This window comes from Platalea leucorodia (genome assembly GCF_965183815.1).
Source record: "Platalea leucorodia genome assembly, chromosome: 11".
Classification (NCBI taxonomy): Eukaryota; Metazoa; Chordata; class Aves; order Pelecaniformes; family Threskiornithidae; genus Platalea; species Platalea leucorodia.
In genome coordinates, this window is record NC_138833.1 from 1,299,649 (window position 1) to 1,588,006 (window position 288,358).

At 39.3% G+C, this 288,358-nt stretch overlaps 2 protein-coding genes across 3 annotated transcripts; one reads left to right on the forward strand and one right to left on the reverse strand.

The window, feature by feature from the left end:
- Positions 1–16,658: 16,658 nt before the first annotated feature.
- GABRB2 (gamma-aminobutyric acid type A receptor subunit beta2) lies at positions 16,659–182,918 on the reverse strand (the record flags this gene model as incomplete). Of its 2 annotated transcripts, XM_082323761.1 has the most annotated exons (10): positions 16,659–17,006; positions 20,597–20,647; positions 36,297–36,541; positions 37,655–37,807; positions 39,031–39,168; positions 89,398–89,480; positions 122,701–122,921; positions 181,793–181,860; positions 182,621–182,712; positions 182,842–182,918. In XM_082323761.1, the coding sequence occupies 10 exons, from the start codon at positions 182,916–182,918 to the stop codon at positions 16,659–16,661; spliced, it is 1,476 nt and encodes a 491-aa protein (XP_082179887.1). The 2 variants fall into 2 exon arrangements, with proteins under 2 accessions (XP_082179887.1, XP_082179888.1); XM_082323762.1 differs by lacking the exon at positions 20,597–20,647.
- Positions 182,919–232,808: 49,890 nt separating this feature from the next.
- GABRA6 (gamma-aminobutyric acid type A receptor subunit alpha6) lies at positions 232,809–257,303 on the forward strand (the record flags this gene model as incomplete). The annotated part of the gene is made up of 10 exons (XM_082323925.1): positions 232,809–232,846; positions 233,207–233,325; positions 233,579–233,646; positions 234,941–235,161; positions 235,268–235,350; positions 235,956–236,099; positions 236,541–236,693; positions 241,170–241,429; positions 252,029–252,286; positions 257,253–257,303. 10 exons carry the CDS (start codon positions 232,809–232,811, stop codon positions 257,301–257,303), a joined length of 1,395 nt encoding a protein of 464 aa, XP_082180051.1.
- Positions 257,304–288,358: the final 31,055 nt, after the last annotated feature.

The following is a 288,358-nucleotide window of genomic DNA, read 5'->3' on the forward strand; positions in this document are numbered from 1 at the left end:
TTTCAAGTAATATTAAACACATGAATTGTTCTAGGTACTTCGTTTTCTTAACATTGAGATTACATTCATTTTAGATTTCCACAAAAATAAGTAAAGAGAGAGTCTGGTCAAAAATAAAAGTTTTCCCTTTTAATTATTCCTGTCGTTACACCACAGTAATGTGACACTTCAAATACAGAACATACCCATAATTTTGGCAAGTACTTGAATGAACAATGAACTTAATGATGTTGCTCATATTGTACTCTAGCAATCTCAGTTGCACTGAATTTTCTATGCTATTATCAATGAAATGAAAACCAGAAATGAGGCAAAATTAACAATTTGCCTTTGGAGCAATAGTCTATGCACAGATTTTTTTTTTTTTTTTTTAGAAGACAACTTTTTGACCAATGTGTGTTATTTAACATTTATTTAATATTAGCCATCCTATGTCAAGAGAGCCTTCCCCCTCTAGCTGCTGGCTCTGTCTTGCTAATACTGCCCAGTATACCGCTGGCCTCACTGCTGCAAGGGCACGCCACAGACCTGCAGCCAGCTGGTTGTCCCCAAGGTCTCCCACGCCCTTTTCTGCAAAGCTGATGCTTTCTAATGGTAGAGAGCTACTACTCACAGCAGAAGAATCCTGCTAAACCCAAATTTCATATTCTTATCCCCTTTTAGAGTACTGATATTTATGAAGGCTGAAAAGAGCCCTTTTTATCATTCTTCTGGATTATTTTAAATACCTCCTATGTAACCATCAGATCTAGCAAAGAAATGCTTGTGTTTCTGAGTCTGAAAAGGATCTTCATTAAATTGTTGAACTATTTTCCTACCCAAGAGTAGCCCAAACAAGGAAGTAAAACGGTTCTATATTTCCAGTTGTCTTCACAGATCAGTAATTACAGTCTACATTAACCTTTTTCTGTTCAAAAGCTAACCTATGAAAGCTCTGGTTCTTCATTAAAATCAGCTTAAAAAAACCCTTTTTTATTATTTATGAACCTTCAGGTTATGCATGAACTTTCCTGATGTCCAGCTGATCAAGAGGAGCTTATTAGTTCCCCGACTTCACACAGCCTGCAAGGAATGGTCCAAATTTTAAATCCTCAAAACTTTTTGCCCCAGACCATTGACATTTTCACTAAGTTCACTTGAAATGGTGATATTTCTATTGTATATTTATGTGAGTCTCATTCGGGTATATCTTCTCAGTGCAACACTCTAAAGCCAAAAGAAAGTTGCAAATGCCTGCACGTAAACAGGTTTTTTTAATGCAAGCTCAGAAAGATATGTTTAGCAAACTGCTTAAGTAAGAAAAGTATTTGTTATAGAATATGGTTTAGTATGTGTTTTAGTACCCCTTGAAGTCTTCAGACAAACAAACCTTATTTAGACCCTACAGTTTCAAATTCTGTTTTAAGTTCAATTGGAATGCACATCTTTCTCTGCATTGCTGGTAACAGATACACCTAACTTAAATCTACTTCAAAAAAATACGAGGACTAGATACACAATGTTGTAAAAAGATCAGGATAACCATTCTGAGTTTGAAATTTTAAATGAAGGCATGGAGACATTCGAGATTCACCTCTGCACTCTTTTGACTGGTGAAAGAGAAGGAGGATTCAGACAGTGAGGAGTACTTCCCCTGGGTTCCGTCAGGACCTCCCCAGTCCCCTTCTGTTCTAGACAGAGAGGATTATTTTCCTAAGGAGGACTCCACAGGAAGGAGAAGGGGTAGGAGCTGGGACAGCTTGATGTTTACTACTGCAAAGACCATCACTGTAACATAATTCCAGACCAACATTCAGCTAAATATAACGTGGTGCCAAGACATCACCCATCTCTACCCGTCCAAGAGTGGAAATTGAGCTTATGGTCCAGAAGAGTCCGTTACCAGTGCACATCAGTTCCACAGTTTTCAGGACCAATGGATGCTGTGCCATTTTCTCAGGACAAAAATTAGTACAGAATGGAACAGAATATCGTATTTCAGTTGGAAGGGACCTACAGTGTCCAATTGCCTAGATCGTGTAGAATCACTTATGACCAAGGAGGTATTTCTTGCCTGAAAGAAGCACAACTGCTGGTGACCATTTTTCACCATCTTAAGACAATTCAGAAAAAAATCAAAACAGCGATCTTTTCAATTTTTACTTGCCTCTCTTATTCCCTATGTTCACTTATAAACATCTACTCAATGGAATATATTATCAGATATTTAACCATGTCAGGAAGCCATGTCAATTAGTAGCATAATAATCTGGCCATGTATTTTTCTGATTATACACTAAAACTTTATGGCAGAATTCCTGTGGATGTACTCCTTGTAGATAATCATTTCTAGTATATAGTATCCTGAAGGCATTTTAAGTCTTAAGTCTGCTCTCTTTCTCCCCTCTAAGGCGGCGAAAATTTAACACAGAATCAGAGAGTTATGCTTTGTTTCTAAAATTTTGTTAAAAACAAGCTGGAGTTTGGAAGGATTCTTATTCTCAGTGTACCTCAAAAGACAAAAAAAAAAAAAAAGAAAAAAAAAGCTTTTAAAACTGTCTCATAGGGCATATTTTGAAACTATACAAGTAAACTGCCATTATCTATACGTTAGGGCAACTTGCGTGTGACAGTCTTCTCTCTCGACTTGCTGTGCAAAATGCTTAGGAGCAGAAGAAACCCTGAGCTCCAGGAGCCAATCTGCCACTGCTGTCAGTTTATGTAGTCTGAACAGAATTTACACGGGCTGGCAGACAAAATTGCCCTTTGCATGCTTTGTCTCTAGGGAATTTGGAAGTATGTCCCAGTTTTATAAAATAATGATAATCACACTATACACCAAGCACAAATAACAGATTTTCCAAGGGCCTTTTCTGAGCAAGTTAAAACTACGGACAAACAGAAAATAACAGATAATACTTAAAAGAAAAGAAAAGCAACCCATTTATGCATCAAAGTTAAAGTGGGTCACTCTGCAACGTAAAGCACATTTTTAGTGGATATAAATTTAGCAGCTCTCTGCAGCATTATCCATGACAGCAGCCTTGTGATATTTCAAGTACAGAACAGGTCCCTGGAGACACCATGTAGTTTATAATGGGCTAACCATAATAAACCGTAGCAGTCAGAAAAGGAGCTGGTTCCAGTGAAATATGGCATGCTGGTCTATTTGTCTTATATGAACATCCTGTTGAAGATCTAACTTATCTGAGAAACAATGGGGAGGTTGGTTGGTAAAAAAAAAAAAAAAAAAAAAAAGCCAAAATGGAAGCTCTCTGTCTTTCAGAGAGCAAGAAATTAAAAGAAAGAAAAGAAATACAAAGGATCGCAGTACACTTCCTCAGCTAACTAATAACTAGCATCCCTTTCCTCCAAGTGCACAGCAAATGCCTTACTGTTTTTTGTGCTGGCAATGCTTTATTGTAATTGGTGGAGTAACAAAATCTAGCGATACCTGCAGGGCCATAGGCACTGCCTTCCTCAGCTTTGCAGCAAATTAATTAGGCACCAGCTGTCTGCAAAGGCACTCTATTTTTGACATCATCTGTTACTTCATTATTTCACACAGCCCTTGCAGGTAGACTGTGGGTGTCTTGTCTGCTCTGCTCATAACTACCGAGGACTGATACTTAACAATGCGCACAGAAATAGGAGAAATGATCAGCAGATTAAAGGTGCTCATTTCCAAAACACAGGCATATTTAGCACGTCCACTCAGCACAGGCATCTACGCACTCTACGATTAATGCAAAAATTAGCTTAACCCATTGCTATTTAAGGCCTGGAAACTTCATTTCTACATCCTAACTTCTTAGAGGCTTTTGATGATCTGAGAAACTGTAAAAGACATTCTTAGCTTGGATCTCTGAAGGAAAAGTTTCATTTAACATTCTCCTGTTCTGTCACTTGGTCCTTTGAAATAACAGTAAAAAAGTGCTCCAGTTACATTATGTTTTTCAGTTATCAATTAATGATATAATTAAGGCACGGGTATTACAGTACTATCAGTGTGATACTTAGCATCAAATTTAACAATAGCTGAGGGTAAAGGGCCACAGTATATCTTGTAGGACTGTCCTGTTGCAAATTGTTAGCAGGTATCAGCAACCCAGGCAGTGCCACGTCGTCAATGTCTGACTGCAGGAAGTCTGCTGCCTTCACTCTGCCACGTAACGCCCAACCGTTTTGGGACAGCAGAGGGACATTTCTCTCTCCAAGGAGAGAAGGGGGATGCAAACATGAGGCAAATCCCTGTCCGACAAATGTATTTAGAAATCCCAAAGCACCCTTCTAAACTCACAATACACACATGCTATGGTAATCTTAATTTAATTCCTCAAAGCAAAGTGACCCGAGTGCAACAAACTTAGTGCAAAATAATCGATTGCTTCCTAGACATGCGTATTTGTGGCTCCTACCTGTTGCAGCAAGCAGAGTTGAGGAGGCCAAGTCTGCAGAGAGATCACCACACAGGAACCCAGGACTCATGCTGTACCACGTCTCAGAGCTATGCCTTCAGCAGGTCTCACGTATGAATTTTAAGCTTTTAAATAAAACATCAGCTAAATCAATTATAAGTTGCATATAATGAATCAGAAACTTTGTACGATCATCAAAGCACATAAACTTTGAAAGTCTAAAAATATGTCAAATCATTGCTAAGTTTTCTTGTCCTTTCCCACTATCCTGATTCCTCATCCTGCCAAATCTAAGTGTTTCAGAGGTAAGCTGACTGCTGAGCTAATGTGTTTAGATTTTATTTTTCTAGACATCTTGATGGAAAAAAAAAATTGAACAAATTTTTAACTCAACCCCCAACATCTGACATGAAAAATGAAAAATATTTTAGTTGAAAGGTAGAATGAAATCTCCCAGGGGAAAAAAACAAAACAAAACAAAACAAAAAAACACCAAACAACACCACACCATTTCCAGTAGGACATTAAAATAGCATTTAAAAAAAACCCAACATGTTAAGTAACATACTAACATGATAACATCCCTTTTCTGTTGTGGAAAATACAATTTTGTTTTTTGAAGATATTCTTTAAACAAATATTTTACACACATTTAAATCCAAATATATTGCAAGAGTTTACAATAGTATAAAATATCCACATAAAACAAATCCTGTGTTTTCATGAGTAAATACCCACAATGCACATATTTTTTCCATACATATTTTTGATAGTGCTAGACTCATCTAATAGTAAAAAAACCAAAATGTGTTTCATCCATGCAGTCAGAATTGAGCAGCCCAACTATCAACGGGGATATAAAGAACATATGAGAAAATCATTTAGTGTCTTCAAAAATCAAAGAAGTATATGGAAAGGTCAAATTTAGCTGTTCTGTTAATGAAACAAAAAACTCACCTATTACTTTATGCATTATGAATTACTGACAAACACATGCTTACCGTGTGCTTTTAAGCTAGAAAAGTACCGGCACACGATTCCTCTCCTCTTTCAGAGATGGATCTCAGAAACTAGCAAGAGGCATTCTGCATCTCTTTCTGCTAAAGAAGAATGATGCAGGGGCATTACAATATGACTTCTTATATTTTCCAATGTCCATATCACTCTATTTCATTAGAATTAAATAATTCACTTTAATTCTGGCACAAATGAGCAAAGCCAACTCTCTTCTCAGTACTGCACAGATTTTGCATACAGTGTAGTTTCCAGTTCAGCAATATGGAGAAGTGCTTGTAAAATCTAAGCAAAACGTTTGCATTTACAGCCTACCAGGTTTGTCTTATTATCTCAGTCATTAAGGGAGAAAGATCTTCCTCCCCTCCTCTATTGTTTAACCCTCAAACATTTTTCAGGGTGTGCCCAGCAAATGGAAATGCTTGTTTGTCAACAAGGTGCTTAACACCTTATGAAATCCTTTGGGCGCGAGCCTGCTCACCTGAGTAAAGGCAGCAGGATTTGGTATTTGTTTTCAAGCCTTGTCAGATACAAAATACACACCTAGGGAAGAAGTACAGACTTATGCTGGACATCCTTTCCTTTCATCAACAGCAGGAGATGTTCCCTCACATGGCTCCCCTGTAAGCAATCTTAAATAGGAAAACCAGGTGATGGATGGCTAGGCTGCAGCTAAAGACAGAGAAACATGCTATGCCCGAAAAGCAGCTTGCATTTACTTTAAAATCTTACAGCACAAGTGAGAAAACATCCTTTACTTTTCATCCACCTGTCCTTTCCATTTTTCTGTTCCTTCCTTTTGTAAATTTTTGTTTGGATCTCATATAAAGGCTTTTTTTCCTCTTTCTCTCATTCTTAATTAGTTTGAATGTCAAATCTGTTCACTAATCACATCACTTTGGGTAGTAATGAAGGCAAATAAATAATGCTTAACCTTTCTTAGAGAGATCTGGAGACCCTTCCAAAACCAATTAAGGTTTGTATGATTCACTGGAATTAGCCAAGGTCTTCACGCTAAGTTTCCAAACTTGTGTGAGAAAGAAAACATTAAAATTAAGGCGGGGAGAGGGAAGAAGAAATTTGTCCTTCCTACACTCTTAACCCCTTCTAATTTTAAAGCAGGCTATGAGTGGGAGGAAAGAAAATAAATTAGGCAATGCAGATGATGCTTTGCTGCTGCTTGGGAGGTCGGGAAGGTATTAGCTGAATTTCCCCATGCTGGAGTTTGGTTGTTCCCCCCCCCCCCCCCTTTTTTTTTTCTTTTACTTTCCAGTGATTTTTTTTCTGTCTGTTTGGCACATATTTCTACTTCAGATATGTTTTGAATGGTGACTAACAACAACAACAATAAAAAATCTCACTCTCTCATAGCATAAAATACAGAACAGCAAGAACAATTCAATTTGTCTGCAAATCTGGCAGCTTAATCTTGCTGTCCTGACGTTTAGGCTTCAGTCTGTTTATTATCAACATTTCTTCTCCTGTCTATGTCCTCTCACCTGAAGAAACAATTTCCTTGCATGACATGGAAGGGGAAGTATCATCCTCAATAACGGAACGGCACTGATCCTTCCATGACCAAATTAGCTTTTGCGCTGTGGGTTTATCACTGCACATCTTGCCATTTTTGCTGCTGTCAAGGAGCGTATGACAGGACTTCATCCCCTGTAACCTGCATGACACTGTACTCCTGTGCCTGCCTGCGATCTCTCTTTGCAGTACCTTCATAAACATCAACGCCGTAAAATTTCAACAAAAAGTTGAAGATTAAAGACTGATATGATCAATCAGACTCTTCAGAAAAGGTCTTTGGAAACATTTAACATGGACATCTCAAAGGCCACAGACCAATTTGACATAGGCTTAGAAAGCATCAGTCTTTAGACATATCAACCAGGCTTACAAATGTACGCGTGACCACGCATATTCTTAGATATTCATGTATCTCTACTCAAGCACCATTTGAAAAATAAACAGCACCAAAACTGAAAATGTGCACAGTTTACATGATTTAGTTTTTAAAGCATTTGTAAGGGAACCTAAGTCAACTGAAGACCCAGAACTTCCGGAAGATTTTTGTTTCCTTGGCTATATTCTTGCTAAAAAAAGAGAAAGTTTAAAAAAAGTGGTCCCAGCTGGAAGCATGCCCTTAGCCATTAGAGTGCCAAAATGAATGCAGTATGTCAGCTCTGACAATCTGTCAGAAAAGAGGGAAAAAATACTTCTGTTCCAAGAATAAGATGTATTCAAAAGTTTTGCCCTGAAATTAAAACAAGAAACACCACACACACACAAACCTACCTGGGCCAGAGCCTCAGTCAAGACAAGTATATCTCCATTTATATAAGGAATTTACATCACCTGAATACCCAACCCCATTTCTGGACATAACCATAATGTTTTTTTAATTTATTGCTTGCCTAGACTCATATGAACATCATAATAAATCAGTCGCTCCAAATACCCTTCAAGAATAACAAGCATTACGAATTAATAATGTCATGCTGGTCATTAATTTTGATAACCAAAGAATTTGCATTAGTGAACATACTTGCTATGTAGTTGTTAGTTACGTTTATTTAATATGCAACAGTTACAATGTGTTAGAAGCCAGTTCCCATTATTTGATTCTTTCACAGCTGTTCAGTATGACAGATGCGTAATTTTGTTCTTTAAAATATTGATTTTCCTTTTGTAAGTTGAGAACTGTGATATTAGATAATTTCTGACACGTCTTGTTAGTTTTGGATTCTCAAGATATATTCAACAGTAAAATTTACCAATAGGAAGCCAATATTAATGTTTCTAATTTCCAGTCAAGTAAATTGAATGAAGGAGAGGCCATGTTACACAAGCCATAAAGTCAGTGTTAAAGCTCAGAATAGTATAAAGGGAATAAATGATTCAAATACTCTGCAGCACTGGTCTTTGCGCCAGTGGATTTGTAACACCTATTAGGATGTGATAACATCAAATGCATTTATAGATACGGAAAAATGAAAATGTAGATAGACAATTTGCTCTAGTTTGATTTGGAAATGATACTCACCACCGAGTGTAAATATTTTTAGACCCTAAAATCACAAGCCAGTCTTAAAGCTGAAATACTTTGCTTTCTAGCTTGTAATAATCTCTGAAAATAAGGGCCAACAGCACATCACTTGTAACAAAGCAACCGTGCTGACATTTTAGTCTTTTTTGAGAACTTCAATCTACTATTCAGAAGCTTCAGAGGATGATGCGATATATTTTAAACAGGGAAGAAATTAAGTCACACTTGAGTTTTCCTTAACAGTCTGGAATATTTTACTTCTCATGTTCTGTGTCTCCTGATACAGAGCCAGCATCCTGCAACCAGCAGCTCCTCACCTCAGTACCAGGCGCAAGACTCGCGGGTCTTCCCATCTCCAATCTGCTCTTTCTCTGCAGAACTGGTGCTCGTTATCCGCAGAAAGGTGAGACAGAACAGGCCACTCGTTAAAGCAGCGCTGTTGTGGGGCTGCGAACAGAGAGTAGCCAGGTGGATAACTTCAAAAGGAATTACCAACTGCTGTCTGCATTTCCAGACAAAAATGAGGATTTGGCAGTTTTAGCCTTTGGCAGCCTTTTGTCTGACGGCCATTTGTTCTCTTTTCTGGTGCTCCATCTGCTCCCCCTGGTTGTATCAACCAAAGAATGAACTTGAGGCGGAACCTGCGGGCGTGTGCAGCTAAGGCTACCAATAAATACCCTGCCATCTCCCCCACGTAGTGATACCTGGGGGCTGGAAACACAACTATGAATTCCTTTTTATTAGAGCTGGGCTGGCACAGAACAAGAAAAACTAATAGACATCAACTGTTCCCTCAGCAGAGCAAACAAGTCTACTTCTGAAGTCTGTTTAATGCTCGAGATCTACTAGGACAGAAAGCAGCAGCAAGAACAGAACTGTATTAGTGGGCATTTTGCATCTTAGGAGCACAAGAAGAGACCCAGCTTCTGGTCCCTGCTACTGCCAATGAAGTTCTGTACAAACCAGTCAGCAGATAGAGTACAGCAATACAGACGCCTCTCATGACCATGCCTGACTGCGCTCTCCTCCTGGTTTGTTAATCTCGAATTGCTCTTGATGCAACAGAATTGCTCCAACACGAAAATCTGCTGGATCTACCGTCCTGAAAGGGTCAGTAATTTGGTCATCCAGGATCTCTGCTGTTAGATGTTAAGTAGGAAGACGAGAGAATGGAACTTGGGTCTTCCATATCTTAAGTCCAATGTACACAAACTAAAGACTGTTTAGACCTTTTTCTGTAAAAGGCAGTACCATCCTACTGCTGTCACGGAGGTACGCCAAGACAACCAAAACCAAGGGCAAACTCAAACACCGCTCTTGCACAGAACCACCGAGACCGCACAACAGAACCCGGTGACAAGCAGGGGCAAACCGAAGGCAGCCAACGCCCGCCGAGGCCGAACGCGGAGCGGCTCCAGGCCCAGCCGGGCGGGGCGCCGCCGCTGCGCGCCCGCGCGCAGGGCAACGACGACCCGAACCGCGCGCGCTCCCTCCTCCCGAGGGGGAAGCGCTCCCGCCCGCGGTACCCGGGGGCGCGGCCGCTCACCGGGGCGGCGCGGGCTGACGCAGGGACACCCCGGAGAAGATCGCCCACGCAAGGAAGGAAGGCGGCGCGGGCCCACGCAAGGAAGGAAGGCGGGAAGGAAGGAAGGAAGGAAGGCAGGCGGGGCGGTGCGGGCCCTCAGCCCCCCGGAACCTCCTCAGGCGCCCGCGCGCGGGGCCCGGCCGCCACCATTTATACCCGGGGGCGGGGTCGGACCCGCGCTGCAGCCATATTTGGTCATGATCCAGAAGCTTCCCCGAGCCCGGGCGCCTCATTGGCTGCTGCCCCTGCCGCAGGGTGCGCGTGCCGGGGGGCGGGCGGAGCACATCGGGCGCGCGCATGAGGCGGGAAAAGCCCGTGGTCGCCATCTTAAGAGCCCGGGTCTGTGTGAGGGAGGAGCGGGCACGCCGCAGCAGCTCCTCCCGCCTTGCTGTGAGGAGGGCCACGGCAACTTACCGTCAGCAACAAGAGCCGCAAGCGTGGACTCCGAGCAGGAGCTACGGAACCTCTGAGACTTTTCAGGTGTACCCTTCCTCTCAACGTTTTCTTACTGCCTAGCACTAAGCACCTCGCTGTATGCTGCTCGTATTCCCCCGACACTCAATTGCCCCGACTGCTGCGCAGGCAAACTAACACTGTGGTGTGGCTACCCCTTTGCAGATTAGGCCTATGGTTCAGATGCCTCGGTGCCCAACTTCTGGTGTCCCGCTGCGGCCCAAATCCATAGATAGCGCACTTCAGGTGAGAACCGTAATCTCCTGCAGCTCTGAGAAAAGAGCCAGCCCAACATAACACAACTACGTATACATCTTTTAGGTTTTCTTTATTTATATTTTTTTTAGTTCAAGAATTACACACTAGCCAACATTATTATATATTTACATGCTGAAACTGGCTGCAATAATTTTAAATTCAAGAAAATATCTCTTATGTGCTACTCATTTACAATCATCGTTTTACTACCTCATATATCCCAGAGGTTAGCAGTCCTTTTGAGAAAGACATGAAGATCTGATGCAATGATATCCACTAGTATTTTGCATTTTCTAGCCATTGGAAAATGTGCATTATGTGCATATAAGAAAGGCTACAAGGTCATTAGTAAGGCTGATGATTACTACATTATGAAGTAAATAGTACTAAGTAAAAAAAAGATAAATCAGAACTGTGCAAAGACAGTACTAACAGAACCATTTAAACACCCATGCAAATAAAAACGTGATAGAAGTCAAATCATAGTCAGCTTGTTAGAATTAATCATGTTTCAAATGCTCTTTTTGTCTTCAACTGAAAGTAACAGGACAGACCATGAACAATACAGCCTGGTGAGTATCTGTCAAATGACAGTAACATAGAAAATGTTATCAAATTGGAATAGATGACCTCATGTCTGAAAAACATTAAAAAAATACAACCCTTCGTATGAAAGTAGAGGTGAGATTTTTCATCATTTAAGTTTCATTTTTTGTCAAAGCACTTACAAAGAAAATAATTTTATACCTATGAAATGTTAGTGTTGCATATTCTTGTAGAGATGATCTATTTCAATTTTATATTAATGGATATTTAAATTATTACTATTTTTACAAAGTGGAATAGGGCAGTATTTTTGATCAACATTCCATTTGCTTCTTAAAAATTTAGACAAAGTTCCTAGTGCATTTTATTAAGCTTTACCTTTGGTGTTAAGCAGTGACTTATTAGATTTCCCTTTTAAACAATTTCTGGAGTGAAGATTCTTTGGCTTTGGGGGACTATGCTATCTAACGACAGTCAAACATCCTTTTTTTTTTTTTTTTTAAAGAAAAATATATGCCTACTATATTAGATACCGTAAGAGATACAGATTTCAGAAACAGACACGCAATATGCAGGCTTTCTGTAATGAAATCGCCAACAGCTGAATTCTCACTTACCCTGGATTCCTTCACTTCTCCACTCACCGGAGCAACACAAAGGTGCCTTGTTGTAAGTGAAAACCAGGCCCTATTTGTTTATACTACTCTTGAGTACTGAGTGCCGAGCTACTGTCTTCTCTTGCCTGAACACTTTAACCATACAAAAGAATCGATTGTGCTAGCAGCAACGTTGCCGCAACGGCTATTTTACGCTGCAGTACTTTCTGTACTTTTTTAATATCTGGAATCCAAATCTGTTTATGCAAAAGGGTGTTTAAATTACTCTGCTAGAGCACTGCAATTATTGTACTTAGTAAAAAAAAGTCACTAAACACTAAACTGTTCATTTACAGCTTATTTAATTATTTACATAATTTTAGGACACATTAACCTAAACCATAAGTAGAATTAGCTTTTTGCCTTACCATAAAGTACAAATTAGAAGTTAAAAATGTTTAAGAAATCTGATATTATTTACACACGTTCAGCTTAAGTTATGGTTGCTCACATTGTATGTTCTATGTACACATAGCAAAATGTTATGATCACTACTGATATAGTATTGTACCCTGGCCATCCCACCCTAGATTACTCTCTAGCAATAGTTAATGTTTTTGCCTTTTTTTCTCGGTTCCCTAAGGAATTTGTTGGTTTTGAAAACTTACTAGTGGACAATGCTGTTATAAAAAGAGAGAGAAGAAATAGGCAAGCAATGTGAGGACTAGTCTAATTTCAGATGCTAGGAGGTACAGTACTATCATCATGTCAAAGGGTGCAATGTTCCATACGAATTATAAGCACTGACCTGCTGATCTAGAAATGCCCAGTTACCCTGTATAGTAAGTTGTTTTTTTTAAATACGTTAATCTTTTTTTCTGAAAAATATATTCATACACTGGTTGATGGTAGAAACAAAACTATTATTAGCTTATTCCTTTAACACGCCAACATATGAATGTGTGTGCATATATATATATATGCGCTCAGTACATGTATATATACGCACATATGTCCATATAGACATTTAGGTATATGTTCATATGCACATACAGCTGGATAATGTTTAACGTCCGTTCAGTACTGTGTTATAGTATAGAATTGGAACACAGTCTAATAATTATAGTGAAAATTAATTGAGCTTTAATTTTAATGGCATATTTGTCTGAAATAAATAGGATTTGTTCCCCAGGTGTAAGACCGCCACTCATTTTCTCTATGCGTTGTGCTTTTGTACCTTACGGATTTTATGTCCTCTGTATTAGAATGTAAAAACTCTCTGAAGAACTCCGCGACATGCTGTTATCAAAGACTCTGTTTTCCTCCCCGGGAATGAGAAAAGAAATGGTCACAATGTCATTGCTTGAGTCTTTCTTCCCAGTCATTAAACTGCGATAGGATAGAAACATAACATTCCTTATGCAAACACAGAAATATGTTGCATGAATTTTCAATTCTGAAAATGTGTATCATACTTACTAGCAGTCATGTACAGTATATATTTACAGATTGATCTCAAAGATTTCATTAAAACTGTGCCATGTTATAGTCATAATTTGCCCATGAATTTCACAAAGATGAAAAACACCTTAATTGCTGGCTATCACGTCTAATAGAACAATAAAATGTGCAACTACAAGTATATTACAAGGTTTATCTAAATTATTAACTTTGATATTTTGCTTATTGAAACTAACAACAATTAACACGATTAAAAGGATCTAGAATATTCATTTTCGGTCAATTCTAAACTAAAAGCAGATTTATTCTAGTTTACCCTGGAGGGCAGCACACATAGCAAACCCCATATCTCATCTCTGTTGGCATAATTTCGCACTTTCACTCAAGTATCTCAGAAGAGGAGTAAGTGCTCACCTTGGGCTCCAGTTATACTTTTCCCTTGGCAGTGCCTCGCCAGTCTTTCTCACCCCCGTCTTTTTGTATCACAGTGTTAAGCCTTAGTACAAAATGATAGAATCCTTCTCTTTCACTAATTTTATACATCACATTAATAGCCAGAAGGACAGAGTAAAAGCGAAAGTCCTCCTTCCCCCCACATAATGCATCTTTCCTAGTGACACCTGAGCAGAAACCAGACATTTTCTTTCACTCTCTGAACAGCAACATCAGAGAGCATTATGGCTTGTACTGTAACTTCAGCGAAACGAACGTGCAGTTCTAGGGCTCAGTTTCTGTGGTTTTCATTATAGCTGACGCAGTCAACCAATGCAGAGAGTCAACATATTCTCTGTAAGGTTTCATATTTGATGCGTATCAACCACAAACAGGCTGTGAGCTCCCTGTATTCACACTATGCTTCTGCGAAATAAAAAAGGAGTTGGCAGCAATTTGTGAAATGAAAGAAAAGCTGGTACAGAAGAATACTATAGGTAGGACTGCTTTTATTTATGATAATTAATACCATTTTTAAAGAGCAGGCTTTGAAGAGAAATACTGAATTTTGACGTGGCTCCTTTTCTTAGAATTGGGAAAAAATTCCAACATGATTCATACCTATCAGCTGAAATTCCAAATGCATCTACAAAGCTTATTGCGTTATGCACGAAATGCAGTCAGAAATTATGTGAACAAAAAGCAACGTTTTGACTTGGAAAGTTAATCACATGATGAAAGCCTGACTCTACATCTTGCAGTCTGAACCTGGAGGCAGTACATGAATGTACACACAGCTCCCTTGGAAACAAGAGGTGGTGCATATGCCTGGCAAATCCCATTTCAGGCTGAAAACTACTCTCTCCCATTTGAAGCAGAAATAAGCATATGCTATGCTCAAAACAAAGTCAGAAAATTGGCCTGTTAGTTCCCAGAACTGTTTTCCTCCTATCGCTGTCATTCACTGTCAAATGGGGAAAAAAACCCACAGAAACTTGTAAGAAAATTACTCTTTTAAAGCAAAAACAAAAAAATCAAATAAAATCTTTTATGAAAAATCTTCTTAAGAACTATCTTAAAGTATTGCCAAAGGAATACTTAAATGGGGAAAAAGTATCTGCCTGAAAAAATTCCTTTGCTATTCGGAAGATGCTTGAATTCTAGTTTCTTTCAGAAATTTGTACACAGGTGAGAGGTAGCACAGATACAACAGATGCGGCTTTTGCTTCATGAAATACTTTGTGTCAAACAATATTGGGGATCTGATTTAGTAAAAGCCATTAGGAATTTATACTTTCTATACAGTTCTTGCAATTTTCTTTTTTTTTCACTACAGAAAAAGGCTCCACAATGGACTAAATGGCAAACTGCCTATAAAATTCTACTTTTTATCTACTCTGTTTTCCCTATAAGAGTAAAGCTCTATGGAGTGAAAAAAAAAAAACCAACCCCAAAACCTATTTTTCAAACAGTTTCCTAAAGCAAAATTGAAATTTGCTAGTTTTTCAATTGCAATCACCCTAAAGCAGGAAACATTCTAGAGTGTAATTAAACTCTTAAAGTGATGGCTACCAAATTTTTCCCTTTAAAACAGTGCATTAAGGAAAACAAAATAAAAAATGAAATGGTATTGCGTAATCCAGAGTGAGAAGGTACCCTGTCAGTAACTTTTGTACTGAAGTACACATGCTCGGATCTGCACTGCTGAGGGAGGCACGATACCTTTCATCAAACCGGATGTTAAGCATAACAAGAGGGGCAAGCACAACACTGGAAAGATTGCAAACTTGGAAGAAATCACACAGCTCCACGTGAGTATTTCAGACTAAGGTACGTGCTGTCACTGACAACATTCATTTCCACAGTGTGTGCGTGTATACACACACACACACACACACATCCTTTTACATATATGTAGCCTTCCCTCTCCTTGGCCCCGTATTTTGTAATTGCTCTCTAGCTCTCCCTACCCTAGAAAGGCAGGGCACCATTGCTTTCCTTCAGCCACCTAGAGAATTACTATGTGGCCAGCCGATTTTGGCACTTTGGACAGATGATCTCCTTTCCCCGACAGAAATCAGGAGCATATCTACCCATTTGGAACGGATGCATTTTTATCCCATTGCTACATTCTTCTGTTGATCACAACTACAGTCATTGTGATTGTGAGCATATGTTCTCTCTTTAAAATCCAAACAAAACTAGTGCTTTTTGCTTCAGCTTCTGTGCAAACACCCAACCCTAACATTACCAGTCAAAGGTTTAGTTCTTTCAATAAGTACCAGGAAATACCTGAACACGGTTGGGAAACCTCTGACCATCATCATCTTGGAAAGATGATAGGCACTACTTGTTTTCAAGTTTACACATTTAAAAGGTACAGTGTATATGTTTCATAAGCATGATAACAACTTAGTACACTCTCTTAAGTGTAGATTCATGTCTTGGATATGCAGTTTCCCTGGGAATGGTACATACTGCTGTTGAAACTAGAACTTGTTTCTCAAATGCTGCTCTATAATTTGTATCATTAAACTCAAATAGCCATTAAAAAAAAGGAAGAAGAAAAAAAAAAAGAGAGCGAGGGACAACGAGACAGAAGTGATTGTCAAAATCCAATTTGCCTTCACGCTCAAAATGCACTTATATTTTGATAAGGGGATATGTCCATCCTGCAACTTAACATCTTTACGATTTAGCAGATAAAACGAAAACATTATAAAAACAGACCAGAGAGTGGGCCAGCAACTAAGGTGTTTTAAAGTAACTTTTTGTCCTGAATAGAATTTTTCTAAGTCCCACTTTTGGCTGTACAACCGATTTGAAGAGAAATCCAGTTCTTGCTTCCTGTGTGGCTTTGTTTCTTAGTTCACATAGTAAAGCCAATAGACAATATTGAAAAAGGAAAAAACAACAGGGAAGAATATGCGCGACCATCGATCTATGGCATTTACATCAGTCAAGTCAGGAATGGTAATTTTCAGTTGAGATGCACGTCTCCGTAGCCTACTTTTCTTCTGTGCCACGTGTCGCTCCAGGGCGTTGCGACCAAAGCTGTGCCTGGGTAAGCCAGCTTTCCGGTACTGGATGCTTGAAGTGTCATAGGCCAGCATAGTGCTTCTAGGGTCCCCAAGCCCCATCACAGCCTCGGAGGCAGCCATCTCATTTTTAATTTCCAGCGTGCTCAACAAAATATTTTCATGTGGATCCATCTGTAAAAAACGAGAAAGCAGATTTAGCAGGAGAGAAAGGAAGCTCAGGCAGTTGCAAACTGAAGCCATGCTGACAAGGGCTAGGTCTAACATTACTAATTCACTGGATGTCGGCCTGTCTAAAAGACTTTAAGCATAGCCATAACTATATTTAGTGTCGTTTATTTGTGAACTCAAGGGACAACAAGGCCAGTATAGTATCATAGAATAAATGGTATTTCCCTAGGCCCCGTGTTCAGTGAGCAGAAGCAATACCTGGAAACAGAGTACATGCTCAGCTCCTGCAAGTGGGATTCTGCTACTGGGTACGGTATCTGGGGCAAATGTTGAACTTTTGGGGGGGGTGGAGGGAAATCAAGGGGAAAAGGGTCTGCTTTGTTTTGGTTTTGCTTCTTTCAAATGAAAGCTTCTGCTCTGACAGAAACTTCAGGTATTCACAAGGTGTCTCTGCCTCTACAAGGCGAGGCCCAGAGCACTGCACAAGAGAATGCAAATTTTCAGTCCCTGCATTCCACACAGGACTGCTGGCTACCTGGGGAAAGGCACCGACATAGTCCAGCGATACCTATGTGGAAACTCCACTCCCCAGTGCTAATGAATTTCATCGATATAGTGCATGCTGGGGAGACCTGAACGCTGGAATAGCAGAGATCTGCAATTTAGAGCAAGGAAAAACACATACAGAGTGTAATCACATCAAATGTACATTGAACAGTTGTTTCAATGGGTAATTTCAGCTACTATAGATTTTTTAAAGGCAGTTCAATGAAAAAAATATTAACGCAATGTTGTAAAAAAACCCCTTAGACAATTAAGAGGATTTCAGAGATGAGGACCTAAATTCTTCTCTTAGGAAATCTGGAGTAAATCTGAAGTATGGTAGGAGAACTTAAAAATAATCCATTTGTAGAAAACGAATATAAGGTTATTTAGGAAGTTCTAATTCTCCTCAGCCTTCCCTCTAAGTATATATTTTGAATTGTGTGATTACAGAGTATAATTAAAAAAAAATACTTTAAAAGCAATAATAGCTAATGAGCAGCTAATTAAGTACACCGACTTAGTGATGATAGTGCAGATATACTCCAGGCCAAATAAGAGATGAAACTGTCCCAGAGCTCCTTTAAGAATAACTCATCCACATGATTCATTTATAATGTACATAATATATACTACGATTATTATTGAAAGTGCACCAACTGTGACTTTTGTGGGTTTCTAAACAATAACATGGCATTAGTCTGTTCTGCAGTACTGAGAAGCCAGCAGTCAGCAGCAGGTACCTCGCTGCACTACCCAGTATAGCACCGTATATTTGCTATTACTATAAAAAAAACCCCACTATGTAATATTTCACATGACATGGTGAGAGAACTGGGTTGAAAACAGTTGCTTTTAGTAGCAGCCACTGCACAGTATTATGAGCTGGGAAGCTGGATACTCACAAAAGTACACTGGACCTACTGAAACACTGCCATTTGAGTGATTACATCTGTTCAAGTGATGCACAAAAATTGGCATCGCTGAGATGCCAGATTTCCCTCTCTTTTTTTTCCCCAGTCTATGTGAGTTTGCACCCCTCTAGTTTCATTATATTTTAGTTTTAGATTCAATGTAATGACTCAATATGAAGTAGGCAAAAGTCATCTATTTTTGCTTGCCTTCCATCAAAGCCATACAAAATCTTTTAATTTTCTAGTGTGTTAGGTGGAAAAATGGGAAAGTTGAGCTGGAACTCAGGAAAAATTCCTCTAAGAACTCTGTAGCATGATATTGAGCATGGTGAGGAAACACTGTGTTCTGGCCAGCGAGGCCATCGAATCAGTTCTCACCTGCCTTAGACAAAGCTAAGGCATAAAGAGTATTCTGCTATTGTAATACAAACAAAAGCAAACGTACACAAAAGCTTTCAAACAGATGTATGAAACTTCTCAAGAGAGTTTGCGAACATTTTCTTATAATGAGTGCAGTTATTTAGAAAATTCTTATAGGCTTTTGGGGGTAAGACAAATGGGCTGTCATTTTTGTTATCAGATCTCTGACAAATAAGACGACTTTCAGTATCCTGAAAATAAAAGCAATTATAGGCACTTGGCATTCATTGATCCGCAAAATGTCTAAAAACAAATAGGGCAAATATCTTACAAGAGGGGTGCAAAGCCACTTGGGAATTACATTTTCCCGAGTTTCACATAGCCGTAAGAAAAGAACAGAAAGTTTAGTTCCAGTGACATCAGGGGAAGTTTGACCTAACGTCCACTAATGCAGTGGTTTACCCCTTAGCTCAGAGCCTGGCTTATTTTCACCTCCACATTGTGCATTCTAAGATACTATCTGTGGAAAGATTCTAGTGCCAACAAATTTGTTCGCATCTTAAATCTTCTTAGGATGAATCTACTTTCAGCATTTTATCCTTTTGATCTGCAATGATATTAGAAATTTGAGTGCTCTTTACACACTCGTATACTTTCTATGCAACACAAATGCAAGAGAAATTACTTCAGTCTACTAGCGTTAGATATAGACATGTGTTATCGGCATGGTATCACTCCTTCAGTTAACTTCTTGCTTTGATTCTTTTGTCGCTTCTGTTCCCATTTCAGTAAATTCTTAACACAGCAAACTGCTGCAGATACCTGGTGATTTTGGCAGTAGGTAGTAAGATTAGTGACGTTGGGCAGAAAAAACATTTAGCAATATTCTAAACTACCTTCTAGGGCAAAGTGTCTTCTTCTGCACATATCACACTGGTATCAGAGTTGGAGCACAGCACTTTTCAATATTCCAAGAATTTTTCAGAAGTAATGCAAAATACAGTAAAAATTAGTGATGGGCGAACCTTCAAGTGTTAGAATAGCCAGCTAAGCACCACAAAGCTCAGGTGCTTCTCAAACACTAATTTGACCCTCCTGCACCTGGCACAGTGGCTTGACCATAACAAGAACCACATGTTTCATGGTGTTTTGAATTCCCAATCTGAACAACTCCCAGAGTTCCAATCCAGAAGTACCAATGAACATGAAAATAAAAGAAACAACCAACCAACCACCACCACCACCGAACCCAGAAAGGAATTAACCTAACTTTTCAACCTTTGACAAAAGGTTCTTTGTCAGGTTAGAGAGAGCTGGGAGCGTTATTTCCACCAAGCAGGTTCGCCCAACTCTAAATAAAACATGCTTTTGTAACTAAGTGAAGCCTGAGAGAGCATGATAATGAACTACGGTTATTGTACACAGCACTGCCCATTCAAAAGGATCCCAAAGCGCTTTCCAAGCTTTAGAAAGGAGAACTTCACTTCCCAGTGAAGCGCAATCACCTCTCGGGCGTAACGTGGTGACTGACAGCGCGGGCCAATGCACCGTATTTTAGTTGAGGAAATGGAGAATGCCGTAGCCAATTGGAACTATGGGGCGGGGGGGGATGTTAGGTAAGCACAACAGTTACATCAATCGATATTGGGCCAGATGCTTGGGGTTGAGATGACCACGCTATAAAAAAGTGCCATGGGATCTTTAATGACCACAAGTGGTCAGGACCTGAATTTTAAGTCTCTGAGGATAAAAACATTAGAAAACAATGAAAGATACCTTTGTTGAATACATTTCTGGACAATGATATGTGCCAATTATTCTTCTGTCCTGTAAGTTAATAAAATCAAGACCAGTTTCCTTAGAGATAAGGCAGCTATTATCTTTCATTTAAAATTAAAGCACTCTAGGGTAATAACAGGACAACTAATTAAAAGATACAGGGACCTCTAAGCCAACAGTTAGCATAAGTATATTCTGGCTTCAGAGGTGCTATTACTGCCTTGCCCTGCTCCTCACGGTAACATAACTTTGTGATGTAAATGTATTTTTTCCAACTGGTCACTTGACCAAGGAAGATATGATGATATGAAAACAACTGTTAAAATTATTCTGGGGGAAAAGTAAGTGTAAAAGTGGTTTCAAAAGGAGGTGGAAGAAGATTAAAAAGATCTCTTCGTGCTGAAGGATTGTTCAACCATAGAACCAGACTCTTCATGGTGAACAGGAGAGTTCAAACTTAATGGAGAAATTCCCAGGGACAAGGAAGGAAGGGAGGATGTGAAGATGAAGAAAAAGCAGCAGCGAGTGCCATGGAAACAAAAGGTGAAAGCAGAAGTGGAAGAGAAATGACCAGAGCTCAGCAACCATGCAAGAGGGTGGGGTTTTTATAAATCAATCTTAAAGGTGGATGACAAAATACATGATGCAAATGATATTCGCTTATAGGTCCAGGTCAACTGGAAGAAAAGCTGACTCTGGAGCCCTGAAAGAGGCCATGACCTTTCTGATGGCCTCAAACAAAGGGAATACAGAGGAAAGCTTAGAAATGTTACCATTATATATTCTTCCTGCTACCTAGAAACTCCAAAATGATGGCTTTCTTGAGGAATTCCTCTTACACTAATACATTAGCAACTGTAAAATACAAGGAAATAACAACTCCCACACACATACATACGTACACGTGTATGTACATCAGGAATCCTCCAAGGATGACCAGATCTTTGAAACTACTAACACCTAGTAAACCAACATCTTGGTGACTAGGCCCTACTGTTATGCCAAACACAGCTTTATAAGTAGGAGCTAAATTTATGTTGATGAATTGAATTGATGATATAATATTGACGTGTTTACTTCCTCATGTACTGTTCATTTTCACCTACTATCTTCAATTACAGGCAGGTACTGATGGCTCATTTTATGGCAGAATGGCTCAGAAGCCATGGATAAAATAGACAGTAGGGCTGAAATTTCTGCTGGAAAAACCTTGTGAAACAAACCAGTTGCAAATTCAAAAGAAATAGCCTTTGGTTAAGGAGGGCCGCCACTAGCCAAAAGCAACATATGGCGAGCTAAACCAAGAAGGGAGAACAGAAGTACCCAGTCCGTTACAAAGATTAACACCTGAGATTAGGTCTCAGCGTTTATAGGTCCTATGATCTGACGTTCTTAAGAACTGAAGACAGAAATAAAGATTCCTTTTGCAATAAAGACCAACATGACATGTCTAGACATATAATTTGTTAAAGACCTTAGTATTATTTATAGCATAGTTTCCCACCTCTTAACAGCTGAGCTTTGCTTGGAAAACCAGTAACATCCTACTCCTGACTAGTCAGAGTGGCTCTGGCAAGATTAGGTGAAAGTATGAAGTGCACTTTACGTATGATAGGGATCTTCCACGTCACCAGCAAGGTCTGACTTATTGATTAGGAACCACTGATCTCTGGGGCTTGCACTGCCTACACAGGGTACTGTGTGGAAGGTGGACAGTCCTGTATAAGCTGCTGCAAGAAAAAAAGAATTAATGATTTTCAAATGGCACCTGCTTGAAGCTATACAGGTATTTCTGACATGATAAGCAAGTCTGCTGAGATAAAGCTATATGAACTCATAAAGCACAAGTGCCTAATACTTCAAAACACCCATACGTGAAACAATGTCCTTCAGAAGGTAACAAACGCTGCATTTCCATTGTCTGTACGCAACCGAGTTTATTGCCAGCATCGCGGTAACTCTTTATGAAACCACGTTAGCATGCATTGGCTTGGATTGTGTTATACACCTAAGATTTGCATCAGGCTGTAAAGCATGCAGTTCGAGGACAGTAAAATTAGGTTGACTTGTAATTTCAGGTTACTTTGTTTGGTTTCAGGTCAGAAAGTCCAGAGAAACTCTGCAAATTCAATCGGGATTCTCTTTAGGTTCTTGAGCTTTTTAAAGCCTAAAAATCTAAGCAAAAAAACCAAGAGACCTGTAAGAATTAAAAAAAAAGAAAGTGAGAGAAAATGCAAGATCTGGACACACAGCTTTAACACTGCTCTACCTACTTGTTGTTCAGTTTCTAGGCATCCAGTTTTACCCTCTGATATATGTGATTCCTCGATCATTATTAGTAACGCGTCAATAGCTTAGTTACAAGTATTGTAGGATTCTGAAGCAATGGTTGAAAACATATGGTTTCTTGTGGCATCCATTATTTACACACAAGATTACATACTTAAGACACTGCAGGTAAGTGCCTACGTAAAATGCAAGGGCTAAAGTATCTTTGGCTCGATGACATTTGAATAAACATCATGAAACGTGAACTTGTTCAAACTGCTGCACGGAATCCGATGTTCTACACCAAAAGTCCACAAGTGAAACAGGCAAAACCAGGACTGCTGTCTGAATTATGGCACGGAATAGGAAAAAATGGGAAGCAGCCTACTGGTGTCCTGTCCTCAGCTTGAACCTTACACCAGCGTCTTCTAAAACATGGCAAAAACTTCCCTGGGGTTTTTGGAGTGAAGGGGGATAAATCACCTTAGCCAACCAAGAAAGAAAAATAGAGAGTATGCTGTGATTCTGTAGAAAAACATCCTCCTGTCCCTTTTGGCCAAGGCGATTCCGTCCGATGCAATCTCTAGTAAAGGGGAAGGAATGAATTACGTAAGGCAGGCCTTCATGTTGTACGTGTAATTTCCATTCCAGCGCAGCAAATATAGTTGATCATAAAGAGTAAACAGGTATCTGATTCAGGAAATGAGCTTGCAACTTTACTTAAGCAGATACGTTAATTTCATGACACTTAAATAAATATTAAGGTTAGTTGTGTTTTCAAGTGATTTCCTGTAAATGAGACTTTCGCTCTCAATCCAAACCCACGAATAATGCATGTAAATATAAGGAGGAAACAATTTTCTTTTTTTTTAAGTCCTGCAAGAACATATCACAGCGGTGGAGCTAAATATTCGGTAAGGGGAATCCTAATTGGGAACTCTTCACATTTGAATAAACCTCATATTGATGATACTTAAAGGTAGTCGTTCTCCCTTCTAGAAATTTCAGGTACAGATTTCTTTTTTCCTCCAGGAGACTGCAAAACCATCACTCAGATCAAAACAAGTCATTGTAAGCTATTGTATCTTAAAAACGAAACCCTTCCGTGAAACAAGAAACCTCTTCCACGTTAAAGATAAGCGTCAAAAACTTCTCCAGGAGAAAAGCTGCAAAATTTAAAAATTAATCTATCTGAACTTCCTGAAAGCATTTATCTTTACAAGGCTAATTCTGTAAATACTAACAGAGAGGGGGGGGGGGGGGGGGAAATCAATGTTTGACTGAAAATAAAGGAAGCAATGTAAGTAGAACGGGAATTTTTGAAATTTCAGTTAAAATTTTCAGCAACAGTTTTTTCCTACTCAGACATTTAGGAGGAAGCAAAGGCAGGTGACGTAGAATCGAAGTCTCTGGGGTACCAATCAGCAACAGCTCTAAATCCTGCTGTTCACCAAGAAACAAGGTGTGAGGCAGTCAGGTGCTTACTGATACCGCTCCGATGAAGTATTTGTTACTTCTTTGATAAAATACCATCCCATTTACACAAATACATTTAATTCTCTTGGAGACAATATAAAGGAATAACACATCAGCAAGAACCTACAGCCCAGAAGGTCCTCTCCTCCATCTGTGACAAATAAGACCAAAATTTCATCACACTTCTGTTATGTCCATAAGCTAAGTCTCCTATTATGTTGTCTTACAAAATACACTTTAACAGATATACCTAGCACCAAAAATCTACTACAGAAACACAGCAAAACTGCTTATATAAGAAAACGTCATGAAAGATGAAAAAATGCACGGAACATTCGATTATCATCGCAACTGGCAAAATTTCTAAGGTATAATTTGCATATAGTTATGGGCTTGATATAGGAACTAGACAGTAAAAATGAGGCTGATAAAGTTGCTCCTCTAGAACAGACTTCTGTAAAACGCATAGATATTATTTGTCTGGTTTGAAGTCAAATACAGCGAGCAAAGGACTATACAGCATATATATACTTGTCACGAGAGTGGGTGGACCACACGGAAGTCTACCAGTGTTTCATCCGTCTGCCCATGATATACTCATGTCTTAACAGATTTAGGCTCATGATTTTGGGGAAGACTAACAACATAGTTCTCGGGGCCAGCCCAAAGATTAACATGGCCAGAGGCAGCGCAAGGTCCAAGGACAAGCTTGGGAGCAGTGACAAAGCCCAGATAAAACACTGGAGAGAAACTGCAATTAATTCAACAAAAAATGTGAAAAGAAAATTCTTGAGATTTTTCTGTGGAAAATCACTGACAAGTTTTCATTATAAGAAAAATAAAGATGAATTTCCAAATTGGGAAAAAAAAAAAAAATCTAGAAATGTACTTCTTATGATCATGTTCAGTGCTGATTTAGAAGCCTGAAATGCTGCCAGTTCCATGGCTATAGGTACCGCAAGGCTCGGAGGACTAGTCCCGGCAATATTGAAATGGAAAGCGTTCTGCTTTAAAATCATCAACAAATCTGAATTTGTTGACTGAATTAGAAGATTCCTCCAAGATTTCCTTGTACACCGAAGGTCTGCTGTTGTGAGGAGAGTCTAACGTTTTTAAATGAGTGACAAGAATGAAGAAACTCTGTTGCCAAGACATGGTTAGTAATTTCAGATTTGTTTCTAAATAAATTTCTGTGTATGCCAGCCAAATCTATACCAATATTATGTATCATTGCAAATTTTGTATTATACTTCAATTGGGTTTTGCGTATACATTAATTCTAGACAAAATAAAAACTGAATTATAGTTTTCTTCCTGACATTTTGGTGGCCTTTTGTACTTGTAAATTGAAACCAAGCTTGAGTTTGATTAGTTCAACATATTCTAGTTCTATCGCAATACATACACACGCAGATATAAAATATAAATGCATGGATAGTAGGAGAATTTCAGAACATAGTTAAAAGGAACGAAAAAAGACTGGGGTTTTTTTTTGGCAATAGTGTGCCGTTTGTTCTTGACAGGCATAATTTTATAGAGAAAAAATAGGTTACTAGCCTGCAAACGTGGTAGGTGTATGTAAAACATGATTATGTTCACTGTTATAAAAGTTTCATCAGATGCATTTCAGGAAGGGTGATCTACTTCCAAGTGAGAAAGCTATTAATGAGTTAATGAGGCCAAATATAGGCTTATTTCTGAATTGCAAATTATTATACATTGTATATGCCTCATGATACAAAACGGAAGAAGAAATAAAAGCTGAAGAAGGATCCCCCACAACAGCTAGCCCTCTTCACATGACGCCTACATGGAATCAGCTTTTGGATCTCCTCCTCCAGCTGTGTTACTGTGTCCTTTAATAAACAGAAGACCTTCCACGCAGCAACTGCAACTTACGCAGCGGCACTTTCCCTACCCAAAACTGCTATAGCTTGAGAGTATAAATCCCCAGAATTCCATCTAGCAAAATGTAAGCTAAAATCCGCCGTTTCTGAAGACCTTCATGTCCAGTTACTTGCAGGAGCCTCTGAATACTCAAAGAATACACGGGCAGAAAGCGGCCCACACAAACACTGCATGAAAATAACCATGCTGATTTAGGCTGGGTGGCCTCTACCCTTGCATCCCTGCCGCCAGCCCCAAAGCCTTCCCTTTCTGATAACTGTATTACCAGACACTTGAGCGCGCCCTGAGGACACGAGCAAGGACAGGCGTGCAGGGCTTTCTGTACCTGGCTTTACCAGGCACCGAGGTCAGGGAGAAGGCTCAACCGGTTTTTTGAGTGGGGAAGAAAACTGAATTCCAGTCTCTCACACTTCCAAAAAGAGCAATGGAGCTGTAAGAATGAACAAGATTTAGACTTTTATGGTTTAATATAATCTTGTATCATTACAGAGGGATTCTTAAAACCAGTATCTAAGGAGTAAAGAAAGATACATTCAAATATAGAGACATATATGTCTGTATATACACACAGACATATTTAAATTTAGGCATAATCCTACCGACCTCCTAACCTTTTTCCTGAGTTATGTGAGAAGCTAACTCCTGGTGCCTGTCCTGCTCCATATGCAGAATTCTGGGAAAGCAACTAGCATCCAAAAGAACGTACTAAGTGAATTTACTGATAAACTCAGGTCTTCATAGCACAGCATGACTGTTTCATTAAATTTAACATACGTGCATGCAATACACACCCTAACACCCTTTTAAAAAAAGAATATATTAAGAAATTATACAATTTGTACATGTCTACATGGACGCCCAGTTCATATGCTACATTAGTAATATTTTGTTACGAATATTGCTAGATCCGTTATTTCTAGGTGGTTTGGGCTGTTCTGCTCATTCACCTTGCTCCATCTTTCTCGCTATTCAAGACGGGCAGTCTCCGTGGCACGCTGCAGAGCGACGGCACCGCGTCTCTCCTGGGAATTAGGATGTTTCCACTGTTGGGGGGTCAGGGGAGATTTTGAGGAAAAAATATTTTTGAAATATTGGGAAAAAGTCTTTAGAATGTGTTCTAACACAGCAATTTTGGGGGTTTTTAATAGTGTTGAAAGTATTGACTTGCTTCAGTCTAGGTAATCTTACCGCCTAAAGAGGAAACGACAACAAAGGTAAAGCATCCTAATTAATACCTACGGAAAGACTGAAGATGGGCAAAAACTATAAAAGAGGGACTTGAAATATGTATCCTCCTTCCTACCAGTCTGGGATACTACCCTTCTGATTACGTGCACACTTCTGGTATGAATTTTGGATCACCTGAAGTCGACCCCCTAAATCAGATGTAGCAATGTATTGCTACCTGCAAACCGAAACCAAACAGGTGGTAACTTTAGACACTGTAAATAAAGCAAAGGGGTTGACAGTCGTCATCTACATTATAGTAATATTTTAACCACTTAGTGCCACCCTAGTGTACACAATCCAGCGATCTCGAGATTCGCAAGCACGGCTAGGTTACATCCCCCAGCACGTAACCGTGAGAGTTACAACTTATCTTTTGCATAGAAATTGGCTGACTCGTGGCCGTTCAGTTAAACCTCACCAAAGGCTTTCGAGCTTTGGGACCTGTTTTGGAAGATCAATTCCCCAAATTCACTAGCCAGACATGCCTTCTGGACTGCAGCTACATACATTTCTTCTGTTTCACTGTACATCGTTTCCCTTTTTTGTGCCCTATTTCCCCACAATCTGAAATAATGATATAAACTGCATTAATGGATTCTTTTTTGCAACCAAAAGTGTATTTAATTCAGGGTCGCTGGTGGATAGCAGGTTTGTAGATGCACTACAAAAGCAAGAAGGATATTGTGCTTTAAACAAATGGAGTGTACACGCGCTGTTCTTACATTAATGAAACATGGCATTCGAAGGAGCGCGGCTGCAGAAAGGAGAACTCACGCAGTTGACTTGACCTTTATTCAGATGTCATGTGGAATACCACTACAGATCGTGGAAACAAATCACCTTCTGACTGCTGCTGCAAAGTGCTGCGGGCTAAAACTGGGATTTCTTCAAATTTCACTCCTATCAAACCTCAGGTTTCAACAAAGCATGAAAAAGCTGGCCGAGCACTCTGTGCGCTACCGATTGTTTATATGCAAGTTGTTCCTTAATAAGGCATGAATGCAAACTGAGGAGAAAGGCTGAGCTTTTATAATCCATGCCTACTTTTATTACATGTCTTTCAATAAACTTCTGCGCAAGGAATACCTTCTGACCCTGGATCGAGAATCAGTCCTTGTGCAGTTTTACCTGTACCGCAAACAAAAGGAAAAACTCTCCTTGGAGGGGAAAGGAAGAGGATGAAGGTTTTCACTGGAATCTGGACAGTGGCAGCATCAGCTCCGGCGATATAGAGCAGTGAGGATTTGAGATTTTAGACTGACGTTTTCATGTTACCTTAGTGTTTCACTGTCTTGTTCAGTTTATTAACTGAGCCGGTGCATGTAGCCATTTAAAAATGCCTCTTTTTTCCAAAAGCTTTTACAGTCTTCTGCTTACTCAGGTTTTACACTAGAAGTACCTCTACCCGTAGGGTATAAGGTGCAATTGTGTGCAATAAATACTGACTGGTTTTAGGTACCTTTGCAACAGTTCCTCCTCACTAGAGGTGCATTTATATGATTTCTTCAGATAGAAATGAACAAATATTGCTGTGAACTGAAAAGGCCAGCAGTAAATCAGAGGGGAAATAAAGGCATTAGCCAAGCCTAAGCTAATGAGCATTGCTTTGGAGCAAGGTATATTATCTCGGGCCTGCAACCCTGTTAATGCATCCTTACACCTTAGCCTGAAAACTGAGGAGAGCAACCTTGTCCGTTTGCAGCGCGCGGGAAGCCGTCACAAGGGGCCGCATGCCTGTATTAACGGATTCGCGCTGGCTCACGTTAACACGCTCCATCATCTAATCCCACCCCGCTTTTTCAAGAGAGACATCTCTTGATGTGACAGTGAAAAAAATGCACAGGCTCTTCCATTTATTCACTGGTAAAGTGGTGACAAGAAGTTTGGAAGCTGTCACGGGAAATGGCAGGTAGCAAAGCCACACCGGAGCTGACTCTATGCCGTTTCAAAGTGTGCTGCTGTAGCGGATGGCGCTGCTGGCACAAGGAACAGAAAGTACTCAGTCTTCGTCTTCGAACAGCGCACAGGCGTGAGCCAGCGAATCTGCAACAGGCACGGAGGAGGATGCTGTGGGAGCCCCGTGTCCCTGCCAGACTATACAGTGGCCAGAAACCGCCCACCCTCGGTCTGCCCAGCTGCGTAGGTGAAATAATTAGGTGCAATCCCTTGTGCAACAGGTAACTGCATGGTCTTGTTTCTCTTAAAACTCTGATAATGCAGTGGAGTCCTCTAAAAACGAAAGATCTGAGGAGAACTATTCAGCTTTTCTGGTTAAACTCGGTCAGACTCTTCCTTGGTCAAAAAGGTGTAGGGGAAAAACGCAGCAGCGGAGCCGACTTGAAGGGGAAGAAAGTTACCGCGTGAAGCGCAGCTGAGGGCAGGTAAAGCTGCTCTTGGTTCTTTCCTTGCCACGTCATCTCCTCTAGCAGCCGTGGGCTGATCTGGATGTAACAACAGTGGGTCAGGAGGGCAATGAATTGCAGATACCTGGATTTGTTTAAGCCATATTAGCTTGGCTAAGCCCCACATTCCTTCTTCGAGAGAACAATTCTGTTGTGATTCAGATCTATTAATATGCTGTTTAATCTCATTATCATATTAAAGTTCCATCTTCTCTACTGGGTACCCAAATTCCTGACAGGAAAACGTCATTAGTCTGAAAATTGCACTCGTTTGTGACTTGGCACTGCATAACGGCAACGCACTGTAACTTCCAGGCACGCGGACTGAATACCGTACGTAATACCCAGCCTACTCACCGAGTAAAGAATTACTCATTGTTTTAAAAATAAACTCAGTATATTTTAAAAAAGTCTTTGTGTTCAGAAAAAAACCCTTATCTAAACACACAGAGGTTAGCAATGTCAGTTCACATTTATTAAAAAAAAAAAAAAGACTGAATAAATCTGTATAAACAGTTTTATGAAGTGTTGCATAATATCCTGACATTTTTCCCCTCTTTTCCAGAGGAAATTGCTTTATTAATGCTCACAATAACAACAGCGTGATTGCAAAATTAGAGCTAGAGTTTTATTTATGAGACTTATGTAATGATGTCCTTCAGATATACAGCCTGTACGCTCAGAGCATCTCCGCGCTTTAAGCTAGCGTGGAAACACCTAGGCTTCCGTTCCTACCGCAGCTGTACGCGTTCTGAAACCACATTCAGTGATGTATTTACATTATGCAAAACATAATGCCACTTCTGTGAAGTGGCAAATCAAATTACTTTGAAAGAATATAACAAACAAATTTTATATAAGAGATTTTAATTTGCAATAATTAACTGTTCTAAACCTAGATGATCTACCTATAAAGAAAAAAAAAATTAGAAACAATTTAAACACTACCGGAACAACATGCACGTAAGAGTTAGAAAGTTAGGACTAGAAATGGAAGGCAAGACGCAGCAAACGGTTATATGGTAGTGCCTCTATAAGGTTTGATATCTGGGTCGAAGTAAGTATCACATCCTGTTTCTAGCTAATATCCTGGGGTAAGGAAACCATACCGATGTCTGAGAAAAGACTGCCAAGGTGCTCCATCAAGAGATGGACCTGTAGCCCACCTTTTCACAAGAGCCTTGATGTCGGAACCGATATCAGTACTCACAGCGAGTATCGTCTCTGCTGCCTGACACACCTCCAGTCTGCGTGGCTTCGGAAGAGGACGGCATACAGCTGCTCTTCCATTGTAACAGCCCTTGTCAAATGTACGGCTGGCAAGAAGCAAGAAGCACGTCTTTACAGAGGAAGAAGAATCAGCCTTTCACTCCGCCCAGTGCATTTACCGTGGTCTGTACAGTGACAGTTCTGGTTTCCATTGATTTACCACATAGCTGTAAGGGAGGTTTTCTGATCTATCCAGAATAACAAATACACAGATATCATTGATACCGAAAAGCATTTTCATCTTTCTTACACCTCCAGAGAAGTCAATTAACGTATGTAGTAGTCTGGATCAAGTGAGTTAGATGAGCAACTGTGGAAAAAACAGCAATGAATCCGAAAGACATAACAGCGGCATCAGCAGCAGGTTGACCGGGAATTCAGTGACACAGGAAAAGATGCTGAAAATAGAGAGCTTGGGAGGGATCAGACTGCAAATCCTGACCAACACAAAGACTAGAAGATGCATCAGAGACATCACAGTGATCAGCATCAGCAAGCCCATCTAAGCCACAGTTCCAAGATGGAAACATCCAAGGTAAAATTATTGGATCCAACAATGTAAGAGAAAATTTAAAAATTAATCAAAACCACCTTGACTACTGGATTCTGGAATAAACTTACGGGGAATAAATCGGTACTGAGAGAGCTCATTATTTGAACTGCAATAACAGAAATTAAGTACATTAAAATGGCTGGGGTCTACGTCAGAAATTATTCACAGTTGTACCAGGCTCTACACCGAGATCCTGGTTAGGCTAATCATCTCCTTGAAGACAAAGCCAGGCTTCATAAAGGAGAGAACTTGAAGGGTTATATCACAGTAGCTTGTTTCCCTCCTCCTGCCCCCTTCTATCCCAAAAGGAAACAGAAACCAAAATTACAATTAGAAGGAAAAAAAAAAGCCTCGTAGAGGCTTCTAGACCAAATCCTTGCGGACCGCTTTTAGGTAATTACAGAATTAACAGATGAAAGTTATGGATTTCAGTAAAGCCTTTGACATATTAAAACTGAAGAGATGGTATGTCCCAGATATATGTACAATTACCCATAGGAAGACAGGCAGCTGAACGATACTGTGAAGCCAGAGGTTAGAATTTGGCCCTATTCTTTAACATATCTGTTAATCGTCTGGAAGACGCACAGACAATATATTAGATTAGAGCCCTAAGCTTAAAGAAAAATGCCAATGACTGTCAACATTCCTATTTAAAATAGAAAACTCCACAGGACAGAACTGCATAACAAGGCATTAGCGTATATATACCATAGTTTTAGGTCTTCAAGCAGAAATACAGCACTCCTAGTTTACCTATCCTTATATATACACTTGCAGTACCTATGCCATTCAAAACAGAAGAGATTTAAAAACTTGAGACTATAAAGATAATAAAGGCATTTGAAGAAATAACGTAAGATAAGACGATAGGCTTGAAAAGAGAGGTGAGGAAGTGATGTGAATGCTACCTCCAATAAACGAAGGATGTCTAGAGTAAGAAGAAAGCCAGTGATTTACCTGTAAGCAACAATACGACTGTTTACAGAGAGAACAGTTAGCCTTGACGAAGACAAAAGATGACGAGTTAGACTAAAGGAATAAACTGCTGAATGCAGCTTGAGAAGCTTCAAGAGTGGAACAATCCTACACACAGCCACTTTGACCCAAAGTCACTGCAAAGAAAATTGAGCATGTCCAATACGATTTAACAAGTCTGTGATAACATATCCGCTGGTAATCGAGTCTGAATCTTCCTTGAGTTTTATGTCCTTTAAATTTCTCCATGATTTTATTACTCAAGTTTCAGAATTCAAGAAGGAAATCAAGATATAGGCCCAATCCCTTCTCCTCCTTTCCCTTACCCCAAACAGAGCCAACAATCTTTGCAAATGAGGGAGTATATGAAGTTACAATCTTCTGTGGTGATTCAGACTGGATATAAGGAAGAAATTTTTTTACGATGAGGGTGGTGAACATTGGCAGGGGTTGCCCAGAGAGGTGGGAGATGCCCCATCCCTGGAAACCTTCAAGGCCAGGTTGGATGGGGCCCTGAGCAGCCTGATCTGGTTGAAGATGTCCCTGCTCACTGCAGGGGGTTGGACTGGATGGCCTTTAGAGGTCCCTTCCAACCCAAACTATTCTATGGTTCTATGATTCTAAAAAACCAAAGCAAAACCACCACATTCATTGGGCAATATGACATGAATACAATATGAAATTTAAAGAAAGATTTGGCCACAGTTTCATCTGGAATAGCCCGGGGGAAGCTCTGCAGCCAGCCTGATGGTATTCACTCAAACAGAAAAAACAAGACCTCCTCCTCCTGAGTCACCAAATCTCCAAGGGATTACATTGGATTCAGCAGATACCACAGTCATGGAAGAACAGCTTCCGTTGTGCTTCCATGCTGTTTTGCAGGCTCTCTAGTATCTTCTGAATAACACTGAGCAAAAATAGACTACAGGTGTATGTGTCTGCCCTGGAATCTCTCCATAGCAGAAAATTCAACAGCATAAACAGAGTATGTGTTAACTTCTACTTTGATTTTGCAAGCAGTTGTGGAGGGAAGGACTAATCAGCACTTTGCCTCTCACCACCTTTCGTTGTTCAGGAAAGTTGTAAGAGGCTGTTACAAAAACTGGTGTTGGAATCTGCAGAAGTCTACTACAGATTTGCTGGTCTATAACGTACAAACAAAGACGCTGCACTACAAGCAGCAGTTCCAGTAACTATTTGCCCGCCTTTTTTACCGTGTCTATGCTGAATGCAGTAACAGAGCTGTATAGAAGTTTCCATCCTCACCTTTTGAGGTTTATTACTCATGGCATTAATCTTTTCTCACATAGTATCTGAAGTCACAAACATAAACTCATAGTATTCCAGGTAGTGATACAAGAGGAATCTAGTAATATCACAAAGAATACTCATACTTTGTAAAACCAGTCCTTCAATGTTGGATCTCAGTTAGAGATAGAGTGTTCGTTTGGTCCCATTTCTAAAATACTTGGGTTTTCACGGAAACCTGCATCTGAACCAAATTCGGCAGTTCAGACCCATTTTTATTTCTTGTACATGAAAATAATGAGATAATATTTGGCCCCCTTTCATAGATGAAGTATTCAGGTCTGTTAAGCATGAGTCTGCTTTCTCGCTGCTGGTCCAACAGCAAGAACAACCGTCAGCGCCCTCCTCCTCCCCAGAGCGGTCTATGCGCAGCAGGACAACGTTCCCTGATCACTGCTCTGATCCTCTCCTATTGGCTTCTCTGTCTGTCGCTCAGGGATTGCAAACCTGGTTATCAGATCAGAGGGGATCTGGATGCCAGAGCAGAACTGCCAAGGACTATGAGCCATGCTGGCCTGATACATTAAGCAAAAGGCTCAGTATAAAAAAATATAAATAAAGTTGTTCCCAGTATACTTTGTGTTAGTCCTCTGGGCTGCTGAATTTCCGCAACAGTTACGAGAAGTGATTTCCTCTGCTGACTGGCTCGGATCAGTACGCTAGTTAGTGCTTTCAAATTCCCGTTCATGATTAGCAATTTGCCACTAGGCTTTGGCTATTCTGTTACGTGGCTGAAAGACCTATCGTATGAACAAGTATATAGAAAATATCACAAGTAAAACAGCATACAAAAATAGACCTCAGCTAGTGGTGATACTCTGACACGTATGGACCTTAAATTTCCATGGATGTTAGAGGAAAGACTTCAGGTAGAGACAGATCTAGTCTCATAAAATTACCTACAGGATTTCTTAAGTCAATAGCTTTGATTAAAGGGAAGCTTATTTTTAAAAAATATACTTGACAGATGAAATAAAAGCTTGCAACTCTTTTTACATTGCTGAAACATCACCAGTAGAAAGAAAAAGATTTCAGAGCCTTCATGAACTTTACAATGGCGAAACGTGATCTATTGTACCATAATATTAATCTCATCATTATGCATTTGCCTTCATTCATGTTTCTCTCAAATTAAAAAGAAAAAAAACAAATTAATGAATGGGTGAGATCTGAGCCATGCCAATATAATCCTCCATCTTAAAAGACTATAAACTATAACCTATAAAACGAACTGCTTTATGCTATCAACATGTGATGGATTTTTGTTGTTCCAGCAAAAATGGAACAAAATGTTCTTCTCTCCGCAGGCACACTACGGTAGCGTGGAAGTTCTGAACAAACACGAGCAATTCCACCACTAGAGCTGTATGAAACTTATGTTTCCACAAATAATCACGTGGGGTTTTTCTGATATATTTTTTTTTTCTAAATTCTGATCTTGATTTTCTCCCCTTGGAGTATCATGCTGAATTACAAATTCAATAAAGCTTCCCATGCCAAAAAAAAAAAAATTAACTTTATTTAACTTTCGAAATTTGGATGTGTGTGAAAGTTTATACATTTCACACTGAGTACATTTTAGCATTCAGCCCAGATTTGCCACTGTGTGAAACTCATCCAAAATGGTCAAAGTGAAAAATGACAAGTGCTTCATGATAAGTGCTCCATTTTCATTAAGCATAATGGATACTTTTTCCAAAAGTGTGTATCTTGGCAAATGTATTTTCTGCCTCAATTCTCCATCCCCAGGGGACCATTTCTAGATTCAAAATTAAGTGCACAGCAAGTTGATGCTTTACTTCTGAGCAGTTTCTCATTTAGTCAACAGTATCCTGGGCCATTATATGTTGAAAATATGCAAACTTTTCAAGCTTTAAACACTTCTGTAGCACATATTTCTTATCCAGGTCATCTGAAAGATTTATGAAAGTAGGTTAAATTTAGGTTTTATTTCCCACGTTCCATACAGCTCTTACTAGAATATCAGCTACAGCCATCATTTTGGATTTGTTCCTTCGGAAACAGATTAGACACATTTAACTCTGCGTCCCGACTGAGGAAACATCTCCCAGTAAAGCTTAACTGAGCGCATGCCTTAGAAAAAAGTCATTCAGTTTTCCAGGCTAGAGGGCAGCATTCATTGCTGAGGTGGCCAAGTACCCTGCTCGGCAGAGCTAAGACAAGATCACAATAATCCCACTCCACTCGTTTTCTACAAGAAATTACATCTTAAAGCTCTGTCTGGTGGAAGTGAAAGTCTGCCTTCCTGGGGCAATGCTAAAAATACATCCCCATTTCAATTTACCTTATTGACATCCATTCGCAACTTCTCGTTGTTGGCACTGGCAGCTTTTTCTGCTGCTTTCTTTTGACGCTGGGGTCCCCTGCCAAAGAAGATGTAGTTGACCAACGCATACTCCAGCAGAGCCATGAAAACGAAGACAAAACATCCCATAAGGTACATGTCAATGGCTTTCACATATGGAATTTTGGGAAGAGTCTCTCGAAGATGGGTGTTAATTGTTGTCATTGTGAGCACAGTTGTGATTCCTGGAAAAAAGAATTGACAAGTCTATTGATCGAATTAACTTTAATTTTCTAGCATAATAGCTCATAATATTCAAATGCTAGAGCTGAAAAATTCTAGGAGACTTTTTCTCCTGGTGGAAAAAAACCACACCCAACCTCTATCTATATATCTTATCTTTAATTTTTTGTACCACAAAGATTACACCTGTAATAAATTGTGTTCAATCAAACAAACAACAGTTGGATTCTGTGAGTATGTTTTTAACCAGCTAAACTGTAACCTTCTCTAACGAGTCTCAGTTATAAATTACCAGCCTAGAGTCACTGTTACCTCACTCTCCTCCAGCATTTTCAGGATGCCTGCAGTCTGGAATTCTTATGGGAAAACATTACACAGAGAGGCCTGGTAAAACTCAGACAGTATTCTATAAAGTTCAACTGGCAAATTCTCAATTGTATCTTTTAAGGTGATTTACTTATTTTATCTATCTGACAGCTGTACCGGCAGGAATCGGTCTGCTTTATACAAAATTTGGCGATAGATACTTGTATTTATTTTTGTAACATGCTTGGATCCTCTGACAAGGGGCACAGCATAAAGAAACACACATGGGATTAGTGATGAGATATAAAAGTACTCTAGAGATTCATTAGGGAGATGTTTTTGCTTTTAGAACGTAAGGTAACAGTAAGGACAAAAGTCCGCAACTTAAGGACAAGTTAGCTATGCTACCCTAGTAAAACTTTAATTAATTCATACCTGAAAGGACAAGCAATTTATAATCCATAACACAGTGCTGAATGTGTATTCTGGACTGCCATGGGCAAAAGTAAACTAAATGCATTCTCTTTGGAGAAAAACAAGCAGTCAGACAACAACAGAAAACGTTGAGACAATTAGGCTAATTCTGGTTACAATGATTATACAGTTAGCTAATTCAGACATGGAATCACTTTAATTTTTATTTAAATTGTGATGATTTAAATGCTGATTCAAATAATACAAAGCTTAACAAGCCAGACATGAAAAGATCTAACAGATTTATTTTTCAAATCATGCACTATCCACTAAGCCAGAAGCAAGAAAAAGCATTCAGCTAACGCACACTGCATGAGATGTGTAAAAATGCCTACCTAAAGCAACTCTTGCAGCTGAAGCATCATAATTAATCCAGAAGGAAACCCAGGACAGGATAGTGATCAGAATAGAAGGCATGTAGGTCTGCAGAATGAAGTAACCAATGTTTCTCTTAAGTTTAAAGCTGAGAGACAGCCTTGGGTAGGCACCTAAAAGAGAATATTTGGTATGGCCATAATTTACTTGTAGGAAGGCTGAAAACATTTTTCTGTCATTTTGGTTTTATTGTTTCATGCAACATAGAGTACACACAGAGTTGAAAGATCCAGGATAATCAGCTGCAGAATTTCTAGCAAGAATTGGGATTAAATCGTCTTTTATTCTAAGGGTACAAGGATGCTGTAGGTGCATATCTGCTGGTAATCATGCTGTTCAACAATCAACAGCCAAAATACATTTCAGAGCATCAAAGCACAGAAATGCTTCTTCCCTGACAAGCTGCGGTATGCCGACTTCAGCGTAACCCTTACTCTAACCTCCTCGCCAAGCGATGCAACGCTTGCCCTTTGTCACTGGCCACCAGAAGTATTCTGGTGCATGAAACACTTGTTGAAATAGGTGCCTAGAGATCACTATTCCAGTCCCGTTTCTGCTTGGTTTTGAAGAATTTGGGATGCGCAATCCTTCTGTACTCCCTCCAAAGATGATTTCTATCCGTATCTAGGAAGTGAGTTTTGAGGACTTTTTTTTTTTTTTTTTTTGACACACACGTAGCAGCTTTCTCAAGTAGGTAGAGAACAGGGCATAGTAATAGCCTGACCCAACTCCTGCCTCTCTTGAATGATTTCATATGTCACTGAAATGTTCTAGTCGTTTCTTGGTTTGTTTTTCACTTTATGAAATCCAATCTTATTTTCTACTCCTCCTCACAAAGCTTCTTTTCAGCCTTCAGAAAGTCACCTGCTTGCTAGCAGAGGCTAAACTACAAATCCTGCGGAACAAGGATTTTAAAGGTTTTACAGTGAAGACAAAATAATTAGTCTAATGCATCCACAGCTTGGCACAAGGAACATCTAGAAATAGCGATAGAAAGGTTCCTAAATTTCCTACAGGCCGCGTTACTTCTTGTTGGGTTTAGGGTGCCGAGCTGTGTAAGTGGCTTAATCAGTTTTCATAGGAAAACAGAAAATACAGCTTATTTGACTGAGCCTTAACATGACAGACTACTGTATCCTCTTCATATGTTAATGAGTGATGCCTTATACACCGTGAAAGCCGTAATAAAAACCATTCCTTTCAAAATTCACAGTTGCTGCTCTAATTTATTCCTGTTCCTAAAATTTTTGCTCAGATCCTGAACTGCACGTTGAGAATTAACCCATTTCTAAAAGTCTTCCCGGTGAATCCCCCTTTTAGCTTCCCCTCCACGAACCTGTCGAGAAAACAACGTTCTTGGTGATAAGCTTGTAGTCTACAATGGAGAACTGCGGCAGTTCGATCTTTGTCACGCCTGTGACAGCATTATCGCCCCCGCGCCAGTAAAATTCAATGTCATCTGTTGTATAGCCATCTATAAAAACAGGAGTAAACAGTTAAGACGCACATCTCTTCTGACATCATGGAGAACAGCCCAGAGAACTAATCCAGAAACTAACTTCAAATATATTTCTGAAACTAAACCGTTAATAACATAATAGATATAAACATACAGACAGACATAGGTAATTCTACATATAATTTCAAATCCTAGTTTGAAAGGCAATCCTAGGTTTGAGGCAATCCTAGGTATATTTTAAGCTCTGTTTTTTTTAAAGATATATTACATCAATATATTAATAACACAAACTTTTAAAAACAAGTTAAGACTACACACATCCCATATATAGACAGTAACTGTACATTGAGCTTAATTTAGATTTTATGTGTAAAACCAGCATCATTCCTTTTCTGAAAATGGTTTGAATGCCGTAAGAGACAGCCACGTTCAGTGAGGCCCTTGTAAGAAGCAACTGTAGCAGATGCAACGGCCATCACCCTGGATGGCAAAACAACACTCACAAAAGACCAACCAAAGAAAAAAATCCCACCACCCACAAAAAACGCCAGAAGACAGCACACGTTCACACAGACGTAAAACAGATGCATGAAACAGGAGTCTGGGTTCACCGAACGGCAGCTGAGCTACCTTGCACGCTCCAGAGTTGGTATACAGACCTGAGCAGGAGACACCAGAAATCAATCTGCTACACAACCAGGAAATAAGATATTCATGAAGGTTTGTAGCCTTTTAAAGGTTTTTGTAGTTGAAAATTAAAAATAAAAAGAACAACTCGGAGACAGAATAACGATTATGACCTTTTGGGAAACTGATGTAATAAAATGATATATATTTGACCTTGATTTTAAGTTCTCACCCACAGACAAAGGACAAAATTACATAATAAACACCATTTTAGAGTACTCAAATAGCACTTAATTTCAAGGAATAATGCGGATTATGCATTTTGTGATAACCTAGAAACTATAAAACTGTTTCCACGCATCATTAATTTTTGATAATCCAAGTATAATCCAGGTTCACAGCAGTAGTAGAAGGCAAGCAAGTTTGAAGATATGAACCCAATAATCTGTAAAAACACTGAAACAACCACAAAAATCTATCCAACATAGAGCAAGTTTTAAAGTATTTTGGTAATTACTTTCTTATAGCATATTGATAGCGATTCCATTTTTTGTATGCGTGACTTTCATTCTGGTCTTCATGGGGCTAGCAGCAAATCTAAAGCAGTTTGAGGGCAGAAAATGGAAAACTAATTTCAGGAATCAGAGCCATCCCATTCATACAGCACAGATTTTGAACAGCTCATCAACATCAAGAATTCAAGATGGAACCTGCTCTTCTTTCAAAGTTACTGACATTGACAGCAAAACTGATGAGAGAGTAGATTTTTAAAATTTTTGTGAAATAAGTTCTTCCTTAATCTTTCCATTTACCCCAAAGATCACTAGCTCTAGCTGATGACATCAACCAAAGAAAAAAGAGGCTTGTATCTTCTAAATAAGCTTCAATAGTTAAGGGAGAAAAAGTTCTACAACGTGGAACACGATATGCCTTTGACATGTCCAGAACTCCTTAAGAAGCAGAATTTAAATTCACATCAACACACAGCTTACATCAATGGTCACTGATTTGTTTCCTCTCCCAAGAGGAGACTCATCAAAGGAATAACTGAACATAATTTGGACTAATAACTTCCCATAGTATTTAGCTTCCCTCCTCTGTTTGGACAGTGCCATCAAAAAAACTGGCTAAATTCCTCTATGCTGATTTTTTGTGAAACAAAGAATCTCATAAATATCATCATCTTTGCATTTATTGTATGTTACTTGTTCAAAGTCTAAAACATGAGGGGTCTGAAAAGGAGCCAAGGTTACTGCTGTCTGTCAGTAGAAGGCCTGTCCTCTGTAACCGAACGAGCGTTAACCCTGACTCCGCAATCCTACCGATGCTGCTTACGCACCCTGCGATACGACACGGTGTGTTCAGCTCTGCATTTTTAATCATCAGAACTACCAGCTCTGAAGTTGTCTCACGAAGATCAACATGTGATGGAACTTTCCTTTTCACTTACTGCACCTTTGCAGAGGAAAACCTTTAGCACCCCACACAGAATTGTCTCAGATGAAATTTGCAGCACAAAATTGTTGCACGTTGACCAAGAGGTGCTGTATTTAGAGATAAGAATAGTTTGAGCACAAGGATTTCCAAATGCTAAGCAAGGCATCCTTAGTTCAGCCAACTGTTGTTAGAATCGATTTTGAATTGCTCTACAGTAACAGTTAAATTATTTCAAGAGAGTCAAATTACAGACTTACCCAGGAGATTGGAATTGTTCTGTTCTCACGAGGAAATAATGTATTTTGCTGCTTAATTATGATTTTCTGAGACTGCCTAATGATAGGAGAGCCTCCCTCCCTATCTCTCATTTCGTCAATTAACTTTGTTCTATTTCCTCCACAATATAAAGATAGCAAAAGGTACGCGATAGAAGAGCGCAATACTTTAAAAGCTTCTTTCCTTCCAAAATGATCTGAAATACTGAGGCCCTTCTAAGTATTGAACATTTTAAGAAATGAGTCGTACTTAGCCACGTAATTGAGATTACCATAGTTTCTGAACTAACAGACTTGAGCTGTGAAATATAACTTGAAAACCTTTTACAATATACTCTAATTTAGCTTTTCTACATTCGTTACTTCTTGTGGTAGAAGTTTATACCAAGTTCTAGCTCTGACACTGTTAAGGTAACACCTTGGTAACCCCTCTCCTCTTGCCTGGGCTGTGGGTGTGAGCGCCTCCCCCTGCCCAGCCCCATCCTCCGGTTTGGCAGCGGATCCCTGCAAAAGATGTATTCCAGCAAACCGACTTTGGTTTCGCAAACTGTTACTCACCCCCTGCATCCGCTCGTAACAAAAGCTGTTGTCACGTTCCCAAATGCTGCGTGGGAAGGCGGCGCTCTGCCCCTTCCGTGCCGTACACGGCACCATGACATCTCTCGGTGTACCTTCTCCCAGCGGAGAAGCGGTGGTTTGGCAGGAAGGGAAACTACTGTTAGCACTGGGGCACTGGCTCTTGACAAGTTGTTTCTACTCTCTGCAGGATACCAGATTTTACGTACCGCTAGATCTGCTTCATTGGCTTTAAAGGGTACTTCTCCAGGAAGATCAATGGTACGTGGATGGAGGCCATGAATGACGGTGATCTTGGCAAGACAGGCCCACTTCAGTAAGACATTTAAAGGGAACACATTTGTTTCAGTATTCGTGTGAAGCACAAATCCTTCATTCACTGCGTAAGTTCTGTGGTCAGTTTTCCAGGGGTTACAAGGTACGAGGAATATGTGCAGACTGCAGACCTGAAATTCATCAGGTTGTCATGACACCTTTTCCTTTCCTGGTCACAAGTCTATCTTCAGAAAAAAGACAGACAGCTTACTTATGTTTCCTTGCCTAGCACCACTTTATATTTGTCAAGTCTCACTCTAGGCTTTCAGAGAGAAAAATAAAATAAAGAAAAATGAATAAACTGGCTGATCCTGAGATGCAAAAGCAAGAATATATTATGAAAAATATAAAAGAACATCCTTAGAGAGTTTAGAAAGAATAATATTACATACCCGGTTGCGAGGGTTCACTCTTACTTTGTGATGCTGCCGAGTTTTGCTGATGTTCTATCTCCTATCTACCCTGCCCTCCAACAGCAAGTTCCAGATTCTAATACCATTTACTGAACTTGGTGGGATTAGTCAAGGTAATTTATTTAATTTTGAGGTAATGTAACTGTTAAACTTCATAACTAATAAATCAGTATTTTTCTTAATGACAAAATAAATGCTAATAAAAATTATAGCAAGAAGAAACCCCACTTTTTAATGGAAGAGAATATACGTTTATAAAAAGCCCAGATGGCTCTTTATTTTGTATTTCAGAACATCTGTTAGTAGAACTTTTCTGCCCAACTGCCTATACACGGTTTGGCCTTGAGCCGTTTCATCATACCAGGATCCACGCAGGAAAGAACTCCAGGATTTATGTTCCAGCGGACCGCCAAACGCACGAGGAAGATGGGGTTAAGCTTCTCCCTGTACCCTCACAGCCTTAATGCCAAGCAAATACCTTCCTGAGGAGAGCTGAACTCCTCTGAAAATCTCACCCAAAAGCGCAACCCAAAGATTCCAAAATAGGCAGCGCCGGGCTGCTCTGGGGAGCCCGTGCAGAGCTCCCTGCTGCTGAAGGTACCGACGCCGGGGGAATGGCAAGCTGAGACTTCGCTACCGAAAGGCAAGGCTTGTTAGCAGGTATCAAAAAGAGGAATTTCAGGAAGTCTCTTCAAGCTTTCATTAAAATACTTCTCTCTCTTTCCAAGAAGGATAAATTATCCCATTCATTTCATAACATGGAGAAGGAGAGAAAAGAATATTATAGTCATCTGCAAATGAATGCTATTGTGTACTGCTAAAGTACCCAAATATAATTGGATATAAGTCTAATACCCGCAAAACATCTGCCAGAAGACAGAATGGGCCTTTTCATGTCTCTAGTGGATGCTTTACAGATATTAAAGTCCAATTACCTGTGGCTAGAATAAACTCCATCTGCAGGTATTCGGGACTCAAAACAACTCTACTTACAAGTTAAAATTATTTAAAGACCAACGATTTAAAATAGTAATAAGCAGTCTAGAAAGAATAATCTGTGGCTCTTGACAAGAAAAGGCAGAATTAATGAAAGTCAGCCCAACATTTCTAAATTATCAGATCACGTCAGCAACGCAGAAAGTAAAGCATACTAAAACCAAAAATGCTGCAAGTCATTTTTGCAAGAATCTGAGTTTCACACAAAACACGATTTAGATCGTAAAAGAACTGTTGTGTTACTGTATATTAAATTGTATGTAGCACTGCTACCAGAACAAAGAATCTGATTGATTGCTTTTTTCCTAAATCGTTTACATAGCAGCAGCAGCACGATTTACTTCACATTCAGGAAGTTCAGTTTCTCATTTCTGCCATGCATCAGACATCGGCAGTCAACCAAATCAATCCATTGCCCTGGCCGTGGGGCACCAATCCTGAGAGCAGCAAAACCTTCTCGACTCCCGTCACCAGGGACAGGGAGTTTATCATTGCCTGTACTTCAAGGAAGGACAGGTGATGAAGTGCTGTAGAGGAAAAATAAACAAATAGTAGAACATAAATGAAAAACCTCTTCATACAGAAACTACAAAAATGCCTATTTTTTCCCTGTCTGTCTAAGAGAAGTCAAAATTTGGAAACTCTTTAAATGCAAACAACCTAAAATGAGAGCTGTAGCATTACTGGCTGAGCGTGAGAGTACTTCGAGAGAAGGCAGTTACCAGAAACACCACATGACGAAAAAAAAAACAAGGCAACTTTTCTCAAAATCTCAGGATTTATCAGTAGGGTTCACCGCCTCACAATGCTTTCTTTTGTACACGACAGCTGGGCTGTATTTTAGATTGATCTATAGATACACATACACATCTACAGTGCGCACACTAAGTGGGAATTCAAGCGGTGCGTATTACTGATACTATGGTAGCACCTGGAGACTAGGGACATTTGTTGATTTGTGGCAAAAAATAATGACATAAACATGCAAAACAGTGAAAAGGTGGCTAAAACAGAGAGAGGATTCTGAGGCCATGCATTAACCTCGCTCTGCTCTGAACCATCAGCAAACTGCCTGAGCACGGCTGGGACAGCACTGCGCAACACCTGCAGACACTGAGCATCGCGTCCGAGCTAAGGAGAAGCACTTCGCAGGAACAGCGAGACAGAAGGGTCCCCTTGGGCACTGCCGTAATCCTAACGCATCTGCTCGAGCTGCTCCCAGGCAGTGTCCCCCCCGTCACCTCTTCTGCCAGCCGTTCTGGACCTCGCCGGCGCGGAAGGATGATGAAGCACAGTTTTGCCGCTTCAGCCAGATCCTCACAGAGCGGGTCTGGAGGCTCAGTGGAAGCTGCCATTACACCATCCTTCTGCTCACCTGAGGTATTTGTCTTCTGCTCACCAATACAAAACACACGAGACCTCAGCTTACAGCAGGTCCAGGAATTAAATGCTATTATAAAGCAACCATTTACAAGAAGAATAGCATATACATGGTGGAGAATAACAGAGTTGCATTATACACGTGCTATTTTTGAAAAAAATCACAAAATTACTTTACAATATACAAAAATCTATGGACTCATAGGTAGGGATTGAGTACAAGCTACTTAATCTCTCGTATCTCTGCTGCTATCAGTTGGATTTTCTTTGCCTATCCACTCACAATATAGTAGCTTCCCAGAATAAAATGGAGAGACCTGATGGATGATATCTATACCAGACTGAATGTTTTGATTAAGAATATACAAAATATTTTTAGCTGACGGTCTCAAGACATATTAATTTATTTAAATGCAGGCCATAGACTATCAGACTAATTGAGAAACTTGACACCTACAGGCCCTGTACCATGAAATGAACGCTATGCAGAAATATTAAATAAAACGGTCAATCCTGTTTATATAACAGATCATGGAACACCTTCAGTAGCAATATCTATGCATTTTAAACACAGAACCACCAATTCCTCCTTTTCCAAGAATTTCTTCAGCAGTTTTGCATTTGCACAGAGCAAGCAGCAAAATTACTTACAAAATCATAAGTAACATGCAAAGCGTATTTTGAAATTCTGAAACCCTTCAGAACACTCAAACTCGGTTCACTGCATCACTTCATTCTTCACCATCCACTTATTCATTCAAAAACATAGCCAGAAAGAATAAGTTACAAGTGTTTCTTCGAATTTGCAGTGATCTTCAAAACTGAGGAGAACACAAGTCACCATCCACTGAAATCAATGGGGTGATACGAAGGGGAGAAGCAAAGCCAGAGCTTGGGTGCTGCTGAACACATTCGGCATCAGAGAAACTGGAAAAAGCACATCGCACTTGTTTCTTTCTCCTCTTTCTCACCCCCCAGAATTCAGTCTTTCTGCATAAAACATTAACGTTCTTTTTACATTTCACTTCAAAGACTTTTTCCCCTAAGGCTCCGAGGATTTGGATACAAAAGAGGATGTACAATTTTCTGACTACAGTGAAACTCAATTGATTTTTAGATTAAATTGGCAGCATTCTCAAAAAACAACCATCTTCAAGTTATACAAATGGTTCCTTACTGGAGAGAGCGGGGTGAGGGGAAGAAAGAAGGGAGGAAGGAAATGTGGCTCCCTAATTACTGTAGGACAGGATACAGCTATTAAAAAAAAGTGTCTTGATGGACAAGTGAAATTACAAAATTGATTTCAGGGCTCAGAGTAGGCTTTTCATGGTGCTAGCAGAACCAAGTTTAATTTTCATATAGGCACTTCAGCCTGATTCTAGCTTACGGTGAGCCTGGTAACTTATAGATAGAATAGGTGTCCTGGTACAACCCATTAAATGTCACTGCTGTTTTTTTTCCCTAATGATTTCAAAGAAAATCATTTGTACTTTAGGGCACTTGCTGCAAAGTGCTTTCCTAAGTAAATTTCCACTGTTACAATACTTCTAGAAAAAGACAGACAGATCAGAAACAGATAGGGAGAATTGTATCCGTGCAATAATATTCAAAAACCTTTTAGCTCCTAGAACTGGCAATTTCTTGCAACCTTTCTGCTTCCATAAGCTCAGTTACTCCCACCAGTATGAGTAATCTAAAAAGTTACTGGATTCAACACCGCGGAGATCCTGCAAGTCTAAGTGTTCCTCCCGTAAGAGAGATGAGTATGTGCAGCACAGCGGTGCCGGTGGCAGGAAGCTGCCGATGCCTCGTTAGCCCAAAGCAGGCGCCGCGCCACCAGAACGATACTCGTCCCGAGACTGCAGCAGCAGCCGGCACCGCACCCTCCCGGCCTCCTCTCTGCTCCCACCGGCAGCCTCTGTGCCGCCGGCGGTACGGACCTTTCCCAGCTCTGTGGGAACGCACAAATCACATGTAAGAATGCCCTTCTTCTTCGTCTCCTGCTCTCCATCAGCCATTTGTACTTGGTGTTTCCTGCAGACCAAGCGCTATGCTTATGTATTAATCATACCCCAGAACACAAAAATGTAGAATACATCTGGTCCAGTTTTATTTACTTAAATGTCTAAAGTTCAGGGATTTCCACCACTATTGAAATTACACGCTGATTTCCGTAGGCAAACAGATAACGTTAGATAACCATGCACATTTTATACGGGACCTAGGAAACATCCTATCCCATAGCTCTGCCACAGTTCACATTATCTAACCCACTTACTTCATTTCGCAGAGGACCCCTTCTGAGGACAAGGTTGACAGCGATACGTCAGTTTTGTGCGTTGATTAAGTCTGGATCATCTTTGAAGGAGATTTTAGTGTAGCATGGGTGACATTAAGAAAACGTTACGTGAATAAAGCATGGGTGGCGACTGTTGCCGATATAAAGATAGTACTAAACATACTTATTTCTCACTTCCACTAATAGTAAAATTATAAAGAAAAAAAATCCCTCAATCTGCAAGTTTCAGAAAACGGATTAGTATACATTACAATTCTGCAGTAAAGTTATTTGTTCCCTATTAAACATATTACATAAAAAAGGAATTCCTGAACACACAAGTAACTATATTAAACATGACAAATCTGTCTTATATGTAAGAGACTTTGTGGAGGGGGGGGGGGCTTAGTTTAATTTGTAATTAAAAGTAGACTATGGCAGAATACTGGGAAGCTGAATATTAAGAAGCCGAGAATAATGGTCTATTTTCTTGAAGCTCTATTTGATTATCAGCTATACAGAAGAACCAAGAAATTTACTTTCACCTCTCATAAATCTTCAAAGATGCAGTAGGAAATTGCAATATATAACCGTGAGGATGATACCAATCGTTGCTGAGGAAAGCAACATTTAGGCAGAAATAACAAATTGCTATTTAAATGTGAACGGCAGCTGATGTAAATATGATAAAAATGAATAAATCAATTCTTAAGTGATCTATTTCAATGCCATTAAATCACAAAATGAACAGAATTCAAGTGAAAATAACCATTTTGCAAAGACAAGTGCAATCAGGTATAAGCAGACAATGTTGGGGGTTTTTTTCAGAATAATCTACAAAATGAAAATATAAAGTATTTACTATGTTTCAAGACTCAAGAAAATGTTACTGCATCATTCATAACTATTTTCTTCCACAATTAAGTCAATGACATCAAGTCAAAGTTAAATAAAAAGAATAAATATCCTCAATACCATGCTTTAGCATGGAAAATTGCTTACAAAAAAGGATGTTCGTTTCACCCAGCTCACGAGATTTAACCTTAATCAGAAACTAAGACCATCCCCCAGGAAGCTGAGCTGTGGTGTACGTGTTGAAGGACTAACTCGGAATGCCAAGAGACTATCCGCGGACTACTTGAGCCTTCTACCATACCCCAAACCCTCCAGAGTGAAAAGGGTGATAATGAAGTGCACATATTTAATATATAGGGCTAAAAACTTTCACCTGAACAAAATTCAGTAAATGAATCATGCATCTCTCAAATATTAATTGGATCATTATATAAAATCCATAAATGAACAGCTGGACAAGAGCTCTGTTTGACTGTGATACTTCCAGTGGATTTGTGCAGCGTTCAGATAACTTATTTCCTAGGGAACTGAATAATTAAACATGTACAGTATAAAAAAAAAACAAACCAACTTTATAGATCTTTTAAAATATCTACGGTACATTTTTTTGCATAAGCAGCCCATAACAATTGGCTAATCTGATTGAGCATAGTGAGAGCAAAATCACCCATGAGAGGTCAGCCAGAGCTGTTTTGAATGAGCGTAAGGAAGCCACCAATACCTGAGGCAGTACATACCCCATTCCGGTCCTACGCTATTATCCTGGCCGCCTTCTTCTGTTGACAGTACATTTTCTCAACCAAAGCAATTTTGAAGACCCGCCAGTTTCTTGAACCTAATCAGCCTCTGTTTAGTCTCCCCTCGGCAAGTTTCCTGTGCCATGCTTGCGTGAATCTGAGCAAATTAATTTGGTGGTATCTAACTTGCAGATTTGAGGAAATACCTCTATTAATAAGGACATACTTGCAAAATAGCTAAAAACGGAATAGATTTTGCATGGGTAGTCTCATCAACCGAAGAATCAAATATGAAATCTCTTATGTGTTTTTAAACAAGGCAAGTAATGATTCCATTTGAAAGTACCGTTATCTTTTTGCATAATATTAAAGATGCAACCTGAATGCAGAGGGAACAATTTTTTGTACTTTAATGTAAATATATACTGAATTTCTCAACTGCATTCCAAAAAGATCGTTTTGAAGATTGATGGAAATGGCCTAAACCCCAACTTTTTGTATAAAACCAAAGAACTCTTTCTGACGTTTGAAAACAGTTATTAGCAACTGTCTTCTACTCTTGAGTAGGCCATGTTTCCAGGAACAGAACTGTTACAGTAAAACATACAGCCACACTGAATGGGTGGAAATGACAAATTATTTTCTCCTCCCACCCTTTATTAAGGCCAAAGATCATGTGGGGAAAACAACTGCTTACAGCTGCACCCTCCCATCAACTTCATCATTGCAACCTGTACTCATCCTCATGTTTTGAGCTGACCCCGACACTTCTGTCACATTTGGCTACGTTAACTCGAAATTTATGCAGAGGAAAATTGGTGTCCAAAACAATTATATATGATCTGGAAATGATGAAGGGGCTCAGATATTGCATGTTGCCTTCTAACAGGTAAATAAATTTCCTAATTTTCTTACTTAGGAGAAAACTCCATTGAAAGACTGTATCTGTTGGACTGTTGCCCTTTTATCTGCTTTAAGAGTTGGTCTTCTCAAAACTGGAAATAGAAGTGAGGGGTATATCCAAAAAAAAAAAAAAAGAACCAGTAAAGCATCATGTCCATAAGCTCAATTTTTAATAGCTTACAACATTTGGTCTCACATGTCTAAGTTCCCCACAACCCACTATCGGCCTGCGTTCTGAATGCTGATGTACATTAAAAAAAAAAAATAGGAAAAATGAACAACATCTGGCAACCTTAACATTATTTATAAAACTGCATTAATACTCCACTCTGCTTAATTATTCCATAGCTGTATTAAAAATCCAAGGCCACAAGGAGAAAAATGCAATTTGTAGAAGAAAGCCCTGCTGTCTGGCGCCTGTGCCATTTGTTCAGTTTAGAAAAACATTTATTCATTGAGATATGTTAGCTTGCAACGCTGTGTGAGGCAATGTTCTGGAATATTATTCTGTCTTTACCTGCAGTATTCAGGACATCATAGTATCTAAACGACTTCTACTTTTAAGTAAAGATCTAGTTGTGAAAGAATAGGAACATTGCTCTCATCGACTGTCCAAGAACAGTATGGTAAAAAACCGTTATTGATAAGAGCTAGACATGATTAGAATGTTAAAAAAACCCACACGTATTTACACATGTAAAATTAAGGTTGGTTTTGGACTCTTAATTGAGCTTGCGAAAATTCATTTTCTTTTAGTAATGAGTAAGTTGTAATGAATACTCTTTCTAAAGCTGTCCATATACACAGATTTGGGAACTTTTACTTAATGTTGTTTCCTATCTCGTTAAGTCCTCTGTCTTCTAAAAGCTTTTTCAAGGATAATTACATGTACCTTTGCTGTGGAGAACTATTCCTACAGTACCATGTGAATGAAGTTCACAGGAATGTTAATTATAGACCCTGATCTTGCTAGAACTACATCAATATCTCCTCACAATTGCAACAGACCTGTAACATTCCCAGGCGTCCTTCACACAGCCCGGCTGGTATCAGAAACCACACTGCTGCCTTCCTAAAATATTTCAGTGGGAGCTGTGTGCCTCAAGGCTCAGAGGACTCTCCTGTAGGTAACTCTGTTGTGGCACCTGTATCAGAAAAGACAGCACAGCTTTGTTGGCAGTATCCCAACTGCTTTCCTAGGATGCTGAAAGAGGTGAGAATAAATTCTTTTGACACCCAGCCCTCCAGCTTGTAGAAATGGTGTACAAAGAAAAGTTATTTGGTGGGTAACAGGATGCTAATGGTTATGGAAAGGGATGCACAGGGTAGCGGGAAATGGAAGTGTTTTAACAGGAGATGGGACAAAGCCAAAGGAGGAGAAAGAAATCTACTTCAGCGCTCTGCGTTTAGTTGGCACAGAAGCCTGTAACCCTGAGGAACCCCAAACATGCCGTTAGGCAGCTACCTTCCGTGAAATCCATGGCAGAAGCAGCCTCCTTTCACATTTTCCGCAGTAGAAGAGTTCACTTACTCTAGTCCAGTTTAAAGTTTTGGCTTTTATGTACCACAAAGCCATGTTAAATCCTGCTCTGTAGGTAATATCCTGTTTTACTTGGTATCCTGTATTCCCCTCTGGTTTGCGCTGACGTTCCCAGGTAACATACCAAGAAGACTTCATCACCACATTTCACATTTCAGAAGTTTTTAAGTTAACAAAATTGTCTGTAACTTAGTTCTGACATTCACTTTTCTTCTGAGTAGCAACTCCGGGCATTGCTCGAGGCTATGCCTATTTCTTTAAGTAGATGTGACTGAGACAAGATAATGCCAACCCTTAAGGAACTTTTTCCTTTAAGTAGATTTTAACACACTCTGTTGACTTTCAGTCTGTTTTCGTCTAGCTCTAGTATCGTAACTGTGTCAATATGCAAATATGCGTTACATAAGGTTGCCTCTTGGGCTGGAAAAGCAGGGTATCTGCATGTGAATGTTCATTAAAAAGAATCCAGTACAATATTTTAACATACATAAAAGGGAATCGGCCTCAAATACAAAAGTTAAGGCACTACATCTTTATGCTGAGAGCCCCATGTGGACTGCACCTCTCTCGTGCCTTTGAAATAAATACCCTTCTTCAAAAAAACCAAGAGAAAAACACATGAATAATACAATAATGTATAATACACAATGCAGTAATGGAAAATGCTATTATTAGTACTTCATTATCACTATATTTTTCCGACACAACTGCACAGCTTTATTCTTGAATTATGACTATGTTCCAAACTACACACACAAAAAAATATCAAGCGCTTGGACAATATTTTCACATGAGCCTACAGAATTCCGTACCTGTGCTTGTGTGTTCCCTCTTTAAACCGCCTTCTTCCCCGTACAGTGACATTCCCAGCATATCCTTACAACCCAAGGCTTATTTCCATCACACGTGTCACTATCTGCAGTTATACTCCTATTTTCTAACTTTGTCCTTCCTTTGGAAAGTGTTATCCCGTATGTGCCTGTGGGATTCATGAATCAGAAAATTATTACTTGCAGGGAACACATTGCTTCTGTGCAGAAGGAAGAAGCTAAAAGTACAGTGAGCTCTGTTACCACAGACATGAAACTTGGCTTCCTCCCCTGCCCTGTAGCATCCTCGGTCTCCAGGAGGTTGTCATGGCTCAGGAGCACCTCAGTGCCGCGGGTATCGAACAGCCACCTTGTCAACATGTTTATTAAGCCACTGTCCTATCTGTGGTGCTCCCAACTTTGTGTAATATTTGAATTACTGCTGCAATCTGTTTATGTTACAAGTACAAATATGCTATAGTATTTTTTAGGAAATATTTTATTACTACTGTTGTGTAAGGTAGCTATTTGTGCAAGGCTTAGAATGAAAGGCCTCTTGCATGGCAAAGAATAAATGGGAATACGCAACACCTATCTTTGGCATGCACTGGGTGCTCACAACTTGAGCACCTTGGAAGGTCACAACCTTGAGCATGAGACCTGTAATTACACCCAACTTGTGAGTACAGTGGTGAAATGGCTAAGAAATATTTTATTCCCTTCCCTGTACCAAGCACTCATATAGAAACACAGACTGAGTCTGATTCTTGCTTTGTAAAGTACCACGAGTTACTGAAACAAAAAATGTTGCTGAGTCAAAGGGGAAGAAATAGGACGCTTTTTCTTCAAGGAAACCAAAAACCATCCAGGTCTGCCAACTCGCAACAATGCAGCACTGTTTAAAAATTGACAGTAAAGATACATACAAAAACAAAACTAAAAGGGCTGAAGTGAAACAGCCCTTACTGGAGGACCACGCAGGCTAGACTCTTCATTTGGATGGAACCGTGTGGCCATTAACAACAGTAAACGCTGTACTAATAAGTACCAGAAACATAAATGCATGTAAACATAAAGGAGAGGGTCGTCTCCAACCCCAGAAAAAACAAAGCACCCCTATTCCTGCGGTCACAAGCACAGCAAGCTCCAGAAGCCCGGGAGCAGGACGGCAGGGAGCAGCGCGCTCGGAGGATGCAGCGCCGAGCTTTAAGCTACGTGCTCAGCCTCGGCACCCCTCGGGCACGCCCCGGTCCCCTGCAGCCTCACTGTACGGGTAGCTGGAGGTCACCGATAAAAAACCTTCCAATAGCAGAACCACAATTATAGCACAGATCAACATCTGTAGAACACTTACTAAGACACAGCGGGGAGAAAGGCCCAATAATATTAAATGCTAAGTGGATGGTAATTTAACCGTAACTTTCCTTCCAAGTTTTTTTTGTGTGGTTGGTTGTTTTGGTTTGCGATGAAATCGTATACATAGGAGGCTGTCTGCCAGCTTAATTAGAATAAATAAAATAAAAATCTATGGTGCACTGATCAAACTGTTGTCCTCTTCACTAACCCAAATGTATTCATGACCCCGTTCATTATAACTATTTGATGCATCATTAAATACAGAAAATAGTGCTATATTGTTAACATTTTCTGTAGGATCATCAGCGCACTTGGAATAAGGTCGATAGATATGGAATTAACATAATACCAACATTTAAAGAGCCTACTGGCAAACTAGCAAGCAATCCATTAAAAACCAGCAGAATACAGGAAAAAAAGAAATGGAGATTTTTTTTTTTCTGAAAACATATATAAAAATATGCTAAATTTCTTTTTAAATATCCAGATTTTGAAATGTTTAACCACTCTAAATAGCAGAGTATGAATACATGGTCTAATGCATAAAACCATGCATATAAACATACCCCTAGCTACAGACATTCTCTACATAACTTGAATATCAAGCATATCAAGAAAGATCCCATATAAATAACAGTGAATATCAGGAAAAAAGAAAAATAGGAAGTCACCAAACTGTCATATTTGTTGTACGTGATAATGGCAAAATTCCTGAGGACTTCTCTCTGAACTGCATATTCGGGAATGATACCTTCTTTGAAAAAGAATTTTCATTGACTTTGTTGAGAATAATCTTTAAGCGTGTGCTGTTTTACCTTGAGCAGACATATCAGAAGTCACACTTACATCATCTGTGTTCTGCAGAGTTACCACACGTCAATATTTCAGGGTCACTGGTAACTCGGAAACTGCAGTAAGAATTTTTTTCTTGAGAAGAGATAGCAAAGCAGTGGCAAATGCTCAGGTGGTGTGGATTGTCAATGGAGTCAGGAGAGTTTACACCTGTTGAGGATCCGCCAACAGACATTTTTCAGCCCAGAAAGGTGATTGGAAAGAATGTCAAGCGAACGCTGGGTACCCGTTTGCAGTTGCTTTTACCATCATGGCAACGCTAGACAGCGTTAGAAACTCAATCATATGAAAAACAGCATTATCAAGGGAAAATTAATTCCAGTTTAGAAAGACTAGAAGTATTTTAGCACTTAAAGGAAGTCAAAAATCAAATCAAATTTAGAAAAGACCAAAAAAAAAAAAAAAAAAAGTATTACAACAAAGAAAGGCCCTTCCTAAAATGGAAATTAATTGGAAGCATACTAGGAAAAAACCAAGGGAAACAATTTTGCTTTCAGGCTGTCCGCCTTAATTTCAACTTTGTTAGACTATAAAGTGTTTATGGCTCTATTATTACCTAAATCCAGTCCAAGTATATATTTAAGGTACGTGCAAATTAATCCACAGTGTGTTATGAAGTGCTAACTTGTGAATGGTCTAAAGCACAGAGAAAACCAACTTTTGGTAGCATACTTGCAAAATACATCTGCCTCATGAGAACAATGTTTCAGCTTCGCCCGTTTTACAATCTGTCTTCATACTGGACTCTCTTTTTAAATCAGTTCTCAGCATGCATGAAGTTGGGTTGTTGTTGGGTTTTTTTTTTGAAGAAGGAAACACTTTACAGTTCTACCTGTACATTCCCTTGAGACAATTCTCTAACACAGTTTTTAGCCAAATAAAATCACTTGAGAAGACTGGGGGAAACCAAGAATGAGCTTTGTCTGACGAAGATTTCATGGACTGTAGCTACCAGCATTAATAAATTTTAAATTACTTCACAAATGATAGGACACTGTATTAGGGGATAAGGAGTATGTCACCGACCGATTAAATGCAGCCGTTTAATAGCACAAAGCAGCCTCACACAACAATTTATGGCATACGGTGAGGAATACAAAATCCAATTAAAATTTCAGGGGGAATTTAGCAGGGCAGAATTTAATTAGCAAAGATACAATTTTGCCAGGATACTGTGGCTAACACCTGTTCTGAAGTGTAAAGTGACAAGGAATATGTAGTAACAAACATTTGGGTCCTAATTTATGTTCCATTTGCTAGACAGCTCCTCCAGTCACATTTAGATCCTTGTTTCCCTTAGACTGAGAAAAGCACTGCTTTCTCAGCTACCAGCGCTGCTTACAGAAGTCTCTGACTCATTCCAAAATCCTAATCCAACCCAAGCAATACCATTGGAACACTGAAATACTGCACACAGTTTAAATCCCGCTTACTAGCATCTTCTATCTACTGCCTGTGAACAGCTACGATGCTTCCTAGAAGCTGTTGTGAGTGGCCACAGGGATGCAATGGTTGTGCCTACTCCACATGGCGAGCGGGCAAGGCAAGGAGGCGGGGTGAGCCGTCCCGAGGTCTTGTTCCCTTTGGAAGAAACCAAGGTCACACCAGCAGGGAGGATGGTCAGTGACAGAAAGGGGCTTTCTCATCAGGATGCAACCGGAATGCCCCATCTGAGAGGATGGGCAAGAGCACCTTCTCAGCAACATACGCAGCAGCAAGACGACTCAGTTCCATCGTATTTTTAAAGTTGACTTGATCTGAGATGTTCTTAAATCCTACTGTGTATCTTTTGCATGCCCAAAGTAGCAATGAGAACATTGATTTACTGAAAGGTATTGATGTCCCGAAGGAACAGCTCCTGAAATACATACCGCTACTTTTTTGAAGTGTTCCCAACAGTAGAAATCTTAACAGTGAACTGAAACAAATCATGAACTGAATCATCACCATTTTCTGTTATATTCTTTTGGTATTTCTTACTTGCTCAAGAGAAAGTTGGTATTTTCTTTGCTAGGTATGCAAAACATCCTTGGAAACATACCCTTCATTCACGGTTCTAGAAGTGGTATCTTGCAAAGTCTAATAAGAGCATTTTCTACATCTGGTAAGTTGTTACAATTACCAATGTTGTGAGTTCAAATTCAAATTCAATTCTACTATCTTAAGTGATTGCAGATAAGGTTTTTTTCTCTAGATTCGCTGGCATCTTCATTAGCATGAACAGCAAGTCACTGGTCTACCTCACTGATGAAAAGATGAAGTCACTGATTAAGCCATTCATTATATCCATCAGCATTATACTTATAAGTGAAAATACTATCCTATTAATGATGAAAGGAAAGGAACAGATATCAGAAACCCAGCATTAATGAACCCTACTGTTAGTAAATCCACATGTAGCTGCAGTGCAGGACAAATAAAGCATCGAGATTAAAGCTTTGAGCTTTGATAATTACATAAACAGTAAGAGAGAAAATAATTTTGAAAACCTTGCTTAGAAATTCTGGCACTGTCTTTCTAAGTGGAAATGTGTTGTTTCAAATGTGGAAATGAGTGTTTCAAAAATGTTCATCTTTGCCTTGAGGCTGTCCTTTGAACAACAGAAATATGGAATACCATTACTTTAATTCTCATTTAGCATTTTTAATTCAATATTGAAAATATAACTTTTCATCACAGAATGAAGGTGTATGCTCTGTATCTCTTACAATTACTGTTATTGAAAGTAAAATAAAATCTTGTGATTTGGGAAATTGTGAATTAAGTCTATATATTACTGATTCCCCAAATCAACTGCTGCAACTTAAGGCTTTAATATTAAAAAAAAAAAAAAAAAAAAAGATGGAAAAAAGACTTGAGAAATTATGTGACTGGTTCAGCTGTGTATGGTTGAACATGGCATTACCAGATTACTAAGCTCTCTTTTTTGGAAAAGTGGAAAGGGAGAAGCATCTGGTACTAGATAACTTGCTGTTTTAACTAAAACGTTCTCACTGCCCAGAATAGCGCTGTTGAACTAGAAGGGGATGACCCTACTGTGTATCACGAGGAAGGGCAGAAGTAATTAATCCTTCAACTGAAATGCACCACGTCCCACGTGTTAATTATGGCAGCGAAAATTCAGCGAACATCGGTAGAAAAAAGTTTCATAAGTATTCAGTGCACCGAGAAAACCTGAGGTGCTTTATATTCTTCTAGCAAACAAAAGGATACGGAAGATGTCAAACTACCTGGCTTTGCTTATATAAATCGAAGCAAAATGCATTATGGTCTGGCATTTTAATGAGAAAAGGTGGACACAGTGTCAAAGCGGAGCAGGGATGACTACAGACAAGCCTGTCTATGGCAAATCTTTGCCCTACTGTCTACAATATGACACTAATAATAATTTTCTTAACTGCTTTTCCTGGTGGCATAAATAGGGAGAAGTAACGCAACAGGTTCTTGCAGAGGAGAGAAAGAGCATTAACAACCAGGCAGTAATAGAGGAAAATGTTTAGGGTTTATCTACTTTGGATAGAATACAAGCGATCACTGGTATACATGATCTTGAGTGAAAACAAGGATGTTTTGGAAGTCCATCTCACAAAACCATCAAAACAATAGAAATTACTATTTTTTCTGTAGTGGGTTTCTTAAATATATACAGCTTTAACAAATCCGATTTATTTTGTGAACATGTTTGCTTTTGTAAAGTTGCTTTTACACTGGCAAGAAAGTCTCCAGGGCATGATGTGTGCTGTGTGAATGCTACTTGTTTGTGCACTGTGGGTTTTCTTCCCAACCCACTTCTCGCCTAGAGCATTTGGTTCCCCTAGCTCAGTTCTCACTCAGCAAGTGACACTAATTATCCACTGTAAAGTGGCTATGAGCTGTTGATTAAAGAAATTACTCAATTCCTGTGTGTGCATCTGGCATCAATTATGACCTGCATCTATAAAGTCAGGTATTTTAACTCTGCAATTTAAATCTCTGCAATATGTAGGAATTTTTAAGAGACTAAAGCATAACTTAAGATACCTTAAGATACCTTAAAGGGAGTTTCAGTTCTAAAAGCTTGATTGCTAAGGAACTTCTGGTGCAGAACAGGTGCTGTCTGAGATGGTATCTCAAAAGCTCTGCAGGGTATAATCTGTGAAGCATGGTCCTTAGGACAATGCTTCTGTCCTGAAACCTCTGCACTTCCCAGCAGTCACAGTGAGAGTGTATCTTCCATCTAAAATACACAAGCAATGAAGGAAGAATGAGTGAAGCGCTGTTGGGTTTTGAGTAGAGACAAGTATCTAGCACGGCCCGTTCTTACGCTGAAAAGCTCCTCTCTAGACTTATTTTCCATTTGTCTATTGCAGTTGCCCTCTTTTGCAAGTTGCAATTTTGAGCCCGAGTTTGCTCCAAATCCGTCTGGCAGAAGACACAAGGAGTAAAGAATTACAGCATAGGCTTGAATCTCCGCTTGCCATTATTGCCGTGTCTCCCACAGCAGAAGATTTAAGGCTATGTTATGCCGATCGCTATCGCTCTCCTTTCCACTGCGCTCCCACTCTGTAGCCACCTGGCTCACAAGTGCTATGACAGTAAAACAAGACCAAGATTACTATTGGTAGGAGAGATGAGAAATGCTAGTGTTTGCAACACACCGCTCTGTTCTGGGAGTCAATGCCACTAGGAAGGTGCCACGGAAGAAACATGCTTCTGGTGCTTAGGCTGGGACTCACAGTCACATGAAATCATTTATACATTTCACCGTGTAATGACTGAAGCATATCTACAGATTGATACAGGCATGACCAGACAGAAACATATAATATATATATGGGGTTTTTTTTTAAAGTGAAAACTTACTTTTCCCCTTGAAGTTACAACATACTTTCTTTAACTTTCCTTTCATCTAAGTTCAATGAATAAAAAATGAAAATTCCTGGAAAATTCTCTCTCATCTAGTTCATCTTTCTGATTTTAATAAATTATGTGTTTCTTACATGCCTTCTGCCTTTGTTGAAGATGGCTGCTGTTAATGCTACCTGACAGCGAACTTTTTATGCTTTTAATTGCGTGCAGCGACAATAGCAAAATGATAAAACAATCTATCAGCAGCTCACTTTGGCTGGTCAATAATTTAAACAGCAAATAAATGTTTCTGTGGGAACACAAAAAAACATTTTCAGTCACTTACACACGGAGATCACTTACGACATGATTTAGATACAAGGCACTACTTTATAACTGAGCCTTTAAAGACAGCTATTCCACATCTTCCATTGATCTTCTGTACATTAACTTTCATACCTAAAACTAGATTTCTGTAGTAGTACACATATCATTCACCTAGTACTTTAAATAGGCAACTGATGGCTTAGAAGAAACAAAAATGCTACCTCATGCTAGTTTATATACATATATGTAGATATACATACTTTGCATATCTTTAACACAGACCAACTTAAAGGATTTCAACTTGTGTATACAGTTTTTTTCCCATTAAGTATTTACAAATTCCTCTAGTTTTCTTAAGACTATATCATGAACTACACGAATCCATGAAGGAATTTGCAATCACTGAGAAATCAACAGTCCCCCACACTCACACCTCCCCCATCCTAACGACGTGCTTGGAAAAAACCACAACTCAATTAATAGAAGAGAGTACTAATTGCAGCTGTTTCACTTCTGCCTAAGAACAACCACCACTAAGCTGGATCAGCTGTTACTGGAGGCTGGAGAAGGCCCGCCTCATTGGCATTTAGACTGCTTTGATCAATATGCAATGCTGAGAAGTAGCTAGTCACTTTAGCACATTATTTTTTCACATAATATTGTTCCTTCTTCCTCCTAATAATGAATTCCCTTAAGAAAAGGTTTATAACTGAAATGGGACAAAGCAGCTGTAAGAAAATTGAAAAATGTGCAAGGAATATGCTTGCACACATTACTTTGGCTTTATCCATCAGATACTTATCAAAACTATCAGATTTAAGCAATAAGAAAACGGATTGATTCATGATGCAACTGTGCCGATCGTTACTCTGCTCCTTTTGGCTTTACTCTTGTGAGTCTTAACATCTGTGGCTTTCACACAGTGAAGAAGCCAGCTCTATCAAATTTAGCCTCTCTCTGAAATCATATTTAAGGATCAGTGATCTCAAGTCAATATGCTCCACACATTCCACATCAAGTTTATATTTTACTCAGTAAAAAAGTAGGTAATAGCATAATCTCATCATTTACATTTGTAACCCAGTCTTGAACAGAAAACCTCACACAGTATCTTAACTCTTCTATATCTTTAGTCCGGAATTATTCTGACCTCTCACCTTTGCTGTCAGGGTTTACACTACAGGAGAAGGCTAAAAAAAACCCCAAAAAAACAAAACAAAAAAACCAAACCAAACCAAACAAACCCAAAGCCCCAACGAACAGCTCTCAAACCCATCCTACAAACCAGACGAAAGCCCTGGCTGGTTGCAAAGATGACAAAATCACTGCAGCATCAGAACCAGCATGACCTTGTTGCTCAAGTTTTGCTGAAAACTCTGACCGGAGGGTTCCTCGCCGAAACATTCCAGACCCTGATGTCTCCTTCAGCTCTGCTGCTATTAATAACGTGTGCGGCAGGGCTTATTCTGGTCTCCGTTTGGGTTTTTTTCGTGGCTTTTTTAAAGTTCTACAAAGGAACATCTGTTTCCTGTGACAAACATTGATTCTCATACTCGATACTCCACAGTTTTAAAAGAAAAGACATAAAATTCTATGTCCTTGTTGAAGATTGGTTGTGACACAAAAGCAACATTTTTTTTCTCCCCGCTGCACTCACATTCTTACGTGCAAATGCCCTCGATATTCACAGTGCTTAGTTTTAGTCAGTGTCAACTTCCTCTACAGTAAAAAATAAAACGCACCAACTGAACCATTTCAGATAGAAGGAGGGTGACTTGAGTGTTTCTGAAAATTACACTCTCTCAACTAGCAAAATTCAAAGTATTTCTCTGCTTTGTAAAAGGGGGGGGGGGGGGGGGGGGAGAAGTATACAGTCAAAGAAATAGAGAAAGAGGACCAAATCAGGAATTCATTCATATGTCACATAAATGCAATCAGGTGCATTTAATCGCTTGGATTTCAAGATACTTGCTCTATTTTTCAAATCTTGTTGATATTGAAAATCTCTTGATTACCTGAAATAATTTACTTTCCTTGAAAATACATAGATAAATAATACTGAATTCCTCTTTTTTTGATGTTATATGTGAATACTGATAGGATATAAAAATATTTTTTAAGTAAATGTATCAAAAATATAATATAATCTGTTAATTGTGTTCCAGCAGGACAGACGGCATACAGCTAGTAATCTTCAAGGAGAGAGAAATCATATTAGTGTACTCTTATATACTGCCTAATGCTTTCAATTTCTGCTTGGAACCCATAAGAAAGCCAAGAAACAATCATTGGAAAATTAACGTGTAACAGGCTATAGTAGTATCTTATTATGTGGTTTGCAGTAATGGGGCCAATCTGTATACGGTGTGCTTTCTCCTGGGGAATCGTTAGACGCCCAAATCATAAAACATTACGTGGAAAAAGAGAAAAACCTTTACGAAAACTGCTTTATACAGAGAGATAATTAGATGTAAAGGGCATAATGCTGATAGCAATTATTGCTGATAACCTGAAGATACAATGGGCTTCAGCAGTTACTCCACAGTAGTACCACTCTCTGTTAGAAGCTACATTACATTTCACTTACACTTCTCTTACTATGAGCAGCTTCTTCCCAATATTCTATACTACCAACAACCAAATCATTCTAGATTACAACAGCTTCAACTCTTACAGTGGGTTTGTTAGCCAGAGAAACGTTAATGTAGTAGAAAAAGAAACCGTAGCACAGATAGACGTCACCACGGGTCACAGAAGTGACCAAATCAGTAGTAAATGTAGAATTAGAAATCTGTTTCCCAGTCTGGTGCTATCCCACGCCAGCTGCTCACCCTTACTGAGGCACAACTCTCATAAATGAGTTCTATTTGAGAGGTAATAGATTTTGTCAACCTAGTAACAAAAATGAGTGACCTGATCCGTAAAAAGATACGCATCTTCTCTTACACCTTACGGCAGCGCTCATTAAACAGAAACTTTCATCGGGTACCACCTCCAGGGGCCGGTGCCAGCGTGCGCCGCTTTGAAGTGGGTTACGTACCTGAGATACTTGACATTTCCTGCTCCTTTTCCTTCTAACAATTGTACTCGCGTATCAATTAGCATTTAGGCACCAGTTTCGCCTACAGGATATAAATTTGGCCAAAGCGATACCACTCAGGCTAGTATGGCATGGTATCACCAGGTCGGCTTCGAACCCACGAACCACACAGGAGCGAGCTGCGAAGGCTCTGCTCAACACATAAGAAACAGTGTTGAGGGATGGGCTGTGTTCAGGCAACCCGGACGTTCAAAAAAATATCAAGAGGGAAGTGCACGCCACGTTAGAGATACTAAGCCTTGCTTCCAGTGTTATGGTGTTAGCTCCTCTAGCCCAGATGACCCATCATTGTAAAGATAACTTTGGAATTAAGATATTTTCTCTGACAGAATCTAGAGATATAAATACTTATAACATATAAGAGGGGTTTTTTTCCTGCAATACAAGAAGATGACTGAAGAAGTACAGTCATTCAAGTCACAATTACACCTAACCCGAAACCATTCTCATTTTCAATAAACTACCATGATTAAAGCCTCTTAGGATTCAAATATATTTATATAAAGACAGGTACTCATGGGCAAGCATTAAGACCCATGGCCAATTGTCCAGATTGTAGAGCTGCTGTTTGGATATGAAACACACATTCCATGGACACAAAAAATGGGGATTTGAGGAAATTTCCAGTTTCACCAGCAGAAGAAACAAGACAGAATATACTTTAAATTATGACACTGCAAAAGCACAAATCAACGTGCTGAGAGTTCTGGGGATATCATCAGTGCAATTTGGGCTAGAGAGATACTTAGCCTCCCTAACTTTAAATGCCTAATCTTCAGACTCAGACTAGCCAACTAGACTCCATCTGCAGAAACTGGAAAGAATGAACAACCTCCAGAAGAGTATTCATCTCCTCTTAAGACAGGTGCGATGACCTGATTTCTGGGGGATACACAACCTTCCCTTGGCAATACAGGGAGACCCAACAGTTTATTTAGCTGGATGCATGACTTTTAGATCATTATCCTTAGGTGAGCTAAACCCTAAGTCATCAGAGAAATGCTACTCTGAGGCCGTTTTGTTATCTCTCTCAGCATCTAGAAGAATTCTGCAGACTCACATATCAAAATGACACACTCCTGAACCGAAGGATGTCATTTCTTTTACTATTGGTCTCATGCTATAGGGAAAAAAATGACAAAAATATTATGCAGGCACAAACCATGGTCATGAAACAATCTGTTCGATTTGCCTGTGAAACCATGCCAGTTTTACATCTACCATAAACTGTGGACACTAATGGTCTCAAGACAAGTAAAGCATCACAGATATATGGGGTATGCTGCTGGCACATACCTGAACAACATTAAAAGGGCTAATATCCTCAAACATCTCTCTTCTCCAAAGTATATGAAGAATGTAACATGGAGGATCCTAAATCCAACAGTAGATCCCTCTAGTTGAACTTTGTTCCCTTAATTCACTGTACTGTATACTCGCATTATGTATGATACAGTCCATAGTAAGGCAATCATATGGCATTGTGCCCACTGAACTCTCCTTACCACACAAAGCAAGGCAACGGAGACTTATAAACATCGTTCTCTCAGATACAGAAAATACTTCAACAACTAAAATTAATTGTGTCCATGAATATTTTTTGTTGCAACCTTGTCCTTTCGTATTACAGAATCTACAAAACTGGGCATTGATTTCTCTCCCACTATCATTAGCACAGAGAGAGAGGGGGAGAGAAGAATACATGAAGGAAGCATAACATTCAGGTGCATACATCTTCTTCCAGGGTACCCAGAAAATCACTCGGAACAAACGAGATCTGAATACATATGCAGTAATAACTTTCATCCTTATTTAAAAGAACTATTCTTCCATAGCAATGTATCAGATCGGATTTCCTCAGTCCTCCTGTAACATATTTAACATAATTATGAAATGCAAAACCTAACTTTTAAAAAGAGGCTGGAATACGTCCATTTAGACAGCTGTAAGAGTGGCCAGAATCGAGTGCCTGATCATTTGTGCCCTTCCTACTCCTCGCCCGAACAGCGCAAGACTGACGACAGCTTTCCCTCTCGTGCACGGGCACGGGCACCCCCCAGGTGCGGGCGAGCGCGGTGCAGCGAGTCCCCGGAGCGCCCCAGGGTGCCTGGGGCACGCCGCCCCGCTGCCACGCTTCACGCCGGCTCCCCTAGGCGACGTGCCGCGCAACGCCCCTTCACCATCACCTGCCAGCGCTGCCTGGCTGCGGCAACAACCGCGGCAAGGTCCTCCGTCGCAACGTCTGGCACGAGTTCACCTTCCGAGAAAAGATCCAGTAAAGAGACTTCTGCTCTCCTGTCCCAGTGTTCGATAACCAGTGTACGTATAGCCATTGATATAAAGTACACTAGAAAGTATTTTAACAGCATCACCTGTGGAATTTTAACAAAATCAGATACATTTTTACGGGGCAGTGATATATGACAGCTTGTAACATTACAAATCACATTCATCAAAAAAATAACTGAATTCAAAAACCTTCCCTAACACAGAAAAATATTTACACTGAGGACCAATAAGAATACTAGAAACTGATTGCGACTCTAACATTTCTTCCACGTAATAGCATTTCTACAAAACCAAGCAGCACAGTAATCAAACCCCTAGTTTATAAATTGCAACACGCTGAAATAATTTAGGATTTTTCTTCAGTGTTAAAGACAGGGCTTTTTAAATTCCAGTTCCACTGGAAGAGACCTTCACTTGTTTACTCCTATATAAAAATTCTTTCCCTCAGAGCTTCCTCTGAATGAAGTTTTGTCTTCCACGTCGGCAGGTCAGTTCCCCGGTTTATACCGTATTTCTAGTGTGTCTCTTTGCTGGGCTACTCGTGCCAAGGCCAGAGCAGCAATGCACGGTAACAGAAGACAGCAGGAACACAGATTAGCATACAGCAGGCTGCCAGTCTTCAGCACACTCCAAACTAGATGCATCATTTCTCTTTTCATAAATGTATAGAGAAGAAAAAGAAAGTTTCGGTTCCAGCACTGTCTGGGTTTCGGCTGGGATAGAGTTTTTGAGTAAAACTTGCTCTCTGCATTGTTCTAAAAAGACTGCAAGTTTCATTATCCTAATGAATTAACAAGAAAAGACATCTCTGTTGCAATCATGTTACATAAACATCTCACCGATAGAGATATATCATTAGATTATATTTTAAGCTCCCATATGTCACTAGAATTCATGCTGAAACCACCTTACAATGCAATCTTTATGGCAGATTTCTGTGGATTAACCAGTTTCCAGTTTTCTCTGACATTTTGTTAAAACTTTAATACTCTAAGCACCGTTGTTTGACATGCTTTCTGCCAAGCATGAGCATATGTTACAAAACAGTAAATGCTGCTCTTTGATTTATAACTTTTAGCAAGAAAAATATTTTGCACTGATGCTGCATATTGTTTTAAAGTACTAAGCTGAATAATACTTCATTTTATACATGTGTGACTTGGCTTCAGCACGTTTTGTTACTTTTATCACAATCTGTTTAGATAGAACATGCTAACAATATGAAACTCATTGAGTGTTTAAATATGCCATTACTACCTTTCCCCATCGTAACAGAAACCTGCTAAGGTTAAGCACCGGGAAGACAGCTCCTTATAACTGAGGAGCAGAACGGAGTGCATCACATAGCAGAGAGGAACGAAATGGCCGTGTCTGAAGACGGAGGATGGGCAGCTCTTTCCACCTTCTGGGCATAGACTATAGATCCCCCACTACACAAGTGCACTGGCAGGGGAGATCCCTGGCATATCCGCGTTGGAAGAAATAGTATTATTCTGCCTTCTTGCTGAAGGCTGAAGTTTTTTCTTGAAAACTCTTAGGTTGAGAAAGATGACTCCCAGATTTGAAACAACGGACAATGAGAAAGCATACAGCATGAAGAATCCAAACTAGATTTCTGTTTCATTCCTACACGTTCATCTGAAAAATCCTGGGAATACTTGCTGCAATATGGCATCTTTAAATGATGCAGCATGACATTCCCTCCCCTGCCGAGTCCGTTCTGTAAAGAGGAGTGGAACCGTGACATCACCATTTCTTCTTCACACTGGTCTCCTTTGGGATATTAGCACCAGCTATAACTAATACCTGATTCCCAAAAGAATGATGCCTATTAAGCAGTAATACCAGAAGAAACTAAAAGAACATAAAAGGAAAAAAAATAATTTCCAGAGCAAAATGTTGGAAGCAAAACAAGGTTAACAGAAATATATTAATTCCCAAACAGCAACCCAGAACACTGCCAATTTCGTGAACACCCAGAGCCAGGAATACTGACAAACTGCAATTGCTCAAAACCCAGCAACGCCACTGTCGGTTCCAGAGGACACTAATCAGCCGCCTTCCAACAAGTCCACGCTTCCCGGATTACAGCATCACATGTTTTTATATGGGCTTTTTCTTTCACTGTCATAAGCAACAAAAACGATGAATAAAACACACACAGGACTGAAGCCAGATCATGTCTGCAGGTAGTAATTTCTCCCTCAGAAAAAAAATCAATCTAACCAAAAACATTAGTATCCACCCTCTTTTCAACTATTTTCATAGCACAGAAATTACACACATAAGGTAATTGAGATATGATACCTACTTCCCAGGGCTATTCTAGAGGAAGACCCCACACAAATTTACAAAGTCAGAGCCTATAAAGCTCAACCTGTTCTGCAGCTGCAAATACCGAAAGATGTACTCTTTGTGCACACTTAAATACTACCTAACATGAACAGCAATATACTTAGTACTTACTGATCCTTGTATGCATCTCAAGAGGAAGCATATGCCATCACATGCAGAAAGTGCAGGCAGCCTTCTACTAATGCTAAATAAATCAAAACAGCCTTTACTCTCTTGAGATCTGAAAAGGGAGAGGAGGGAGGGGAGGGGAGAGGAGGAGGAGAGGAGGGCAATGCTATAGGTTACACTCAGAGACACTTTACCCCTACTTCAGACTGGTAGGAGGGAAATGCAAATATAGTCCTCCAGTAAGACATGTCCGCTTCTTGAACTGTTTGCCAAGCCTTACTTTTGGTTTTCAATCAACTACTGAAACAATGATAATTTCATGCTGCTGTATCCATCTGCCATTCATGCTAAAACTACTTACTGCAAGGCTAGGAGCAACTGTATCTCCACAATTCCTGTCAAACGGGGTTTTTTTGCTTGTCTTGAAAGCCCTCCTGTGGGTGGGCTACAGTAGGTGAAAGAGCCATGGTCTATCCCTGCATCTTACTATGGCTATCATTATACTTTCCTATCCCCACCATCTTCACTTTGAACTTTCACTGCTGCAATTTAAGCTCGTTACTTCTTGTACTAACCAACATCATATAGAACAGACTACCCTCTTGCTCTTTGCAGTACATTTTGTACATTTGAAGACTCATCCCACCTCTTCTACTAGAACAACCCCCACTCAATCTTTCTTCCAAGTCATGTTTTCCACGTCTTGGATTAACTTCATTGCTGTCCCTTAGATATTCTCTAACTGACACAAATCTTTCTTGAGGTGCAGCCCTTGGAAGGACATCGCCTGACCACGGAGTACTTGCCACTATGGAACAGAGCAGAAAGATTACTTCAGTTATTTTACAAATAGCAGTTCCAGCTATAGACCCTGATGTCAGCCTTACCACTGTCACAACATGCTGGTAAGGAATCAGTGTCACATTCTGATCCGTGATATATCCCCAGGGCTGGTTTTTTATTTTGTTTGGATTCCCACACCCCTATCCCGGACTGCCACCTACCCAGTTATTTCACAGTTCTGAGGTGCCATTCTTAGGTGTAAAATTGGGATTTTCATTTTTTCAGGCCACTTCTCCAGCTAGATGACATCCTTTAAGACCTAACTCTGTCCTTTTCAAGCTACTCAAATGTTTAGGCAAGTTTTGTAATTTTCAGATCATTAAGTGAAAACACTGAAGATGGATTTGATTCAAAATTGTTTCCTTCCAGTAAACTCAACAATCGTGTTCTTCATGTTATTTTCCAAAGGTGGTTTTCCCTAATCTGTGCTTCCCCACCTTGTTTATAAGGAATGTCATTCAAGACAATGCAGTAACCTTATTAATGTCAAAATATAGGACATCTACCGCCTCCAGCAAACTACTCTGCTGTTCAGAAATGGTCCAGGCTCCACCACATGGGATCCACTCATGAAAAGGAGTGGTAGGTTCAAAATGAAAAGACAGTCACACAAATGGGAAATATTTGCACTGGCGGGGGGGGGCGCGATATACAGCTGACGAGCTTTGCAGACTAGAGTTTTGAAAATAATAATTGGGCAGATAATTCTGTTGCTCATTTTAAATCATCAGCATTTCCAACTCTGACTGTGACTGCCTAGAGGTGGTTTTTCTCTGGAGACTGGGCCTCTACCGGTGCCACTGTGCCGGCAGCAGCCTCGAGGGCTCCTTAGTTGGCAGCAGAGGGTGCAAGGTCTCGCTGTGCTGCCAGCTTTGCAAATACTCTGGTGCATGTTTTATTAAAGAAGGTTTGAAATAAGGAGAGCAATCCCTTGTTGAGGATTCCAACACAGGAACTCAGAAAACAAATAATCATAGGTTCAGCATGAAACGGTCAGCAGTGAAACAGATTACCCTCCCCATAACGTGGCAGGGTAGGCATGCAGACTGCGTTAACTCGTAATGCTTGCGCCAGTGCTGCTGAGCGGGACATACCGTTAAAGGCATAACGAAAAATCTAGAAATATCTTTTCTGAGTGGGGCATGCCTTAGTAATCAGATGCCTTACTTAACCCTATCCTTACTACTGCCTTACTAATCATGCCTTACTTAACAGATGCATAGAGGGAAGCACATGCATGCATTTCATAGAAGCACAGAATCGTGAAGGTTGGAAAAGACCCCTGAGTCCAACCGTTACCCTATCACTGCCAAGTCCACTCCTACAAAGGAAAACAGTGACAGAAAACAAGGTAGAAAAAGACAAGGACAATGAATTGCTTATATGACCAAAAAGGCAACTTGCCAATTTTCTATAGGCAGACACCTTTTAGGAAAACACCCAAGGAAAGTTTTTGGTTTGGTCAAATCTATGGATGTACTTCACAAAACATTTAACATGTCTGGAGTTATGACACATTACAAGGAATTTAAGCAATCAGCATGTCTAGAAATAACATGGGAACACGTGAGTAGTCAACTTGGCTTACAATAGATGGATAACAACCGCTAAGCTGGTGCGAGGCTGCCATCCTGACATGGTGGGGTTTCTTACCAAATTGTTAGGCTGGGAGTTCACAAGAATGCGGACTTTGTAGAGCTTTGAAAAAAGCCAGATGCTTTAAGAAAGGGTGGAATTTTACAGATACGTGCAAGACTTCTTTCATTGCTCAAGAGGTCTGTGATAACCTCAGCCTTCTTTTATGTCAGAAAAAACAGGAGTCAAGTCAGCTGTTCCCCCTCATTTGTAGATTGAAGTTTAATAAGCAAGAATGGATATTCTTGGAAAATCTGAGGTTCTAGGGCTAGTACTTTGGAAATACTTTACCAGAAGAGACGGAAGAATTAAGACTGACCATGTAAAAAGAATGAGAATGAGAACTGAATTTAAAAAGTAAACTTGGGACCAGGAAAAAAACCCAACAGCTACAGTGGAGGGGAAACTCCATGATCTGCAGTAAGATCCTAAAAAACATCTGTGTATAAAGAGCACAGCAACGAAGCATTAAGCATATGACAAAAACCCAAATGGGATGGAGTGAAACTCCTCCTTGTTACAAACAAATGATGACAGAGTGCTGCTGACACAGGGCTCTCCTCCTGTTCACACAACCTGCCTCATGACCCTTTTTTTCCCCAGATATTCCAAAGGGGAAACAGGAAAATTGTATTTTTAATTCAGGTTGGAAAACAAAAAATTAAAAATATTTCTTTTCTATCTATATATTATCTTCTTCTATTTAATTCTAACAACCTGAAAGTTCATATCATCAACATCAAGCATACATAACATTCAACCTGGCTGGGCTAGTCTTCAGGAAGATGCTGGCCTTTCTTCATGTTCAGAAAAGGGAATACTGTGTAAGGCATCAACTCCAATAGGCCACCTTTTCTTTCTTAAAATACCCTCAAAGTTACAGAGCTTTTTTTTTTCCATTCTTTACTATCATCAGTTTTCAGAGAAGTCATACAGAGCATAGAGATAGGTAAAAAATGGATGAGGAATGAACAATAACCCTGTCCTATAGATGAAATATTCAACAACCATTAGCAAGATTTATGGAACCACAATCATGCTTTCATAAGCCAGCATATCTATCCTTGCAACACAGAAATTTCTGAGACATCTACCTGATTGTACACATCCCAAGGTCTTTTTGCACTAGCTTGAACAACTTAAAATGCAACAATATGTAGCTGAGCTGCAGACACCCAGTAAATAATACACAATAATTTCCTCATCAAAAACAAAGTCACAGAGAACTTAAATTATATTTAAATGTGTTTCACTAAATTGTTACATTTATTCTGAAAAACAGACAAAACAGTTTTACAGATTAGTATTTATTTTTGCATTTCTTCCCTTAACTGTAATGCTGTATTGTCAAATGTGGCTATGTTGATCAATTTAGAAATGTCAGTCAAGAAGGATTTCATGCTGTGTACATTGAGGCACTGACGCCAAAGTCAGCAGACTCCTCGGACAGCCACGGGAGACAGGTCCCCCTCGAGGACAGCACAAAGCACCAAACCCCGCCTCATCCAGACAGCAATTCCGAGCGGGCTAACCTCACAGCTTTGACATCCACCATCAGCCGTCAAGAGGAGACTACACAAGTTCCTCGGAACAGGAAAAATCTCACTGAGCCACTACATCATACCAACGACAGCAGAATGCTTCCGCAGGTAAAACTCAGTACACTGGTGACATTTGCCCATTCTCATACAATACTGTGGAATACAAATTGATTGGCTCTAGGTATCGCCACACATCAACAACAACAGGTATTACGAGAGACCAGCAACATTCAGCTTAAACTAGGCACACAAACTTTCAGACCACGTGTTCCAGTTGCAACAATGATGTCTTTAGATGAGAACATCTCTTCCCATACAAACATCTTTAAATGGCGAGAGCTTTGAGTCAATATTTATTCGGTCAGATGTTAATGAGCAATAAGGACTCTGCATCTCTCTGTGTCATCAACTCCTCTGTCCGTATTGACCAGGAAACTACACTGGCATCAGCCGTTCCCATCGCAAGCAAAATCAGAACTTTAAAGTTCCACATACGCTGTAGGATGTGGAACATACACTGTAGAAAATAACACCAAATCACTGCTAGATGCTCCTTTTTGCAGAGAGCTGCAATGCAGTGGACAGATACTAAGATAACCAAGGGGCTGAAAATAGTCCGGGTTAAAGTACACAGAGCTGCACATCAGCTCATCTGCCCTTCTTTGAGTCTGCAAGAACAGATGCGCACTATCTGCTAATTATCTTCCTCTGTGCAACTGATTCTGATATTTTGCTCAGATATTTTTACTGCATACTTTGATATTTTTATCATGATTGGAAAAACAATTTAGATAAGGAAAGATCTAACTAAAAGGCTTGCCTACTCATCATCCTCATCATTATTTAAGGCTTACATTTATCCTTCCTTTGGAAGCAGTTTGTAATCTATTCTGAATAACTCACTAGGGATGATAGCGCTCAAGCTGATAGCTGAGCTTACTTCTTCGAAGGTCAGACACTCACGGAAGAGCCAATATTCATAAGCAAATTAGGAAATTTGGAGATATACTTGTCATAACAGAATGATAGGCCCTTAATAATAGCACTTAAACCAAGGTATTATCTCCTTTTTAATCAGACTGAGTTCATTTTTGGCTGGTCAAGCGGGCTCATGTGTTAACTCATGAACACGTGGAACCAACAATGGTGTATTTTCAGTCCCAGCTGGAGTCTCCCTAGTGAGCTTTGCTCTACCTTCTGGCTAAAATATTTTCCACAATCATCCAAATCCCTGAAGGGAAAAAGAATGAAAAAACAAACAAACAAACCTCAAAAACAAAAATACACAAAACAAGCAGCTGCTCTAAGTTGCCTAAATCACCCTATTTACGGAAAACACACTGCATTCAAAACCATGGTATGTTCCCAGTTAAGAGCAAGGGATACCACAGAATTGCATTGCTTCTATATAACCTGAGATCCTTCTCATCTGCAGAGCAGCCACGTTACTATCACAGCATTAATTCAAGGTAATGCTTTTCTATTCCAAGAACAAACAAATTGCAGAAGTGGTCGCAGGAGCGTGACTCCCTGGGAGGTGCTGGCTTATCCTCGGGCAGGAAAGACAAGTGCACCAGCCCTTTCAGGAAGGTTCTTCCAACAGCAGGTTTCATACCCAGAAAAAAGTGCAGTACTCTTCATAGAGCAGAGACAGAAAAGCTGCTTCGAATACAGCACTGATTTATCGGATAGTATCTCACAGGTACAGCAATACAAGAGAGCACTTTTTTATTAGCTAAGTAAGTTTTTACTGTATCTAACCGCCCACTTCTCAGCATGATCTTTGTACTCACTCTATCTGTAAACCAGCGAGTTTATGCACTGAAGAATGAGCAAAAGTAAGACCATGGTCGATTCTATCTGACCAGTAACAGCACAGAAAGCTAGACAGCAGGCATTTTCCCTTAAAGAAGTCAGACTGCCGCATGTAGGCTACTGACACTAGTACTATGTCTCAAAAAGAAGAAACACAGTGAGAAATTCCAGCATGTCTGTCCTTGTCAAGAGTAACATTTACCACTCTAGTCATCAAATCTTACCCAAATGCAAGATTAAAATCACTTCATGCTAAAGGTAGTAAACAAGATACTGACACAGAGAAACTCTGTCCTAGGTTCACAACCAGCTTTGAGAAAAGTACTACACTGGAGTTACTTAAGGGAAATACAGCTATCTGCCTGCGTAAGGTCCTCGAGTACTGCTGTACAATGGGAACAGCTATATTTTCCTGATCTCACAAGCATACTCTCAAATCAACTGAGAATATTGAGATTAAATTCTTGTTTTTGCCATGCCAGAGTCCATGAAAAAACATATACCCACATCACGTGCCCAGCTCTTCTCTGATTTGTCTCAAGAGAGAATCTCTCTCTAGATATTTAATACCGGGCTGACTTAGTTTTCATTAAGCATAGCGACTGAGAGAGATATTACAGCTGATTTCCTTTGCTCCCAAGACAAAATGCCAAATGAACTCTGTTTCAAAAGCTGTCCCCGACACGTACCTTGTCTCGGTACTCCACCTTGGAAACCAGTAACATCCCAGAACCACGCACGTGTCCTGTCCCCCCGCCCCCGCCCAATTTCCCCTTCGGAACTAGTCTGTGACTCAAACTTGGCCTTGCTGAGTGCCAGCTGCCAAAGAGACAAAATCAACACGGCTGTTGCCATACGTGCTTCTGTGGGGAACGGTGCAAGTTAAATAACTGTTCCTATTCACCTGTGCTGATGGAACTACAACACGTTTCAGGACTCTGCATGGTTCATTTTCCCTCCAAAGGACAGTGCTGTGACAATGATTCAAGAGATTAACTTAAAGAGCATCTACTTTTTTTTTTTCCCCTACAATAGCACAGGTACAGTCACTAATCTTTTTTTGTAAGTTGTTAAAATATTAGATGAAGCTAAAAATCTTGATTTCATTGTTATTTATAGACTTCATTGAGCAAGATCTCTCTCTGTACCATAGAGCAGAGTTTAAAACAGAACCAGTATTGGAGTATTTTTTAAAAAAAATGCTTCAGGAAATACTTTTTATGCATTGCTTGGACCTCTCAGAATCTGCATAGCTCTCTAATCTTGCTCTCCCTGAAATCAATTGGTGATAGAGCATTTATTTCTTTAGCATGTCAGGATATCCCAAAGTGCTTTTGAACATTGCATCTGTAAAAGTCTCCTTCTGTCCTCTTTCGTTGGACGAATTTTTTTCTTTGCCTTACCGTTGAATGCCATAGACATCACGTTTTCCAAGTACTTCTCCGATGCCTCCTAAAAAAGCTAGAATCCTAAATAAAATGCTTAGTTCTTAAAACTTTGAACTCCTCCGTTAAAATTATTTTCCTCCCCTGCAAAAGCTCGGCCAACCAACCCTGACCACATTCTTGGCCTATAGGTACACCGACCTCGAGTGAATATGTTCTGAATAGTCTAAATAAAATTGGGAGTTCTAATATTTGTAAGCATTGTCTATGTCTACAAGGAGAACATTTGTCAAAGGCTGAGCTGGGGCTTTGTCTCAGCAAGGGATCAAGTGTCCTAAGATTTGTTTGACTAATATGGTATATAGAAACAATTCAATCAATCCTCAAGTCTTTTGTTGCCTTCTATCTCCGGAGTAAATTGCTGACAGGCTTTACTAACAGTCTTTTAAAAGCAGAAAAGATCACATGAAAAATATTTTAAAACAACAAGCCCTTAATTTGAGTTTGCAACACTACTGTGAGAGATTGTTGTACAGGATCCGTCTGAAACTGCTGATTGCATTGGCAATACTCTACCTCAAGGCTATATTATATCAGAACTGTGATGGAAATGGTGGATTAAAAATACTAAAGATTGCTTATGGACACTTTAAAACCAGAACAAGTGAAAAATGGAAGGGCAGCAGAGATCGGCTGGCTGTCACTGGTCATAAGACAGTCAAAAGACACCCTTGCTCAGAAATGGCTGTAACGGAGGTGCAGATGAAGCGCCCTGGCTCCAGTTTTGAACTCCAATTCAGTATTCCCAGAAGGCCAAAGTTCAAGTTTAAATCAGGCTAGAGAGCTCCCTGTAAAACCAAGTCATTTTAAGATATGCTTTAAAGTGTAAGAACATGTTAAGATGCCTGTTCATATATGGCCATTAAAACTATGAAAATTAAAGCTATTTAAATGATAATTACATCAATGTATTTACAATTTGATGTTTGGTAAAATTACAGCCATACCATTTGTAACAGGCATAATGACCTCATTCATCAAATATCTTTTTTTTTAATTCCTTAAAATCAAAAGCAAGTTGGCATCCAGCCGCAGAACAAAGTGTCCCTGAGTACAGTTTCAAGGCCAAATAAGAGCTAGATCGTAAGTATGTGCAAATAGGAGCCCACTGTTCGCTTGTGAAAAGGTGTATCTTCAAAAAAACGTGACTAAAAGTCTGTACACGCATCACTCAGTAGCACAAACCGACAGGAATGTGCACAGTACAAATGGTACTTATATTTGCATCACTTTTTTCATTTATAAATATATTTTTATATATAATTTTTTGTATTTTTCATATATAAAAATAGAAAAAACAGCTGCCAGGGACTCAATCTTGCAGTCATCTTTTCTCAGCAGACTTTAAAAATGTCCCATGTTTTACTGCGTTCAGAATCCGTTATACTCATAATGAAACACACAGATACAACAGTTAAAAACACTGTTTTATTTCTTTAAGAAATCTAACATATTTAGCAAAGACCTTGTAATTTTATAATGAAAGTAAGTTTCCCACACCCATGCAATCAATTCCACAGTATTATCAGGAGCACACGAAGAGTCACTGTAAAAGAAAAATAGAAGGCTATGCTGTACGTAGCATATTATAGGTAAAATGCAAATTTTTGACATAGTGAGGCATAGGTTTTTCTGCCCTCATTGCAAAATGTAAAACCCACTTCTTTAAGCCCATCTTCCCACAAATGAATAAAAACAGAGATAAGCAAAAGCTAGTTCTTCTTGGTCAGCAAGAGAACAAACTTTGATAGGAACCTAGGCAGGTTTTGCAGGAAAAAAGTATCATGCATTTACCTAATAAGACTGTGGGTCTTTCTGGACTTGCAGAAAATTGTTCTTGAAACCTGAAAAAAAAAAAAAACAAAAAACATAAGTACATGTCCTACAGCACCACCACCACCAAGTATGCTACAGCAACACAGGCGACTTACAGTATAAATGCATTCCACTTGCAGCACTTTGATGCTCTTCTGCTCCCCTCCACGTTCATTTTAGCTGTATGTGAAGAATGAGAAGTTCCTTGCCATGAATACCATCCCTAGGACAATAACTCTGACAGAACAGGAGTCACCAGTGTTACTGTTTATATTACTCATTTTGGCTCTGCAAAGGAACGAAGATAGAGAGGGACCATAGGTAAAAAGAAGAATCTCCTGTTGTGTTCTTTGCCCCTTTCCAGAATTTCCCAAAACAGTGATACAACATGTGTCAGGTAACAGGTTACAAAGGTCCAGACACAAAACACAAAGGAATAAAAGCAAAATTCACAAGCAAAAACTTAACTTACCAGCATTTCAGTATCACTCAGGGTGTCTGTGTAACATTTTGGTACGTATCGGTCTTCCAGAAGTAAGCTGTTGAAGAGACTTGACCGTTCCAGCTTGTGGGCAGGAGAAAGAAATTCCTGTTTTCTTGAAGAGCTCCTGATCTGCACAGATGAGCTCCCACACAGTAAGATGCAGGTGCCTGCTCTGCTTTTATGAAACTAGTTCTCGTAGCAGCCCACAGCAGGTCTTTGCCTTGAACAAAGCTGTGTCTGCTATTGAACACCTACTCACTTCTAATATATGTTGATTGTCAATTAACTGTTTCAGAAAACAGGATAAAAGCAGTGATTTTACCAGGAAATTGTTGTATGAAGTTATGCAAAAACCATCAAATACTTGGATAATCATCTTTCACACATCAATAAAGTACCTGGATTCAGCACAGTACTTGATTCCATTCACGATAATTGTAGACTACTACTGTTACAAGTTGTTATTTCCAATATTGCATAATCTTCTCTAGAGCACGGTACCCGTACACATAACGTCGAAGGGGAAAGGTGTATTCTTAGACATACGGCTGAATACTGAATTCCACCAATTCCTTGTTTTTTCTGTTATGTTACCCTGTTATTACGTGAGATAATTGCCTGGGCTGAGGTAACATCTCACGTTCTGGCTACAGTAACGCATCAATCACCAGAGGAGACAAGCTTGTACGACAGCAAACTTAAGTAGTGGATTGTTCTGCAGCTGAAGAGTAGAAGTATGACATACCACAAGTTCCAAATCTGTAACCTAAACAGATGCATTTCCAATATAGTCCTGTAAAGCCGACTGTTCATATCTGTGCTCCCTACACAATAAAGACAACTTATACATTGTGCAGTTACAGAAGACAAAAAACTGCCTTTTAGGTGTGTATAGCAAGAAACAGGTTATAGAGCCAAATGTCATAATGAAAATTCTTAGGTCATTATCCAGGGGAAAAGAGCCCTTATTTTGAGAGTTTTTAAATCTTAACAAGAGATTGAGAATGACAAGGTATACAGAGACACTTCAATTTATATAGTGGGAATAGTATCTGCGTAACTGAATCAAGAGACATGGATAAGATTACACCACACCAGAAGATCATAAATGGAAAGAAAATGATATAGTTTAACTCATTAACTCAAAGATGCCTTTGTCAAATTAAAGGGCTACTTGTACAATATATTAATTTATTCAGAGCATTCTCATGATATTGTCCTCAGTTATAAGTCATATAACTTACTTTTTTACAATACAGGTTGCACAGGACTTGCATTCTATTTCAGATTGATAACGGCAAATACCTATTTCTGAGGCAGATGCAGCGTGCCAGGACAGGATAAACCAGATAGATACACAGCGTGGGCCCTTTCCGCAACTGCAATGAAACTTCGTCACTGTTAGGAGGGTCAGGCACTGGAACAGGTTTTGCCTAGAGAGGTTTTGCACTCTCCATCCTTGGAGGTTTTCAAGACCAGACTGGACAAAGCCCTGAGAAACTTGGTCTGACCCCACAGCTGACCATGCTTTGAGCAGGTTAGACTAGAGACCTCCTGAGGTCCCTTCCATCTGAATTATTCTTGAAGTATGCCTTGAAATATAAGCACATATTAATAATCTACTTAATGACTTCTCTTTCCCCACATAAAAAGCAACACTGAAAACAATATATCTAAATTATTAGATAAGGAAAAAAAAGGCAAAAAACCCCAACCCTTTTATAAATACAACATAAATGATTGAGACTACGATCTTCATGACTTCTCTCCAATACTTAGATATCCTTTCCTTTACAAATGTTCTTTCACAAAACATGGTTTTGAGGATACGTAGAGTAATAACAGTATTATTTGCCTTTAATTTTGACTCAGAACAAATGCACATCATGAGAAAGTTTAGCTGACAGTTAGAATTTTTCATACATAAAAGATATAACTCTTGAATTTCCATCCAAATGATTTTGGACAGTTTGTCAAATACATACTGAATACTATGAGTGGCATATGTATCGGGAATATTTCTAAAACTAGAATAATTTCTTTGTATAGTATTCATTTTCTGACTTGTACACCAATGCAATGCCTTAGCAAATTTGCAATCACATTTTCTCACATCAAGTACGGTAGTGTTAGACTGACAGAAGATGACAAGTGATTCCCCTAGCATTGCCAAAAGTTGGATAATACTATGACTGAATTCTTTTTAAATTAACTGCTACCATTGTAAGCAATACTAACTCTGAACTCAATATATAGATTTAAGACATAGGAAAATGGGATTGCATCCACTAACAGAAAGTAACTTATATTTTCTAGACACAGGTGGAATTTGAACAGCCTGAACTACCAGTACCAAGTAGCATCAGCAACTGAACAACGTTAACTTTGTTTCACACAGCTCTCATCATTAGTAGGGTGCAAGATACTGATCAAAGGAATGAAAGGATTATGTTTAACTTTGCCAATCCTTCTGCTAATTCAATTTCTTCTGTTACTCCACCAAAGTAAAATAACGTTTCCCAGGCTTGTCTACTTGAAAAGTCAACCCTTCTTCCACCCAAACCCAATGTCATAATCAAAACAAAAGATGATCTTATTTGCTCTGGCTTCTATTTGCTGAAACAAAACCAATGAAACTGTTTTCCTGTTCAGTGACCAAAAAATGAAATATTTTGCATTTGAGCATCAGTAAGAAAAGTAAAAGAAATTCAGAGTTTGGGAAAAACAAAACAAAAGCACCCAAACAAAAAACCCCAACCCTGCTGGAGAATACAGATATTTCTTCTCTTTAAGAGGAGCCACTGAGGAGGGTTAAGCTCACATTTGAGCGATGAAGCTCCAGTTCCTACTCTAGAAACGTACGCCAAATGGAACACTGTCAACAGAAAGTGACCCAATACAGAGCACACTGCAGGTCTGGTCACTCGGCTTGTCCCTCAAGCGGCAAATTCACTTCTCTCCAAACAGAGGAGGAACCGGAACGAGCATTGCTGCCTCTCACCCAAGTCTCTGACTGCTGTCAGCGGGGAGAGAAGGGACGCTGTTCCCCAGTGTGGGGTATGAGGTGATCCTGGTTTGTTTGTTGTTGTTTTGTAAACAGGCCAAAATTGCTTGTCAAATTTCATGTGAATCCACAGCTTTATGATGACTCAAACACACATTTTCTAGTCCTTCCCCCACTGCAGTAATTCAGCGTTAGCAAAACTATTTGAGTTGCTGTTATCAGTGGCCGAGTGCAAATACAGATCAGACTGATAACAGACTCAAACAATTGCCTTCCTGTTCCTAGATGTTCTGCATACTCATCTAAACATAAAAAAATTAATTCTTTAAATGTATGTAATCTAATTTGATGAGTGAAGGACAATTACAGTTGCCCAAGAAAAATACTTCGCATTGCTGAAACATCCTGATGAGTAAAAGGATATCTGACGCCACATACAGTACTGCTCGCTACTTAAATTCCAAAAGCTAAGGTATCCAGGGTGTCTTGGCCCTTAAAAATAGGGATAAATAGTTAATAAACTATTTTTTGAGATAAAAGGCTCAACATTTTGAAGCTATTTCCTTCGGGGAGAACCATCAGGCAAAGGGGTTTTGGCCATTAGCTACATCTTCATGAGCTTCTCAACTGACTACTCTTTGCTGCTTTGTCTCCGAAAGACATCAGGAACTGAATAGGATTTGGTCAACAGGTAAAACCTGAATCAATGGAGTATATTTTGATTTCTCACAATGAAAATGAATTGATAATTGTTTTCTGTAAAACAGTGAGAGAGATGCTAGAAAAAAAAAACTTACAAAAAATATTAGGAATTAAATGACTGTAGAAACATATTTCAATTCTTTTCACAGGTATGTGAGCACTGCGAGATAATCAGTCTCCATTGCCTTCTAAAGCATAAGACGTGAGGTCAAGTGATTCCAGCATCTGATAAATATTACTATTTCATAAAAGCTATACCATGTTGAAGAAATGATTTCATTTTGAAAAAGATAATTGACTACTTAAGTAAAATGATACCATGGAGGATAAGCCATTATTAGCTATCAGCGCCACTTCCAGCACTTATAATGATGCAAAAAAAATTATTTTTAAAAGAAGAACCTAACCTTCAGAAGTTTTTGTTCTGTTTTAAATCCCTCCTCTCATTTTGACTTGCCTTCAAAAGACAACTTGAGACCTAACGTGGGCACAGTAATTTCACTCAGTAATTTTGTTTTCCTTGAGGGAAGAAAGGATGGTCTTCTCCCCTCAAAGGCAAAACAATTTTAACTGTTTCTCCTCTGAAATCCATAGAGTACAGGAATTGCAAAGTGAAGGAACATTTCTCTAAATCTGTGAATGAAGTAAAATGACAACTTGCCTGGGAATGAGGAAAGAAACCACCAAGGATTATTTATTTATATAAAGCTTTCCACATTCAAAGTCTCCTGGTATGAATGGGAAGTTAGATAAATTGTAGTCACTCCGGATTTGCCACAAAGTGTTTTAGTTTTGTAATGAGACATAGATTTAGTTGAATAAAACTCCTGTCAAAAACTGTAGATTTTCTGTGTTTTGTTTTGTTTTGTTTTTTGGTTTTTTGTTTGTTTGTTTTGTTTTGTTTTTTTTTTTTTAAAAAGCATAGACTAAAGTATAGTTGAAGTTTGCTCCTCACAGAAAGCCTGACGGATATGCTCAATTCATCATGAATTGGACACATCCAAAGAAAAAAAAGCTTGAAAACTGGAAGTGGACTTAGCACTACATGCGAATGCTGAAACATTTCATTCTTCCACAGAAAGAATAATGTAGTAATTATGCATAACCACTTCTATCTGCACATGAGACACAACTGCCACGCACAAGTTTTTTTTGACAGAGGTTGGAGTAAATGCAGTATTTGCAAATAGCACTTTGTTATTTAGATCATTTCACTGAGTCCTGTAGAAACCTTCATTTAGCGCTGAACTCTGCCATCCAAGCAAGCCACGCGTGCCAGGGAAGCAAAACACTGTGTATCAAGAATGGTTTTGTTGGTCAAAAAAGAGAAGGGAGGAGGGAAAGGATTATTCTCACATCCCACTGTAAAGCCAGGTATGTTAGCTGTTATGAACTCGAGGCAAACAAACCGCGCAAGAGACCATAAAAGCTGTAACATAACCTACAGCTGTCACAACAATAGAAGAAATTATGACAATTAATGCGCCATTAGGCCAAACTCAAGAAGTACTGCCACCTTAACGTGGCGATCAGAAAACTGCTGGTATTGCCACTTGAAAACAATGGCTCCTTATCGCCCGGACCAGCGGCCTCTGACCGCAGGCGGCCCCTTGCCGGCAGGGAGGCGATGCACGCCAGCACTCAGCATATTTCTGCCGCCCCTTTGGGGGGTCTGTGTGGTTTCAGCTGTGATTCTACAGTTAATAATGATCTGGTCCAACACTTGGAAGCGCCGGGCTGCAAGTGAAAAATCGCAGGTGAGCAAGCTACTGCTCAACTAAAAGCCCTTGCTTTTTTGCTGAAACCACAACAGGAGAACTTGGCAGAGCAACAAATATTAGACAGACTCAACATACACCAAAGATTCTGCCTGAATTACCTACTGTCTGAATCAAGGCTTTAAACCATTTTAAGTACAGCAAACTTCTAATAAAAAATAATACGTGCTCCAAGGAAAATAATAAACTATCATCTCAGATCACACACTATATAGACCTAAGCTACGTAAGAGTACCACAGATGTCCTTTCCAATAGCACTTACAAATACTTCTTTTTCTTGAAGAAATCACTAGTTACAAGGTATTTAAAAAGAATACTAGACCTACAGAAAAACATTTGCCTGAAGTATGAGAAGTTATAACGAGATCCTACTACTCAGTTTAGTTAAAAAAAAAAAAAGGTGAATATTTACCTTGTAAAATTCATACCTTCTGGAAACAGGACTGTAAGTGCCGACCCATCAGCTTTCCACACCTCCACATAATTTATTGCATATCAGATTATCAAAGCAACTGTTAGCAATATATTTTTTTTTCTTGGAGGGCACCTTTCTACAGCATCAGAGATGCCTTCATGGACATTAGCTTTTTCCCAAATCTTTAGCAAATGAATCTGGTGCTTTCTGACTATGGACTCTTTGAACTGGGCCCTTTTTGTTTCCAATAATCCCTTGATAAAAGGCAGGGTTATGTGCAATAAGGACAAATGTACACTAGTTCAGACTGGATATAAAAGGCAAAATGCTTTAGAAGTTTTAAAACCATTTTCATTTTGTCTCTATATCTTTATGATTCTATATATTCGCCATATTCAACTGTAGAATGATTAAAAAAATGAGCTCAAAGCTATGAATTTCTCTGTGGAAATCTACATTGCCTATATTGTCTGGTGCTGATAAGCAGAGATTGGATATTAGTATCTTAAATTCCCTTTTAAATTTAACTCCAAGTTGCTTCAAAGCATTAAGAAGCTGTCGCAGCGTTTCTGTATATTCTTCATTCATTTGCAAACAGTACATCATCCTGTTTGTGTTACGAGAGCTCCCAAAATGTAGACTGCTACAAAGATGCACTGAGATATAAAGAAAATAAGGAATGTACTTCCTTCTTGCCTACCCATAGGGTAATATATTTTGGATGTTACCTGAGTTCCAGTCTGAAAGCCTGACCGAAGTCCCCGCTTCGGGGGGTTATCAAAAACTTACAAACACTGGTTCACTTGTATACAACCTGCCCCATCATATGTGCTGATGGTTAGTCTAAATTTCCTTCCCCTCTTCAGACTAGCCAGAAGAATCATCTACTCTTGGGGTTTTTTTAGCCCTTACTGAATCATCCTATCTACACACTGAAGAGGAGTGAAGGATTTCTTCTTCATTGCCAGTGTGCATTATGCCACTGAAATTGTACCTCTTCTCTTCTTGACATACTTGACACAAAATTACTAAGGACGAATAAAGAACGAAGCACCTGTCCCAAGGAAGGCACGCTATAAGCTGATGTTGCCGAAATGGGCAGAGTGTGGGTACAGAGGTGGAATTCATTACTGTTTGTTAATCTGTGCCTCTTCCCCCCAACAAGAACTGTGCAGGTTGAATTGTCACAGAATCCAAATTAAGACACCTGAACATGTAGATGATGAACAAGGAGGAAAAAGGGGCACTTTGATAAGGTCAGCTTCTACTGATAGAGGAATATCTTCCGTGTACAAGAGCCACTATGCAAAACAGACTTAGCTGAAGGGACAAAGGGGACAGGACACATGGTAAACTGGGAGGAGAAGAATAACTATTAAGATTCTAACCTTCAGTGGCCCAAAAGTCACGTACTTAACTTCCCACTTACTGTGTAACTGCTGGAAGTGACACGTTCCCATGGTATTCTCCTTTGCTGCACACCCCACTCCCTGGGGATCAGCACAGTCTCTTGCCTGGCATCAAGCACATTTGCCTCTAACCCAGGAAAGCCTTGCCTGGTCGGCTCCTGGAGTTCCACCATTTGTCCCGTGTGACCTGATTATAGCTTTGATCAAACAGCCAGAGCAGCCATCTGCAAACTACTCAAGGCTTCAGCAAAAGGCATCTTTGATTTCTTTTCAGTGCCTTAAATGTGCTTGTAAAGTCACCTTGAGCACACAAAGATGACTTCTGTTTCTCTTGTTGATGAGCTTTCAGATGATCTGATTAGAAAGTATTTGATACTGGGCTGCGCTGCCACTGGGAGGAATGATATTCTTTTGCCTCTGTTCTTTCTGGCTTCTTCTAGGTTCTGTTATCGAATGGAAGTTTTTAACTTAGCTTAGTGTGCTTCTGTGGCCTTTGTGTGATGAAACAGAAAAAAAAAAATCTAATGATTTCTGATCCAAACACCCCAGGCTGTTAGATAAATGAAACATCCTGAAAACAATTATTTCTCATTTGTCAGCAAAGCAGTCCTTCCTCCCCATCTGGGCGTGCTGTTCTGACTCTGCCCTTTTTCCCTGGCCAGTACGTCTGAGTGGCAAGCTCCCTGTTTGCTATGGCCTCAGACAGCAGGGCTTTAATCAACTTTTTTTAATGCCACATCTTTAATACACTATGGAAAATGTTTCTGAGAATACACTTCTAAGGAGAAATTCAGTGCGTTCTTGGTTGTTCCACAGCAACAAAGAAATGGGGGGGGAATCACTATCACAAGGCAGGCAGTTTCTGAATTACACCTCAGTATAACATTAATACAGCTATGCCAAACACATTATGAAATGAGATAAAAAGGAACTGAAGTGAATTTTTGTCTTTACGTGGCACCACGTAACTGAAATGGACAAAGGTCCAAATGTACCAGATGAATCTTCAATGATTACATTTGAAAATAATCAAAAGAATCACAATCATTTCTCTCTGCTATGCTGGAGGATGGGCAATATATTTTATTTGCTTATATGAACTATTCTTCGGACTCCCTTGTACTTACTTCTGCCTTTGAGCTGCCACTAGTTCTGTGGTTGATTAGCTACGACATTCCTTTCAGCAGTCCCAGCTCCAGAGAGGTGGGAAACAGCAGAGACACAGAATTATGCTAGAGCATGACCAGAAGTCAGTAATGCATACTGCAGTGGCAGAGAGAGGCAGGAGAAAGGAGAGGTCTTTTACTGAGCCAAGTCAATATTCAACTAAAAAGGAAAAAGCTCTCTGTTGCCTGCAAGTTGGGAAACTAAGAAATGAATACACAGGAAAATTTATTTCCCTCTGGTATTATATCCCTGCTATTCAGTGCATTGGGAAATAACAAAAGGAAGGGAGAAGTAGAATAGCTCAGATTAGACCCCCTTGAAAAATATGGCCTACAGATTTAGAAGCATCACAGCAAAACCAAACATTCAACATGTTTCTGCCCTTTAAGGATGAGCAAAGCAAAAAGTGATCACAGAGATGTAACTAACTATACATGAAAAAATAGGATTTCAGTTCTCAAAACTGATACCCTTGGAACTAATAGGGAATAGCCCACTCTTACACTTATCTAATCTCGCTAACACTACCTTAAATAGAAATAGGAAAAACCCTGTCTCTTCTATCTTAATGGATGATACCACATCCCCATTTCATTTTTTGTATGTTACGTACAACCCTTTTCCACCATGATTTCTAATTTGCAAGTTAATCTAGATTTATGCAAATCTAGGTTAACAAAAATTTTATATCGGCCACAAATTTCAGTAAGCACTATGGCACGTGGAAAAAAGTAACCCAGGCAGCTGAGAAGCCAACCAACTCCGGCATCGATAACAGGATCGGGGGGAAAGGAAGGAGGAAGAGGAGAAAGAATGGAAGCACGTTACAGACATTAACATGTATGGAAATGGCACAAAAATCTATCGTGACTTAACTCAAAGGATCTGGCTGGACAATAAATCCTTTTTTAAACAAAGTATATCTAACCTGGACTTTATTAAAACATTTGATATAGGACTGTCTAAGAACAGACAATTAGTAAAGCTATATAAGAGATGTGTAGGAAATTGTACTGCACTGAAAGAATAGATCATGTGCACTACAGAGAACGATTATAAGCAAAGCTCTTCCTTCTCGGCATTAATATTCTTCAGTATTTGTGTGTTAATGAAATTTCTAATGAAACAAAATCTGCAGGCACTGTTAAGACAAAGGACGATCAGAACAACTATGGCAAGAACTGGGTAACCTTGAGGACTGTAGCAATATTAAGACCATCGATTCAGGCGAACGGCGTTATGAAACGCCAAGTCATGTGTTCTTAGTACCATGCAAAGAAACTTCTACCGAAAGCTAGAACCCACTGCTGGAAAATGAGTGAGGAAGGGAAAGACCTTGCTGTATTGGTTTTTTTACCTGTGAAAGTTACGCAGCTCTGAAGAAAGGCAAAGGTGGCTCTTGGAAAAAGGGCAGGATTAATGCTAGAGTGTAACAGAGATTTCATCTGGGATACTGTTTATGGTGCTAGTTATTCCTAAGGAATAGCATTAGCTAGTTCTGCATTTCTCTTAACATACTTTCATATGAGAAAGCTAAAAGAGACTGGCATATTTGGTTTCATGAAATGAAGCCTATGATAAACTATGACCGCTGTTTTTAAATGTATTATGAAGGTCCCAGCACAGCTGGGGAAGACATTGAACTAAAAAAACCTGTTGAGACAAGCAGTGAGTATAATTTCATGCCTTCATAGCCTTGAAAACACTTGGGGTAGAATTTAGAGAATTTCTAACCATCACAAGAGAGCAGTGGTGAAACAGGCGTCCAACGGGACCAGCAGGGCAAGAAACCGGGCTACTTTTAGCATGCAGCTTAACCAGTTTAAGGAAGCGATTACGCCTTGAGTACTTGCACTGAATGACTCGGAAGGTCACTTTCAATCTTATTCGCTCTCCCTATCTACCTACCAGCATTTTTGTCTGAAGCGATTCATAAAGATTAGACAGACTCAGGTTTTTTTACCTGAACGGAGTGACATAAAGAGCAAGAATTTTCTAAAGCAGCCTGAAAGTGTTTCAAAACACAGTTCAAATATTACTTCTATCCACATTCTACTGGCCTTTGCTATTGCAAGGAGACACAGGCCAGCTACATACAGTATCCCAATTTAAATCCATTTTACTTTCGTGATGCTGCAACAGAGCTAACAGATCCACAAAGGAGCGCTCCTACAAGCATCCTAACCGCTACGGAAAGTTAAACTCCAACCCTTTCTATGATACAATGAGTACTGTGCTCTTCACACCAAGCACAACAACAATTTCAAGAGCTCAATACCCTGCTTTCCAGGATTGTTTCTTGAAAGACAGCTGATCTGGCTTCAAACTTCTACTCCAAATCAGATGAAAGGGAAATTTCAACCTAGAGGTCCCACATTCTAAGTCTGAATGAGAACAAGTGCTCTCACTGAAAAGCAGGGACATAATTTAATTTTCAGTTTCATACAATTGGAAAAAAGAAAAAATCCAGGTCCTTGCTACAACAACAATTAAAAGACACGGGCATAGCAAGCCACATTATTCAGGTTTACAGAGATTTTTACTGAGATAGTTATTCCAGTAGTTTTCTTGCACATCAAAATCAGCCTACTACACTGGTAAAAGGCTGCAGGTATGAAATTTTGAATCAAATGCTATCAACAGAAATTCTATGATGAACTGCAAAAGAAAAAACAACCAAGATTTTATCCATTCTCAAAAGAGCAAAGTCCATCATCACATTTGCTGCTTGTGTATTTCAGCATGCAGAAGGGGTGAACTTTAATGATAAAGGCTCAGTTTACTTATTTTATACGTGTAAATTATTTCAGACAGCAGTGTCACAAGTTTAATTCAGGAAAGGATTCTGGCATATCTTTAAATTACACTAAAATGAATGAAACCTGGACACAAATTTAAAGTATATTCTTAAATGCTTTCTAGAATAGGAAAAAGAAACTCAGCTGTACCAAGTTCTTACCAGACCACATCACAAGCTACTATCATTTTGTACTTCAGTGCATGCAGAAATCCCACATGCTCTTTTATAATACAGAAGTTACTTTAAAAATACACATACTTTTGTGGACTGTATCTTAAAACATGCCATTAATTTCCATTTTGCTTGCCACATTCGACTTAATACACCCCAGATGAATTACTTACGGTTCTCCTGAAAAAGGAAATGTATCTTGAAAGTGCCGATAGGATCTTAATTAGAGTGCCAAATAATGCACGCTTACGATATTGCCTTCACAAAAGTGATCATTAATTGTTTTTTCTTTGAGGTACTTAGATTCCCTGAAGATTTTTCAGTGAAAAGAGATTTGAAATTTTATTTCACCACGTAAGTTTTATCTACATAGGAAGTTCGATAGAGACACCAGCTATTAAATCAGTATGTATAACAGACTGCGTTACATGCCTTGAAAGTTTAACTACAGCACAGGGGTTAGAAAAAAACCCACAAACCACCTATTTCAAGGACAATTCTAACCTCTTGCCATCATTTATAAATGGAAACAAGCTGGCACACGGTTCAGCAGTAAAGGAGGATAAAGAACCGATAATAATCCTCGTGCTCCTCACATGAACTCCAACAAGGCATTTGAATGAGACTTTTAAAGCTGTAAATTGTCCATCAAAACACAGAATAACTTTTGCTAATCCTTGTGCCACAAATTACTAATCCATCTGGAAAGCTATTTTTTTGCATAAGAATCTAAATGTCATCAGACGGAAAGACAACTAGGTTAGTAGCATGCTAAAAAAAAGAAAAAAGAAAAGAAAAAAGACAGCAATAAAAACTCTGAAGCAGTTGACCACAGAATAAGTAGGATTTGCAGAAGTACTTACAGCTCTCAATCTCCAGCGTGCAGTTCTGCTCATCCAGCGGATATCTCCGTAGGTCCATCATGCACGCAGCTGTTGTTGTAATTCTAGGAAGGAAACCGAAGAGCTTGTTAATGTGCCTTGTTCCAATCTTTCCTTGATCGCACAGAGTTGAAAGAAGAAAATGTATTTCTACATAACTGATGCTCTTGCCTGTTTTTACTGAAATACCGTGTCTGCTGCTTACTTGTAACTATATGCTGTTCTAAGAAGGTTATGCCAGTCTGGTGGGCGAGCAGAGAGCTTCCCCTTCACACACCATTATCACAGTACCGCAAGCTTTAATAATCAGCAATCAATTTATCCTAAGAAAATGAAGCATGAATTAGGACAGTAGTATTTCTTTCATTTTACAGTGGACGACTTTAAGCCAAAAAAGAAACGCTCAAAGAAAGGTGGCACAGGAAATCTAGAGAGGAACAGAGAAAGACACATACTTCGCATCCTGGGTTAATACCCTGATCCCTTCATGAAACTTAAATCTTCTTCCTTCTGTTCAATAGTGCTTTGTAAATGAAGTATTATTTTATCTTCATATTAGAAAGCAAACATTTTCAGGACCATTTTCACAAAACATTCAGACCATATTTGTGCGTCCAGATTTCACCAAACCTACTAACATTAACATGTGTCAAGTGTGCCTTTTAGATGTTGAGAGAAACATCTGTACTGTCAATAAACCTTTTGCTGATAAACTTCATGGAGGAATATGACCCTGAGCTGAATATGAACCAAGGCACAGTTCTCAGCAGCATTTTATTAAATGTGTTCTCATCAAGTCTTCTTAATGTGTAGAAAAAAATCAACTCTTAATCCCGCCCCCCCCCGCCCTGAGCATGTTATGTAACTCTGTAGTAATTAAAAAGTACTACAATTTGGAAACTGCCAACAGTCATAATAGTATGTCCTGCACATACTCCACAGAGGACCAGGTGCGGATTTAGTGCATAAGCTGAGAGGTTTCTAGCCTTTCTTCTCTCCCCCTCTACCTGGTAAGAGCCCTTCTCCTACAGCTGCTAGAGCCTGGTCATCTACACAGGCTCGTCGGAGTAACAAGGATTTTCTCCTGCATGTTAGGTACAGCTGGCTGGCCAACTGCATCCAGGGAATCTGCTTCCACACCAGCCGAAAAATGAGAGCATCGCACAGCAGCCAACTGTACGAGCTTTCTTTGAGCTGAAGGCTGACCAAATGACTTAGCTCAGATCACAAAATGCAAGGTGATGTGGGCGTGCCTCCAGAAGGGGACCCAAGCGGGCAGATGGAGGGCCTACAGCACACGCAGACACCGTGCCACCTGACAGCATCAGCAGCTACATCTCTCCAGGGCGTTCATGAGAGACTGGGTGACCAACAGTCGTCTTCTCAAAATCCTGTCCCCCTGCATGAGGGTTACTGGCCTTTCGTAGTCGATACTTAGACTGTTAAATAAACTCTTTAAAAAACTTCTTTTACATTCTTCAATCTGACAACAAGACAGAGAACTCTTTCATTTGATGGACCTCATTCTTTCTCCTTAAATACCTAGTAAGAGTTCGTTAAAAGCAGAAAACTACAATTGCCTGAGAGGCTCAAAATTCACTCAAAATTGACTCCAGCAATCCTTTCCGCAAGGCACTTCAGAAACATTGAAGCTATACAATCTTTCCATTAGTATCCTTACTGTCCTATCTAACAATGCTTTACTGTCACTTCCAGAAAAAAATCCCCGTAAATTTCAACAAAGAAAAGAGAACAAAAGTAGGGGCAAGTTATTCCTTTAAACACTTAGTAAGTCCTACCTCTTTCTTGTCAGTCTAGGCAAGATCCCTTCAGATTACATTTTGACCATTCGTATGCATTGGGCTCTCGGAGACAAGGAACACCTTTGCGCACTAAGTTCTTTCTTCAGTCACTACATGGGTACTCACAGAATTGCTTTCGAAAATATATTGTTTTCAATCAGTGTGGGTGACCGCAGATGCTTCAAAAGCAAGCTTCCTGGGGCGGGCAAAGGCAGGCGAAAAGAATCCTTTGGCTCCCCTCAGTGGGAGTCTTCCAGCTTTCAACAAAACCAGACTGCTGAGGAATATATGTTTGTTGATAGCAAATGCAAACGGGGAGCAAGCAGCAGCACACGTTGTTAAAAAAAAAAAAAAAAAAAACACTCTTGGCAGTTCATACTTCGTTCCTTATTTTTAAATTTGGAGGAAAATGGAGAAATTTCCCTGATCCAGTATCAATGTAAGATTGATTATTTCGGAGAAAACTTCAGGAACGGTGGAGCGAGACCACAAAAAAATTACAGCTCATGTTTTTTGTTTGGTTGGGATTGTTGGTGGGGAGGTTTGTTGTTTTGTTTTGTTTAATACCCTCAGTATTTCCATATCTACGTGTGTATTATAGTCATAGTTTTAGAAGAATCTCAGTAGTTCACAGAGGAAGAGGCAGGAGCACAGATTTACAGCCAAGGTTTAAGTGCACAAAAGAATCGTGGTAAATACTAACCTATTGGACTACTACATTTCCTAATACCTTTCTCTGCACTAAACACATGCTTCCTACCAGAGCCTATGAGGCCAGGGGCTTCACCATGGAGACAAAACCACACCTGTGCCATCCTCAGCAAAGCGCCTGTTCATACTGACGGTGGATGGAGCTGAGCACTCACAGTTCTGGCATACCTTCAGTAGGATTTTTGGGTGCAACAGACACCACAAAAGGGGCCAAAGACTGCAGCCAGCTAGGATAAAAGCTCTGGAGGGAACGTTATCAAATCATTAAAAGACACAGTGCCTTACCTCATCAGAAAGTAAAGGAAAAAAAAACAAAACAGTGGCACAGCAATGAAAATGATTGGTAGAGCAGAGTTTTAATCAAGCCAAAACAGCAGTTTTGAATAATGTATTTAATTCAACTCGCTTGTTCATTCTTATCCATAATGCAAATCCGCTGAAATAAAAGTAGTAGTCTGTCCTTTGCTCTCTTCGTACCTCCCTCATATTTTTACCCTGACTTTTCTCACATTTATGGTAAAGTAGAAAAAGTTCTTTTTCATCTTCAAAATTATTTAAACAAGAAAACTACCTCCTGATAATTCTTAGTGGTTTGCAATTCATGGGGAATAGCTAAACCAAATTACCAATGCAAGAGCATGCAAGAATTACCACCTTAGAATACTTCTACAGTCAAGACACACGACCTATACCTTTTCAGACAGAGGAAGGAACAGCAGTTCATTATAGCAGTTAGGGATGCTTGAAGCAAGCATAAAGCCTCTTCCCCAGAGCAGAGCTACTTCAATTTTCATAAAAGGATTAAAAATACAGCCTGGACTAGTGCACAAAATTTAACATTGTATTTTGCATAATGTAACCTTGAGAACAAACAATGAAAAGGTGAAAGCTTTTAAAAAACAATACTGTGACTCAACGCATTACAGTCATTAGGGATGATAACAGAATAACAGTACTCTCGGAGAAACACCGTACGAAATGAAGCACATTACAGAACTGTCTCATACGCTAACGTTTTCATCTGCTGTTAAAGAAAGAGAAATCTTGAGATATTTTATGATTCCTAACAATGCAAACCAGTCTTCAGCTTCCTCTTCTATTATCCATATTTTGAATGTAGACTGATTATGGAGCACGAAAAAAAAAGCAGCAAACCCTGAAGCCCTAAACTGACTAAATAAAGTATTATGAAGCAGACCTAAAGAAAACTTCATGTGTCAAAACAAGCATAACTAGAGTGCAAAGAAACCTGCACCACAACTAACCTGCAGGAAAAGTAAAGTCTGCTGTCAATAATTCAAAATAATTCAGATAAACTATTATTTCTGAGAAAGCTGAAAATCTGCCCTTGTCTCCAAACCTTTGGGGAGGTTCTAGGATTCAAATAAGAGCTGGAAATTGGCACTGCTCCTTTCACAGGCCAAAGTTGAAGGCCAGAAAGAACTTCTTTAAAACACTTCCAAACTTAAAACGATGCAGAAAATAATACCCATAACAAATACTCTCCCAGCATCGCTAATAGTTCTTATTTTCAGTGCTATGTAGGGGACAGTTTTTCAAAATCACATAGATTTTGCTCTTCTGACAAGTTCAAGTGGGATTTGAAATTCAAAATAGCAACTTAAATAGTTCGGACATCACCAGTGAAGAAAAAAACAGCACTGAAAGACAGGAGAGCAATGCTCATGATATGTGGAGATGGACCGAATCCAGTTCCCTCGCGGAGATGCAGTGGCTCTGCAAAGCTATGGGGAATAAGCAGCAACAGAAACTTATCTCTGCCCTAGAAGGAAGCAGCCCTGACCTGTAATTACAGGATTACAGACACAACAGAAATGATGAGCAAGAAGGTGACAATTTCAGATAGCTCCTCTGAGTAGAGTGGTAGTATGAGAACTATGAAATGCTCTCTTAACTCTAGCACTGACAGATCGTGATCCTACTGAGTCAGAGACAGAGCTGAAGCCCAGGAAAATACAAAGACTGATTCTTTCTTTAAATGTATGCACATACATCCTATCGAAAGCAGTGCGAGATTCGGCTTCAGATTTGCATATCTGAAGGCAGACTGACTCCTCATTAACAATATCAAGAGCAATCCAAAGAGCTTGCAAGGTACCACACTCTATAATAGACTGCATCTCTTTATCATGGACTTCATAAAAATCCTCTGCACACACTGACTGGGAGTCACAAACTCTCTGACTTAGCTACTGAAACCACGTACTGCAGCTAAACCCACTGTTCACTTCTGCTTCTTGGAAGCAGTCCTCCGCGCGACAGTTGGAAACATCGGTGGCGGCAGCAGTCAGCAGAACCAATTTCAAATACGTGGAAATCTGGGAACAAAACTGTAATGTGATAAATCTCTCTCCTGAACAATAATATTGGATTTAGACATATGTGTCAAGGTTGTTAGACATACTAACAGATCTACTTTTAAATTAAAATAGATTTATTGCTAATTACAGAGTTCACAGAATTCTTCCTCCTCCTGCTTATTCACATAAAAGATAAGCTTCCCTTGTATGATCACAGGTTAAGAGTTGGCTTTAGCAAAGGACAAACAAGAGTGACATTTCTACAAGTCCATCATTAAAGCTGAATGTTCAGCTACTGACTGCTATAATCTTTCAACTGTAAACTCCATATAGAGTTTCTTGGTGCAGTTTTACAGAAAGAAAAATAGCAATTGTTTTATTGATGCTGATGTCTCCATTTGAGATTAAATGGTATGCTCAGGCTACCCAGAATCTGTAATATGCTCTCTTCTAATACCACCTCTCAACACTTCATGAGTATTCCAACCTAAGTTCCAACTTAGCTTCTCCCTGCTGAAGGATAGCCTGTTGTGCCACCTGCGTGCCAGCTGGGAAGAGTCAGGGAAAACTGGAGAACTTGGGTGTTATTTCATGGTAAAGGAATTCCGACTCAGAAGAATCAGGCTTTTGCTGCAGATTTCCATGGAATGATGCCTGATTTTCTGCTATATCTTTCCACATGCAGCTCTCTAAATTCTTCTTTAAATTAGACAGCATTGCCTACTACCCTGTCACTGAGACCAGAACTCAGCCATGACATCATGTTCACAATTTAAATCCCTGCAAAAAGCACACATCACTGCAGTAAAACCTTCTGGTACAATAACCTCAGCTTTAGACTGAAGTTATTCAAGCCTTTCTCTGAAGTAGTATGTGCTCCTCTAGAAGATAACACCCATACAACACAATGCAGCAGCTATGGCAGAGAGCTCACAGGAGCACTTCATAATTTTAATATTTTAGCACTGCAAAATGTACCATTGTCTTTCAGCATTCAGTTCACTTCTCCCTTTCAAAAGAAATAAAAATAAATAAAAGGGAGAATGCTAAAACACTACAGGACTTACAGAACAATGGAACAACATGAGCATGATGGCCGAGTGACTCCGTATGTAACAAATAACCTTGGAATACACAGCTAGTGCATCTCCTCCGCTGATACAGAGTTTAGTCCTTTTGTTTTATGACTATCACCAGAAAACTGAAAGTTTTACTTTCCAATATTTTGCAAAACATGTTCCTTATTCTGGTTGTGAAAACTGCATGTCTATTCCACGCAGATAATGTCAGCATTGAAATAAAAAGTGCATTATTTCAGTTTTTTTCTCTTAAAAATTTATATTGCTACCACCCAAGACGTGTTGCATACTACAAATAAATCATATATACAACCATCTTTAAACCAGTTGTGTCCTCTTCAACAGGAAAAAAAGTTTACCATTCATAAATTTCTGACAGAAAATTGTATAACTCAATGCATTTCAGAACATATAAAACACCCTTCTCACAACCTTGCAGGGGGGCGTTCTAGTAATTCAACTTTATATACATGAGAGTATAAGAAGATTAAAATTTATTGTATTCTCTTTAAAAATAGCTAACTTACAATTCTGATATCACATTACATTTCATACAGACTCTCTTAAACTATGGAAGGAAGAGAGCTAGAACTTTCTAAGGCGACACAAAGATTTGGTGGCTTTTTTAATCAGTTCTCAGTGCCTAAAATAACTGGTGCTTAGTTCTAGCGAATATGTTGGACTGTAAACGTACGCTACGTTAACATTTTTTTATTCCAGGATGATAAAGATACAATGTTTAATTAAATAATGGAAGAACTAGGGAAAAAAGGGCGTATCTTCTCCACAAAATGTGCACTGCTTCAAGGCACAAATTGTGCAGATAATACTGCGGCTAAAAACATGGAAATAAGGAAGTACAGATTATCATAGGTAAAATAGCATGAAGTTGGCCCACAGGCTACCTTTTTGTGCCTTAAGAGAGTAACAACTACAGCAGCGCTACCACCCTGTAGTGCAACACTTGTCTTTGGAAGGAGACTGTCTTGTTTCCCTCAGGAGCCTGCGTCTGAACGTTAAATCACGTGGGTCTCGGAAAATCGCGTGTAACCCTCTCCTCTCCTCCCCACCCATGAAACGTCAGCAGTAGCCGGCCTCGAGGCAGCTCCTCGCGGAAGCCACCCTCGGGGCAGCGGAAGCCACCCTCGGGGCAGCGGAAGCCACCCTCGGGGCAGCGGAAGCCACCCTCGGGGCAGATGGCGGTGACACAGGCTGCCGCTCCTGCGCCCTCCCATTAGTCAAGAGCTTGGGCTCCGGATGACGAGCGCACACAGAAACTGCATTCGCTTCTTCGCTGCGTTCCTAATCCTTCCCTCCCGTGGCAGAGTCAATCCTGCAAAACCCTCCCTTCTCACAAAATGCCACCAAGAACATTACCAATTACTTGCCTATTCAGGGAGACATCTGAGTGGAAGGTATTCTCACCATTCTGGAGAAAGGAAGTCCTACCCAAGTTAAAAATTAACGTGAAAGCCAAAACAATCTTCAGCAGAAAAGGCACATTCAGTTTTATGATTGCAGCTTATTTAGTAATTCTTACAGAAGGAGTAAGATAAGAGCCCAAAGCTCCTATTCCTCTGGCTTTTGTGAGGCAGAATAAGAAGGCTCATTCTCCACAGGGAAATGTCAATAAAAATAATAAATTTAAGTGGATTCTTCATAAGCAGAATTACTCTCAGATCCAAAAAGGTGGAAAAAAGTCAGTAAAAACCCTCTAGCGCAGACCTGAAATTAGTAAGTTTCTTTCAAGATCCTTTACAACAAAGCAGTAGCCCATAAAACTCCAACCCTCATAAAATTCTGAGACAAAAGTAAAACGAACTCTCCCTGTCCGAAAGCAGGAGTCACACTTTAAAAGCAATCGAACAGGGAGACAGTCAGAATGAAGGGGAACTGTGTAAAGCATAGCAGAACAACAGACACAGGTTATTACTTATGAATTCAATTATGATTAGAAATTTCATCCACATGGGCTGGAACGCAAGGGTAGCCGCACTGCCTATGTGATCGCAGGATTTCAATTAGACCATTTACTTTCTGTGCTTTTCCCCCCCTTTAATCTACTATACACCTTTCTAATTCTAGCAAAAAAAGTTCACCAACATATGACTTCTTTCCTCGTCACTCCGCTCTAACAGAACTTCACCACTTCTAGGAATGAAGTATTTAATCACCTTCTCTCAATTTCTTCTTCTACTCCCTGTCTATAGACAACCTGACGTTGCCCAAATGCATCAGAAACGTTTTCAGTAGCACATCAAAGCGACTGGTACAACCAAACATGGGTGATTTGCTTACCGTGAAAGAGAATGGGTACGGGAAAAAAATCCTCTGAGCACATCTGCAGCCACAGCATTGTGTGCGACACGGTGCCTTTGAGTAACCACTGCTGTCCAGGCTGTTTCTAGTGCCCCATTTACGTAAACCTTCCAGAGAGCACCACTCTGGGCCACCTCTATCTATGACCAAGTTTTAAATGAATTTAGATTCTTTTTTTTTTTCCTGTTCTGCCTTTACTGATGACAAAGAAGATGTTCTCCCATTCCTTTCTTCCTGAATAGGTCTAAAAAACAAACTGCCATTCACCAGATACTCAGATTCAGAAGACGGAGCATGCGGAGCGATCCCCAAAACCGAGAGCCACAGATCTCCTGTGGGAGTACAGGGGGGCTCGTCCTGGCCAATTCGACCCGCTGCAGCTGTAACCTCGCCTGCTGAGCCGCAGCGCGCCCTGCGTGCCTTGAGGTACTCCTGCAAACTGCAGCCCCTTACCTCTGGTAACAGAGGCCTCTCTCATTCTCGACCCAAGAGAGGTCAGCCACTATGAAACAGATGTACAAAATCAAAAATATTTCTTTTTATTTCTGATGAGAGCTGAAAGCGCAGGCAGTAGCTAAGCACATCAGAAAGGCCTTCATGTTGATGTAGCCAAAATCTCCGCTGTCCCCACCTTCCCTCTCTCCTCATGCTTCTTCTAAGCTTAACACAATGCAACAAGCAAAAAAGAGAACGAGAAACTGCCCCTTTTTGTGTTGCTATTGAACAAGCTGATTAAATCTACTGTAATCATTCAGTACAATAAACCAAATGTCCTTGTAATTGGCTATTGTCATAAGATCAGTATTGCTTGCTTTGCAAATAAACATTTCAGCTTCGCTCTGGTATTTAGGGAACAGTAAGAGACACATATCCAAATAGGTAATTCCACCCTTCTGACATCCTTTCAAATATCACTGTAATAGCAACCGTCAATAAAGAGAGAATACAAACTAATAACAGAGATGATCTTAAAGATCCAAAACATCTGAAGTACTGCCCTCAGACTTTATGCCTGCTATGCTAACATATTAACGCTACCGTTGGCTAGATAAGTACATTGATACTAACGTATAATTTCACTTTGAATTTTCCTGGACGACCGTTATTTGTAGTTAGCAGGTAGTAACGCGTCACCCCCCTGCGGCAGTAAGGCTGGGGTGAAGTCCATGCGACAGATCACAAAGTCCATGACAGATTCTGCAGGGCTCAGAAATGCATATATCACTGCTACTGGTAAAACAAAAAGTAAAGGGATATTATATTTCAGAGAGGTTGAGACTGTCCATGCTGCCATTAATCTTGTATCTCCAATATCAGTGCGTGCAGTACTAACTGCAGGCATGTTCGAGTATCCTCACCTGACCAGCATCTCCAGGGGCTGTGTACAAGGTTTGAAAAATAAATAAACAAATAAAATTACACCTGTAATGAGAATCCTGCTTCCCCTATCTCTCCTGCCCCTCGCTTTTGACTGTAAGCTTCGTGATTTGGTATTTTCAAAAACACATCTTTCAGGGCTCCAATTCAACCCGAAGACAAAGGAAAATGGGAACCCTGTTTTTTAGTACTCCTTGGAAGTACCTGTCTTGCTCTATACAGTGGCTCTCAAATTATATGAAAGCAGGATTTAAAAAGAAGAAAATAAAAATACCTTTGAAACATTTAGAGCAATTCAATCAAGTTCACAACTGAGCAGCCATATCAAAACAACTACTGATTTCATTTTGTGTTCATATGCATCATGAATGACAAGCAACACAAATACATTCACACACAAATATATATAACAACATAAATAGTACATGCTCCTTAATCGTCCTTCCTTGATGCATCCTGCTTCTAATTCGTAGGGCTTCTCCCTGCACTTGTATTTTCCTTTTTTTGCAGGCAAATACTATTTTCAATCCCTGCAAAACAGACTAACAAGAACTGGGTTTCAATGCCTGAGAAGTGTTACATATCACCTGGTTTGTTGTCCTTGATTTTACCAATCTTTATCATCGATAATTCATGAACCGTACTTCACTGCTGCATCACCTAACTCGATTTATAGATTTAACACCGAAAACAAAAGCTGACCAAAATATTAATGCTGAGACTCCAATTAATACCTAGTACTGATCTATACAGTTTCATTCCTAAGAATCTTATTTTTTACCATGATTTTTATCTGATTTCTTTACACTGTTTGATTTACTAATTCCTGTAATTCATATGTTAACAATAAAACTATCGCTTTATCTCAAGTTTGTTTAGGTTTTAGGTTTTATAGCAAAAAGTTACCATCATATGGCTGGAAAAAAAATACTAAATATAATTAGAGTGATTTTTTTCCTTTTTTCTTTTTCTTTTTTTTGGCAGCTCTGATGTCAGCACATCGTACACGCTGGCCAGTTTCCACGGCCAGTTTTCCAAACGGTGTTAACTCATGCAGGTAAGAGCGTAGGCACAGCAGTACTGAGGGCCTATTTCAAGATATTAGAGTGGTACAACTGACATAACGACCCGGAACATCTGGTAGAATTAAAAAGGGGCGCTGCGAAATTACAGGTAAGTCCTTGCGGGAAGGATTTAACGGTTCTTTCTGCAGCAATTGTCATGTCCATAGACTAGTTATTACTGAACAGTATAGAGTTTATCATTCACGAGTGAGAAAGTTTTTCCCTAGAACAGGGAGAAATTTAAAGGGTCGAGAGCACGCAGAGAAATTAGATACCAAAAATAGGGACAACCATCCCCAAACAATATACCTATCATAAAATTTAGTTTTGATACCGGTATTAGTCATGCACCCTATAGCAAGTACTTCACACTAGCCTACTTGTACAAATACAGATCTGCAAGACCTGTAGACCCAAGTCTCTTTAGTGCAGTACAGGCATCAGTTCCTGAAACCTCGCGAAACCGCAGAGGGATAGGGTACAGACACTTTTCGGGCAGAACGAATTCTTTCAGTGGCACAACCCCAATTAGGATTCAACAGTCAAGTTCTTTAGTCCAATGTGGTTAATCATAGACTACTTCCAACTCCTTCTCTTGCTTTTAAATTTTATAGGAACCACTCCTCCTCACGTGCTTGCCACGATCTACAGAGAGCAGCCGATGCCGCAGCAGTAAGTGGGTGGGAGGAAGGATTATCAAAGAAGGACAAGCAACTACGCTGCCGGCTGCTTTTGAAGTGCCTGCTTTTGTTTCAGTGATGCTTTTATTTCCAGATTTGTTTTGGTTGTATTAAGCACATCACATCATTTATTCTGTAGAATAGACTTTTATTTAATATTTTCAAAAACATGTATTTTTATCAATTAATGTTTTAGTGCTCATATTTACTGTTCCCAGTTACCTAAGCAGATGTGCATGTATGCCAAACAGGACATCAAATCCTGTACTGAGAGAATAAGATGCCATGTCTGACAAAGATGGATAACGAAAATGCAGATAATGAGTATGCAAATATGAAACAATGTATTATACTAGTATATATTTTTCCATTCCAGAACAATACTTTGAAATTACAGAGGAGAAATTGCCCTCTTAAAACGACTACCAGAATTCTTAAAACTGGCTACAATTCATTCCACTTTTTGCTAACCGCGATTTGTATGAAAGCACTGTCTATAGAGCACAGACGAAAGAGAGGCATTACGGAAAGCATCCCACGGGCACCCACCAAGACCTGACCCCTAGGGGTACAAAGCCACCGAACCGGACGGTTCGCCTGAGCCCTGCCTGCCCAGAGGAGCCGCCGGATCTCGGCAGGTCCAACTGCCTTTAGTAAATCACCTGTTTGCGTCGCAGCTACGTACCCCGTCTGAACAACTATCCCATGTGAACAGGGTTTCACTGAGGACAACGAATAAAGATTTAGCAGATATTTTTAGGCCTAATTCACAGCATACAGGTTTCAAATGACAGGTTCTTATTAATGTCAGCTGACCTTAGGTAAGGCTCCTGCAGGGGGGAAGACGCATACAGGTGATTCCATATATAAAATGCTACAATGGGGAGTTGGAAAAGGAAGAGGATCCTTATTCATATAAATGCTTTAAGATAGGTCTGACTTGGACAAAATACAGTTTATTCTGCACGTTTCATTCTTAAACATTGATGTTTTTCCTACTTGGGCTAATCTGCAAGCAGACATCTGTGGAGAAATCCTGTTTTGCAGCTATTTCTGATCATACTCCCTCTTCTCTTTCCCTGACAGACAGGTCTACTGACCCGATACCTAAAGCCAGTAGAATTTTTTTTTCTTTGACAATGAAAAAATAAATTACTTAAAACCGCCTCCTGTCACATTCCAGATGTCATGCCTGGCCTCAGTGCTCTTCGCATGTATTGTGGTAGGCTTATACCGTCAATCCTCTATTTCCTCTATTGAAATTGGTCCATTTTGGTCCACTTTAAACACCAAATACACTTATTACTTTAACATAGTATTAAAGTAGCAGCAATATTATTTTGAAAATGGGAAGCCATGTTCTCCTTTAACATTTCCAAATCCGTATCTACATTTCAGAGCAATTCAACTTTAGTTAAGGGTTTACTGAATGCATGAGAGAAGCACACAGGTTTTTTTTCCTTTAACAATGAGTCAAACCTAATGACTACAACTAACAGGCATCTAAGTTAACTCCAGCTATCCTGCCGAAATCCACGCCGTTTCCCAAGGGCTACGGCTCCTCCTGTGCCAAAGTTAGGATGTTCACTTATGACCTTTCTCTTCTTCATCTTCATTTCAGAATATTCATAACTTTGTTCCCAACAGAATCAGCAAAAATCCCCCAAAACTTCTGACAAACCAGCTGCGTTATACTGGCAAGAAGAACTAAAAGCTTGATAAGCTATATAAAACACTGAACATTGGAAATCTAAATAGAAAAGCTGCATAGAGGCTGCTTTTTGATATTCAGTTGGTCCTTTCTTGTTTCTGAAATAACATCTTTGACACTTCTCAGTATCGAGATCTCAGGGGCTAGAACACTAATCCATACACTGCAAAAAGAGAGTTTCCTCCTAATGACCGTATTTCACTGCAGAATATGTTTTTTTAATAAATAAAATTTGTATTCATTTAAGACAAGCTTCAGTAATTTTACCAAGGTCCCTTCTTTTCCATTGTAAAGCTAGTACGATCCATCAGTTTCTATAGTCAGTTATTTGCATTTATGATCAATAAAGCTATTAGATTTGGAATATACTTGACTCTGACCTGCCAAACAGCCTGAGACGATTCTGTACGGAATGCCGTTATCAGATAGCGTATGCCCTGAGTCTCAAAGAGAATCAGAAGAGTTCAACCGATCCTAATCAGAGTTGCACCAGGTCTCTGCTTTCCATGTACTTATGCAGACAGTGGGCACCGCTTTTAACAGTCTGTATATCTGCAACTTCATGCTGCAGTGAAAGTTGAATCAATACATAGACTATATATGAAGGATTTCTTCATATTGTCTACTTTTATAATTTAATTTAGAAAACATGTCCCCCATTGCTTTTCATGTTACCTTGGCTACACATGAGACCTTCTTTTCTCCAAGAAACAAGTTATGACTAGTTCACATTTGAGGTGGATGAAGAGTCAGCTGAAAAATATCAGTCTTACCCCGACAAACATACGTTTCATGAGAAAATAAGTGCTTATCTGAGATATGTTGGACCTGTCCTGGAGCCATTCCTTGTATTCAAGGATTTTTTAAAGTGATTATTTTGCTGTAGAAAGTGCATCTTTTTTTTCTTTTTTTTTTTCCTTCCCTTTTTTAAACAATCTCTATAATTACTCCCATACTTTACTTGAAAGCCTTTTATACATAAACAATAGGACAACACAGGCTGAAACTCAGTAAATTAAATTCGGAGCATCAGGAAGGCATTTACTTGATTAAATGCACAGGCACTTGGAGGTGAATGAAAAGCCTGGCATAAACCCCCAAGGTGAAAGCGCCACTTGCACGGCAGGTTCAGCACAGGGCCTCCAGAGGCACCGCCCGAGGCGATGGCTGCCGCGTCCTCTGCTACACATCCTTACCCACTCCTGAGCCCAGGCGTGGGAGCGATGGCCATCCAGCCACAGCCCTTCGCCAAAACGTGGACGACTTCTCACAAAATCAGGATTTAGAGGAGGGACTTTCCAGCAGCAAAACAAATATTTCCTAGCATTCACATTTATGAAGCAGGAATTTCAAAACTCAAGAGTTTGGGTTTGTTCCCCTGTGTCAAATCTGGTGATTATCAGAGGAATCTTCACTGTGAAGAACACCGAGCGTCTTTTTTAAATGTTACTTTTCACATTATGAATGTCCGCATGTCAACACTGTTATCTGATACCAAATGATGGTAAGAGGACATGACTGTTTCCATTAACCACCCGGCAAGAAACCTTTTAATTTTCTTAATGTACAAGGATAATAATAGTTTGCACCACTCCCTCCATGAGGCATAATACTTACGGGAAAGATGTTTGAAGAGCTTTTTAAAAATAACAGCTCAACAGAAAAGTCTTAGCAGGGACGTGGACTTCAAGTCAGCACTGCCTGCAATACGGGGACAGTAGGAGAGAATGCTGTATAATGAGACAGCCACACTTCTATGGGCAAGCAGCTTTCTCATGTGAGAAATAAGAAAAGGCACATGAAAACTATCTCTGCCGTGTCTTGAATGGGTAAGACGGTTCTGTATAAGCCAGTCTCAGCATTCTTCTCATTTCACAATATTCATTTCACAATACATATTCCCAAGTATCTAGTTAAATGCTGCACAGGGAGAAATATCCATCTGTTTGGGTTTTGTTTGGTTTGGTTGGCTTTTTCTTTAATTGTCACAACATTTCAGTACTTCACATACAAACTTACTTTCAGCTATTTCAAGTGCTGACCAGAATTCACCACTACTGTCACGTATTACATAGGTTCGTTTAAGTCCCTGGAAGCATTCAAAAACCGTGTGGACGTGGTGCTTAGGGACATGGTTTAAAGGTGGACCTGGCAACTGCCAGGTTAATGGTTGGACTCGACCTCAGAGGTCTTTTCCAACCTTAATGATTCTATGATAAGGAGACGCCAGAGGTAGAACTCTCATGGACAGGAAAAGAGCTATTCTCTGTTTGCAAAAATGACTTTTAAAGAATAATCCTGAACTTCCTTTGATTGTACCTGCAACACAGGACCTTTCCTAAACAAATGAAGAGCAAAATAAAGCATGAAGACTAAACCCAGCTGCCCCAATTTAAATTATAAATGAGTAAAATATACAAAATCAATGACTTTTGTGAAGAACAAACCCAGAAAATGTTTGAACACAGAAATGGCAATACTATTCTGTGAAAGAAGCAATAGTAGACAACCTGGTGTGTAGGATGGCCATGACATACAGATGACATCAAAGAACAAATGAAATTCTAAGGAATTTTCTTTTAGTTGTGCCTAAATTATTATTTTTTCCTATTGTTTCTTGCAAACCATAAGAATGAATAAATGTATGAATAAGAAAGAAAAACAAAACAATAAAAAACACAGTAAGAGTATTTACTTTCCATCTGTCACATCCAAATCACACTTGAATTCTAGTAATGCCAAAAAATGTTTGCAGTGAAACCTAAATACCTGTAAATCTTGGCTTAAGTTGTGGCTAGGTTACAGACTGAAAAGTCTGTGAATCCTTTGAATGCATAAGGAATGATTTATAGTTACCCACATAAAACAGGCACTGCAAGTTTCGCATGTTGTCAGTAGGAATGAAGATGAAAATTCAGTGCTTCTGGCTGTGATGTGCCCAAAGGTTTCAGGCAAAGCTTGGCACAGGTGTGCTTAAAAGAAGAAAGCACACATCCAAGTTCTGCCTCTTAGCAACAAGATGTAATCTTAGTATTTGATTTAAAAGGCAGGTGATGAATCACAAATCTTCACAAATAAGGAGATGGCAATACACCCTCTTCGCATGGTGTAAATGTCATGAGAGGAGGAGATGGAAAACGAGCTATCACATAGCTAAGCCACTACCATCTGCACAATTAATATATGTTCTAAGCAAAGAGGGAGTAGGAGGGAAAAGCATCATCACATATGACTATGCAGTCATTAGCCAGGATCCTAATCTTCATTAGACAAACGAATTAAAACTCACCATTTACTGAAGCTGTCACAGTGGCTCCAAAACAATACCCTAAAAATGGTCCCACTGGAGCTGGATGAAAATGATGCACTTTGTAATGCAACTGTAGTTAGTAAGCAGAAGCACGACATCAAGATAAACTGACAATCTAATGCTATTAATCTAAGGCAACCCTCGTCCCTCCCCCCCATTTCAAGCAATTTTCACAATAAGGAGGAAAAGAAAATAAAGCACATCGCAAATTTTAGAGGAAAATGATGCCTCAGGGGATAAACAAGGTCTGTAATTGAATGAAAAACTGACCACAAAAAACACAACTGGCTTTCCAAAAGATTTAGAGATGGTACAGACTTTACATTAGGAAATTGCTGAACAGAAAGCCTGGATGAGCACACGGTGATGAGGCAGAACAGTAGTTAAGCAAAGCCAGGAGGGGAGAGGATAATGCATTTTCAAAGCAACCACAAGGAAGCAGAACTTTGTTGGTGCTAGGAATATACTTGATCAGCTACAAATGGGGGCAACTCTCACGCTGCCAGCCACAGATCTCAGTTTATTTTCATTACTACTCAACATTGAAAATAATACAGAAGTAACACTCAAATGGGGAAGGGGAATGTTTTCGCTAGCATTGGCCCCTTTTGCCAACATTGAGAGGCACTTATTCATCTAAATGGAAACTCTCCCACGTTCCTGGCTATGAAATGGCGCAGAGCTGACACCCTGTTCTCTTAACTGATACCACACTTTCAGGGTGGAGAGCAAAAGATTATTTGTCACACTAGGCCTGAACTACCAATGTCTTTTAAAAAGCACTCTGAACATATTTTCCAGGGCTGGTAAGAACTGCTGAACAATAAATAATTGCAAGGAATAAAACTTTTCACTTGCTCATCCCTGTCAAAACTAATGGACACAAATGAACCCTCATTTTCTGCTCATTTCTCTCAACTGAAATGGAATTTTACAAGTCTGAAAGTATGAGAATACCTTATTTCTATAAATACTTCTGTTTTTCTGCCATAGGCACAATATTAAGTTTGCCACATTCCCACTCCATTTTGCAGGGGTGGGAAATTCAGGAACTTAGTAGTGATATTCTGGGATATTTGCTCAGGCCCAGCAAACTCTCTAGGTTTATCAGCTTGGCCGTCAGTAATATACCTAGCGCAAGACAAAATGCAATATACAGATCCATTACTTAACAAAGAAAAACTAAAAGCTGGTTTTGCTACTTACTGCACTGACAAATGCAACTTAATAAAAAAAGAAATCTAAGTGAGAAAAACTGCTTTAGCAATGCTTTTTTTCCTTTCATAAGGTTAAGTCACAATCATCTTTTCCTTCTTGGAGCTTTATAGTTCAGGCATCGCATCTATTGGTCATGTATTTCCTAACTGCCTTACATTAATATCTATACCTGCCTCTGAACAATTTTTAACAAAATTCTGTAACAGCTATAATGAATAGCAGAGGTAACTCTTAATATTTACCTTCATTCTTGACATTAAACAAATAGTACTCTTCATGTCCTTTTTCTCGCATTCAGTTCTGTGGGGTACTACTCCCACTGCTAACAATCTCAGTGCCTTTATTCAGTCTTACCATTACTTCTATGACCAGGACTCAGCATATTTTCCTAGCAATCCCACAGATGACCGGTATAGGTTGTATTGAAATTAAAGCTGTATTGAAATAAAACGAAAAGATGAACCTTAAAGAAAATTAAACGAGGGGAAGCAGACTAGATGTGACCAGATAAGAGAGATGGAACGGGTGTCTATCTCCTTCAATACACAAAAAATACCTTCAGTACTCGTGGAAACAAAATACTAACACAGAAAAAAAAAAAAAAAACCAAACCATAACACCACAGTATCGGATTCTGAGACATCCCTACACATAATGTTTTTAGATGGTTTTGGAAATAATTAATCTCAAGCTTTCAATATAACAAAAGAAAGAGTGCCATGACATGTAAAGGCATTACAAGCTTTGGGCCTGTACAGTTATGTCCAAGAAGGAGCAGAAAAGAGATGACGGCAGGAAGGCTGACCTAACAGCAAACTGCAGCTGCCGTCGATCCGCACGCGCGGGACCCCACAGGCGGCAGCAATGGTACCCACAGAACCACCGGGGCAGGGGAATGTTTCTGCCTAATCCTTCTGTACGAGGATCTTTATTCTCTCAAACAATGGTATTTTCATCTCTTCTGGAACTGTAACTTGCACTCATGCCTCCTCAGATTATTCAGGGGTTTGGTTTGGTTTCTTTTTAAGCTAACTAAATATTTTTAAAACCTCATGACTCTGAATCCTGCAGAATAGGTATCTGGAAAAGACTTCAGGACCCTTCAGAACCAGGTTAAGTTTTATGTATTTGTATTATTGAAGGCATCTATAACTGTGAGCTAAGATCACCTTCCTGGACAGCAGCATCCAATATTTTATCAGTATCCTTCAGTCTTAATGACACGCAAATGATTTCCCTGAAATTATACTGTGTCTTCTCTATGACATAAAAACACCTTGCATCAGAAGCTGAACACAGAAGGCTATGAAAAGTAATTAATCTTGACTATATCTTCAGTATCTCTTCCTTCAAAAGCAAATAAACTACCGGGGGGGGGGGGGGGGGGGCGGGGAATTGCTGTTTTTTAAACACGCAGTAATGCCCTTACACAGATAAATATTTCAGCTCTCAAATGTATTTTCTTGAAGTCATACCAAAGTTATATAAAAATGACTAATGGCATATCTTTCTTATGGCTGCTCTATTACCTCTTTAAAAATCCAACAGCAACTAAAGTCATCTCCTCTCTGTCATACATAACATTTCTCCAGCAACACTAACACTACAAAACAATATTCAAAGACATTTCAGAATAACCGCAATGTAGTATTTGTACATTAGAATTACACGTGCTTTGGAGACCCTCTTGTTGTAGAAACAGCCCACAGACTAATGTTTAAAGATGTGCAGTGTTTTATTCTCAGTTGCTAGCCAAGAATAAAATGTAGACTGGGACGTAATTATGAAATAAGCTTCTAATATGTGTAATTTAAAATAAAAGGAGAGAGGGATGCATATTCAGTATGCGCCTCCTTGCCTTTGTCTCATTTCCCATCTTGTGCACTGATTGTCATCTCTGCTTTGTACATACAGAACCAAATGGAGCAGATACGAGCCATCTTCTAGGGAGAGAATGACAAGATGAAAACACAGATGATGATATCTCACCGAAAGGATAGAGCTTATCAGCAAGGTCTGAAAATAATTTACCTCCTCAGCTGACCACATACAGACATTCTGTAGTCATCTGAGTTCAGGGGATTTCTAAGTTCTTTCCAAGTTGTTTTCATTGCCTGAAATTTGTAATATTTTGATAAAAATATCTATGAAGTAGATTGTGAGAAGCCTTATGATCATGGTAAATTAATGTTTTGTTGCTCTCCCACATGAGTAACAGCATTCAGAATTTTGTTGAGAGTGTTTCTTCCTGTGCAGTATCAGCTATATTGCCTCGTTAAGGTACATGGCTATTGTTCCAAAACATGCATCTTGTTTTTAGGTTAAACAAACAAACAAAAAACAAACCCAAAAACCCACCAAAACCAAAACTACACAAAGACCAATTATTGTTAGCTAATTATTGCTAGCATTTCCACCAGTAACAACTGCTGTAAAAATTGGCATGACAAAGAAAGTCACAAATAGCAAATGGCAAAAAACAGGACAGAAATTGTGGATGGCAATATTGTAATAAAGAACTTTTTTCTTCTAGGTTAACAGTTAGACTTGAGGATCTTAAAGGTCTTTTCCAACCTGAACGATTTTGATTCTAACACTTGGGCCTAACCATGCTGCACCAGTTTCAGTTACTGCAAAAGAAACTGAGATCTCGAAGGGTTTCCTCAACAGCCACTCATCCCTCGTTTTCTTCTGCTCTGACACTGAAGGGAACGTGCCGTAACATTTTTCAATATATACTGAATAAATTTTCCATAAGCACTTTAAATAGGCAAAGCACTGGCATGCAACACCTTCTACAGTAAAATTAACTTAGCCTTGCAGTGGTTGTTAAGGTCTATCTCTACGTTTTCTAAGTGGAAACAAATGTTAGCTTTATAATCCCCAGTGGCTTTACAGCCCTGCACAGGGCTTTGGGAAAAGTAGGAGATTTTTCGCATAAAAAGTTCATATGCTTTTATATGCCTTTCAGTTTTCAAGATAAATTGCTGGAGCAAATATTTTTAAATGTCAGAGTTCTAAAATACAGTCTCGAGAGAGACCCTTGTCAGTAAATGAAAACGTACTTATAAGCTGTAACTATTTTCACAGCACTTGTGAACTGACGTTCACTGTCAGTAACAGCCATCATACAACCGAAATTATAATCTGTTGAAAGATGTCACATATATTCAATCGTCTGCACTTATTGGAATGTTTTTAAGAAAGAGTGTCCTCAAGAATGACGTTCTCTACCATATGAAGATGGAGAAAACGTAATGATTTCTCAATGCAGAAGCTGAGGAGGATAATGCACCCTGGCAAACCCTCCCCGTGAAATGCTGAATGGGGATTTACAGTTCATATGCGAGAATAATTTAGGGACCTGAACATTTGTTCTCTTCTGGCAGTTGCCCAGAAATGCGAGTGCCCGCAGATGACGTGCCACGGGGATCTATACAGTATTGATTACAGCCCCCCGAAACATCTTCTGCTAGGGAGACAGCAGTTTCTGAGGGACCGGTCTCCAGGCCGCGTCACCGAGGTGATCGCTAAGGTCCTTTTTGTTCTGACACTAGGAACATGCCTGCACGTAGATCCTTCCTTCTGATTTGATCTCTCAGTCTCCTCCTAGCCCTGAGACATTTTTCCCATCTGCTCATACAGATGGCACATTCAAGTGAATTTAAAAGAATGGTTTTCCAACCTTTTTCTGTTCTCTCTCTCCTCAAATTACATGGTTCTAGACTAGCAGAAGCAGAGAGTATTCTAGGGATGCCTGTTCAAAAAGAAAAAAGCACCAAATAAAAAAAAGCGTTGCCGTCTTACACAAGTGATTTAGAGGAGAAGAAAACCCTATTCGCTGAATGGCTAACGCAAATGCCTGCATTATGGCCTCAAGATCAGTGACAAGCATGGCTTAAAAGTGCTTTTCTGCAGATGCTTACACCCATCCCTGGAGTCTGGAGAACTTATCTGGAAACACAAGAAAGCCAGAATTTCTTGTAACTTATCCTAGTTTCTCTCCTAAGCGGGACTGAATATTGTTCCAAGGAAAGGTCTCCTCAACTGATTTGCGCATTGAGGGCCGAAAGAAATTTCAATTTTCAGAGGAATAAAGAAATAGAAAATAGACCCAGGAGACATGGGGAAAATATTTAAAAAATAATACTTGGATTTTAGGAACTTAGGCAATTCTTATTTCTCAGAAACCATTTTACCATTTTGTAAAGCTCAATAACAAAATATAAAAAATGTGGGTGAACAAATCAGCTCTTCTCTTCACAGAAAGCGCATTCAAAAAGAAAGGAAAACTTCTTGAAAAAAACTACTAAAACTAGATATTTAACTGCAACGAAAAATAAGCCCAAGTACTTCAGATAAAATACTTGCTAGGAAAAAAAAATACTCCTTTCATTTAAGAAATAGTATTCCACAATGTCTTACAGTAATATTCACAAAAGTGTAGAAGAAAAACTTCATCTGTACAACCACAAGAACAACTAGAAACTGACTGTTTGTGACCCACAGAAGCAGGGGAAATAAAAGAAGTAGTATTAGTTCTAAACACAGTGTCATAACATTTATTTTTCTTACACATGCAAGGCCTTAATATTTCACTCAAAGCTCTATGACCCTGCCCTTATTTATGGCATCCATCCCAGATTTTATCAATTTTAGACAAAAAAATACATGCAAGTAGAACTTTATACATATATACATGCCCTGTATTTATATATCAAATATATATCTCATGTATGCAAGCATATATGTGTGTATACACACATGTAACATCCATCTCATTAGCTGAGGCTTGATCAGAGCATTCTGAGATTTTATGTATGTCCTTCCTATATGAAAATTTCTATTGTCAGCATCGCCGACTACCAGCCAAAATAATATGATAAAAGACAGCACAGAAGGGAAATAAGACAGATTGCTGTAATTCTAAATTAGGCTAATATTGAAATTTCAGTTCAAGATTAAACATTTGATGACCTCTATTTGTTTTTGGAATATGCAATACCCTTGGAGCAACTTAAACTATTACATGGCTATAGCTGATGGAGTTTTTCTTGCTAATATAGAGTAAATGCCACAGCTTGTCCGTTAGGCAATGAAACTCAGAATTTTTTTCACTTCATTGCAATGTAATAATCTTGGATAATAGGGCTTTTAATGGAAGAGATTCCTGTGACTTAAAGCTTTTTCCTTATTAAGCTTAATTGAATTAATTATTCACATACTAATGATTTAACAGCCACTTCATATAAAATAAAAGCAAAAGACCCTCTTGAATACTTATCCCATACTTAAGATCTAATAAAGGAACTGAAGTAGAAAGATATCGTTGTTTTCTTTCAGATAGGGGAGGTATTTAAAATCCAACTACCCTCCCTCCTGCTGCGGATGGAGGTGTTCGGAAATGATACCATTCCAAATCCTACCACAAAATGCATCTTTAATCTATGAGTCCTTAATTGAAAAAGGTATTTATGACAGTCAGTGATCTCCTCTTTATTCCAAAAATTGCATCTTTCCTAAAATTGGCTCATTTTGTGAATGGGCTGCTATGTAGGAAAAATGGAACAATGTGATTCTAAGGAGAATGGCACAGATTTGTATCCATAAAACAGCTATCCCAAGGTGCATAAGAAGGCTGGCATTTTATAATTCTTCATAATAATGCTTGGCACTTATGTAGTGTTTTATGGGATCAAAGCACTTTACAAACTAATTAATTAATCTTCACAACACCCCTGCGAGAAGGTAGGTTTTAGCATTCCGATTTAATAAACGGAGTGACTGAGGCAGAGGAGCTGTTTGACTTGTTTCATGTCACAAAGAGAGCCCAGGTCTTCAGTTTATATATCGTTACAAATAGCGGCAGTAGTATTTCTGTGGTGAATTCCTTGGGACCTTCAATGGAACTATTTGCATGAGTAAGGAAAACAGATTCTGGCCCATACCTTGGGCCAGAGCTGATACCTTGTTTAGTTAAAACAACAATTAATTCACTTAAGCAACACGCTGGGATTCACGTTCCTTTCCTTATGCTGGATTCACTGTGCAAGATGAGAGCTGGTATCTGACTCGTCCTGCCCTAGGGTTTCCAAATCACCAGACTGGGGTGGTAACGCTTCCTTGTTAATGCAGATGATGCTTCGTCCTCAAAATTCTACATAATTGTGCAGCACTCTTCGTAGGTAATTCAAAGTTTCTCAAGTCTTCAAAAACAGCTACATGACTTCAGTTTGAGACAGTGTTTTACTACATTTGCATTTATTTCTGCCTGTTTTCAAAAGGTTCCTGTTCTGAACACCTGCATGGAAGATTTAAGGGTTCTTGTAAATGTGTTTGTATACTCTAACAGCCTTGACAACTGGGATACGGAAATCCGATTCACCTCATTTCTCATGCAAAACTGAACAACTGCACGTCAGACTGTGAATTAACTTTGGCAAGTGCTGGCAATGGAAAGTTCAGTAATCGCACCTATGAGCGTGAGCACGAGCACAACGAAATGACCCAGCTCACATAATGGAACACTTGTTCACAGTACCGAGATTCTCATGTTCAAACAAGTCTCGCTCAAACAAATTACTTTTCACTTACTCTTTGCAATGCTTGTATATGCCCTTATTGTCACATCAAGAAATGTAGTGTTATATGTTTACATGACAAAAAAAGAATGGCAAGAAGTGACATCCAAAATTAAGAAAACTTTTACGTTTAACTGGGGCAACAGAAGGCTACCGTACCATTTAGTATCGATTTTATTTTAAGACAAACTTCTGAAACTTTTGAAAAAATGAAAAAAATGAAAACATTTTCCATCTGAAGTTCTGTGTCATGGCATGACACACTGTCTTTCCACTGGGACAAAACCGCTAGGACAGAGACAGTAAAAGGGCCCAATGTCTAAGATGGTTAACATATTTGTCACATTGGCATTTAACATGTAGATTTTTGGCCCCCAAATTCACATTCTACTGGTGAATTGATGTCCCTGGCATGACACTTTCAACACTCTCGTGAAGATATGCACGAGGTTTATAATTTTTTTTTTTTTTTTTTTTTTTTTACAAGTGGCAACACTACTTTGAGATACTATTGAAAGAGGAAGCTGGTGCTCAAGCTGATATACTGGAGTGACAGAGCAGCATCTCGCTGTAGGGCTTTTTATGTTGCTACAGGGTACCTCGTTATCACGTTGCCTGCCTTTTCTCCCCTGAGGCTAGGCACCACCCCAGTGTGAGCGGAGGGTTGTCCAGCCAAGAGAGGCATCCATGTGATGGAACCAGAAACACCTGCCCCCCGGCAGTTACCGTGGTCGGGAACACAGCATCCACAATAACATCTCCTCCCCAGAAAAGCAGCTCACGGCCTTGTTATCCTTTCTGAAATCCCAAAATTGAGAAAGATGATAATATTCTATTTTTTGAAAAAATTTTTGCTAGACATGAAAGGGCATTAAAAAGTCTTTAAACAACTCCTGTCTACCATCTGGAAATATATTTTTGTAGCAAAAAGGCAGGACAGAGCTCTCTGTCTCTTTCTTGCAGAGGAAGTTTGGGGATTACAAGGATATTTGAAATCTTGTGTGCAGTCCAAAGACGTAATTTTAATTCCAGCTAGCACAAATGATTTTATGGTCCTGAAACTGCAAAATGGAAATTTACTTCCAAGTTATGCTTAGGATTTTAATCAAAAAATAAGCCCTATCAGGAGGAAAAAAGAAAAAAAAGTAGTGAAAAGTAGCAAAATAAAGATCAGATGATTTACTGAGGGATGTCTGGTGTGAACAATTCCCCTCTCAAACAGTATGTTCTGAGAACTAAAGGCATTTAGAAAGGCAATTGCTTTTTAAACTGTCCATCAGATTTTGTAGATAATAAGCTCTATATGAGAAGTTAAATTGCTGAACAAGTCTATTAATACCACAAAAATGCCCAAGGCTATTTTAATACAGCAAAATGTGGGAGAATCTATTTTACTTGCAACTGTGCAAATTTCCAAGCCGCTGAAACTGAGCGAGCAGCAGCAGAAGGCACAGCCGAGACAACACAAAATCCAAGCACCCAGGGCTATGTTGAATTCATGTGACTCGATGCTGGTAACAAGAAATAGAGAACAAAGCAAGACTGTCATACCCATAATTCTCTCATTTATGGGAGATTACTAGCTTGTATCTGTCAAATAGGTAGGAATTATGGCTAGTTGGGTTGGAAACTTATAGTTGGCAATGTATTAAATAAATCTTGGCAAGTAAAACTGTCGGGCTTTCGAATGGGACAAGTCTTTCATTTCTGACAAAGCTACCCTGTTCTACTGCCTTGTGTTTTTCTTTCGGCTGAAGAGGATGGAAATGTCCTCACCTCGCAGGACATGGCCCCTTATCAGAAGTTTTGTGGATATTCTGTTTTTCAGCAAGAAACACTCACAAGCTTCAGTTACAAAAAGCATAAAATGGGCCTACTGAAGAGATACGAAAGGATACAATACTCTTCATCATGTAATTATCAGTTCTCAATGACTAACCGACTGTCTCAGAGTTCACTTGTGAGAACTGTTAGGAGAAGTGTATAAAAGAGCAAATATCTCTAAAAACAGCCCGTTAATGGTGCAAAACCACCAAAAAAAAAAAAAAAAAAAAAATCTTTGTCTTCAGTCACTTCTTCAACTGTATTTAATCCTAGTATTCTAAACTTAATTTCCTCCTTATTCTGACATGCAACACCCAAATGCTCTCTTCCAGCAAAGAGGTGAGTTCCAGAAAGAGACCCTAAGTTAGTTACACAAAAAGTAGCAATTCCAAATTGGCAAACAGAAGGGCTTGCTCGTCACCCTTCCCAAATCTTGCATTCCAACCCTGCAAAAAGCCTCAGAAAACTTGCAGTTCTTCCACAGGCTGCAAAAATCAAAGTTATTCTTCCCCAGAATTACACAGAATAAACCAGAAGACAGGTGAATTTTCTGTCTGCCTTTTAGAATATGTCAAGAAGATGTCAAGTCAGGGGAAATTTCTCTTATATACATTGGTATATATAAAAATAAATTTAAGAAACAACAAATCTTGTCTACCATAGCAACTGTTTCTTCTATGTGTATTATATAAACCAGATATTTTAACATACAAAAATTTAGTTAAAGCCTCTTTTCCTGAGTTCTGGCTACACATCTTATTCAAGCTTTGCTCAACCTACTGTAAACTGATTGTTATCTCAGATTTGAATCTTGGTCCTCAAAGTTTACCTTTCTATATACATTGGCAAATCACTAATATCCCACCGTAAGTCGTCTTAACTACCAACAGATAGTAATTTTCCCTGTAATGACTCTTTGTTTAAGACTGTATGCTGCAATTTTCTACCACTTTAGTGATTTAAGTATATCATCTATTGAATGTTCTGGTCTTGGTAGCAAAGAAGAATTTTCTTGCCAGATGGAATATGAAAATAATATGAAATAAAACATTTTTTTAAATAGAAAAAGAGAAAGTTCAGTAGTATTTGTAAATACTATACTGCAACTGGAATGTGAAAAAAAAAAAAACATTTTCCCAAAACACAAATAGCTGGCAGCTATCCCTTAGAAATAAAAATACTTCTAAACCCAAAAGTAACCAGTACATCATGTTCTCTGTAAAAAATTGGTCACAATTCAGTTATACCCTTAACTAATGCCCTGTGGCAGTGAACAGGGCAGGCTATGAGGACATCATAGCTACCATATAGATGTCTACATTCATTATTAGCCATTTCTCTCTCTCTGCCCCCTTTCATAAGCCAGGTGCTTAGAAAACTGCCTCCTAGTCCTTCCTGAAATTTACCTTCAGGATGTTAAACGTAATCAGATCTGACATGCATACCATGTAGGGGTTCTGCTAGGAAAACCAAGAAGAACAATGTTACGGGACCACCGCTTGCTATATCCAAAACAGAAATCAAACTATCGGGGCATAAAGGAATGGGACGGCTATATACATTATCATTTTGGTAATAAGATCACTTGCAGTTCGATGGATTTGGTTACAGAAATCAAGGTAAATGAAACCGAATTCACAGAAACATATGTATATATGTGTGTGCGTGTGTATACATTTATACACACATTTATATATCTATGTATGGTGAGGCAAATTTAACACTGATATTTAAAGGAATCTCAATTTAGTAGAATGCCTCTCAAAGTAAGAATATGCCACTGCAAGTATAAGCTAAAGGAAATTAATGCAGCAATAATAGTGGTGATTTCCAGAACAGTAATAGCGTACAGGTTTTTTTAAATGATATGTGGAAATTAATATTAAGCAGGCATTTTTACGATATGTGGGAATTAATACTAAGCAGGCATTACATATATCACTACTGTGGACACTTTAAATCACATTAACTTTGAATTAATTTTAGATGAAATAGATAAAGCTATTTAAAGCTATAAAACTGAAACCTTAACATTAGGATCACATCATTGATTGCCACGTGGTCCAGTGAAGGCAAAAGCAGAATATGGCTAATCACCTAATTCTGTTGTGTTACCAGCACGGGTATTTGCCCCATCCACCCCAGGGTCTGAAAGACATTTTAGCCAGAAAGTCTTTCTGAGACCTACTCAGCTGAGTCTAAGGAGGAAGATGAAGGATCTCCTACATTTCACCACAAAGATTTGCCCATGGATCATTAATAATTAGGACATATAAGAAGGGGCTTCCGAGGGTAATTATCCAACTATGACAGACCTATATTGATATTCAGGCTTGTCTCTTGCCCTTGGCAATCCCCTCTGCAGTCCTCCTTGGAAACAGGCTACATCCTGAGAAGGACAGGCAGATAGAAATTTGAAAAGAAAAAGATAAAGCTAGAAATAGACATACTTCTTTTCAAAATCATAGTAAGATGGCCTTTGCAACACCTTCTTACCCAAACAGTGTATCATTTTGATATAAAAGAAACATGCACGTACACAGATGCAGTCAAGACTTCTCTAAAACAAACTTACTCATCCAAATAATTGAGACCAAAGAAAAATTCTTCATCCAAACACATAACCAATTGTGCCTTTAAATGTTTTCCTTTTCTTTTTAACCTGAATATGTCACAAAAGCTAGAGAAAAACCCTTAACCATAATTTTCTTTTTTTCACTTGAAGAATAAATAGGGTTATGTTTCCTCCAACACTCAGGACAGAGTGGGGGTGTGAATTTATCTAAGAGGGGGAGAGCTATATGGTGACCTATCTGCTGTATCCACTCTGAAGTGCATCTTTCTAAATGCAGCAAATAACCTCGAGGACCACCCCCCACAGGTTTTAGTACAGCATAAGGTACTATGGCAAAAAGAAAGATTTTTATTATTAAACTGGCATTGCTAGGTCCCCATTTCCATGCAAGTCATAACATAATAATTGTTTTATTTCTAGTAACAGCCGGTAACTTTAATCTGACAGTCCTCCCAGGACTAGAGGCTATTACTGAATAGCCTCTCTTGCACTAGAAAACAAAAAGGACTTTATGAACATCCTATGGTCAAAAGCTGGCTCTTTCCTTGCCACGTCCTCATCTATTAGGTTTCTGTTCATGTTGCATAGTCTCTACAGCACAGCACACTGCCTCTCCAAGAAACAAGCGGTGTCCTTCCCCTCTCTGCTGTTCAAGTACACAGCCGCAGTAGGACCCATGACAACTGCAGCCCCTCATCTTTTGTGATGGGTGGGAGCACGGGGCGACAGTCACCTCGCTACCGCCCTCAGCACACAGTTCGTTTCAGCACAACAAGGGAGCGAAGGCAGAATTCACAGCCTTCATTCATCTCCTACCAGCTCACAGGGCCATGAGAACGCTTGGAATGTACCAAGCAGAGTCTTAAAAGGGATGTGACAATTGAGAATCGCAAATATGAGACTGCTAGGTATACTGGAATACCAGAAAATTATTTCCTGATCTGAAATTCTTGACCTAGAAAAAAAAATTCTTCTAACACCTTTACTTTGGGCTGTGCACAAGTTCTACACGAGAAACAACATACAGAGTTAGTCTGAAACCATTTTGGATACCATACCGTGATTGCAAGTATTGAAAAAAATAACTCTGGGAAATAAAGGATCAAAGCATTAATAATGTTTCATCTAATTACATTAAACAGCTTCAAGTAAAAAATATACAAGATTTCTCTTTCTCACATCATAAAGATATTAAAACTGATTTGCTATATACACTCAATGAAAAGGAGGAACGGTTTCACCCAAGACAATGACGCAATACCAACACCAATTCAGCTAAGAAAAGACAACTAAGTTCATTCTTGTAATGGTCCAGAATATTTTCTGCAAAGCATTTTGAGGCAAAGCTATCTTATGTAAGTATATGGAAAAGTACGCAGTCTTAAAAATTGCGAAAATCAAAATTGTTAAAAACAAAAAAGTAAACCCAAGCTTTTAGTTGCCATTTTTTTTTTTTAAGCCATCAATACCTTGTTTCTTTTGGGAAAGAAACAAAAGACCCAAAACCTTAGAAAAAGTATTTTTCATGAATGGTTTGAAAGTTTCTAAAGAAAATCTTTCTTTTACTTGATTCTTCTATAGAACAATATTTTTGCGAGCTCTACTTACTGTTTACCAACATTTTCAAAATCAGAAATTATTACGGATTGTTAAGCATTCAGCATGAAAATGACTTGTCACAAGTAGCAATAAGAAGTCAGAATTATTGATAACATTGAACTTGATATTTATTTCATAATTTATTCTGAAAAATAATAACCATGATGATTTCAGAGTCTTAAATCGAAAACTATACCAAAACCTTTGTTGTGCTCTTATTGCTCTCACTCCATTAATGCGAATGTGTGTCAAGTAGTTGTTTTATATTTCCCTTTACTGTAAACAAAAAGTTTCACCATTTTAAGGAACCAAGTATCTGTTGTTTCCTTGAACAATAACAAGAACTCCAGACTTGCTCCCAGCTATAGTGCCAAAGCTTGAATTGCTCTCACAGGGAAAACACAACTGGACACAATACAAATTGGTAAATATAATAACCAGCACAAAAGAGCAGAATCTGTAACTCATGTAGTTATATATGGCAAAATGTTTCTCTACAGTTCATAAGAGAATATCTGGTCTGTGTTACAGATCTAACAGTGAAATACGTAGGTTTAGTTTCTGCCAAAAAAAAAAAAAAAAAAACAAAAACCACAAACCAAAAAAAACCACCAAACCATGCAAAAATAATATCTTTAACAAAATTCTCTACCTGGTCTCACGTTTCATAAAAATTGCCATGCTGGTGCTCTTACTGTGATCATACTTCAAGAACGCATACTTCTGCTATGTACCAGATGTAGCTACTTAATTCTATTTCTTTTAGCAGCTATCACAGCCTTTTAGTTTTCTTCCTTTGCTTTTTAAGTAGAAAAATAACATGGCAGCCATAAGAGGCAGTGTTATTCCTTAAATGTAGAGCAAACTAAGGAGCCAGGAAAAGACCAGATCTTTTCCACCAAGTGGAAGATGTTCTAGCTTCTACAATGAAGGATGAAATCAGCATCTTGTCCATTAGGAGAGTGGCTCAAAGCCATGAAGTACCTGCTAAGTGAACACTTTCACCCCCCTTTTCTGAGGTGAATCACCATCTGGCACAGACTCGAAGCGTCCGGGGATCATCCAGACAGGAGGCATTTGAAGCCTGACTTCAAAATAGTGGTGAGAGCACTGATCTCGTCTGTCTCAGTCGCAAGGAGAATGGTTTCTACCTAAGAACTTGTTGTGGTTAACCCCAGCCAGCAGCTGAGCACCACACAGCCGCTCGCTCGCTCACTTGCTCCCCCCCAGCGGGAGGGGGGAGAGAATCGAAAGGGCAAAAGTAAGAAAACTTGTGGGTCGAGATAAGAACAGTTTAATGATTGACATAAAAAAAAAAAAAATTGTAAATTGTAGTGAAAAGGAAAACAACAAAAGAGAGAGAAAAACAAAACCCAGGAAAAACAAGTGATGCAACTGCTCACCACCCACTGACCGATGCCCAGCCCGTCCCCAAGCAGCGACCGCTGCCCCCGGCCAGCTCCCCCAGTTTCTATACTGGGTGTGATGCCATATGGTATGGAATAGCCCTTGGGCCAGCCTGGGCCAGCTGGCCTGGCTGTGCCCCCTCCCAGCTCCCTGTGCACCAGGCAGAGCAGGGGAAGCTGAGAAGCCCTTGACTTAGCGTAAGCACTGCTTAGCAGCAACTGAAACATCAGCGTGTTATCGCGTTATTGTCATCCTAAATCCAAACCACAGCACTGTACCAGCTACTAGGAGGAGAATGAACTCTATCCCTGCCGAAACCAGGACAGAGCTAGAAGCCACCCGTCCTGAGAAAGGCGCTTGCTGGCACAAGTGACTGGCTAAACTTTATCACCCTGGAGATTTTCAGGTTTGGGTGTGAAAATTGAAGTCAAATGCCAGAAGTGTTAAGCCTGAAGCCCTAGGACATCTTAGGACTTAGTTTTAGATGTCTGACTTTCGCTTTAGGTAGCCATGTTCTAAACAAAAGCCTCTAAAAAGAAACATATTAATACATCTCAAGATCAGTTAGATTAATGAGAGAGCTGAGCAAATCTAAGTAGTTCATGGTAAGGATTTCCAGAAACACCTGCATGTTAAAGTGCAATAACAAAACTAAAGGCATCCAGATCAGTGACTTGTAACAGATGATCTTAATTAGATATAAACTTCATGGTCCATGTTTGTTCAAGTGACAGAACTAAATATATGACTGTGCTGCTTTCCTTTACAGCTGGGTAGAAAATAACCAAGTTAAAAGTGCATGCTTCTTGACATGATAGTTATAGGCAGACAACAGAAAAATCTCACTGAAAATGAAAGAAATACACTAATAAAAGTTTTAAGAATCGGCCTTCCCAAAATTATTATTGTATATTATTCTCAATATGAAAATATGAGACATTCTAGATTCAAGTTCTGCAGCATTTTCTTTTTTTAACCCAATCAACACTTGCTACTCACACCATATTAAGTCAGTCATCTTTTGCAGGAATATATTTAAATCACTTCATCGGTAATTAGTTTTTCTATAAACACTGCTAAACAGACGTTTTCCCCCAGTTTTCAGAACTTCTCAAGAGTGAAGTTCTGTCAATTCCTCCAGTCACCACCCTCCATACAGTCATACATAACAACAACATCAGGCTGAAAAACATTTCGAGTCATACCTCATCTTAGTGAAAAGCAGAAAACTGATTCATCTGGGTAGCATACAAACCAATCTGATAGTCAAACAAAAATATTGATAAAATACCTAATTTAGTTAAACTATCGATTTAGCTGCCATATATATTTTCCCTTTTTTCCTCTAATCCTTGTTTTGTATTTCTTATTTCAATTCCTTTGAGGAAGCAGTTCTAAAACTGGCTTTTAAGCCAGAATGAGTTTTTAAAATAATATTTACAGCCTTATCTGTTCTTAATACAAGCGTCTGAACTGTACTAAAAATGGCAGTTTATTGCCAAAATTTATATTAAAAAAAATTTAAAAAAAACTTATCCATTCTTAGAATACTTAAGTTAAAATTGTTTCTGGAATATCATCAGTTATATAGAATACAGGAATAAAAAGAATAGCATTAAAAAAAGGCAAAGAATGGGTTTTAATTTGAAGCCATGATTAAAAGACTAAAAATAAAAGACAGAAGTGTTAGAAATAGTTCATACTGACCTGAGTCCATAAAGGACTGTCCCATCTGGATGCAAACGGATCATTCTGTTCTTCACAGTGACACCATGTACAAATGACTTCTTGTCATTCAGAAAATAGGTATCGGGAACCCACAGCTGATCAGCTACTCTGTTGTCCAGAGTAAGGTTTAGAGGTATTACGTTATACGACAGCCGCTTATCCCTCCACGCTTGCTGAAAGTACATTGTCAAGGTATAGTCCTGTGATTATAAAAACAAAAAAGGTTTGCATTGAAACAGACAGCACACATAGGCCAAAAAAAAAAAAAAAAAAAAAAAGCAAATACACATTTATTCATCGTGACTGTTCTTAAAGGCAAACATGTCTGTTCAGAATTTCCATAAGTAGATTTATTTATTTTTACAGTACTGAACATCTTGTGTATACTTAATAACAGAAATGAGAACACCAAAAAGATGGGGTATTTACATTTTATGAATGACTTGGGAGTTCTCATTTCAATATTTAAAAACAAAATGGAAAAAAAATCTGTAGACGCTTAACAATCTGCAATTTCTGTAGCACTTAACAAGCCTGGGAATTCTGGGAAACAGGAACATTCACAGATCTGAATTTCATCTCATGGTCTCCACTGTATGCAGTAGAGCTCTGGATCAGGCCTTGCATCTCTGAAGTGGCAGCTACCACCCAAACACTCCTCTAAATTAAAATCTCTTCAAAGTCTGTTAACTTTCCCCTGGGCATCGAAATCAGTGGGAAGTCTCTGAGGTTTCTATGCTACAGAGTCTTAGTCTTCTACTTAATTTTACAGATGAAGTAACTCTGGTTACCTCAATGGAACAATTCAGAGAGCACAATTAACCATCTAGGTAAATATCTGCAGCATTATGAGACTTGCTTTGTCTTGATGCAGGCCACTAACGTACAGTACTCTGGAGAAGTTTTGATCTTTTGATGTTTTAGAGAACAACGTAATTACAAAAAATTATGTTTTTGCAAGACCTGTTATACAGAGGCAGAATACGCATTATACACTAGCCTATACTAAAAAACCTCCATAAATAATACACAAAGGAACTGTATACCTGATCACGGATCACTGGGTCAAGGGCTGTAAAACAATACTGAAGGAATACCAAAAGGAGGAATATTTTAAACCCAATATTGTGTTTCACTTGTTCTACAGAAGTCATAATCACTCGGACTATTTTGGTTTAGAATTCTTACTTAACATGGGCTTCATTAAATTGTGAGTACTGTTAGCTTACAAAACATTGCTTTCAACAGAAAGTCGACGAAAGCTGCTGTGACTATCAGCAACCCCAGGATTCAGCCATCTCGGAGTCTGGAAGTCTGTATCGACACATTTCTTGAAAACAAGAAATCCCACCTAACTTACAACAAATAATCAGCTGTGGTGACTACATCTCACAAACTAATTCCTAGCACTGCATAACAGAGAAAAGCATGCAAGATATTAACATTTTATTGCATAAATTGAAATATTAGTTCTCATTAGCTACTTCATATTTTAAAGAAGGAGAGACCACTATTGAAACTATGTTTTTGTTACAGCTGGCAAAGAAACATTAATCTTCCTGCTGAAATACTTTAAAAGCACCTACCACAACAGTATTTTACAAACATCTTCATTTAAAAAAAAAAAAAAAAAAAAAAAAAAAAATTTTGACACATGAACACTATACAGAACTTCTCACAGAATACAGAAGTAAAAATTTTACAGGTTCACAGACTAAATTTTCAAAAAAATCTACAAAAATGGCCCTGTAAGACATCGATGAAATTTACTTAAAAAAAAAAAAAAAAAAGCACCAAAAATAGTAAGTTCTACATTTCTAGAAATTATCTTTTTACAGGACAGCCTAGGACTTGATAAACGCCAAATCTCACAAAAGGCACATAGAAAAAATTACCTTCCTTGGTGAATGGGAAAACAGACACACAGACACACTAAATTTCTTCCACTGCTATGCAGAGAGGTGGGATTCATACTACTTAACTTCACGCGCTGGAGACGCATCTCTCTCCACTGATTTTAGAGCATCTAGGGCAATCAGTCTTAACCTACGCCCATCGGTGAAGCGCCTCCAGGGAAGTGAATTCGAGCCAGTGTCAACGGCAAATTGAGAAGAAAATAAAAATCAGACACAATGTTCATTAGCAATGTCTGAGTATCCAGAAAACTGTTTTCCCTTTCTTTATTAATGAAATTTTTTATGCCTAAATTAGGTTGGTGTGATTATTCACTTTAAGACGCACACGGCCCACCCTTAAAAGCACGCGTTAGGAAGGGTCTGTGACAGCTGTGGCTATTCCAGCAGAGCTCTCCAGGCAATGACACAGCACTTCGAAACCAACTGACCTTGCCTCCTCCGCAGAACACTCTGCACGCACATGAACCAGCATAAACTATTTTTCTACAGAGGTGTGTATTTCCATGGTAGAAACCCTTATTTTTTATGCACCTTTCTTCAGAAGACCGCGCATACATGAGCTTCAAAATGCCGCTTCAGTTTTCACTGAAGCAGAAAGAAATACATGTTCCTGTTGAGAACAGTTAGGGCATTTCTCCCTTGCCAACACAAAACCAGAATGGTAACGCTGTCCCTTCAGCCTTCGTCCCACGTGCGATGGGTAACGGTTCATCGCCTTCGCCTGCTCTGCCTCCAGCTGCTAAGGGACGCACGCGCCCCCAGCCTGCGCACGCAACGCCGCTCAGCTTTGGTAGGGGGTCACAAGCATTAACAAGACCGCACGGTTACAAGTAGGTAACGCCAAATAAGTTTTTCCAATTATTTTAGTGCCAAATACATTCACCTGGTAACTATTCTAACCTGATCAGTTTTAAGAATCTGAAATCTCCTCCCCTCCCCATCCCCACAGGATCAGGACGAGAGTCTGCTTTCAAGAACGTTCCACCTACATCTGCAGAATTTTGCTGTTATGCTTCATCACTGCTATGCAGTATTTGATTCATAACCAGATACCAGAAAGTGTTCAGTAATATATTGCCAGTAAGAAAATGTATTAGTCTTCATTATACTAACATATCGCAACATAAAGTAGATGAGCTGTAGCACTTGCTCCCCATTATCCTTGGAATGTTGCATTTTACTCCTTTTCTACGCAATAATCTCCATGCATTAATATATAGCATATATATAGAACATGCTTGCCTCTTTACACCTCAGTAAAAGAGGAAAAGAAGAGGAGGAAGAAAACTAAACATGCATGGTACAGTGCATAAAAGTGAATTACATAAAACTGTAAATTTGGAGCACTGGTATAGCTGAAAGAAAAGCCAAGTCCCCAGGCTGGAGTTCAGAATCAAACACACTGTGTTCCAGAAACAGAGCTGGTGTTCCAACTAAAAATTATTTGTCATCTGTTGGCCCTAGTTTTCAGATGAGACTGGAGCTTCTGATGGTCAAAACAGGACACCTTATATAATTTTTTATAAAACTCTCACAACCTTTTGAATTTAAGTGTGGAGTTTTTTTAATTATTATTAAAAATAAATGTGTTCCAAGCTACATATTTCAAAGTGATCGGTTAGGAAAAAAGGAAAACCTGTCACATAAGCTGCAATTCATTCTTTAGAAAGGAGGGAGGCATCTGTTTTCAAAATCCCAAATGAAACAGTAATTCAAAAAGATGATGTGCAGGTACAAAACGTCCCTGAAGTATCCCAAGACGTTTTATACTTTGAGATTAAGAACATGCTTGTCTAGCAGAAATACTACAAGAAAAAATTCTGTTCAACTCACATTAAATATGGGAATTCCCCTCTATCCTAGGGATAAACACCAAAACAAACACGCAAATATCTTGCCTCTTTAGGAAGGCAGGCACACGAAACAAGCAGAGGAACAGAAGTGGCTAGTAAAGGATGATTTTAATTTTTTAAGGCCTTAGCATCCTATTAAATTCACAGGATGGGATTGTTAGAAGCTTAGTGTAAGTAATGAAGTATGTAAGATGAAGTAAGTATGAAGTTAAGTATGAAGATGAAACAGGAGTGAATTAATCTTAAAAGCCTAGCACAAGGCAGTAATTACAATGAGTTGAACGAAACATGAACCCAAACCTCATGATGGCCACGGCTGCGTACACCAGCCCCAGACAAACACAAAGGCACAGACCATTTCCAATACAGGCATACAGAGACACACTGTACACAGATAAATAAATAGCTTCATCAGGTACCCTGAGCACGTGAAGCCTGAGATGCTGTACAACATTTTATTAGTATAGACAAAGTTACAAGCAAAACTTAGAATGTAAATAGGAAAATACTGTATGTTCTGTAAATACACAATATTACCATTTGTATAGCTTTCACTATTATTCCATTGTTCACGTACATGTAAATTTAATAAATTATTTTCTTCTTTCCAGATGCAGAAATTTAGGCAACAGAAAATGGATGGTTACTCCTATTCTATCCTGATCAAAGAAAAGATCTCTCCTCTTTTCCACACCAGTTAAAGTTCAGCTTCCCAGTTTTCTTCTTCATTTCAGAGAATGAACAGGAGAGCAACAAATATGAGACACAAAGTTAATCTTACTGCAAATTTTCTCATATGAATAAAAAAGCAATGAACAGTTTTATTAGTATTAGCATATTTATGGGTAACTTTTTTCCTGAATGTGATCTTTGTGCAGTGCTTGCCTGCAAACACTTGCAGCTGCTGGAAATGTATATACGCTGGGAGCTTTAAACTTACACTTCGATAAATGGAATTGTTACAGACAGCCAAGTTTTCAGTTAATGACCATCAACTTCAATGATCCAAGGGAAGGTACTGCAGAGGAAAGCATCAAATCTGAAAACTGGCACTCTTGTTTATATTCTCTCATTTCGTTAATACACCCAAATAAAAGCTTTCTTAAGCCAAAAAAGAAATGCCAGTTTGGGCCTATTATTGGCTTAAAAAGATTAGAACGCAGGCCTTGGCTAAACCCACCCATGGGCTAATAACTGTGAAATGTATATTGCTGGTCCTCTTTTTATATTGGAAAAAGGATCGAGGCAAAAAAGGAAATAAATTTCGCGAACATTCACAGTGACAGTGGGAGTCTAATGCAAAAGACTGTGCCAGATGTAGATTTTTTCAAAGCATGAGGATAAGGTCCAATGTGAGAAAAATAACATTTAAAATATAGGTCTTTCTTCTACATTACACAAAACGGGACTGATTCACAGTGCGGCTTAATACAAGCGTTGGTATACGTTTTTAACAGGGATATAACACAGCTACTGAAACTTTATGACTTTGGAAGTCATAAAATTAGAAAAATTTGGAGAAGAAAAAAAAATAAGCAGAAGAAACATTCTGTATATTATAAATACAACACATAGTAGCACGGAGTTGAAGAACCTATTTATCTCTACTCATCACTAATAAATGGAGAACTCATTTGTGGTTTGGCTTAAGTCCACTTCTCATCACTTTCCTGGTTATTCCTAACTTGTAAAAATACTTTACTACATTTCCCAGCATGGCATTTTTAAAGCTAAATAATTTCCTTCTCAAAATGCTTGAAGCTGAAGATGTTGCCTGAATGCCATATTTATTTACCACACACATTTAAAAAGCTGTCTGTTGATGACATATTTAAAAGTGCCATTAAGTGAATTATTAAAAGTATACATCTACACTGCAAAATGGGTTTTAATATATTAAAAGCTATTATATACTTCAGAAGAAAGGAGCAAAATTTAATTCTGCTCCCTCCTCAGACTCAAATGAAGCTACCACTGACGTGTGCAGTTTCTACAGTGGGAAGCACCCAACATGTTTCGCTACTCCAATGGTATACAGAGCAATCCAAAACAAAGCACTTCAAGCTAAAGGAGCTTCAGTGGATTTATTGCAGAAGCAATGTCTTTCCCAGAGTGCTGATGGACAATCCTTTCAATCCTCATTCCATTTAAAACCAACGACTACAACATGTTTGATTCATAATTACCTATCTCACACTCAGGTCAAGAAAATGAACATAAAAAGTCTGCTCTGTTAGCACTGGAGACACCACAAAGTGACTTACATAAAAGTAGAACGAACTGTTGGAATAATGGGTGATACCAAAGAAGTGTCAAAATAAATGCTGTCATGTGCCCTTTCAAAAAAGTATTTTTCACAGTCTGTAAATCTTTACTTCAAGAAAATGACAACGACATCAAGAACCTTACACAGAGTTCAAGTTGAACTCTCTCCATAGATCACGTCCCACTTCCCAGGCTGGCTTCAAATCCAAGAAAGACTTCTAGTTAATTGTGTCTCCTAAAACTTAGCAGGTGGTTTTTCCTGACAGGAGTTGTATGATCTAAAGTCTATCATCTCTCCTAAATGGAAAAGATCCCAACGAGTAAGCCTACCATTTATTCTGCAGCAATTATCCCAGAATTATTCATAGCAATTCTCATTTCTCAGTTGAACAAATAAGCAAAGATGGGCTGTTTATCTCCTACAACAGTTCTCAGAAAAACACAGCATTATTGAATCAAGCAAGAGACTTGTGTATGGAAGCCAAACGGCTGCCAGCAGAGCTTGACTCCTAGACATAAAGCTTCTTACTACTGATTGTATGAAATCTGTAGTAAGAGGCTGCTTACCATTTCAGCAACAAGATCATGAATTTGCGTCTCCTTAGCACTACTGACAGTAGCCAATATTTATATTGTTTCTACACAGTGATTTATATATTGCACTGTGATACAGCGTCATTATATTTCATGCATTGAAATGAAATAAAGCAGTTCCGGCTGATGTGTTTCCTGTAACGTTAATTAGTTTAGCGAGACGCTGTGACACTCCATTTTAATTTCTGACAAGTCACCCCGACTGAACCATGATACCGCACTTCTACCGAGCCAGCAATCTGCACATCATTCCAATCACAAAGCACCTGCCGTACGTCTTTTAGCTCTCTCTGATTTGCTGTCTCTTCATAATACGAGGAAGATTGATTAAAGTGAACTTGGACTGAAAACTGTAATCTAACTGCTACTTGCTCAAGAAAGTCACGTATCTCCATATCTTCAGATTTTTCTCTTTTGAAAGGATCTAGTCCTCTTTATACAGCATTACAGGATTCTCAGATGAACAATGCAAATGCAAAGTAAGATGAATAAATGCAAACTATACTCGCTTTAATGAAAAGTTATGGAAACAGTATTTTTCTGCTTCAGACAAAATTATGTGCTATTATTATTTAGTCATGTCTTTGAAATAGAGTAAAATATTTTAAGCCACAAGAAATACCAAAAAAGTTTATTTACATTTGAATTTCAAATTTTTCTTTACTCGTCTATCACAAGCCATTTCCCAGAGAAGGGAGAATAATTCTGAGTTCACAGACCATTTCCTATGCAATCGTACAATCCTACAGATCTTCAGAAAGGTAAATACTGACAACTGAAATCATATTTATATTGCTTTTATTACCAGGCTTCCCTTATTAATAGTATTGCAAAAGAGTAAAAAATATTCTTGAAAATACTAAAGAACAAAATAAAAATTAAAATCATAACTTCTTAAATAGAGTAGAAGTAAACCGGCGATCAAGCAGAACTGGAGATCCAGTTGGAAAGTTTGATGAGAGCAAATGGTGGCCTAAGCTATTGTTTTGGAGAAGAGACTCAAAAGCAAAAAACCAGAAACCGCTACCAGAAATCTGCGTGTCTTACTGATCCTTTTAATGAAGGGGGCAAAAAAAAAAATCCAGGATAAGAATATAGTAATGAATAGTGAGATTAAATCTGGCTGAAACATGAGAACTCAGGTTGTGCTCAGATGCAGAACTAGACTGGAGTAACATTTGGGCAAGTGCTCTTGTTCCTGATGCTTTATAGTTTCCTGAGCTGCTAACATGTAAGCAAAACCCTAAGAATACGTTTAGAAACGGAAGGAATTGCCAAGTTAATGCTGCTCTGTATCATTGTCATTAACTTCTGAATAACTTAGAAAATTAATAATGAAACGGATAGGTGTCCATTTAAACCATAGAATACTTATTTTTCAGATAAGTATTTTGCAATATTTCTCAAGGAGAATATTGAAATGAATAAATATTCCCAGGATTTATTTATTTTTAAATACAGCCTTGCTTCCTTCGATGAAGGAGACTCCAATGACAAAAGTGCCATCAATATGCCTGTTACTACCCTAGCTAGCTCCGTCTGCCTTTCTGCATCTGAACGGATGTATAACAACCCCTAAATTCCCCACTGCAGGCTTTGGTCCAATAGAAACGGAGACTTAATGAGAATAAAACAGTTTGAGATGCACTCAGCATTTTACTACTAGAACAGGTTGTTTATCCACATCCTTCATAGTTTGCCAAAAGATGAGGCTGCTGGAGAATTTGGCTGCCCATTACAAAACCTGTTAAACCCTCACGAGCAGGTACAGCTCTTCCCTTTAACGTGCAGCCTGCTGACATTTTAAGGAGTCCCCTATCACCCCACTAAACCTTACACACCAGAGCGTGCATTTTCTCTGAACTACTAACAATTATCAGCAATTCAAAATATTTCAGCCTCAAAATTTGAAGTGCTGTAAGCATTCTCAGTACTAGGTCTAAACTTCCAAATCTTACTGTATCAGCAGTGCCCTAGAATCCACACTAAGCCACAAGCAAATTGCCAATTTATCTCACTAAGCAGTCACTTGTGCTGCTTCAGTCTTGCAAAGAAATGGTAGCATGTTTACGTTTCAGGACAATACAGTAAACCTCTGAGCTGTTTTGAGCAATGGGAACACTCTAAATGCTTACAAAACTATTGAAAACAGCAAAAGTAACACTCATCACTACATTATCAGTGATGACACAATCCTCCTTTCAGAAATGCTAAAACAAACCACAGTTATCTCAATGAAAAGTATAATTTTAATATTAAAAGTTTAAGAGAAATAGCTGACAAAAATTTGATTATCTGAGCTTCAGACAGAATTTGTACACTTAGTGCTGTTGAGAAATGCAGTATTCTAACAAAAATACGTCCGTTCTGTGATCCCATTTAACTGGCCTGCCTGAGGATGCACTTCTTGAAAAAGAAAAATACTATATGAGTATTTTAGTGGATCATTTGTATAGGCAAAGGAATTTACTTTGCTATATTTAGTTTCTTTTACTGAGCAGATTATTTTGCTAGTGTTTCCTTTCAGGTAAAAAGCTAGCTGTCTCTTCAGTTAGTAACGGAGAAGTTTCTGCAAGATAACTTCCACAAACAGACACACTAAAGAAAACACATATATGCATATTCTTCATTTTCCTAAATAGGCTCAAGTCTTCTTCCTACTCTGATGTTCTGTTCCGGTCTTACTGCTAGGCTGTCAAATCTACATCATACTCCGGCTGTATCACAGAATACCAAAACGCTTCAGGTGGCTTTCAGATAACCGTTCTGGCCTTCAAGGCTTTTTTTTTCCACCTATGAATTCTTTCACAGGTGAGAACACTAGTAAATTTTTGCTTTGCTTGTGATTTGCGAGATCGACATAAATAAAATCTCATTAACCGATATGAAAATGCCCCTTTGATTGAGAGTGGGCCAAAGACATAACAGTTCTTAAAAAAAGATGAAGTATGACTATTAATCAATACTAAGGCAATATTTTCAGCAGTCTCAGCATTATGCAATTACTAAACATCACCTCCATTTTAAGGACAAAAGAGTAAAGAGAGAGCTGAGAAGCTCAGACTAAAGTATTCAGTCAGATTTTAGGAGGCATCAGAGTGAAATTACTAATCAATCTGGGCAACCCTGTAATTTTTTTCAAAATTTAACTTAAATTGTAGGTAGTCAGTCAAGAAAACCCTATTATATTAGCATTGGAAAAGTGGACAAAATCAGAGCGCTTTTCTAAATGTTGCCCTAAACAAAGTGTCTGATAACATAATAGAGTTAACTCACCCGTTCATGAAAAGATTGCTTTCTTCAGTGCTTCTTGACACTGAACACTCTCACATTTTCTGTTCTGACTTGGAATATCCTTTAGCAAGGTACAGATTCAGTTATTATTCAGTTTTGTCAAGGCAGTTATGATTATCTTTGTAACGCTTCTAAAACTAAATCATCAAGGATATATTTAATACTAAATTAAAATTTTAAGATCAGCTCACAAAGCAATGTTTACACTCATTAAACAATCTCTCTGCAAATATTGACGTAAGAGAGAGGCAGTGAGTGAGAGCAAGAAAGTGAGTTTGAGGAAAAGTTTTATAAAAAAACCAAAACATTTCCTCTAAGATTTAGTTCATCTCAAAACTATAACAACACCAAGATACATAACATTTCCTTTAATAACATACTCTATAACTGAAATAAAGTTAGACTAATTGGTTTAATTAGCTCATAATGGTGTCCAAGAGCTGCTGATACCTGGCTGGTTTTCTGTAAATTTCTGTGATGTATGTGCATGACACGCCCTCGTTTTATTTTTGCTCTCTTTTTCTTCTAAATGAGCTCAGAGTCCTTCTCGCTCTGTCTCCATGTACGCATTTTCTCACACACTACTACTAACCACGCTAGCTGTCTGTGCTGGTTTTCTTGGTATTTTTTGTGGGCTTTTTCTTTTAAACAAAACTAGAAACCCAGGCCAGGTGGAAACCCCAAAACACCTCACTTGCTTTTACCAGGCGCAGCCGCTTTGGGAACGCAAGCGGAAGCGGTCCCGGGCACCCCCCCTCTGCCCGTCCGTCTCCGTGCCAGCCCCACGCGCAGAGGGAGCGCCAGCAGCAGTTCGCTTCTCTTCAACACTGTCACGGGTCCTGCAACGCTTCGTCTCTCCGGCCTGCCGATTCCAAGAAGTTCTCTAAAACGGTTCATTAATCTGTTAGTGACAAACTGATGTCTTGAAAGAAGCAATGTACTCTGCAGAGTACAAATCTCCCACAGATATGTTCCTATAAGCATTTATATATCATGGTCTAATACACCAGAGGCTACACACTGCACTTCAGACTAATGTGTTTCTTCCCTGTTTACATATAAATCTTGTGGGAACAGACCGAACGCCTTGATTTAGCTGCCTTCCTCAGCCAATAATCTCTTGAATCCTGTAACCTTACATACAGATTTCATGGGGTTTGAACAGTGAAGAGTGTGAGGATGAAAAAAAATAAATAGCGCCACGTCACGTAGGCCTTTTCCTGTATTTTCAATGCTCTCCTCCCCATAACCCAAGATCTGACAGGCTGCTTCTCTCAAAAATGTCAGGCACTGCAGAGAACTGCCAGCACTGAAGTAAAAGGACAATTTTAAATAAGTACATACCATTTCTTTCATAGTGATGACAAGCCTGTGGAAACTGATAGGAAGCCCAATTTGCATGACAGCCCAACACTTCAGCAAGGAGAACATGCTCAGTAGAGACACTTCCAAGAGAATAAGTGATGTATTCGGATGAAAAAGAAATGAATGTTATTATGTTCTAGGGAGAAAAATCTGAAAAAATTCAGGTGGAAAATTATTGCATCTTTAACAGTCATTGCACCTGCATTAATTAGATTTTAATTTGTTCATGGTTCTGCAAAGCCAAAGCCTATTGGAATGTCTCAAAGGGAAGATTTCCATTCTGAGTGCCTCTACTACAAAGGTGTGTTTTCCTTGACAGATACAGAAAACTTTATAGCAAAGAACAGCTGCAATGCCCACAACAACAAAATACACCTAGTTTTCCACAGTCAATCTGCAATATTTTATCTACAAGAAATCAACAGGAGATTAATATTGGAAAGATTTGCAGGGACAATGCTGTATCAGTATTTTCATAGGAAAACCCAGGCCAGCAGAGACCTCAGGAGGTCTCTAGTCCAACCTCCTGCTCAAAGCAAGATCAGCTGTGGGGTCAGACCAGGTTGCTCAAGACTTTATCCAACCTGCTCTGGAAGACCTTGAAAAGTAGAGATTTTCCTTTCTTTCTATATGGATTAGAACAACATTTTAATAACAACAAAATTGATATTTGCATTTAGAAAGAAACTCCCTATGCTTCAAAAAGGAAAAATCAGGATGGTCACCCTAATCTAGCAACGACTGCCATTTGTTTGATTTAAAACCACTGTTGTCTGATTGTCCAGGTTTCAGCTGGGATAGCATTGATTTTTCTTCCTAGTAGCTGGCACAGTGCTGCGTTTTGGATTTAGGATGAGAATAATGTTGATAACATGCTGATGTTTTAGTTGTTGCTAAGTAGCGTTTACACCACTCAAGGGCTTTTCAGCTTCCCAGGCTCTGCCTGTGCTGGGGAGGGGCCACAGCCAGCTCAGCTGGCCCAGGCTGGCCCAAGGGCTATTCCATACCTTGTGACACCATGCCCTGTATAGAAACTGGGGAGAGTTGGCCGGGGGGCAGCGATCGCTGCTCAGGGACAGGCTGGGCGTTGGTCGGCGGGTGGTGAGCCAATTGTATAGTGCATCACTTGCTTCGTATATTATTATTACTACTACTACTACTATTCTATTTCATTTTACTTCAATTATTAAACCGTTCTTATCTCAACCCACGAGTTTTCTGACTTTCACCCTTCCAATTCTCTGCCCCATCCCACTGGGGTGGGGGGAGTGAGCGAGCGGCTGGGGGGGGCTTCGTTGCCGGCTGGGGTTAAACCACGACACTGATTTTTAGAGCCATTGTACACTACTGCTTCTATCTATTCTGTTCAGTGTATTATTATTCCAGTCTTTTGCGTCATTTGCTCAGTAGTTCCCTCCACTCTTTAGTCTCACAACTATCTGAGCCACTTAGAAATCAACGGGATTCATTTACCATTGAGTTTTTGAACGCACATATTGTTCAGTATTTCCTGTACTCTTCAATTGTTACCAACAACTTCACTTCTCGTGAAACTATTCCCTGTTCCCATACAGTAGATATTTTTTTACAAGCATTTTTTCCCCCTCCCTCTCTTGTAATCGTAATCTTCGTGGCTTCCCACCTGTGCCAGAGAACTTTCCATGCATTTAAAAAATTCATTTCCGTTTTCCACAACAGTTCACAGTTATTTCGTAAACAATTCTGACTCTACTTTGTCAGACTGAAGCTATACTGTCAAGACCTATTAATTTAATGCCATTACACCTGTAACTGTCAATTCTCGGAAACATACTCCAAGAATCCAAAAAAACTGATCTGGCATCCTTCATTACGGAATGGATTTATTTATTTGTCTGTCTCCTACTAGATGAAATGTCTAATCTCATCAGCCTTCAAAGTTTGTCTCCTTTGTGGTTCCCTGTTTCTCCCAGAGCTGAAGTCGGGCTTGTACTTCAGTGACCAAATGGAAGTAACTGCTTTGACAGCTGGAAACATAAAGAGCAAGACAGAAGCTTGCCTTTTTTCAAGGCATGAAAGGTAAATGGTTAATGGAAATGGCATGAAAAGAATTTCTTACTTGGCATTTACACAAATCCAGTACATTTTAACAAAATAAGGATACCATGCACCTGTTTCAGTCAGCCTGCTTGTTGTGGAAATGGTAATGAAAGTATTACTGGTCCCAGACTTTTATCCTTTCTCACAAATTCAGATATAAGCGCAGCAGGAAATTATTCAGGAAAAATAGATCCCATTTTTAATTAAGCAGCTTCATTATAATCGTACTTTGAATGTATTTGATTTGGCAGACACTATTCTGAAAGCATGGATGGTTTTTAAGCAATTTTCAGATCTCGCACAGAGCGAACTTTCAACTTACACAGCAGTTCCTTCCAACTACTCCTATTGGAAGGCATTTACACAGCTTGTTGGGACTCCTGGCTTTAGGTTATTCCTTCCACCTAGGCACCCAAACCAGCAGTCCGGGTGCAATCTCTTCCGCCTTCTCTCTACTTTACTCACTTGATACTTATTGAAATTTCCGGGAGACGAAATGCCTGGGAAATCATGAACTCTGTGAACACTTCAGAAGTAATCGGGAACAGTTTTGCTCTTTCTCCACCCCTGAAGGAACGCTAATCCAGAGTTTGCAAGAACATTAGTCATTTTGCACTGGTAACAGCAATGAATTTTCTTCCTTCTTTGGCACGTGCAATTGCATTATCATTCTCACATCTTTATATAGATGGATAATATCAAAGCTGACCAAGTGAATATGCTCTGCTAGAACGAAGACTCAAGGACACATTCCACTTAATTCCTCTCAATTTTTACATTAAGAACTCTTTCAAAAGTCTAATAAAGATGTGGAAAACGAAATAATCCAGGGATCAGGAAGAAACGCTAAATTTGCAGCAGCAGGAATCATGAAACATTCTTCAACACTTCTACAAAACATGCTTTCATTCACCAGATTACTTGGCAAAAGAGTTTCAAGCCCTAAGTTTATGAAAAAGCTATGATGAACTTTCCCTCCCATAGTCAGACGATGTCAAACATATCTTGCAGTCCTACTGCTGGAATACTGAAGATAAATGAAAAGTGGTGATTTTAAACTAATTCTTAAAAAGTTCCTCAAGGTTGGGCTGGAGAGTACCAAGAATCTGCCCCCACACAGCAGTTTTTATAAAAGTTACCACAGACTGATCCAGAGGATACTTTGCAATTAAAAAGACAGAAAATACCTTCATCAAGAAAAGAGGTATTTTCCCCAAAATGCACCAAATCTAAAAAAAAAAAAAAAAAAAAAAAAAAAAAAAAAGAGTACTTTTTCAGCAAAATGTATTTCCACAATAAAACAACTTCCTCTTTAACTTGTGTTTGTGTCCACCTATCCCTTTTCAAAATTGAAAACCAGACAAGAAAAACCCATAATTGGCTCTCGCTCACTAAAGCTCATCTGTATGCTCACTGTTCTCCCCTGCTAAATAAACTGCCATTGCACCATACAAATTATGGTTCCATAATACCTATTGAATGCCATACAGTTGCGCTGTATCCATACAGTTATACAGCTCCATAATATGCTAAGTGTCTATATATTTGAATGCATACATGTTACTAAGGATATCCATTTTGAACAATTAAAGCACATATACACACACACACACAAAATAATCAAAAAGCTCTGTGTTGACTCCACTGAGATTGTCCCGAAAATAATGGCCCATCTCCTGGCAGCTTGTTCTGAATTCATTTTGTACCTGCACCATAAAGATTTTGTTTAATATTTTAGTCTTAACAGGTTCAAAAAGACATCAGCTGAAGCATTTTGGTTTTTCTCTCAAATTATTAGACTTTAAGCCATCACAGTAAGTGCATGGCTTTAGCAGGTATTAGCCAAGCAAAATCTTAAGTAGCTCATATATTTCCAGCCACCACCTCAGATGTGCTTTATACAGGATTTCTGCTTGAGCACCCCGCATGCTAGTCAGCAAGCAGAACACATCGATTTGAAACCTACTAGTTAGTAGCTGGTTGATTCATGCATGAAATGCATTTATACATCACTTCACTGGCTTGATTTATGACGCATCTATTCTTTTAAAATAACAGCATCGGCCCTCCCTCAAGAGTCACAAAAATGCTTTACAACATTCTTATATTGCTACACACTAGATAAAATTTAGGAGTTTTTGTTTAAAGAAACTCTTTGAGATGCATTCTCAACCATGCCCAAATGTGAAAAAGGGTGTTTCACTGAAGTGCCAGTGATCGCATTCTCTTCCCCATTCTCCTCCCTCCCATTGCAAAGAAAACAAGCACAAAACCCTCAGCATTACTTACACCCTACAAATTTGTTCCCACACAGCTTTGCTTATCAACACTCTATTCTTGAATTCTGATCATCATTTTTTCCAGAAAGTCACAGTGGAAATGAGAAAGGACTCAGACTCACGTTTGCAAGGAAACACAACAGAACTAGCATTTGATACCAGCACCACTGAGAAGGAGCCCTGTGTTCCACTGCAGACAGGTTTTTTTTGAAATGATATCATTATTATTATTTCTTCCAACTGGTCCACAACCAGCCACTAAGAAGCTTGATCCTTTCTTTGCTATGAAGTAATTACAAAAGAAAGGAATTAAAACCGAGAAGAAAAAAAAAAAAAGCAAATTCATTCGTAGTACCCTATATGCACTGCCCTATTATTGAGGAGATGTTAACAATACAGTTATTTTGAGACAAAAGTGCCATACCTTAGATTATTTAAATGTAAGCTATAAATTTTGCTGAAAGTTGGATTGGCAAATGAGGCTTGTATATGGGGATTCTACCCACAGTTCTCTCTTGTTTAGAGTGCTTTCCTGGGAGAACCACTGTATCTAAAATCATTATAATAAGCAACATCTACAGTATGTTAGGTAAAGGTTGTAGATCTTAAAAAAAGGCATTGTGCTAGTGAAGAGTACTGGTGTTACCTCCTTTTAATGATATTCCTGCTTTCCAAATGTCTAAAAAAAAAAAAAAATCAATTAAAGTACGGATAGAGGATAGATAGATGTGTCTCACATCAGCACAATGACTAAAAGTCATTAGCATGGACTTAATTCTTTTTGCTTTGACTTAAAATTCAAAATACATTATGCAAATATACCAAATGTTTTCAAACACCAATTTTGAATCATAAACATGCAGAGGATTTTGAAAATCCTATTCAATAGATCTTGCTATTATAAATAGACATTTATATTGCCTCATAGCATTACCGTCCCAGTACCTAAGTCAATCCTAATAAGTTAAACAAAAGTCTTTCAAACAAACAAACAATAACTCTTAATTTCAAAAAGCATTTCGGAACCAGCACTTACATGCTTTTCTTGGAAAAGTCTTTATTGATTTTACTCAAAGTGGCTTGCTTATTGCCACCTACCACTTGCATACAAATCCGTTTGAAGTTTTGATTTGTAATTCTAATGCAAATTCTTTATTGTTTGCTTTTTGCTTTGTTACTTGATGTAATATTTCTTTACTTCCTGTACCAAAGCTCTGCTCCCCTTTACTACAGTACACTATGGATGCTTGGAGCATACTGTAATTGCCCTGGTATCTCTAATGAAAACCCTGTGCCTGCTAGCCCAGGTACAGAGAGCCAGGGTCTCATCTAACGGTTGCAAAATCTTGAGGGTTTTTTCCAGGAAGGGTGGAGGGGGAAGAACAAGGAATGGAGGCAAGAACGTCCGATCTTTCAAGGTCCCAGCACCCTGGGCTGTTCTATGAACATTTTCAGACAAGTACGCTGTAAATTAATTGCTTAATTTCTTGTATTAGACAACTTGTTATTAATGTCACCAAATATTACAATTAAGTACTCCTCTTAAATTATCTCCTCATCTCTACAATGTTCAAAAAGTCAAGCTACACCTCAACTGGTCTACGGCGTAACACGATCATCTATAGCAGTTCATAATTAATGAATTGCAGTTATGCTGCATGCGCTTTGAAACATACTTATTTAGGAACTCCCTGAAATACAAATCTTAGTATCCGCTTGTTTGAGCTGTTCAGCAAGGAAAATTTACAACTAAAGATGCTCACAGGACCTGTGAGAATTAAAGACTCTTTAGATGAAACAGGGAAAAAAAAAGAATCTAAAATTAATTATAGCAAAGTTTGCATGAACAGAAGGCAAATACATACTGCGTACTTCATGAAAGCACCTCTCCTGAGGAAAGTGTTAAATGCTTTAAACTAAGCATATCCTTCAGTGCTTTCCAAAGATGCTTTCAGCACTTTACCAAATCAATACTTACAAGAGTCTTTAAAAAAAAAAAAAAAAAAAAAAATATATATATATATATATATATATACACACACACACAGGTAAATTTACAGGGAAAAAAAGTTCATTTTTGCATTTTCATGAAGGCCCAGAGATTTTAGGCACAAAACTTCACATAGGTCTGGTAATCCTGCACCCAGTGAAATCACAGCTGAACTTCAGTATAGGGCTTTGAAAAAAATTGAATTCTATGCGCTGTTAATACAGACAGCCACAATTCTGACCTTCCCAGAACTGGTGACACATGTGAGGCATTTATAAAGGGATTCTTCTTAAGATTCTACTTGATTCTAAGATTCTATTTAGATCCTTATTTCTCTAGATCTGGGTGCAAGGAAAGCCTCTATGTACCCCATTCCATTTTTAGTAACTTTATTTCACTTGCATTTTACCTACATTGCTGTCATACTCAGTGGAAAAAAAAAAAATTAAACAGTTAAATAAGCAGTAAATATCTTTTTTATTCCCTAGTATAAGTTTATTCTAAATCCCTACATAAGTGTGATTAATATAAAGGAACACAAGGGGGGTGGGGGGGTGGGGGGTAACACACCGCCATAAACTTCCCAATATATTTTTTTCTTAAAAAAATTTATCTCTGCTATATCAAGATGCATAATTGTAAATATATATTTAGATGGCTTAATCAGAAATGTACAACTCCATACCATAGACCTCAACTTCTATGATCACATCACGTTGATTTAGTGAAGTTTTACGCTCCTCTTCTACCCCAATGCAGTTACCACAGAACACACAGAACTACTGAATTACTAAGTGTGTTTCTGAAGGACACCATGACACTTCAGTACTACAATACACGGATTTTCATTGCTTTGGAACATGGCAATATATCAACCACCCGCTCAATGAGTTAGATCTAATCTGTTACTTGAAACAAATTTTTAAACTGTTATTTAGTCTTAGAGGGTGCTCTATATATTCTGGTAGATTGTCCAGCAACAGTAATTTTAAAATCAGGACATGACTCCTCCCTCCTCATTCAGAAACTATCCCTCTGCATGCTAATGGAAATCTGAGCAGCCCATTAAAAAAAGATCTCCCCTCCTCTCCACTATGTCGGTCAGGGGGCTCGAACGAAGTGGAAGAACCTTACCTCAGCTACTGTTCAGTAACCTGCTGCCAACTTCCAAACACCTTCTTAGCCCCTCTCAGGTGTCACTGTCTGGATTTTGCGAGAAAACTTCTTTCCACTTCCATCAGTGTCAGATTTTTTTTTCTTTTTTTTCTTTTTTTTTTTTTTTTTTTTTTTTTGGCAGGGTGGGCGGGAAGCTGGTATTTATTTTTTATTTTTTAACTCCTGTGTTCAAGAATAGTGCAATCTCACAGGAACTTTCTAGTTGATAAGGAACCTCAGTGTATTCATTAGTTTGTGCTTCTTTGTAGCACAATAGCAACTTTTCACATTCATCTTAGTTCAGTATAATTAGCCATTCTGCTTAGAACAGAACAGACAACAGAACGAAGGGGTAAAATCAGGCAAAAGAGGATTCAGACTCCAACCATTGGGTAATTTACACAATACCCATACATATTATCTATTATTAACACTAAAACTCACACTTTTAAAAACTGGATGCTGAAATCTAATATTCCTGGCTGCTAGCCATGCATAGAAAACAGACAGGCTAATGCTAAAGAAAACAAATTTTTATTCATTTACCTTCTGTGTGAAATGAACTGTGCAGTGAATTATTTAGAAGGGGAAAATTGTAATTGCATGTGTAATAAAGCTGAAAATTAAGGAGAAGCAGATGGAAGACTAAAAGTTCTTTTTTGTAAGTGATAAGAGGATGATTCATAAGTATTTGACATTAGTTAAAATTACTTATGAAACAAATGTTTATGGAAAAATGTTCTTCTTAGGACAATGTGCCATCACACAACCAGCAGAGAATTATCTCAATTGAGACCCCCAATCAAACAGAGAAAAGGAAATAAACTACAAAAGAAGAAAAAGGGCAAAGCTTGTTCACTTCTGAACTTCACTGCCTTGGGTCTTAGCTTCCTACTGCAAGAATTCAGGGCGCTATCAGAAATTGCATAGGTGACAATTCAATTAATTTGTAGTTGTAAGGATACTTTACACTGTCACAAAATAGTAATGCACTTCCTGAAGTCATCTCAACAGAACGTGGGAAAGGGTAACTGGGATATAACTGCATGAGATTGGTGAAGTTACCTCACTTTGTTGTAAGCAACCCTGAGAAAGGCTTTTTTTAAGTCTCCATCTACTTCTAGATAAAAACTGAAATGAAAGCCAATGATCTTACCCACGCTTACATCGTTGCATATTACTTGAAACACATTAAATGAACACTTTCATATATAGCTAAATATTTAAAGTATCACGAATAATTACAAATAGACAGATTAATGTCTTTTCATTTTTTCCTAATGTCATGTCATGAAAAATGCAGCTGCCTTACAGATGATCCTTCAGCGGTTTTTGTTCACAGTAAATAGGCCAGCACTTTCATTATGCAGTCAAGGGTTCTCTTCACTCTAACATTAACATACATCCTTTCCACGCAGTGCAGAAGCCAGCCTTGCTGTAGTAGGAGCGGATGGTGCAGAGCAAGACTTACGCGGCTTGTTGTGGTCTTTCAGCAGCAGACGATAGGTGCCTTTCCATTCCAGTGTCAATGGCATTCATGCTTTACCTTGACATAGCAGACAACTTGAGTTTAAGGTATCATTTAACTTGCGCTAGAGTTGTGTGCATGCAAGTGCACATGTATACACTACGTTAATTTGGAGGTAAAACTCAAGTTATACCTGGAGCTAATAACACAGTAAAGCACAACTTAATTCTTCTATGAAGCTTTTGGTTTAAAATACTCAGCTAAGCGTTATTGTCTATTCATAGCACACACTAGGTCACATTCTGAATCACTCATTGCCATATCTTAATATTCGTAGGTATTTATTAAATATGTTAATCATGAGAGTTTGAATAAATGAGTCCCTAACCTCTATTAACTGTTCATAAGCATTTTAAAAGATCTGTAAAGGCAGTCTGCATACTGGGCTTCCTCTTCCGCACCGACCATTTAAACTGATGACTGATAACACAGTAGGACTAATTTGCTCTTCAGTATTGTTTGGAGACAGAATAACCCTGCCAAAACCAGGACAAATATAAATGACAAAATGATAAAGTCTGCCACCATATTGCTTCAAAACAACCAGCCACTCAAGTTGTACTTTAAGTTAAAAAAAGGGAGAATCCCAATAATATTTTTTTTTTTAAGTACCTCGATATTTCCCTCCGTTTTATTACTGAAATTTCATGCCATGCCATGAAGCTGTATTAGCCTGCACAAGTGATAATAGTGGTCTTATTTTGCTCAAAGAACTTTCTCATTTTATTCTTAAACTGAAGAAAATACCCTGGCATAAGAACATTATTTCCTTCCTGTTAGATGAGACAGGTTATCCTAAGGGCTGGACTTCAGTACCTCTTGGCCCTACCACAACGTACGAGAACTATGCTGGATGTCATTCAAAAATTCACATGTAGAAATGCTAATAGAAGAGAATTCTCTTGCTTCTTCAAAGACTAACAATCTTTTGCATCCTTTCACACCAAACAGGGTTAACTGTAGAAAAATATACCTGCTTCACTCCCCCAGTACTAGCAATATATTCGTTGACACAAAAAAACCTGAGCACTGGAAGAACTGATAGCTTCACCCCTATGAAAAATGCTTCACACAGAGAGATGACAAATAATTTTTACTTTTGACTTGTTCTTAAATAATTGTTCTCCATCTTCATGCAATGTTTAGAAACACTGATATGATTTCCTTCATGTCCACCTGGTCAACCTGAGCACGGCAGATCTATTTTTGGGTGTTAATGCAGCCGTTCAGTTTATATTCTCATACTATCTAAATGTACCGTTCTTTCTTCCCATAAAGGTAGCTAGCGTTTATTATTCCATAGCCCTTGACAATGTTTTGAGAATTAATCTCATCTGGCATTTCAAAGAAAAAGGTATGTTGACTTTGATTCCCTTGGATTTCTCCGATTCACTTACCTGTCTTTCAGACAGGGTTATAGAATACAGGATTATTCTTCGCTTACGTCCTTATAAAGTGTCCCATCTGTTTAGTTGTTAGTATGGCCATCAGAGACCCAGCATTGCTAGTTTTATCACAGATATTTTAAGATCTCTTACAGAAATGTACAAACCCAATACAAGCCTGCAAGATTCTGCAGCCAAACAGGCAGAGGGTTTATCTGAGCAGAGCAGCGTTGATTCTGGTCTTGTTCCGCGTTACTGCACACCTAGTCCAATAAGCTAATTACAGCAGTTCGGTTCACCTGTCAGCTGCTTAAAATTTTTTCCAGTCTTAGACTCTGCCTCTGTGTTGACGCAATCCCCTTATGAATATAGGAGGACCTAACCTCTGTGGAACCCTCTCACAGTAACTACCCTAAGGAAAAGCCTGAAAAGTCCTCGCCTCTTTTCTCTGATGGTCTGTATTAGTGTACAATAATACTCCAGTCTTTTTTGCTTAATGCAAGCAGTGGGCATTTCATATCAAAGATAACAGCAACAGCATAGCCTATATGCTGTAATGCCCCACAATTTCACACTAGGTAGACTCAAGGGCTCAGTAAGTTGAAAAGAACGCAATATGAAGTGCACAACTTTTTGTATACTTATAGAGCCAGAAAGCCTTTTCAAATGTCTAAAAGAAACCTCTAGATATACATGTCTAACAGCAAATTACTTGTCTGTAAATGCATCCTAATTTTATGAATTTCTGGTTCTGCAAGACCGCATTTTCTATCTACTGTTCTAGATCAAGAATAACACTATTATGCATTAAAAGTATTTAAGTGGAGCACATACATCAAAACAAAGTTGCAAAAACGTTCTTGTGACAAAGCAACTATAACAGATGGGTTTTAATATCTAGGGAAATTAAACCATGATTCTGTTTCTTTTTCTACCTAGAGGGGTTCAAGATATTCCTCCACACACACTGATGTTTGAATGTTTCTACATATTTGTTTCAATTAGTTGTTCACATTTTGATTTTTATTTGTTCTTTATTTGTTCTTTTATTTGCCTCCATAATCTGTTGTTCTTTATTCTTTCTTCCTATAAGATGGGATTTCAATGACCACATCTTACCTTAACTAACTGAACAGGTTATCCAAACCCAACTTGCAACATCCCACGCCATATGTGTAAAATCAGTATGAGAAAATTGAGAAAATGTCCAGACTACAGCATAAAACAAAGTCTGGAGTCTAGCAACAATCTGAAGCAACTTAACTGCAAGTTTCAAAATTTCAGTTAAAACACCTTGTACAAAAAAATTCCTTTTATGTGTCTTACGAAAAAGAACTTTACATCATACCTAAAACCTAGTAAAAGACTTTGAAAGCAACAAGTGCCATCCTTATACACGGACAACAAGCTTAAACGCAGACATAACTAAGCTTTCAGAAATCACTTTGGTGTCTCCCGTTGGCAGACTGCTTTCAGCCTTTCCCATATGGATTTCAGTATTGCAGACTTAACAGCTGATGTTCTGCATGCCTGTTCCTTAAAGATGTAATCTTCTCACGCCAAGCGAAATTATCTGCAACTAGCTAAGGATGCTTTCGTATTTTGCCCAGATGTGGGGTAACAGGACATTAACAATTAGTTTCACAAAAGCAAACCACATATTTGCAAATTCAGGCTTGGGGAAGGAAAATGGCAATGAGGCAAGTACATGAAATAAAAGAACACAAATTGTGGCTTCTGAGAATATAGGTCATGCTACAGAGATCTCCAGAAACAAATACAACTTCTGCCATGGAACAGGCTGAACAATTTATTCCCTGACTTTTTTTTATTATTATTTTTAAAGTCTAGTAGATGATTTTGCACTGACCACTTTGAGTTTGGTGAAAGATAAGAGACAAATAGCCAAGAGAATTACTGCAGAAAGCGGCATGGTGGTATCATATAACACGCGGCAGAACCCAGGTCCTGTTGTAGCGAGGAACGACATCTCCACCAAAAGCCTGGCTGTTACCAAGGCTGAAGTCCAAAAAACAAACAAAACCACGAACAAGAAAAGGCCAACAAAACCAAACAACCATATATCATAATCAGTCTTCCAAAAAAGTAGAAGGTTAGCTTGTATGGTTTTCTAATTAAAGTTTTAAGATTATTTTTCCCCCCTAAAAGCATAATCAAAAAAAGATTGCCCTTCTTCATTTTGTTCAAGCCATAAGAAAAATCTTAGGTGTTTCCTATCAATAAAACACCTCAAGAACTGTCCCTGCTCACAATGCTGCCTCAATGAAGGGACGATGCAGAAGGTCAACAGAAATTAACTGCATGAACTAGCAAACTTTGCATTTACATTTTGGTTTTTTGTGTAGAAGGGAACACTTACGCCTAGACAATTTCCTTCTGTAATGCTGTGTTACTTAAGAGATAATGTCAACGAAATAGTGCATTGTTAGAGGATAATGGTCTCCTGCTGCTATTCAATGCCAAGGCACAGCTAAGCCATTTATTTGCAAAGCAAGATACATTAATCCTATGATAATATTCTACCACAAATGACATTTCTATTATACTGAATAGAGTATGTTGATTCAATCATTTGATCCGATACCTGCTATTGCAACAGAGCAACAGTTGCTCAAACATGCTGCTCTGAACTTGCAGCATTTGAACTGACCCCCTACAGAACCCTGCGGCATTTGCAACCTTTAATCCAAGCATATAAACCTCAGCCAAGTCTCTAATTTTTTTTTTTTTTTTTTTTAATGGCCATTCTGTAGATAGAGAAACTAAGACTTGTGCCACCTTGCAGTCCAGCTTAGCAGAATGACCAGAAGCAGAAATGGAGAAATATTTACCTTAAAGGAGAGGTACACTCTCCTATGTGGGTTTGCAGCTGTTTGCTACCACATAAAAACCTGGATGTGTTTTATACCAGCAGCATGAAGGGTTGGTGTCCTTTAAACCTTCAGAATGAGGTATGCTGTATGCTAAGAAAGAGGGCATGGAGGGCATGTGGGCATCATATTTCAAAGATTTCAAGTATCTAAAGGAAGTAGACTGCTCTTTTCCTTTGGCTCATTGTTCATGCACCACTCCTCCACAGTGGAGGCCTCGAAGCAGTAATAACTTAACTCCGAGATGCTCAGAAGCATGACTCAATCACTACTTTTAAAATGTTTGGTTTCCGAATTTCTGCACTGAGATGAACAAGCAACTCCTTGAAAAGGCCCTGCTATCCTTCTTCACCTGAGGGAAAAGCAGATGATTTGAGCAAGATTTCACATGTCCATGGACTGGTTGTAGCTTCAGACATGCTTTCCATTTTCTTTAGGTGGACGGACATTTTGGGATGGCCTGCGGGGCAATCTAGCGTAAAAGAAGAGAGAACTATGATGGCAGGGCTTGTCGGCAAATGCCTTGGTGCATGTCCATAGATCATACTAAGACCATACAACAACAGTAAATAGAGTTACTGCAGCCAAGGCGCTGGCTCAGCAACAGCCATCTCAAAATGTATGAAGAAGCAAGGAAGTTGCCCTAACTGTTGGATAATGCTGTTAAAGAAAGAAGCGCTTACACAACTGAAGACAGCACAAAGACTCTTCATATGAAAATGGAAGCCCAGCAGGGAGTCCAGAGCCATCTGGGCTAAGATCCTCAGCGACAGCAGTGGTAACTCGACTCTTGTTGCACGAACGACTGCTAGTGAGGCAGGCCTGCTCAGCGCTGTTGGCGGGTTCATGGCACACAAGTGCTGGAGCAACAGCATCTCTCCTGAGGTACACGATGGCTTGAATGCTGGCGATGCAGCTGTGGCCGAGAGGCTTTTCAGAGTTTCCAGTATCAGAAGATGCAAGCTGAAGAACCTGAAACCTTCTGTGCATCAGTTCATAGCCTGGCGTTTCAGCGCTGAATAAGCATCTCTGGATTTAAGACAGTACTACCCACTGCCTGGTTTCCTTCCTTCACAGCTGGTGAGCTGGCTTCCTAACACAAACTTGACACAGTGGATAAGCACCGTGGTGCAATGCAAACTCAACCATGATTAGTTTATGGAAAAACATAACTGAGAAGCAATTTACAAATTAAAGCAAGGATTCCCCTGTGGTCCAGCTGAGTATAGTAAAAAATTAAGTTGGCCTATAATTCCGATAGCAGGCACTTGAGAACAACAAAGGCACAACAAAAAATCCATTTCATATTTTAACTACTAAAAATATGTTGAAATTTGGGGGCTTGAAACACATGCATATCCACAGCAAAACACATATACAGACAATCACTGGAAAGAGAAACAAGACTGTTCTAACAACAACCATGTTCATTTCAGCAACTAATAGAGGAGCTCTACAGTAAAAACTTTAAGTGTTGATTCTTATAAGCTTGCTTCCAATATTTTATTTTGCTTAGTGTAATTGTCATCCAGCTACCTCTCATTATCTATCATAGATTTCATGTTTAAAAGTAGTGTTACTATATAGCTTACATGGTTCCTTTTAGAAACTTCAAGTTTTATTGTACCTCACAGAACTCTATTGCATTATTTTTTCTTTCAATTTATATCTGAATTATGAGTAATTTCTCAGGGAGCTTTCACAATAAATAAAAGCACTGGATCTGTCACAAGTAAAAACCATCCATATAAATCAGTAATTCGGAGGTAACTTATGTCATCAGCGCCCATTCAGTTCAGACCAGGAAACCATACGCGTGCAAAGCCAACGTGACATAAAAGCTTAAGACGATCCTCTCAAACTCCAAAGCATACAGCCTTGACCTTTTTTACTTTTCTTTCATTTTTAATCTGGGAGGTCAGGCTAAGCCCAGGGCATTTTCACCCTCCTCTCTCTTTATGCAGTCTCCCTTCCTCATTTGATTGTCTGCTGATCGTCCAGCAATTTGGGCACAAAACCTCAGTTAAGTTCCTCTGCCTTCTACAAACTTCTTTTGTAATCAGGAACAAACCAGTTAAGACATTCTGTAAATTAAGCTATATTTTCCTGCTGGGGGAGGGGTCCAAGCATATGATTAGAAGTCTTAGACATGCCAAAATTTACTACAATTTGACCAGAAATCTATAGATTCTTAAACTCAGCTCAGCAGACACTAAGAACCATTAACGCTCTGGAGGTAGACTCAAATTGCATGTGCTGCACATTTGTGTTTATGTATGTCTGAATAAAGGATTGTTATTTGCTTCCTTATACTCCCTGGGGCATAAGGTAATGTGGTAGCTAAAGTAAACAGCACCAGACAGACTTAAAAATTGATCCTACAGTTCATTCTACATTTTCCTAAAGGGCCTTTCATTAGCAGCACCCAAAGAGTGAAAGCATAACTTACCTTATGTAAGGTAGAGTTAATTATCCCACATTAGAGCTTCAGTGACCAATCTATAAAACAGCTGGTAACATCTTTTTTTAATTGCAAAACCATTGTCTATCTACCTTTTTTGTTTCCAGAATGCCATGTGCAATTTTTCTTGGTATTTTTTGCCTGCCTCATAAAAAAGCTGGCCTGATTATCTTCAGATAAATACCGCATTACTAATGTCAGAGCTTAATAGATGCTAAGGAAGTGCAAAACTCCCTTTTCAGTTTTGTGAAATCTAAATGATCTTGCAAAAAAGTAAAAATTTCCACTTTTGCATTAAATTTTGCACATGGTGCAAGCAAGAAATTTTATGAATGAGTTCGTAAGTCATTGGTAATATTTATTCATAACTGATTTGGGCTATCCTGGATAGCCCTAACATCCTGCAACAGAAGCTTCAGACTCTGTTATAAGAAAAAAACCCAAGAAAATCCCAAAACAACCCCAAACCACAGACAACACACACACAAAGGCATACCAGACCTAAATGTAATAATTTTCTGAGGATATCACACTTGCAGCAAGAGAACTGCGTACCTATAATCAATCCACATTCTCATGACTAAATTAAAAAAGCGATAATTTGTGGACACAAGAAAACCTTAGCCAGCTACAAGGGAAATGACACGCCTAAAAAACCCTGTCTGACCAGCAGCTTACATATACTGTTAATCATCATCGCAGGGCAAGACAACAATTAATAAAAAAGTTGTTTTAAGGATATCTGCTCTTTTTGGTACCTCAGTGTTTAGCAGAGCCATGTTCTATATAATCATGAGTAACATGTTCATGTTAAGCCATAACCATTATTCAAATATTTGATTTGAAAACTTCTGACATATTTTGTACAATGAACACTGACAAATAGGGATCTTTTTCCATTCCGCATTGCAAGGTATATGGCAGCAATAAACCCAACACATCACTTTGCTTTTCACAACTAGAAGAATTACATTAAAAAATACAGACAATATATTTTATCATCATTTGATTTGCTATCTAAAAACTTATGTTGCTTTAAGCAAGATAATAACATAGTAAGGGGTATCATGATTCTACTGTAAACAAAAACATACTTAGTACAGTGGCATCTGCAGCCTATGTGTAATGGCGCTGGGTTTTTAAACCTGCCTACTATCCTGATAGCTTCCGTGACCTTAATATTTTTGACATTTAGATATTAATGGAATAAAACAAAAGGAATTAAACAAACTAAACAGCTGTATTATAGTTCAGTACAACAAAAATCTCTGTGAGAACAGGGGATGAAGTGGGGAAAGAGAGGCGTTTTTCATTGTACCCCTTTGCCCTGATGATTCTCACTGTCAGGTCATCGCAGCCGGCCGTCCCATCGCCAACTGATACGGTTATTACAGAACAGCACCCTCCTCGGGGTCTTACAGAACCATTTCAGATGGTGCAGATCATAATCCGTGCATAAAGTGTACTTCTCCTTGCAGGTCTGTCTCTCTCTTTTTTTAAAAATTCATTGTGCATGTAACACCAAAACAGACAGAAACCTTTGCTGATATTAAATGCATGAATACTACTGAGAGACGATAAGAAAATTCTTTTGTTCAGACACCTATCATAATGTTACTACTTGCACGACTGCAAAGCTTACCAGAGTTATTTTCTTACACGTATTTCTTCTGATGAGAAGAGAGCATTGACGAGAAGTTAATTTTTCCAAAAATGGAACACAACACATTTTTTTCATATTTCTGTCTCATGCATTTTAAAAAGTCCAAAGCACTTATGATAAGAACAATTTAAACCTGTCACTGCTGCAGAGGCAATGACAAGTGTTTAATTTTAAAACATGGTGGTATATATTAATGAGGTATTATCTAAACTCCAAATATATAAACTTGTGTATTGCCATATACCAAAGAAAAAAAAAAAGTCAAAGGACTCAGAATTAAATTGCTGACCATATTTATGTCGTCATAAATAGGCTCATTTAATCTTAAACTCAATGCCAATGAACTTACAAGTGTAAAATAGAGCAGGATAATAAACCAGAATAGACCCTGAACACAGAGAAGCTGCGGTACCACCAATTCAGATGTCATCCCCTCTGCTAAAATTGCTCTGAAACCACAGATATTTCCCTCTTTTGTTTTGATCATTTCTGATCATTCCCCCAAACTCCCATCATTATACAGATGTGATTTTCAGAGTGTAAAAGACTGTTTAGATTCTTCCTGCTTCAGATTAGGTGTGAAATTAGTATATAGCATATATATGATAATTTGGCCACTGAGAATCTGATGCAGGTGAATAGAGAAGTGCTCTCCCGTGTCCCCAGTAATTCCTAAAATGTGAGATTTATTTCTGTAACATCCTTAAAGGCTATCTTCGAAAGTCAATTATCTCTAGAGCAATGCACAAACAAACCGAATTTTGAGACAAGTGTATGCCTCAAGTATTTTATAGAAAAACAGTGGTCAAAAATTCTTTTACCTAGTAAAGTAATAGGCTTTCAGTTAATGTTTCCTTCTAACAGAAGCCTTGCAGGAAGATGCGAATCTCTGAACAACATGCTTTTGTTCTTTCCAAAACCAGATGCTAACACAATACTGCCTTGAAGCTGAAGGACTCATGAGTCACCTTATTTTTACCCTAGTTAACATAAATGCAAATGCGCTCTGAAATGAGTGAAAGTGCCCAGCATATGATTAATTTAAAAAACAAACAAACAAAATCTAACCCAAAACCCAAACCCTTTCAAAATGGTGCTGAAGTAGCTCTTGAGACCTGGACTTCTCTATCTTGACCGTTCCTGTTTGGCTAATGGGTATTGCTTTGGCTTGACAGGACCTTAGTCTTCCTGAATCCTTTTCTGCCCTGTGAGCAAGACCTCCAATAAACCATCTCATGGCATTTATTACATAAACTACTCCACTTTAAAAACAAACAAAACACTGAATGGAATAAAACATATTTTCCCAACTGCATTTACTTGGGGATGCAGGTAGAAGTCATTACGAGTTTCTCGCCCCGTTGATTGTGTGAGGAAGGGAAGGCGATGCAAAAAGGAGGGAAGAAAAAAAAAAAAAGGCATCTTTATTGCTACTGAGGTGAAAAATTGGTTTACTTTTATCTGAGGCTTTGGATTTGTAACTATTGCTATTCAATGCATCTCAATACCTCCAAAAGCACTGAAGAAGCATATAGATTGCTCTAAAATTTGTAACCTAAATGTTCCTCCAGACAAGCAGCAACTTAGTCCACCTGAAGATTTGACATGAGAGAACAGTATTACAGTGAGAAGAATGCGAACAGTTGCACAAAAATGCATTCCTTTCTCAGCAAATATGGAAAGACCAGAGCTAACACTGCCAAACTACCCAGCTGCGGGCTAGGCAAAAAAAAAAAATTACTTCCACATCCAAAAAAACCTATTATGAAACAAAACTACCATAGACCTTAAGAAAGTGAAAACAAGTGGCAGATAAGCTTGTATAAATCGCGCATCATAGATTTCACTTGTGTGACATCATTAAAGTGCCAAATCTTTTAACACAAATTTCATAGAATCACAGAACGCTTTGGGATGGAAGGGCCCTTTCCAGTCCAACCCCCTGCAGCGAGCAGGGACATCTTCAACCAGATCAGGCTGCTCACAGCCCCGGCCAGCCTGGCCTTGAACGTTTCCAGGGATGGGGCATCTCCCACCTCTCTGGGCAACCCCTGCCAGTGTTCACCACCCTCAGTGTAACAAATTTCTTCCTTATATCCAGTCTGAATCTCCCCTCTCTTAGTTTAAAACCATTGCCCCTCATCCTATCGCTACAGGCCCTGCTAAAAAGTCTGTCCCCATCTTTCTTTTAAGCCCCCTTGAAGTACTGAAAGGCTGCAATAAGGTCTCCCTGCAGGCTTCTCTTCTCCAGGCTGAACAAGCCCAGCTCTCTCAGCCTTTCTTCACAGCAGAGGTGTTCCAGCCCTCGGATCATTTCAGTGCCCTCCCCTGCCCCCGCTCCCACAGCTCCATGTCCTTCCCGTGCTGAGGACCCCCGAGCTGGACGCGGGGCTCCAGGGGGTCTCCCCAGAGCGGGGCAGAGGGGCAGAATCCCCCCCTCGCCCCGCTGCCCACGCTGCGGGGGATGCAGCCCAGGAGACGCTTGGCTTTCTGGGCTGCCAGCGCACATTGCCGGCCCATGGCCAGCTTTTCATCCCCCAGCACCCCCAAGTCCTTCTTGGCAGGGCTGCTCTCAGTCCCTTAAATTTGACATAGCTCTGTTCTTCCTCTACTTCAGGAACTCTGGAAAAATTACTATTCTCTTCCTCCATAATCATTTTTCATCCCTTTTCAAAAAGACTCTGTCAACTATCTTTTTTTTAACTTGTTCAATTTCTCCTCTTTTGTTTCATACCTCCTTAAGTGCCTCCCTGTACAGATCCACTCATTTCCACAGAGTCACTGGGAATCTTACGGCAAGGTGACTTGCATTCGTTACCTCCTGGCTTCCAGTAATCTAATGCCTCTTTGCATGCCTGCTGCTATTACTAATGACTGCATTTAAATGTTTCTGTGTAGATTTAAATACCTTAATATGACAAGTTAAATTGCGATATGTAACAATAGCTCCGAAAATAAATCTGCTTGTAATTAACTGCTTTATCAATACGGTTATACAATCATGCCTTTTCCTGAAGACCACTTGCCTCAGGCTCTTAGTCTGACAGCAATACCTGCACACGTTATTGCCTATGGTTAGCACTCAAAAGCTCTGGCAACAAATTAAAGCCCCAACAGCTCTGGCACTGGCCAAACACGCAACAAAAGAATGGTCTCTACCTCAAAAAACTCAGTTGAAGATTACACCGTTCAACTGTTCAGAGTTGCCAAAGCTGCATCTTCACACAGACTTTCACCTCAAACAACAGAAATACTGCTCTTTTCACCTACCGCTGGCTTTCTCCACCGAAATCGTCAGTTCTGGCTGGCTGCCTGTATGCCACCTGTTATTCCTCTCTCTCGTGCTGTGGTCCTCAGTTAAGTACCTATCTGTATCTTCTAAAATGCATCCCGCTTCCTCATTCAAATTACTTCTTTAAACAGAGTTCCTCGGTGCTGTTTTGCACGTTTTAGCATTGGCCACATTATGACCTTCTGCTTACTGTAGTGCACCTGAATTAACATGTAAACTCACAGGCAGGAACGCATGCAATTATGTGCACAACAGAATGCTCCAGAAACGACTTTTTCCCACAATGGAAAGTAAGAGATATTTCACACTCTATAATCAACATTTTGTCTTTTCTCTCAACATGCAGTTTATCCAACAAGGTTCAGAACATGGCAGGTAGACAAGAGAATAACACACTTCAAAAGAAACCCCAACCCTCAAGCTCTGTGTGGTTCTGACACACAGATACCTAGCCATCAAAGACACTTCAAACTCATCTGCTTCTGAGAAGAACCTTGCAAATTTGAAAACACACGTGCTCATGAAATCACAACTCTCATTTCCCATCAGAAAATCCTTAACAATCTATCTATGCAGAGGTGTGAGGGGCCACGAGTACGGAAGAGAGAAGATGCAGGAAAGCAAAGAGAAGCATCTGCAAACAGGAGGAGGCAGCCGGCGGGTAAGAGGGCCACAGCGAAGGCTGGGGTAGCAAGGGCAGGGAGCTGCAGAAGAAGCCTAAGTCAGAAGCTTAAAGCAAAAAGTGAACTCTTTGTTTTCCAGAAAGGTTGGCTAAGGGGTAGCAAGAACAACTGAAGAACCAGAACCTTGCTTTAGAGTACACCCAAATTACACGTTCTTCATACTCTACCAAAAAAAGACTTCATTCCTCCTAGGTACCTCCCAATTTATAAACAAAACATATGGCCAGAGAGAAAAAGGTGAAATTTCCCAAACAGGCAGGAGCTCCACATTCAACACTTTGAAAAAAAATCCTCACCCCCAAAACGTCCAAATAAAGGAGCTGTCCGTTACTAAGTGTCTGCTGTTCTTATATGAGTCACTTCAATTACACAGATTTTTTTTTTTTTTTTTTTTAAGCCTTAAATCCAAAAGGCAATTATTGGAATACTGAAGCTTTCTTGAACCTCCCCTTTTCATGTAATTAAGGTCCTTTTAAATGACAGTGGTTTTTAATTGCATTGCAAACAGTAGTTTGCATTGTGTGCCCCAAAACTGAACTTCTCAGGGGAAGCATTTTAACATACTACATGCTTCTGTCTTTCCCCTTTACTCTCACTCTGCAGTTCAGTCCCGAGAGGTGAGAAGTAATTCCTGGGAAGACCAATTCCCATCATCTCCAGCACATGCCATAAGGATGCCACACAGGTCTCGGTCCCTGAAAAAACATGGGGCTTAAAGCACGGATTGACAAGTCAGTTCCCAGTGGGAATGACAGTATGGCCAGGAGCACAAATTGGGAATTATCTGACAACTCTGAAGAGCCAGAAGAGGTCTGGAGTGCAAGAACTTTTCTGGAGATTACGTTATATTTGTTGTACTGAGGTTTCCACAATACAGAAGCCAAGTAATATTTCCTTTAGTTGCAACCCTGTGTGGACTATTGATGGAAGTTGTCCACTGTCTGTCGTAACACCGCTTGTCAGCTGCACGTTGCCCTAAACAACGGGCATGCCATTAGCTGGTTACTGATTTTAGCTTGTTCTATTCATTTTAGCTTTTTTTGGTTTTTTCCTCATTTACTGTTACAAAAAATAATAAGTTTTTCAAGAGGCTTCTTTCTAATAATTCATGAATGCTTAAAGGATGAGCTATCTTTTTTGTTAGGTGGAGTACAGCTCCACTGCTGACTTCGCTCCTTCATTGCTTTCTACATATTAAAATATGTGCTCGTATGGACATACACAGCTATGCAGTCTTTTTCACATCCCCGTTAACCAAGATAATCAGTTGGCTAGAAAATATTCAAAGAAATGCATTCCTTAACTCAGTGAAAATGCTATGGATTATTAATGTGTCAGACAAGAATAAGGCATACATGCTATACCTTGAAATGAGAATTTGATACAATTTAGTTCTGGAAAAAAGCCTACTCACATAAATAGGCTTTTACATAAAGTAAGGTACTTCTCAATGTGAGGACAGCTATAGGGCACAGTTCTAAGTAACATTTTTAGTTCTGATTTTCTTATCTATGTTCCTGCACGTATTCTTTCCCCATCAGAATGTAATAACTCTAAAGGCCTACTCATGCTGTGGATATATGATTGCAGGACCCTAAAACCCAAACTGGAATAACTTTAAAAGCACAGTTATATTTTCTATTAGGGTAATAAGACTAAGGTAATAGCAATGCACTTTTCCATATGCTTATAGAAAAGCAGATAATATTCTACTGCAGGCATGTACATTCATTTTACCCATATTCACTTCAATTTTTAAAAGTACAGTAACACTTAGACAGCCTCCTAAAATTCACTTGGCATTTGCCTAAACTGTAAGACTGTAGAATATCGATATCAAAAGACTGTCATGTTTGTCAAATTACTTTTACATGTCCATTACTACTCAACTGCATTCCCTCATTCACTTCACTGTTTCTCTTTTCATACAACCTAATGCACTTACGCATGTAATAAAGTACTCCATCAAAGACACATACATGTCTTCTAGGCCACTCTGACTTGCCCTCTGCTAGCATGAGAATAACCCCAGACTGCACTGAAGAAAAAGTCTACGTTACAGGTATAAAGGATTTAAACATCTCATATTCAGTGCTTTATGAAAATCTAAATAAAAACTCCCTTCTCTGGGGAAATAGCATTCAGACATCAAAGGCACATTACCATTCACTGCAAGTGTCTCTCAAGACATGTTTCTCCCATGTGACAAAGTTTGTTGCGATCATACTTTCTGATGCACATTAACAGCAAGATCAATAAAATCACCTTCGCCATAGGATAATGGCATGTGGAAAGCTGCTGAAGCTGAAAATTATATTCTCCCAGCAACTGGAAAGATAAATTAAATCACTGAACAACAACAAAGAAGTACGACTTTAAGATAATCCTACAGAAGTAAGGCTCAACCACTATCCTTAACTTGTACCATTTTTAAGCAACAACTTAACCGTCATTTGTTGACCTAGATACTTGGCTTGCACTCCAGATGTTCTCACATTCTTTGCTGCTGGATTTGCTTTCTTACAGGCAGTATGAATGGGTACTCCATTAAAATTCTCAAAGCACTGGATAGTCACAAGAACATAGAAGTGTTTTTCGCTTGCTTTCTTAATGCTCTTATCTTACATTTTTGTTTCACTGGTTTTGTTCAGTAATAAAGGTTTGGGAAGTGTTAAGGAAAAAACGTTAAAACAAGCTGTTAAGAAAAATGGGTTAACAGTACCTGAAGAAACTGTTAACAAATAATTATGTATTAGTAGTACTTAGTATGTCATCCCTTCTTCTGTGAACAATGACTAGAGAACACCCACAGTAGCCTCTAACCTAAGTGCTACTGTCACTACTTTTTTAGTTAACAAGTACTGTGTTACTGATTCCCTCTGTGCTAGAGCCAGGACCGAAGTTCATGATCAGACATTTAAAGTTGACTAGAGCACTCCCTGAATTTACCATTCAAACTACACAGGACTGACAGCAGGAATATGGCTACAGAAAACTGGGGATCAGCTCCCACATTCGAAGAATTTCTTTTACAGAACTGAGAAGAACCCCACGACAGTGCTGAGATGCTCCAATACATGATGCACTAAAATCGCCCTTCACGGATTCTTTTGTCAGACCAGAAGATTGCATGCTGTATTCTAGCCGTATTTCCTTCTTCTCTAGGCCACACACTGACATCCTTCTAAAGGAAAGTTTATGAAGATGCAAGAGGAAAACTGATCGCATAAACAGTGCGTATTTGATAAAAATTCTATCAAACTTTATCTACATAGAACAGATGGAAATGCGTGCATTAAAAGTGTCATAAATGGAAAAAGCAGCATTTACCTGGAGTTTGTACTCTGTAATATTTTAGAGTGGTTACTTCCAAATATACAGAAGTTCTAGCCCAACTACCACTGTAAGGATGTCACTAGTAAGCAATGACTTGTTAAAGGCAGTCACTATTTCAAATCTTTTAAAATAATCAAGAAGGCAACGTTTATGGATAAACACACACAGAGCTAAAGGTCTTATATACTGTCTGAAGACTGTTACAGCTGTCAGTTTGACATCTGAATGAAAATCTTAAGTTTTAATCAAAAAAGGGGCATATGCAGTCAGACTGCGCAGCCTCCAAAGAAAGCTCTAAGTGACAAGAGATGCCTAAAGAGGAAGGCATTAACAGTCTTGAGGTTCTGTAAGTCAAACCGCCTCTACTGTAGCATTATTTACTATAAAGAACATACAGGTTCATAAGGAAATATTTCCCATCATTATAAATACTACAGTTACCTCCAGAAAAATACTTGGGTTTTTAAAAAACAAACAAACATCAAAACAACAACAAAAAAAACCCACAAGAAAACAACAAAGTAACAACAACAAAGCTTCCTCCCAGTGCTTAACCATAAATCATGTGAAGTCACCTGCTGCGATTGCCATGCCTTAATTCAGAAAAGAAAGAGTATAGATAAGATGGACCCAAAAAACAAACAGAAAAACCACCCCACAAATATAAAGGAATGCAGAGTAATGACAGCGATGCATGGAAGACCGGGCAAAGAGATCATACCGAGGATTTGGCGTGTCACTGTCAGGCAGATGGATTCCTGGGAGAACTGCAGCCCACAGTTTTGGTTTGCGATGTAATGGCAGCATAACCTTTCTAGTAGAAGAGAGGAATACCGAATAGCATACCTATAAAGTCTTAGGGATGGTAACTCAAGGAATGCCGCTTTTAAATGGTTGCCCTTCCGTGAATATCTTTCAGGTCTGAACAATGAGAAAGGTTTGATTATGATTTATTACTACAAGCAAACACATGAAGGTAACAAACCAAAGAAAGGACAGAAAAAAATACGAGTATAAAGAAAAACATTAGCAACATTACAGAGAAGATGAAATGCTGGTTATTTTATTTTGCCAGTGTCACATTAAAAGACTATTTTCATAAAGACAATGAATTATGGAAAACTGATCCTGCTGATATGCCAGAACAATTGCCTTACCTGAGTTCCACCTGCTCACTTTAAGCCTTTCCCTTCTGCTACTCTGGCTCACCTTTAGAGCAATCATTACCCTTCTCCTATGAGACAATGCTTTAGGCTGAAAACAGAGGAAGTGAAAATCTCAGAGGAAGGTGAATAATTACTGTGCTCTCAAAACCAGGTCTTAAAAAGGCATTTTGAAAGCGCCTCCACAGTTGGGTGCATAAACAAGAGACAAGCACAATCACTACTCTCGTAAAACCTCTACGCTGTAGCACATTAAGGACTCTGTCTTTGCTTGAAAGGGTATTCTCCTTATGAAAAATTATTTTCATTTTTGCCAAGTTATGCTCACTTATAAAATAAATGACCAATATGATATTTTATTTTCTCTAGACATATTAATGCAGATGGCTTCAGGAACCAGACCGCTGTTGAGTAATGTTTAGAAAACATGAGGGAAAACAGCCCAACAGAGCAATTCTTTTCTGCTGGTGAAGACTTTGTTTGAGACAGAAGCAATATGGCAACTGTTCTTACCTTCATGAGTAAAAACCTATGTAAATTCCAGCTGTGAATTAGCAATCAATATTTTTAGAAGAAAAATATTTGTTACTTGTTAATTCTTGTCACTTGGGTGCTGAAAGAAGGGAAAATTCTCTAAAGTCAGTAATAACGGCATGCAACCGCGAAACTGAAGCCTCCTTTATAATATAGCCACTTGTGTAAACTGCTGTGTCGGAGGTGTACAGAGGTGACACAGTGAACAGCACCATTGCTCCACATCACTTAGAAGATACAGAAGTGGCATCTTGGGAGCCCAGGCACAAGGCATAGTGGAGTTCCACCATCAGAGAAAAGTCTGCTCTCACATAAGCTTACCGCTAGCAGATGATTAATGCAGTCATGTTGCTAAAAGTCTAACAAAGCAGCTAATTCAGCCTTCCATAAAAGAGGATTGGTAACAGTTTGGCAGGATCGAGAGGCCTGCCTGAAAGCCATGTCTTTCCAATATTTTTAAAGTTTTCATCATCTGTTAAGATAATGATAAGCAACGACTGCCATCATATAAAAACAAAGGCAACAAACACTAACTGTGAATGGGCATTAACTGTAAAGTAATTACCTAGCTTCATTCTCTCTCCAATTCTTTCTTGTAAGTATATGTAAGGGTAAAATGAAAGGAAACAAAAAGCCACTGCCCTCTCCCACCTTAGCCAGCTGTAGAAGGTCAACCAGTATTTAGCATGCCAGATTTGAAATGGATGCTTTTGAAACTGGGAAACAACAAATTGTAACTTCGGTCGTACTCAAGAGAGCGTTCCAAGGTTTAACAGCATGCTCAAGTTCATAAAGAATGACCTTTGACGTCTTCAGATAGAAGGAATTAATCAAAACCTTAATTCCCTATCACACCATCGCTTTTTACATCAGTTCATTTAAGTCTCAGGTTCTCTTAATATCAGGAGTATAACTACACAAGCAGAGAGAATGAAAAAAAAAAAAATCTAACACACAGCAATAAAACTCTGCCCATAAAATTTAGCAACTCCAGCCATTTTACTTTTGTAAGTCATAGCCTTACCTGTGTTCTATGGTTACTGGAAAATAAGTGGTTTTTCTGGACTCATTGTTAGTTTTGTTTGTTTGCTTTTAAATACAGAAACACAATGCAAGTGGGATGAAACGTGGCCCCTCTAGTGACAGATGTTTCTACAGTGGATAGTTTGCAAATCTGCACTACACTACTACTGGTTCTGGAAACCCTCTCCTCACCAGTGAGCTTCAGAAGTGAAGTGTGTCATAAAACGCTGCATTTCGTGACAGCCAGGCAATGTTTCTCTTGCTTTTTGTAGAAGCTTTTATACACATTTTAAAATGAATCTTTTGGAGAGTCAGATACCAGGGGAGCCAGACTGTTGGTTACCACTTTGAGATAAAAATTGCAGCTCACCTCCTTCAAGCACAAGATCTTTGTCCTTATTACAACGGGGTCATTACAAGGGCTGGTAGCTGCTACTGCAAAATCAACAGCAACTGTAGCACTACATACCCCACAATTTAGAAGCTCTTATTATGCCACGTGTGAAGAAACTCATGATACTGCCAAGCAAAAATTAAAAGCTGAGGTCAACTTCTACATAAATTGCTTAAATTTGAATTAAGATTTAATTCATTCTTTTTGTCTAGATGGAGATGGAGGATTTAACTTCAAATATCTCAAGACTGCCCTAGTTCAATCAAAATCCCAATCAAGTTTCCCAATAGCCAACAAAAAATGGAGATAAGTATTTTGTTTGTCCAGAATAATAACACATAGCAAATTTAAGACTAGACTGATTTTTGTCTAGAAATATACAGGATAGATGCGATAGAGCACTTATTCTACTGATAATATGTGATACAGTTAATACAAATAATTTTTCTCCCATTGCTATCATATACTGCCAGTGATTTCCACATACAACCGAACATTTTTTTTTTTTCTTTTCTTTAAGACATTTGTTATGTTGTGCCACCAAGATCAAGCTCTCACCCCCAAATCAACACCTTTCTCCCTTTTCCCTGGAAGAAATTGGTTCAAGCTTCACTGACCTCTCAAGGAGTAATTTTTTCACCTTGCAGTTTCAAGAGACTACATGGTAGAAGTTCAGTAATCTTGAAAATGTTTAGTTTTGGTGCAAACGATAACTTGCGTGAGTGCTTGCCTGCAACAGCAGCAGTAACACATTTCTGTTTTTCCTAGGAACTTCCTATATCAGGCCACCACAAAGGCAGTAAATGACAAGGGCTGACTAAAAATTCCCATGCCGAGTGAATTATATCATAGCTCGCCCCCCGCCCCGAGAAAGGTTGCTTTTCCATCTTCCCACTTGGCCTCCACTGTACCTGGCCACTGTTCAATTTAGCAGACTCAGGTATGTAAAGCATCAGTTATACCTAGTTCTACAAATTGCTATACTGTTATATATTCTAAATGTAATACTTTACAGCAAGGTAAACTTTCTAAAAATAATACCAACCATATATGAAAAAAGTCTATGAAATCTGATGACTATAATCAAAGTACTACTTAAGCAAATCCTTAACTCAGGAATTGTGAATTTTAAATACATCAATTACTTTACTTCATATTTGCTACTCATGAGTCAGCTTTGATCTACTAAAATAACATACAAAAGACATTCTTTCCCCTCTCAAGATTTTTATGTCTGCATTATAAACAAAATGCTTCTTTTGTTAGTATTTAAAAATGACATTAAGATGACACAGCAAAGTGGTGTGGGTGAGAACGTGTGGGAAGCTGATCAGAAGCACAACGAACTTCTTGGATGTTCAGAGAACAGCTGATGCCTCAAGGGAAATTTGGAAAAAATATTCTGCATAGAAACAATTCTGCCTATATGTCACATTTTATCTTTCTCTCCTAAGGTTCTTTATCACTGAGAATATTTGCTGGAAAACAGATTTTCCTCTCCTGATGGTTGTCTAATCTGCCACTTACAACTCAAGATATAATCCTGTTTATGACATTACCATCAGTTACAGTGGAGAACTCCCCCACCTCCTAGCTATATTCATTTTTGCAGACTGAAGCCAGGATGATCGAAAGGACGCTGTTCAGCGAAACACTTACAAGCTTAACTTCTAGCACATGCTTGGTCTTAAAGGATACGTGTCCTCAGCAAATGAAGAGGTGAGGACAGAACATACAGAATTTCTTTTCCTGTCTTGGTAAGCACTCAGGTTGCCATCATTGCTGCAGCCAGTGTCAGCTAGCTTAAGGCCAACGGTCATACATTTACACACTACAAATTCAACTTCACATTTTTCATTTGTAAATGTGCTTACACTTGCTGAACCATCGACGCTCAAGCATTTCACTGTATCAGCCAGAACAAGCATAAGAGACCCAGGGAACTGAGTGAATAAGAACTGTTACACACGCATACAAGGGTCTTCAAAGAGGGAGAAACAAGCACTGCAGAGTCAGGCCAAACTGACAGATACCAATGAACACCAAACAGTAAGAACAAGATGAAACAGGGGAGAAACAGATCGGCTATGGTGACGAGAGGTTTGCGCTTCAGCTGATGTTCAATACAAAGAAGCCCATGAATGCATTTCAGCTTTCATCCATGCATTATTTGCGTGCCTGTGTTATCCAGCATTGCTGTGGTCAAACTGCAAGTGAAAAATGTGACAGGAAAATTCATGAAGGGCATAAAAGTCACAAGGGCTGACTTTACCCCAGGGAACTACCCCTCCCTAGGTTCGTTCTACCATCAGTAGGACAAAAAAGGGCTGTTCTCAAAATGCAGAATGGGCTCCCAGACACCCTGCCTGCAATGATGTGGACCCAACCTAAGCTAGAGACTGGGGCCAGGGAAGGAACAAATTTTGTTATGGTTTACATAGTAAAAGGATACAGTAGCATCTGAAAACAGTCAAGGTAGGGGAAACTTAAAACTGGACTATTGCATAAGGAAAAAAAATATTTTTAAAGGCCACAACTCTCAAGAAAATGTCATGTCTCTTCATGCAAAATAGGGGCACACTAGAAGAGTAGCATATACCAATTAAAATAAAATCTCAGATGTACCTTTTTAAGCCAAATTTAAGTAAGCCCTCCGTTATACAGCAGGCATTACAAAGCAAATGAATGTTGCGAATTCAAAACGAACTGTATGTTTCATAGATTTGACATTACTGACAATTCAAGAGCAGATTGATGATTCTGTTAAGGGTCCTTTAACATAAGATGAAAGTTGTGATTAGGAAGCGGTATATTTGAAATGGAACTACATAATCTTCTCTTTAAAGATCCACAAGACCTATACCAAGTAAGACTGTACTAAAATACAGAAATGCTGATTTTCAAAACCCTGTCCATAGCGTACCTTCACTTATCTTTCTCAGTTAAGCTTTCATTTATCTCTTACTTAAAAAAGGAAGGCGAGGGAAAATTCAAGTACATATTCTACTTACATAGCCCAAACAACAGCAGTAACAGCATGTGGTTTCTCCTATTACAAAATGACATTATATAACCACCTTTACCAAAGAAGCTAGTCATACAGCCATATACACTGGCATTCTCTTCTAGATCTTCGAAATGACATGATTTCCTCTGGCCTACAAATATATAGAGATATATACACACACTACTTTCTCTTTTCTCTATTTTAAGTTTGGAAAATGCATCGATATATCAACATTCACAACAAACGTAATTAAAAGCTACTTATTGTATTCATGCTCTATTAATTTCTTGCTTCTTTTATTATAGCTCTCTTTCACGGTCTCTAAAACTTTGTCTTTTAAGTATCAGTTAGTCTAGAATTCAGTGATCAAGGAGAGATGACCATGGGATTGAAGAGACGCTGTTTTTCCATTATACCTGATAGCACCGTGTTCCTCATTTTCAGACTTAGCCCTGGATCCCAGGACAAGTGACAGGAACCATCATTTAACTTTACCTTCCATTACAAGACATTAAACTACTGTGGTTTGGTACTTGTCTTGATGACCATTCAGTTATTTGGAATAAGTTCTAAAAGGAACAGAAAACCTGAAACTGGACAACCGCTCCCTTTCACTATCACCTCAGTGGTTTCCAGTTTCCTAGCGTGGCAGTCTGCATCCCAGGGCTGAAAATTTCAAAGACACCACGTCCTTCTCTTCTGCCTCCCTGTACTCAGAGATGTGCCTGCTTAGTTCTGAGCCTCTCTTCTGTCTTTTCCTCTGTATAAATAGACATCGTTCTTCCATTTGTTATCCTTCTCGCAGACCTTACGCACAGAACAGTGCGATTCGGTGTTCCTCACCCACCTTAGGATTCCCGAGTGAGAATCCTCCTCAGAATGAAAGCTTGTCTTAACAATATTAGCAGTAAAAGACCTACAGATCTAATAATCATGGGCTTTATTTGGAGAGCAAGTACAGAAAAGGCCCTGATATTAATAAACTTCTGCAAAGTGGGTTCAGCTTTTGGCACAGAAGATAAATGGATGTGAAGACCTGCCCTGATACTAGGCTTACATCCCTCCCCCAGAAAACACTGATCTTAAAAATCAGTAGATGGAAAACTGCATTTAAAACCACTCTCAACAATTCCAAGCCACAGGCCCAGTGAGTAATACCGAAAATAAGCACTCCCCGTTAAGGGACTCACGCTACACTAATGAACAGCAACCCCGAGATTTATCAGTTCACAGCTTCTTACTGGGGTAGTCAAAGGTTTTTGGTTTTTTTTTTTGAACTGCCAGACAAAACCAAATTAAAATAAATAAATAAGTAAATAAAAAAGAAATCAGTCCTTGTCCAACTAATTCTCTGACAGAGCTTCCTTGAACATGCCAATTCAGCCCCTAAATCCTGCTTCTTGCGCAGCAGGAAAGCAGAATGCCTTCACACACAACAAGCAGAATACGCCTCCATGCTTCTTTCTGGATGAGCAGTATCTTGGAAATACCCAACAGGAGAAACAGGGAGGAACAAAGGAGTTCACCACCATGGGACAGAAGAGGCTGCTTGATGGGAACCACACAAATGTGGTGCCTCAGAATTTTTTGTCCACTTCCCTTTTCTATTATGCTTCTGTGATGTATTGAGTGGAAAAAAAAGCCACAAAATACTAATTTGTTATACCTCTAACAAAACGTTCATAAATGACTCACTGAAAGATTTCAGGGAGCCTTAAAGGAGATCCTTGACCTTCTACCACACTCTTAATAGTAGTTTAAACCTTCTGCCTTTCGCATGCATTGGGATCTTTTTGCATGCTTCTTCATCAATGACTTCATGCAAGTCAGTCAGACTGACTTTTACAGAACATTTTTTCCTCCATGTTTTAATGCTTCTTTCTACAGTATTGTGCTTCTTCAAAAGCTAAACCAAGACAGACCAACCATCTCTCTTGGTAAGCCAATTTGAGTAATTTACTTCTCTCCCAAGCAGGACAGAACATTTAAAAGCTAAGGTTAGCCTTGCATTTTGATATTATTATATATTATTAATATAATATTTATATATAATATTATATATTATATATTAATATATATTTGATATCATTAACCTTGCGTAAGATATCTTACGCACACCTGAGTCAATTGACACCAACAAAGACTTCCAAGGTTTGTGATTACAATTTGTGTTTATTTGTGGGTTAAACCAGTTCATATAATTTACTTTCTCTCACAAGTCGGGTAGGTTGCCTGCTGTTAACTCACAATGATTATACCTCATTCTCTCTACAATCTCAGATTTTACCAGAGTGCATCTTGTAAATATTCGGTTATGACTTCACCTAGGATTCTACTCTGTTGGTAGAACTGATGTTGTGTTATGCTTACCAAATACAAGTGATCCTAAATAAACTTCGAACATGGGCTTCCAAAGCCACAGCATACAGGCTGAAGTATCTTCCATCGTTACTTTGGACACTCTCTCACTTTATCACTTACTGTATGTTCCTATGTGCTAAGGTTTAGTATCTAAATATATCAAAATGGAGGATCTAAAATATAAATAGTCATTGTTTATATAATATTTCAAGCCTTTTGGAACACTGAGCACATACGTATTTGCAAATGAGGTATCAAATTCCAGTATCTGTCAGAAATTTGTCTGGATGCTGAGTAACTCCATTCATTTCCACTCAGATTTCAACATGAGGTCTCACATACATTATGTTCTAACTGCCTGTTCTGAAATAGAAGTTTTGTAAATATATTTTAAGGACTCCATAAAGAATATATTCTCAATTTATTATTGAAGAATACATGAGTAACTAAAAAATCTAGAAATGGCGTGCCCCCAATAAAATATATATATATTGCACTAAAACCTGAAGATCAGTAGAAACTTAGAAGACAGTCTAAATTAACATTCTCCCGAAACATAAGGAGATGAGAGGTAAGAAGATTCCAGAAGCAGGACTGCATTCAACACACCCCTGTGTGAGCCACCACTTACAGACCCTAATTAGCTGCAACAGTAGCAAAGAAGCCCTTCTGTCCTCAACAGCTGACAAGAGCCAGGGTCTTTCATGGAAACCAAATTGCCAATCCCACAAACATAGCCTCACCTTACAGACTTCTCCTTAATCTGATGTGACAAAAAAACCAACCAACCAACCAAACAAACAAAAAACAAAAAACCCACACAACCAAAAAAAAACCAAGAAGACAGAAGAGAAATTTACACCCATCCACAATACTAAGCCTCAACAGAGTGAAGGCTAGCCATGGAACATATCTTACAGAATTACTTACACTGACACTAGCATTAAAAAACAAAAAACCAAACCAAACAAACAAACCAAAACCACAAAATCGAAAAGAAAACCAAAACCCACCACAAACCACAACCAACAACAAAACAGCACAAACTCCATGTCAGCCTGTCTACAAAAGGAATAATGATCGATCCCAGAATGTTAAGCCACAAAGGTGAGTCAACATAAAAACCCTACATTTCGAGTCAGGAAGCCTCTTTCCCCCAGAAAAACATATACCATATAAATATTAACTCCAACAAAACCAAATCCACCCTTACAGATCTGATCTCAGTGAATTCAACCCATGGGACACTCCAACTAGAACCACTCAGGTTTTAAGCCACTTTATTATTTCGTAAAAATAAGGAGCCATGAAGCGATGCTTCCAAATAACCACAGCACGTGTATTTTAAAAAGTTTCTCAGAAAAGAATATTCTTGTAGAAGATGATTGGTAAAATCAGTAGGCATTTAACAATGCAGTCACGATGTTCATGATACCTGCCCAATAAGTACCAGAATCACTTGAGTGTAGCACAGACACATGCTGGACATAGATGAGCTAGAGGTCTCAAACACATACTGAAAGTAAGGCTGAAATTGTAAGGTATAGTTTACACATTAATAACATATGCAAATCACTAAATTTATGTGGTCATCCTTATCCCTCAATAGTTTCTTAAAAAAAAAAAAAATCAGACTATAATCTGAAAGAAAAGAGAAGAATCGCTTTTAGGAGCAAAACTACTCTCTCCCATTTCAAGCCACAGTATAGGCTCCCTATTGTCAAAAAACTGACTCCTAGGCCATATCTGGCACTCTAACACAATCCCACAGAGCACAGCTAAACACCATTACCTTGATGATGCAGCACATAAAGACTTGAATCCTTCTAGGTTCCTGAACGCAAAAAAAGTGTGAACTGAGCAAAGTAACTTCTTATGATACATTACCGTACGACTATATGTACCACCATAACTAAATCAAACAATTTAATACATGTAAATACTGCCACTTAACCGCTGGAATTATTTTTGCTCTTCTTGCTTTCGTACAGCTTGCATACCTGAATATCACAACTATCAGAAATGTAAAACAAAGTTTGTTTTCATAAACTAGCATAAAACTCCATGCTGCTGTGCTATAGGACCAGACCTACTTCCATATGCGCTTATTCCTCTCATGTCCCTTTGTTCAAGATTCTGCCTTTCTGCCTTCTCAAACCAAGCTTCCCTCCATGTCTCCTGCTTTCTAACTAGGCCTAAAGAAATAAAAATCAGCTATTAAAGAAGTGTGATCTTCCTGTACGTCTACACAGAGAAGAAGGTCTGGTTTGTTTGGTTTTTTTAATAGCTATCGTTACTTAAGCTCAACTGTAATTTTCCTTACCTTAAAGATAATACAAAAGGTAAGGAAAGATTAAGGTATACATTTTTAAGGCAGAAAGATTTTGAGGCAAAAATCAAAATTTAAGGTAAAATTCTGAGTCGTACAAAAATAATTCAATTTGGCTATTCTGCTGATATGTTACAACACTATTTTCCTGATGTGCCTACCAGATATACAGAACTACTTTTCAATTTGTGGAAAACAGTCCAATTTCAAGCTTGAGTAAGCAGTCTGTCATTTATCATCTGAGCTATGAAACAGCATTAATTTATGTATTAACAGTGCATTAATAGTATTAATCTATAAAAATGTATTTAATATTCAGTTCCCTATTACCTAAAACAGTGAAGTGCAGATATTGGCTCACCCCTTTATTTCATAATTAAGGCTACCCAAACACAGTTCCTTCCCATTTAAGCTATCATTCAAAATAAACAAACCCCTTTGTTCAGAATGCTAACTGTCATGAAGTCATGCATTTATGACATAGAACTCCTGCTGTGCATTTCTCACTCCTTCCTTTCCTCCCAAGGCAGGATCAGCTAGACCTATAACCTTTCCAATGAAATCACAGTGGTCCTTTGAGAGTAACATAAATCATCAAGTTCGGCCCTCCAGTATTTGTCCTACTAAAAGTTTTGGCTAATGTGACCTGAGTCTTGCTGCTGTGGTTTCAAGACATTGCTGCTTGTATTACATCCTGCAGTTCTGAACAGTAAATTTCAAAGTGGCAGAGGCAGACGCAGGCTCCACACCAGCCAGACAACACAGCGACAGGTTTCTTTTGACAGCAAGTGGTCCTCAAGCACAGAACTCTGAGAAACGATCTTCAAAAGCCAAACAGCAATTTTACTACTGAGTTACAAACAGCCAGAAGCATACAGGGATTCACTTCTAAGATGGCGATGCAAGAGTGGTGGTGATGTCATTCATCAAGAAAGGCATAGCAGACTATGGACAGAAAAGGAGAAAAACAAAACAAAACAAAAAAAAACCCACCCCAACCAAACAAACAAACAAAAAAAAACAACACAAAACACCGCAAACCCCAAGAGCTGTGGCATCTTATTAGATAGAACTTGACAAAAGTGGAAATACTAGTCTCTCCAGCTAAATAATATATTGGTTCCTAGCACCTACAAAGATAGAAAGGTTATGTATATTGCAGTCAATATATTATTAAACTACCACGATATGATATCCTGTTTAAAAAAAAAAATTACGCTTTTTCCAATATAATTTGCTAATGGATACTGAAAGGACTAAATGAAAACTATTTAAAATCACAAAAGAAAAGTGAACAATGGTTTTACTTGCCACCAGTACTACATGCTCCATTTGAAAATGTTCTTTGGTATGAATTACTTCATAAGAAAACACGTACATATGTTCTTTGTTTTCAAAAAGTTTAACTCGAGATTATTGAAGTTACATATAATATGAAATACTTCCTTACAAAAACAATTGTTTTCCCATCAAATTGATTAAACCAAAACCTTTTCATACACAAAAGCAGCAATTTTGATCGAAATCTCTCATTCTGAAACTTTACTAAATAATTGCTACCTTCATGCTTTAACAAAACTGTTATCTAGTCAGCATGTTATTGTAGCACAGACGTCTATCTCTAAAATGACAAACGCCATATCAAAAGTTCATACATCACCGTGTTCTCAGAAAGTCAATTCAATTAAGAAGTTAATCAAAATTTAATTCTACACTTAAGACTGCATTACCATCTACCTTACCCGAGATGATTTTATGATTCAGAACAAAAAGGTACATTTTTATTCATTTAACTCAAAGTAAAAAAGGATGCCAGAAAGATATTGATGTAAACTGATGTCTTCCATTTATCAACAGGCAAAGTTTGGCCCTGGCAGGAACCAATGCATTTGGTTATGGTACAGACTCAAGACTAAAAGTAAAAAAAGTACACTCTTCCTACGATTGGACCCGTCAGCTTTTAAATATCCTTAAATCAAAGCTGCCAGCAAGGTGTCACGACTTTCTGGCCAAGAAAAACTACGCAGTACATCCATTCACTTCAAGAGAGCACCTATTGCACAGCAACAATTCTGGGGACTACGACCCTGTCCCCACTCACACGTAACGTCCGAGACATTATAGGAGCCATCTTGTATTGCATTTCAAGTCACTTCCGTACCCACAAATCTTCTGTGAAAACAGGGCAGAAACAGCCTCAGCGGAAATATCAGCATCAGACGTACATCTTTTAAGACTTAAAAACAAGTCTCATGTGGGACTTGAGCTCACAAAAGCATTCTGCAAAGCCTATGAACAGAGGTGGGTACTTTTAACTGCATTTTTGAATGCAGCCGCCTAACTAGAATTATTATGGATTTCTCTGTAAGTGGTCACTAGCGTCACATAATAGTAGATCAATGAAAATTGTACTCATTTCTAGGCATTTACACTAACAAGAATGATTATAGTTAAGGGTCTCCTGGCATTTCCCGTACAAATCTATTTTTCAGGGACTTATACATCAGCTATAATAATACATTTTTGACTGAAACTTGATACAAAAGTTCTCAGCTACGCTTAAGTCAGTAAACGTTCCTACACCTTTGAAAAGGCTTCTTTCAAAATTGAAAAAAGAAAGTAATTTTGCAAGCCATTTTTCTATCTACTTAGGTTGTTAAGCATTTTATCCTGAGCAACCTAAGGTGGCATATGGTACAAGATATGAACATTGCATTTCTCATTCTGTTAGGGATGGAATTCCTAAAAGCAGCTCGCATTGCAAAACATCAGTGAAAAAGAGCAACAGGACAGTATAACGGATTGAGCGTTCACATAAATTTTAGGAAGATTTCAGACTGATTAAAAGGCTTCTTTGGTCATTTCTGGACTTACGTGATTAGTGAAACGATGATGCAATTAGTTGCAAAATGCTGCTTTTCGTTTGTAAATATGATGTGCATATTTGTTTAATCCTATTTCCTTCTTCCCTGTATGTTATCTAAAAGAATAAATCATTTCATGATAAGGAATAATAAGAGAGTTACACTCTTAAATTATTTAATTTAGAAACTCAGTCTACTGGACTTTCAAACTAATTTTATTTTACTTAAATTTTATGACTCCTTCAGTGCACATCTTGTCAAACGTGGATTAACATTGTTACTCTGACACCCCTGAGGGAGCCAACAGAGCCTATGGGGTCAGCAGTCCTTGAAAGAGAAAAAAAAAAATTTCCACAGTGCTCTGCAAATCATTTGGAGCTGCAGAGGCTATTAACTCAAAACAACACTTTATAAAAGAAACAAATATGGATTCCACAATGGACCATAACGACTTCTGGACTATTGAGTAATAACTGTTACGCAAATGACAACACACATTTACCTTTACAGACCATAAGGAAGTAACAATATTTTACCACTTTTGCTAAGTGGATGCAATAAAGTATGTATATATGTATATATATTTTTTTTTTTTTTTTACAAAACACCTTTTTAAAGGCCTATACAGAGAACAAACAAGTTTGAGCACTAACTTTACTCACTTGAACAGAAAGGACCTCTGTTCCAAGTATTAAAAAACAATTTAAATTTCCATTAAAAGAAAAAATTAAAAATTAATCTGCAATAGAAATTAAGACCAGATTTTCAAAAGTGCTCTGCATTCATGGCAGCTAATAGTTTTTCAAAAGGCTTCGGTATCTTATTCAGGTACTTAATTATTACGTTTTAATAGGTAGTTCTCACTGAGAAAAATATGCCTTCAGTTCCGTGAAAGCAATAGGAACTTCTGGCTACTTCACAGCCGTACGCAATTGAATTTGAATGAGAAACACTTCCGAAAGTCTAAACCATAAGAGTCACAGTTCTCAGACATCCAAAATATATGAAAACCCACAAACTTTTCTGGAAGACCTTCTTATCATCTCAAAGGGGTTTAGCATGACCTTTACCTAACTCTACACCTCCTGCCCCATTTTTCTCCAAGTGTCATATCTAAACAAACAAACAAACAAAACAAAAAACAAAACAACACAACACATTTTGGGCAGTTTGCACATTTGGGCCTTTTACCCTATGTCAATCCCAAACAACTTTTCAGGAAAATTGCCTGTGACAACTCATCTCTAGAAAAGGTTACATTCACAAGCTTCTGCCATTTAGACTATTTAGTTTCCCAACTCCTGAAGATCTGTATTGCACTGCTATTCAGGATGGAGCTGTTCCAGGTGAGCAGGCATGTTGTTCCTATTTAAGGCAATTCAGACAGCTTTACAATATTTAAATCTCGTGACAAAGTAGATAAAGCTAGTATGCTTAAGTCACACCTAACAATAGCAAGTCATGGCTACTATAATTCAAAACCATTTCCAGCAACAGAGGAGAAGGTAAAGGATGTGTTGGAACCTTCCATAGGTTCATTCATTACATGAAAGATCTCTGTTCCTGGTCCTCTGCAACCTGAATACTTCCACTCCCAACCACCATAGGCTAATAACCTATCTAGAACAGAGGTACACTGCACCCAGGCTACTGTGCAGCAGCGAATTCAAAACTCATGACCACAGGAAGAAGGCATGCAAGAGCAGCAATCAGGACACTCAACTGTGAAGGAAAAATCAGTTTTTAATCCATTGCCACAGAGTTGCTTAGTTAATGGAAATGCCTATTCATTAAAGAAGAAAAGAAAGAAGAAACAATCCAGAGAGCAGGCACTGGAACAAGGACTTTCCACTTCAAGCAGCTGGATTTTTTTAATATGCATTCATTGGGGTAATTACTACCCCTGCCCAAGGCCAAACTTGGCAAAAAAGCATCTCTCAGAAGGGTTGCCTTTTTTTCCCCACAGTTAAATTCTTATTACTTGAAAACTAACAAATGAATCCCTCTGTCAGTATTTACAGAATAAAAATTAATAAGATTTAACCTTGATAGAGATATGCAAAAAGCAGATCAAGATAGACAGAAATATCACAGTCCCATTGTTCTTTAAGTCTGGGGACACGGGAAGAGCTCACACTCGAAATGCTTTATCTGGCCTGTGATAACCTACATTAAATATGATCTACAAATTCTATATTCAGTTGCATACATGTCAACCTCCTGAATGTTAAATATCTTTTCGTATTTAGAATGGAAACGTTAGTTTTGATTGGGAAGTACTTACATACTTATTTGCAAAACTCATACAAAACGGACACATGCAGTACATGTCATTCCAAGTCTGGGAGAATCTTTGCATTGATTAGCTAATTTGAAAACACTTAGCCAGAGAATTTGCACGCAAAGATCGTCGTAGGCAAAAACCTATAAAGCGAGAGCGCTGCTACTTCACAACCTGACCTTCAGACAGGTAAGGCTGTAACTGTAAATATGCCCACTGTATCGCTGTTCCTACAAGGCTTGTGTTATACCAGCCGTCAGGCATCCATCGTACGTAGCATTGCTGTGAAGAAATGTGAGCAGGCTGGGAATCCCTGTAGAAGCATAGTAAGAGTAATTACAATAAAGCACAAAGGCTGCTTCTGTCCTGTTTATCTTTTTGTCAAGCCATAGTATGCCTACAATTTTCATGTAATTATGCATATTCATTCATTTTTAAATTACAGATTGCATCCACCCATAGTAGCCCATTTTTCAGTATTAATAACTCAAGACATTTGACTATTTCTAAAGTTCTTAACTCTAAAGACAAACAAGATGCTATCTTTCGTTACTTAAAAGAAGCATTTCAAGAATTACCTCATGGATGAGCACACTCCTTTGAAATGAAGGGACTAAATCTTGCTTACCTAATTCATACGAGCACTTGCAGAGACCTACAGCATCAACCACTAAAAGGCTACAAGGAATCTGGATTACTTCTAGAAAAATAAAAGAATTACTATTCAAGACTGTACTTCAACATGGCTGAATACTAAAGACTCTACTGTGAACCTTGCAGAGGGCTGCACGGGATGTGGAGATAAAAAAGGGAGGGAGGTATAATAAGGATTTAGTCATGGGGCACTGACAGACTTTAGAGTCTCCAAGAAGCACAGATATGACCATTGGAACAGCTTAAACTTTTAACAAGTCTGTAGAGCGCAACATAAAAATCTTTTATTCTATCACATGGCTCATCTAGAAAGATTTCATGTGATTTTCAATAGAGAAGTTATGAAATAAAGCCGCCTATAGCAGGAGCTAACAAAGTACACTTCATGTTCATTCCCACGCTTTAGCACCAAGACACTGCCCATAAAACTTATTAAACATATCTTTTGTTCTGTGGCAGGAGCCAAATTACTTAAATATTTATAGGTCAAGGCTTTCTAAAAACAAGAAGGCAATAATTATTAATTCAGTTGTACAAATCACCGCCCAGGCAATCTCTTGAAATTACCGAGAACCATCCCCTCGTCTGCCGAAGCGAGCGATCACTTTGAAAAATCACCACCACCAATGAAATAAGATTTTCTACTGATTAAAGTTTTGCAACACTGTAGCAGACCGAAAATGCAATCCAATTAACCAACCATTTACATTGACCTTAAAAAGAAACAAGAATGTTGTCATGCTTCTAGATATATATAATATAAATACACATAATACATATATATATAATACATTATTGCTTCTGAACTAGCTCATAGAATTAGTTACAAATTCACTACATTCCTGCATATATGTGCTAAAAACAATCATTTAATACTGTGGCTAGACACAGTCTAGCAAAACAAACATGAAAACTTCAATCCACATGCAGCGTACCAATAGGAATGCTCGCTTTGGTCCCCAAGGATAAACATTTTACTTGAACGCAGGAACTCTTATTTATTTTTACATACTTTAAAGCTAAGAAATGAAAATGCATGAATTAGAGACACGTAGTAACAAGAAATGGAAATCCATACCCATGTAACTCACTCCGGTTCAAAAATAAAGGTCTTGTGATGTTACCCCAGACCGTAACTGAAGGAACAGGTGAAAGAGGGCTTTCCGTAAAGAAGGTTCTCACTTCCAAGATACACAACGCCTGCGCTGCGTTCCCAAGACTCCCTGTAGATGCTTCAGTCTGAGTCAGTAGTGTACAAGCACAATAATTTGGTGAGAGCCAAATTCTAACTGTCTGCTGAGAAATGCAATTCTGTGTGAAGAAGCATATGCATCTGTGACACGGGGGGAAATAATAAAACCAACAGTCTCTAGCAGTAGGAAGTATTTAGGATTAGGGAAGCAACACCTTCCCAATACTTCTGGTATTTCCTTTTCAATGCATTTGCAGTCCTGTCCTCTCATTATTCTCTCTGGATCACGTACACCAACATGTACAACTAGAACGGATCGACAACAGAAGATATTGCTGACAGGAACCATTTTCCTCACCTCTTTCTGTACCAGTATATATAGGACACTTTTTCCTGTTTTATGATTTTCTTTCTCTTCTTCCCCCCACCCCCCACCCCCATTTTACCAGGACTTTTCCCCTGAGTCTTCTAGTTCAGAGCAGCTCCACCCTACTTCCTTACCACTTAACCCCCATTTCTTTTTATATCACAAGCCATCTCTTCTCTTTTCACGCATAAAGATAATTTCTGCTATTTGAGAGGTAGCCACACAGTTCCCATTGTTTTTATAATCTAAACCAACGTCTCTTGAGCTTTGTTAATGTCCCCTACTGAAAATACCTCAAGAAAACATGAGAGATTTTAAGAAAACAAGTAGTGGGTCTCTATTATCAAAAGCAACTGGAAGTCAGAGGTCTATCAGCAAATTACAGCTGTGCCTGTACTTTTTCAGACTGAGAATATTCTATCTATGAGCACTATATTTATAATTTTATGCAACTCTGCCATATCTTGAATACAGAAGTGAAATAGAATATAAAAAAGCTGCTTTTTTTTTTTTTTGAGCTTTGAAGTTATTAGGTTCTGTTGTGCAAAACTAGGCACACACTAGTAAGTAAACCTTTCCCTGATAGATGACAACAGCTCCTTTGTTTCTCCAGCTCCCACCCGATGGAAGGATTATGCACTCAATCAACCCTAATGGCTCCCACTAAGACAAACCAATCTATTGTATCTATTTAACTCCATGTACACATACTGAGTCCACACGCCAGAATCTGTACAATGATAAGCAAGCAAATATTTCAAATGCAATAAACTGTTCAGATTCCTCTCTGCAGAGCCCCAGTGACCCACAGTATGAATAGGTATATTTAATTAAATATACAACCTGTTACCTCAAAAAGTGTATATTTCCTGGGTAAAAAAAAAATATATCCATGGAGCATTTCTCTCTCATTTCAAGACATCCTGTACTAGAATCCCACAATAGCCACAGACCAAGGAAGGGGAAAAAAAGAAAAAGAAAAAAAAAAGAAAAGAGAGTAAAAAGAAAGAAAATGTTGACCTATTTAATAGGGAATAAGTCAAGACACTGAAAACCAGCACATGACCAACATTATCCATAGAAATCCTCATGTCTTATCTAGACAGATCAAATGCACAACATGCTATGCAGAATCTTCAGTGGTGTCTAGGGAAGAAAATTTATTTCTGTACTTCTTAATGCACCCCTACCAATTTTTTAAAACAGTTTATGAGGGAACTGTTGGGAGGAAAGGGGGGAAAATTAGAATGGAGATCAGTCTTAGTTGCTGTGCTGTCAAGGGGTCTACTCCAATAATTAACTAAGGAAATGAAAATGGGGAAGCGTGACATCCCAGCTAGCACTGCTTATTTAAAAAAAAAAAAAAAAAAAAAAGACTGTTAAACTCTCTGGAGATATTATTTGTACAATGATTGGTTAGTATTAAAGAAAGGAAGCTGAGAAGAAAATTCAAGTACACTAAGAAACACCTGGAAACTATCTTGAGAACACTGCATTAGACTCACTGCAATACAGCTAATCTTATGTAAGATCAAATTCATTAGCCCAGGAAAACCATTTTAGTAGCTCTCCCACCTCTCCGTGTTTGTTTTCCATTGTCACCTGAATAAGAGAAACCTTAAGAAAATCTACAGTATAGCTAGCATAAAGCATACACTCAACAACACTGCGGGGCCTGGTCCAGAGAGGTGAGTGGAATTAGCTACAATCATTATTGTACTTCATAAAATCATTATGTGATGTATATTATTTCTTTGCAAAATACAAAAAAATTAGTCCAGATGTTCACGACACTTGTCAACAGCCACATAAGCCTGAAGCTCTCACTTTTCTCATGTGCATTCAGTGCACTCCCCAGAGCTGGCAAGAATTATGTTCACAAGTACCAGTACTTAGAAACCATTTTTTGAAAGCTAAGATATATGCCAGTTTAAGTTTCTGACTACAAGAGGTTAAAAAGCTTGCAGTGTCAACTCTGTGGCATACAAGAAATATTTGGAAGGCAGCTGTAAAGCCTGTTACACTCAGTTCGTTATGATGTGAAGTATTTATCACCTCCTTAAGAATTCAAAGTTAACAATAATATTCGTGAACATCCTGAACACACATTTATTTTCTAGAACGGTGACTCTGAATTCTCCTGCTCAACCAAGTAAAAACTTTATGATGTACTTCATGACACTGGAGACAAGGCTCCTGCCTGCAGAGCAGCACAAATGCATATGGCAGATAGAACATGTTCAAGACTGGAAGAGAAATGTAACGATGGTAATTTTGAAGTAAGTTGCCATTAGAATTAACAGAAACAATCTCAAGCTAAATAACTATCATTGTTTAGCCTTCCTCCCAAAGCAAACGTTTGACCCCATTAACGTTAACACATGACCCCAGGCAATGATTTGCCTTTCTCTCAGGTCAGTGGTGTTTGCCATGACTACAGGCAAAGGAACAGCAAGCCCATAGCTCAGAAAATAGGTCCATAAATCCAGAAGATTCTGTGTCTCTCATTATCTCAGAAGGCTTCAGCTAGCATCAGATGGTATTCCTCCTGGTTTCTACCCCAAATTCTGGTGACTTTGCAAGGACAAGGGTAAGGCCTTGTATACTAAATATGTGGTTGTCTGCTTGCATATGTTGCTTCTCATCTATTTCAGGCCCATCAGGGTACACTAGTACTTGTTATGCTATACAGATCATTGTAAAATGAACTGTTACGTTTTGCAGTTAAGCAGATTAAGAAAATAATCTTGGTTTGGAATCTCTTCTGAAACTGTAAGTGAAAAAAAAAAAACATGTAAAATGAATCCCTCGTTTTTAAGAAATAGGCAGCTTCTTAGAGTAAAATAAGCCCAAAGCTTAAATGCTTTGGGCAAATGTGTGCTACAAAATTGCCTATACACCTACCCCCTGCCCCGAGTTCTGCAGATAGTCTGAAAAGACTTTTCTAACAAAGGTCAAACATTTCGTTATAGAAACACAATAAACCAACTACAGAATACTAAAAATAATACTCAGTTTTATAGTTAGTCTATAAGTGTCAGATCACAGTATTCTGATATGCTATCACCTTTAACTGGAGACCAAATTTCTAGAAATCATTGAAAGAAGCAAAGAAAAGAAGTTTATAATCTTTTCACAAGAAAAGGAAACATTTGGCACTGCCCCCTGGTTGTGAAGAGATGCGAGGATATACCACTGACCTAGTAGATCGCAGGTCCATCAAGAAAACCCTCATCATTCCCATGCTGCTCATGGCTGTCTAAGAAATAACGCTGTACGTCCATCTCTCTCCTACCCATAGTTCCTTTAATGAAGAGCAAGTGGTTTGAAACACAATGCCATTTTCTTTCTTTGCACTGAAAGCTCCTGAAGGCAGAACACTAAATTACAAGTTTAGTGAAACAAAGTTTGGAAGCCCACTTTAGGCACTCTGAAATATTTCACAAGTAATGTTGCTCAAGGTGAAATTATTCAGTCTTCCTGGTATCTTGGAAGAGAGCAGTATCAAGCTCTTGTCATCAAGACCCCCCAAGCCCGGCCATGTCATCCTCAAATTAGGCCAAGGGCTACATTTTACATTATGAAAAAAACTCCTGTACATCACACAGTGCATCCAGTTTGAGAACAAGTGTTTGCCAATTCATTCAGTGCAACATGTCTGAGAACCCAAACACGCCGCTGAGAAGTAAAACAAAATATTGTAGTAGTAGAATGATATTACAACTGATAACTTTCAAAATATTATTTTCAAATGCATCGTTACAGCTACAGCAGCATCCCTAAAGTCACATTTGTAGTTAGAAATATGTTTCCTTACAACTTCTTCAAGATAATGGAAAGTTTGTTTCAAACAACAAACTTCTATCACTATGAACAAGTATTTCACAGAAACACATTTATTTTGTATCAGTTGCTGCTACCATGCTTCAGTGTCTTTATTTTGTCCTTCTTGTATAAACCCCTAAAGAGTGTTAGGCCAAATTCTGTGTCCTTAACCAAGTAAGACGGTAAGATAAAAACTTCAAAAACTTGATCCCAAACATTTCCAAATAAGAAAAGTAAATGCGAGAAAAGTTTAGTCTAGGCCAAGAACAGCTTCTTCTACAGTATGAATCCGAGACTTCTCCAATTTTCTCCACACTTCATTAGTCTCCCAGGTAATGAAAGCGAAACACAGGAAGTGTTATTACACTATGAATATTCAGCATTTGAGCACAGTCAGTTCAAACTATTTAGATGAGAGAGACAAACGTCCCGGAAAATTAAACTTGTAAAACCATTGACTCAGCCATGACCATCCAAAATAGTGTCGGGCTACAAAAAAAAAAAACGGTGAGCTCTAGATATACACAGAAGTAAAAACTGCCTTTTTTTTTTTTTTCTTCACTCGGAAGCGCAGCGCTCAAACCAACCGGCAAACGGTTTTCTGCCGCCGCGGCCGAGCAGGGAGGGCCGAGCGCAGGCCGCCCGGCGGGACCCGGCCTGCGGGACCCGGCCTGCGGGAGCGGGGCGCCGTGCGGGCGCGCGGCCGGCAGGGGGCGCCGTTGCTCGCGGCAGGCCGGGCGGCGCGGCGGCAGCCTCGGGAGCGGCGCGGCGGGCGCCGGCCGTGCCCCGGGCGGGCGCTCCCTCCCCCGGCTCCGCCGCGGCGGGGGCGAGCGGGGCCCCCCGCCCGCCCCGCCCCGGCCCCGGCCCCGGCCCCGGCCCGTTCCCGGCCCGCCCTCCAGCAGGCGGCGCGCCCCGCCCCGGCGGCGCTGCGGGGCAGGAGGCCGCGGCGGGACCCGCACGCCCGCGGGCGCCGCTCCGCCTCGGCAGGGGCGGGGAGGCGACAGCCGCCCCCTCAGCGAGCGACCGGCCGCGAGCCCCCGGTACTCACCATGTTGACTTCCGAGACCATATCTATGCTGGCGATGTCTATGTTCATGCCGACGGCCACGGGGGGACCTGCAAACCAAGCAGAGGGGCCGCAGCGTGACCGCCCAGAACTGGACCCGTCCGTGCCCGCGGGCGCGGCAGCGCAGCGAGGTGCGAGCCGAGCCGGGGACTCGGGGAAGGCGAAAAGCGTCCCCGCCGCCCCCTCCCCGCCGAGGGCTCCCGCCGGCCCCGGGCTCGCCCCGCCGCGGTGAGGCCCCGGCCCGGCCCTCGCGGGGGTCCCCCGCTCCCCGCCCCGCCTGGCCGCCCTCGGCCCCGCGGCGTGGCGGAGCGGGCGGCCCGGGGGCCGGCGAGCCCGGGGCGAGGGGCCCCCGCGGCCGAAAGACACAAACGGGTCGGAGGCGGGAGCGCGCAGGGGTTAAACGACATTTCTGTATCAGCTAACGGCACATCTTGTACGCAAAAATAGTAACTGTGATCACAGGCACATTAGGCTGCGAGGAACAAACGCTGGGTAAACTTCAGAGATTTGCATCTCGAGAAAACCAGTTAAACAAGCGTTTAATTACAGGTTAATAAAGTGTCGGCACACATGCAAAACGAGGGACCGATTACAAATACGCAGGAGATTTAAGTGATCGCATTAAGAGCGTCCTTTGCTGAGAAAATTGGGTAACAATGGGCTTAACTTCGGATCAGCTTGAGAAAATGGCAACACGCCCCCCCCCCCCCCCCCAAAGCAACAGCACCCACACCACGTTTAAAAACCACGCACACCGAAGGTACACAGCCCCGGCGTGTGATCCCTCCTATTCAAAAGCAGTCAAATTACCTCCAAAATCTGGCCTCAAGCGAATGTCATAGCCCTTCAGCAGTCTATCCACCGTCTCCTTTACCAGTGACATGTTACTAGGGTCATTGACACTGAGGAAAAAGGAAGAATAACACCGTGTCATTTCTTATTTCTCAGACCCAAGCCGTACATTCCTCTCGGCAGCAGCATGCAGTGCGATTCAAAGTAAAGCAAAAGAGATAGATAACTTCATCGCTTACCTCTGCGCGCACACCACGGCTATTATCAAAGGGAATGACCAAATCCCAAAGTAACCCTTTTTCCGGACTCTCAGCATCCCTTTAGCTTTTGATATGATTTAGGGTTTCAGTGAAGAGAAGAAGAGATCCAACTTATTCTGGCCAGTGCAGTAATTCTAATGTGAAGCGCATGCGCACGGCGTACCACAACATCAAAAGGAGCAGTGGTTGCTGCTGGAGATGGAGCAAATTTCCTTGCCAAAAAAAAAAAAAAAAAATTAAAGGGGAAGAAGGAAATGCATTATTTAAAAAAAAAAAAAAAAGTCATCCACAGGAGGATCGAGTATATTTTTGTGGTCCTTTTTGTTATAGAATATAAGTCACAGCAAGGAGAGAAGTTTCAGGAGTTGCAGGGTGCAGCGGCTTTGCCACCTGGTTTAAAGGGGGGGCTGGACGGGCTGGGATCAGCCAGAGGGGGAACAGGTTAAAAAGGGGAATGCACAGCCCACGTAGGGTGCCCGGGGCAGGTGGGGGAGAAAGGGGGCAGCTTAACTTTTTGGTCCCTGGGAAGAGCCGCCTGAAGCGAGACGAGGTGTGGGCAAAGGAGCCGGAGCTTGCAGCGGGGGCGGCGGGGGGAGGAGGGGAGCTGGGCGCCTACAGTATTTCTCACGGAAAAAAAAAAAAAAAAAAAAGGGAAAAAAAAAAAAGATGACGAACAGTTTCTTGTAAGAGGGGATTAGGCTGTTTCCTTCCTCACTGCGCGGCCAGGCTGCGTTCAGGGCCGAGCCGCCGGGGAGGGAGGGGGTCGCCGCCGGCTCCCACGGGCCGCTCGGGGCGCGGAGCCCCGCTCCCGGCCGGGCCCGGCACCGCACCGCCCGCGCCCCGGGTAGCGCCGAGCGGGGCCGGGGCAGGGAGGGGACGGGAGGCGGCAGCCCGAGGGGCAGCCAAGCTCTCGGCCACCATCGGACCCCGTGCAGGCTCACAAGCTCACCTACCTTCGTGGGTAAAACACCCGAGCTCTTCAGATGCAGCGTGTGATCCAATTAATGCCTCGGAAGAAACCGGAGACAAGCGGAAAGCTGATTTAGGGATGCTTCGAGTAGCATTTAAATCCTGAGCAGAAAAGAAATAGAAAGGGGAGCTAGAAGGAAGGGGGAAAAAAAAAAAAAAACCACGAAAACCAACAAAGACCGGAGTTAAATTATTCCTCGCAAATCTGCCTTGTGCTCGTAGCTCCTTTTACACCTCCACCTCCTCCCCCTCATGCACATACCCGCTCGGCCCCGCGGATCTGTGCTGCTTCACCGAGCGGATCTGGGCGTGCACACGTCCTCGGCCGGCCCGGGCTGCGCGGGGAAGGGATTGGGAACACTTAGGGCGTCAATTAACAAAAGAAATATTTAACTCGCTGCAGGCGGGTGGGGGAGTAAAGAAAAAAAAAAAAAGGGGGGGGGGGGAGAAGGGCGAAGGTGTCGCGCGGAGAGCGAGGCGGGCTGCAGAGCCCGCTGGCTGCCGGCACGGCACGGCTCGGCTCGGTCCCGCACGCCCAGGGCTGAGGCGCCCGCAGCTCCCTGCCCCGCCGCCCCCCTGCCCGCCCCGCCGCCCCCCGCAGCTCCCTGCCCCGCCGCCCCCGGCCGGGCCGCCCGCGCTGCGCGGGAAGCGGAGGCAGCCGCCCCTGCGGGCCGGGGGTGCCGGGGCGTGCGCGGCCCCAGCCCCAGCCCCCGCAGACGCACCCTGGCCCGGGCGGGGTGCAGGGCCGGGGGCGGCTGCCCGGAGAGGAGGCGGCGGCGGCGGCTCCCCGGCAAGGGCCGAGGCGGGGGCGGACGGGGAGGCGATGGGATGCGGCCTCACCTGGGGGAGCGGCGGGGCGGAGAGGGGCGCGCTGCCCGCGGGAGGCGGCGGGGCTGCTAACGCCCACCGGCAAAGCCGCCGAACAGCCGGCAGCGGGGAGGCAGGCGGCCATTTACCGCGGACCGGCAGCTGCCGCGGCTGGGGCGCCCGGGAGCGGGGAAGCCCCCGCCGGGCGCCGCGGGCCCCCCCGGCGGGGCGCCGCTCCCCCGGCCCGGCCAGCCCCTGCCCCTCGCCCCGGTCAGCGCCTTCAGGCACCGCGCTCCGCCTTCGCCATCAAGTAAGTGTCTATCTGCGTGGGGTCTGCTTCCAGAGAGAAAAAAAAAAAAAAGGACAGCCTTTTGGGGGCTGGGGGGAATTCACCAAGACGTATTTTCACCACCTTCTCCCATTTGTAACAATCGGAATTACAGAGAGGGAGAAAATACACTCTTCCAGATGAGACGGACAAGATTTTGTGCCTGTGATAAATAAAAAAAAATGTCTCATTTGTGTATTCAAAAGAAATAACCCCGAACCCAAACAACTAAGTTAGAGAACGTTTAAGCATTTGTTAAAATCACAGCCCCGCCATTTGTCGGCTTTCTGCTCCGTGGCTGATGTTACAGAGCCACTCTCCCTCTTCACCAGCGGAGGTTTCTGTGCTCACACAGCTCGCCTGCTTCCCTGCCAAGCCTCTTGAAATACAGCCCTGAGAGGAAGATGGTGGGTACTCTGCGCAGTGAATCATTTTTACTTTAGAAGTATAATAGGCACTTTTTTTCCTCCTCCTGCAAGCATATGACAAGGAGGTCTCGAGGTAAAACACGAATGCTGCACTGTGAAACTCACCTGCAAGTGCCCGCTCGGGACTACGCTGACACTCCTGCTTTCTGCCCCAGTCCCTGCTGTTAGTTACCGTTACACCACAGCAACGTCTCCTTCACCACGTCTGAATGTGAACCAGATATCAAGAGCCTGAGGCTGAAGGCTGGTGCCGGACTGACAGGAATTTTTGGTTTACACGTCAACATAAAATCAGGAGCAGAAAAGTACCGTATTTCCACGGGAATGTTAGAACAGTACATCCAAAGAATTCAAGCGATGCCAATATACCTAGCATTTGTTCTCTGATCGGGTGCGTGCACTAATAACCAGGGCACACTCGTTCTGGGCCCCGAGTGCCACCGTGGCACGTGTAGCGAAACCTGCTCTCAGCCTGGCCGTTCCAGCAAGGACTGGAACATATCTCAAACCAATACATATGGACATCATGGTGCATTATGCATGGAAAGTTAGTGTATATCCTTGGTTTTTGGAAGCATAAAGGCTCTGTTGAGCCATGCTTGGGATGATCTGCGTAACTCACTGTTTTTGCCAGCTGTAAACGCACCGCCGTCTAAGTGGGGCTATGCCACCAACGCTCCCTTACCACCGTTCCAGGCGCTGTGTGCCCAAACGAGTCTGTGTGATAGACGTACCATCGTTATATACTGACACGGAGCACAAAGTCACGCAATGCTTTTCCTTTTGCAAATGGTTTCATGCTTTGCTATGCACTTTCGACAGTACCAGTTTTTCTCTGACCACAGGGCTGTGGTCTATCTCTGTCATTCAAAATTTCTCAGCACCTTCAAAATCTCCCATTTATTTTAAGGAACTTGTCAAAGAAATCGTTCCCCTCTTTTTCTCACTTGCATCTGTGTGTGTGATTGAAAAAGAGAGGAAATAACTGGCGTGAACACCAGTATCGGCAAGATAGAGAACTGTTCACGTAACATGTTTAAGGATTGCTGCCTAAGATTTTGGGTGTCTTACAATGGGGAAACAACCTGGTTTGGTTATGATACTTCTGGCTGGATATGATACTTCTAGCTCTAAAAATACCTCAATTAATTAGATTACAAGTACTATAATCGTGCAGAGAAGCCAGCAAAGATGGTCATATTTTAAATGCCAATTGCAGATTATTTTGATTCTTGGCTTTCAAGTTCGAGGAGTGCAAAAGAATACCCCCCAAAACTGAAATACTCTAATGGCCCACAGTCCTTGCTGACCAGCATGTGACACTACGCAAGAAATGGGCTATAAGCAACATCGTACTTTGCTTGTCTTGTCAACCCTTGGCTGTAGCAGTATATTTCTGTCACCACAAGCAATATCCCAGGCCATGTACTGAGAACTGCTCTAAAGTGGTTTTCAAATGGTTTGCTGTAAATGTATAGCTTATGCAAAATAAGCTTTAAGATGGAGTAAGGATTTCAAGATAGGTTCTCAAGTGATCCAATCACTCAAGTCAATAGAGACAGAAGAGATGCTGATTTATGCTAGCCCAAGAACAGTAGTCCTGTATCACAAGTAATGTGAGTAACAAGGGCAAAATCCCACTTAAAAAAAAAAAAAAAAATCCTTTTCACTGCACCTCAACAGGCTGGTATGAATACAGTTCTACGAAAGTGATGTTTCCTGAGTTTTTGAGCATTTGGGTAAGATGCAGTAGTATCAGAAACACTCAGATGAGAGTTGTTTCCATGTATCAGAGAAGATTTTTTTCTCTAATTTACTGAAGAACGTTCGTAATAATTTATATTGATACATGATTTCCATTTCCAACTCCTGTAAAGCTATAAATTCATGTAAAATAAACCAGAACATAGTCAACCCTCACAGAAATTTCCTGCACAAAGTTTCAATATACTTTATCTTGGTTTCACTTGTCATTTTCAGTCTTCGGATCTAGTATGTCACAGTCCATGCACCACACACCATCCCATTAGCAATCAGCCTGTCAGCAGAAAGACCGCTGTTACACCACATACACAGAAAAAAATATTCATGCAAGTGTACCTTGGTTCTGCTTTTCATGGGCAATGGAATTCACTTTTGCGTAGCGACAATCTTCTTGGATTTGCAGGTTCATATTAGCTTCAACTACTGTATACCTAAAAGAAGCCAAAGCAGTAAAGCCATCAACAAAAGCGATAGTGTATGACCTGCCAATTATACTGCTCTTGGCCCTCAGAAAATACGAAATGATCAGTATTGTACAGAAACTGAGTCTGATAAGTTGCTTAGGAAACAAGTACCACTTGATACGGCGTGAATTTCACTTAATTGCAAGAGAAGAGCAAATGGGAGGGGCAAGTAATAGCCTCTTATTGCTTTACACCCTTATGTAGGACTTTATTTGCTGGAGCTCATATTTTTTCATTCTATGACTCACTGCATGGCAGCCCCACAGGGTTAAAGACACTATCGATAAGAACCTACCCCAGATCATGACCTAGGCTGTGCTTTATGAGTCAAAGACCTGCTGTGTCGTTTAACAAAAATCTTTTGTGTAGCTTGGGATCAACAGATCTTAGATGTATATTGAGGAAAGTCTTTTAATGTGAAATTGAATTACAGATTGAAAAAAATGGAAGTAAAAGGTTGTGCAAGACATCCACAAGCGCTTTGAATGCAGACAATTGTTAGCAACTCAGTGGGGACTGGAGTGAAATACAAAATGTCTGGCATCTAGAATTATGATAGAATGAAATCTACAGTCCTCTTATCAAATCATGAAAGCACCACAAAAAGCCCTATTTCCTTCAAAGTGGTGGAATAAATTAGTTTAACAGCTATATAGACAGCAATTTTTGGATTCCTCAATTTTAGCTACATTGGCACTTAGATAGCCAGGAAATATCTACAGTATACGCATCCTTTGATAGGAAGGCAGGGCAGGGCAGGGCACAAGGAGGGATTGCATAGGGTAAGGATAGTAAAGCACTTAAAAGACAGCACAAAAATGTACAGCAAGATTATGTCACTCTGTGTCTAAATCTCCTCCATGCTGTTTGTGTAAGATTCAGCCCTGAAAGCAGATTGCAGAAACCTGTTATTAAATTAATGGAGTGGCATTTGTCTGCATCAATTGATTGCAGGATTTGGTCTTCCTTTCTAAGCTCTCTTGGACAGAGAGTTGGTTTCCTAAATTTTTTATATTGGGTAATACTTTCCAGAATACTGCTATAAACAATATTTGAGGGTTCTAAAACTGTTAGGTTGGAAGCTTTTGATGAAAAATGAAAACTGTTTTCTTTTTAAAGCCATTTATCTTCAAACAGCAGTCTTGGGTCTGGTATAACTATATGCAAGTTTTAAGACTAAAATGGCAACCTACATAGTTTTAGCTGGATCTTTCTTAGCTGGAAGGACTGCACTACTTCAGGAAACTCCTCCTTATTATTACCACCACTGGGTCCAGGTGAGGGGACAACAGTGGGGAAAAAAGAAGTAGGAACCAAGACAGAAAAAAGAATTAAGTAAATTAACAGGGCATATGAACAAGTAGTGAAGGAAGAGAGAAGGAAGAATAGTGGAGGCAAGCGTTATGCTACGGTACAATGGAATATGAAGAGAGGAGAGCCATTTATTGAACAGGGACTCAAAAAGAAAAAATACTACTCATTTAAACTAACATGTAAAATGCGAAACAGTCCTTCTATCTCAGAAATCAAACACAGTTCCTACATCAATTCTTTATTCTCTAGACAAAGGGAGATATCTGGAAAGTGATCACTGAGACTCCTGACCTCTGCGATACCAACTATCAAACACGTTTTGATCCAAATGAAATATTTTGAGACTTATTTTGCCTGTAAATAAGGAAACTTCACAGGATACTTTTAATCTAACTTGCCCTTTGTAGCTGTAAAATATATTTTCACATGAAAAATACCTTAATAAAAGTAAACAAAGCGCAAAGAAACCAACTGTGACCAGTGTACAACAGCCAAAGCATAATCTGTTTTAAGAATGCAAAATATTTTACGTGTTTATTTAAAAAGATACCAGTGTTATGCAATGCACTTTCTAACTCGAACACGCTCCTTATATCTTCTGGTAAACAACCATCCAGGTTAAAAACTTAGTAATAGAAAGAGGTCAAGGAGAAGTGCTAGCAATGGATATAAGCAATACTCTAACTGCTCTTCAAGCAGACTTTTTTCAGGAAGAACTAGGAGAATACAAGGTTGTATCTCACTGTAAAATAGATTACAGCTGTCCTTTTATTGGTGTGCTAGAGAGGGAGATGAAACTGCTTTCTGCAAACGTATAGCGCTATTACTTTGAGCCTTCTTGGAGAACAAATGGAGACCACACAGTGCTCCTCATTGTCTTTCACCTTCTTGCATGCCCACCTCAAATGTGCTTGTGTCAATGTTCCTACTCTTTCCTTGCTATCCTAAAACCTCAACTAGTCCTAGTGAGGAGGAGATGTCCCACAGTGCTGCAGTAAGCATAAATACACGTTTTGTAGTACGTTTTGCCCAACTGATGCTTTCTAACTTTGTGCGTGAAGGCCAAACGTTTCATGGAATCGATACTTGCTTTACATGTGATCTGCCTCTTACAGAGGCTAGAAGGTAGAAGTTTCAGAGACAGATGTTTCTGTTCAGCAGCAATTACTCAGTCTGAATGGAATAGTTTTGCTGACTTGAGAGTGTTTTTATAGAGCTGCATTACCCTCTACAGAAAGGGTATTATTACTTAAATGGTATACCATGGAAATGGACCGAAGGCCAGTCAAGATGGCAAGGCACCCGTCCAGCAAATGCAAACCCACTGTTCCTGCTTCTCACAGAGAGCACTTGAAGAAGCAACTTACACCTTATGGGTACGTATGCATCAAAGCACATCTACAGCAGTGCAAAATAGGTAAGACCAGATGAGTGAATGAACCACAAAAGTGGAATTCGAAAACAGAAAATAAAATTAACTTAGTATGAAGTACACAGGTGTTGCAAATCAGTCCTAGAGGAAAGTATAATAATCCTGGGAAGACAATTCAGAATGCCGGGGGGCACGGCACACCAAACCAAAACACCCAGACCAACAACAAAACTAACTGCGGAATAATCCTTCTCAAGAAGCTCTACACAGAACAAAACTTAGCACTTTGCATCCAAGGATCTCTCTAAAATACCTCTATGTTTCAGTGGATAGTTATCTTTCATTCCCTCCTCCCACCCCAGTTTGTGCTCATGTTTGGTAATTTACAGACAGCTATGATCTCATTCATGCAAATAAGTAAGTTTCTACAATATCATTCTGCCAGTTTCACAGATGAGGTAGATGAAGCACACGCTGGCTAAGCACCCAAGCCAATTCCTGCTGAAATTAATGGCAAAATCCACATTCAGCTCAGGAACAGCAACATCAAGGAAGAGTGCCCAAGAGTCATGATTATCCAATAACTTCTTACCAATATGGTCTGGACCACATTTCCAGGGAAATTAAAAAGAAATACTTTGTAATTTTTATCTAATGAAGTATGAGATGGAAATGAAAACATCCTCAGGTTCTTACATTTTTTGAAGCTAGAGCTTCCAAAATAGAGGATGTGTCTTGTTGTAGAGAGGTCAGAGTCTGGCACAAGTATGCTTAGTCCTCGAGCAGTGGCAGGGGGAGCTCAGAGAGGGTCTGAAGCGATTGTAAAGTACCATTCTGAATTTGATTTGGGTGACCTCCTCCCAAATGTCTAGGGACATATGGCGTCTATCCCCCATATGCCTGCATAAGGTCACTTTAACAACTAGTAGTATTGATCACTCTTCCAGACATGGACAGTTCAGTGAAATCTTACACAGGCCAATAAAACTGTCTTCAGAGCTGCTTTGAAGAATTGTGAATTAACCAGTCAGACCAAGAGTCTGTCACTGGAAACAGAAGAACAGCCCTGGGTAGTAATACTAACCACGGTATAAACTTTGTAAATTTATTCTCACAGGTGAAAAAAGCAGCTGAGTAATGCCCATATTTGATGTGGTTACACAGTAGACTCAAAGTACTGCTCTGCATTTTATGTCTTAAAATGACAGTTTTGGACATCACATGCTCATCAGGAGTAACTTCATTAATTTTACAACATTACAAAAAACACCCCAAAGTAGAGTTTAGAGTAAGTCCCTCTCTGTATAGTAAAATAATTATGCATCTTTATTTATGTATTTAGCTTACATTTGGCTACACCCAGCTGTTCAGCTGTTTAGCTCACTATGAAAAATGAAGCATGCTTTGTGTAACTTCCACAACAGGGACTGATAATCCTAACTCTATACATGAATAACTTATGTCCATCATGCCTCAGAGTTCAAGTTCAAAAAGAGCTGGACCTGTCTTTCAAATATCTTTTAATTTCTCCAGTTACACTCTATAAATATAGATAACTTGCATCACCATAAGGTGTCAAGGGTCATTTGAACAGGTCAAGAAATTAAGAGTTAAACACTTTCTTCTCCAGTTTCTTCAAGTTCAAGTCCCATTTAATTTTTTTCTGTTTTTAGTTTGACCAGCTTCTTGCCAGCATTAGTCCCTACTGTGACCTTTTACACTAAGAAAAAGACAGAGTTGACGCTGTCACAGCTTATTGTCGAGGCTGTGGATACGAGTTCTTCTCCTTTCAGGGCAAGGCTGATGGACGTTGCTGTCATTCACTTGCAATTATTTTTCTGGACCCATCAGTTTTCTGACGATCCTGTATGAGTCCATAGCCCCGCAGGGGAATATGCCATACGCACAGGACATTTGTCCATTATTGCCACATATAATTCTGCATGAATGACCTCCTTTTTCTTAAGATTATTACAATATAAAAATTTATTATTATTCTAATTTATACTGCCTCTACAATCAAAGTGATTCTTTCACCACTCCTTCACTTCAGACTTTGTTTTGAGGAAAGAAATAAACAACTACCTTCCATTTCCTTCTCCTATTTCATCACCTCCAAACATTCTCATAATAAATTTATTTGCAACAACAAACTTATCGCTTGCAAGGGATGCAAGCACTCCAGTGTCATTGTTTTGAATATCCTCATTAGTAACCCTGCCTTTCTTTTAAGAAAAGGATTTCAAAATTCTCATTTCTACAGCCTATACTAGAACAGAAAAATGGTGAATAGTATAATAAATCCTTCTGAAATAAATGCATTAGTACAATAAATAAATAAGTAACAAAATCTGCAAACATGAGATTTAAGGTAAGCTTCACAGGGTTTCGGAGAAAGTTTGCACTTCTGAAACATGACCGGATAAATATTTTCAGCCAATGACAAAAGACACAAATAGATAAATGTGTCTATGAAGAAAATCAGGGTCTGTACAAACATCTGGGAATATGTAGTGTGTTTACGTTGTGTATACACAGTTGGACATGCATATACCATGTATCCTGAAAATAAAAATGCAAATTACAAGTTAAAGGTTGTTTATTAATGTTACCTGCAGCTCTTTGCATTGCCCTGATGATAATGACTCTGTTGATGACTATATACATCCAATATTTTGAAGGTCACACTAATCTATATTGTCTTCTCACGCTGCACTGAATATGTGGTTCAGTATCAGTGTGACATGACAAGTGCATCATGGCTGTCCTCCCCACCCCAACACTACTGTCTTTTTTTTCCTCCACTAGATGGGCACTGGACTGGTACATGAAACTTCTGGTTCTGTGCACCCAAGGGATAACTCTTATTCCAAGATGGTCTTTCTTGGGCCAATTTAGAGAGGTTTCTAAGTAAACAATGTTGCATACGTAGGTCATACGTCAGAATCTAGATAGGTCCCCACTACAGCATGATCCAGGTTGTAGAATACAGCTGAGAGTGCTTGCTGGTCTTCAGAGAGACTAGCACAATCTGTAACAAAGTCGGTTCGGACAGTTATCATACCAAATATAAATGAGTCGGCTGTCACATCACAACATAAATCGGAAAGACAATTTGGAAAGTAATAAACAATTGCATCTTGGAGCAGCTTATTCTGAAGCATACAAGAGAATAGGCTATTCTTGACTTTGCCTTAAGTAACTTTCTGAAATAATTCCTGTAAATAAGTATGATTGAACTGCTAAAGAAAAAAACTTAATTAAATTTGACATGTTTTATGAGATCAAACTGAGCGGTAGTTTGCGACACTGAAATTCAGGAGCCGGATTCTTTCTAAATGAGTAGGCTACAGCAGTTTGAAAGACAATGGAGTAAAAAGAATAGGAAACTAAAATTCATAGGAGGCAGCCTGAACATCATGCTGTTAGACAGTCAGGGAAGAGATCTGAAAACTCTTGTATACCAAAACAACAAAAATGAAGTGAGCAGGGCACGGACTGAAGCGGTTTAAATGTAAAGTTTGTAGGCCACCAGGCCACTTTTTCTGAATGGAACTCAAATTATGGCAGCAAGTAAGATTCTAAGCAATGGCTGGCTAGGAGGTTACAATTCCAATATGATTGCCAAAAATCAGAACAAAATACGGTAAAAAACAAACTTTAGAAGCTTAGCAGAATGCATGTGGGATGTCAGTACCCCCAGGGATCTCGCAGTGAGACAATCTTTTTTACTTAGTTCTTTAGACATAGTGAACATGAGATACCTATATACAAAAGTGAAGCAGAAAGCAGCTTCTGAGGCATTCCCAAAGGTAGAGATATCAAAAAGTATAAGAGCAGTGGATGAAATAAGAGGAGGAATCAAATTGTTGTAAGAATTATCCGACAGTTCTGAAAGAACTGACGAATGCAGTAATAAGCACTATCAGTCAATCTATGAAACTCGGAGTTAATACCTTCATGTTGTGTATACACCAGGCCAGGTTTTGAAACAACTGTATTTCTCTAACTTCTGAGTTCTTTGGAAAACTGGTAGATAATATCTGTAGAACTCCTCAAAGAGTAAGACTGTTCTTTCAGGTTAAGTCTGAACTGAGACATACATGGTCTACTCTATGGATTCTAACTAAGGACTCATAGGTATGCTAACATTATCGTAAAATCTTATGCCAAGCTTAGTAAGATAAATAAAAAGTTATATATGCTACCACTTCAAAGTATCTCCATCAGTCAGATGAAGCATCTGTGAAAGGCTGAGACTTTCTCAAGAATAAATAGCTAGTCAAAAGTAGAAAAGGGAATACCTATTGCCCTCTTTCCTGCTACGAATTCTGGACTGCAATTCACATATGATCATAGAATAAGACTGCCAAATGAGCTGCATCATGTGGTTTCACACCCTCCTTGTTGTTAACCATTAAAGTGGAGAGACTACTGTTAGAAGTTTGGAGTAGAATACATACAATAAAACCATTGGTTTGGGTCATGCAAGTCTGTATGCAGAGTACTCATACTGTTTTTAGTTCCTGCTAGCTTTGGAGTCAGTCCATGATTTACTCTTCCTCGTGATGTATAATTCAGGACAGATTTCTGCTGAATAATAGGTAAAGTAAAATGTTTACAGTGGGCTACAAAAAGGTCTGTTACATCTATCCCATTGAAGCCCTGTTTTGATCCTTGCAGAAAGACTGAAGTAGTGCATCGCCTCTGAATTTGTACCGTTCAAAAAAACCATCCATGCTACGGTAGCTTTGGAGGGGCTTCCTGTGGAACTATATTTAGCCTAGGTATCAGGAGCTCAGCTATAGCAGCATGAAACTCAGCATGCACTAATTAGTCAGGCTTCTCAGAAAGCACTTGCAGGCCGCACTGAGCTCTGCCATGCTGCAGCTAACTGCTGGTATTTGAAATACGTGCTAGCCTAAAAGTTGGCTTGGTCTTGCTGTAACTGCAGCATAGGAGACCATGCAAAAAGATGCATTTTGCCCTTGATTGCAAGTGTCAATGTGCTTGAAAACAAGACATCAGGCAGTTGAGGATGAATATAGCACATAAACATATACTACCTTATTTCATATCTTAATTATATCTTCTCTGTATATGTATATAGAGAGAATATATACCTATATCATGTATAATATTATATACACTTCTGGCCTTTGCTTTGCTTCAGCTGAAAGTTGTATGTTACCCACAAAACAACTGAATCATGAATTACAAAGGCATGTTATTTAATTCTTTTAGTGGAGACCAGCAATTATTATATACTGACTGTTCAAGGGTGTTATTTTTGTAAACAAGAAAGAAACTAAATGAGCATAGAATTCATCATTAGGAAATGGTCTCTTATTCAATTAATACACATTCAAGAGAGCCCCATATGCATGTGCTCTAGTTAGTGAAGTGCTGCAGGAAAATAGGAAGAGATCTCCCAGGGTGCAGCACACCCTGCTTTCTCTACCATATGCCTTCTAAATATGTTCCTCCGTGTCACTATACTCACAAGACAACTTGCTGATTCTTGGCAAATTGATTCTGATACATTAAAAACATAATTCTTAAAGAATAAGCTTTGCTTACTAAAAAAAAAAAAACAACAAAAAAAAACCAAACCAAAAAACAAAACAACAAACCACAAGAAAACCAAACCAAACCAACCCAACCCAAAAAGCCCAAAGACCACCACCCTTACAGGAGCGACAATGAATTCTGGCAAGATAGATACTTTCAAAATTGTGGTGCTGTCCTTTACTTTCTGGAGTAATTCCATCTAATGTCCCATTCCTTTCCAAGCTATGGCCTCAACAAGGTGCTGAAAACCAAAGCTTAAAAACCTCAAGAGAGACTGCATGATGCCTGAAACATAGTAGTAGTATTTATTTGGATGACATACTACAGACAAGAGTTGTTATAAATTTAAACAAAGTATGACATAGACTCAGGGAAACCATAAACTCTTTTGAGGTTAGCCTAAATGAGGATTTAAAAAGAAAAAAAAAAAAATCTAGTGAATTTTCAAGAAGAAAACTGCAATATATTGCCCTTTTTTGTTTTGTATAAGGCTAGAGGAAGCTTAAAGAGTTCAAATAATTAATAAGCTGCTGGTAAGTCACGCATTTTAAATAATATACTAAAATTGACATTTACAGTGTAAATCTTCAATGCTGTTCTATAAAGTTCTGCAACAAATTGGGTAGGAAGCTTTGTTCCTAAAAAGAGACTTTTAAAGGCCCTCCAAATAGCCACAGAATAAGGAACTATTAATTAAGAGGAGATGGGGAGGTAGAGGATAGGGGAAGAAGAAATAAGTGATTTATATAAAATTCAAAGTATATTAAGACATTTTAAGGGGTATGTGTGTGTTATAAAAAAGAATAAAGGTGAACTGAGGTGAAGTACGGTTGGATAAAGGTCAAAGTATCAATAAATTAGCATCTACAGGTGACAACTGAGATTAGAAATTCAAGAGTTGAAACATTAGCAATTACTATTAGAAGCTCTTTGATAACTGAAGAGGTATCAGTTGATTGGAAACCAGTGATTTGTTTCAGTACTTAGAACAGCTTGCTTAAAATTATTTAAAATAGATACACATCTGCAAGTTCTGCATATCTTTACTGTGGGCTTTAGAAACAAGTTTCAGTTTGTGTGTTGTCTATTTGCTTCCTAAACTTAAAATGAGCAGGAACGCTTTTCCCAACAACTCAGGGAACCTGAATTTCTAACTACACGGCCCATGGATCTCCTAAGAATGGCTTCGATTTGGGGAAAACAAAATCTTCTGGTGCTTACTGTTGCTTTGCCCAGCCATGAATCCCAGAATACTCTGTTCTGTTTTATCTGAACTTTTGCAGTCAGTGACATCTTAATTACTAGCTGTCCTGAAAAGTGCTCTTAAAACCAGTTCCATGAATTGGCAAGATTCATTGAGTCCAATGGGCAGAAATAATAAAGAAAAAAGAAAGAGTGTGTATAAATGTTCTGTATTATTCAAGAAACAGACTTGGAAATACATACACTCAGATGACTGCATATTATGTGATAGAATGAATTTTTTTACAACATGAAACAATTCATTTTTAATACAGAACCTTTTTACACATGGCTGTTTCAAAATATAAGCAGAAAAGTCCATCTGCAAATAAGATAGATAAATCAGGGAACTAGTGAATATTCGCTGGGTAGATACAATTCTGTTGTGCTCAACGGAATCCATCAAAATCCATCACATGCAATGTAGAAAAGATGGGATCTATGTTAAGAAGATTTTAGTGTTTAGAAGGCTCAGTACAAATCTTTTTGCAAAGTAAATCAAAAGCTAAGACATTGCATGTTATGGTAAAGGGACTCTAAGGAAAATTTCAGCTAAAACTTGACAGTGATTCCTGCCATAATATCATAACTCTTGGAAATTCATCATTTCCATTTTAAGAAATTGAACCATGTTATAAATCACAGATAAATGGAGCTGTCTTATTGTATATTCATAACACCTCACATAATATGCAATGCATTTTATTTATCTTGACTTAAATTCTAAACAAACAAGGCTTTAGTTGTTGCAAAATAATGTATAATAACAAAATATGCAGTGACCACTGATAGCATCAACAATATAGTATGTTGCTGGAGAGTAGTTATTTTTTTTTTTTCCATCTTTGAGGAGTAGCTTTCTGTTCCTCAGAAAAATATGCCATTGGACATTTGAATCTGAGGCTTTTATTGTACATATACAGATAAATCTGCTGAATATTACGCTCCTTTCAGTAAGTCTTCACCTATACTCAGGGTCTGGAGATGCATCACATTACATTTTTGCCACATATATTCACTGATATGCTGAGATGGCATTTGTATGTTACCGACATTGTGCTTTAACTTGCTGTCTTTGACATCAGTGGGTCCCCGGCCTCAAGACTCAGCCCTTCGTCAATACTCAAAATTTCCTAAGTAACAAAAGTTCTCATTTAAGCATTTTAAGAAAGTTATCACCTTTAACAATAGACAATAATGTAAAAGACTTCCCATTACACTGTTCAGAGAGATTGGTATTTAAAGACATTTTTTAGATTCAAAAAATGCTGTATTATATGCAAGCTATCTGCACACTCAAAATTGCATTCTAGTTATTCCATGACAACACTAATACTTTGCATCTCATTTTTTTCTTCCTCAAAATTTCACTCAGTTTTATCTGTGCAGATCTCTTTCTGGCTATTCACATTTAAAGATCCTTTTGAGACCATTTTGAAAATGCAGCCACTAATGAGAGGGATGATTAAGAGGCCTAGTAGTTTGCTATTAGCATATAGAAAAGTGAAACAGGTTCCATCTGCATACCTATTTTTATCTCTCTGTTTCTTCTCCTGCCCTTAAAGTAGAACTATAACATTAGGTAATCTGCCTTGTTAGGGCATTGGAAAAGCAGTCTGAAGTGGGAAGCCTCCTATGATTGCTGAGTGAGCCAGTCCAGAGAAGCAGTGGCTCATCTGCCCATCATTATCTTTGTGCTATAGTCTGTCATAGAATGAGTGGTGTTAACTGACACCTTCGAAATTAAATTAGTATTTTTTGGTCAAATTCTTTGAGGATATTTCAACACTTCAGGTAAATAAAGATGCATACAAAAATGTCATATATTAACAGCAAGTACATTAACTGGTAAGTGTTATACGTTAAACGTCTCTTCCAAGTTCATACATTTAACTTTTGGCTTTGATCCTATCACAAATGAAATGCATTTGACAAGTACTTGTGAATATTCATTGCAGTACATCGGGCTTAATCTTCAGCATCCAAGGTTAAATCTGCTAACAGTTTCTTATTAAGCACAAGACAAAAAAAAAGGTAAACAAATCCATCTTCCATTGGAACTCTGCACTTTAATATATTTCTCATGACAAAGACTATCCAATGCTTCGGAGAATGAACAGATTCAAGACTAGTGATAATCTGAAATTTCAAATAGGGCTAATGTTGGGTTCAACTTAGAGAAGACATTGATTATTCTTCTACACAGTAGCAAAATTACAATCATTTCCACATTAAAACGATAGGCATACCACAAAACCCAAACTTAGTCAAATTCTGAAGTACTTGCTCTGAATGTCTTGTCTTTAGGTTGACCCCAGCAAAAAGTGAGTGTGGCAAATCTAGATGGCCAAGCTTTTAGCTTTTGCTTTAGAAATACCTATATTAGCGAGACCAGATAGAAGATTTGGTAGGTAAACGAGAGAGCTTTTGGTAGGAAAAAAGGGGGCAAGGAATTCAAACTTGAAGAGCTGGTCATTGCCTGCCCTCGCTTTTGTGTTGCCTCCTTCCTAAAAGGGCAGAGAGGGACCAAGGTATGATACAGTATCTGCAGATGGGATCTTTCCGTGAGCTCCAGGATACGCATCAACGGACTGAAGGAAGTTTCTGAATTCCCTCTCTGTATACTGCTCGCCCATGCCTGTGTCAGGCAGAGACATCCTCAAACCACACCTCAGCACCCAGCAACAGACCAATTTCAGTCAGAATAGCTGTAAGAACTTAGAGAAGTTTGAATTGTGTAGCCTTCCTACTTCCTACAAAAAAATGCCTGCTCATTACTGTAAGTTATGAGTTTCAAATTAAAATATCTAATGACATTTCTTAGGCACAAGTAGTTCTATGAATTTTAAGCCAACGTAGATTATTACTAGTCTGAGGATAACTTTGGAAAGAAAAGGGAGGGAAGGCAGGTATCCTATTGTCCATTCTATTAGAAAGTTTCTGCATTTATTTTAATAGATTTTAATAACATATCCAAGAAGTATTTACACAATTTGAATCAAGTATTCTTCTGAACATCAATCTAGCAATTAATCAAGTGTGTGTGTTTTCAAAGAAATAAAAAGCCACAAAACAACAACAACAAACAAAAAATAAAACCCACACACAACAGCCTGACCAATATTGCTTGCCTGGGAGGATGAATAATAGTAATTAGACAAAACAGTACCAAACAGAAAGCTACTTCTAGAAAGTCTAGAGGGATGGATTTTTCCTATATTGCAAATATAATACTCTGTCCAGAACAATACGTATAGTACAGACACAATAAACTGAAAGCAGGCTTCAGAGTGGCTTACTTATCAGAAAGGTAAGAAATGAATAGCAAGCAGCTACTGAACTATTTCAGTATCTGAAATACATTTCAGTTAGTATGATGCAGTAAATGAACTTGCCTATTTTCAGGTAAAAGGGAGATAAAACCACGCTTCATCTCCGAATTCTCATAGACAAGGATTTGATTCACCTATGTCCTCTTGAAAAAAATATTGCTATATGAAGCCAGTCGCCATATATGTGCATTCTAACAACGCCTACCATTAAGTTTGGACTACAAGAAGCAACCCTGCCCTTTGTTACGTAAATCCAGTCCGGCAAAGATTTAGTTCCATTGAATTGGGCCTGTAAGCAGTCTGAACACAATCAAAACATTGATAGACATTCATTGGTTTGAGGGTGGGGTTTTTTGTTTTGGTTTGGTTTTTTTGTTGGTGTTACAGCTGCTCGGTATCTACCGGTTCATCGCAGTGGTGTTTCCTAGGATGCAAATATGAACTGATGCAAGTATGATCAGGCTGAGAATTTTAGAGCTGACTTAATGGGGAGATGATGACTGAAGTCAGGCATAACCTGCCAGTGAGCACTACTCCTAAGTCAGCTCATTTTTGCAAACTGGTGAGATGTTACAGGAGACAATTTCCCAGCCTAACTGTATATTCAAAACACCATCTATTAAGTATTGTTGCATCCTCACTGCTTCACACGTAGCCACAGGGACTTGCTGCTACAATGGAATCATTTAGTAAACAAGCATTCTGTTTGAGAGCTGCATAGCACTGCAGCTTGTTATCTGGGGTATGTGTTTCAGTGCCTCCCAAATCTCTAGTGCTTAACCTTCACAAGCAAATCTTTGAGGTATGAATAAGGTACTGAAACAAAGGAAAAGTGTTTTTAACTGTATTTAGGCATATAACTGTTTTTAAAAAATTTCCTGATGTCCAAATGCCGTTGATGTCAAAACGAGTTAAGAGCCTAAACATCTTTACAGATTGGCCTCAAGTGAGGTGCCACAGAATACAGATCAAGCAGTTCAACTAGGGTTGAACCCTAGTCCTATCTGCAATGGGATACAGTTAGTGGCACCACAACACCTTAGAGACAGAGAACAACAGGAACAACATTGTATGGAGAAAAGCTGAGGCAAGAAAGCAAGAACCATTGGAGAAGGCAAGTCTAGAGACTGTCCAGGGGAGAGGACACAGAATGAATGGAACAGCTCGACACAAGCGAAACAGGCAGCCGCAGCTCCTGCCATACTGCAGTGCGCTAAGATCTCCTGTCAAACTCATGACACCTGAGGGTGCTACTCTGGGTCAGAACCTGGCTTTCAACACTGAAGTGTCCATCAGAGAAAGCACTAAGCAACATTCCAGGTCCTTGAGATACCATTAGGGAATTCTCCACAAGCATCAGGACTTCGTCAAATTACAAATGTAGAAAACAAAGGTTATAAAGGTAATACTGCAAACCAAGTGAAGCTAAGCATTTGTTCAGTTTGCTAAATTTAACACATAGGAAGTATCTTTCCAGGCAGACTTGGGGGGGGGGGGGGGGGGGGGGGCAAAGTGCAAGCAATATTTTTATAGCTCTTACAACTGAAGGAAACCATTTGTTGGATGGTTGGTATGAAGCTAATGATATTAATTTGTATAATATTGAATAAAGTTTCCATGAGAAAGAAACACTGAATGGAGCAGCCTGAATCTTTATATATAAAGACACTAACTTTCTGAATAGAGGGCTAGAAAATCATCAATAAAGTATCATGTAACATAACAGTAACTGAGATACTAAGGCATCAAATATAAATAAAGAGAAAAAATATTTCATTTCTTTATATGGCGATGATAAAGACTGGGTAACATGAAAGATAAATTGGAAATTTTCACTGATGAGAAAGAAATACATATATAATTGATATTATTGATGCTGGTGGTTGCTGGAATTGAAATCACTGATTATAATCCATTTAAGTTAGTAAGCAGATGATAGAAATTCATCCCTTGTTTCAGAGGTCCAAGAACCCCAAAATCATAGTTACAAATGCATGTTCCATGCTCTAACAAGCCCAGGAAGGCTCACCTCTGAATCAGCTGACAGAACAGGAAGAACCGTTTCTTCAGCACACATCTGGAACGTACGGGCTCAGCAGCATGTTAGGAGAACTTCATTGTGGAAGACTGGCCAACGATCTCATGCACCCAGAGTAACAAAATGTTATTAAGCTTTCAAAACACAGAAAACACTGCAACTGATGCTATTCTGGACTTTGGTGGTCATTTAGAGACTAATCATCCTGACCAATTTCTTTCAACATGAACAAACAGGCAGCACTCCCCATCTTCAGTGCTTAAGAAGGGTCTCTCTCCCTCAAAAGAAGAAATCTATTGTCTGGCAAGAAAAACTTAGAAAAATAAGATTGAAAAAAATAAAGATTTCTAAAGATCAGAATATTAAAAGTTCCAAATTTATGACAGTACTAGAAAGAGATAACTTCATTTCAGTGATGAGGTGAAAGGTGGAAACTGGATTAGTAAAAAAAAAAAGTGAAGGAGATAGTAATATAAATCGAGAGTTATGAAGAATGGAATATTGATCAGATAAAATAGAGACAGTGTCTTTAGCCCAGCAAATCTTAAGATGTTTAAGTATAATCTTATTTTTCAACTTTGATTTTACGATTAGTGGTACAGAAAACCTTTAATAAGTTCTGTTCTTCATGTTTCAATAAGAAATATAGCCATCTCAATCCACTCTGTCTCAATTTGAATCTAGGATCCTCTCCCAGACAGTTGGACTGCTAAGATCATGGCAATTCTGTCCTTTTTAATTTGGAATAAATTTTGGAGGGATTTTTTTCCTCCTAGGTACAATCAGCCTTAGCATGCTGTTCTAAATAATATAGTGTCATTTCATGAAAAGTAGAAACCCCATATAAAGGAGAAAAAAACAGCTGTAGTATATACACAATACCAAATGATATAATTCATCTGATAATCATTAGGGATACAATAAGAGTACAAACAGTAATGCTTTATATGAAAAAAACCCAAAACAAAACTCAGGATAAGTTGTTGCAGAAGAAGATGACAAAATAATTTGTTGACAATGAATTATTAGGAAGGATGCTAAGGAAAGCTTACCAAGGATAAACATCATAAAAATCAGAAAACCTAGAAGAAAAAAAACCAAAACCACAAACAAACAAAAAACCCCAAAGAGTACTAAAGGAGAGGAGGCAGAGGAAATCTCTTGTCTGCTAGCGTTAATTTTCTAATAAATCATGGAAAACTGGAGAAACTCCAGAGGATTAGAAGGGAGCCAATGTTGTGCCCATACTAAAAATGCCAAGAGGGATGAATCAGGTAACCACAGGCCAGATGCCCAACTTCAGTTCTTGGCAAAATAACAGAAAGCTGCTGCAACAGTCTGACAAATTAAAGTATAGAAAAATACTTAATTCCCAGCTACATGATTTTAGAGACAATTGGTCTGGACAAAAATCTTGATTTTATTCTTTCAAAAGATTACAAATGTGGTTGATGAAGGTACTTGTCTGCATGTAATAAGCTTAATTTTTGCTGGACATAAAAAATGAGTACAATTCGGTACTGTACTCCATCCATGCAGAAAAAGGTAGCTGATTGCTCTGGAGGGTCAGCCCTTGAATTCCTGGGGTTTCCTGCTTTGAAAGAATGAGTGATATAGCTACAGCGGAGCTGAGAGATGGGAGCAGCCCTGCAGGTGTCCGTGTCTGGCTGTCCGTGCTTAACATCTGACTGTCCAGCTGCTGAGCAAACTTGTAAGAAATAAGACAGGAGTTTGCTTCAGATCTCCTTTTCACAAAATAAATAATAATAAACAAATTTGCATAGAAAATGATTTGATCAGAATATTTCTGATTCCGAGCTTTGCTCAGAATAGTTTTGACCAACTTGAAACAGGAAGGAAGAGGGGACTTCTGCAGGCACCACTGAAAACTCTGAAAAGGGGAATTCTGCATCCAGCTTCAATGTACACATTACAAAAAAGTTTCGGTATTTTTGCCCTATCCTGTCCAGGGCGAAATGGAGCAAATGACTTACAGGGCAGAAAAATTACGTGTCTGCCTAGCTGCTTGTCTTGAAATAGACTGAGAGGCAGCTTGCTTGTTGTATTTAAGTATTTACTCACAATGAGAGAGGCACGAAGTATCAGAGAGTTCTTTAACAGGACAAGGAGTGATGGAAACCAATAGCTAAAAGCTACAGCCAGATAGACACTAGCTGGAAATAACACACAGTTATCATGGAGAGGGTTCATAGCATAGGATAATTCAGGCTGGAAGAGACCTCAGTGGTCATTTAGCTTAATCTCCTTCTAAAAGCACAGTCAGCTCTGATGTCAGAGAGGATCACTCAGGCCTTTATTCAGTCAGATCCTGAAAACTTACAAAGGTGGAGACTGCAAAACCTCCTTGGGCAACCTGTTCCATTGCTATTAATTACTGTCAGGGTTGAGCACAGAGCTGAAGATGTGCTTTAGCTATACATTATTTTCTGAATTGAAAAATGTCTACAATTCTGAAAAAAGTATTGGAGTCATTCAAGAATGAAAATGAAATGCTACTCCTAAGAAAGCAGCAGCTGAAAAATAAAGATGGTAAATATATCTCTAAATGATATAGTAATTTTACTTTACACTCATTCTTTCCTCCTAATACAATCATATAAGCATCCTAGAGTAATCCGGGACATTAGCTCTTTGCAATGTGATATAAACTCTTCACTAAGATCAGATATTCGACTTTTTTTGACAGACAATGTTGGTCAAGTAACATTAGATGCTGAAGACAACACCAGAGTATAGGGGAACTACATTATCATCCATGACTTTGTAAAGAATTTCTTGAGACAATGTTTTTTGCTTTATGCCATACAATTTGCCATTTCAAAGGTAAGTGAAACAATTTGACATAAGGCCTTAGTCACCAGTGAATTTTTGGTTGAAAACAAAACAATGTGTTCCTGTACTGTTGAAAAAGATGTACGCAAAGCACAATCAAGGATATTGAATGCATCACTCTGCAGCCTATCAGTATTCATGAAGTCAGCAATGTGAGGACAGGCTATTAAATAATTTTGACGTAAATTCTTAAGACACGAAAAAGGGGAAGAATATAAGCAGCTCAAAGAATGTGAACTGCTTCTATTCCTCTGGCAATATAAAATATAAGACTATATTTTGTAACAGCGAATAGTTTCTTACAAAGACCTGTCCTGTTTTCAGTATGGGGTTTTGGGATTGTTTGGGGGCTTTTTTTGTTTAGGGTTTTGTGGGTTTTTTTTGCTCCTTGCTCTTAGTGCCAGAAGCATGTTCCATAGCAGATATCTCCAGGGGGGGAAGGCAAGGAATAGCTGTAGACATGAAATGAAGAGTTAAAAGTGTCGGGTGGGGGGGTGGGGGAGAAAACCCAAAAAACACTATAGGTTCAAAAAAGATGAACTTCTCAATGCATTACTCATTCCAGTCAAACTTTCAAGACATTACAGATGTACCGCTTCATGTGGCTTACTTCGAAATAAAAGAATCTTAAATTGTGAATCACTTAGTGCTGCTTACTTTGTGCAACCTATGAGATGTCTGCCACTTGAAACTGCCCACGACTTTAATAATCAATTGGAGATCGCAGCCAATCCCGCTTCACCCCGCGACAGTTTCCAAGGTAACCAACACAGATACCGACCCAGGCTGCACGCAGTGGAGAGAAACGCACAAAAACGCTGCCGCATTTCCACTTTTTTCAATACTTCACACTGCATATTATAACATGCTACAAAAACTAAATCAGTATTGACAAAACCAGTAGCAAAAAACAAAGCCGAATTAAAAGACAGTGATGAAGCACTTGTGTCTTCAGCGGCTCAGAAGGGCTACAGAGCCTTCTTGAAGCTCTGCGTCTCATAAACTACAGCATGGACCCCTCCCTGCACTGCCGAACCATGGAAAATGAGAGCAGCATCTCACTGTCACCGTTAGGACACCTTCTCTGTTTTGTCCCTGTAACCACTTTATTAAATTGATACTTGTTTGTCAGTGATCCATGCAGAAGTGAACCGCCTTTGTCGTGATGCGGTATAAGACACTGATTTTTACATAGATTTATACTAGAACTTTAAGTTGTCAGCCAAAAAAAAAAACCCCAAACCCAAACAAAAAAGATCAATAGTACTTCAGTGTAAAGGAGTCGTCGTCAAATTACTCATTAGAAAAGCTCTCCCTCCCCTCTCTTTTCTCATCCCATCCTGTCATTCAAAGCAGAATATGCAGGGGGAAAAAATGTTGGGTTTTTTTGTTGGGGTTTTTCTTCCCCTTCATGCTGACACCAGAATTTCAGGTTCTAGTTTCTTTTAATTAAAATATCTCAGAAAAATGTTTTTGTGGCAAAATGAATCTCCAAGGGCAAAACTTAGCTTCTATTACTTAAAGACTTAAAATTGGGATTTAGAAATACACAGGTTCTGTGACAACAGCACTGAGCATCGTGCATACATACATTGGGGCCTTCTTCAAGGGTTATTGTCAAGAGTAAAGCACTTATACCCGATAACGGGCTCTGATACAGGAAGGTTTTTCCCAGAAGCATCTTGACACAGCTTCTCTAGTTTTGAAGTTTTCCTGATCAGAGATTGTCAGTCATGTTTCTTAGCATAAAGCCGCATAGTGGATAGACATCACATTCCCCAGAAGCTAATATGATCCCGAGGCTTGGTTTTTCTTGCAAACTCATCAAAAACTGAATCTTTTGATTTCCAGAAAAGAGGAATGCTTTCTGCATCAGGAAAAAGCTGCTTTGTCTATGAGGTTGCCTTGTACAAAAAAACCAACCAACTAAACAAAAAGAAAACCCCACTCCCAAACAGCAACAACAAAAAATGAATCAGAAAAACCCAAACCAATGCACACACGAACACACACACACACCAGACTCCAGTCACTGGAACTATTTCTCTCTGCCCTCCGATTACCATATCTTACAGGGCAATTCTCTGGGAGTTAGAAAGCAGTATTTCTTGTTCATGAAGACAAATCCTTCATGCAGGCATTTGATTATCTTTTATTTTATAAAGCGCTGAATGACATAAGCTGTTTGGTGATGCTTGTGAAACTGACTCTTCAAGCTCACAGATTGGTCTGAGTGGTTTGATAAGTACTACAGACTCAAATGATTTTGAATTATTTTAGTCAAACTGGTTCAGCTATTAAATTTAACAACTGTGCAGTAGTTGCTAAATATTTTTAAATGCAATAATACTTTTCAATTATTGAAAAATTTAATGCTACCACTAAGATAACCAAATATATAAGCATTAGAGTAGATCAGAAGTTGGCATTCAAGTTCTAATTTTAATTACATGTACTTCATATTAAATCTTGCTGTAAGATAAAATGGTTTCAGAACGTAACCCTAATTCATTTATATTTCTACAACCCTTGTGAAAAAGAGGCACAGTGGAATCAACTTCCTACATTATTTAATAAACAGCTCTGTAAATAAAATGAAGGCCAAGTTTTGAAAGCAAGGTGCAGGCAATGAGACTGCAATAACCTTTGTTTGCACATGCAGACAGGATAACTACATGCTTAGCCATCTGTCTGCAGAAACACCAGCTTTTATTCTTTGACTCAGAAAATACAGTTTTGAAATTGTACCCTGAAACTTCATAGAATACAATAAAAAGATTTATTTTTATAGTCCTCATGCTATATAGTAGTAAACAATAACAACATTTCTTGGAAATATAAAGATGTAATTCTTCTAGCTTGCCCGTTTGTTTTACATTTCCCCATCTATTCAGATTGCATGGAGGGGGGGAAGAATGTGTTTATTAAGAATTTGTATGAGAACAGATTGACCCAAATGTCTGTTACCAAAATAGATTATATTAGCTAGAATGGAGTGTGTTGCTTCCACACAATCAGCAACAGCCTTATGAAAATGTCAACTCTTATATATACATTCTGATGCAGGATAAGTCAAATTCTTTTTCAAGTCTGCAAAATAAACACATTAGAAATACAGTGCTTTGTACTACGAGCGCAGAATATAACTCTCCTAGAAATACTATTCTTGCAATCAGTTTCTTTCAACGCTGAGTTTTATTTATCACTCTTGGTAGACTACCAAAATAAACCAACCAGTTTCAGACAGTCCTCTCAAGTCATTAACCATTAAGATTTGCAGATAGACAGTTGCTATGATCAATAGTGTCCTCTGATAGACCAGTCTAGAGCTCCTTGCGTCTGGTCAAATCACCACTGAGCGTAAGAGTACAGCAGCTCATTCGTGTGGATTTAGGATAATATATGGTTGTGCTGTAGATTGCGAAGGATAGGACAAGTCTTTTGCTCTGAAAACCATTGCAGTGCTTACATTTCATCTTGGTACCCAATCCCTGGGTACCAAAGACGCCAAAACATTTAAGTCTACGAAGACAATAAACCTGAAACGTGTTGCAATCTGCTCTAACAAAGATAGTGCAACTTGCTGTATTCCACTTTAATTTTTTTCTTAACCATTTGCCATTTAGGTTTTCATTTAAATGCATCTCTATAAGGGCACATAGGGGAGAGAAAGGCCTGTTTTAGTCTCAGTAAGTTACAGCTATTTCACTTTTATCCAGAGTCTTCTAATAATTAACTAACACAAGAGCAGCAAAGCTCTAAGATCTGGGTTAAATAAAAAGTTACTGTACAGTTGAGTGTCATCTTTTATTAATAATGATCTCCAGAATGTTTCATAGTGCCACAGAATCATTTGGTAAATGAGTAAATGGTCATTCAATTCATGTTAGAAAAATATAGCAGAGGAAGAAACAAAAATAAAAAGAGAACCTCTTTTGGGCGTAAGCATCCAACAGCAGCTTACAGAGTAAATAAGGTCACTCACTATCTCTGTGTTATCATCCGTAAGCTATTTCTCTCGTTAGATTCTCCTCCACACTTTCGTTAGCAATTGGTAAACTACAACTCTAGATTTTTGTGTGAGTGATCAGTATATTGTTACTCCCTTCTAATAAAATCTTTTTGTCACAACTACTTAATCACCTTTTAATTTTTTTATATATTTGTATGAAAAAAAATGCTAGTGGCTCACTTATGAACTAGTAAGTGGTGTTCTTGCTTTCTGCGCTTACCTTTTAAACCTTTCAGTTAATTTAGCTACATCACTTAAGTTACCTGATATTTCTTTCTCTTCCTGAAGAGATTATCCCAAAACCTACTGGGAATCGGGCAAGTATTTACTGGGCATACTCGCTTGCTTGCAAATTTATGTGCTATCTTTCCATTAATAATCTTGCAAACAGCATTTCCTTACTAAAATGCAAGTACCAACAAGCCATGGATAACGTTGCAGCAATGTTCTGTTTTAGATGAAATTATATCTTCAGACACCCTTAATGATTAATAATAAAAAAAACCCTCTAGCCTGAAAACTCAACATTAAAGTATGAATATGTTTCTGTAGGCTATAGGCTTCTGGGTTTTATATGAATTGATTCATTGCAAGAATAGGTGCTTAAAAAAAAGAATAAATAGTATTGGCCTGAGACCATGCTAGCACTCTCACTAATCTTATCCTTCCGTCATATCTACCTTTTTTAGAGTGAAGATTGATATTATGAAGCCATGCATATTTTGCACACACATTTAACATATTATATGATGCATTTGGAACCCTCTCCCATGCATTCCATCAGATAATATCAAGAAAAACAAATGATAATATCAATTGAGACTAGTAAAGAAAAACACTGTCCATTCTCCCCTTCTGTGTTCTGGCACAGCATCCTAACAGACGGTTGTATATGAAGATACGTTTCCCATTGCGTTGGTTATACGAGTCATCTGTTAAATAAACCCATCAAAGGATTTGGATGCTTGTTTTAGAATTGAAACATAGGCAGTGGGGGCTTTACTCATCCTTAGTCCATACTACTGTGTAAGCTTAAAAAAGTAGAAAAGCTTTGCATATATATTTAAAAAAAACAAACTAAACCAAACCAAAAAAACAACCCAGGCACTATAATTTGTCTCTCCTGTTCTGTAGGAGTTTGTTACTTAGAAAATTAACAAAATTCTGTTCCTACAAAGAAACAGCTGTATTTACTTTGATTTATGATTTGTTAATTTTACAAAATATTAGAATTGGTATTCAGCCAGCGATGTTTAATAGTTTAATCTCTGAATGAGAGGAAAAAGAAAGGAGAAAAAGGAAAGCTGATGAAAGTACTGCAGTTGTGGTTACATTTCTTAGAAAATTAATTATGTTAGTGAAAAGTCATACGTATGGATGTTTCTAACAGGTCACACTGACTAAATGTCAGAAACAATTTTAATAACCCCATTGAACAACAGTCTCCAAGGCTGAAACTCTTATTAATTTGAGGACTAGCCTTAAAAATGTGATTCTCTTCCAGTAGTGGAAAACAGAAGTCTGCCCATAGTTTTAATAGATTTCAGCAATTCAGCTGCCTTCGGGCCAGATATTTAAAGTGCCTAAAGACGTAGAAGATACATATGGGATTTACAGAAGTGACTAAGTGAAATTCAGTGGGAAGGAGATACTGCTGTCTAAATTGCCTTTAAATAATTCTGTTAAACATCTGACTGTATCGTCAAAGCACCTAAATAGATCTTCCCTGGGTAAACCCATCTCTTGGTCTTCAGCATTGCTGGACAACGTGTCTAGTTGTTAAGATCTTTTCTTTTTGTCTAGCAATCACACCAGCTTTGAGATGTTATTTTAACATGCAATGGGTCATTTGGAAACATTATTTGAAGTAACTAAAAAGTACAGAGTGTCTTGCAACCTGGAAGCCATATTCCATTGAAGTCTCTCAAATTCAAAACCAGAATGTTTTCAAATTTTGAACATATAGCCTGTATTGTACAAAATGAACTCTTCATTTAGTTTCACTACTTTCAAAATAAAATATCTTTTACAATTATTTGATTGCATTCATTTCATCATCACTTTCTTGTGATCATGTTACACCAAATGATCTCCCAGCCAGGAGGGGGAAGGAAGAGGTGAGACTATCGTAACACACATCTCTGAGAGGGCAATTGACTTCTGGATTTCTTAATTCAGATTCAATTTACAATCCAATAGGAAAGTTATTTTGTTATTATTGGACTTGTTTTTTTTTCAGAGACAAATATGTACTAAGGCATCTTTCTCAACAGGTTCTGCCCTGGGAGCTCTGGGACACGTGCAAGGAGAACAGCTTCTGCATTCCTCCCTCCCTGCTGCAAGAGCTAGATACCCATCACTCACCTCTTTTCTTCCCACTTCAAAGTCTCCTTCAGCTCAGAAAATGATACTGTAAAATGGGAAGCAAGTAAGGGCATGTGCTCCTGTCAGACAGATTTGATGCAACAGAAGGGAATTTATTTTCCCCGTTAACAGTACCCTCTGCCTTGTGTTACATGACTCAGCTGCAGCCAATTACATTGGGACTTTCCATCTCCAGCCACTGAAAACTTGTTTGAGAGCTTGAGATCTAAAGCTAGGACAAACGCTGCTAAAACAGCATCAGCCTGTACGTGGTCACTCAGCGTCAACACTTCATACCAAAATGGTGCAAGGAAGAATCAAGTGTGTTACCGCGAAGAAGGACTACTTGCAAGATAGGTAAAATAGACACTTAGCAATGAGCTGTGACTAACAAGCTTACTAATTTTCAAAGTCACCTGCCCATCAAGTTTTGATTAAAGAGACCAAATTTGCTATAGGGAGTTGAAGTTAAGAGTGAAAGCCAGCAGAAAACTGTTTGGAACTCAGTAAGGTGGATTTTTAATTTTTTATTTTTTTTTTTTAATCTTTTTTAAAAGATGTGTCAGTTTTATAAAAATAGATTCTAAAACGCATACCCTTCAGGTACCCTAGTTATCATGCATGGCTTTCCCTTCCAAGGGTTTCTTATTCTCGCTTGGAGAAAGGGAGAGAAGCAATTTCTAACGCTCTCTGAAACTCCGGTAGAAAGCGTTAACTGTTCAAAGTTAGGTTCTGGTCCTACACATTCACCCGAAAAGCCTAGCTTTTTCCACACATCTTTCTCAACCATAGATACTTCTGGCAGCAACGAATGGAATTTCTGCTTCCAAATAAGTTGCCGGCCATCATCTGAGAAAAGGATGACTATATAGATCTAAGCATGCAAAACCTGCAAACATTTCCTGCCTGAATCCAGTAATTTCAACAAAAACATACTGCCGGGAAGTGATGATTCTATTACAGCTTATAAAACCAAATCTGATTAAGTTTTGCTGTCATAGGTGAATCTCTGCTGTGAAACTTCCCCATGATCAAGAAAAAGATATTTGCTGTAAAAATGGTAGTCATCACAATGTTTCAAATAAAAGATCTTAAACCAACCTATTATGCACCAGAGTACTGGAGAAGTCTCCACATATTCACATTCCATGACCCTATCTACTGATGTAGAGAAAGTGTCTTGTTAATCACCTCAAATACTCTTGTGATGACATAATTGCAGCAAGAATTCAGTAAATCTCTGCATAATGCTCATCTGGAGCCCATTAATGAGCTTCGCTAGTAACGTGGCACCTTTAGCAGCTTTCGAATGTGCTCCATTCTGCTCATGCCAGGGAGAAAAGTGACACCTGAAACAGGACACTTCCGAGCTACCACAAACTGGGGAAGGGAAGGATGACAATGCATCAACATTCCAGTTGATTGATACAAGAATTGGAATTGTAGTTCTGGAACCCTGGAACTTCACTTTTTTTTTTAGGTTCAAAGTCATAAATATAATGGCAGGATAACTATGTACACAAAGCACCTGTAGCTTAACCTTTTTTTATTACTACAGTAAGAAAATAGACCAGTAGGGGAAGCATTATGTAATTTTTTCTAAGCAGCAAATTTAGAAGTTCTGTAACAATCAGGAGAATCAAACTGGAATCTTGAACATAACCTTTGTAAGATGACGGAGTTGAAAATTACAATTTAATTACTGTAAGGGTAGTTTTCCCTTGAGTTATGATTTATGGAACTTATCCCATGTTAGCAGATGTATAGCAATTTTAATTGGGGTAAAAAAAATCTTAAACAAGAAAAAATATTTTCTTCTCTTAGGCCAAAGTATTTGGTAGCACTCAATGTGAATAAACAGTTAACTGCTGTCTAAGAGATGGGTGATATTTAATTTCCACGTCCAAATACCCTTAAACATTCAGAAACACCTATTAATTAAAATATTTTTGAAACCTGAAGGCACTCAAAATATTGCTATTAGTCTTCAGACACACAACAGCGTTCTAGATTTAAGAGTGAAAGACTCCTGTGTTGAGGACAGTCTATCTTGCATATAAAATATTCTAATCAGTTTTAGTTCCTTTAATGTAGTAGCATTATGTATGCAATTTGGAGGGCAAATCCATGAATTACCAAAACCTGGATATTTATCACATTGATTACTAAGTTTATGTACAACATTTACTTAAATTCCCCCTTCACTAGGCTATAACTCGGGGCCTTAAGCTCAACAAAGCTGTTTTGTTTTGTCTGGGAACAAAGCAGAGGGCTTTAACTTGTTTGCAGTAAGAGGAAATGGCAATTTGGCGAATTGACTTCCATATGATATATTAAGGGTTGATCCATATTCTCAATAGGGAAACATTTCAATGGGCTTCAAATCAGGCCATAAACTACTGAACTTTCTAACAACCTTTTTTCCTGGAAAATTATTTCTATTACGGTGCTAATAAGTTTGCAAATGAGTTCCTCTACTACACTCTGTTGGAGATGAGAACATTGAGAAAAGGAGGAATTTTTATAAAAGTCTAAACAATTAATATTTTTCCAGTAATTAATTTCTTTGTGATGCATTATGGAAATGTTTCCTTTATTTGGAGGCTAAATTGTTAGTCTGAAAATACATGGCATTTAAAACAAAAAAATTAAAGAAAATCTTCCACTACCTATCTGGATTTCTTCTTCTCTCCCTCCCTCCCCTTCAGAATTTGGGATTAAACTCTCTATATAACAGTAAACAATAAGGATTTACCTTACCGCCTTCTGCATTAACTCTAAAAGAAAAGTGAGAATCAGATCACATATCAGATCCTACATAATTCCTTACTTAAGCAGAATTATAATCTCTTATTTGGATTTTGGTTTGCCAATTACCCTTTCTAAAATGCAAAATCCAAAACCTCATAAAACTTCTCTTAAAACCTTTTCCCAGCGTCCTGCTTTCTCTTGAATAAGTCATATTAAAGGGTTCATTACTTGATAAATATTTCATAATAGTTTATAAGCACACTTATAACCACAGAAAAGCTGTACATAGATTTAAAAAAGTTACCATTCACCCATTGTTAGAAAAATTCAGGAGTACTGAACTTGTGTACACCGGCCTTTTGAAGCGGTTTGCTTCAACAGCCTCACATTGTGACTGAGTTAAGTCAGAACACTTCTCTGAAAGTGACTGGATGTTCTCTAAAAAAAAAAAAAAAAAAACACAGACCACTTTAGCTTTCAGTTTGGACATTTCAAATCAGAAGACTATTTTGATAACTCTGGTGATTATATTATTGAGTTCCAAAATAAAAGCAATGCTAACATCCAATGCTTGCTTTCTTACCCTAATGAGTTTTCTCATAGGTGGGATAGTCATTGTTTTAGGAATGAGGAAAAGAGATTTGCTAGGAGAATTTGCTTATGTTGCAAAGGCTCCTGAATTCTAAGTGTTCTTACATAATAGAGGTGGTCTTTAAATAACGAAAAGTTAATCTGAATTTCCAAGTCTCCTTTTGTCCCATTAACACAGTTTTACGAGTTAAAATCTTTCTCATTCCCCTCAGGAATAAAATTTCAGTACCCAAAGTGTATTTTCTGACAAAGCTGACAAATTTATCACTTGCAAGAAGCAAGAAAAGACCCTAAGCCTGAGATACTGAAGCTGAGAAAAATCAGTTAACTTGAATACAGACAAGTATGTTCACCTGTGTTGAACATAAATGTATCAGTGTGCTGAAAGAAATAACTGTCTTTATAGTGACTGAAGTACGCATGCTGCATAGGTGTAACTGTAGACAATAACTATTAAAGATATACCAAAAAGGTCATACATTTTTCTTTTTAGTCTACCTGTAACCTTCTTTTAGTTTTAATCATAGTTTTATGCACTATCAGATCTATTCCAAAATATCTGATTTTATTCCTCAGTCATCATTGGCATTATTCAAGAAATGTAGGTATTTTCTGCCCTAATCACCATCTGGATAGCTGGAAAGATTAGGGGAAAACAAACAAAACAAACACCAATCCCCCAATTCTTTTGGTAGAGTTGTACTGAAAAAGACAAGGTAGTTCCTAAAAGGACTCCACAGATTCCAAGTTAAATCATTATCATATCTCTTGCACAGATCAGCTAATGAACCGCATTTAAGCTCTATGTTTAATGTTTCATTAAATTGGATGATTTATTTGTGCTATGATCCTGGAAAAATTTTAAAGACCCATTTCTTATTGGAAAAATTAGAGATGGTAATCTGATTTAGAAGAAGTAGAAAGATCAGAAAGGCTTACTAAAAACATTTTTATTACATTATTTAAATGTTGCTAGCAAGGTAAGCACAGAATTGAGACTTTGCTTGCTGAGTGACATTACAGGATTTTAGGAATTTCGCAAAGACAGTTTCAGGTTTAGATGGGACAAGTTTTGCAGAGAGGGAGAAAATTGCCCACATCTGTAGTATACGCTGACTAGCTCCTAGAAATGAGTAATATACAACAGATTTTTATTCGGCATAATTTGAGACTTCTGCGTAAAGACAGGTATCTGCTAACAATAAAATTACTTTCCTCAGCGTATACAACTCAGCTATGTACATAAATGCTGCCGTTGACCGACCCAGTCAGAAGTTCAAGCTGCCAACAATTTCAAGTAGGACTTTCAACATAACATGTACGAATTACACTCTGCAAAACCAAAAACCTATCTATAATAAGTACCTTGGAGAACAGCAGTACTACGCAGGCGTTATCCTTTCATACCTTGCTGATTTGCACAGGGGTCAGATCTCAAGAAGGTTACCATAGATTTTGTAAATAATATATAAATTATATAACAGAGATAATAACTTGACTTCAAAACACAGTTCATGCTTTGCATTAGAGAAGGGATGAGCTGTCCTTCATTAATGAATTCCTGAACAAAACCCACAGTTCTAGAAAAGCTGTTATACTTCAATCATATACTTCTCAGCTGTTGAATACTAGTTATTGTGTATTATACAAATAATAGTTGCTTTCTGAATACTGATTGGTCGTTTTAATATTTTCTTATCTTCTGTACTTACATGAGTGAGAATCTGTAACATCATATAGAAAGAAATCATCCATCATACCTTAAGTCACTGTCCTTTCAAAGGAAAGCCTCATTTTAAGGCTCCTGTTCAGTCAGTAGATACGTAATTCTTAAATTTAAAGGCAAGGATATCCTTTCCTTAGGAAAAGATATTCTGTACTTGAGAGAGCAAAATCTACAGTCTTCACAGAACTTCCATACGTAGCCATGTTTTTGTATGTGGCTAGGGCCAGCTGAGGCAAGTTGTAATATTTGGTACAAGTTCTTGAAGTACAACAGAATTCTAAACTCAGTTTTGATGCACGTGGAATTTTCTGGCCTTGAAGCCAAGGCTTTAGTGCCGAGTATGTCAAGAAACAAATATACATTAGGACGATCTGCATTTCAGTTGGTTATATAACATCCATCTTACTTGATTGTTAAAATAAAAATAAACTGCAAAATTCAGCACAAGGTCATTAGAAACCAATATAATTTTCTTCATACCATAACCATCTTTATATCATTGTTACTGACTTTGAATCAAAATTAACAAATTTGTATATAATGAATGCACAACAAAACTTAAGTTTGATCATAGTTCATATAGAAGAAAACACATAAATAGTATCCTGATCATCTTCTTGAAATAAGTAGTAAAATTTTCAGACTCTGTTCCAACTAAAAAAAAAAAAAAAAAATCAGGATCAGGCCTCCTAATGAGCAAAAGTTACTTGTGTAAGCATGTTCAGATAAAAGTAAAAATAAGCTGGGAAGTTCAAGTAAGAGTTGAGTCAGATAACTGGTTGGATTCACATGCAGTTGAACGAACATCTGTATACATAGTTTCTGCTCAGACAAAAATATTTTAGTGAAATATGGCACAGAGTAAAGGCTGGGCATAAAGATATTCTTCTTGAATAGTACTCTACACTTAGTCCAAATTGGGCTTCTGGTGTAGCACAAAAAAGTAAACTTCAAGACCAGCAGCTGCCCTGCTAGGAATTTCTAGTGCCTCCAGAACACGTGAAAAGCAGTATTCATGCAGAATAGTCATGTAAATCTCAATTGGTCCAAGGAGCTAAAGATGTCAAACCCTACTTCCTTCTTTACTTAAAAAAAGGAATTAATCACATAGTAGATAAAGAAATAAGAGAACGTGACCAAAATTTCCACAGCTGTGGAAATATATAATAGCCATAAAAGGTAAAGTAACTTTGATAAGGTTATGGAAAATAATACATACTTTATTAAAGCAATTTTAAAGCACTAATGCCTCTACTTTTAGAGAATTTACCAGTGTGGAACTCCACAAGATTTGCTGTTGTAGTCATAACGGAACTGTTAAACTTTACAGACTGCTATTGCAATAAATTAAATATTTTTGTAAATGCTTTAATAAGTGCATATTACTACTAATAAAATTAGTTAGTGCTATGAACCAAAAACAAATTAATAAAAATCAATGATGCCCTAATACTCACGATCAATATATTTCATTTCTATTGCTACTCTCCAAAACCTTGTGCCTATGAATTATAGGGCAGAGGAAGATGAAAATAGGATTACTAACAATATTTTCAAGAAAAAAAAATCTGATTCTCATGCATATTATCTTAATTCGTTATTGCAGTCATTTAATACGATGCATAACAAACATTTAGCTGAGTGCTAAAGTAGTCTTAAAGTCTAGGTAACCACGCATGCCATCGCAGGCGATTCTGTAATATAGCCTCCTCCCAGTAGATGGAGATAGGAAAACAAACGAAACTGATGTACAGCAATCAACTTCTGTTCAACCTCTGTTGAACTTTCATTGTTTTGTTAGGTATCTGCATTTGTCAAAACCATTGCAAAACCTAGCTAGATCAGTGTTTTATTTTATTAATGTTGTTTCTGAGAATACTTTCTCTCCCTCGGGTACGCAGAGTACATTCAATAGGAATACTTTTGAAACTGCACTGTGATAGAGCACTGTGGGCTAAAGAAGGCTCATTGCTACTCTGTCATTGTTACACCCCATTCCCCTCCTTACCCGTTTTCATCTACAATTTCACATTCTCTGTTATACTCTGTGACATAGACTGCTGTTATTTCCTGTTGTCCACAAACAGTGTCAAATGCCGATTCCGTAGGCGTATTGCTTTCTGGCATTTCAGCTCACTTGCGCAGACTGTCAGCAGCAACACGCGCAAGGTAGATCAGAGCGGGTGGAGAGGAAGGCTGAGTTTCAAACACAGAGTTTCACTGATGCCAGGACTGACTTTTGATGCAGTACAGGAAGACCGAACCCAAATCACACCTTTCCTCCCACTTCTAGATAGGTTTTGTGTTATACATTGAGAAGATTTGGGTTGTTTCTTTACTTTCTGGTAAACAGTATTAATGCACTAATATAAAACATGAAGAAAACAGAGAACAGATACAAACTGCAAGAATGGAAAATCCAGCTAGATAAATAGGAATAAAAATTTACAGGAAGATAGGTCAAACATTGGAACAGACTACCCAGAAAGGCTGCGAAACTCTATCCTTGGAAACACTCAAAACTGAGGTGGATTTGACCTTAAGCAAATTGATTTGACTTTAGAGCTGGATCCAGTCTTTGAGCAGGGGGCTAGAACAGATGACCTCCAGAGGTCTCTTGCAATTTAAATTATTTTATGTTTTTATGAAAGTATATTGCTCCTTTTCTTGTCTCGGGTGTACCAAAAGAAAAGGTATAAATATCATGATATTAGTGAACGGAAGAAGTAAAGCGACTTTCTATTTTGTGAATTTTTTAGGACATAATAGGAAATAATCAGAACAAAGAGGACCAGGGTCTGAAGATATTTTATTTGGGAAGAAATGTTAGTAAAACTAATATTTTTGTCTGTTGATAAAATGCTACTTGTCAGACAAGGATAACTGGAATTATTTGGTAGTCTTCGGTTGCCGAAACTGACAGACATTCAACAGTACTCCCACAGAAAGAATTTTTACTGGAATTTAGCTGTTAAATCTGCCATTGATTTAAAAAATAGATTATTGAGGAAAGCTAGACATTCCCATGAGGTATTTGATTAATAATTTTCAAAGCTGCACTAGATAAATGTTACCCCATCAATAAAGACTGTTATGCAGTAGCACCACAGGATCCAATTGTACTAGGCAGTGTAGAAACTAAGATTATCAACACACCTCTGCAAGCTAAATAATCTAAATCAGTAAGGCAGACACATAAGAGAAAGAAAGGACGAGGAAGGCAGTATCATCATTACCCTTGACTAGGAAAAGGCAAAGGTTTTTTTAGAATGGATTTTGACATTTGAATTTATGATGGACAGCAAAACGCAGAAACACGGACATTCTCTGCAAAACTTCCACTTTACCGCAGCCTTCCAAGAGGGCTTTCCTGATCTGTGGATAATGGGAGCCCAGATAATCAGACGTGGCAAGTGGCCACTCTCTCCACAGCCGCTGGTGGAAGGACAGAAGCCCAAAGGCTTAGATCCTGCTCCTCTATTTAGCAGTGTGACTGCTGAGGACCTGGGTCAGAAAAGCTTCGGAAGCCTACAGACGTTCCTCATAGGAAGAAACCCGAGGTTCTCTGCAGCTGAGACAAAACTTAGAGTTCCCTCAGAGTATTTATTTTGACAAACAGATTTCAGTACAAAATTTTATTATCGTCAGAAATTTTCCATCTGGCTATTACTATAATTTGTCCTTCATCACAAGTGTGGACTTTTATAGAAAGTTGTACACAGAAACAAATTTTAGTAAGACCTGGGCCTTTGTGAGACTATCCCATCTTCTTGTCAGCAGTAGTCTTCTCATGAGGCAAGATTTATATATGCTTGTTCCTTCTCGTGTATCGGTATTCTTACACTTATGTGAGCTTAAACACATGTGCTTGTAGGATCACACTCAAAAATATTATAATTAGAATATTTTTGTAAGGACACTACTAATAATTTCAGATTTCAGGGCAGCTAAGCTAAGCTGAGGCTTCAAAGATGTAGAACGATGAGTCTGCAGAGAGACACTACATTTGGCTGGCATATAAAGGTGGACAGAACTCACTCGATGCAAGGAAAGCTGGCAAAAGTTAACGGAGTCTGTTAATCTAAAATTACTGCTGTAGCATTTTTCAAACACTATTTTTAAAGCAAAGGCTACCTGGGAAAAAGTTTAGAGTTTGGTGACAGAGAATTCTATTCATTTAAACTTTGGGTAACAATTATGCAAAAAATAAGCACAGTAATACACTGTACAGACAGTGGAGTTGCCTTCTCTGTTGAAAACTTACTGGGCAGGAGCTGTCCTTTATCCAGTCTAGCTTCCATACATGTCATATAGCAAACACAATATTACAGTCTCATCAGTTCAGAAATAACACAACAACAGTTTTCATCCACTGATCATCAGTTTCGTCCATTGGTCTCCAGGCATTTCAAAGGGAATCGGTATCCTTCTCCCCATATACTCAAGCACCCAGACTTCAGAAAGCTGAATTTACGTTAGGATCTTAAGGCCACTATGACCCAACACACTGATTAAACTGAGAGGAATAGCATCTGTATCTTATTATCTACAACTGTAACGTTTGCACAGAGAAATCATGTTTAAGATTCAATTAGAAATACCAATACTGTCAGAAAGAGAAGGCTGACATGGCTAAATGGAAATCATGTCCTTACAAAATAATGTAAGCATTAAGCAAGATTTTTTAAAATGCTATGAGTGCTTTTGTGAGAAATGGAGAAAGGGTAGCTATAAAATGTGGGAAAAACAAATTAAAAGGATACATTACAGCAAAGGGAAAAAAAAAAAATCAGTATATTCATAGAAGCCTGCATGCAGAAAGGAGGACACTGATCCAGAAATAATTATACTGGGAAATAGGATAAAGAGGATAAAAATAGCTGCCATTAAACTGCTATTTTCCTCCAGTTGTCCTGTAACATAATGTTTTTTGTCCACTGCCTAGACTATTTTGTCTCTTATATATTACATGTCTTAATACATATATGAAAAGATGGCAGAGCTGATTATATATTTATATGGATATATATAAGTATAGTACCTACTATATACAAGAATTAATAAACACAAAGCTGCCAAAATAGTGGAGGAAATGGAAACCTTTTAGGTGAACCAAATATATACTTTCAGATGGATTTAATTTTAAGTTGATGGGTTATTTCACTGTTATCAAGTTTGAATGAGGCTACGGGAAGTAAAATTACCAATGGTGAGGTGGAAGGAGATGAGTGTACCGGGAACAGACAGGCACCACCCCGTGACACTGTAGGTTTGATAGCAAGCATTCTAATGAATCTGCTAAACTATCACCTCCCTTGATGATTGGAAAATAAAAATACAGTGTCCATGCTTAGGCTACAACTACTCCTATATAAATCAACACTGTGCAGCCTGTGGATAAAAGCACATGGGTGTTTTTGTTGCTGTTGCAAGTAGACTTGCCCGTTACATTTGTCTTGCTGTACCTGACATAATGCAACTGCTGACTTAGACTTTCTTTCTCCAAGGTTCAAAGCAAAGTAGCAACCCAGCTCTTGCAGCCACTGCGTACCCGAGGTCTAGAGCTTTTCTGCATAGAGGAGTTCACTGCCATCTCTTCATGTTGTTCAGCAAAGCCAAGAATTCTATATTCCATCTCTCCCTCCTTAAGTCTATATATAAGAACCAATGTGCAGGATCAGATTTCATAATCCTTGTCCATGTTTCTCTATTTGCAAGAGTCCTGATGATTATAACAGAAGATAGGAGAGTTCACTAAGTAATATGAACAGGGCTGGAATATTTGTCTGGAATATCACCTATATATGAAGAATGATCAAAAATTCTTCAATCCAGCTCTTGACACCGTGTTTATTTATGTATCTTTCTATTTCAAGACTGAAAGGAACAATTTTTCATTAAGATAGAAGTGTTAGCAACTTGAAAAGCCTCTGAGTATTCTATCTATTATAATAAAATCATAATAGAACATATTTCATTCTTTCAACATATATCATGTCAAAGAACATCTGGCAAGTATTTTAAGCAAACAATTTCTCTATTTTCTCTCTCTCTCTTTCTCCCTCTGTCTTTTTCATTTCAGCCCCTGCCAGATCCCCTTTCTAGTAAAGGCTATAAATATCTAGAAAGCACTTATTATAATTAGTGTTTCTATATTTTATATCCAGTGATAAATTACTGATTCCAAGATGCTCATCTGAGAAATACGATTTTATCCACTGTAAAAATAATAGTAAAGAATAGTATATACAGTACCATAAATCTTTGAAGATAGAAAAAAATCTGCAAAAAATTACAATTTTGAATGCTGTTGTAAAAGAGGGGCAGATGATTCAAAATTCTTAAGAATTGTGAGAGTGTTAAACAGCAAATGATTAAAATATTAATAGATTATATGGCTTTTCTGTGAAATGCATCATAAATTATTTTAGGTTACATATGTAGCAAATACATGAGCAATCTAATAATATTTTTGATTCACATAATTTTCTGTATAAATAATTCTGCATTAAATTTTTTAAATAAACGTGCATCTTTAAATTATCTTCTTATTCAGGATTTCATTGGAAGAGGGTAATTATTATATTTACTGAAAATAATTTACATGTTTCTGTTGTGTTGTGGTGTTTGGGTTTTTTCCCCCCACAGCTCACACTGTTGTTTTGGTTGGGTTTTTTTTAAATATTTACAGGTAAATAATGCTTACTTTTTATGTTAGGAGAGGGTGCAAAAACAGATATAAATTTGTGTCCTAAAACTGTATTATATTAGGCTTCATTTGAAGCCTTCAAATACATGTGCCAATTGACTGAGATAGCTAGCTCCTGTGCATAGTAAGGCATTTAGGGACAATCATTACAGAAGTATACAGCAAAGTAACTGGAAGTTTTATGTTCTCCAAGAGGCCTAAAAACATCTGTTAGAAAAGAAATAAATGCAACACCTTGGACGTAAATATATAGTGATTTAACTGCAAGATAAGAAAGGGCATATAGATTTTTGCAGTATGAGCAATTAATAGTTTAGCACTTTCATTTGATAGTCTGAAATGTTTGCAAACAGGTAAGCAAAATCTGCGAGTATAAAATACCTCAGAAGGAGGTTTACAAAGACAGGCTACATTTTTCAAGATGTTTGGAACGTTAATCTTTTACAGTACGGCAACTTTGATGATATTCCAGTATAAAATTGACGTAAAATAACAAGCACATTTCAATACTATTACGATTAATAGGCGGGTTAGGTGAATACAAATGTTGAGAGACAGAAAAAGCTGCTAGCTCCACAGGTGAAATCTGTGATGACTGTCATTTATATTGTTCTTAATATGTCAGGGAAGTTGAGAATAAATCATTTTTCTTATTCTTTTTACTAATACAGAGCACTAAGCATACATCTTACTGTTTTCTATAATGCAACCATATAACCTTTCCTTATAACTTCAAGCAACTGTTGAGAATGAACCTAATTAAGGAACACTTAACCGGCTTATCTCTATCTAAGCAGTCAACAAGAGGGAAAGATTCACATGTCAGAAGAGGTGTTTTATGCAAGCATACAAAATAATCTCCAACATGAGAGGTAAAAGAAATTTTAATATTGTGAAATAAAGGAAAATAAGGAGAAACCTTTAAGGATTACCAAATAATCCACAAGTAATAATTTGAGAAATCTTACCTCTTCCCCACTCCCCCCCTTTTTTTTTCCTGGGAGAGGGTGGGGAAGAAGGAGGGGAAAGACTGCCAGTTATAATTACATGAAAATTATTTGCAACACTAAATTTCCATTTTATATATTTATTTTAACAGATTTCTTATAAATGGTGCTCTGTAGTATGTAATATTTAAAAGATGGTTTAACTTGTGACTGCCAAACAACTTACACGAGGTGCTTGCTTTCTGTTTAACCGAGTATGCAGCTAATAGCACATTCTTAAATGTACAAAAATACAAGCACATGACTACGGAACTCATGCATTTAAATTATGTATTTCAATTATATAACTGTTTCTGAGAGAATATATAAAACAGAGACAAATATAGATGAATTAATTTTACTAAAGTGTTCAGGTGAGTATCTACAGGGAAGTGACATAAATCCAATCTCTGATCACAGTCAAGAAGTGTGAGCTAGAGGGGATAACACTGGTTATCAATGTATTCCACAGTTACTCCAGAGTGAAATATCAATGTGTTTAGTATAATAAGATATATATTTAAGACATTCTGGATCTAACATGTATTCATCTTATTCAGAGCTACTACAATAAATTATCACTTCCACATTAGTTTGTTAGCTAACATACAACCCAAAAACCAGTGAAATGTAGGATTCCGAGAGAAAAACATGGATTCTCTAGCCACAGAAGAAGTCATCCAGGTAACGTAGTGGTTTAAGTGACTCTGAGTAAGAGGCAAACAAGCATTCGCTCTCTCTCCCCCCCCACCTTTTGTTGTATTTCATTCTTGTGTAAAAGCAAACAAACAAAAAGACACAAAATTAAGTACGAAGTTCATTATTTCACCTTCCTTCAGGTCTAAAATGAGTTGAAGGTTTTTAACCATACTTTTGGAAGAAAAATCAAGTATAGAAATATTCATATCTAAGAATTAAGTTTATAAGAAAGTTACCTTTATCCAAAAATGATGTAAAACCAAATTATATTAAATTTAACCCTAAGTCTCTACAATAAAATAAACCTCATTAGGTAATAGCTGGTAAAGACTTACTAAATACACATCTGAAAAGTGGGTTTGTTCCTTTAGGTTGATTTCTAAATGTGTACTCCTAAGGAAATGTGCTCAAGGATAGAATATTAACCAGCATATTACAATCTCTTGAATCACTTGTCTAACTTTTATATTGTGTGCAGTCTTGCAAATTTTTATCCAGGCAGCTTTATCTTTATATCAAAGCCAATTATATTGAATGTGACTATGCTCTGTCTGTAAATCCTCAATAGTCTACCATCTACATGGCTGAATAGAAACCCATTTATCTACTACCACACAACTAATAAAAGGCCAGCGTGGATTTACTGGGCTTTTCTCACTGTGCATTTGGGCTTAGCATTCTCTCTAGACAATGTAGAAAAGGACTGACCTCCAAAAAAGCAGAAATCTTGAGACTTAAGGACCTGTGTTCGCTGATTCTTGAAATGTGAAGAGTGCCAGGCTAGAAACCATCTCTCTCTTGTCAAACAGTTCCTGTTCCCTGTAAAAAAAAGAATCACCGCCATCATTACTATTATATAATCACAGGGATTACTATTAGTTAACACCGTTGAATTCGTTAAGCTTCACACCAATTCAGGTGTGGTGAACCTGCAGTTGCCAGGGCCTCCTACCCCAGGTGCTGCTACTGGACAAGGGTTTCCTTCTCACCTGGAGCTTGCACCATACACCTGTGCCGGAAACATACCCAAATAATCATAGGGCCAATGCGTGCTGGGTTGAGAGTCACGTACAGAGAACTTGCTTCTTCTAGATTAGCACTGGGACACTTGTCAGTGAAGTCAAGATGGCAAAGTTTATGCAAGATTCAGAAAAACACAGAATATACAGTAGAACCCGCTTCTCCCCTACTGCAACCATCTGTCCTGAGACAAAGGATACTATTCTCTTCCTGATAAATTAATGCTAAGCCTCATTCTTTAGTTGTGAATGTCTCTTTAAAGATTACCTATCTTGAAGTAATAATGGATGATTAACATCAAGTACAGTTAATATAACTTAGCGAATCCAGATTTTTGCTTTCTGTGTAGTATCTCTGAGGTACGAGAGAACATCCTCTTTTAAAGCAGGTCTGTCTTTCAAACAGTCACTACTGAAATAGCATAAGAAAATTGGGAACCTGACTACATAGATGAGATCATCTGGAGAACCAGCAAGGTTTCAAAAAGTAAAGCATTCCTTCCCTTAGTCACTTACAGGATGATCACACAGCCATCAGCTCTACTGTTGGTGACGGTGCTTAAAAAGAGGTGACTGAAACACACAGAAGCACAGGATGACACAGACTGTTATACAGTATTGCTGTCACTCCCCGATTCCTTTCCCTCTGCAACTGGGGATAGGAAACAGTTGCTGCCATTAACTAAGAGCCCTCTTGTCAGTCGATATTGAAAGGCGGCTGGTATGGCAGATGGCAAAAATGCTAACAAAGGAAAAGGTCTTTCAAGTACTGAGGCAAGGGAGAGTTACACAGCTTACTCCTATGTGGTTCCTACCATGTCTGTTTTGCAGTGTTTCACCTCTATACAGCAGGGCAGGAGCCTATGGGCTTCAGTTTGGGTTAGGTTATTTGTAGATGGCACGTGTACGAGGCAGCTAGAGAGAGCTATCCGCTTCCATAGAATGATTCATGGATGCTTTGCATTTCCCAGAAAGCTTTAATCGTTATTATGACTGATAGAAATGGCTAAGAAAAACAAGAAACCACACAATACTTGTACCGGTTTATACACCACACAGCCAGTTCCATCTGTACTTTGAAATGTCATTTATATACCTGCACAGTAGGTGGAACAAGTACTAACAACTGAACAGCAGTCTGTCCCATATCTTTCAAAAATGTTTAATGAAGAATTTGTTTAATTTGCTGCCCAGTAAGTCTGCCAAAAGCAAGCGTCCTTCCTCTACTGAAGTGTTTATGCTAGACGGCACATTGAATAACATCTAACAATCAACCCGAGATTTGTTAACAACAAATACAACAAAATAATATCACAAAAATGACACAAAAAACCCACAAAGAATAACAAAAATAACACAATATGTTATGGTTTCTGTCTGTTTGGACCTTTGATTTTACCGGACATAAAAGCAAACTCAAGTTCAATGTCCTATGCATACAGGTTCAAATATTTAAGCATTTAACATGTAAAAATAAGGATGTATGTTTGTATATGTGTTTGCAGGTGCATAACGCACATTTGTAGGTATCAATTAGGAAACAGTTTTCCACTGTGGTGGGGCTTTGTGCAGGACAAGAAGGAGCAGGACCAAGTGTGCTGCCTGTGTTCTGAAAGCGGCTGTGTCCTGTGCCAGCTCCCCGCGTTGCGAGGTGCCACCAAGGCAATCTGCGAGCAGATGACTCATCCACGCTCAGTACTGGCAGTGGCAGGGCGGGGTGAGCAGCATAGGTAGCAATACGCGAACACATTCTGCCTGAAGACTTTTGAAAGCAGAGGAAATATACTGAAAGGGTGAACAGAGTGAACGCTGTCCTGTGACAGAAAGATGACCGTGAAGGAATAGCCATCATCTGGCATGCATCTCATTTACACAGAATTGTACAAAGATAACACACTTTTTACCTATATCTCCACTGTGTATCATCTACAAAATTAATTTCTTCACTGGGAAATAAATAGAGCTAGTTAAAAAAAAACCAAAACAAAACAAAAAAACAAACCTTGAAATCCAAATTTTTTCCACAAAGTAAGGGCACTTTTTAAAGAAGGTTTTCCTGTGTCCCTTCAATTAATTGCCTAATCACATCCATATCATAAAAGTGTGTTTCTTCTTATCTAGTATGTAGATGCTGAGGAAAAAGAAATGGGGGGACACACATCTCTGTCAGGGGCTGAACAGTTAGCACGTATCAGATTAACTGCAAATACCAGAGACTTAACTGCAGTCTTGTAGCCTTTGTGCCAAATTTGTCATATTTTAACTTGCTAGTTGCCACAGAAACTTCAGTCAAAATATCTATTTTCATTTCAAAATTCCTCAGTTTCAAGAAGAAGACAAACACATTTCTCAAAAAGTTTTCAGCTGTTGCAAAACTCATCTAATTTTCAGCAATAGTATTCCCAAATGAATCAGAAATATAATCTTTCATCACAGTGCTAATGACATCCTACAAGGTGATAAAACTAGCGGCTGGAAAGCGTAATCTTGCCACCACACTTCTCAATGTGCCATTCACTTCTTCCAAGCTGTTGTCCAGTTCATGCCACTTTCTCAACAAATTTCCAAATTGTTTGTTTACTTAAATGTCCAAAGCATATGTTGCTGACAACCCTTTTATAAGATAAACATTTTCATTATTCTCACGAGAGCTTTGTCTCCCAAGAAACTTCTCTTCTTGTCGCCATCATCACTATTCCTTTATAAAGCTTGCTCAGATCACTTATGAAGTTATGATTTCCAAATGATTTTCTCAGCTATGTTTATTCTCAAACTGGCCTGATAACTGCAGTCTCATTAAAACTTGCTGGTGGTTTGATCTTCTCTGATAAAGGAATTTGTGCATTTGATAGTGTGAGCGTTTCTCTTCATAATTAGAAAACAAATACAAGCGTACACAACTTCTTGGTTCAAAGAATTTCAAAACTGCTGAGAAAGGGAATATATTGGTTTCACTATTGAAAATTCCAAATCCACAAAAAGAAAACATTAACTGAAAGTTCAAGATAAATTAGATGATTAAAAAATATATCCAAAGCCTCTGTCAGCTCATGAAACCACCTAGCTCTGCGACAGACAGTAAAGCCCCTTCTACTGCCTTTACCATGCAAAGGCTGTTTTTAGCATTTTTAGAAGGCAGGCTGGCTTTGAGATTTTTTTTGCCCGTCTCTTACTCTTCTCTGCAAATTCCTTACGAAGAATATTATCATGTCATTTTCCTGCAGGGAAATCCCAGACTGAAATTATATGACTCATTCAAACACTACAGTCCGCTTGCCCAAGTTGCCTTGCCGTCAGAGATCCATGCTGCCATGCAAGAATTGCTAGGCTAGACTCAGAAGCGAGATCCTAACAGGCAAAGAAGGGAGCCCAGAGAGCGCTCAGGCTGATGCACATGTATGCTTTCCTCTACCTTCTTCAGTACACATATGACACTAAGCTGCATTTGCTCTAAACTCTCATTGATTCATTGTACTTGGACTCACATCCAGCTCCCAACTTGCACTCCTTTATTTACAGCATTCATTCATTAATTTCAACAGTAGTATAACAACAGAGCAAAGCTCAGTGCTGTGTAGCAGTATGGAAGCTAGCTCAGGGACTGAAAAGGGAATCGCTGTGTAGCCCACAAGTCCATGCTAATTTACTTTGTTACTCCTATAAATTATCCTTTTCAGCATGGCAAGCTGGCATCAAGGTGTGCACTACACTCCTTACAGTAGCAATACTAAGCTTGGATAAGCGAACATGCCACTGCTAGACCTCGCTTAACTGTTGGCTGGGATTCAATACAACGGTCCTGTTTGAGGACAAGTGTCATCTGTATGTTTATTTTGAAGGCAAATACTGAATTGTTTATCTGTCCGAATCATCCCTTTAGCTTGCCTTGTCTTAAATGAAAAGGATAAACAGAGCACAGTTAGCTCCTAGAATATTTAAATTCATATATTGTTTCTGTTCCCTGTTTTCTTTCTTTGTTTTCTCCACAAAGCAGCTATTTTTCAGTCTAAATAAGTTATGAAGTAGGTTTCCATAAATGGGCATATATCTAACCCCAAATTTCTTAGACCTTGCAGTTACATAGATGCTTTATCCGTAAGACCATCACAGATGTCCCAGAACAGCTGCTACACTGCAGGTCCAACCTGGTGCAGAAAGTAAATGTATTAATCTCCCCCAAATTCCAGGGGAAAAAAACCCAAATATTCCATTTCTCTGACTCACATCCCAGTCTACTCTTACTGAATGAGACGTAGACTGTTTGTCTTTTTACACAATAGGAGTCTAATTTGGAACAGGGTGCTATTGAACAAAAGGCAGTTGTAAATTACATGATTAACAGAAAATGTGTTCTCGTCTAATTCACAACAATGCGAAGTGAAGTAAAGGAAGTCAGGAGTGGTTGGTGGCCCAATGTAGCACTAGGCTTTTAATGCCCAGGAGATGGTTATTAAAAGAAGCTACTAAAATAAACCTTTTAAAAGAAGAGAAATTGGATCTGTGCAATTAAGCTGGGGGATGCTGATTGGACAAGGCATGTGCTTCGTTTTAAAAAGTTTGCTCCTCTTGCACATTTTGTGAATGAAATTAGGATACTCCTGCTAACGTTTTGCCAAGACTTCTTTTGCCTTTCATTCAATAAAGGAAAAGGACATTATTCCAAGAGGAGGTGTATGGTAAGCCACAGAACACAGATCCCTTAGCAGTGAATAAAGTGATCCAATGGAGCCAGGAAAAAAAAAAGAAAAAAGGCTTTAAAAATGTGTTTACATATTTAATACTAAGGGAAGCATACTTGCAAAAACGGGTATTAGTGCTGTTTATACGCTAAATGCAGTTTTCATGGTCTGAGAAGAGTAATGCACACAAAGGCCTCAAACATGTCAGTAAGATCAAACATATTTGAAGAATGGGGTAAAGTTTCAAACTGGTAGGTTTTAAATCAGGGCCAGACAGAAGAACATAACCCCCAGAAGGTTCTGATTTGCTGATTTCCCTTTCCCCTTTTCTACCTAGTAGTTCACACAAGCGTTTGATTTTTCATAGATGCAGTGCTATTGTCTGTGAATAAATTCATGCAGATAAATGGTTCCAAGTATCAACAAAAATACTGAGCTGTACTAGCTCACGATGAATTCACAGATCACATCTTTGGTGTCTTCATAGAGCACTAAAGCCTCTCAGGAATTTGGGTTCACAGCTGTCCGAAGGCAGAGCCAGAGCTCTGGCTGTGTGCAACCAGCCCACCTATGTAATTATACGACGCTACTGCCCACGACAACAGGGAAAGGCACTCAGTGACACAGGATATCCTGTATTTTTAACTGCGTTCTTATATTCCCTTGGTTTCATAGTGTCACAGTCTCTCTTCAACACAAAACTTGAGCACAGAACCCCAGTGTTGGACTTCATCTAGTCTTACTGCTGAATAAATACATGGTTTTCCTAGTTCCATGCAAATGCTTACTTTCCTTTACATGGCTTGATAATTAAATGTATGTGCTTAGAAGCTGGTAATCCAAATGTGGTTTATGCAACAAAATTTTATGAAAACAATTAATTTCTTTTGGTCTAGTTATTTGTTCCTCTGCATTACCAGGAAAGAAAATTGACCCAATTGCTTTGTTTACAGTGTAGCTAAATGACATAGGTGCTACATCATTCATTGGCTTTATAAGAAGTAATAAGGTCACAGAAAAAGCTGGAGCAGCCTGAACTTATTTTCCTTTAGGGCTGACTACATTAACACACTTACTGAAGGAGGGGACAGTAATGATCCAGTCAGTACTTATCAGGACAAAATTAGTAATGATATACAATCCCAGTGGTTTAAAAGTAAGGAGCTCCAATTCTAACAAAAGTCCTAGTAATGCCCTGGTTTAAAGTCCGAGTGAAATCTGTGTATGTAACCCTCCAAACCAGCTTAGTATTAAAAAAAAAAAAATTCAAAAACCTGAACCAGAACCAGCTTTTACTGTTCAATATTCATATATTAATATGTTTAGATATTCAAGCCCTCTGTACAGTTCTTAATGATTGATCATGAGGAAATTTGTTGAGAAAGGTCAAAAAAACCCAGTAAATTGGAAACTGTAGGGTTTGGGTTTTTCCCCCCCCCAAGTTCTAATGATGCAGAAGCTGCATAATAATCTCCCTGTGAACCATAAACATAATAAAAGCTGAGGCCATTTCTAACATAATCTCTATCAGCAAGATGCCAGCGCTTTTCCAGATTTCCTAACGGGTCCCTGCTAATTCCATGCCAAAACTAGCAGTGGATTTCTTCCGTTTAATCCCCCCTAATGCCTTATTCGATTATTGTCACTGCTCTCCGACCGCGCACCGTCCCTTCCAACCCTAATTCCCGCTCTGGAGCGGTCGGATGAGGCTGGGCGGCGGCGGCGGCGGACCCGAAGGACGCAGACGGCCCCGGACACCCCCAGCTCCCCGGGCAGGGGCCGGCCGAGGGCGGCGGGGAAGGGGGTGACTCTGCGGTACTCTCACCCGGCGGGGCCCCTGGCCAAGAGGGGAAGGAAGGATGAGCACCGACACCGGCTCCAGCTGACGGGGCTGAGGGGACCAGGGCGTCCTCGCACATACCTGAGGCATGGCCGTGCTCATCGCCTGGGTATGCGTCGCTGTGAGGTGAGTGAGCTCTCCCCCCTGGCCCCCGGCCCCACCGACCCCTAAAGGCTCCCTCGAGCCCCGCCGCAGCCCGCAGGAGCGGGCGAGGGGGGTCCGGGCCCTCTTCCCGCCCCCGTTCTCCCCTGGGGACCGGCTCCTCGACAGGCGCGGCTCCGGCGGCAGGGCTGAGGGGACGGGGCGCGAGGGCTGAGGGGTCGGGGCGCGAGGGCTGAGGGGACGGGGCGCGAGGGCTGAGGGGACGGGGCGCGAGGGCTGAGGGGTCGGGGCGCGAGGGCTGAGGGGACGGGGCGCGAGGGCTGCCCTGGGGACGGCGGCGGGCTGCGGCGCGGGGCTGAGGGCGGGAGTCGCCTCTCCTCGCAGCATAGAGAAGACGCTGGGGGCCCAGGGCGACGGCGGGGACCTCTACTCGGAAAACATCACCCGGATCCTCGACAAGCTGTTGGACGGCTACGACAACAGGCTCCGACCGGGCGTTGGAGGTAGGGGGCAACTCCCGTCCCCTCGGGGAGCCTGGGAGCGCGCGGCTCGGCGCGGGAGGGCGAGCGGCAGCGCCCCGGCTGCGGTGCAGCGGGCGGCCCGAGCGGGCGCGGGGAGCGGGCCCCCGCCCCGGCCCGGCCGGGCCCGGCCGGAGGGAGGCGGCGAAACCCGCCAGGCGGCGGCGAAGGGCGAAGGCCCGAGGGGCGCCGGCAGCCCCGGCCCGCTCCGCTCCCCGCGCGTCTCCGTGTCCCGCAGGCGCCGTGACGGAAGTCAAAACGGACATCTACGTGACCAGCTTCGGGCCGGTGTCCGACGTGGAGATGGTAAGGGCCCCGCTGGCCGCCCCTGTCTCCTCTCCCGGGATTCATTACGGTGGCATCTGAGTTGACCGTCATTAAAGCAGATTACGAGGCTTAATCTTCTTGACAATCTCTAGGGCCCAGCGGAGCGTTTTGGCTGGAGCTGCATATCACTATTGCTGCAGCGGTGCCAGCCAGGGCAGCCTGCGGCCCAGGCCCGAGGCTGGGCACGGAGGGCAACGCTAGCCTTGAGCGAGGGCACGGATGGGAGGTCAAAGGTGCCTCTTTAACCTCGTTAAGAAGATTGTAAGCATCTGTGCCCCAGCACACAGGTTTGCAGAAGGCTGCGCAGTAGGAGACAACCTAATGAGCAGCTGTGGGGGAACAGTGCTGTTTCTGAGACAGCTGCCCCTTGTCGTGCTGGGTGCCCCCAAATTCGGGTAGCTGCGGACTTGGGTGAGCTCCATCAATTACAGCAGCAGTCCCAGGAGAATGTTAAGTCATCAGAGTGAGGATGGCATTGCTGTTCTTATTCTGGAAATCAACTTTGATGGCTATTTTTGCCCTTGTACGCTTCCACCGATACCAGCTCACCTGAGCCAGCTGTTCAGTTTGCAGGCAAGGAACTGTGGGCCCCAAGACACAACCAAAAGTTTTTCCACCTCTTCATCAGTCAATCCAAGAGAAGGCATAACCTTGCCTTCTTACACATTTGCGTCCAGCCAAGATTTAGCTCCATTTCCTAAGAACTTCTGTAGAGAACTCCTTTCTGAAGGCTTGTGAGACTATTACTAAGAATCCTTCAGAAAAATAGCTTAGATATTAATATTAACTTGACGCCATAATCCTACTGTGATGTGACTCACTCACATCGGTCCTTTCTTTGTGAATATCCAAAGTAAGCTGCAGAAGAGGCACTGAGCATGTCTTTTTGTTCCTGGCAATTAAACATTGATAGTTTGTTTTTGCACTTTGAAAGGATACTAAATTAGACATTTTTATTTCCTTAGACCTCAGTCACTTTGAATTAAATTATTATCTCCGAGAGGACAATGAGTTTTTTTTTCCATACACGTATCAAATTATCTGTTCACTGATTAATTTGTAACTATTCTTTAACTAATAAGAAAATAGGATGTTTTTTCATAGACTGCCTTTTTTTTAGTAACTACTTAATGGTAATAGGATTAAGTGTTTAAGCAGTAAATGAAATGCCATTGACATGTGTGTTAGGTTCTTTCATGGAGTTACTGTATACACAGCAACTTGGGACTGCTGGCCCCCACACGTAAGTCAACCACCTATTTATTTTCCATAGGAATACACAATGGATGTCTTCTTTCGGCAGACGTGGACTGATGAGAGATTGAAGTTTAGTGGGCCAACTGAAATTTTGAGATTGAACAATTTAATGGTCAGTAAAATTTGGACACCAGACACATTTTTTAGAAATGGAAAAAAATCAATTGCTCATAATATGACAACTCCTAACAAACTTTTCAGAATTATGCAGAATGGAACTATTCTTTACACAATGAGGTAAGAGCCTATTCTTCTGCTTTTGGTTGACCTTTATTTTTGATTCTTTCAGCAGTGTTCCTGCATACCATTTTTTTTCATTGTCATCTACTATAATGTATTCTAGACTAACCATTAATGCTGATTGTCCTATGCGGTTGGTGAACTTCCCTATGGATGGACATGCTTGTCCATTGAAGTTTGGAAGCTGTAAGTTTTTCCGTATCTTTCAGTTTTTTTATAGTAATACATTTGGTCTACATGTATGTGAGAATATCAGAAGTGAGATCCTAGGACAGTACTTAATGGCATAGCTGAAAGTTTTTATTATATTTTTTATACTAGAATCTTACTTTCTCCTCTGAGACTCAGACCATTCATAAGCACATGGATTTATTCACTGAAGGGTGACTGTTGAAGCATATTTTACTGTTTATTATTCTTACATGTCTAGTAGTCAAAGTGGGTCCTTCAACAAGTCATAAAAGCTGTGGTACATTTACTATATTACTTCTAGTTTTGCAAATGTTTAGTCGATCTGTGGTAATCCATTTTGAAAATATTTAGTTGCAATCAATGTATGTGTTTTACAGCAAATTACAAAACAAAAGCTAGTGCCTATTAGGTCCCACCTCAAACATTCTCTTATTGCTGATTTTTCTGCATTTTTGTCATTAATGAGGTTAGGAACTTGCTGGAGGAGGATGCATGTTTCTATGGCTATTTGAGCCACAAAAGGGATCATGCTACTTATTTTTTCAATTGCTTATAAATTACATAATTAATAATACTAATTTTTCCCCTCTGTAACTCAGATGCTTATCCAAAAAGTGAAATAATTTATACATGGAAAAAAGGACCCCTGCATTCAGTAGAAGTACCACAGGAATCTTCCAGTCTCCTCCAGTATGACCTCATAGGACAAACTGTATCTAGTGAAACAATTAAATCTAACACAGGTAAGATGTAGCCATGTGGGAACTATTGACATTATAAAACACATCTTGAAAATAAATTACCGTGTTTTTTTTTTTCACATAGAACCGAATTAGTTTAATTAAACAAGATCTTTTGCCATTTTAAAAACTGAAATCCTTGGAAAGAATCTAACCGTTGTCTCTTAAAAGACAGCTTTTCACAGTCCCTTTAAGCATACAGTTTTTCATGCAATTCTTAAGAATTCCCCCTGCCTCTCCACCCCGGTAAAAACAATACATAAAATGAATATTATTCTCCTTTGTTTCCTTAAGGTCACTTTACCTTTTTTTAATCAGCTTATTTTTATTATGCACTAGGAGGCCTGTAAGTGCTTTCCTCAGAACATAGTATGTTGGGTTTAAGCCAATTAATGTTTACTCATATGTTGCCAGAATAATGCTGACATACTTGTCTCTTAACAGATGAATATGTAATCATGACAGTTTATTTCCACTTGCAAAGGAAGATGGGCTACTTCATGATACAGATATATACTCCATGCATTATGACAGTCATTCTTTCTCAGGTGTCCTTCTGGATTAACAAGGAGTCTGTTCCAGCCAGAACAGTTTTTGGTATGCTGCATTAAGGTCTTTTAACAGCTCAGCATCACATACACCATTCATTCATTACTTTCATTGCTTGTTTGTTTTAGGCGAATATTCACTTCAGCTGCTCTATTTCCATCTTCAAAGGAAAATAGGCTACTATCTCATTCAGACATACATTCCATGCATCATGACTGTAGTCCTGTCTCAAGTTGTGTTTTGGATCAACAAAGAATCTGTTCCAGCAAGGACCGTGGCTGGTATTCGTGTTTTGTTCTTTTATCGTTCACTTCATTCACTGTATTGAATCCACTGCATCAAACAGCTGCTGTAATCCAGTGGCGACTGGAAAAGACAGCTAGTAGGTTTCAGCGAACAAAAGTAAATACTAAAATGAAACCAAATAATGTTCAGTCTGACCCATGAGGTCAAAATTCTTTACTCAGAATGTTTGGTTAGCCAGACTTGTTTGTGATGTTTTTCTTCCTCTCGATATTTCTTCATATGCAGGAAGGGGCAATTTCAGAGTAAATATCAACCTCTCAATTTTTTAAAGAGGAATTTTTCTATTGATTTATTCTCTTGTGAAACCAATCTGAGCTAAAGCTTTAAAAAAAAAAAAAATCACACGGGATGAAATTAATCTCACCTAACATAAGGTACCTCATCTAGCACTCATTCCGAAGTGCTTTCTTCCCCTTGTCTACAAAGGTATCTAAACAACTAGCAAGGACTTTAGATGGATAAAGTTAGGGGAGATAAATAAAGTTAGGAGAGATGAATCCTGTCTCTAGCACAGGTTGGAGTTGTAATGTGTGTCCATATTGCATGGCAGGGCCCTTCTTTCTTTCCACTGGTTTGAATTAATACTCCCAAAACTGTGAGTTTTGTCTCTTTAATTTTTAGTGTTTGCCCTGCTATTAAATTTGACACCCTCCCCCTTAAATATTGATAGGCTCTGAAGCTGCACTCATTGTTAAGGGATAAACTTTCACTGACTGAATTGTTGTTCCTAGAAAAACAATCATAAAAATACTAAGCAAAAATAATAAAACTTGTCAAAAACTTCATGAATCCACTACCCATACATGCATGTTTTGCAACCCTACCTATTTTCTCTTAACCCAGTACTTCAATACAAAAAATTCCCTTTGTGAGACTTGTCTTCAGTAACAAAAAGGCAGCTACATGTTCCCTAAGCATAAATGATGCAAGTCTCATAATTCAAAATGAGTCTATAATTGTAGTTAGCAGGCTACAGAATTTGTACAATTTGATTTCAGTCAATTGGCATTTCCTACCTGCATGGAATGGTATTCATAAAAGCACTGCAAACTTTTAGGAATGCTAAGTGAACACAACTTCCTCGAGTGCCTCTGAAGGAAGATCAGCACTTTTGTTCTTGAAATCCCCATTGGGAGTTGGGATGCAGTGGCATCATTAAGCACTTACAACTATTGTTTTCTGGCAGTTGGGATTTCTTTAAGTGCTTAAAAATATTAAAACATCAGGCAATAGATTTTCAAGGACGTTTATTGCAATTGAAGCATAACATAGATAGATAGATAGATAGATAGATAGATAGATAGATGAGGTTTGTACACCAAATATGATGCTACCTGATTTGGCTTTATCTTGCATCTCTGGACTGTACAGTTACATCCTCTACATTTTGAGTAAAACATATTTGCTACCTAGTGGGCAGTGGAAGTCAGTTCTATATGCTTGAAGTAATGTGCAAATAAGTATTTAGCTGATTCAGTAATAATTACATAGACACCCCAAACCCTGGAGTAACAACTCTTAGATGTCATACTGAAGAGTAAATATAGAATTAGAAACAGAAAATATTTTAAGAAAATAGTGAGATAGACACCTTTCTCAGTATCGTGGAAAATTAGTCATACTAGCATTTTAAAAGAATATTTCAAGCCTTTTTCCATTCTTACTTCTCCCAGGCACAGTCTGAAATCATAGTCCTTACTAATTCAAAATCCCATGGATTCTAAATACCTTCATCTAAGGAAAAGAGGGTAAATTCCTTATGACAAAAAAGAATTTCAGGCCCCAGTAAAAAAGAAAAGATTTGAAATAGAGAATGTTTAAAATGGAGAAGTAAGTCTCCTTTCTGCATCATATTGCAAATACTTGAATTATAAATTTTCAATTTTACTTCTAAGTTCCTAAACTGTAAATTTGAGAGAAGATAAATTAATAGTAGAAGAATAACAATAGTGTGCCCAAACTGGTTTCTCAGAACAAATTCATTTAGCAACTCTATTTACCTCCAACATGGAAGCCAATTATCCTTTGCAGGTATCCTTTACAATACATACTCTGAACATTTTGCAAAGATAAATTAATGGTCATAAGCACCTACTCTTTTCAGACCTGCAAAAAATGGGAGACGGAAATACTTGAAGAGGCACTCGCGTTCTTTTTAATTGTCTCATTGGAAAGAACAGCGGAGTGCTAGTGTGAAATTCCTTATTTTATGTGGTGCTATGTACGTAGCTATGCATATACATATACGTGTGAAGTTTTATGAAGCATGGCATTATCAGAAATTACTTAGAATAAGAAACATGGTTATTGGAGGCCTAATTTTAAGTACGCTCTGAATCCATATAGCAATGGCTATTATTTCACATTTTTGTGTGCCTTTGTCTAATCTTTTTCATTCCTGACAAAAAGGTCACTTGTTTTGCAGAAAGATAATAGTCAGCTTCTACCTTCCTAGCAGGTCACCCTGGGAATTTTAAATTTATATCTAGTCATTAAAATTTATTTATAATAAAGTCTCAGATAGGGAAAAGCGGTTGGGTTTTTTTGTTGTTTCATTTTTAGTAAGAAAAGATAACGTATTTCAGTATTTGCATTATGTAACAGATTCTTCAAAACTTACCAAGAAGTGTTCAGAGTGGAAAGAAAAGGGTAAACAATCATCCGTTACAGGGTTTACCAACTGTAATTTGGCATTCAGTTTGATAAAGTAGTTTTCCACAGTGCAGAGCATTTCATCAATATTCACTCCACATTGAGAGAAGTCTTATCTATATCTGTAATAGAATAGGAGTCCTATTCCTAACTTTAAATTCCTGCTGCAGCGAATTTTTATTCAGACACAGAATATATCATTTTTATTACTAACTAGCACATGGACAGATTCTAATCTAATCACACATCATATTGAAAAGTTCATTCTGGACCTTTGAAATTGAAATATATCTCGGCATACTTGTATTCATATTATAAAATGAGTCTGGCAGATTCGGGAGAAGTAGAGATCCTACATATTTTTATACCGTCTCCTATTTGCATTTCATTAAAACTTGTTAACTAATGACATTGGGACGTAGTTAACCTCAGACAGCTGGCAAGCTACCTCATGTGAAAGAGTTGCAAAAAACCTGGAAATAATCAAGTCACCCTGTCTCGATGCTGCAGCATGCAATGACACTGCATCCTTTCCACTGAGCATCATTCATAGCATATTGATTCATCATCACGACATGACATTATAGCATCTTTTACTTTCCCACCTACCCTTTCCCAACTGCAGAAAAGAGCAGAAGAGGGTATTCTCCATCTTACTGTCTTTAAATACCTGCAGTTTTCACATTCTAGCGGGCATAATTATAAGTAAACATGAGTCACAGAGGCTCATATGTTAATGAATGAGTTTGCTCTTGCACTTTTTGCTTGTATCAGGCAGCGTTGGGAAGTAAGTATATTTCCTACATTATTAATGCTGTACGCTCCAAAACAGAAAGAATAAATTCATGAGTTCACGTGAAGAACACTATGGGGCCCATGAGCTACATGACCAGATTTTTTATGTGAAAATAGATCAGCAGCTCTAGAGAGGTAGCTTTTCTGCCCTTCCATATTTGTAACTGGGCGCTTTCAAATCAAGATACTGTTCGTGAATCTTAAAGAATGTATCCAGTGATTAAAGACAACTGCACAGAGGACCAAACTCTCTATTACTAGAAATATTTGGATCATAGCCTACCACCCATTTTAATGCAGAATTAGATCGATTCAGTGAGGGTTCTGTAAGCCCTGATGTGTCCCGTGCAACAACAGGAGAAAGAGGGGATCACTGTTGGGAAATGACAGTATGTTAATCTAGATTTCTGCCAAACATTCCACTTCTTAGTAACCCCTCAAGTAAAGTGTCTTTCATAGTTTGAGCCTGAATGTTGTTATACCCATGCTTATCACAATTCTAAGAAGCTGCACCATGTAGTATGTAGTTATCTTAACTTTCAGTCACCTCAGTGTATTCAGGAGGTTTGTTCGGAGCTTTTAGATGCTGAAGCCAGTATACATTAATTACTTAAGAATACAAAATACTTCGCAGTCCTGTTAGCTAGCTGGTACATAGGATGACAGCTAAAACCAAAGCGCAGTTGGGTTTTTTTTAATATATATGAATTTAAGAGTAGCAGGGTTGAAGCAAAATTCTAATGCCCCCATTTTCTTTCTCTTATTTTCAAGGAATCACTACGGTTCTAACAATGACCACTTTAAGCATCAGTGCACGCCATTCTTTGCCCAAGGTGTCCTATGCTACCGCCATGGATTGGTTCATAGCTGTGTGCTTTGCCTTTGTCTTCTCTGCACTTATTGAGTTTGCAGCTGTCAACTACTTTACCAATCTTCAGACTCAGAGAGCAATGAGGAAGGCAGCCAGGGCAGCAGCACTGGCAGCAGCACTATCAGCAGCAACTGTACCGGCAGAGGACGAGATTGTCTCGGTAATTGCTTGCTTTTCTGATAATAAGCATCATATAGGAAGAGGCAGCTGAAGTAGCGAACGCAAAACAATATTAAAGTGATCTTAACCTGAAACAGGTTATGTAACCAGATCATGCCTATTTATCAAAGACATATTGTTCTTATTTCAGAAAGTGAAGAGACTTCATTTATTCATACTGTTTATTTAAATTTGAGATACGATTTACTAGAGAGATGCTTATTTGGTAAGATATTTAAGGAAAGCCATTAGGCTGTTACCCATAATACTTCTCTTGAGCCATGCTGTAGGCAGCGTGGTCAGGCAGCTGTGGTTCTCTCAGTAACTGTAGAATTTGTAGGACACTGTACAATGGAATGAACATATGCATTGGCCAGATGATTATGGGATCACTGTAGTACACTGGTATATACCATAAGTGGGTCATCTGGAAGAAGAGGAATTAGCCTTTACATAAACTTAGCATCTGTTACTTTCATAAAAATCTGTGTTGGTGGAAGCTTGGGGAGAAACATAAGTGTAAAGATTAAGGGTAGATTTTTCTAGATGTGAAAGACAGGAGGGCTTTCTAGTATCAAAAAAAGTATGTCAGAATTGCTTGTAAATATTATTGCTTACGTCTCGGGCTAAGTAATGAATGCTGTCTCACAACATATGTTAATATATTTATCACTGTAGCCCTCCTGTTTTCAAAATCAGTTTTACTACCACCACATTTCCCTTTTTGAGAGGGATAGCAGAATTTGAATGACCTTCTGCAAAACCTTTGTAGCTGAATAAGGAAGTCAGTCTAAGAGCTATTGAATATCAGGGCAAAACCTGACCCACCATATAGCCATCTTTCCACATTTGCTTATAAAGAGCAGTTAAAGTTATAACATTTGGGTACATTCAAACCATTAAATTCATAATTGATAAGTTCTATATAATAGCGAAACCAAAGCTCCACAGCATCTTGCTACTGGGCCTCACTGGAGCTAAGCAACAAATGTTCTTCCCTTCAACGGGGAGGCGTTGTGCTTGTAAGCCATATTGTATTTTGCTTACAATGTTTTTACTATTGAAAAAAACTGAAGACATTGTAAGATATAATAAAGAAATGCATTTTATTTTCACTAAATATATAAATGCAAAAAGAAGCAAATCTTTATACATTTTAACTCAGAACCACAGCTTTTCTGTTTGTTTTTTAAACCACTGTTAGATAAAGAAAATACAAAAGAAAGTCCAAAAATTTTAAAAGGAGCTTGGAAGCAAATGTTTGCAGAGTTTTGCACTGATTTTAAAGTGACAGCAGAAAGGCTGATTTAGTTTTGGCAATATTTGCAATGTTCATATCTACATTTATTTCAACTAGTAAACTTCTGTAATTATATTTAAACCTTCCAAAAAACAATGAGAGGAAAAGAGAGTATGTATTTGCCAATATTTAGGACATACTTCCCCCCTCCCCAATACCATGATATTTGACTGAGAATTACTCTGGACTGAATGAGCAGAAAATTGCAACAGTAAAATAGTGTAAAATAAGAAAAATACTGTTAAGACTGAAGGAACTTTAAAATGTACTACAGCTTCGTTTTTAGTCTTTTATTGACTTTTTTTTGAGGGCAAGCTATCAAAAAAAGCTAGAGATCACTTGGCTTTATGTAGCATGAAGAAAATATTGATAGCTTCTGCATAATGAAGAGGAACAACAACTCTGATCTTTCCTACACACACTTCCTTATTCAAGTTTGAGTTAATCATAGCGAGGTTTCCAAGGAAGGGGGGCGGGGGGGCAGCTACTTTCTTATATTTTTTTTTGCATTGAAGTCCCTGCTGAGTGATATGAAAGAGTTTGGCCTACTCTGCACGTGCTACTTCTGGTGAATTCACGGCAGATGCTACAAAGCGGCCGCCACCCCCCCACCCCACCTCCAATCTTTAGAAGACAACTGTTTCAAAAAATAACCTTCTGCATATGCCCAGATACACTAGAACATACTCCTGACAATTGTGGCTCCTCCACTACTTGTGGGTGAGATTTACATGGTCTCTGTATCGTTGCAGACCAAGCTAAGCACGAACTATAACATGGCTGTTGAACAAATTAATAGAAGAAAAAGAAATTTAAAAACTTCAAATTTCTTATGAGGGGCTTCAGCCACAAACAAGCACAGAGCCAAACTGAAGACACATCTTCCTCGTTTTGTAAATACTTACTTGTTATCTTTTCCAAGTAAAAACAAGCAAAAATACCTAGGAAGCACGCTGCAACCATTTCTTCAAGAAAACTATGTACAACTAGCTAACAACATACAGATTTAGTAAACCCCGTAACATCAAGGTCCCAAGGTAAATTTGGTCTAAAACAGCCCACAGTGTCCACAAAATTCTATAGTCCTGATCTTGCTCAAAGCTCATATTATCCAAGACAGTAATTTTCAAGCCCTGTAAGTCCACCACTTTTTTTCTCACAGGAGCAGTTGTCTATGAGAACCCACCTCTACAGTAACAGAAAAAGCAAAATCACTGGGAGCATACAAGTAAAGGGTACTTACCATTGAAGGAAAGACGATGTAGTCAAAATAGCTTCTAGAAGAATTAACTATTGGATTTAAAAGGTCCCATTCCTGAAGGGCATGCTGGGAAAAAGGAGTAATTACAGGATAACAGATTTTAAAGGTTTTTTTCTTTTCTTTCTTTTTTGTGTGGTGAAGGTCAGGGGGAAGGAACCTTCGCATGTTGGCACATAGATGGATATACTGCAGTCAGTGATAGAATTTCAGCTGAAACAGACCTAGCTAATTTGAATGCTAACAGTGCAGCTAGCACAGGCTAACTGTGTGAGTGTATGACCATTTCCTCAGGATTATCATCCCCTCCTGAGCTTTGTACTTCTATAGTTACATTACTGGTCTTAAGGCAGTTATACGGCACACAGCATAATACTCAGTTTCTTTCTTACTGTAGATTTAGGAGCTGTTTCTAAAGTCCTGATTTCCCTTTTGTTGCCCCATACCCCCCAACTTGATCCATTTGTTTGCCCCTAAATTCTTTCATCACTTTTCTTTCCAGGTTTTTCTTTTTTCGGTTGCTACAATGCCAATTCTTATTCTTTGTCCCTTGCGTAATTTATCTTACCTCTCCTGCTCTTCTTTTTGCCTTTTCTCCCTGTTTACTCCACCTCTCTTCTTAAAATGTTGTTTTCTAATTCACTAGGAAAAAAAATCTATTAGAGTCCATGTCTTATACATGAAAATGTTTTTTAACTGTCTACTTTATTTGATTAAAAAAACGTAATTAAAATCTTTCCCTTCTCTCATACCCTGGGCTTTGGTACCTTGTCTTTTCTAATCTGTGATTTTTTTTTTTTTTTATTTCTTTTTGCTCTTTTAGATAGGATAGTAAAGTTTTTTATCCACTTGTAATGCTAGTATTTTTATTTGTGATTTTTACATGCATGAAAGTTGTCAGAATTCTAGCTATATGAAAGGGCAGGTATAGGTTGAAGAGTACTGAACAGTGTGTCAAAAATGCATACTGTCTTCTGCATTTATAGAAGTCAGATGTTATTTTTACATTGTGAAAATTTCTGAAGATTGTAAAGGTTTACTTAGTTCTGGGTAGTCCATTTGTAAAAACAAAAGGGAAAAAGTGAGATGTATTTACTTGAAAATGTTCATGGCTATAAAACTGCCAATGGAACTCTGCTACCAGTAGCAACATTAAGAGTAACAACATAGACTATCTATCTGTTTTTAATAACCTATTATCTTAAATTGCCTGAAGAGTGGCTAAAGAGCATTGTGGTGGCAATAACCTTAGGCTGTCTAAGCTAGTACTTTTTGTGTGACAGAAGACCCATTCTCTTGCTTTGCAGAAGAGAAGCCCAGGGAGACAGTTTTGGTATAAATGAAAATTCAAAGGAGTTATAAAACAGCCAGTGAGAAGCTTTTGCTGCTTGAGTGAGGGCCTAAACTCATCGAGATAAACATATTTACAGAATATATTAAGTTTTTTTTACATTCCAAATAAACTATGTTTCCTAAAAAAAAAAAATCAGAAATCTTTCAAAATACTATCAAAAAGCCTCCTTCCCCCTTCAGCGTAGTTAATTTTATTTAAAATCTTGCTTTATTCAAATGAACAAAACTTTTCCTCACGGGTTTTTATATTGTAGCCAAAAAACCTGTACACTCAGAAAAGAAAGATGGCAGAGGACCAAATTCTGCTTTACTGTACTAACGGAAGTAGGAGAATCGCTGCTCAAGACAGTGGGCCACACTGGTTTCAGTAAGAGTGCTCAGCTAACTGATGACAGCCCAGCATGTCTGTTCTGGTTCCAGGAAAGCCACTCTATTTACCTCGGACAACTGAGAGCAGAATTTGGCTTGCTCTCTTTGTCAGCTGCAGGCAATCCCTGCGTGAAATACAAAACTATGGGTGTTCCACTCCAAAATACGTTGGCAACAAGCTGAGTAGTCATCTGGACCCTGACAGAAACCTGTTTTTATTCATATGGTGACCAAGCCTGTTCTAGCATGTCAAAACCAAACGTTATATATATACATATCTATAAAAAACATTATGGCATTTAGCTTTTTAATCCATTTCAAATATCAATCATGTTGTTTCATCATTATGGCTTCCTTTATCCAGGAATATCCCAATACTGGAAGTTGCAGGGGAAAGGGAATTGGTGATACTGTCTGCAGTGCACCATTTGAAGTAATGCTCCATGAGATGGTCAGGGAGCACACACCATGGATCAAAAGACATCCTTTCCATGTGAGAGACTACATGTAAAAGACAAAAGATTGTTACAGGGTATTAGCCTGATTACAGTTATGTTCTAAAAGACCTGTTGTTTTAACAGGAAACAGCACAGAGCAGTGAAATACTGCTGGGAGAGCTTCCTTCTCCTTGCAAATAGCCCCGTCCCTGGGTTTCAAAATAGCATGGCTTGAGCAGAGAAGGATTCTCATTCTCTTTAACAACCCTGCCCAACTGCAGAGCAGCCGTATGTCACTTCGGTATAGAGGATTTAGTTTTCTATAATTACGTCAGAATATATTGAGTATGATTAATGAGTATGCTAGTGTAACTGAAAGGAGAGCACTTCTGTTTGGATTATCAACAACCCTTTATGAGATCATCCTAGAAACAGCTATATGCTTTAAAGTCTCGACTGAGAACATGGCACTTTTAGTCAAATTAGGGAGACCTTCCTGATCCTCCACAACTGCAGATGATCAAATATACTGTTAAAAACAAACAACTTCTTATTATATTGACTTTTTGTCCTACCAGCAAGGAAAGTAGATGCTGATTATTTGGTTCTGCCTGAGTTAAATATTTGTCTGATTGACAAAGCCAATGCAGGGCAGTAAGGAAGGTTTAGAAGTAGCTGATATAATACACAAAAATAGAAAAATTCAAGATGAATAGGATTTAGATGTATTTTGTTCAACACTGAAGTCTAATCCCAGTACCTTTTTTACAGGGGGACAGCGAGAACAAAATAAAGTATTTAAATTACAGAAAAGAAAAAAAAAAAAAAAAAACAAACCTCTCTAGTACAGTTGGTGTAATTCTGTCTCATTTAGACACTCAAAGAAGTAGTTTCTGTATGCTGCAAAAATTTAGCAAAGTAAATGTAGAGACAGGGATTGTTCTGGCCTGACACCGATAAGCTTAAGAGCCAAATGTGACTTTGAATGTTTAAATCTGTTTAACACAAACACACATTTTGACAGAGGCTCTGTGCTAATTATATGATTTTTCTCATATGCTGCCTATAAACGTTAGGAAGAGACTCTACCACAGTACATTCACAGAATGACTAGGGTTCCAGTTTCTGCTCCCGTTAGTGCTTACCTGTTTTATGTGACAGCAATTTTAATAGAATGGGCATGGTATATTTTTCAAAGTTATGCTTTCTGCCGCTACTGGCTCTTCAGATTTTCCATGCAAAGTAAACCAGCTTTGAAGTAATGAGGTAACAGCCTCTCCCCCTAACCACCTTCACCTGATTTTGAGAGGTGAATTTCAATCCCGGAAGGTTAAGAAAGAATTTGAACATGGCTTTCCCATGCTCCAGGTGAGTATTTTAACTTAACTGATGTAACCCTTTTACTAGGGTAAAGCACAAAGAAAACAAATTTGCATGTTATTCCTCATAATACACCTAGGAAAGGAAACTTAGAATTCCTAAGGAGATGCCTAAAGCTAGGACTATTAATGACTTCTAACTAACTATATTCAGCTTTTAATTATGGAGAACGCTGTTTATAGGTGTTTGCAATACACATTTTTTTAATCAGATCCCACAGATGAGATACGCAAAGAAGTGTCTAAATTACAGGTTATAATGAATCTCTGGCATGAGAGCGATACTCAAACTGCAGAGGACTGGAAAGATTGACGTACCTTAGTGCATGCCCAAAGGAGATCTTACATAATGTGGTGAACTTTCCTGCTGCGAGGTGCAGCATATGGATTGTTCAGTAGCTAAGCAGAGTTTTTACAGATCGCACTGTTGAATGTAGGGGCTAAACTATGCTTAACTCCCTCTTTGGGAGCTAAGTCACTAGCATGTGATTTTATGTGTATAATATGAATGGTTGAAATTATCTACTAATGAGATGGACAGGGAAAAAGTATGTTACATATTTAATTTAGTATTCCGCCTTCTACAGACATCGAGTTTTGGTCCTAGGGTTTTTTTGTTTCTGGGGCTTTTTTGTGTGTTTTGGGATGTCAGCAAACGTCAATATCCTTAATCCCATAAATTATAAAGAAAAGGAGGAATAACACATTTTTTGTCTAAACTTTTAGAGTTTATTCTCACAAACCTCTTTTTATTGCATTGCCTGCAGGAAAAAGAGACATAAGTGAATAAAAGAGAGATAAGGAAGGACATACAGACAGTCATTTGTTTAGAGTTAGCCAGTATCTGAGTGCATACATAAGATACTCATGTTACTGCTAGGTTATAAGCTAAACTGATACTGAGAATATGTATTTGCAGTACAAAGGAACAGAGAATAGTAGAGAATGTTACAAGTATGAATTACATAAATCTCTTGAGGAAGAGGAACATAAGAACAAAGCTCATTCATAAATCACAGTTAGCATCCATATAAAAATCAGAAAAAGTAGACAAAGAATTCTGTTTCCTCCAAGGTTATATATGCTGTATTTTTTTAAATCTGGAAGCCAAGCAATTTGCTGAGAGCCTCCTGAGATATTCTGAGCATAAGCAAATTCTAGTGATACTGATGAGAGTTGTGAGAGAGCAGCACCTTTATAGACGAGACTGCTTTGTGAGCTTTCTAGGGGATCAGATAGCTGAGCTGCAAAAGCTTAATAGAAGCCAGACTATACCTTACTAGCCCATATCCGTACCAGTCTTTTTATTGTCCAGTCTTATGGCATCTCTCATGGAACAGTGATCTTGCAGTCTGTTCTGTGTCACTGGGTAGTCATACATAGGGACAAGTTTAATTGGCTGATGGGACGAACATCCCACATGAGTGCAAGAGTACTCCTCTGAATCAGGATTCAGTAACTTAAAATGTGCCATGCCTCAGGCTGCTTCTTGTTGCTCTTGCTACTTGTAAAATAGTCCTTACTATTTGAGGGATTGGCTGTGTGAACTATGCAAAATAGGCTATTTGTTCCTGGTTTTGCTGAAGTTTCATGATGTCATTGTAGGTAACCTTTGTCAAAAGGAAAAGTTAAATCTAAATAGAGTAGATAAATTACTGTAGCTGCTGTTCAGAACTCAACTGTAACAAGAAACTATATGGTTTCCTCTCGCCACCTTCTCTTGGTTTAGCAGTGAGTTCCAGTGAAAGATGGGAGTTGTGGTTCTGGGGCAACAAGTCTACAGCCAGCTACCACGCTGAGAAACCTCTTCATTACACATCTGAGGTGATAAATTTGGACTTAGAATTCCATATCCTGGGCAGTGGTATACAAGAAAATAGTCTTGACCCTGACTTGCTGGATGGGCACACGAGGGTGTTAAAGACAGTGTAAAGAACTACTCGGGGACTTCCTTCCTGATTTATATCAACTCTAACCCATCTCCTCAGCAGGTGAAGAGCATGACAAAAAACTGTGGCTTAACTGAGACAGTAAAATGCACTGGTCTTTCTTGAATATTGGAATAGGCTATTACAGATAATGAGAAGTTATTAATATATCACTCCATTGATAGAAACGGACCTAAACTGGCCCCAAAGTGGGAGCATAACCAACTTAGTTGGTGCGCTCCCCAGGTTCCAAGGATACACACTGACTCCAGATCTTCCTGTCTCCAACTGAGATGAAATCACATTGAGATAATCCTCCTTCTATAGCAATGCTCCTTCTATAGGAATGAGATTTAAGAAATATTGTAAATAAAATAATGACCAGGATTACGCTTTTCCAAGTCCCTATTCAGATGATCACAATGATTTTACTACCTCTACATTCTAAATATGTTCAGTACTGAACATCATCCGCAGACCATATCCTACATCTGTTCTGCCTACTATTAACTCCATTACCTCAGTACAATAACTCCCAATTCATGCTTGAATGATCCAGAGCAGAATTTGACCCACCTTATACCAGAATATTGCAGATAAAAAGGGCTAAGATTCACCTTAGCACTTATATTTCTAGGAACCACTCATTCTCCACAAAAGGTCAAGCTATCTTGCAGTAAAGCGAAAAACAAGCTACCTCATGAGTTCTACACTTCAGTTCAAAGCAGGGCAGACAAGCAAAACGGAACAGCAACTTGAATGAAAGCAGTAGCCCAGGCTGTGTCAGTCAGTCTGCTTGTAGAGTGGGATTATTATGATGATTAGTGCAAGTGGACATGGATAACCCTCTTTCTGTTTCTGTGACACATCTGTAGATCATCCCCCATTTAAATCTGTCTGTTGCTTGCTGTGTTCCTGGAAAATACAAAAACAACCATCTGCATTCCAGATAGGCACAGCCCCAGAATATGAATGCCATTCAATATCCATTCAAAACGTGATACTAATCATTTAATTTGTAGATGGCAAAGTGGACAAAGGAGGGATATGGCAAGTTGGAAGTGTTGCTGGGTTGTAGGGGAAGAAAAAGGGCAATAGGTAAAAGAGATAAATACAGAAAAAGCACTTCTTTCTTCCTTTTTTTTTCTTTTTTTTTTTTCAAATAAGATGTTGTTCTCTCCACCTTCTACTTAGACTAAAATCAGCTTTGAGGAATCCATCTCTCCCTAGGTTCAGTTGGATACCAGTCCATTCATCCGTGGACAGAACTTGGCATCATGTTGTAGCAACATCACTTGTTCTGATACTCAGGCAGTAACACTGACTGCTAAAAGGATAATTCCTGTTATAACTCTATTTTAAGTCATGCATGAGACACCAGGTGTGTTAAGCTAGTCTTTTATCTAGAATTTGTGGCCCAAGTACAAGTATAGGCAATGTATTTCAGAAAATGCTTCTTTTCCTTTTAACAACCCAGTCATTTATCTGATTGACTAAAATCTGTTTCCATGCATAGAAATCCTGCAAGATAAACGCCAAAAATGCTGACAGTGGGCTACATTTAAGTGAATGATTGTCACTAAATCACTCCCAAAGAATGACTTTGGAAATTGCATATCTAACAGAATTTTGCTACCTTAAAACCATTCAAATGTTACTATTCCATTTTGCAATAGATATATATGCTGTTGTAAGTTATTTACATTGTCTAATACTTCCCTCACCGGCTTCAGTCATTCAGTCATCTAGTTCTGCTGGCCAAAAAAGCTGCTTATTCAAACCCAAGAATAGCTGCATATGTCATGCAATTTTGTGCACAAGATTTTTCATCAGTAATGTGGAAATAAGTTTTGCAGTCCTTTATTGATGAAGCTTTAGACTCAGTCTCAACTAAAATGTTGTATGTTAGCATTGCTTTTTAGAGTCTCAGGTGTTTCTATTGCTCCCTATTAACGGAAAACGTGAGCACTTCATATCAAAACAATAAACCCCAACTTGACGCTCTAGGCGTTCTTCTGTATTTTCTCAGCCATCAGACGAATCTCATGGCTGCTGCCATGCATCCACATTACTAATGGTAGTCCTGGGTAGTGGCATCAGCAGCTAGTTCGGGGACTAATGACAGTGGGACAGCTTGACTCCATTACGTGAGTGTTTACCAAAACTCATCCACAGGCTCACACGGCGAAGACTGCACTTGAGCAGCCCATATGTGCTATTTTGCTTAAACTTGATTCATACCTACATAAACTTCATTCATTCCAATATATTGCAATTTAGATATACCATTACCTTCTTTTAGCTCCATCTTTTCTGTTTCTTTCTCTCTTGTAGCTTCCATTTACTACTATGTTAAAAATATGGAAAACATATTTTGTTATGTTTTTACAGCAAAGCTTTAGGCCACAAACGTACCTCTATATATCTGCATTATTTCTGTGATTTCCTTAGGTTGCTCTATAGCAGAGAAGCAGCAATAAAATCAGAAAGTTGAGTAAAAAGGTGGGGAGAAGCCTAATGATCACAAAACCTAAGACTGTATCTGAAAATCACCCTTTTTTTTTTTTCTTCCACAGCATTCTGACTCCAACTGTAACCTGAAGAAGCGAGTAAACTCCGTAACATCTCAGGCAGATCAGTCTCCTGAAGCCAGCATAATATCAAATAGAGCATCCCAGTGTCAACCAGTGTCTGTTCCTCCACCAGCCCCACCACCACCACCTATTGGAGGCACAAGTAAAATAGACCAGTATTCTAGGATCCTCTTTCCAGTGGCATTTGCAGGATTCAACCTGGTATACTGGGTCGTTTATCTTTCAAAAGACACTATGGAAGTGAGTAGTAGAATTTCTGTGTACTTGCTTATAATATGTAATATGTTTACTTGACCAATGTTATTTTAATTGTTCATTTACTCTTGCAACTCCAATTAATCAGTCCTTTCTGAGGAAAGTTACTGATAATAGCTTTCTCTAAAAGATCAGCTGTGGCTTCCAGTAGCAGTGGCACTCAGCACAGTGCAGAAAGGCTATTTGAAGATGAGAAATGTAAACACTCGTCTCTCTGCCATGTTGCACTGAGCAGAACACATGGTGTAAGACAACGTATGACGCCATTCCCAGCAAACAAACTAATCTTAAATCTTCCATTTCTTAATCTTCCTATCTGCAGTAAGGAATGGTAGAATTATCTGTTGAAGTAATGCAGTGAAGGAGATAAGGACTTTAATATCTCCTAAGGTTTGCTCGGTGAAATAATAAGATAACAGTCTCGCCAAAAAAAGTTTGTTATTCATTCTAAACATTTATTCATAGTGTGAAGAATTGACAACTGCAGTATACAGTTTGTGAATCAAGAGTCCCTGTTTTTATACATTTTAACACTGATTTTTCCTGTTTCTTCATATAGCTGAACTGTTTTATGCAGATAAAGCTGCTAAATTCTTTGCTTAAGTTTGTTTGAATCAGGCAGAGAGTTATCATGTCTTTAGATACCCATGAGGTCCAGAAGAGATGCGTGCCCTGCAAATTGAGCATGTCTAGAATAATCAGTCAGTGATTCGTCATTACGCTTTAGGTCTTTAATGCTTTAGTTCTCTAATTCTTCCCTTTTGCCTAAATACAGCTAATGGTGTCCCATTTCCTTGGTAAAAAATATATTCATTTGCCTCGTTGCCATAGAGTTTTTGAATCTCACTGTACGTTGCAGTCAATATGATTGGTACATTTAGCTTTATTTAGGACAGCTAGAGAGATAATGATGGTATTTAGATAGTATTGAGTGCACAAAGTCCCCACATCAATAAAAACAGAGGCTGGCAATCTGGTGTGAGTGGTGAGCAGATTGTACCTTTATTTCCTAGATGAGAGGTAAAGCAGGCCAAGGGAAATCTCATGGACAGCCAAGAGATGTTGCAGTTCAAAGTAACAAGACAGTGCTGACCAGCTGATTGGTGGCATCTTGCCTCTGCTTGAGGCAGAGGCTACTAGCCTCTAATTTTGCTGATTTTTGCCACTAGTATGATCTGGAAAACGCTGTCTCTCGAAGATGGAGTGTGCTGCCAAGCAGCTTATGTGAAATCAGGAGGGCAGGAAGATAGGAGGCACTATCTCTTACAAATATTCCTGCAGATGTCTCTCTCAAGAGGTCACAGCTGCTAACTCCTGGCCACTCAAAATCTGCCCAATGCTAAATTTAGCATTTGTGCCAGAGTTACTGATCCTGCTATTAAAATATTGACTATGTGTGCAAATTACTTATCTCAATCAGAGAAGGGAAGTGTGAAAAAAGCTCATGTATAATCATTACAGCTTCTGTTTAGAAGCCAGTTCCTCAGCTTGCGTAGCTTGCCATAACGCCAGTGATTTCATTCAACCATTCACATTTTGGATCTAGAAATATTTGGAACGTAGTTGCCGTTTCCCATGGTAGTGATGAAATATTTACACTGAACCTTGTATATTAATAGTTATATTAGAACTAGGCTTTTAAAATACTTCTAAAGTCTAGGACATAGTGCTGACTATAAATATTTTTACAATGCTGCTTTTGCAAGCTTACAAACATGCTCACAAACTCAGAAATTATGTTCTGCATCAGCCTTATAGAAAGACAGAAATCCAGCAGCAAGGTTTAAAAAACAGAACAGCATTGACAGCTGGGGTCTTCTGAAAAATTAAGAATGTAAATAACTATGTAAAATGTTGATCAAGCTCTTCTTCATAGATTACATTTTCCTGTTTGTGTACTCAGTTGTAACTAATAATGATTGTGATATACATTGCTAGGTTTCTAATTCAATACGTTGTATCACTTTACCCGTTGTTACTTTCAAGGAAAACCAGGATTGTTTTTGCTTTAAAAATATATTAAAAATATGTAAGCCTTTTCATTCAAGCAGAGGAGATACAAAAGTTAGGTGAGCAAAGCATGGCATCCTTCAAGGCCAGTTCAACTCAATCACAGGCTCAAGCCCAAAAGATTAAATATCGGTACAATATTATTCAGTTAAGAAATTTAATTTAATTTAGCAAGTGCATTTTGTGCAGTATTTCAGGTGTATTAGCTTTTCTTTTTTGAGTTACTTCTTTGAGTTCATTTGGCTTTTATTTAAAAAAAAAAAAAAAGAAAAAAAAATGGAATCACTTCATTGAAATAACCAAATGTCCTGTGCACAAGTTCTTGTAGTGCAGCTTTCTAGGATTTTGATTAGTGTAGTTTGGAGTGCAGAACATCATTCACCAAAGTCTGTCATTGTGGAACTTCCTAAACCAAACAGCTACCTACTGTCTTTGGACAGTGCCTACAGAATAAATCCAGAAGCATTTCATGAATCTGTTTGTAAAAGGAGGCTATTAGCACTGGAATCAAAGGTAATTTTCAACTCGTATCATCATCTTCCAGCCAGACTCTTCCTTTGACTCTGAAGGAAGTGCCAGAATCGTTTTTTACTTCACGTTCTGGATTCAGAGCATCAGCTAGCATGAGCAGCCTTGTTCATGTAATGACAGAGGGTTGCACAAAATGAGGAGCTCTCTCCTAAGCTGTTCGGTAGTATTTCTGTGCGCTCCTAAGCAGTTTTCTTATGGCTTAAGTAATGGGCCATATGTTACAGAAACGAAGAAGTCATTCTTGTGTATTGTGTCTGATAATATTTATAAGAACCTTGGGGCTTGAGTACTTTTCAAAGTGCTCCTTGGAGTTATCTTTTTCTTCCCCCTCCATTTAATCCTTTTCTTTTTGGAAGACTTCAAGTTAATCATCCTTTCTCTTACTATATGTATAAACTAAGAATATGCTAATTACACAGAAATTTTAGGATGTGGAAGTTTGTATAATTAAGGTGTTTCTAATAAAATATATGCCTTTAAACATTTAAGTATTGTTTTTCAGAGCAGCCAGGATTGGGCAGAGAGCAAGATTATCTTAGACTGAACTCTGTATTTGTACTTCCATATATACTGAATCAAGTCCAGCTCAAGCAAACCAGAAAGTTTAGTAGCAAACTTTCATTGTAAAATTAATCTTTTGCTACATTTTGAAGCAAAATAGCAGCATTCTCTGAATGAAAAAATGAACAAAACGGAAAAAAAAACTTCAAGTTGAAATTAAGTGCTTCAACTGAATGCTTTTTATACATGGATGGGGATAAAGTTATCTTCTGGCTTTAATATTTAAATAAATGGTTCTATTCTCCACTGGAACAAGTGGGAAACCATTCTTATTCAGTAGCAGTCATCCACCACGCCACTCGATACATAAAAGATATTTCAATGTAAACTGGTTTGCATTGTGGAGTAGCAGTAGCGTTGCAGGACAACAGTTATATTGGTAAAAGTATAGAAATGAAGTTAATACAGTTCTCTGCCTGCATTTTGCTGGACAGCATGTTGTTAGAACCTAATACAACCAAAGGACAACATAAAAGTAGAAAAAAGGAGGTACTTGAACAAATATATATGAAAGAATCCCCAGTTGAAATAATAGATGCCAGTTTTTAGACCACAGAAAATGCTGATACTTGTATGATAAGCCCCCCTTTCTCTCAGAAGGTTTTATAACTGTAATGCTGACAGATGCTTCACTATAGCAATATCACTGTGCCATTTATAATACGTAAAAAAAAAGCATTGAAGTCACTCTAAGAGGACTTACTCCCTTACTATGTAACGTCAGTTTGTAATTAATTTAGATGGAAGGTTTGCAGATGTGACATCCCTGTGATTTATACATGCAAAACAGAACAGGTGTGTTTCTATGGCGTGTGTTCTTCTGCAGAGTACAGTAATACCTGCCATCCACAAAAAGCTCTATACAGTAACAGGCAATACACGTTTGTCTAGATGAGCCAAACAGAGAAGTTCTTGAAAGGAGAACAAACCTATCTGACAAATGAGAAAAAGTTGTTCTAGCTTTTTATTTTGTCATACAGCACTTTTTGGCTTCGCTTTTGGTTTTAAATCTTGCTAAGTCCTTGAGATGAATACTAATTTATGACAGTGACTTTGGTAGGTGAGTTGCATGCTTAGTTTATTTTAAAATTTGCTTGATTTAGAATGCAGAGAGTGCCCTTTTAATGAGAAGAATACAAGTACTTAAGTCTACCTCTGCCTTATCATTCACAATGCAGATGCTGTTCTTGCATCTTCTTACCTATCTTCTTTCTAAAGTAACCTGTCTTAATTTTTACATGTAATGTTATATTGCAGTTTTTAATGTAATGAAACACAGAATGATGGAGTGAATCAAACTAAAGAAGGATACGATGTTAAAGTTTTGATGATAACTGCAGAAAAACAAGCAGAGGCCAGCTTTTATGTTCGGGAGCAGAGGAAGGTACAGAGTCACTGAATGTGCTTAATGTGCCGAGTCCTGGACATTATTTGGACGCAGAGAGCATAGTACGATGGCAGAAAGAGAGTTACAGAACAGGTTGAAGGAGAAGATGAGATGCTAATGATGTCAAGTGGGAAGAAACGAGCACAGAGAAAGAAACAAGAACTGGAAAAGTATTTAGCTTCAGTATGTTAATATTCATAAAGCTTGCAGCGCGTGTTGTTACACCATGTTTCAGTTTAAACACTGGAAAAATAAAGTTCAGATGAAAACAGTCATTGCTATGCATACTTACAGTTGAGCTTTGATGATCCAGGTAATGAACACCAAATTTTAAGCGGATTCTCCCTTGTAATGCAGTTCTATTTTAAATCTGCTGAGACAGTTAGAAATCAGGTGCTTTTGTTGGTTAACTTAGTTGTTAACAACCCACAGCTTAAACGTCTCTCTCAACTTTTCTTCCAGTTTTTTGAACCTACTGCAATGCATCTTCGAAATGACCATCAGCCCAACTGAAGAACTGCTCAAGGTTTCGGAGAAATCCCTGAGGGTTGTGTCGGGTTGAAGGGACTTCAAAGGATTGTCTATCCACAGGTGCTCCCAATTTTCAAACAGGGAATATTTATATTGGACATCACCTGGAAACAAACTGGACAAATCAAAAAGATAGAAGCCGCACAGGGTTCTAACAGTACTTTCTTAAGATTTCTTACATTGATCCTACTGTAAAAGTTCTTGTTAAATTATTTTGTTCAATTGTCAAAGAAAAGAATGTGCATTTGTTCTAATTCTGTTATAAACAACTGAATGTTTACATTGATATAAAACATCAGAACAGGATTTTTTTTTTTAAATACAATAAGGATTGCTAAAATAAGCCAGATTCTGAACGGGTCTAACTTGGCCTGGTTTCACTGAGAGGTTAGGAGCTGCGCTGATTTGCAGCACTTGAAATTGACCCAAAATAACGTTAAGAAATCCTGTCAAAGGGAGCTGCAATCCCATCATGTTTTCATAACCCTTTCATAGAAAAGATGAATGCTGAATTTTGATTTCATCTCCTTTAATTTGAGATAATATTTATAAGGAAGAAGAGATAACAAAAAAGGAAACGGAAACTATTGTTTATGTACTTTAGCTGGTTAGCTATGATAGCCTAACTTTTTTTGTTGAGAGTGACCATGGAAGCACAACCGGACTAGGAACAAGCAATTTCCCAGCAGGATCTAGACGTGCAGGACAGAGGTGTCAGGGAGTTCTCAAGGTCTAAAGCTGAATAGACAGAAAGTTGCAGCTACCCATCAAGCTAAATGCAAGCCTCCAGCTCCAGGGAACTCCCTCGAAGCAAATCTTGATAGCTAGTTAGGGAATAAGCTGCATTTTATCAGCTGATTCTACTGAACTGCCTGTAGCAAACTCCTTGGAACTTTTTTCCAGAGGAAAAGTACTATCAGCATATTCAGAGTTTAAAGGTAATAATATTTGATGTATTTGTCACGCTCAACACAGTCACAGTATATTCACCCTTCATCTCCATAATCCTTCTTAAGAATGTAATTAGGAAAGATATGCCTAATCAAATCAAACCCAAGCGAGCTTTGCTGCAGGTGTGATGGACACTGGTGGGAGTCAAAAGAACACACAGAAGTTTACATGCAGCCAAATAAAAATTAAGGACTCCTATCTTGAAATTAGTTTTAGTACATTAAAGAAACTTGAAATGCTGCATTGATTCAGGAAATTCAGGGTCTTTCGCTTTGTCTAAACAAACATCTTAGTCACTGTGAGAAAATATTCAGGGGCTGACCAATTGACCAGTAAGCTGTCCACTGCTTTATTGGCACGGTAACAATTTTAACTGCCTGATGACCTAGCTCCAGCTGGTTTCCTCCTCCTATTTCCAGAGGAGTATATAGCTTTTACTGGTGTGGTGGCTGGACGGAACAGGTGAGACCACTTTTTGTACTCCCTGTTCTTTAACTCTGAAGAGCTTAGATGGGGACAATTCAAGTAGATTTGAGTCCGTAATAACTGTTGTTTGCACAGAGATGTCATGTTTGCAGTTTGCTTTTCCTGACTGGCTGCAGGCTAGCACGCTTGGATGTATTTGTAAGTGCACTGAGTTCTTTCTTCATTTTGCTTTGAAACTAAAATTGTGAAAATTTTCCCATTTTCAGCCTTTATATACTATTTTTTAAAAAAATTAAAATATGGACACTGGGCAAGTATTTTATAATTTGTAAATACATCTTCTTTTGCAAAAAGCGAATTGTGCTGTAGGGACCCAGAGGTTATTTTTCAGTATAACTATACTCGTTCTTGCTTCACTGACTACTTTTCTATTTTGAGTACATTAATATCTATAAGAGTTTTCAGAGTACTTTAAAATTGTTTTATGCACAAAATGACCATGTTTAAAAGCTATGGGAAAATAAGGGACACTGAAGCAGCTGAATTTTGTATCTGACCTTTGTTTAAAAGAAATCTAAATACGAATTTTACAGAAGATGCAGAGCGTTACTAAATAGTCACTATTTCCTTGGAGTGTAGTATTTCAATGTATAAAATAGTGGTAACTTCCTGATTAGGAAGCTGTATCGGCACCTGAAAAATGTAGTAGCAGCTTTTGGTATTTAACAGCACATTTCAACGTGACCACAAAGACTGCTTATCTTTTTGTCAAAGGAGCTTTTAATGTGGAAAAGGTAGAGAAGGGTCGGTTCTCCACATCTGTTTGAATGGCAGGAAGGGAGTATGTATTTTTCCTATTACATGCTTTGTAGAGACACAGGTGTAATCAATAATAATGTTAATAATGTCAAGTCATATGTTAGAATAAAAGTCATTACTTGCAATTAATGTCAGTTCTTAACAATCCTGGTTATGGTCAAACATTAACCAAACAAGCAATATAGCAAAAAGAGCAGATAAACAGAAAAGGTTGTTTTGTATATATGTATATATTTATGTATGGATATACACATATGTATTTCTGTAGAAAATATAAATAATATCTATTTCTCTTTAACACAAATTTAAAGGAAATTAGGGGATATGGTTTTTTTCCAGTATTTTTTCCTGTACTGCTATAGGAAGAGCAGGAGCTAAACTTGCTGTAAGATGCGAATTTGCATGTGCAAAACAGGACACTGGGGGGGAGGACGGGCAGTTACCTTGAGCTGTCGCACTCTGGCAATACATTATTCAACATTGACCTAACTTTTTCTGTGTCCTGGTAGAAAGGATGCTCTGGTTTTAGCCCACAAACCCCTCAAAAGGATAGAGCGTAGCTTAAATTCATCTTTAGTGTGTTCTGCTTGATCAGAAGTGCAAGAAATAGAACTAAACACAAGTACTGAATTATGTCATATTACAGTAGAAACCTCAATTACATATTAGTCTTTATTATTATTGATCTGGGTTCCCCCCACCCCCCCTTTTTCATAGCTTATAAACCAAATAAAAATCCAGCAGTTTTAAGATCGAGAAACTAAACGATGTCACACTAGATCAGCCCTGAGATCACCCGCTACGACTGTGTTCAAAGGACAGTCCTCACCAGAAGCTAAAGCAAGAGCAGGATAAACCCCAGAAATGTGAAGATGAAAATCCTCAACACTCTTTTGATATAGCCTGCTGTCCAGGGTTTTGATATTTTGATGCATCCTGTCATGTTACTAACTCAAGGCCTTTCTCTTACACGTACGCAAACAAAATTCAGAGGTGACACTGTCATTGCTTAGTTCATTACGTTCTTGTTTCTCTTCCAGTTCGTGACAAGAAGAGCATTCCTCATCTGTCTTGTTTAGAGAACTCATTCTTGCAGGGTTTTCCTCTAATCAGTATGCAATCAGAGCCTTTCAGCTCTCCGCATAAATGCTGTCCGTCACCTGGCTTCATGGAGAAACCTGCAAAGAGAAAAGTCCTTATCCACAGGCAGAATGGGTGGATCTGTCCTGCATCACTACTTCACCAAAATCATCGCTCAGCCGTGGCTGCAGCGGCGCTTGCGTACAAAGAGCTGCAGTTATTTCCGGACAGCGGTTTGAGGCAAGTGATAGCAGTTGAGCATCAGCAAAGTATATCAGAAGTAGAAACGAGTGACAAAGCACGAATGAGGCTCAGCCATGCTTTATGAGATGCAAGTCTTAAAACAGAAAGTGTGACCAAGAGAAATGAAGGAATCCAAAGAAACCAAAAGCATCCACACAACTGTGAAGCAGGAAACACAATTCCATACATCTTGAGAGTCGTTAAAAAAAAAAGAGAAAAAAAAAAGAAAAAACCACCAAAACTATTCTTAATCTTCTCCAAAAGCAAAATCTATACAATCTTTCAAACACAGATAAGGAAAACACCCTAACTCGTGTACTTAATGTAGTTATGTAAAAGTAAGACAACAGAAGTCACTGCAGAACTTCATAACCCACGTAACATCCATTTTTGCTAAATCACTTTGCAACACATTTGGGTAGTTATCAAAGAGGTCGTTAGTTCATGAAAATGTGGTCTGGCCTCAATTATGACTAGACTATTTTTTACTCCATAAATAAGAGTAATCTCTAAGAGTTTTAAGGTACTAAATTCTTTACATGCCTTAAGGAACAAATAAGCCTTCTTTAGGCCATATATAGTTACGTATTCAAGCACTACTGCAAAGGTTTTTCTCCCCACCTCACACCTGCTTTGTTTATAATAATGTTCCATAGAGCAGATAGATAGAAACTTAAAATAGAAATTGAAATAAAACTAACAATCTAAAACTCTTTACTGGAATACTGATGTCTGCTACTCCCGCACATCAAAAAAGCTTCATTACTGTAACTGAATGCCAGCTTTGCTTTGGTTAAAGTTAGGAAGTATCGACTGTTAGAAGTTGACTCCCCTCAGGGCTGTAAACTCGGCGTGCTGATTTAAAATACATGGAGACAGGGTGTTCCCAAGAGGGATGCGGGGAATAGCTAGGAGGTTTAAAAGTGGGTTCTCAGCAAAGAAGTCACAGGTTCTACCTGTATCTGAAACAAACCCTGGTAAAGAGAGAAATACTAAAGCTCAAACTGTGCCCTTTGTTGGCTGCTTTCATCCTCTTGGTGTCTACCAAGTCATCTGACGGAACTGTTATTTAAATTGTTATTTAAGTCGCTGCATAACATTTGCAATCTCATCAGGAAATTGTATTAGAGTTGTTGGTTCCATGGATGAGTCTGTGGGAAAGGCCAGATTGTGATGGTGAGACAGACTGGAAACGACCAGGAACAGACTAGTTCTTTAGCCAAAGATTTGAATTTCACTGGATTGAAGTTATTTTAAAAGGCAGAAATATCTCTGCGTGAACAAAAAGACGGGTTTTAGTCAGTAAATGTAATCAAAGTGCATTCTCAAGTTTTAGTAAGTTTTATATTCCTTATGGGCTAAAACTTGGTATACTTACACCACACACACACACCCACCCCCCCACACCCCCCCCATTTTAATGTGTAAAAGCTGCTGTTTCCTTTCTGATCCAGTCTTCACATAAAAACCACCATTAATTGCTTGGTATGAGATGTCTGCTTGCAACTCAAATCTATTCAAAAGTAAAAATAGGTTTTCTTTTTAAGCTTAATCAGTTCAAAATTTCACCCAAGTACACTTTAGTTTGAAACACACTTTAGCCTTCTCACTTATTTGCCTACAGATTTTCGTGAACTACGTGACTCTGCTTGGACAGGGGCCTTTTAGAACTGAGCAGTAAACAGCTATCTGAATAACTAGAGTTTATGAGATGTGTCTGAGTTACAGCAGATCAGCTACACAGCCCTGAAGGAGTACCTGAGTAAGAATTAGTGAAGAGTAGTTTTAGTGTTACAAATACATACACGAGAAAGCCAGAGTGCAGCTTCTGAATTACCTACTGGTGTATGGAATTGATTCCTGTACCACATGCTGCCAAGAGCAGCATTTCTCTTTTGTTAAGTAATTTAATTCAAAACAAAAAAGAAAGCAGCATTACAACAGTAAAGAAAAAAAAAATTGCATTAAATCTCTCAACGTGAGCAAAAGCTTGTGAGCAGAGCAGTATGTGATTGGTATATGGTGTCTTCCATGAATGAAAGATTCCACTAATGGCAGCCAGGGCGCAAACCATCGACTGAGGGCAAGAAATGACCTTCTCTTCATATCTGTAAAATGCAGACCGAGCACGGTGTCCGGGTTTCGGCTGGGATAGAGTTCATTCTCCTCCTAGTAGCTGGTACAGTGCTGTGGTTGGGACTTAGGATGAGAATAATGCGATAACACGCTGATGTTTCAGTTGCTGCTAAGCAGTGCTTACGCTAAGTCAAGGGCTTCTCAGCTTCCCCTGCTTTGCCCGGTGCACAAGGAGCTGGGAGGGGGCACAGCCAGGCCAGCTGGCCCAGGCTGGCCCAAGGGCTATTCCATACCATATGGCATCACACCCAGTATAGAAACTGGGGGAGCTGGCCGGGGGCAGCGGTCGCTGCTTGGGGACGGGCTGGGCATCGGTCAGTGGGTGGTGAGCAGTTGCATCACTTGTTTTTCCTGGGTTTTGTTTCTCTCTCTGTTTTGTTGTTTTCCTTTTCATTACAATTCTTTATTATTATTACTATAATAATTTATTTTGTGTCAATCATTTAATTTCTTATCTCAACCCCCAAGTTTTCTTACTTTCGCCCTTCCAGTTCCCTCCGCCATCCCACCGGGGGGGCGGGGAGGGTGAGCGAGCGGCTGCGTGGTGCTCGGTTGCCGACTGGGGTTAAACCACGGCACGGGGAGAATCAGTACGTTTAATGTTACCTTTGGATTTTCTGAATCTTCCTTCATTTAGTTACATTTCTAGGTAGGTTTTGTTTTCAGGAGTAAACTGCGGACTCACTCACCGGTGGAGTAAGTAAGACCTTAGTAACACTGAATATGGGCTCTGTAAAATAGTTCAAAACATTTCACAGTGCATCAACCATAGAATTCCTGGTTTCTAATTATTACTTCCCAATTTAAGAAATAACAAGCACATCACCTGTCTAGTCTTGGATTTGAAATCATTCGGACATTTATAGTTCAAGTATAATCTGTAGACAGATTATACTACATCTGGCTCCCCAAAAAAAGTCCTTTTCTGACACGGCGGACAGCAGTCAGTACACGTGTCTGACAGCTGGAGGCAGGCTTCATGCTTTTAATAGTACCTAAAGTTTTTTTCAGGTAGATTTTTAAATCAATACGAGGAAGCAGTAAGTTTTGCCCTTACTACTGTAAGGGCTTTGCTCTGGTATTACTTCCAACACCATAAAAGTGGAATAATTCTACTGCAGCAGAGTGAGCACAACCGAAGTGAAAGGAAATAGAACTGAGACTAACCGGTGCCATATTTAAGATGATGTTTTAAATACCGGGTTTTAAGCCTATATGATAGCTCAGCTGTAATAGTAGTGTATTACTTAAATTTAATATGGGACAACCTATTACAAAAAATTACATAAATCTATTCACCATAGATTGAGACGCCTTAAAAAGGCCAGCTAAAGAACAGTAGAATGTTTACAACTTCAGTAATTACATGAATTAAGGCAAATGTATCCTTAAATGCTATACTTAGGAACGCCTATTAGAGTACTTTTTTTAAAGAATGAAAACAAACCCCAAGCCATCCTTTATGGGCCCCGTGAAGGCAACGTGAGGAGATTATAGCCGTGAATAAAGGAGAAAAACCTCGGGGGTGCAGGAGCGCGGAAGGCAGAAGGACCGCCGGCGTCTGTCGGCAGCTCCCCATCCAGGGCACCCACGGGTGCTTCTGTTCCGCAGGCACACCAAAACTCTGCATCAGAAAATCACCTCCGGTGTTTGAGATCTGCTCATTAGCAGCTCGTTACAGAGCAGTCACAGGAGTATGATTGTGTGCTTGAAATAAATTAAAACCACCGGGTAATGTGCTTTATTCAGCAAAGCAGCAAACAAAGCCAAGCGGGTTGAAAACTCTAACTCTAGGCGTACTAGAAGTTAAGAGCCACATGACTCCAACATCCTACCTTTATTTTAAGATTGGAAGGTAACTTATTCACTCACAAGGTATCATTTCATTGGGGGCTGATCAAGGAGTCCTGACTTGTATAAGCGAGCACCTTAATGCTCTGAAATCACCAGGAAAAGATTCAGGTCAGCGATGTGCAAACATGACATTTTTCTCTCTGCGAGTTCCATTTAAAGGTGCAGCAATCTCAAAACATCTCCCATGACACCCTCACAAGGGAAAAATCATTCCTGGAGACGTTAGATGGAAAAATGTAACTGGAAACTCTTCTGATTTTAGGACTAAAAGGAGAAGGCAAAACTGGATTTTGTTACTTAGAGGTTTCTGCGAGGGACAGTTTGGCCATTAAGATCATTAAATAAGTGTCGTTTGTAGTGGTCTCCGCGAAGGCACGCTGACAATAACAGACAAATTAAGACCGCCATTCGCCATCTGAGACTCTTCCTTATGGGCCACACGACTCACGTCGCCTCGAAGGCTGAAGAGATGGTAAAGGCGTTGGCACGACTACAGAGAAAATATGGATCCAAGAGCAATCTTTTTGTGGTGCCGAAGGACAGCGGGCCACCTAGCTCCTTCGCATCACTGGAACAGCAAAAATTGAATAATACTTGGACTTGAATCCTTGCTGCTAAGCGTACTTCAGCTGACACGTCGTGGCTCATGAAAGCCAAAATGTCACACGAAAATCGGTGTCAACAAAACTGTAACGTGGGGGGTCCCTGAGGTTTAGGAGTCTCTCTCTGGTCCTTTCTGACGGGATGTCATAAATTAACCAAACACAAAACGTGGTAAGCAGACAGCATTCAAGTCAGCACAACTCTGCTTTACGTTGTTTTCAGGGAAAAAAAAAGTTTCATTCTAGAGACAGTAACACATTTCCTCGGAAATTGTCAGGGAACGGTTTTCCTGTCAGTTCCCATATTATTCTGCATACATTTCTCGATAGTTAAATAAAGCCTCAGCAGGTTAGGTCAATATATGGCCATCAGTAGCGACACCACCGATGCGTCATCCCCACTTAGGCCGTCGTTAACACGAAGGCTTTCCTTGGGTGGGGCGCAGGTTCTGCTGCCCGGGAGGAGCGCCGAGTGAGGCTTCTACTGCCCTCAAGCGCAGCGTGTCCCCTGCCACGGCTCCGCTACAGCCGAGTGAAGGGACGGCACGAAGGCTGCGGGATGGATTCTCCAGCAGAAACACAAAAGGGCTGCGGATCAGGCTCCGACCAAAAGTGGTTCTTGCGCTAGAAAGCTTAAGTGTAGAACTGGACAGAGAAACGATCCTGCCTTCCCTCCCTGGGAGATTTTGATCATCGTAGAATAAACCAGAGCATTCATAGAGGCGATTTTGTGGTTTTATTAAAATCAACACATTAGTTTTCCAAATAATCTTTTTTTCTTCATTTTAATCTTTCTGGCTAAAATGTTTTAGGTTTGGGTCTAAACTGTATCCCCATCCCCACCACACCTTCCCTAAAGAAGGTGGATGATTTTCCAGGGGGGGGACACACCAAAAATATTCTCCAGTGGACAAAAATTCTGTTGAAGAGACCAATTTTCCATTGAAAAACAGTTTCAACAGAAACGAATTAGAATTTAGGTATCTATAATGCATCCCAGGTGGAAGAGAGCTGGGAAGTAGAAGCAGCGACATTCAAGGAAGTTACGTCTTTGCCAACGACTGGACAAAGTTCAGTTTGCAGGGGAACCGGGGACGCATCCAGACCGCCGCCCCCAGGATGGCACGCCTTTTACGAGGGAGAGCTTTAGAGAGTAGGAGCTCTGCTTTGAGAGGAGCCGTTTTCACTCACCTGTGAGGACGCGCCAGCGCCTGCTGCCGGTTTGCAGGTGACAGACGGAAGATGGACGGCGCTCCCAGCGCCCCGCCCAGCCCCCACGCCCCAGCCCTAGCGCACCCACTGCAACGCAAAAACGCACGTGGCCTCCAGAAGAAGAGCGCGCGCTTGGAGGACCACGGCAGCGTCCCAGGTACTGCCGGAGATACGGATACAAAACACAACCCCGACTGTCAAGAGACTTTCACAAAGGGCGCAAACCGAGCGAACAAAGTACCACGAACGTGCCAGCAACGTCATCTGGTCAAGCTACGGATAAAAGGAGGCAGTGCAGATATTCACGCCCAACAGCAAGGAATTACGGCCCGCTCTCAGCGTGGTTCTGGCCTGACTCGCACAGCCACAGCTCTCCTGTCCGGGCGCTCGCTGGAAGGGAGGGAGCGCCCCGCTGCCGGCGCCGAGCTGCTGCTGGCTAGGACGAGAGGGGCACGCATCTGCGCCTCTCGCAGCTGCGAGAGAAAGCAGCCTCGGCAACTTCAGTCACCAAAGCATCCTGCTGAGTCTGCCTAAAAGTTCCTTCTTGTCTTAGAGGGGGTCCAGGAATGTTCCCAGTCCTGTGAAACCAATTGGTTCACGGACTCTCTGGTCGCTGAAGATCACGGCAGTGGTTATTTTTTGTTTTTCTGGTTCATTCAAATAAAAATGATAAAAAGAATAACAAGCTCCACTTGCAATGCCTTGAGTTACATGGGCTGCGTATTGCTGTGACTTTTAGGACAAGACTGCAGCCATCGCCTGCCGTCCTCCGCTCCAGGCCACGGCAGTCCGTCTCAGCATTTCTTTCTCATTTCCATAAAGTGTGGTTCCCAGAGTCTCGTTCTCATTATTTCAAACAGCATTCACAGAATTTTCTTCCAAAATATCAAGCCTATTTTCTTTTATAACTCCAAAAACACAAACTTGCTCTATACCATTACTTCATCTATTCTTTCACATTAAAAAGTCTTTCTACACCCGGCGAATAATACAAATCACTACTTTATGACATTTTTGTCAACTGCTGAGTACATTATTCATGAATACGTATTTATTACTGCTGAAGAAGCTCTAGAGATAGCGAAGCAAGGTGCACTAAGTAGTTTTATTGTGCCTTTTATTTTCATAAAACAAAATAATTTGGGAGCGTATTAATTTTTTAATCCAACATGCTGTATTCATGTCGGGGGCAGCGTACTCCTGTTACAAAGCACTTTCATCAATGTATTCCCCCGAGGAGGCTGCAGACTGGCCTGCCTCCCGATGGCTATGCCAAAGGTAGGAAGAAAGCCCCCCAGCGTACGTTCCGTCCCTGCAGCTAAGGGCAGGCAAGCGATCGCCCTGTGCCTAAATCCCACCGTCCGCTTTGGGCACAAAATTCAGTCAAACCAGTATTTTACCGTAAGTGCTATGGACACATTTTTGCAAAAACACGATGGTACATAATACCAGGATAAGGTAAGTTAACAGAAATTGCTTTGAGATCTTAAACAGGCCTTTTATCATCTTACTACTAACTTAACACTAATTTGCATCCAAGACGTTAACATGGTTTTCCTAGTACACGTTTGTCAGATGAGCAGTGTTTTATGGAGGGTCTGTCTGCCGCGCAGGGCAGAGCGCGAGGAGCCCTCCCCGGGGGAGGCAGGAGCGGCAGCGACAGCGTGGGATGGACTGACCCCAGCCCACTCCCGTCCCCCTGCGCCGCTGGCGGGGAGGCAGGGAAATCGGGAGGGAAGTTGGGCCTGGGAAGAAGGGGGGGTGGGGGGAAGGGGTTCTCAGGTTTGGTTGTCTTTCTCATTACCCGACTCTGATTAGAGTGGCAATAAACGAATCTCCCCGAGTCGAGTCCGTTCTGCCCGCCATCTCTCCCTGCCCTCATCTCCACGCACGAGCCTTTCGTTACGTTTTCTTTCCCCTGCCCAGCTGCAGGAGGGGAGCGATGGGAGCGGCCTTGGTGGGCACCTGGTGTCGGGCCAAGGTCAACCCACCGCACGATTCTTCGAGGGTTCATTTCTACCTTTTCACTTTTAAATGTTTTGATTAAAAAGCCCACGATGTCCCTGTAATCTGTAGAACTTTTATTTACCTTATAGACACACTTGTGTTCATCTGTTGTTTCGGTGTACGCAATTGAGCAATGCACGGTTTATTGACTAAAATGCCAGTTGTTTGCTGGAACCCAGACAGTCTTTCAGGTCAATAAGAGAGTTGGTGCACGTAAGTAATAAAATGATGCTAGAGTTGTTTTCCACAGTGTATCTGCCAGGCAAATACACTGATTAATTAACCTCATGACAAAGTAATTATGCAGAAAACGTAGGATGTCAAGGAGACGTTCCCGGTCAGAACAGTTGCACAGGCAAATATGCTGAGGAGCCTCTAGAACACCTCATCGTGCCACAGCTGCATTAACAACTGTAATTAAAGTCTCCGATAATGTCTATCTAAATATTATATATATAAAAAGTGTGGACTAATCTGTGGTGAATGGGTTGAGGAGAAGAGAGCTGGGAGATAAAAAGGATACTTTTCAACAAAGAGCGAAAATTTGAATGCATGATATTTTACTGCAAAAAACTGATCGGTTACAAAATTGTCAGAAATATTTGTAAATTTTAAATATACCACGGCTATCTAGTTTTACTGCTGTAATTGTGTGTTATATACTGCAGGACAGAAAAGTGTATTCGAGTACCTCATGAAGCACTGACGAGTTGGAAGTTCAGCGCTACGATACCATCCGATTCTCAGTCTTGTTGAGCTCCCAGTCAGCCATCAAATTAGATCACTACAAACTGGGTCTAAATAACACCCATTAACTTTACTTGCTCTATTTATGACCAGTATTTTCTCACTGGAAATATTTAGAGACGTTTCAAAATGGAACGGGCATTTTCTATTCCTAGGAGCAAAGTGGCTCACTTCATAAAGAGCCTTGGGTAACTTCGGGGCCGCAAGTGTCACTTCGAGGAAGGTCCAAGGAAACGTTTCCTTAAACGTGTCTTTTATACCTTATTTTTATCTACTTGGCATCCATTTTGCACATTTCTTAACCAAACTGCTGGATGCTTCAGGTGTAATTGCCGTTCTAGAGAAAGCACTTTTGTATCTATAGTTCATCAGCATTTTTTAAGTTGAACTTATTATCCTTGTTATATTATTAGTACCATGACAGCTTAACCCTGCAGTTCATTACTAACCAAGAACAGTTCTAGCAAGCAAACCTGTCTAATTTAATAAAAATATCAGGTGTTTCTTCTCCTTTCTAAACTGAAGCTAAACTGCTATAGCCTTTGTGGTGATGGGATACTTTCTAAATATGAGCGTATTCACAGTCAGTTCACTTGAATTGGAAAACTCACTGGAGAGACGTTTTTCCTGCTTCTGTTTAGGTACACCTGAAAGGTCCCCATAGTGCTAGCAAGCTAGCAGAAATCCGATTTTCTGCAGCCATCATCTTCTGCTTCTACATCTTTAAGCAGAAGTTAAACGCGGGACATTTCATTCCCAGCTTGGGGACATAAGGACAGTGAAAAGAGAGTATTTTCATGTTAATTCCTGAAGTCTTGGGGGGGGGCGGGTGAAATCATCGTACACACAACATGGAACCCCCCCCCCAAACCAGGCAGGCCAAGTTCATAAGAAGCCCGATCTGGGGATCAGTAGCATTGATTTTCCCACCTCCCGCGAGGCTCCCGAAGGGTGACGTTGCCCACCCCTGGAAGAACGGAGCAGGCGAGGAGCCGTGTAACAGCCCTGAGCTGCGGGGAGCCCTGCGGCACTACTGTTCCGACACTGCTCTGCCCGTTGGAATGAGACAAAGAAAGAGGGTACAAAATCCAGTCTTTCTAAGCAAATCAGCCTGTATTCAAAATTTCCAAGCCAAACAAAGACTATTTGGGAAAATAATTCTCCAGCAATTCCCAAGCATTTTCAGCAATCCAGGTTACTAAACTTTACACTGAGTTTTGTGAAGAGAATAACGTTCCTGCTTTAGGCTTGTGGGTCTTGTATTTCCATCTTATTACTTCCTTGCAAAACGTGCAAAATTTGCAGTTGCCTACGAGGAGCCAAAAGCTGGTACAAAAGTCCTCCTTTAATTAACAGAAAACAACGTTCACAGAGCTCAGGGGGCTTCACTCATTTTGCTAAATATAAAAAATTGTCAGAAGTGCTTGTTAATATGAGAAGATAATTACGGAAACTCATACAAAACCATACCTTTCAGACAAATTTTCACTTGGTCGCCTTACTAAAACAACATTAGGTCCTAGCGTTACTAGTAAAGAGGCGCAAAGACTGAGGGATGAGCGAGTACCTATCTGCTAGCTCCATTCAGCAGTTCCGAGATTTAACTGCCAAAGGTTTCAAGGGTTGGAAGAAGCAAATTTATTTTGTATATTCATCAATAAATTCTAACGTCACATAGGCCATTTTCACTGTATCTTTAAAACAGGGGCTTTTCCAAAGGCTTCAGCAACGTCAAGTCCCATTCACCCATCTCCGTAGGGCGTGAGAACTCCATGCCGAGTTGGAGGGAGCTGGCCGTGTAGTTCACCGTCACGTTTCCAATGGCACAAGAGAAAATTGTGGAAGTTTTCAAACCTAAATTCTGCATTCTATTGAATGGAATACTTTAAATTTTTTGAATGTGCTGAAAATTCTTTTGAATTGAATGCAGAATTTAGGTTTGAAATTCTATTGAATTTAAGTAATTATACCCTCTCTTGTAACCAGCTCTAGTTTTTCTGTTTCTTTCTCCACCTGACATAGCTTTGTTATGTAATTCTGAAAACTTGCATTTCTATTAAACCTTTTTTAAGATGAGACTATCAATGAGAATACAATGTTCCACGCAAGATTATACATGTATTAAATATAATAGTAATTTGGACATACTGTAGTGACAGGTAGCACCAGATGGTGCGGTTACAGGTAGTATTACTAGTTCATTTTCAGTTATGAATAACCTATTTACTTCAACAAAATAAGATGTAATTGTTTGTTTTGCAGTCCAGATTCTCGTGGTCGCTTGTTTCCAAAGAAAATGGAAGTGTTCTCTGATTTTTTGTCTCTACCTTTTTAGTGGGTGCGGGCTTGGTATGGCGTTACACATCCCGCCCCACTTCACCCCCCAAAGCCAACAAACTAATGTTTGTACCGTACTTCTTGATTAAAAGAAGAAAAAAGCTATGCCTGCATTCTGTTGATGACCATCTGTTCAAGACAGTTTTATGCAAATTCACATTTCTTGTTTAATTTGCTGGGTGGGCTCAACATCATTGAACTCCCTCCCCGCGGGAGCACTACACCTATTGATATTCGAACAGGCTTGCACTGTTCCCCCCTCACCCCATATCCAAATATTGAGTTCTCGTCAACCACTACCACACCTGCAGCTGCAGTGAATGAGAATAAGCAATGCCCTTTGTAAAAATGGCATTGATTATGTCTATAAATCAGGTGCAGGAATGCAAATTAGTATCCATTTTGGAAACAAGGGGCTTTACAAACATAAAACTTGAAAGAGTTAGGTTCAAAGTGCCTGGCGCTTTTTCCTAATATGTATCTTTAAAGAATGCTCAAAATTAGAGCAATCCCTTTAAAACATTAAATTTTTTTTGTCCTTTTTTACAACAGTAATTATTTTTAGTAATAGGTTTTTCAGCATACTTTTCAAGATAAACTACTTAATTTTACATCATTCCAGAGAGCTGAATGCAGATGTGTTGGGGTTGTTTGTTTGTTTGTTTGTTTAACTGATGAGAAAGCTAAGATGGCAGGGGCACCAGCTCAATATGACATTCAGCACCAGATGCACTGCAAAATTCTAACTCTCATTAATTTCATTGAAGGTTGTATGTACAACTCAGCTGACATAAGACATTCAAAATTGCAGACTGCTTTTAAAGACCTCAATGCAACTTTCCAAGGTCAGATGAGTCAAGAGAGAACAAAAATGAGAATTCATAAGTTTCCTCCTCTGTGGATTTATAATTACTGATAGAGTTCCTTGTATGGTTATTGCTACTCTTAAGTGCTGGACAACTGCAAAATAATACATTTTGCAGAGGGATAAAAGTCCACCTGCTCTTCTTTTAGCCGGAATTTTCCAACCTACTTTTGTGTATTCAGCAAAACCTGAATTCCTGTTTTAAAGAGGCAAAGGACAGCACTCACCTACCCGACAGGAGGCTTTGCTCAAACATTCAAAGCAGTGAAGAGCTAACGTACAGTTTTCAACCACAACCCAGACACAGGTATAACCATCTGGACCCAATTTTCAGTTACCAAAAGGGAACCAGTAAGATATAGGACATTACAGTACGGGCACTAAACCAGGATTAAGGCTATTTAAACTTGTTTCCCGACGCTGTCAAGAGTCTCACATATGGCCTTGAGAAGTTCATGATCTCTCTGGAATTTACATCTGGGGACTCCACACAATAGTGATTTCTATCTTTTCTACGTATACTGTAAACTCTTCAAATCAGGGTCTGCCTTATTACATACTCGTTACAGCAAAAATCCCCAATTAAGTACCAAACCCATCATTGTTCTCTGAGTTTCCACAATGTATAAATACACTAAGAATAATTTGAGTCTTCCAAATCATGCAAGTCAATGTCAGGAGACATTCTGTCTCGTTAAAGGGAATGTCAGGAGCCTCTTCATCCCACTTAGTCTGCAACTGGTGAACATTCATCCACCTCACTGTGGGTAGAAACACCTCTCACTTTCAGAAGATACGATATTTTTATGCACACACTTATATGCAGCTGCTATTAAGAATGCAGTCACATCATTTTTTATTCTAATAGTGGGAGTACATAATCAGTTCAAGTGCTGCACTAGTAAGGAGAATTCAAGACAAATTATAAGTCATAGATAATTACTATTAATAGAAAATATGCCTCAAGGAGAATGGAGTTATTAGATAAACATCATTGCAGTGCTTCGTAGCTCAGGAGTGGATAAAAGAGAATGAGTTGCTTTGGGATTCCTCCACCATGTAGTAGCTGGTAAAGGGATATTTTTTTTTAGCATCCTTTCTGTTGCTAGCCACATAAATGCAGATTTCAGTTTAGAAGAGGCATGAGAAACTACAGAACAGTGCCATCCTGAAACAGTGCGATGTTTGGGATCGTTGCAGGGGATGCAACAGCTCCTCAGCCAAAGCAAAGGCTCACTCTTCATCTTGCGCACCTTTCTGCCTCAACTGATTGTGACCAAACCTCCTCGCAGCAACGCTGTTGAAAATACTTTCGTATTATTAAAAGCAAGTTTTTGTGCCCATGACCTGGCTGCTTTAGATTTGAATTTGCATAGACATGACATAATTTGCTTGCTGTGTTCAGTTTTATGCCCTGTACTGGAAGAAATCCTTCCAAGCCTGCCCTCCTTCCTCTCAGCCCTCCTTCAATTGGACAACTGACTGCCGTTCTACCAGATGGCAGATGCTTTTCCTTTACTTTAGTATAAAAAGAAAAAATATCAAGAAAACACCTAGAAGAAATATCCTTTCATCTTGAAGAGGAAGGTGTGATTATTGAACCGCTGGATTTGCTTGATACGATGGTATAATCTTTGATTGACCGCATCTCCTCCGAACACCTGGGGGCTGGTGTCCTTTAACGGCACTCTGGGAAGGATTACCTTTAAAGTCCGAGGCAGCAAAGCCGTAGCAAGCCAGCCACTTTCAGCCCTGAAGGGGCTGGCTGCTGCCGCACACTATTGGGGCACACCTAAGGGGGGAGACAAGAGGCCAGAACGGCAAGGCTTTTGACAACCTGAAAAAATAAATCAGTAGCTTCCGAACACACATCCTGAAGTGTCTCAGTGCTAACAAAGAACAGATTATTAACCTGACACATCAAAAAGTTTAAAATTAATGTGCCTATTATATCACCCAAACTATTGAAAAAATTGCTTGTTTAAAAACCCTTTTACAGAGAGAAAGAGATCACTGCAATATTTCTTTTTCTACATTGAACATATCTGGCTTTCTCCTTCCTTTAATCCTCCCCCCCTTCTGTAACTAAAAGAACACAAAATTTTCCCCAGCTATTTCTGAAAGCAACCTGCAGTTGTTTTAAACTGATCCTTCTGTGCTATTTGAAGTCAACATGTTTGCTGTAAACAAGAAAGTTCTCCTTCATTGCGGCCTCTGTGCAACAAGAGGAAAGAGGAGGGCAAAGCGGGCAGGCCGGGACCGCGGAGCCCGGGGGGGGCTTTCCTGGCAGGCAGCGGGGGCCGCAGCACGACCTGGGGCCCGAGGGGGCCTCCGGGACGCGCTGCAGGACCACCTGCAGAACCTCCGTTCTTAAAAGGAGGTCTTTTCTTCTTAAGTTCTGTTCTTAAAAGACTTTCAGTATTTCTGGCAATCAGCAGCCTCACACTTTATGACAACGCTTGATAAATTAGCCTGATTTCACACTGCTTTGCAGCCCAGGACTGCAGAAGAGAAATATTGTCTGGCATTTTCTAGTCTGTATGCCCGTAGGCAAGGTAAGCATATAGAATATTTTCCATGGAAAATTTCCTTGGCTTACAAATATTTCACATTTCACAGAAGGCTAATGTATTACCGATTTACAAACCCCATTCAGTCCGATTTTTGTAAAAGCAGAAGCCTAGGTAATTGTAGAAAATTGAGCGTTGCATAGGGCATCTAGGAAAAGTAGCGTTACAACCGTTCATGCTTAGAAAAATGAAACCATTGTTGCTTACAACACTGTCAAGCTACAGCTCACAGAGTGACGCCATAAATCCCTGAGAACAGCTATTTTCTGCCTCTTTTGAACCTTGGTTCTTTCTCAAAGATATATGGGGGAGGATGCACAGCCTCCTTGAATCACGAGGAATTACAAACTGTCTTTTTTACCCCTGAAATTTCTCATAAACCTTCTGCTCTCCCTTTCCACTCTGCCTCCAAAGTTGGACAGGGAGCGTAACCGAGTCGGCCGAGAGAGAGGGAGCTGACCCCCGCGGGCTCTCGGCCTGCGCGAGGCTGCTGGAAGCGGAGGAGGAGCGCTCGGGCAGCAGCAACGCGAGAGTTGGCATGAGCACTGTCTTCTGCGTTTCGTGAGTGAAAACAGTCCCCATGTGGGTTACACCATAAATCACAATCCACAGAACTGCTTGTTAGAGTCTCTGTCACGGTATACGCGACTCCCCAGACACAGTTCTGAGGCTTTTTTATCAACGCGAGCTCACGGACGCCTAACTCCCCCGTTGGATTGAACGGCGGTGCCCAATTTGGCACAGTCCGACCACCCTCTGTGTAAGACACGTCTCAGAAGGGCCACCTGCGAGCTCAAGTGGGAGGCAATGGAGACCTCTCCTGCCAGCTGGCCAAGGGGCAGCAGGGGTGTCAACATCTGGTCTTCCACCTGCAAGAGTCACGGTGGCAAGCAGCTTTCAGAGCAGTGGGGGAAGACACAAATGTATATTTTCTAATTATGCAATTGCACTCTCCTGCCTATTTTCCATTTGGGAAAGGAGAGCAAATTGGCACAACTAGAAGTTTTGCTTCACTAACGCACACACGGATCAAATGGGAGTCTGCATTACAGAACAGAAACGGTAGTCAAAACAGTTCTCAACCTCTACTCACTGTAATGACAAGAATTACATCGTCTAGTAATTTGATGCAAAGAAACTTAACAGTGCTGTAATGGAAAAGAAATGACACGAGGAAATATTTAAAGCCAAAGGCTAGATTCCATGATACATAAAGATTTTTCCCTTTGTAAGACACAGCAGTCAGAATTGACATGATTTGTCTTTGCGGCACTTCACAGAAGAGATAATTCAGGAATTAGGGAACCAATGGTAGCTTTATTTATTATTGGCGGTATGGCAGAGCAGCCCTGGGACGTACACTCCCGTTTGCTGCCTTCACTGGCCCCAAACCTGGACAGAAGCTTCACGGTGCTCTGCACAGTTCTGCGCTGAAGTCCCGGGCAGCTTGACTTCTGCGTGATGACGCTGGCCAGGACGCAAAGAGCTACTCAAAGTAGAACACGTAACAGCTGCTTTTGGTCCTCGCAGCATGGGTATTCTCCACCGAAATACAGGGCACTGAGACCCCCTTATTGCAGTTTTGGATCCTGAAATACTTCTCTATACGAAATATAAAGTAGAAAGGCGTGACAACAAAGACTCCAGCAAGCTTTCTCAGTTGTAATACTGCATTCAGACTCACTGTCTGAATAGCATCCTAAAACTCTCAGTTGGTCATTCATAAAAGCCTTCATATGAAACAAAATCCCATATTAAGAACAGTCACGTAGTAATAACATTACCTTCTTCATCCTATTAGTATTTAAAAAACCAGGTTCTAAATAGGTGATACTTTTCAAGGAAAGGAAAAATTTGAGACAGAAACTCGGGCAAATAAAATACCGAAGGAAAGCACAAAGCTCTTTCTGCCAGTGTCCTGGGCATGGCTAGCAGGTCAAAAGCCTGAACAATACGCACGTGTACAGAAAGTGGAAGGATCCATGTTAAAAAAGTGAGGTGGACATCATTAGATAAGGACTTGATATTTCTGAATACCCCCCCCTTTGAATTAAGGGATATCCACAGTCAAATCCGTCTTTGGAGCAGAGCCTGTCAAAAGCTCTCAGAGCCAGATTTTCAGGCTCTCGCTGTTGATGTTTGGAGCTGTATTTCCAAGGGAGGACAGCTGACAATGAAGGGCTGTCATTAAGATCATAATACTAAACTTTTCTTTCAGGAAACAACAAGCAATGTAATATATAAAAATAGTCACAGATATTCAGGATTGTTTTGTTGTTGCTTTATGTTTATTTTGTTGGCTTTCTTAAAGATGGGAATATCTCTTCCAAAACTGATGTTTGAAAAGTGTCCTCACAAGGCTGACTAAAATTGGAATGAATAGAACTAGAATAAACACAATTTCATATTGGTTTTCATCTGTTATTATTTTCAGCTCTCCATTTAACTGTGAACGATCATGAACAAAATTTGTTTCTCTTACTAATGATACACTCCTCTTACTCTTTCATGTGGGATTGCTCAGATTGAAACACACTAATGAGCCTTTCAGAGCTGAGCTCCCAGTTCCCACTTTCTTTGAGCCGTGCTTCAGAAAGCAGATTTGCTATTCGTGGAAGCAGGGAAGAGGAAGAAGCTTTAGAAACGAACCCAGGGCAGGTCCGAGGGATGACCCTCGGGACGCACCCGCCGCCTCATAAAGCAAGGAGCCTGGGGTGGGATGACGGAGGAAGGAGTCTGAGCTACCTGCACCCGCCGCCCTGCCAGCAGTACGTTAGTTCTTCAAAGGTGTACAGCACTCCTTCATTTATACAGAATCAGGGAGGCGATGAGCAATACAGGTCCATGCTACACCTAAGCAATCCGGCGGCGAACCCAGCGCTTCCAACAGGCGGAGCAGCAGACAGACACCATGAACGGCCAAGAAAGAGCCTACAGGAGTTCACTCGTACACAGCAATAACGAAGCCCTCTCTCTCAAAACCAAACCAGGAACAGTCAGGCAGATACTTTATTATTCCATAATAGGTTTTTGGTCAAGACAAAATACAAGCTAGAAACACGACATCTTGTTTTGAGTAGTGTCTTAAGCCAGCAAGAGTAGATGTATTAATAACAAGAGCCTAAGCGAGCTATAACTGGAAGTTTTGGGTTAAGAAGCTTTTTCTACTCCTATTCATACACTGGAAATACATCTAAAAACCTAAACCAGAGCGATTAGAAATCAAGAAGCCTCCAGTAACAGAAAAATTTTGAGAGAGAATCAGAAACTTACTCAGAAAAAGCACTAGACGAATGTAGTTCTAAAAAAGGACAAAAATAAAAACCTGCAAATATTAACAGGAAGGCAGGAAGAAGAAAAAAAAAAAAAAAAAGAAAACGAAACATCATCCCAAAGCCTTGAGAAGGTGATTTCAAAGGAAACAGGGAGATAAATGGATGACAACATGCATATTAATGAGCCCAAAGCAATTCTCAATTACAGTTCATTATCATTAACCATTTGAAAAGTAAAAACCAGATAAACAACTCAGCCTACTCTAGCAGGAGTTGCAAATTGCCTGGCAAGAGATGCTTCCCTCTCAGGAATTCTAAGTAAAGGCAAAGAGCCTCTGAATGTAACGCTTAGGATTCAATTCAGATAATGAAAAAGACTTGGGGAAAGGGGAATTGAGTTGTATTATCCAGAAGGACAAAAAGTAAGACCCAAAGACACCGCGCTATTCATAATATTCTGAACCTTCCGTTAAATACATCCTCCCATGCTGGCTCACATTAACACTCCAGTCTGAGCCCCAGGGTGCAGTGCAACTCCCCTGACCTCTCCACCTTCATTTAACCTCCTCATCTCACCCCCAGCCCTGCTCCTTCTGAAATAACGCCCCATCAGCAGGTTTCGGGGTCTGCTGATTGTTTTCTTGGTGCTCACTACTGTAGGAGCTTTCCCTGAAGAGTGCTGACTAAATACAATTCCCATGCGACTGCATACGTGCTGGGGATCTATTCACAGTACACACATTATAGGTTCAATGTCAAGAATTTCTTGCCTTGTAAGTATAAAAATGAGTCACCTGCCTTGTTTAGATCCTGAATTAAGTTTTGGAAGGAACAAGGATATCAGAAGGGGACAGGATTTCGACCCTAGAAGAGCAAACTAAGGCTGGTAGAGAAACTGTGGGAGGCAAAGGATTCATGATACTTGCTGTAAAGAGCACAACATGCTCCGTTTGTCACACTGAAGAAGTTTTAGAAACTTTCCTTCTCCTCTCAGAGCCTGTGGCTGACTGCCGTGGTGAGCCTAAGCCATCGCTCAGCCTCCTGGGGACACATGTCTAGAAATTAATAATTTGCAAAAACCTGAAGGGGTTTTGGTGACCCGCAGGAGTGGGAAATGAAGGAGCGGAGCATATATCACTCAGCAGCTTCTCATCTCTGCCATCTACCAAAACAAACATGTTTCGCTCTTGAGAGTCTGGCATCGAGCATTTAATTCACAGACCAGATGAAGCACCTAAGGGAAGGTGCCGGAGCGCTCGCCTGCAAATTAATTGAGAGCTTGGCACCTCTGAAGAGGTTCCCAGAGTGCTACCTCAGAGTCGGCTCCTCTGCTGACAAGAGGGGTGCAACTGTGCTTCCCCGGGGAGGCTGCCCTCCGTGGAGGCCATCCTCCAGGGCTTGTGCCTTGCGGACGGGGCGGGTGGCCCTGTGTGGCCCAGAGGCCTCGCGCGCCCCCTCCGCTGCCCCGCTGCGTGCCCGGAGCGGCAGGACCCTACCGCCGCGGTGCAGGCAGCGCTTCCACGTTCAAAGCTTCATCACTAGCGTACTCTCTTTCAAAACTGTTTAATCTATATTCTAAATCTATTTCATATGTATTCAAAAATAGGCTTATCTACTCCAAAACTTCATCAAGAGGCAATTTATAAGCTCTTTTCCAGGCTTTGGACCACTCAGACAGAGGTGGGACTGTCATGACTAACACGACTTCTGTTTCAGTCAGAATCAATGTATGTATGCCCTAGCTGTCGCTTCAAAAGTCTGTGTGAAGAAAACAACTGGAAAGAGACTGGCAAAGAAAGAAATCTTGCAATAATTCCATATTAAAACCAGAGAGGTTCAATGGCATTACTTTTTTCTTTCTTTTACTTATTCAATTGTATTTTCTTTTATTTTTCTTATTTTCAAAATTATAACTTCTGGTAAATTCTCTGCATTCTTGGTATTTTCCCTCTTTTGGTGTTACAAAATCTTCCACTTTCATAGCTCGTTTTATACAAAGTAGGAAGCCATTTTGCTAAGCTCCGTATTTTTTAAGACTTAAAATTGGAGCTTGAAAAAAATTCGTATCCTGCCACTGGGTCAGCAGTGGAATCATCAGCAATTCCCTTGATGTCAGAAACATTAGTTATAACTTTTCTAAAGGAAGCTGCTTTAAACTTCTATTGCCATCCTGCATCTAGTACAGAGGGAATAAAGCATGTGTCTAACGCTAGACAATTACAATTTCTACGAAGGTTTTATTTATGAATGAAAAGCCGAGAGTTTGTACATACCATCAGAAACACAAACTGTTTGGGCGTTTAATGACACTATCGATGCCGTTAGCAGGCAGAATTTGTTCGCGAGTTCTGTTTCTTTCAAGGGAACAGCGCAGTTCTTGCTCTTCGTGGCGAAAGCAGGCACTCGTTCTGTTCTGTACCGTACGGACTTCGCCCTGCTTTCTTCCCAAAGCTGGTATTGCCTAGTCCTAGTCAGGATTTCAGAACAAGTGCTAAGACATGGAACACAGAGGAACAAACCCACAATTTTGAAACCTTTTCTCTAATGAAATTCGCAGAATCGATGCCCAGTTCTACACAAAAGCTTCCAGCACCTCTAAGTGAAAATAATTTTATTTTCCCAACTTTTAATACAGTAAGCAGGAAATGTAGTTGTTCAATACTTGCATTGGTCACTAACATTTAGGAATTGTATCCTGATATTAAATGCATTTCATGAGTTTAAAAATATCCTTTCAAGAAATTATTACACAGAAGCTTCTGTGTAGTGCATAAATCTAATTTTATTTAATTTTTTAATTCAATGTTGGAACACTGTGGGATGCTTTCCCATAAGAATAACTGTTTTTCAGAGCAAGTATTCTTTTGTGTTCTTGAAATGTACGTAGTCACTACAGGGTTTGGGAAAACAGAACAGAAATAATTAATCTGGATGAAGAACTCCAAAGTATAAGACTTGTTCATTTGTGCAGAGATCCTTCAAGCACTTAAAACAGAGTTAACCTATCATAAGCTCTTTGACTGAGAAGGGCTCTAATGACATTTCTTTTAGCAATTAACAGTACTTCTTCTGCATTCCAATGTGTTTAAGCAGGCAGAGCTAAGGCAGAAAACAGGGAACAGAGACGCACACAACAATTACAAGACCTATTCAAATAACATATTCATCTTTTAAAGCACCTCCCTACACACATCGAGTCCACGATGCTCAGGTAACAAGGGAGAAGAGTGCTGTAAAATGACTTTCCCAAGCAGAAATTTTTACATAGGATTATCACCATTTTGTATTTGTTCATTAAGCAATTTTCTGCTTCATTTATAGGAGACGTACACAGACTCACACAACTCACTGACATCTCACATATTCATGACGTTTCACTTACTCTTCATAGCGGCACTACGATTTGTATGACTTCTGGTACACAGGCGATTTGGAGAAATCGCAAAACTCTTTACCAAAGGCCCTGAAGAAGCCTCACCAACAGTCACTATTCTCCCATTCTCAAAGTCACTGTCACAGACACCATTAGAAGAAAAGGGGGGAAAAAAAAAAGTCCATAATTTATTTTCTATTCAAATTTTTTCCCCTGCAGTTTTCACTACCAAAGTTCACTATTAAAGACATTTTCTGCTTTATTGCTCAATATTACAACGATGCTGCATTGTTTCATTTCAGAAAGACATTTCAATGCAGCATCTACTGTTGAAAACTTCTTGCAGACTACCCGGCCAACAAAAGTTTTACCATTAATTTCAATAAGCAGAAGCTGTCAAATTCATATTAAGAAACATATTTTGCTGATGTGCAGTAAGCAATGCGATTATAGAGGTATATTACCCATCTATCATTTCACTGCACTGCTATTGCAATAAAACACTGGGTTTAACTGAACGCTTTGATGTCATCAGCATCCATGAAAATGGAGCATAACGAATGCGTGAATGGGAGACCTCTCCAATCTGGAAGTTAATTTGCATGACATTATGACCTTGTTTGCATTGCAGAATATTAAAATATTCCTTTTAGAAAACACTGGCATTTTGAATACCCAGGAAATGCAGTGCTGAGATCTTAATAGGTTATTCGTTATATTTCAGCTTCCCCAAATTTTTCCAGATGGGTGTAATAGAAAAGAAAAGAAATTCTTATTATGGGAAAAAGGGTAGGTTTTTTTTTTCTTTAAAGATCCAGGAGAACAATGTTAACATGTATCAAGAGAACAGTATTAAGCTACTGCCAGTCCCCCCTGTTAATATTGCACTACATTTCAGAGGAATACACGCGCTATAATTTTCTCTAAGAATTTATATTGTTCCAGACAAAATTATTACCTGTATTTTCAGCATTATAAAAAGCTGAATATTGTTGTTATTATTGTATTTGTTAATGAATGAACAGAATGAAATAAGGCAGGAATACACTTGTTTTCATCCAACAGCACAAAATCTTTAGCACTTACAGCTCTAAGTAAGCAGTAATAGTTTATTACCCTCAAAGACAACTAAAAGGAAAAAATAAACTAGCAGCAAAGCTCTAGCCCTTGGTTACTGCTTGCTCTGGCTCGCAGGGGTCGGGACCAGAGGCTACGCCGTCCCCGATGCTGCCGCGCGGGCGCCAGGAGCCGGGGCGCTCAGCCCCGAGCAGCGGAAGGGCAGCCGCGGCCAAGACAAGGCCGAGCGGCTCCCAGCTCCCAACGCCAGCAGCAGCCGACGGCATTCTCACACGGATCAGTTCAGCACGTGCCCCGTCCTGCCTACGGTACCGACGAACCTGACTTCCCCCACGGGAAAGCAGAGAAAGAGACAGCAGATGCACACTCACATTCGGTGTTTAGGGTAAATGACATTTTGATGCACCAAGGTCTTTTTTACTAATGGAAACTAAGCTCCAGAAGTATTTTGAGAAAGTATCATAAATCCTTCAACCCTGTAAGTCATGGCATTGCATATGAATGTATAACTGCTGGTATCTGCATTTAGGAATTCATCACGAGGTTCAGGATGCAGCACATTTTCCCTAAATACTCAGCTTCTAGACTGGCTGCTTGGAAAACATTCATTCACAACGCACCAAGGAAAAAAAAATTTTGCACTTAGGTTAAGCACTCCAAACTCTACTCCAAAAAGGGACATAAATATCCTTAAGGCAGGGAAAAAAATTATCTAATGGCAGCCCACAGCTAAAGACTCCTATTTTCATACAGAACTACCTACTCCTTCAAAAAGCACCCAAGAGCAACTCTTGTTTGCTGGAAAATGGTACTTATTAAATCACAGTCTGATCTTTTCAAGATCTCAGAGATGCAGAATCTTCCAATAGCTGGTCATAATGTTCTTATTTTTCTACTTATTCTTTTGCTTGTGCTCTCTCCAATATGTCACCATGCTGCTCTTAATGAAAACATTCCCAGAAGTACATCTGTGAGAGCAGAGACAAGTGTAGCCAAAAATCAAGTGGGTCATTCACAGCCCTTGGATTAGAGGGGAATGCGAAGTCCCCGCAGGCTCAGGAGTGCAGGGAGCCCAGTCCCGGGGCAGGCTTAGCCCTAGCCCTTTTAAGGGGGATTCACACATCATTCAGACACGTGGCAGACTAAGGGAGTCTGCAATCTCCGACGTCACACTGAGTTATGTATCCAACTTATGTCCCATGACTTTCTCTGGCTGTGCAATTATTTCATCTGTAAAACATACATTAGCTGTCTTCAAGGAAGGGGATGGGCATTTAATTCAGAAATGCAGAAGACAAATTGGAGGAGGAACCTAAAGCCGCTCTCAGAAGGCAGTGCATGTGCGGTGATGGGGCGGGAGGGTGGAGGTCCTACCCGTAGCCATGCTGGTGACAGAGCGGCGGGGGAGTGCAGAGAGGCACCAGTCTCTGCTGTCTGTTGCAGTTATTTTCCCTTTTCATTCCTGCTATGTTGTTCTTTCCCCGTGCTTCTTGCCTTTGCCGCTTTCTAGACTGTTTTGACCTTGTCCAAACTGCCAAGTGCCGTACCTATTTGACTGCGATACCGCCTCTTCCCTGAGGAACTACGGAGCCTAGGCTTCTTCCTCTGTTCCTCACCTTAGAGAGGCCATCATGTGCTAATTGGCTGCAAGATGTAAAAAAATATTCATAAGCGACTTCATTTTCATAAGACATCGCTAATGCCACAGAATCATGAGTTACATGAAGGACATTAAGCTTTCATTCAAAGGAAAAAAAATCCTTTCTATTATTTATAGGCGCAGAGATGAGTTCTGAAATTGTGGCAGAAGTTTTCTGCGCTGGCTGACACCCTGTGCCAGCAGGTCTGAGCTCCTGCGAGAAGCGTGATGGAGCCAAACCACACCACTTCACAGCAGGCAGACACCACCTTTGAGGACTGCTGGGTGCAGAGCGGGAGTAAGCAAATGCTGGCGACTCCTGGCTCCACCTGAACAGAACAGGAGGTGCGATTCACAGCACGTCTACAAGTGCTCGTCTTCCCCCATCATCTCAGGAGAACTCCAGCCTTCATCTGCACTCGTGTGGCCTGCTTCCTCGCGGCACAAGGGGCTGGAGGGTTGGCCAGGAGGGATTCGCATGGCAATTTTTGCCATGAGCTGGGGACACCTATGCCCAGCTAAACAGCAGTGCGGTGTCCTGCAGTTCAGGCATAGTCCACTTGACCCATCCAAGCAGATGTCATTCGACTGCTGCAGTATTTAAAGTGGTACTGAGAAGGGGACTAGTCACACACACGTTGCTTCTGACTTTTGCAGCAACGTCTGAAGGATAAGAGTCAGCGAGACCTTTTTTGTTATTTTTGATGAAGGAAGACAGTTCAACCTGAAAAGGAGCAACTAGAGAAAAATTAGCCAAATGACATTTTAAAGAGGAACTAGAAAATTTGCAGATAAACTACAGAAAGTTCACTGAGTAAGTTTCCAAGAGTCGGATACTTCATAAAGCCTCTGAGGTCTCGTAGACTATGGCCCCAGCTACATTCAGAGAAAAATACTCTGACTGAATCCATTTTGAAAAGATACCTCGAGCAGAGTGCAATGTTATAGTCTTAGCAGTGACCTGAAAATGGAGCCACGGCTGGGCTGCTGCTTCCATCAGCGCTAGGGAAAGCATCATACCTGCTTCGCATGAAAATGGGACAAGCGGGCTGGGCTCTAAGGGCGGAGATGCCCTGCAGCAGTTTGCATTTGGTTAGCAGGTATGGCTAGCACGCTTGTTTTAGTAATGCTCCAGGCAGATCCCAGGAACTTTATAAATAAAATGGCTTTTTTTAAATTAAAAAAAAAAATACAATACTGAAACCATAACTTCCAAAGTACTACAAAAAAAAAAAAATTAGAAAATTTTCAGCCATGAGTCTATTATGAACTACCAAAGCACTTTGAGATCAGTCACACATAGAGACACATATGTAGATTTAGCTTTACACAAAAAGATCATTTCATGCATTTAGAAGGAGAGATTACTCTCTTCTGTTAGAAAAAAGACCTATCAGTCATTTCTTCCTATTTTGCCTGTTTTCTGCAAACAGCATAGTTGTGCCTGGTATCAACAAAAAGAATGTGTCTTTCCTTTAGCAGCAGATGAAGGAGTCTAATTGACAGGAGTTTGTTTTAGAGAACAAAATATGAACATCCTTATTTTTACTGTGCAGATATTTAGTTCCTTCTGCTGGGCAATCCAGTCATCAACTCACCCAGTCCAGTCTACAGGCTAATCCTGGACCTTGCCTATGATAGTTTTGTCACACCAAAGGGCCAGAGACTTAAGAGGATCTTTGCTGAAACAGATGATAATTTCAGATTTATTTGGTTTGGACTCACTCAGTAGTGTTGTTGGCAGATAACACCACTCCAGTCCTGTCTTTGAGTCAACATGTGGTTTTATCAATGCATTGCACGCTATGTTCATTTATGCATTTTTTTTTCCTTTTCCTAAAGGAAATAGTCGCTGTATTTCTCTTTAACCTTTCATTATTTTATTCCAGATGGTATGGAGGTACGCTTTCCCAAAAACATTCCACCAGAGGAAATCTTGAGGGAGACACACTACTGCTTCACAGGCTTGTGAGCAAAATGCAGCTACGAGTGGTGTGTGGGGAGCAAACTGAGGTTCTTCCTTGCCTTCCGTTGTGACTTGGGATCACTTCTTAATGAGGGAAGCTTCATAAATTTGGGAGAGTTTACGTTTTGATTCAGAGGCCCTTGTGAAAATACCCATTTCGCCACTCTGAAGGGTGCTTGAACCTGGGCCAGGCAGAAGCTTCCTCCGAGCACCAGTTACTGTGCTCGAGCAGGTGCCTCTGACTTCAGACATGAATTATGCCCATGGTCAGATAACACATCTGAAACCCAAATGCTCTGTTGCCTTCATGTGGCCATTCCCCCCCTCCCCCCAAGCTTATATATAGCAAGAATATTTGTGTTCTGAATCATTATTTTTCTTTGAAACATCTAAAAATACCATTGCTGGAGGAAGCCAGCCATTTGAACTATGTATATTTAGTCTTCTCCAGCTGCTGGAAATGCTGATAGGATTTGAATTTATCAGAATTTTGGTTTAGGCTGCAGTTTTTTTTCTTAGCAACAGTTGCTATGCAAATTATTCAGAGACAGTTTCTGCTGCAATTGATGCTGGATGGAGATTTGGAATATCAGAGTCTTAAAAATCTTGGCTGTGAAACACCTCGAGTTCTTAACCTTTTAATGTGTTGAAAGTTGATAGCTCTATCAACAGAATCACTTGTCCTTCAGCAGTGAAATCTTAATATTTTTCTTAATAATACACAGAAAAATTAGGGTTTCTAATAGTCCCAGTATTGCACAAGAGAGCAACCAAACAGACATGAAATTGTCCTTTTCTCTACTCCCTCTTTACCACAGAGGGATCAGTCCTTTGTAAAGGCAAAACCACGATTCCTGGTAGTGCCAGGCTCTTGAGGAAAAAATGGGGGAAAAGCAGAACTCTCATCTAGCCTTGTCTGTTAAAATCTTTGTGAAGTTTGCGTCAATTTTGCATTCACTGTACAGACAGATAAATCAAGCCATGACTAGGTTAAATCAACTGTCTCAGAATTGCACAGTAGAACTAGGAATAAAATAATCCTGAACTCCCAAATTTCAAACACTCAGTGCAAGTCTGCAATAATGAAATACGTTGTACGGATCATCTCTCCCAGGTCACTTCTTGAAGGTGTTGGATTTCCATTATCTGCTATTATGCATTTATGCAAAAGCACCTTACATAACCCATCCTGGTCTGCCAAGAGCAGCAGCTGGGGAACCAACCCCATGCTACTGCTGCCATTTAGGAGCAGGTACGAGACATGGGCCGAGTGCTGATCATATTTCAGTCGAGTTTAAGCAAGGTTTCAGTGTTTGAACTTCTCAGTAAGTCGGAGCTATAGTTGGATACCCAGTTAGGAATTTTCTTTTTGCTTCCAAAAATCCCATGAAGTTAGTACAAGTGCATAAAGATTAATTACTCTACTGAGAGATTTTGTGTTCAGTCTGGAGTGAGAAAATAGGCCGCTAAGAGTTTGAGATCATACCCATAAGCATGTTTCTAGAGCTACAAATCTGAACAATCTTGCCTTAACCCAGGAAAAGGATGATTTAAAGCCAAGCTTTTAGTTCCTGAGAAGTTTTGTGTGACAAACATAAGCGAATTTATCCTTTTGCTCATTTTACTTAAATGGGGGCGGGGGGAATAATCACCAGTGACCAACTGATAACTCCTGAACTTGTGCAGCACATGAGCAGATGTAAGAACTCCAGGCCTGTGATTACATTTTACATATTGCCAACAGCAGTGATCAGCTTAGGGGAAACCTTTGGTGTTCAGCTGGACTCAATGGCAAGTCCAAGCCATGTCCAGAGGAAGGACTAAAATGACTGAGGTGAGAAAACAGTAGGGAAAAAAC